Source organism: Indicator indicator, chromosome 17, assembly GCF_027791375.1.
Source record: "Indicator indicator isolate 239-I01 chromosome 17, UM_Iind_1.1, whole genome shotgun sequence".
NCBI lineage: Eukaryota > Metazoa > Chordata > Aves > Piciformes > Indicatoridae > Indicator > Indicator indicator.
In genome coordinates this window covers 7,056,167-7,344,524 of record NC_072026.1, presented here as the reverse complement: position 1 = coordinate 7,344,524, position 288,358 = coordinate 7,056,167, and positions in this window count along the sequence as shown.

The window sequence follows — 288,358 nt, the reverse complement described above, 5'->3', positions numbered from 1 at the left end:
TGGCAGTTTCATTTTGTGGCTGTGGCATGAACAAGAAGTTCAGCACTGCAGTGTAATGACTCAGTGCTAAATGTTCTCTCCTAGGATGATGAAATCTCCGTTTCTGGCCTCTGTTACAGGTACTGCACAACTCATCAGTCCTAAATCCAAACAGGAACAAGGATTCTCTCATACCTGACTTGGGCTATCTGGGTCTTGGAGTTGAATCTAATGCCCATTAGGAGCAGCGAGTGCCTGTACAATGAAGATGATGTCCCTTCAAAGCAATGTAAAGGCAGTAGAGTGGCTTACCTAGATAACAAGGAAATGATGCTACTCTTCTCTGGTATGAGAAGTTAATCAGGGTCTCAGGAAGTTATTGCTTGCAGGAGTCCACAGCTGGAACGTCCTTCTGGAAGCAGTGGCCTTGACTTCTTTCTAAAATGAGGCACAAACTTCATGGAAGGAGGACAATTCTCTTATGTGGTAACCTTAATTTTAGATCATTATCCAAAACCGTGCAATGTGAGTTCAGTTTCTTTGTCTGTTTGAACATACTCAACCTTCCTCAACCTTTAGTTTTGAAATCCCTCAATACCAAAGCAAATCAGGTCATTAACTTCTGTTAACCCTCATCTAACCTCACACATGACAAAAGCTATGTACTGAAATAATGAAATTTTGGCTTTCCTTAGTGAATTGTAATTTCAGGAATGGTCCTGTGCAGTCAAAGCAGTTTTTCCCAAGATGATCTACAATTTTCATGTTGGGAAAACTACTGAGAAGCAGCACTATGAACATTAGAAGTATATTTATTAGGTCCAAAGCCAAGAAACTTATCCCTGAAGGTCTGTTTATTTACTTTCTCCATCACTGCCTCTCTCTTTCCATGGTACGAATAATATTATCAATGCTTTATTTGTTGTGTTGGAGGTTTTGGGTTTGTTTTTCTAAACATCTAGAGAGAAATGGAGATACTAAATTCTTATAGCAGTAGCTAAGGCAAGCACAGTTAAGCAGTTTACTTTCTAGGGATTGCTCACTGAGTTCTTCAAGAAGTTCCTATGAAACTGATGCAGTTGAAGGCCACACTATTGATTCTTAGCTGACAGCAAACAGATGGCCTGTCAGCAGCATTGTTCATACTTTTAGTAGGGCACATCATTAATGAAGCCAAATAGAAGCTTACATTTTCAGCTTCCTGGTATTAAAAAAGTAGTGTAGTATATGGTAAAAGTAGTTTATTAGATCCCATGTGTCATTCAAGGAAACCAGTTATGCTGAAACTGTGACATGGGGGGAGGAAAAAAAAAAAATCAGCCTTCTCCAGCAACGTATGTTAATGGTGCTCTGCATTCTTTCTGACACATTTCATTTTTCCACTGGTGGATAAGCGCTAAAACACTGCTTTGCATCTCCAGTAGTAGTGGTGTATCTTTGTATTTCCTGACATATGCCAATGTTAGGTGTCGAGGGTGACAGAAAAACCTGGGACAGCTAGAAATGTCAATCAGCAGGTCTTCTTAGCATTGTGTTATGTTGTGGTGGGCTTTGGTGGGGTTTCTTTTGGTGGTGGTGGTTTTTTTGTTAGTTTGTGGGGTTTGTTCGTTTGTGGTTTTTTTTTTTGTTTGTTTGTTTGTTTTGAATTTTTTTATTATTTTTTGCTACATCTAGAAAAGCCTGTCTGTTGGGGAACAAGCTAAAACTCTAGTGAGCTGGTGGAGTGTTGCATGTAAAAACCTCAGATTTTAAACCAGCTGGCTACAATTTCACGTGCTTTCAATTCCAGATGAACCAATAACAGTTAAAGGATGAAATTCCACTCACTTCACTCTCACAAATAGTCCCACTGAAACTAAGACAGTTGTGTAATATGTGGCCTCTTGTTTATTGTTTCCTAGAACTAAATTTCCCCAGGGCAGTGACTTGTGTGATCAAGTTCACCAATGCAAAAAGGTTCCTTCCTTCACAATCATTGAGCACTTCCCTATGTGGCAAAACAATAATAAGATAGTCCAAAATCCTGAACAATGACAGATTTTAGAATTAAAAATATAGATGAATTGATGCAATGCTTACTCTTCACAGAGTTTTGTTCTTAGGATATATTTTTCTTTGTAATAAATGCACTTTGAAAATAAATGTCTTTGTTTCCCAGTAGTCATCCTTCTCAGTTTAATAATTGCTTGATAGTTTTTGTGTTGTTTTTTTTTTTTCCAGTAGAATGTTAGAAGAGTTTCTTGTAGGCTGTCACCTTTGATTAGTAAAGTCCCCTATAGGGGAGATGGTGATGTCTGAAGGCTAAAGTGGTTGCACTCAAGGCTTTTATTTGTGAAGTTGTATTTTTCCAATAAATGTTTGTCATTTAAGAAAACTCAAAGTGTATGGAAAAGTATCATTCCTAGAGTGTGTTATTGTACTTAATTTTTTTTTCATGTTCAGCATTTGCTATTCTTCTATTCTTTCTCTCTCAATTACTACTGATGTTGAGGATGCCTGTCAGCTGATAGCTTTTTATAAGCTGCTCTGCAAGCTGAACACAAATAACATGACAGCTTGCAGGCTACTTGTTGTCATGGTATTCTTACTTTGCTCTGGGCAATGCCATATAAAGAATATTACATCTCGACTCCTATTTGCATCAACCAAATATTATAACATTAACACAATAATATCAGAATGGCAGGATGTTTATGACATTACCAGCACCAAGAAAACAGAATGAAATTATGTTCTGTTTCCTCCTACTCATCTTCACCCACTCCCAGGCTCTGTACTACTGCGGTGACAGAGCTGTTGATTTCTGTGAAGGTAAGTTGATTTCAGGTTCTAAGTTCAATTATGAAATTTAATTTAAAAGGTCTTTCTGATTGCATTTGCAGGCATTCATTAAATGAGATGTAACACAGGGATTGTCACCCTGCATGCTACTCTTTGAACCAGCTTCCAAGAATTTGCTCTGAGGATGTCTCAATTTTCGAAGTTCTGTGTAGCATCCATGGTTGAAAAAGCTCCAAGAAATTACATCACTGGCTAAGAGCAGGTGAAAAAATAATTTCTATAAGAACATTACCAAAATTATGGATTCCAGAGATTTCCTGCAGCAGGAAATACTTCTCCATGCAAGTAGTCTTCCTGTGGTTTTTAGGACTGACTTTGGCTTATTTTATCTTTGGAAACGATCTAGGTTAAAGAGTGAAAGGCTTTTGTAAGAAACAAGATGTATTTTAAAGAAAAACTCATTGAAGAAATTGAATTGTAAACTTACGTATAACTACTCTAGCCACAGGTCTCACCATATAGATGCCTCCAAATTTCTAATAGATCATTTTGAATAAAACACTTCAGTGCTGTCATGCTGGTAGTTGGATGCCTGCAGTGTCTGCGTGGACATCTCTAATATGTTCCCATATGACCTTTCTGTAACTTTGGAAACCAGCTCTTGTTACTAACTGCAAAACAGTGCCATCTGTAGCTTGCTTGCTTTGTAGTATGGATGGGAACATGAAGAATAGCAGGCAGAGCCTTGCTGAAAGCTTTGAAGTTAGGCAATACCTGCCTCAGTACAGCAGGTTTCATCTCAAAAACTAGAAAAATGCAACACAGACTACCTATGTGAAGGACCTTCAGATGTGGTCTGGACACTTTGAGTGGCTGGTCCAGTGGTCACTCGAAAACAACGGTAAGAAGGTTGTTTTCTCTTGATGAGATATTTCTATCTCCTACACCACCTACTGCCTCTTTCCTCCTTTTGTTCCACTATTAGCATCCATTTATGACACTGCTAACGCAGCAGAACAACGTCTTGATGCTCCTTCCTGTATTTCCTGCTGTGCTTGAGGGAAAGACTTCGTAAATTTCTGTACAACTGATGCCTTGCTTTCCTTCAAAACTTCTTTAAGAAACAAGGTTGAACATGATGTGTACACAAACTTAATGATGAGTGTACTGGATGTTAACTTACGTATTAGCCATTGCACACAAACAACACCCAATACTAGTTACTACTAATACATTTCATGTTTTTTCCTACAGGTTAACTTTCTAGACAAGTCCTAAATGCCAGGAAACTGAAGACAGAGAAAAATATCCCTTGGTTGTCTGTCTTTATCTAGGTTAGACTACTTCAGCCTTTCCATTTCCTAGCAGCCAGCCTTCAAGCTAAAGAAAGGCACCCTTCTCCCACTGTAGTGTAAAATAAAGAGAGAGGGTTGCCTTTCCTGCATTGACAAAGATTAAGGACAGAAAAGACCACTAGATCCTCCAATCTAATGTGAACAGTATCTATCTATCTATCTATCTATCTATCTATCTATCTATCTATCTATCTATCTATCTATCTATATATGTGGGTTTTAAATCTGATGAAAAATTACCAATATTTTGATGAAAAGAAGTGTTTAACTAAAGAAAAACCAAACAACAAGTTATATTTTATTGGACTTTTATTTCCTTTCAGGGAAAACACAGAAGTAAATACTTGATAGCAGTTTCAAGTCTGAAAAGTCTTTCAAAACAGGAATTTAGGTTAAAGAGGGAGATTAAAAGGGAAGGGGTTTGGGTTGGCAGGAAGAAAAGGAAAATGTATGTGTGTATATATATATATATATATATAAACCTGTTAAACCAGTAAACAAACCAAAATACTACTCAAGACCCCAAATCTCAGCTAGTGTAGAAATTTCCTGTGGAAAAAAAAAAAAAAACCTGCTTGTGATTTTAAAATACTTTTCAGTTGGGAAAACCTGAACTGAACAGCATAATGAGATCAAGAGAAGACATGGTGATGCTGAGAACCAGTGAAGAACTGGTGCAGATATGCTTCAGAAATGCATTCTGCAGAAAGGTGAGGACAGTTCTTCTTACAGATAAGATTAGCATGATTGCCTTAGGAAACTGAGCTTACTAGATGTCACAGCTACATGGCTGCATTTCCATAGAAGAAAAGAAACTAGAAGTATCTGCATGTGAATTATCCTAGGTTCCCCATGTCTATCATAGGAAAAAAAGAATATTTTCATTTTTCAAGTCAGATTTGGTGATGGGCAGCAAGTGGCTACAAGTGAGACTTTAACATTGAGACAGAATGGAGATAAACAACCAACCAGCTTTACAGTTGGCTTTGTGTAAAAGCAAAGGTATTGTTTCTTCCTGGGATTTGAGGTGATATTTTGTCTTTCACTACTCACCTTGAAGTATTCACTGAAAAATAACCCAACTCCTTAAATAAGGCATTTTTTTTTCTTTCTTGTATTCTTCATGTTTTTCCTATGGTTTACAGCTCAACAGGGCACAATAAATTCATCTGGGTCTAGTTATTTTTTTCACATGCTTTCTCACTTTTCCTAGACAGCCTCTCTACCTGCTTGTAGGAAAAAAGAAAGGATTTAACTATGCAATTCTCTTAGATTAAGTTGCCTTAAAATAATTCTATTCTCCAAAATACAGTGATAACTTAGCACTATGTACTATGAAGATGAAAAGCAAGTTTTTCTTCCAAAAATCCATCTCTTTGAAACATAAAAGAAAGTGGAAATTAATAAATAATGTATGTACAACTTGCTTAAGGCCAACTAATGAACAGATCAATAGATAGGCATATTCTGTAGTCTCATAGTATATTCAAAAATGAAAGGCCAGCAGGCAAATTAGACCAAGTTTTATGATTTCCTTCATTTGCATTCGTATTGCATCTTGTTTTTCTCCTAAGAATTGTCACATGTTTTGCCTTCTCCTTCTTTCCCCCACATATCTTCACAGTAAGCAGTAATGCACACACGACCTCGTTCTGCTAGTGTGAAGAGAACCCAAAACCTCTTTAATCAAGTCTTAGGTGAGGTGTCTCTGCATATTGTCCCCTGTATCACGCTCTGCTATGAAAAGAGGATGCTTCTCTTCACTGCTTTGCACAAGAAAAACAGCAGCTGAAAGTAATTTGATCATCTCATAGTCTGCTGCAAAATACTTGGCACACAACTACTTACAAGGAAGCTGAGCAGCATTTTCGAATACACATTTTCAGCTGAAACTATGTGCTCTTTGGACTTGACCTGCAGATATGCTTTTGTATCTAAATCATGTTTTCAAAAAGGAGGTTTTTTTGCAAAAAAAATTTGTGCCAGGCCTATATCAAGATTTATTTTTTTTTTTAATCTCTAAATACCGGTGTGATACTTCTGTCAACTTCGGAATTAACGATAACTGGAAAATAAATCCAACTTTCACAGTTTTATAGAATGGTTTAGGTTAGAAGGGACCTTAAAGATCACCTAGTTCCAACCCCCCTCTGAAGGACAGGGACACCTTTCAGGAGATTGGGTCTCTCAAGGTTTTATCCAGCCTGACCTAGAACACCTCCAGGGAGGGGGCATTCGTGACCTCCTTGGGCAACCTGTTTCAGTGTCTCACCACCATTCCTAATATCCAGTCTAAATCTACCCTTCTCAAGCTTAAAGCCATTCCCTCTTGCCCTTGTGAAATGTCTCTTCTCAGCTTCAGGTACTGGAAGGGTGCTATAAGGTCTCCCTGGAGCATTCTCTTATCCAGGCTGAACAGCCCCAACTCTTGCAGCCTGTCCCCATAGAGGAGGTACTCCAGCCCTCTGATTTTCATTCTTAACCTTCAGGGCACGCTTGAGTTCTGCTGCTGTCACCATCCATGAATTCATGTGGACACCAGTTTTCTGTACAGGGATTCTTTTTCCACATAAAATACTCTTAAGTCTAGAAATGCACCTTAAGAACTAAAATGCATGAGCCATCTTTTTAATGAGTAGTGGTTGGAAAGGCAAGAGAATAAAATTCTATTCAATCCAGTATGTTTTGGCATTTTTAAATATTGTATAATGTAATGCCAAATGCCTTTTTTTTTTCCTTTTTATATTGAATTAGGACATCTATAGTGTTCTAACTCTACAGTCAACAAAAAAGATAAATAGTTAGATTACTGCAGATAAAGAAAATAACTTTATTTTTAGAGAGCCCCCTAAGGACATGTTATTGTGGGTTAACCTTGGTAGGCAGCTAAACCATACACAGCTGCTCACTCACTCCCGCACAGTGGGATAGGGAATTGAATCAGAAATGCAAAAGTGAGAAAACTTGTGGGTTGAAATTAAGACAGTTTAATAGGTAAAGCAAAAGCTGCATGTGCAAGCAAGGGAAAATAAGGAGCTGATTCACTACTTCCTATCAGCAGGCAGGTGTTCAGGCAGCAGCAGGAAAGCAGGGCTCTATCACACATTACTTGGCAAAACAAACATAACTCCAAACATTCCCCTTCTCTCCTTCTTCCCTCAGGTTCATATGCCCTACATGACATCATATGGTATGGAATGTCCCCTTGGAAACTGGGGGTCACCTCTTCCACTCATATGGAACACTGCCCAACTCATTGTGCACTCCCAGCCTGCTAGCAGGTGGAGTGGTGTGAGGAGCAAAAAAGGCATTGTACAAGCACAGCACAGCAACAACTAAAACAAGACTATGTTATCAAGGCTAGTTTAGTCACAACTGTGAAACACAGCACTAGACAAGCTACTATGAAGAAAGTGAACTCTGTGCCAGTCAAAAGCAGTACATCTGATGAGAAAGTTTGTTGAGGTTACATAAATTCTTTCAACAAAATCCTTCACTTAAAACTAAAGTCTATCGCCTTACCTTGGGAACATCTTGTTGGCAGAAGCCCCTTTCTGAGAAGACATACTTGCAGTTTGTTCATTTAGCAAAGATTTATAAAATACTTTAGTACTTAGGGCCGTGGTATCTGTGAGTTTTGAACGTTTCAGCTGGACAGCACTAAGTAAGACTGAGTATTGTATTAAGTGCTGTGTCAAGTAATCTGTCAGGAAGAGGAAAGGGGAAAGAGCATTAAAGAAAACAAGTAATGCATGAAGTCCTTTTGAATAGCCTGCTCTAGTGGTAGAGCAAGGGTGATATGATGCTCTCATGTCACTTCCTCAAGCCTCTTGTGATGCTGCAGCAGGACAGGTGACCTTAAACTGACCTGAAAACATTGATTTCCTGCATCTTTAACCCAGAGGGCAGGAATCACCAGGATGACAGAAAACTACAAGAAATTAAGGACTTGGTCTGAACTGTAAAGGATGAGTCGAGCTGCGTAACACAAGACTGATTTGGCTGTGTTTGAAATTACATCTTTAAGTAGTGCCCATTATTACAGAAGCAGCAAGGGTCCTCTGCTGAAACACAACATTGGGATGGTTGTATTTCACACCTTCTGAATCTAAAACATTTCCATTTATCACAACAAGGAAAAGTCTGAAAAACAAAACTAGGTGAGAACCCCCAAAGCAATACATCACTTAATAAGTTCCTGTTCATCTCAACATATGAAACAGCAAGCATCAGTTGGGCCTCATTACCATACTGGCAACATCCTTTGAACTCCATAGTTCTAAAGATCAATGAGTAGAAGCTTACCTTATAAACAAAGTTAGTTATTTTGACTGGGAAGATTTTTTTTCACCTGTCTTCAGAATTTCCAGAATCTTGCAGCTCTTGCCATTCAAGATCGGATGTTCTAACAGTCAGGAGGAACTTGTGCAATTCAGATTTATTGTGCAAGCACAGGTAATATTTCAGAATACATGTAGTAGGTCCTAGGTTTCTAAGACAGAAGGGCTAAGAACAGACACCAGGACATTCTCATTTTTTACTGCTGGATAAAGAGAAGTTTTGGACCCTTAAATTAGTAGCCTGGTAGCCTTCCTCTAGTGTGGCAGGCAGAGCTGATGGAAGGCAGTATGTGACAGTCAGATAATAATGCAGGTGCAAATAACTCTAATAATATGTTCTCTTTATTTGAGGTGATTTCAATTTTGCTAGATTCAAGTCCCAGATATCAGATTCCTCTGTGCTTTCATTAAACACATTAAAGAAATCATCTGTTTGTGAAAATATGAATCATTTAATATGATGGAGTCATTAAACTTTTACTAAAAAGCTGCCTATACCAAACCAACTCACATTTCATTTAGTTCTTTGAAGCATTTCATCTCTTCTAAAGCCTTCCAATCTTAGTCTTATTTAACTGTTGATGATGATTGATCTTTTATACTTTACACAAAGCTCATTCTTGAGATTTCTCAAACGATCACCAGGGCTACCTCGCTTTAGATCTTCACATATTTTCTAATTTTCTTTTTTGTTCCCTTAAGAACCAAATAGGCCTCCAAATGACACTTTCTTATGATCATCTCAAACTAGGCCCATCAATTTAATTCTTGCATAAGTTGGTTCATTTCCCATTCTGCTGTTTCAAAAATGCATCATCCTATTCACTTAATCAAATTTCCCCTGTATTTGTTTCCCTTATCTCTTCTTGAAATTAAATTCCATTGAATCGTTAGCCTCTTCCCTAACAGCCTTGCAAATTCACAATGCATTACACTACTGACTAATACATACTTGAGCAAATATGAACAGAGGTGTTCTTTGATATATTCATGTTATTGATTGCTTCCACCTAATTCAGTAATATTTGAACACAAACCCCTGTAAACGCCATCTAAAAGAATCCTTCCTTTTCCCTATTTCATTTTCTTATGACTTACACAGCTCAGTACACAGAGGTGGGTTCATACACTGAATTAGGCTGATAGTGATCAGCAAAAGTCTATCAACTTTTATGAAGCAAAACATCAAGTTTCTCATTTATGATCCAGCTGTCAACATGAATTCAGCCTGGATGAGTCTCTGAATGCTCAAGGCACATTTAGTGTCAAAAATCTAAGGTAAGTATGCAAAGAAAACATTTTCACAAGAATGCAAATATAAAAATATTCTGACATTCATTCTGGGTTTTGAGAGTTTATGACAAAAATCATCAACCCAGAGATTAAGGATTAAGCAGCTCAGAGCTGCTATGGAATAAACAGTAGCATTTTGCACAGTGCTGTCCTCAGCAAAAAGTGAGCAGAGTGCTGACATCAAGGAACAGAAAATCTGACCCTTTTGCTCTAACTTTGTCTGGTATATACATAAGCTATAGGCTGTCTAGTTTATGGATGTGTTTGTACCTTCCCATAATTAACAGTGTCACATACTGCTCACCTTCCAAGAGTTATACAGGCACTGGGTTGCACTCCTACCATGCTGCAGAGTTCAGAAAGGTGTAGTGTCAACATGGCCTCTTAAATCATCTGCCTCTCTAATCTATTTTTTCACTTGAAATCATCAGTATTTTGATCTACAGACTCACAGCTGGGTTTTGTTTGCTATTCAAATAGATTCAGTTACACATGATTCAAAATCTAATTATATTGGTCTGCAAATGGCATAAAACGAGGTAGTTTGTCTGGAATTGTAAAGTGAATCTATTAAAACCTTTTTCTGACACCCAAACAGAAATTTCCCTAAGAGGATTTCTTGGGTTTATGTTGCTTTGCTTCCACATTTAATGCTGTTTCACAACAAATGGCTGATACAGCTTCAGTAGAACTCAGTACTGAACATTTGGGAGGAAATGATTAAATGGCTGCTTTCAGTTTGAATAAAACTTTATGTGGAAACATTACTGGTGCACAACTTTCCAGAAACATATTCATAAATATTTTCACTCTTCATTGATATTCTGATGGTCTAGATTACTTAGAAGGATGTCTATGTCGTGATTTGCATAACTACCATAAGAATATCAGTGGTCTTTCAATGCTTTGGTACAAAGACTAATAAAATACTAGGGAAAAAAAATCAATGTGTATTATCTTTCCATATATATAGGGGGCAAATATGAGAAATTTGATTTGGCTAGAAAAATTCAGAACTCTCAAAAAAAAATTAAAATGTTTAACAAACTGAAAATAAAATTATTTTGGGGCAATGCTTTGGTCAGCATGAAAAGAATTGTTTAAAATTCCATGCCCACACATACAAAAAAAAAAAAAAAACCAAAAAAAACACCTCTGAATTTTAAACTGAATTTTAGTGACATTTATGTACATTGTTTATTAAACAAAGAAATCTTTCCAATTATCCAAGAAATCCTGTAGAGTTACATCTGTGCTTATGACTGCAGCATCAAGATGTAAAAAAGAGAATGCAAAAGAATTACAAATGCATTTTAAAATTATTGAGAAGACATAATATTGTCTGACTAGTAGGTGTAAGTAGGCAGTGGAACTGGATTAGTTAAACCACAGCAGAATTCACTCTCAAATGTTTCATGTGCCTTTCTAATATTAACAGATCTGAGAAACTAAATCACTCATGTTCAGGACCAGCTATTTCTTCACTCAGTGTTGACTCTGATGAACTTATGAGGTCTGCTCCACATTCATTAGGAATAGTGATTTTTAAGGTCTAGTCAGCTCAAAATGGTTCCTTCTTCTTGTCTGCAAAGTGGCATGAGACTTCTCAGGACATGCCAGTTCTCAGAACACTGAACACTGCTACTCCACAAATAATTAAAAGAGGTAAAAGTGAAATGGATGAATCATTGCAAAAGCAAACTGGATCCTATGAAGAACTTGTTCAAGTTTGCCATTAACAGAACTCTGCCATCCTAAATCCATCCTGTACTGCAGCCATCTGATTCATTATTGATGATTTAGATGACAGAATAGAAAGCACTTCTAATTTGAAGATGCTAACAAGCTGGGAGGGATGACAAGCACTTGAGAGGCCAGGGATGAAATTTGAAGTGATGTGGTGAAATCAGCAAAATAATAAGCAATTCAATGGCATTAAATACAAAGTGACACACAGCTACGAGACAGACTGAATAATAGAAACAGTTCTACAGAAGATGATCTGAGAATTAATGGTCCAAAAATGGAACACACATCCACAGGGCCATAATGCACTGAGAGGTATGAGCAAGATATCTGAAGTCTCTATAACATTGATGTGGTTTAGCTGGAGTACTGCACGAGTACTGGGCACAACATTATAAGTGGAGCAATTGAAGAAAGCCCAGAGAAGACAAAAAAAAACCCACAGAGACTTTTCCAACACAATCTGTGAAGAATGGTGGAAAGTACTGGCTTGCTTTAGTTGAGAGAAGACCAAGGAGAGAAACGAGTATGGACTTCAGATGACAGCTGATGTCAGCAAAAGGTTGGCAAAGAGAGGAAAGCACTAATGTATCCTTGTGGAAAATAAGTAATGGATTGCAGCTGCCACAAAGGCAATTTAACCTACACATTAAGAACGTGCTGATTGGCAAGAGAGTTAAGTGCTAAAACACAACTGTCGAGAGCAGCCAGAGATCCTACATCACTGGACTATTTTAAAAGCAGGGTAGACAAATGGCTGTCAAACTTTATTTAGAGAAAGCTGATTCTGTCTGGGATTAGTAAAGGAAATCAGTGACCTGCTGAGGTTACATCATTCCTGGTTTTGTGGTTCTGTGTCTTTCTTCAGACTTTTCTAACAACTCTGAAACACAGACTACTTATTATACGTTGCATGTATTGAGCTGATCTCTGAGCTAAATTACAGTTGATTTTAACACTCCCTGATAGAACATTATCACCAGACACCACTGAGTCAATAATAAAGGTAAATCCATGAATATAATGTCTGGCTTTTAATCAGAGATAGGGAAAAGCTTTGGTCAAGAGACAGTTACCTTTATTTTTGTTTAAGAAATGCACACAGGGTCTATGTTGACTGTTGAAATTTAGTTCAGTAGCTGGATATATAACAGATTTGTGGTCCTCTTTTGCCTTTCACTGCATTTAAAAGACTGCTAAAAATAATGAGTTTGCCTCATAAAAGTTAGGTGTTAAAATAATAAGCTAGAGGCCATAAAACCAAATGTCCCTTGGAGATTTTATCCATCTGGACTAGACAGAATATATAGCTACTGCAGTTATTTTGTAAACAATGTTAACAACATTATTCTAAAGTTTTCACATTAAATCTTAAAAAGCATAACACATATCTGTTCAGTTCCAAAGATGCCCAGACTTCAGATTTACATCTAAAACTCACAGATGGGCAGACACTGAAAAGGACCAAACTAAATCAGTGACTCAGGGAAATATTTAAGCAACAGTTAAATCCCTCTTGATTCAGCAAAACATTAACATGTGCTTAACTTTAATAACATGTTTAAAACAAAAGCTCTTTAGCCCCCATGGGCTTTCATATATGCTTAGTAAGACATTGGTTTAAGTTCTTATCACAGAGAAGAAAAAAGCTCCTAAAAGAGACCAACCTGTACATACCCTCAAATGTAGGATTACTTGGGAGCTAGAATGCAAAGCTAGATACAAGTGTCAGAGTCAGGCTTTGCCATGAAGTACTGTTACCCATTAACAGCTGCAAAGTGCTGGCTTTTACTCTCAAGCACAGTCCTTGCCAAATTTGAATGGAAACACATTATGTGACTTTTCAAGGAAAGAAAGCCTGACTGATTCTATCAATGTGAAAATAACAATTTTAGATTATTGGATCCTTTATCCATTGCTCAGCACATAATATTTGCAGTTTACTTTGAAATTACTTTGTCCTGTTTTGGTATGGCTGATCTAGTTCCTCGAGCCTTAGTCCAAAGTGGTATTTAACAGGCATCATATAACATTTACAGGAGAAAATTGAAAATCTGTAGAGAATCTGTGAGTGATGTCTCTTTCTCAATGAATGAGAAGTGTTTGGAATCAGCTGCTATTATGGATAAAGAATAAATAAGTTCATTATGAAGAAAGAGTTATCACTTCATGACTGTTTAATTAAACAGCTTGGTACTCTGCAATAGTTAGCAGAGATCTAGTTGAGGATGCCTCTGCTTACTGCAGAAGGGGGTTGGACTAGGTGACCTTTGGAGGTCCCTTGCAACCCAGACCATTCTATGATTCTATGATCTGTAATGACAAGTGTGTTCCCAAAGCAAGGGAGGCTTCCAGGTTAGATAGGAAGCATGTGAAATATCTCCAGAGCTGCTGGGAAGCATATCAGTGCCTCCAGTATTTGCCCACTACTACATATGCTTGTCTGGAAGTAGGGTTAAGGCTCAGAGCTAAAACAGGAACACTGGTAGCAAATGATATCTAATTAAAACCTTAAAAATCTTTATCTTTTATTCCTTTTGCTTTAGGCAGGACATGCTGACTTTAATGCTTTTGTTTAAAATTTTTTTAACATTTTCTTTCCCCTGGCCACTATGAAGAGAGCAATGATTGTGTTTGGAGCGATTGTTGAAATTCTGAATCAGAAACAAGCATGTGCTTGAATACTCCACTGACTGAGGGTCTGTTGGCACAGGACTAGTGTCAAGGGGCACCTGTCTTTTAAAATAAAATTGGTATGCATGCCATAGGCAGTTAGTGATGTCAATGTAATCTAATGTCCCTCTGCTTCAGTGACAACTAATGAAGAAGTGTAAGAGGAAGCAATTTTTAACATACTTCAATGTATGAAGGAGCAACAAATATTGCTAAAACCTGTATGTGTTTTTTCATGCTTGCCTATATAAAGTTTTAATGTAATGGTGTCTCAGACTTCTAGAATCATAGAACTAACAAGGCTGGAAAAGACCTCAGAGATCATCAAGTCCAACCTATCACCAGCACCTCAGGATTAAATAAACCATGGCTTCAAGTGCCACGTCCAATCCTTTTTTGAACACCTCCAGGGACAGTGACTCCACCACCTCCCTAGGCAGCACATTCCAAGGGCCAATTACTCTTTCTGTGAAGAACTTTCTCCTCGCCTCGAGCCTAAACTTCCCCTGGTGCAGCTTGAGTCTGTGTCCTCTTGTTCTGGTGCTGGTTACCTGGGAGAAGAGATCAACCCCCTCCTGGCTACAACCTCCCTTCAGGTAGTTGTAGAGAGCAATGAGGTCTGCCCTGAGCCTCCTCTTCTCCAGGCTAAACACCCCCAGCTCCCTCAGCCTCTCCTCAGAGGGCTGTGCTCCAGACCTCTCACCAGCCTCAGTGCCCTTCTCTGGACATGTTCAAGTATCTCAATATCCTTCTTAAACTGAGGACCCCAGAACTGGACACAGTTTAATCTGTCATTGAAGGAGGCTACAAATAGGCTGAAGGCAAGCACCTGAATTTAAAATAAAACATAATCCTCTCTTTAGTCAGCTGAATTATAACTGAATTTAAATTTGATTACATTTTCATAGGCCTTTTTCTGGATCTGATTAGGATCAGAAATAACAAAATATCTGAGCAAAACATAACTGAAGATGTCTAAAAGCAAAGGGAAGAGGTGAATCTCTTGTTCCTCAGCATCCTGCCTCACAGTGCAGATTAAAAATCCACAGTTAGGTGCAGGAGATTCAGATAAATATGATTGTCTGACTTTAGTGATTAGTACTTTAAACAATAGAGTCTCAATCAAGTGATTAATCTGAGAATACAGCACATTGTATTTTCAAGGATTTTGAAACTATTTGCTGCTGATTCTATTTGCTGCAAACTCTATCACTATTCTGTTTATGAATAATTCATAAACTGTTCCTAAATTCCTCAAATGCATTTGCTATCAATAAAAGTTTGCCAGATAGTCTGGGTATATAATTTGCCTTCTATTCTTTTCTTTTTGACCACTTCCTATAGGACTAGTCATTTTTCATGATTTCTGACATGTCTGATCAGCTAAATCATACAGAGTTATGCCTTCACCTTGAGAGTGTGACTAAGGCTTGGGGGGAAAAAAAAAAGAAAAAAAAAAAAAGAGGTAAAAGAAATACATGAAATTTGCAAATGAGAAAAAGCCTCTAAGATCATAGAATCTGTCACCCTGAAATAAACTATCTCACACACAGTCCAATATCTAGCATCTGGCAGTTGTCAGTAAGGGATCCTTCAAAAGAAGGCAGAAGAAATGTCTAACAGCAGAGGGAAAATAATCAGACAGCTCACATAGTTCTTTGCCTGAACCCTGCCACTTAAAGATAGGTTAACCTCTTCAGGTACAAGTCAGAGAACCATAGAGTCATTTCAGTTGGAAAAGACATTTAAGGTCATCATGTCCAACCATTGTTCTAACAACCAATTCTGGTGCTAAACCATGTCCCTTAGTGCCAAGGGACATGGTCAAAGCACAGGCTCAAAATGCTTTCTAATGCTGGCATCATTATTAATTCCATCTGTGGATATTCCCAATACTTTTATACAAGTCAATTTGTTTTCAATGTGATTTTTTTGTTTGTTTGTTTGTTCCAAAATAGCAAATGACAAATACAGCCTTTTTGGCACAAATACTTAGCCAACTAGCCATTTTCAAAACTTTTTATATATATATATATATTCAGCAACATAGAAAGGCTGTCAAGATTGCTACATGTGTGTCTGAAAGTAACAATGGCTCTGGGATAATAGAAGAATCCTTCAGAAAGTGAGGAGGCATTTTATCTCTTTTAGTTTAAAGGAAACACAAAAACGCCTCACATTTTTTTCCCTCTTTAAGGAAACACAAAATTGTCTTACCTTTCTTATGCGCAGGTTTATAAAAGTTCATAGAGGTTGTAGTGGATTGTTTCTAGAAGAATTAACACACAGACACAAGTGTTTATGTGTTGCTTATCCTTCAGCAACCTTGTGGAAACGGTGAAGCAGTCTTGGGCTCAGATTCCAAATAATCTGAGTAAAGGTATTTCCATGATGTTGTACTGTGATTCTTATTCCCTCCTAATGTTAGCCATGCAAACATAGAATCATAGAATCAGTCAGGGTTGGAAGGGACCACAAGGATCATCCAGTTCCAACCCCCCTGCCATGGGCAGGGACACCTCACACTGGATCAGGCTGGCCAGAGCCTCATCCAGCCTGGTCTTAAACACCTCCAGAAATGGGGGCATTTAGTCATTTAGTCAAAAAAATCCTTTAGGCTACAGCTTGGGATCTGTCTTAAATACCCTAGACAATCTACTTGCTTAGGCAATCTTTTCCTGTGCTCATGAGCCAGAATCTGTGAATTAAGTACCCTCAGCTTCCTTTGCAGACAACACGAGTTAAGAGCACTCAACTCTACCCAGGAGCAGCTCAGCCCCTCTAGACTAAGCTTTAAGAACCAGAATTATCTTTTAATAATAATCTGGCAACATCTTATTGAAAAGTGGAAATTCGGAGAGATGGGGGTTTCTATATTTCCATTAGCATCACTGAGCAAAGGTTTAGAAAAGTCAGCATTAAGTTCTTTTGAAATTTCCTTCTCAGGAAGCTTGGTTCTGAGCAACACCACTCCATCTTATCAGTAGGTTTTACAATAAGACCCTTATTAGATTGCAATTGATTCACAGCAATCTATTCATTTTTAGTCAAATTAAAACAACCTTTATTGTAGTGCCACAGTTCATGCTGATACAATTAATGTGGTGTGAACATTTCTGTTATGAAAATCCTTTCTCCCCTGCCTTGGTTTATAGCTCGAGCATAGAGAGAGCACATGGCACTGAAATTTGTAATAAAAGGTCTCAGCCCAGGCCACAATGTTATCCTCTGAAATAAGTAGTAGTAGAAAAAATAATTTGACTGTTTTGCCCATGCAGGAATATAATGAGGTGAGAGAAGCTGGAAACTCACCAATGGCACTGACCATTTGGCCCATCAGTTTAACATTCATTAAATGCAGATGATTGAGGGCAAGAAGGAAACGACTGAGAGGAGATCTTATTAATATTTATAATTATCTGAGGAGTGGGTGTCAAGAAGAAGGGGCCAGTCTCTTTTCAATGGTGTCCCATGACAGGACTAGGGGCAGTGAATACAAACTGGAACGCAGGAAATTTGACCTCGATATGAGGAAAAACTTCTTTTACTGTAAGGGTGATGTAGCACTCGATCAGACTGTCCAGAGAGGCTGTGGAGTCTCCTTTAGAGACTTTCAAAACCCATCTGGAGGCATTCCTGTGTGGCTTGCCTTAGCTGATCCTGCTTTGGCAGGGGGGTTGGACTCAATGATCTCTGGAGGCCCCTTCCAATCCCTGAAATTCTATGATTCTTTGATGGGAACTCAAACATCCCTTGGTCCAACCTCTCTGGCCTGCTTTTGTCAGGTTGGACCAGATGATCCTTGAGGTCCCTTCAAATCTGGTATTCCATGATTTTGTGATTCCAAGTAATAAATGTGAGGACCAGGAAAATCTGTCTTGATTGTACCTGACCTGAAGACATGACCTCAGATAGTTCCCATTCCTTCAATGTATCCCTAATTCCAAGGAATGAGCACAGAAAACTGTCACAGGGAAATGCAGGAACTGCTACTGATGTTTCTCACACTGTGCTCTCACAGCACAGCCAGGAACAATCTGCCCCAGAGGGAGCAGCAATGCATAACCAAGAAAAGAAGCTGAGTATGATCTAAAGTTAGGTTAACACAAATAAGCTGGGAAAGAGTTATGAAACTGCAGGTGTCCAGATAAAGGATAGACTAAAGAATATCTTTCATTCTGTGCATCTGGTATTTATGCTGGATTCATGCTTTGGAGTATATTTTTAACTTGATGTTAATGGAATTTGCACAAATCTCAGTGCTTTGCAGAGAGAATGCACTCCTATATCTTTTTTGTGGGCTTAGTGAGGCATGCAGTATGCTACACACTATTGATTTACAAATGCAAGAGATATAGTGAGACCAACATCTAGGTTAAAGTAGCCATTTCTCCATTTGCCCCCTAGTGTTAAAGCAAACTGCCGGTCCTTCCTTGAGAGTTGTACTTGTGGTTCCTTGAGCACTGAAAGTCATCGTAAGTCAATGTTGCTGCTGAAAGCTCTCCATATCCCAACAAAACCATCCTTTCACTTCAGCTAGAAGAAATGTTCATGTGGCTGCTCAAGCAACTGATCCAACTCAAAATAAATAAACCTCAGTTCCTAGACTCAGGGGTAATGGGGGAGGGAGGTTTGCATTACTACATGGATGGCACTTGTGTAAACAAAGGTAGGAGCTGGAATGAATCAATGGGGATAGGATTTTCACCTCTGGCAGCACTGAAGCACTTGGCTAATTTAAAATGCACTCCCATGTTAAAGACAGTTTCCAAAACCTGCTTGCTGTGCAGCTTCAACTTACCTTTTGCCAAGGGAACACAGCAGTGAAAATAAGACAAAGGCACTCTGGACTCCAGCAGCCACCTTCACTTGTATCTTGTATGATGCAGCTACTAGTTGCAACCACTCTTTGCCCTGTGGAAATGACACAAGAAAGCCTGATTTGCTTTACAATGCTTTTGAATGGAAAGCAGATAACAATGTAAGAAACAGAAGAAAATGCAAAATTCAACTTGCTTTATACTAAGGACTTTTGTTTCAACACATACACTTCTCTACATCCCTAAATACCAGTTTTTACCTCTATTCCACCCATGATTTATCTTAGATAGAAGAGTTTGAGGGACAAAGAAGATTAAAAACAAACTCAGGTCAGCTTCTTCAGAATTCAACATCAGGCTGTATGTGTTGGACTGGCAATACTGAGGGGTCACTGAAGAAGCCAGAAGAGACTCTTAACTAGAGCTGCCACCATAAACCAGGTGTGAGGACTTCATGCCCCAAGGTATAACCTTCCTGGGAGCTTTTCTGTACAGATCTTTGCTGCTCTAAGTCTATTCAAACTGATTGATTTTATTGAATACTAAAAGACTTGCTTTTCTTCAGGAAATCATCCTCTGAAATACCAGAAGTGTCAAAATTCCTGATAGAACTGTAATGGGGGGGGAATATTTATTTGAGGGAAATGGAAATAATTTTCTAACACAAAATGGTACTAACATTGTGTTAAGATACCAAGATAGTGTTAGGAATCTCCTGGCCTTCATTTTTACTGAACAATCAGTTCCTGAGAACAAAAGCCACGAGTGCCCTTTAAACAGGGCAAACTAATTTAAGCATTAAACAGCAATTTGAGTAGCAAACTTCAATGGTATGGGTTGTATAAAAAGGAACCATAATTGCAGGAATAGTGTCCATGATCAAAGGGAAAGCAGGCAACATGGTGTATTCCTCAGTCAAAAAATTTTTACAATTTTTTCTTTTTAAAATTCCCAGTGGATTTATCTTTCCTGGTTGAACTGCATTTTCAAAGCTTCCAGACATTACCTATGCCTAAGTTCTCTGTAGGACTTAGCATACACACACTTGGAGACAATATAGGACCCAATCCAGAAACAATTGATGATGATGGAAAGCTTACTGTCCATTCTAATGGGAGCTGGATTGTTCTCTTGCCATTTGTGTGTCAGATTTATTGACATTTATTCCACCCTGTATCCTGATTATTAAAAAAAAAAAAAAAATGGAAATCATTGTAGTCAAGTACAAATTATGGTTCTTTTGTATCATTTTTGGATCAGTTCCACATTTCTTGCAATATAACACCTAGCATGCAGAGTACCCAGACAGGAGCTCCACTGAGATGTAATGAATTAAATTATGGCAAATCTTTCCATAACAACTTCAACCATGTAGATTTATAGAAATGCACTAAACTATAAATGCTGTTCAGTCTTGAAAGGTAAAACAAAGCAACATGAAGAGCCTTCAGTGTTGAATTTATGACTATCCTGTATTTATTTTTTCAGTCATAACATCTCAGCCAAGCTGATGTTATGGGTTTTTCCATCACCTTATTCCTCTTCAGTGTGGAACAATTATCAGTAAAGAGAATCCTTTCTTCAACTTCTATAGAGATTTAGGTAGCTGCCAGAGAAAGAACACTAGTCTGTTTCCATTATTAAGATAAAATATAGTCAAATTGTTTTTTCCAGTACCCACCTCATTCAGTTGAGACAGCTTTTATTCAGTGTTTTATGGACATAATCCTGATTGCTGTCAGTAACTTGAACATTCCCCTTGTGTTTGTAGGACCTGTAGGAATTATCCATAAAAACTGACAGTTAACAGAAGATTTCCAATTACTTGTAGAAATTAGTACTGTGTGTGCAGGGTGGACTTTTGGGAGCAACCCATTTTGTCTGATCTTTGTGTAACCTTGTATGTGAGGATTCTAGAGGACTAGATGTATCCAAGGGCAGGCTTTCACTCATCACTCTCCTCCCATCATTAAGATTCAGATGCAGGCACATATTAGGAGATAAATGACTGATGAGAACACATGTTGCCATATGCTAAATGAGAATATAGTTGTCCCTAATTCCAGCACCAGTTTTACACTCTGACACCAGCATTGCCATTCTGCTACATGGCAGCAGATGTTCAGAGCCTTAGAGGTTGGCTTCCCAGTGAGGGAGAGAGCAATGACATAGAAGCTGACTAAATTCTTAACTGTCACTTAATAAATTTACACATACAGAGAGATTCTGAATTTAGTTGTAGAGCATGCAGGGCAAATGCAGCTCCAAAAGAGACTGAAAATGCCTCTTGACACCTGCATTAATAGTGTTGTATTATTTTTCCTTCAGAAAAGTATAAAACCACCAGCTATACATAATTTATTTATGTTTTGTTTAAAGAATAGTAATGAAATATGAAGTTTGATCTAAATAAAAAGTATCTTGGAATGATACCCACTCCAGTCAATTTCTCAAGTGCAATTTTAAAATATTTTGTGTAAAACCAGTATGCTGACTCCATATATAGATTTTATCAAAGATTTTCTTAGCAATTTTTCTTAATCCAGAGGTTGCTTTGGTTTTGTGTTGTTTTTTTTTTTTTTTCCTGAAAGCCATAACAGTATTTTGTGATTACCATTTTACTCAAAGATAAAACAAACATAAAAATATTGAAATTCCTCCTGAGACAGAAATTTCATATAGCTAATATCCACACACTTCCTATTTGTATAAACAAGGCATTCATCTTCTTCCTCTTATTTTCTTCTGGTAAACAGTTTTAAAAAAAAAAGCTTATGCATCCCAAGTATAACACCAAAAGCATGAAAGCAAAACTGACCTAGAAAAACATTCAACAAATATTTAACAAATAATATATAAAAGTGAAAGTCTTCTGAGCTGAAGATATAAAGCAAGTAGGACCTGGAGTCCAGGAGCAGGTGTGCACCGGCTGTTTATGCATTTTAATTTACTTTGAAGGCTAAAAGAAATGACAGAATAATTCACTTCTCTTGTGCAACTTATGTGCTCAGTATTTCACCCACTCAGGGAGGCACAGCGAGTGGAGCATTATTCACTGCCATAGCAGTGCAGCACTGGGCTGTGACACAATGGGAAGGAATCCCCACAAGGGGAGGCCTCTGAGACATTCTTTTTCAAAACTCTAGCTGGTAAAAGGGAGAAACAAACACAGCATTTCACAATGAATTACTTTGCTAACGTTTCTGAAAGTAATGAAAAGTTTCTGCCAGCCTGTAGACCATCCCAAAGCCAACACAGAGAGGAAAGATCTTTCTTCTAGACTCTGCTGACATACCTAACTTAGAAGCCACAGCACAGTTCAGTTGCAAAAGGCTTTAGCAACCTTCCCTTTAGAGAGATACTTCTGCCTCTTTATTAGCTGTTGCTGTTATTAATAATTTCTCAGACTAAGAACTGGATTGTGGCAATTTTATGTGACTTGTATACGAATCCTCTGCAGTTATACACCAATGGCATTCTTCATACTAGTCTGGTGGCTCCCTTAGTGCTTAGATATTGTGCTTTCATAAAAATACTAAAGCAGAGACCTAAGCTCCTGTTGCTTTACCCACAGCAGGAATTTTACCATAAGAGCTCAGGCTATATTGGGAATACCAGAGCAAGGTCTGTAATATCCTTTTCTGAGATGGCAATCTCTGTGCAACAGAAAATGAAATCTGTTCTATTAATTATACTCTTCTGCAGCTCTGCATCTTGCAGGCCTGTATCCTCAAAGGTGTTTCATTCTCTCTCCAGCTGAGAAAAGTTCAATATTTGGTGTCCAGCTTCCTACTGATAAAAGATCTTCCAGTCATTGCAAAGAGACTTTCTGTGAATAACGGTTATCACAAACTTTATGTTGTTGCTACTGACTGTTACACTGACTCTTCAGTTCTGTGATGGTTCTCTTACCACTCCACACATCTTCATAATGCACTCACTCAAATGATGCTCTGCAAAAATGCAGATGGCATTACACATCCCAGAGCTAAGGGCTTCATTCTGCCTATAGATGTCAGGGTGTTTACAGGGAGTGCAATTCTGAGTTTAAAATCAGGTACTTATCTGCAGGGTCACTCTGGTTATTTCAAAACCATAAGTTTTGAAATAGTAAGTTAAAGTTGCTTCACTCTAACCTAAAGATGCACTCTGACACTTGTTTTCCTCTCTGGAGAGATCTCAAGATACAGCCAGATGGCTACGAGGCCCCTGCTAGGTCTGAATCATTCTGGTGAATTTACAAGAATTGGAGACCAGAGTAGTTCGCATTTCAAAATGTCTGGGGTTAAAATTTAATATGGAAAAATATAAATGAATCAGCTAGTGACAGCATCTTTTTGTATTTTATTACAGTCAGCTAACTCAAAAGTGAGAAAGTTTCAGTATGGACATTTTTGTACACAAAGTGTTTGGTGTAACTAAGGGGCATTACTGCATAGGAAATCTGAACTCAATACCCTTCAGAAGCTGCCATGTGGAAGAGTTTGTGTTTTTTTTTTCTTGCTTCTAGTGAGTGATGAATGCCACTGTTTTACTGAGAATAGGGGAGAAAATGGAAATCAAGTAAACAACTGCATTTCCAGAAATTCTACTTAATAAATTATGCCGATAAGGAAAATGTAGCTTGGTGTTTTTTACACTGCTTGAGTTTCAAATTCACTTGAAATAAGTAAAAGTTCTTCATGCGCATTGCAGAGAACTTTCATCATTGCCTTTCATGGTGCAGCATCTTTTAATGAAATAGGCATTTGGGCTTTTCACTGGTGTGATGCATTTTATCTAGAAGATCTTGCACTGCACAGGAAAAGGAAATTAGTAATTGAGCATCATAGTCCTTTTAGTCACTTATCCTCACAGTGACATTTGAAAAATAAATTTATTTTAAAAGCTTTTAGATTTTATCTTCTTTAAAATTTTCCTCTTCTAACACCTCCCCAGAGACCCAAATCACAAATGCACACACAAAAGACTCTGCCTAAGCTCAGCACACCTTGGATCCTTTTTTTTTGCACAAGAAAATCTGACCAGGAGAGATGCAGTGGTGAATTCATGTCATACCTGTTGCATGTACAGGTAGAAACCTCCTATCTCTCTTCTTTCTGAAAAATTACTATAAATATTCTCCTTTCTAATTTAAATCAGAACTATTTGCTCTTCCCATGACAATGCTACTACATATAGCAGGAACATGCACTACACTCTTAATATCTTTGCAGCCATCACTTTTGAAGACAAGACACTGATCACTTTTTAAAGGCTGAAATGGGCTTAAATGTGTGCTAGACACCCAAACCTCTCATTATTTAACCAACAGATCACTTTTTTTTTTTTTTTGCTTTGTACACATAGAATATTTTTTTTCCTAAATGTATGCAAAATGCCCTATTTCATCTCCATTTATTTGCCTGGTTTCTTCCTATAGGGGTAAGCTGCAGTGCATCACTGATTTCACAAATGAGATTTCATCTTTTGCTCCAGTATTGGCTGAGCTTCTCTGCCTTGTGAGATACTGCCATACATATGCATTTTATGCCAAAAATTACTTCTTTTAGGCCCTTTTGCTGAAAACCACTGGAGATAATGTAATGCTGCTATTCTAGTTTCAGACTTTCCTAGTTGGAACCGAGAAATAGAAGAATATCAATGGCAATACAGAATTCCCCCTTATGACCACAGTAATAAACTCTGCCTCTTCAAAATCTCAAGCATTAGTCTTTCTGTAGTTGTAAAGATTTACAATACTGTGATTTATATCCCAGTATATTTTTCAATATCAAAGGACAAAGCCCTCAGATCAAAAGACTGTGAGTTGCTGGATGATTAATCTCAAATGAAAAGATTTAAAATTTTCAAATTCTATTAAAAAGTTAGCAAGTAAATGACCTGCATATGCAACATTCCAGTGAAATCTGCTGGTGTAGTTCTCACATGAATTTAAGAAAATAGAGATTCAGCTTTCACATTTCATAATGTTTCTTAAGATATTTAAAAAGAAAAAATCTTGTAAAATATCAGATTGCAATTTGAGAATTTAAGAATTTAAGAAAAGAGAGATTCAGCTTTCACATTTCATAATCTTTCTTAAGATATTAAAAAAAATCTTGTAAAATATGAGATTGTAATTTGAGAATTTAAGAATTTAAGAAAATAGAGATTCAGCTTTCACATTTCATAATGTTTCTTAAGATATTTTTAAAAAAATCTTGTAAAACATTAGATTGTAATTTCTTCACTGGATATATTTACTTTAAAGGCCTCTACAACTTTTATTCTTCCTGAAGAAGAACTCTAATTGCAACTTTGGAAGTTCAGTGCCATCCTTTCTGGTACTTCTATCAATATTGAGTCTCACTAACTTTGTGTATACTTAAGAGTTTCAGAGTCCTGACTTAAACTCTGACTTGAAAAAACACTGGAAGTCCTTCTAAAGGAAGGATGTTTATTGTTTCAGTCAAATGCTAAAAAATTAAGCACACTTTTTGGGTATATCTCACATATATAATGTGACTTGGATGATTGTAAGGGAAAATACCACTTAAGTAAAAAAAAAATTACATTGAACTAAGGTTATAATGCAAAACTAAATACTGTAGTGAGTGAAGACTCATGAGACACACATAGTTTCATTATAGTTTACAATGACTTTATTTTATTTAAGACTCAACTTGATTAGCTCAATTCCCCATTCTAATCCTAATTATTTTTTAATTTTTTACTTCTGTAAAACAAAAAATGTGCAGAATACCTTCGTGCATTTGATCACATAAGGATCTTCCCTATAAATGTGTGGAATTGAGTTAATTTCCCAGCTGTTTGGAATTGCAATGTAGTTATAGCAGGGATGATGGTGAAACACAGTCGATAAATACTGCTGGTATCATGACTGCTGCCCATGCAAAGGCTTGAATCCAAATGGACAAGGCAGCAGCACCAATGCCAAGAATTAATGTTTGGCAGAGCTGGAGATTGACTTCCTAGGGGAAGAATAAGTACTACATTGAACGTCACAGCCCTTGCTGCCGTAGCAACGCCCGGTGGGGTGCCTCAGGAAATGTCAGTGGAGTAGATCCTAGCCTGAGATTCTGGGAGTGGGAAGAAGCTCAGGTTTCTTTCTAGGGACAAGAAAGAAATAGGGGAGTAGTGGCTTAGAGGCATATTTTGAGTTCCCTTCCAACATTAGAGAGGCCTTGTACAGGTGATCTGTGTAAGTGACTATGAAGGCAGGGACAACTACTTTCTCTACAGCTTTTGTGGACTGTGTGTCAGGTTGATGATACATTGAGATACCATTACCATTCATTCAGGGAACTGTTTTCAACAGATAGGAAGAATGAAACCACAGAGATATGAGCAGGGATATGAAATACAGAAGTATTTGCATCAAAGACAACTCTATCATGAAGGATCGTTCAGATTTACCCAGATGGACACAGCTAATACCTCTGTACCTGTTCTCTTGGTCATACACAGAGCAGTTGCTTACTTGTTCTAATTAGAGTTGTTTTAGAAAATAATATGATTCTAGTCAAAGCAAAGCAAGAAACACCCAGAATAGATTTTCTGAGGAAAGGCTTCTATCTAAATGTTTCTAGACTGTCCTGACAGACAGCATTCTTACCATGGGAAGTGATCAAACTGCAAAAGAAAACTGAGATACAGAGCAATGGAAGAAGTCCTTTTGTGCAGTGGTGACACCAGCTTGTTCTGATCATCTAAAGGAAGAAACACAGGAGCAGTGTTTTTACTAAGTTGTATAAGAAGAGATCTCCATGATTCCAGTCAAACTAATGCCAGAATCTGTCTCATTTTATTTAAGCCTTTAGGTATGTTTACTATATGCTTGTAAATGACTTTGACTTGATGTGGAAATAAATAACTCGAGTGGGTTTTAATGAGATCTGGATTATTAACTATAATATAGATTGTTCTTTTTCATGAGCTGAGCACAGCAGAGTAAATTGTAGTTGTGATGCTTGGGGATTTTCATTAGCAGTGAAACCCCTTGTGTGCTGAAGTAAGAGTACTCCCTTGAGAGCGTAGAAGCAAGGGAGAGAATATGTAATGAAGTGAGCTCAACAAAATGAAGGTCAGAACCAACATTCATGCAGAAAAGAGGTCACCTTAGGAAGCTGCATTGTTAAATAAGACCTGGAATATATACACCTTGACAAGCAAGAGGAAATAATTGCTACTTAGTCCAGATATAATCAAAAGATAAAAATGTAGGTGGATTTGCAATGGATTTGAAAGCCCAAATACATTTGAAGGAACAGGAATTTAGTGATTTGCAAAACAGAATACAGCTTTATTCTTGGTTGATATGACTACCAAGTACTGGTTTGAAACTGACAACAAGAATTTTTCGTAAAGGCAGATGTGCAAATTGTTTTGTCTCACCAGTCAAAAGGAACTCAGCAGATCCATTGCTACAGAATTTGCAGGAGAGAGAGTTACAGCTTTATGTTGCAACAGAGCAAGAAACAGAAACAGATGTAAAACTTAAGTGAAATTCATCTTGGGAATGAATTTAAAAAATAACCCAGGAGAAAAATCTCCCCAGACACACATCCTCATGTACACAAAACAAACTTGTGTTAGACAAAACTGTTCTTGTGGACAGAAACAAACTAGATGCTGAAGGCAAATTAGCACCACATGGGTTACCCCTGGGGGAGACAAAATCCAGTAAGTAAACTCTGAACAGCATGGGTGCTGAGAGATGTGAACAGAAGAAAGCAGGCAAATTATCAAAGAGAAATGACTGACAGAGGGCCTTGTGTTTACCACCTAGCCCCAGCATGTCTTCAAAGTTCAGCTACAAGTCTAGAAAGATGACAGAAGTTTAACAGTTGCCAGAGCTCCTGTGAAAGAGCAAAGAGTTCACAATGAGCTCTAACTGGTATTTGATGTTTGACAGCACAGTAATTGTGTTTATGGATGGCCAGACCCAAAGAATGGGCGAATGGGTTTAAATACAGATGGCAGCTAGTCACAAGGGGTGTTCCCCAGGGCTCAGTATTAGAGCCAGTTGTGATCAATATCTTTATCAGTGGTCTGGACAAGGGGATTGAATGCACTCTCAGTAAGCTTGCAGATGATATCAAGTTGGGCAGGAGTGCTGATCTGCTTGAGAGTGGGAAGGTGCTCCAGAGAGCTGGAAAGGCTGGATCAATGAGCTGTATGAAGTTCAACATGCCAGGTTCTGCCTGGGTCCTGCACTGGGTCACAACAACCCCATGCAATGCTGAATATGAGCCAACAGTATCTCCAGGTACACAAGAAGGCAAATAGAATTCAGATTTGTATTAGATATAACAGGACAAACAGGACTAGGGAAGTGATTGTCTCCTTGTTCTCATCACTGGTGAGACTTGAACATTGCTTTGGTTCCCTCCCTACAGGAAAATGAGATGCTGGAGCACATTGAAAAAAGGTGCAGCAAAGCTGGTAGAGGATCTAGAGCACAAATGCTATGAGTTGTGGCTGAGGGAACTGAACTTGTCCAGTCTGGAGAAAAGGACACTCAAGGGAGACCTTCACTCTCCTCAACTACATAGGAGGAGGTTGTAGCAAGTGATAGGGTGAGAGAACATGAACTCAAGTTGCACCACAGGAGGTTTAGATTGGACATTAGGAAAAATTTTTTTCACAAAAGGTTGTCAAGCATTAGAACAGGCTGCCTAGGGAAATGGTTGAGTCATCAGCCCTGAAGATATTTAAATGACATGCAACTGTGGTGCTTAGTTATGTAGTTTAATGGTAGCCTTGACAGTCTTAGGTTTATGGTTGCACTCAATGATCTTAAAAGCCTTTTCCAACCTAAATGATTCTTTGACTCTGTGATTCTAATCTGAGATGTCAACAACAGAATGATCTATTTTGGGGGCTTCCCCTATACCAGAACTCATCTAAAAGAATTGTCATTGATGACTATGTGAATTTTGGAGTTTTCTTAAGTAGTAATTCTTATTAAATAACTTTTTCTTTGTGGTTGGATGTCCCAGAGGTGTTTTGATTTCTACACTGTGCAGACTGAGTGGACTGATGAAAACATCTGTGGCCCTTCAATCAGTGTTTAATAGTGCTGTCCTCCCTTTTTGTTCTCAAAGCAATTTACATAATAAAGCATTTGCATCTACTGATCATTATTACAGTCATCAGTCACAGTAAACATTACTGTTACTACTTTACAGTACCACAAGAAACACAATGTTTAAGCTTACAAATTTAATTCTGGTGCCACTGTGGTAATTTTTGTGGGTTTTTTTTGGTTTGGTTTGGATTCGTTGCTTGTTTGTTTGGGTTTTTTTTTCCAAAATGTATGAATACAAAAAGGCAGAAACAAGTGTTGAAAGTAGAGACATGATTTGAGGATTCACTTAAATGGAACAATTTGATTATTGTCAGCTTTGCTTGTGTTCACCCACGTATGCATCCAAAGTAACTTGACTAACACTGATAGTTACTCTGCCTTGAGGGTAGAAAAAAAACCAAATAGAACATGGTTCACTACTCACTCAGCATCTATGACTGATGGGGAGATGTCACACCTAACAATTACAGCATATGACTTCTGGCTTGCAACCAGAATCCTTTGCTAAATAAGACGAATGCTGAGAGGGAAAAAAAAAAAAAGTCCTTCTTCTGTGACAAGCATTACAGAATTCACTGTAATGTTACTAGACAGATGAAAGTGTTTTGCATATTTCAAACTATTTTAAACAAAAAATAGTATCCCCCAGAAAGTATCTCCCAAAAGATAAAAGTACATGATGTTTTCACATAACACTGAATATGTTCTTTATGTACCCTCAGCAGATGAGCTCTGCCCTTACTCACAGCTGACCAGAAGGAAGAGGCTGGTAGCAAGGCTCTGAACCTCAGTTAATGTCTCCTGCTTCCCAGCTGAGCTGATTAGCTGGGGTGGAGTGCCTCATTAACACTGACAATATGGCTTCTGGTTGGTTCACAGGTCACACAGCATCTCAGAGGTGCTGCAAGACTGGTAAAATCACACTACATTGCATTGAAAACCAAGCCAGAGATTTTAAACAGCATTTTAGCACTGATTGTATTTCAGGCTTCATACCTTTAAATTGTTTCAGATCCTACATTTTGAAAGGTCTTCAATAATCCTATGATGATGCTTAATCCCAAGTCTGTTGAAATGCATGAAGTAATAAATTTTTAAACACCAGCCAACTATTTGCCAAGTCTACTCATATCCTAACTAAAAGGCTTTTGGGGATTGTGTTCTACTCAGGGAAGTGGGGGGGGGGGGGGGGGGGGCGGAAATCGTTTGCACTAGAAACATAATGTCTAATAAAAAGCACTATCCATGATGTTTTCTTTCAAGCAAGAAAATCTAAACTGGCCACTAGCAGGGGATAGACATCTGCTCCTAGAATGCAGAGTATTACAGATGTTGGTGAGAAAAGTCTAAACCTCTCTGTATGAGTGTCTCTTTAGATTTAACATGGCCTAAAGATTAATGGAAGGAACATTGCTTTCAGAAGGGCAAAATGAAAAAAAACATTAGTCTTCAAAACAGAGCAGCAAGGTTTGCAGACTCAGTATGGTTTGAGATCTCAGCAAAACCAAATTGGTTCCCAAGAGTCATCCAATCCTCAACACTTATTTCTCAAAAACAGTTGGAATGATTTTTTTTTTTTTTGCAGCATGTCACCTGCAGCTGGCAGTTAATGACCGTGGTGGGTAGTGAAAGCTACCAGCTGCTAATGACCTTCAGTGTTAAATAGAAGCAGAGTAGTTTCTCTCTCTTTCTGGCATAACAAGGAAAATGGCCATTTTTCCACTGCAGGAATTAAGAGTAATTGACACTATCATGCTGATAGAGCCATACACACTCAATGATAATTTACAGGTGCAAAAGCATGGAAGTTTCTCAAGGTACGTTAATATCTAGGCTCTGAAAAACATAATTTTGTTACTAAAAGTAATGTCGTTGGTCCAATATCAAATTCCAACCATTTTCCCTTTTTCATGTTAAAAATCAAGAGCTGAACTCTGTAAACAAGGCTGTTGAAGTAAAGGAAACACATAATTAGATCTTAATTTTAGAGGAAGGAACTGATAATTGTGTGATTGCCCTTCAGCTGTGGAACATTTCACTCCAGTAAAGGTCCCATTGAATTATATAAGGCCACTTGTGGAGCAAGATAATATTCAGTACAAATATTAGTTCAGAGTCTCAGACACTAAATTATTTCATCAGCAGAGTGCAGAATATACACTTGATCTTGAAGTATCAAGAATATATTTTTCTGTTAAATGCTGTCAGGTCAGTGCTCAGAATACTGACAAATTAAAACTGATACATATTTAAAAAGCAAATTCTTTTTATGGGTGGTTATTTTATGCATTAAATCTTGAACTTTCTGCATTTTAAAAATCCAATTCTATTCTCATTTTCTGTTTTCTAGTTATGTCACTGTTTAGGTTTATTTTGTCCTGCACTCCTCTTTTGGCAATGGGAAAATAACTCAGTTTTTCCAACATACATGTAACTGCTTATGTATTTGGATCTTGAGTTCAGGTTACAAAGAACACTATAGCACAGCAAGTTCCAAAGCATCAACTATGTTCTATAGAATAATAAAAGGCCACCAAAATAGTTGAATTAATTTTATGGTTCATTAAAGCAGTATTTTTCACAAAATTTCTATCTACAGACTAAACTAAAATTGATATTTCCAACTTTGAAATCGAAACCCATTTCTAAGTCCATTTGAGCAGATTTTAAAGAACAAATTTGAAAGGGTAATAGACTAAAAGAATGACCTGGAAGACTGAACTGTTTCATGCATCCTGGGACAAGGCCAAAAGGTATGCACAGAAGTATCTGTGTCACACACACATTTTCTGTATGCAGAAATTAAATCCCTGGCTGTATTTACCCCTGCTTCACCTGACCAAAATTGTCTGGTGAATGAATTTGAAGATCTTAAACATTATAATAATTCAGAGTGATTATGAAATATATATATATGTGTGTGTATGTGTGCATATGTATACATACACACACACATGTGTGTGTGTGTGTATGTATGTATGTATGAGAATCTTGCATTTAAACTCAGAGCAATGAACCTATGGAACTTTGCTAAAAATATTAATGCAGCTGTGCCAATTCATGTCATTAAATTTTTGGTCTTAATGTCCCCTCTATGATGATTGGATGTATGCAACTGTTCAAGTACTTATTTCTGTTCTGTTTTCTGTCCCCTTGAGGAAAAGTTCAACAGATAGAAGTCTTACTTGCAGCCAGTTTCAGGAGAAAGACAACAAATTTGCTTTCTCTACCTTTAAAGATGCAAATTACAGTATCACAGTCTCACAGTATATCAGAGGTTGGAAGGGACCTCAAGAGATCATCAGGTCCAACCCCCTGCCAAAGCAGGATCACCTAGGATACTCCACACAGGAACACATCCAGGTGGGTTTGGAAAGTCTCCAGAGGAGGAGACTCCACAACTCCCCTGGGCAGCCTCTTCCAGGGCTCTGTCACCCTCACTGTAAAGAAGTTTCTCCTCATGTTGAGCTGAAATCTTCTGTGTTCTAGTTTGAACCCATTGTTCCTTGTCTTATCACTGTGTCCCACCAAAAAGAGCCTGGCCCCCTCCTCCTGACACCCACCCCTCAGGTATTGATGGACATTGATCAGATCCCCTCTCAGGCTTCTCTTCTCCAGACTAAACAGTTCATTTGTCACCTTCTCTCACCTGCCTGCAAAAAAAGCATCCTTCCACCTGCATTTTTACATTGACTGACTCACCTGAACCAGCCTGCTGATCAGATGAGACACAAGTTAGTTTCTTACTGACTCTCCTCTTGACATATCACCAGCCATCGCATGTCTCAGGGAGCCGTGCCTCCACTATGCACAGTGACATTCCTGGGCGATATGTCATGTTCAGAAAACACCATCTCTTTAATTGCCTGTCACTGCAAAACACTCCTCTTTGGAATAACAACAAACCCCAGCAGCTTTCTTTTCATCAGTGAGCTTAGGCAGATCCACATTGAACCTTTAAGGAAAGGAAACAAAACAGGCCAGTGGCTAAAAAGGAAAGCTGCCAAAAAGCTATAGTCAAAAAAGCAGAAATGGTCACACCTTCCATAATCAGCCAGTCTCCAGCATTGTTATCACACATGGAAGATGATTCAGAAGGACAGTTAAGAAATCTGGACTTTCAGTGAAGGACCATGGTGCTTTTCTGCACAGCGGAGATGGCTGCACCTCTGCAGCTCTCAGTGAGAATGAGATGACTCCAGCAGAGCAATATCTTTCAAGTTAAATTAGAGTATTTTGGAGCAGGGTTAAATCCAACTGGTTTTCTGACTTCTGGGATTCCTCAAGAAGTGTCTAGAGTCAGGCACTCTTGCTGAGGTTTTGCCTGAGTCCTTACCTGTTTGAGCAATCACATCACCACGTCTGTCTCTGTTTTCTGCACTACTGAGTCCATGCGTTGCCCTTTCTTGCAGCTGTGGGCTCTCAGTCAGGCTGCTGGGAAAAGTGAGCATAGTTTGGTCTGCTTTATACACACAGGTGTTTGAACATGGTTTGCCACATTTTCATCCATGGAAACAGAAATGTAGTTAGCCTGACACAGGATTAGCTTTATCCTAAGATGGGTGATACAACAAAAATAAAGCTAAACATTAGAATTAGAGAATTTTTTGGTAAAACTTTCTAACACCATGACCATCACCCATAATTACAGACTACAGTGATTAAGGATATTTTAATGTATCATCACTGTCTCCAGGCTAACTGCTATGTTGTGTCACAGTCTCATCTTTAATTGCATTTTGCATGCAGGTCATGAGAAATAAGACTTCATTTTCTCAAACCTCAGATTACCCATCTTGTCCAGATGTCTCCCATGGAGCAAAAGAGGTGAACACAGCAGAGATCAAAAGGCAGGGAAACAGCTGTGTTCCTTCCTGCAGAGCCATTTTGTAGGATAAACAGGAATAAAAAACACAGAGGGAAAGACACTAGTATTACAGGTTTTTTGCATTAGACAACTTTTGCTCTCACCATCAACATCAACTTTTGCTCTCACCATCATGAACAGCAATGAAAACCATCTCCCATCTACAAGAGAAGCAACTAGTCACTTATATACTGCCATGACTGCATAGTCCTCATGCAGCATTTCACAGGATCACAGGATGATAGGGGTTGGAAGACACCTCCGGAGATCACAGTACTGCAGTCTCACAGTATATCAGAGGTTGGAAGGGACCTCAAGAGATCATCAGGTCCAACCCCCCTGCCAGAGCAGGATCACCTGGGATATTCCACACAGGAATGCATCCAGGTGGGTTTTGAAAGTCTCCAGAGAAGAGGACTCCACAAACCCCCTGGGCAGCCTGTTCCAGTGCTCTGTCACCCTCACTGTAAAGAAGTTTCTCCTCATGTTGAGCTGAAATCTTCTATGTTCTAGTTTGAACCCATTGTTCCTTGTCCTATCACTGTGTACCACTGAAAAGAGCCTGGCCCCCTCCTCCTGACACCCACCCCTCAGATATTTATAGACATTGATCAGATCCCCTCTCAGGCTTCTCTTCCCAAGACTAAACAGCCCCAGGGCTCTCAGTCTCTCTTCACAGGGGAGATGCTCAAGTCCCCTAATCAAGATCATCTAGTCCAACCCTCCTGCCAGAGCATGACCATAGAATCTAGTGCAGGTCTCACAGGAATTCATCCAGATGGGTCTTGAAAGTCTACAGAGAAGCTGGAGAAGCTTTGATACCATCAGCCTTATCTCCAAGGCCTGTTCATTTCGCACGTTGAAAGCATCAAACAGATTGCTGCAATTGGCAAGTGTAGCTAGGGAAACAAAAAACAAAAAAAAAAAAAAAAAAGGACAAAGCATTACATTACAGTGGCATTTAAAGTATCTAAGTACAAAATCTTCTATGAAAGGGCCTGGCAGGGGAAGTGCAAGGGGGTGGGCTGTTTGAAAAATAACAGCTGTGCAGCCAATATGTCAGTCTTGTCTGCAGCCTCTCCGAAACTTTAGCCGAAATATATTCAAAGTTTACTATGAAAAAAAGTCCTTCCCCTTTTTCTTTTCATTTAACATTTTTGGGCAAATCCTATTTTTTTCCTAGCATTTCTCAAGACTCCTTTTAATCCATCATCAGAACACTTCCTAGTAAGGTTTTGTGGACTCAGTTTTTAAGAGTGTTTGAAAACCCAACTAGGCACACCCAAAGCAAATTCAAAGGCACTGACTCAGTTCTAGAAGTTTCTTATAATCTGAAGAAAGCAGAAGTCAGAGGAGCCTGCACTATACACATGTTCCACAGAACTCATGTAGGAAAAAAGCAATCTCTCTTCCTCACCCTGGAGAATGAGATGATTTTTTCTAAGAGGTTCAGTGTCACTCAGTTTGCTATTCCAGTCTGTCTTACTGACTTTGATGATAGGAAGCTAAGTTAAAACAAGAGTTCTGGAAAATCCCAGCTCACTTCTCATTTAAACAGGAAGAATCTCTTGCCTATATATAAAATGAGGTTGATTGAAAACTAAGCAAGCCCTTTTTGTTGTTTTCTTTCTATTTTACAAGATTTAGGGGTTTTGGATGGTAGTGGTATCTGTCACAGCCTGACTCATTAGATATTTAACATAAGTCAAGTTATACCAGTACTCAGCTTTGGTACTTCTAATAAGCTCCCATTACAATGAAACAATTGCAAGACTTGAAAATAAATAATGATTCAGTCAATTAGAACTCATTTTAACAGGGATTCCTGGCAATACAATGATCAAAAGTAATCAGGATTTTCTGTCCTCCAGTAATTATTCTGATGTATTTTCTTGTAGCTGAGCCAAAACATTTCCTAGGTCAAGAAGACTAGATGAGATTTCCTGGGTCATCAGCTCCCTTTCTTTTGGAGTTAACCATTTAACAAAGCCCTGCTCACACATTTCTCAAAAAGCAGTCACAGGAGATGAAGTGGAAAATGTGAATGAAACAACCAGCTATGAAAAAGAATTCGAGGAGTCTTTGTAACCTTCCATATCACTGTGCTTGTCAGTAACAGCTAAAGGAAGGCTGTAATTAGAATATTTTGTCAATTATCCAGGCTTTGCATGGTGGGACATTTTTACTACCAATAACTTCACACTTTGCCCTGTCAGCTGAGGATTTATACATCTTGGGGTTTGTTTGTTTATAATTGTGGGTTTGTTTTCATCAGATGCAGACATGAGTATTTAATTCTGAGGACCTCTAATTTTATTGCTTGGGAAACAGTTGAATACTGATAAGATGTTAACCTCTACCAGATGTTAGCTTCAAGAGCCAGGTACTCAGGAAATATCAGATTATACTTATTACTTTATTCATAAATGGAAAGACTAAACTGTGGTTTACAATGTCTAAGGCAGCCTGTTCTATTTGCTGTTCTCCCTGTTTTCTATGGAATCAAATTAGACCATGAAAAATGCTCCAGACAATACAGGTCTGGTATCTCTTCCCAAAAACTATGCATTAGACTTTCAAGAGGTACAAAGGGCTAGGAAGGAAAATATTAAGACAACATATGAGTTGACTTATATGAGAAACATTTCCATATTAGGTGTTTTTTGAAAGCTTTATTTAAAAAAAAAAAAACAAAACAAAACCATGTTTCTGTACTAAAATGTAGAATAATACCATGACAAACTTGCAATACTTGGATGTTGATATTCTCTTTAATGTAATTTCATTATCTTCTACAGAAGGTAGAACAGAAATCAAGACCTAAAGCTTATACCTGGAGAGCCAGAATCAAGTGCCTTAGATTCTCTTTCTGGTTTTGTCTCTGATTTGCTGTTTTAAGGTAGACAAATAACTTCAGTTTATAGGTCTGCCTGAAACTATATATATATATAAATGCAATTGGAAAAAGTTTTGGAGCCTTGTTTCACATTAATCTCAAACCATTGTACTAGGGAGCTGATAAAATCATTGTACTTGGGGGTGGTGGTAATGGCTCAATAAAGGGATGTAACCCTTTTTATTTCTGTTGCACAGGAAAACAGATATTTCTTTTATATTCAGTTATAAAGAGAAAAGTTTGGTGAACCCATTTCAGCCCTTCTGAGGACTTCTAAGCTGTTCTCTTTGACTGCCTCCTAGCCATTATTCATTGCATGTGATTTATCATCTGAGCCAGCTGATGTCTGCTACTCAAACAGATGTCTGAGACATTCTAAGCAAGGAAAGAGAGAACGGTAAATAACAAATAGTGAACAACAGATAGGAGTGTTAGAGCATTACTGCCTTCATTCAAATCCACATTCAGATATTTATACAGCACTCAGCTATTCTCCAGAAGCAGTGCATCACATAAGCTTTCACTCTTGGCAAGCAAGGCATTTCACAAGCTCTGAATGCAACATGTTTCAAGGGATTCACACCAACATAGTCAACATTATGTATTAATATTTATCTCTCTTCAGGTGTTTGAAGAGTCTTGTATGAGAAGCTATAAACATACACAACAAAGTGAAACACTGTTTTTCCTCAATATCTAAATTTTTTCTTCAGGTAAAAAAAAAAAAAAAACAACCAATTGTATATCTACAAAGTCACTCAACAAGGTGCTTTCTGGGTATTGGAAAGCAATTTTTAACTTACACCTAAGACAAAATATGCATGCTTTATCAATCCCTGCATGATCTGTAAATTGAAGCATTGCAGTAACTCCCTGCCTTTGGGACAGGGAGTAGATAGAATATTATAAGCATACACTACAAAATCCATTCCCAGAATACAGATCCATGAAAGTGTGCCTCTCTATCCATTTTATTCAATTCTAACAGGGATTTTCTTCAAATTTAACAGGGGTCTTATAGATACCTGTAGGAGTTTTAAGCCTAGCCTAAGCCAAGAACCATGCCACTGCTCACACAACTGCTCCCCACTCACCCCCTCCTTCTGGCAAGGTGGGAAGGAAGAATTATAAGCAAAATGCAAAACCCAGTGGGTTGAGATAAGAAGAGTTTAACAGAGCAGTACAGAGAATACACGCACCTCAAGAACAAGACTAAAGAAGTAATATATAAAACAAGTAATATAAAATGCAACACATGCCCCAATGGCCACAAGCCACAAAACCTGCTGTGCCAGAGAAGCCCTGCCCAAGCCAGATCCCATTTTATATGGAGGGGCATGATGCTCATAGTATCAAATACCCCACTGGCTGGTTCAAATGACTATCCTGGGTGTAGACTCACCCAACTTCTTGTGAAGAAAATTAACCTCTCCTAGCCAAATCCAGGACAATACTGTACTAGTCCTCTAAGCCAAAGACAAGAAACATTGCCAGAAAAAATGCCTAGATTCTAATTTTATACTCCTCTCCTTTCCCTGTCCTACTAATGATTATTTCATGAATTTGTTTTGTAACAGGGAAGATAAACCAAACAAACAAGTTAATAATCTACTGTTTTTATCTGAATTACTTCTCCAAAGTTAGGGATACCTAGATGAGAGAACACTAGGCACTCAAGACAAGCCAGTACCAAATCAGAACTTGAAGCTGGTTTTTGTTCATTTGTCCCACCTAATGTGGGAATCTTTTCTGGTTTCAACCTGAGCTCATTCCAAGTCTAAGCATCTTTCCTCCAGTGACATACAAGTCTAAGCACTAACAACATAAGTTAAGCTTTTATTAGGATTTACAAACTCAGCAACTAGTTGGACAAGTTTCCATGAGCTTCCCTCACCTTCTCAAATAACTCTGTAAGTCCAGCTGTACAACATCTACAAATGTGTATCTGATTCTGTTGTGTGTCATTCTAAGTCAAGCTGATAGAAAATGTTTTGACCGAGCAGTTTTGCAGCCACACCGAACCTGCTGGGAGGAGCAAATTCCTGTCTCAACAGATCAGTGAAGTCGAAATGTGTCATTCCTGTGCTGGTTTAGGTTCCTGTAATACAGGTTATAACATACACTTTACAACTTGTTATTTGTTTGTAACATTTCTTTTTGCCACTTACTTATGTGTTTTGAGAGGTTCCTACTTTCCATTTTAAGTGGAAGAAAGAAGAAAGCCATTTCTCTGATCTCTGCAGGGACCAATGAAGTATGCATCAGAAGCCATAAAACATGGCAGAAGTGCAAGGAACCTTTCTCTAGGACCTCTTCTCCACCTCCTGCAACTGGTGGTTATACATTGTCAGGCTTCCAGGTGGAGAAAAAGCACTTTATCACTTGGAGAAAAAGAACTTTCATCACGTAAACGCTTTTGAAAATCTCATCTCTTATGACTGAGGGTTTGAAAGTATCTCAAGAATAAAACTAAATGACCTCAGGGCCTTCAATTAGTCCCCAAATAATTCATAAATTCCCATTGAAATTTATGTACTTTCTTGAACTGACATCTTTATGTAATAATGGGGGAAATGGCTAGTAATCCTAAGATTTTTAGAAGGTGCCTTCTGTGAAGCAGCTTATTTTGCACAGTTACACCATTTCATGAAGATAATTCAATAGCACTGAAGCCAGGCAAATTAAGTCATCTATTTTGTTGTTATAAACTGATCATGCAGTAGATTTTGATAAATCATTCCTATTACTATAGCATGGAATTACTGAATACTGAAAATGTTTCAGTTGCTAAAGAACACTGCCAAATATATCTTCTATATTAATGCTGGTGTGAATTTTATACTGACTTTGACCCCAGAATATTAATTTTTTTATCTTCCTGCAAGCTGCCTATTCAGAATGATTTATTGCTAAAGCTAGACATTTGCATGTAAGTTTATGACAGTATGCATGATATCTTTTCTGCAATTGATCAAAAATATCATAAGAATTTAAGATACAAATTTAACATGGCTAACAATTCACAGCTACTCAAACACAAATTAAGAAATTAAGGGCCATTATAAGAAGAGAAAAAATGCTGAATATTTGTGTCTTTCTATACTGGTGACAACTATGAAACACAGTTTAATATGCTGCAAAAGGATTCCAGTGATAATGAGCTTCCATTCATGAATGCCATTATTTCCATTGGAAAATTAAATTTCCAAAGAGCTCAATTACCTCAAAGTAAAAAAAAAACTACAGCAGAAGAAAGCTGGGGGAGGTGGGAAACCCTGTAATACTGTGGACTGATTGGTCAATAATGCTCTAAAAACAACCTTGAACATCAGGTATGGGTTTTAAGGCATCAAGGCAATTAAGAAGGAAATAAAGAAGATGAATGAAGGTTGAAAGTCATCCCACTGCTACTGAAAATCTTCTGTATTCTTCTGAGGGCATTGTGAAGGTAAATGACACATGAGAAAGATTTTCTAAGACACAGAAGGACAAATATGTGCCTAACTCTCATTAAAAGTTTTTGACTGTTTCAAATAAATCCACTGGAAACAAATATAGAGTCTTAATTTATGGTGAAATCAGAAACAAATTGTTTTCCTCATAGTGCTATGAATTGCAGTGCTAAACCAAGGAGGAGAACAATTTAGGTAACCCTATCACTCAGACAGCAGAAAAAAAAATCAGGTTTTTGCATTGAACAAGTGAGTGATGGTAATGAGAAAGGTATCAAAATGACAGCAGAGAGACATTCATTGAGATAAACCTACCTATAAAGAAGGCATCCACAGCATCATGATGATGACTTTTCCACAAGTTCATGACATACTACTATTTGACATCCTTCATGAAGAAATTCCCTAGAGCAGCACTGAGCACTTAGCATCACTGAGTACTTTGTCTTAATCCAACAAAGCACAGAAAATACACAGAACAATAATATAAAGCATATTCTTAAGGATGAGAAGGTACTGTTTGCTTTGCTGGACAGTGGACAACTGTGCCTGTGCAGATTCTGCTTCAGATGAACTTCAAATATTAATATAATTTCTATCTATCTTTTCTGCCTGACAGAAAAGTGCCTGGAATACATAAAGACATAACCAAAGCATCACAAGCATGCCCAAGAATTCTTCATTCAAGCTCAAAATATTGCTGTGCTCTAGTGTATCTAAGTGGCAACAACAGGATTTAAAATAAGTGATCCTGATCCCTTCCTCCTCCCACAACAAATCCTGGGAAAGATTGCACTCCTGGAAGCGTAAAGAGTTGAAGGCATGTTTAAGAAATTTGAAACCCTTTTGAGCTCTTTAGAATGCAAAATTATGTTGCATTTTCAGACAAATATCTTGTTCACAGGAAGATGTTCTGATTGTAAACAGAAAGACATAAGCCAGTGTGGCCTAGCTTGGTCAGGAAAAAAAAATAAATAAAAAAGAGGGGGAATAAAAGGTTCTAAATTTGAAATGTCTTTGTATTTCACTGCTTCACTTCAGAGATGCAGTAAAAGCTGTTTGCAGCTAACTGATCATTCTAAGGTGATTTAATATACTCAGATGAAAGTAGCCATATAAAAGGTAACAATAGATTGGCATTTCTTATTTCCTGGCATACACACAACTTGTTTTCATCTATGTGGCAGCAAACTGAAGAAATCTCATCACAGTTTATAGGTGGGGGGAAAAGGAATCATTTCCTAAGTGCCATGTATACAGGTAAGATTGTGCTCAGCTAAAAGGATTGCAGCAGTTTCAACAGAGTGTAGAAGTGTTTGAACAGCAGTGCATAACTCTTCATAGAAAAATTCTGCATTTGTATTTACTCTGTGCATCAGGGAAGGCTCAAGTCTCCTTTCCAAGGTGCCCATTTTAGGATGATGGACAAAACCTCCAGGTAGATGCTCTAAACCTGAAGGATTAGTCATTCTGGGCATGAGAGGATAAGGAACAGAAAAAAAATGGGGAGGTGCAGTACCTGTAGCCAGTTCTGAGGGCCCCAGCTTGCTGTCCTCCTCCTCTTGTGTGTGTGCAGGACAGAGGATGGGGTAGTACCACTCTTTGAGGCAGTCACCTTCACAGAGGTAACCATCACACCTCACGGTCTACCTGGACCTCAACCGCTGGCACTTTTGCTGTCAGCTTGAGTCCAGCACAGCTCCTCACAGCTTGTCCTGAGTGGCTGACTGTTAAACTAGTGCTTAAAGCCTGCTTACTGCATCTTCTTGTACTTAACCAACCTTCAACAAGCTTGAAACTCTTCTGCACTGTCCTACTGCCCCTGAAGTCAATGCTAACGTTCCTGATGCCTTAACAGTGCAGCATTAGGTGGTGGAGGATAAGAAAGGACATTCTTACTCCTGTGACACTGGGTGGATGTTTTTTGATTCAGACGAGGTTGGACAAAACTAACATTCTTACAATTTTTGTTCCCCTCTGTAAGAGGAGGACTGAGCTAAAACACAGGAGATTCATCAACAATCCACTAACCCCTCTGCTGTAAACCCTAAAATATCAGACTACATGAATTGATTTTCTTTCATTCTCTGCTCCAGGCATAACTGTTAATGAAGTTGCCAGGTCTGTTGAGAATCTAAAGATTTATTTGTTATACTGAACATAATGTCAAGACAGAGAGTTATTGGTTGCTTTACTCTGACAGTTTTATTCATGAAGCAGAATACTGGAACTTACAGAAGCTTAGCTCACTCAATACATCATTCCTGAAACTTAGTTAAAAGCTTAATACAAACTTAGTTTAAAGGAGAACAATTGCCTTTAACATGCAAATATTGTATAAATAAATTGTCCTCAAACATCTAAATTAATTATTCTGTCATATATTCACTCTAAGGAAAGTTGTGGGCTGACTTCCTTATGTTAGCCCTTAATCAATACAAGCCACAGCAGTCAATATTAGAAACGTCCTTTTAAATGTCCTACTCTGTTCAGTTTCTGTCCCTATACCTTATCCAATTCATATTTGAGTTCAGCTGCACCAAGGCAAATATGGGACTCAAACTTTAATCTGGAATGTCAGATTTGAGATAACTTACCAGTTTGCTACCCCTGACAATAAACAAAACCCTTCTGTTGTTATTTGTACAGTAACAGTACTAGGATTTATTTGGCCAAGGGGGAAAAAAAAAAAACCTGTGCGAGCTGCTGTCTGTCCAGATTTAACAGTAGCTCAATGCTAATGAATCACAGAATCATAGAATCAGTCAGGGTTGGAAGGGACCACAAGGATCAGCCAGTTCCAACCCCCCTGCCATGGGCAGGGACACCTCACACTAGATCAGGCTGGCCAGAGCCTCATCCAGCCTGGCCTTAAACACCTCCAGGGATGGGACCTCAACCACCTCCCTGGACAACCCATTCCAGGCTCTCACCACTCTCATGGGGAAAACTTCTTACTCCCAGCCTGAATCTCCCCACTTCCAGCTTTGTTCCATTCCCCCTAGTCCTATCACTACCTAATATCCTAAAAAGTCCCTCCACAGTTTTCTTGTAGCCCCCTTCAGATATTGAAAGGCCACAAGAAGGTCACCTCAGAGCCTTCTCTTCTCCAGACTGAACAGCCCCAACTCTCTCAGTCTGTCCTCATAGGAGAGGTGCTCCAGCCCCCTGATCATCCTGGTGGCCCTTCTCAGACTGGTTTTCTCATGGCTTCCCAACCCTGACAAGCAGGACTGCACACCCCAGCAACTGCCATTCCTGGCTGTGAGCTACCACAAGGGAAGGATTCATCATCACAGTTTGAGAGAGCAAATTAAAGACGAACTGCTTACTGAGAGCTGTTAGCCACAAACGCACACGCATACCTTCAACCCTGTTATTCATAACCATTCAGTCATCTCACAAGTTACTTCTAATTTATTTCTAGGAAAGTAAAAACGTATGATTATTTTCAATTAATTTTTTTAAAACAAACAAACCCTCACAAAACTTCAAATTTAAACAATAAGAAATCAGCTATAGGCCACAAGAGAGAGTTTAGAAGAACGATGCTCGACTCCAAAATGAGCAGGAGGAAAATTGCTGAGACAGATGAAAGACTTCCTGGAAACTGAAAGCTAATGCAGGCTGATTCCAAAGCAAGAGCAGAACAATTTAAAATTTTGAGGAAACACAGATGAAAGTCCTGAAGTAAATTTAAAATTCTGTTTCTAAGTGGCTGGATTTTTTTTTTTCTTGTAAGAACTTGTATAGAAAGTGAATTTTTCAGTTCTGCAGAGGTTATGAAGAAAAGTCAGAAACTGGAATGAGTCTAGAAAGTAAGAAAAAAGCCTTAAACTGTTAAATCCTGCTTTGGTGACACTGACTCCAAAAACCTAAAAAAAGCAAATTTGTTTTTATTATTTCAGTGCACAACATTTTGGTAGGAATTAAGCAAGAGAAAAAAAAAATGATTTCCTGAATCTTTTAATAAAATGTTTTTAAAATAAATACTTTTAATTTGCCAACCAAAAAAATTAACAACCTGAGTGTCAGAAATATTTGAGATTTATTGGACCTAAACTCCTTGAACTGAAGCAAGTATGCTTACATTTTCCAGCAGAAAAAAGACTTTTCTGGAGTGAGCCCATGGTGCTACAAATCAAATCCAGGCTCTGCAGCTACCTGACCAGAACAGACTTTGTTCTCTTTCTCTCACAGGTAACTGTTGACACTACTAGATACCAAACAAGCTCTGTCTTAAAACTAGTTTAATTTCTTCTTTTCATCTTCAGCCCCCTGCGACAGTCAAGTACTTCTCCTTGAAAGTATTTGTCTGTGAATCCTGAAACACAACAATTAGACCTGAACTAACAAAACACTTGAGTTTAATAATATGCATTTTCCAGAATATAAATGTGTGAAAGTCAACATTTATGAACCCACACAGAGATGATACATGGCAGTGCTGTGAGGCAGGAAGGCTTTTATGAGTTTGGGATTGCTGCATTACTCAAGGAAGGAGAAGTAAATTCCTATAAAATCCTTTACACCCTTCCACATCACTGTGTGTTCTGTACAATTTCTTTTGCAGAAAATAACATTTTACAGTGTTTTTAAAAGCTCTCTTATTTTTTGCCTTGCTCTTGTAGAGCCCAAAACTTTAGCTATAACAAGCCAAATATTGAGGGAAAAGGATATGATAAAGAATAAATTTAGGGCATAGAATGAGAAGACATTGAATAAACCATTGTGCTGCTCTCACTTACTTGTGTGTAAGTGCTACTTATTCAAACATTTGCTTAAAATAAAAGAGGACTTGATCTAACTGTAAGATATTCCTTCCAAACATCTAGCCCTACCTGATCTTGCACTAGAATTGCTTCAGTAAGAATGTGGTGCTCTTCCAGCTCCCTATAAATGCAATTTTCTTAGTGCTCTCTCATTACTCTTCTGTTGTAAGCGTCACTGAAGTTCAGTGATATTCTCCCAGTCCCAAACTATCAGGGCATATTCATGCTGTCACTGTTTTGTGAACAATGTTTAAAGCCCCTATCCAAATTCCTTTGCTTCCTATGCTTCACTTGCAAAAGAGAGTCATTTAAAGACCATAATATTCCACTCCTTTCCTAGGAAAGCACCTCTGTAAAGCAAAAACCAACAAATGAAGAACAATTCAAGTCCAGCCAACCTGAGTGCTTTTGGTTTTCCTTCCTCCGTTCCCTTGTTCAGTTACAAACCTGAATACTGCAACTAACCTTGGCCAGAGACAAAGTATAGCACACAGTTATCACATGGTTCTACACACTGTCCCAGAGATGTCACCTACAAACATGTGAGACACCTCACTTTCTTCACCCAGCAGTGTTTAATGGCTAGATTTGTCACTTGATAGGTGAAGTCAAGACTACAATATAAAGCATTTTTTTTTTCTGCTGGGTGATGACACAAGTTCCTGGAGGGCCACTTTGCACATGTAAGTAAAACAAGAACTTGACTGCAAGAATTCAAAGAACACCTCATATGTATCTCCTGTGCAGGTGACCACTTTCATTAGACAATATAAGATAAGCAGGAGGTCAATAGAACACAGCAGAATTCCACCAACCAGGGAGAAAACATGTGGTTTTGTTCAAGGTCATGGACCCAGCCTGAGCTGCAGTTAAATTAAAGCTACCCTTTTGAGATGCTTAAATTATCTGTGCCATGTGGATTGGGACCATTGACAGCTGATGAGAAAATTACTTCTTTGCTACCTCAGGGGAATTCCCATACCTATTAGGCCTCAGTGGAAAAGAGATAAGTTTGCTTTAAGCTCCTTCTGGGCTGTATGCCAGAGTTTGGCAGAGTGCATAAAAGAAACAAAGCTCCCAGGCCAGCAGTCACTTAGGCTTGGATTTGGTGTTTGACAAGGAATGCCTAAATGAGGCAAAGGAGGGGGGAAAAAATGTGCCTTGCTTTGAATAGATGAATCAGAGAGTACACTGTCTTTCCAAAGAATTAATTTTAAGAGACAAATATCTCCTTATTCCCATACAAGAATTGGTGAGTCAGAGGATGGGATGGGGTATGCAAGTAAAGCTGAGTCAATAGAGAACCCAAGGTCATCGATTTAGCAGCCACAGGTTACAAAATATTCTGTATGATTATTAGAACCTGATGTGTAATTTCTCAAATGTGCATGACAGATTCATCATAAATAATAAACCAATGCATAAATGTAGCTTATATCTTGAGGGATAATGCCACATTCTTTTCACTTACAAGTCATCAGCTGTCGTTTTAATTTCCAGCATTAAGGTCTTCAAAATCCCTCAACACTGGCAGTGTAATTCTATATAAATACTGCTTCACTCCTGGAGCTAGTTGACTTTTCCAAGCATCAGCTGAGTGTAACAGAGTGAAATAGCTTTTCTTAAGTGTCATGCAAGAAGCAGGGAAAGTGTAATTTTCTTCTAACACTGTATGAGAATACAAGAACAGTATAGCTCCTGAGCTGTTCTGGCTCTCTCCACTTTACAGCAGAGCTTTCTTTAAGAACTCCTGCAATAGAAACCTGCACTCTACTAACTGGCACAGACCACATTGCAACTAGAAAATCCTGCAGCTAACATTTTTTTAAACACTGGTGCATGGGAATGCCAACCAAGCATTCATACTGTCTTTGAACATTCTGAGTATAGGGTAGAGCTGCCTAGACAGAACAGAGGATCTGCTGAAGTCTTACTAGAATTTCCTGATTGCCAATAATTTTGTCTTGACAGGAACAGATTGGCTCTAGGAAAAAGGATTCACAATGTATTTCTGAAGTCCCTCACATGATCTTGTCTGTTGCTCCTTTTAACACGTCCTACTGGCTAAGAAGGCTTTCCATGGTGCCTTACCTACTTTGGTTCACAGTTCTTAATTCTGCTTGCACAGAGATCTAGAGTCTCTGAACTCTGCCTTTATCTCCAATAGGGTGCTAAATATTGACTCTTGAAAAGTAAAAAATCCTTTATGAATCTACTTTATGTACTCCTGGCAGAATTTGGATTAAGCCCACCACAGGACTGGGATGGTCATAAAAAGGACACAAATATTATCTTCCTAAGCTATCAGTGAAACTCTTAACAACAGAGCTCAACTTAAATATGGGCTTTTTTTGAATGGTGTCAGTCAGATAGTTCTGCCAAGACATCTCAAGCTACCCAGCTAAAGCTTACTACAGTATTTGAGTACTAATAATAATTGTCATCATCATCAAAATCAACATTTTTATCATCATTATAATCAATATATTTATAGGCTTGTTTTGTTTTTTTTTTCATCTAGGCTGAACTAGATAACATTTTCAGAGTTTGTTGTTAAGCCTGGGTTCACTCAGGCTCTGCAAATACACTGCCTTTTCAGCTAAGGGTTTGTATGAGGTTTTTTTTTTTTTTTTTTTTTGCCTTAAATTTCTCATTGGTTAAAAAAGCCACAAGAAGAAAGAGGTGGAAAAACACCACAGAAGTGGAGCAAGCTCTTGGCTCACAGGGTCTCAGCTATTATCTGACTGTGGATTTTAAAATGACAAACAACAACACACCAGTGAAAATAACATGTCATTTCTCCTCTCACCCACCTCTGGGTAAGTGGAACTGCCACTGGAGAAAAAAAAAAATCAAGGTAATTTGTTTTCACTTGACAGCAGGATCTAAAAGTACATCAGAGTTACTGTCATCAGCAGTATCTTGGATTCCCCCACAGTGATGTTTCTGCTTGATCGAAGGAGGCACTTGCAGAACTATGAATAGAGACAGTGAAGCTCAGAAAGCAAATGAGTGCTTTTCTTACCTTCAGAAAGCACCATCAGGTATTTCATATTTGATTTTAAACTGAAGAAAGGGATAAAGGCTGAAGAAATGAAATTAATTTCCAGACATTGCAGCTGACATTCATCAAAAAATAAGTAACGTTACATTTTTTTCCCCCCATTGGCCAACAATAAACTTGCATGGGCAGCATTGTCTTGTAAAACACTTTTGTTTGTGTAAACCACTTTTGTTTGTGTAAAACACAATGATAATTGTAATTGTATAACCAATAAGCCCCCAGATCAAAAATGTGCTTCATCTTCCTGATTCGAGGGAGTTAATTTCCAACTCTTAGACTTCTCTCCTCAGATGTTATGGTTGCAGGCAGTACAAAAGGAGAAGAGGTACTAAATAGTTCAGTTCTGCTATAGCAGTCCACTGCTGTGTCTATATAATCATCAATCATCCTAATATTCATCTCAAACTTCATAAGTACGAAGCAGGATCAAGATGAAAATGAGTCAAATTTAATTGAAACCCAGATCTCTACAGCTGAACATGAAGCAAATAAAAGTCCTTAATGTTATTGGTTTCTAGTTTCATGCTCTGTCATATTCCAAAAATCTACAATCTCTGTGCTCATAAAGAGTTGTTACAAAGTGCAAATTCCCACAGAGTGCTAGGCACTTTTCCATCCTAGGTGAGCTACTCTGTTTATTGGTATGTCTTTTACCTCCCACTCCCTCTGTGTTGCAGCCTTCCTCTGGCTTCACCGAGGTGCTGCAAGACATAACCACAGGATAGTACAAGTGATACAGCCTCTCATCTGGTCTCTGATCCAACCTCCTATTCAAGCAAGGTGAGCTACAAGGTCAGATCACATTATCCAGATCTTTATCCAACCTGAGCATGAAAATCTCAGAGAATGGAGATTTGCACAACCTATTTCAGCAATTCATTCTCTGTCCTTACTGTGACAGAGTTTCTCATATCCAGTCAGTAACTCATGTAGCCACTAGCATAATTCCCACTGCACCTTATCATCTTTTAAACTTTTTGAATCAGACTCTAGTTCTTCATGACTGGTCATACACCAGACTCCTGTAAGCTCCCTTTAGGGAGCTTTATTAATTCCTTTAGGAATTGATAAAAAGTCCACATTCATTTTTTTTTTCCACTACATAACGTTAATTATCTGAGTTATGAATTAGATGTTCTTACCTACAAGATCTTGTTCATTTTCCCACCCAATTTTTTTTCATGGTTAAAGAGAGAGGCAAATTTTATCAATATTATTCTGATTTGACACTCTACCGTTAGTTTATTAATCTCTGCATAAAGTGTTTAGAAAATTGGGTTTTCTGCCCATGAGAACCCACATACTGTGCAGCATTTCCTTTCAGTGTTCTTCCTAGAATCTACCTAGGTTTCCAAATAGTACTATGTTGTTTGCAGAGTGTAATTTTGAATATTTTTTTAGGGTACACTAAAACCCAAATTGTCTCCACACTATGGCAATGTACATATCTGAACCAACCTGTCAGAAAGTCCAGTGTAAAGTCCCTGTATCCCTGCCTTTCAGGCCAAGCTGCAAGTGCATGAGGGTAGTTTAAATTGTATCAGCTTCCATCTCCTTTGGCATTACTTATATGAGGAGCCACAGAAGAAAAGGTATAAAGAACAATCTTTTCCTCTCATGATGACCTGGAATTTCTCCACTTTTAAAAAATCCTTAGTTGGAACTGGTAAATGTGGAAAAATCCACCCACAAGACCTGCAAGAGTGGCTAGACATGAAAATTCTGACCTGATGTCAGGCATTACTTCAGTTGCTTATTAAATACGTAAGATTGATGAAACACAAGAAAAAATAATCTCTGCAGACAGCCTGCAGAACACATTAAATGTGAATATCCATTTGCTTTGTTCATATTTCTTTTTGTTTGCATTTCCCAAATACTCCAGTGAAAAAGCTTTCCTATCACAAGCCTTTGCAAAGATTTAAGAGGGCATGCTCAAAATGTAAATGAGGAATGCTACACTCAAATATGTGGTTCACATTGCTTTTATATATAAGTCATTTGAAGAGAGGACAGGAAAGTTGCTACATGCCTTCTTTAAATGAATGTTCTTAACTGAGCATTTGTGAATGACTGAGAATTACTGACTTTGAAAGATACAGTGGAGTCTACAAATAATTGAGTAATATATAAACCAGAGAACAGTGGATTGAAGAGAAATACACAAATGGATACAGTTCAAAATGAAAACACAACACTATGTTTTTGAGTGAGACAGCTAATGCCTTGCTTCCTTCATTTTGCATGATGTTTAACAGTTACCAATAGACAAACTTCCTAGGCTGGCCACCCTTGGCCCCACACCACCTTTCTTACAAAGAGGTGTGTCCTGGAGGATGTGCATGTAAGAACCTCAGGTTTCCTTCTCCACTGGGATACTAAAAAGGACAAAGGACTTATATTTGTGGGCAGTGGTCATTTGCTGACTCTCAGCATGATTGCTTCTTGCCAAAAGCTAGAAATAAATCACAGTCAGGCATACCGTGTTTGAAGCCTGCCCATAATCCCCAATTAATTAACCTGAAGTGAAATAGTCCACAGAGTCTTTTGTCAGTCTAACTTGCATGAGAAATTCTCCCAGAGCCTCCAAAACTTGCAAACAAAGCAAAATACCAATATCATTTCTTAAGCACAAGTTCAAGAAAGTAAAACTGTTTCATGACTATAAAAGAAATGATTACTGTTTGCCATAAGAGAATTCCCTACAGAGAGGGTATGCAGAGAGACATCAAGACCCACAAAGCTTTGACAAGCAAAAATCTGACTTCTTTATCCTTAAATCCTGTGCTCAAATACAACAAGGAAGGGGACTGCCATTAAAACCATCTCCAGGAAAAAGCTACAGCAAAGGAAGAGCAAGAGTGGTTTCTGAAAATGTCCACTCTTTCAGAAGGGAGCCACCATGCTCTTGTGCAGCTTCCCAGCACCAGGGAGCAGGTAGTAGAAAGAGTCCAGGGGAAGGGCAAAGTAGGAGAGTGCTCAGAGAGACCAAAAGAGAGTTCTGATTAAACATCCTTGAATTATAAGCTAAATTGGAAATCAACTGCATCTGAAAAATTAAGTTTTTATAGTGAACCTGCAGGAAATGGGGTGTGTGTATACATGCACAAGTAAATAAAGCTTCCTGCTTGATTCATTGCTAGTATATGCAGAATGCTTTCCTCACTATCAATACGTAGTCTCAGACAGTCATGAACTGTGACTCATATCTAATTATTATTTATTTAGTTAGTTATTTATTTTTCCCCTTGAGCACTAGTACTGGATTTTTCATGTTACTCTCTGTGCTCCTAAAGGTCCAAATTTTGAAATATTTTAATCAGGAAACACATCTGCTGTAATTGGTTAGAGCCAACCATTTACAACTAAGAGACTGTTTTGACCCCAGAAGAGTGATTGAGAGAGAAAAATGAATTGCAACTGTAGTATAGCCTGAATTTAAAATCCAAGAAAAGGAGAATGTTTTCTTTTGGGGGAAATCTCATTTCACTAGTGACTTAAAGCTTAATAGGATCTGGAACCTTGGCTTGCCCCACAGAAAGGAATGTGTCCAATGGAGCAGAGTTGTGTTTAGTGAACATGGGGCCCCTCTGAGTAGAAACCTAAGAGCCTGCATTTATTTCCTACAACAAGAGACTGCAGTATTCCCTCATGTTAAAGTGAATTCTGTTTGATACTGTTTATCTGGCTAAGACACATTGGCATGGAACATTTTTCAGTATAAGAAGATTTAGACTCCTATTTGTGACCACTGTCAGAGAGGATTCCTGGATCGTTAGGCTGAGGGCAGGCAAGGAAAGCAGGCAGCCTGTGAGAATTGCCTACCATTAATAATGTGGTATGTTTTCAGGTGTTGTCACTGAATGTCACTTTGACATATTCCCTGAAGAAGCCTCACTATTTAACTGACACAAGCTCAGGTAAGATGCTTAATAATGTGCTCAGGAGTCTTAAGGCTTTTCCACTCAACTTCCTAGTTCTGCATCTGCTTCCGCAGAGAAAAGTCTTTTGATAGACCTCAAAAGTCACATATAAAATGGATTACATCTTTCATATTTTTAACCTAAGTTCTTCCTTGCCTGCTATGGCAGGCTCAACTATCCCCACCCACTACTACTTCTATTTCAGGGAGCTATTTTATGACTAACTCCTCTTAAAGAGTGTGTTGTAATGCAGATCACATGGTAAGCAATTTAGACATAAGGATCACAAGACTTGGCAAGCAGAGAATGGAGCCCTAAACATTTCTGTGCTTAAATTCAGTATAGACTGCAGAGATGAAAGGCAGAAGATGACTATCATTCCCCCTTCTCCTTGTGTCCTCCTTCTTCCTCAATCCACTTGCACCTGTTTCTGTTCTATGAAATCACACATAACAATCTTCATCCATTCTGTGAAGTTTTGCTTTGGATAGAAAGAGAGGTGATAATTCATAATCCTATTCCACCTTGGAAGTCTGCATACCCTGAATATCCATTCACACAAACTCTATGTCCTTCAATGCTGTGAGTCCTATTTCTATTTTTGGATTTGGGTAAGCAGTATTGAAAAGCCAAAATTTCTCCTGTCCCACCTTTTGACACTACTTATAGACACTCAGATGTCCTGTGAGAACAGAGTATGCCAAAATACTGCAAAGACTGTCTGAATTTTGACACCATCTCAAAAAGAAATGGTTCTATACTTCCCATGTTATTTTAATGACTAAAAGAAGTTTGGGTTACCAGGTCCTTCAGAATACAGAAGATTTGTCAGGCAGTTGTCCGACAACTCTAATTTTGTAATCATCAAATGAAGAAGCAGTGGAACAGTCATGAAGTCTGACTGACTTCTTGGACCAAGACACTCATCTGTAGGGAAGTTAAAGATGAAGCCTGCAGTAAGGCCTGAATTTCTTTTTATGAGTTTAAAATTAAATGTCCACTGATATGACCAAGGCATCATTCACTTCAAACACAAACCACTAATACCATAACAGTTTGTACATACCAGATCAAATCCCAACAGAAGTCTTCTGTGGAAATATGGGTACTAATGAAAATTCCCAGAAATGAAGCTCACTCAGCATTTTCTGAGTTCATACCAGGTCTTGAGAACACTCTGAAAGTTAAGTACTTTAATCACAGGCAACACTGCAGTTCTTTAATTAGCCAGTCTTCATGGAATGTGCTGCTCTGCAAAAGGACACATCCTAGAATGGCTCATAATACAAAAGGGAAGTTAACAGATGCAGTTAATAGCACAAATTAACTTGATGGTAATGAGGAAGCCTTTCTGTCAGTGATATCACAAATTAAATTATCTGCCACCTCACTGCTGATGGGCAATAAGAAAGCTACACAACTGCTTACAAATAAAACAGCACAAGATCAGCTTAAAGATGTCTGTCTTGGAATCTCAGCATTCCCTCCCTTAACACTGACATCATTTGTTCATAGGTAAACTGGATCTTGGGCATTATCTTAATTAAGCTTTTAAAATTTAATTTCCTTTTTCAGAGGAGAGCATCTTGGGCACTACACAGAGTGTTTTCATTAACAATGAGGCGGCTTCAGCAGAGTACTTCAAAACAACAACAAAAAGAGCTCTGTCAGCTGATGGCCCTGTGAGGGGGGAGGGGGAGCACTGTGTCTCTCACCAGTCATCCTAAAATACAATAGATTTATCAAAGGAAGTCAGTGACTGAGAGATTAAGCTGCAAACTACATTTTAAGGCCACATGGGTTATTTGAATTCAACTTGGAGTTTGCAGGCAAATGTTAAAGTCTGCAAATACTTGTTTCAAGGATTTTTTTTTTCTTTTTTTTTTTGCATTTTAAGATTTAACTGAAATTAGACCTTGTTGCTTTTTGACTTGTAATAAAAAATAAAGAGGCTAGCAGATTATTTTCCTGGAGTTAGTTAAAACAGAACAGGGTTACCAGCTGTTGCGGGTCATTCAATGAGATACCAAGACCATGCTTGGCAGTTCAGTAATCATATTAACTGTAGATGTAATACCCTTGACTCTTGCTAGCACTGCAGATTCAAAAAGGTCTGAGGCAATGAATGATCCAAACAGGTAAAGTATGATGAATTTTTGAAAAACTTCCATAAAGTGCAATGAATCTTTGGTGCCAACCATAATTGTAAAATACATAAATATTTGTCTCTTTTATTTATTTTTTTCACCCTTGTGATTTTGGACCTTTCACTTAAATCCAGAAGGTATAATCTCTCATGATTCATGACTGGGAGGTAAAGATGAAACAGCAGCTAATGAGAATAAAATTTCACAGCTCACACAATATCACACTGATGTCCTTTGGACAATTGCAGTTAAGTTTGTGTCTGTCAGTGCTGGTGTTTTACTTTATGCATTTAACATATTATATAGTTTCTAATTTAATTTAATTATATAATTTAACATATTATATATTTTACAGTTAACATCCCTCTGTAATCAAGTATGCAAGTGTCAAATAGCTAGTGCAGAAATCTTGTGATCTATATAAGTATATAATATTATATATATAATATAAAAACACTGCTGCTGGCCAGCCAATCCTCTATTAATGTAAGTGATGTTAGAACAGAGATACAAAAAAAACCCCTACAGGTCTGAGCAGTTTCAGTGATGGAATGAATTAAAATATTGCATTTGCTGGGAAAGTTATCTTAATATTTATGAATATCATACATAGAAAATAAGACAAAAAAGAGAAGGACTCATCTATCCAAAGCATGTGGGATTTGCCAAGTATCCCCAGTATCACTTGTAGAAACAAAAGAAGATGAAAGTCATTTTAAATTCAGTAACAAGTAGTTGGTGCCTTTGGGCATGTACAGGAATATTTACAGTATAACACACAAGAAAACACCCGAGAATGAACACAGAACATGGCTAAATCACAACATGGTTTGCTGCAAGTAATTTTCCCTAGATTTATAACTATTAAAGGTGAAAACAATTCTAAACTATTTATTCGTGCTCTTAAACAAAAGAGATTTCCTTATTCTGTAACCCATTTCAACCACATCAAACTCCTTTCCCTGTTGCAACTACAGAATGTTTTCAGACATATTCCTAGATGTGATATAGACAACTGAATCAGAAGTACTAAAGCTATTTGACTTCTATGAAGTTTTGATTAGAAACTTGTCAATGCTGACATCTGATTGTTAGGATGAATAAAACGTATGTTTTTTCACTACCTTGTAGAAAATGGCCTTCACAGACTGCTTTATACTATCTGCAACATCTGACTGGGAAAATTACTAACCCAGTCATTTGAGAAATAGCTTAACAACCCAAGCATCACTTGAAATAAAGAACAGGATGGGAAAAAAAAGGGCTTAAAAGTGAACCTGAGAACACTTCTTCATAAGTACTCTTTGTCACATAATGGATTGAGTGCCTCAAGTAGGAGATGTCAAGGATAGCCATCACTAGTTCATTTTATTCTCAAGAAAAAGTTGGAGGAAAAGTGTTTGATGAGAAAAGTCTGGTGAAAAAAAGGCATGAACAAGTATAAATGGAATATCAAAAGGATACACCAAGAAACAAGGCTGAGATCCAATCAGTTCAGAAGGTTTAAGCCTAAGTTTGTTTCTTTTCTTCAAACACGACAAAACCAAAACTTTTCAGCTATGGTTTGTAGTGAAATTGTCCTGTAACACAAATTCTGCAGATTTAAGATATATATTCTAAAGCTGCCTGGCAATTAAATGTAGCTAGGAAGAAATCTTTCAATACACTATCAGAAAGAAAAAAAGAAAGCTTTCCCACCTGAGTCTCTAGGCCTCTTCCTTTACTGCATTCCAGATTCAATATTAAAGCACATTCTGGTTCAGCTTGTTTGGTTGGTTTTTTTGTTTGCTTCTTTTGTTGTTGTTTTTTCCTGCAGCAGATTTAGCCAAGAAAGGAATGATTTCTGTGACTGAATCAATGAACAAATTGTTGAGCCTTATTTTTACCTTTAATTAGGCTAATAAATCCAGAAGCAGAAATGTGCTGTTGCAGAAGATGAAATTGTGTGAGGATAGTGAAAGTGATGTTTTTCAACAAAACCCAAACCATCATGCATCAAAGCTCAGCCAGATTATATGGAAAATGTTACTGCTGTTGCTTTTGATTCTGCTTTAAGCAAATGACTGAATTGTCTTTGTTGTGATGACTGCTGGTCAAAGAAGGAACCTATAATCTGTAAGAATGAGATCAGAGGCTCAGTGAGCTGGAAGCAATTTGCCCTCCTGGCCATACAGCAAGACCTTAGTTGCCATACCATAGTATTTCAGAATACTGAGAAAAAACAGGTACAGCTTAGGCTGCTTCCCTAGGAGTTCTAACCTGTAATTATAGTTATTACTTTCTAGCATAACTCTCATGGGTTGTGTGGCCCAATCTGGTGTCATACGAGCCATAAGCTTACAGGTGAAGTATCAAGATTACATAGAATCATCGAATGGTTGGGGTTGGAAAGGGCCTTAAAATTTGAGTAGTTCCAAACCCCTGCCATTGACAGGGACACCTCCTACTAGACCAGGTTGCTCAAGGCTTCATCTAATGCAGCTTTGAAGGCTGCCAGGCTTGGAGCCTCCACAATGTCTCTGGGCAACCTCTTCCAGTGCCTCACCACTTCTCATGGGAAGAATTTCTTCCTAATGTTTAATCTAAATTGAGTTTCTTCCAATTTGAAGCCATTACCCCTTGTGTTGTCACTACATGCCTTTGTAAACAGTCCCTCTTCAGCTCTCCCCTAGCCTTCTTCAGATACTGGAAAACTGTAATAATTCTCTCTGGAGCCTTCTCTTCTCCAGGCTGAATAACCCCAACTGTCTCATCATGTCTTCACAGGAAAGGCACTCCAGACCTCTCACTTTTGAAAGAATTCTGACAATATCCAGTCCTGCACTCAGAAGAGAAGAGAAGAGAGAGGGGAGAGGAGAGAGGAGAGAGGAGAGAGGAGAGAGGAGAGAGGAGAGAGGAGAGAGGAGAGAGGAGAGAGGAGAGAGGAGGGGAGGGGAGGGAGAGGGAGGAGAGGGGAGGGGAGAGGAGGGAGAGGGAGGGGAGAGGAGAGGAGAGGAGAGGAGAGGAGAGGAGAGGAGAGGAGAGGAGAGGAGAGGAGAGGAGAGGAGAGGAGAGGAGAGGAGAGGAGAGGAGAGGAGAGGAGAGGAGAGGAGAGGAGAGGAGAGGAGAGGAGAGGAGAGGAGAGGAGAGGAGAGGAGAGGAGAGGAGAGGAGAGGAGAGGAGAGGAGAGGAGAGGAGAGGAGAGGAGAGGAGAGGAGAGGAGAGGAGAGGAGAGGAGAGGAGAGGAGAGGAGAGGAGAGGAGAGGAGAGGAGAGGAGAGGAGAGGAGAGGAGAGGAGAGGAGAAGAGGAGAGGAGAGGAGAGGAGAGGAGAGGAGAGGAGAGGAGAGGAGAGGAGAGGAGAGGAGAGGAGAGGAGAGGAGAGGAGAGGAGAGGAGAGGAGAGGAGAGGAGAGGAGAGGAGAGGAGAGGAGAGGAGAGGAGAGGAGAGGAGAGGAGAGGAGAGGAGAGGAGAGGAGAGGAGAGGAGAGGAGAGGAGAGGAGAGGAGAGGAGAGGAGAGGAGAGGAGAGGAGAGGAGAGGAGAGGAAAGGAAAGGAAAGGAAAGGAAAGGAAAGGAAAGGAAAGGAAAGGAAAAGGAAAGGAAAGGAAAGGAAAGGAAAGGAAAGGAAAGGAAAGGAAAGGAAAGGAAAGGAAAGGAAAGGAAAGGAAAGGAAAGGAAAGGAAAGGAAAGGAAAAGGAAAGGAAAGGAAAGGAAAGGAAAGGAAAGGAAAGGAAAGGAAAGGAAAGGAAAGGAAAGGAAAGGAAAGGAAAGGAAAGGAAAGAGAAAAGAATTAATGCTGGTAAATTCAAACCCACCAGCTATGTTTCTGGCTTAGTGTATGATGTCCTGTCACTGCAACCTTGCTGATAGTAACCAATTAACAATTTCCACACAGCAATGCAGGCAAAAGAAATTATAAATCCATATTCTAGTTCTCAATTTAGAGTATAGATACAGATTTTATGAAGGATGTGGCCTCAATTTGGCAGCTTTTAGTTTTGAGTGTAATCTCATTCTATTTATATAATTTCACATAGCAAGGTAAACACATGCTGATTATCTATCATCATCTGCCTATTTAAAGAAGCAAAGACAGGATACAGGATACAAACATAATTTCTTCCATAGTTGGCTACTTCCTCCTCACTCCATCTATACACATGCAGTTTATAGCCATTATTGTTTATTTCCCATAAAAATCTTCATAAGGCAAAATGTCCACAGGATAGTAGGATGAGCTCCTGTCAGTACTATTTCTTTCCAAACAAATAGTTATAATTTGCCAAGAGCCTGTCACAGCCACACAGTTACACAGGCACTAAGTCTGTAACTTCCTCTTAACATTTCTTAGGCAAACCAGCAAAATATAAACCCCTGCTGCTACACTGAAGAACAGTCAAGTATAGGCCAAGAACAAGGCAATTGTGCTTCCAAGGCTGTGCACAGTCCCCTTGTGCACATTGATTGCTGCAACCTCTGTGCTGATAGAAGAAAGAGACTCTGCACAGCAGCTCTGCAAGAGTCTCTGCAAACCAGCTATAATGCACATATTTTTCTCTAAGAGATTATGATACTTGATTAAAACTGAATTGAACCACAGCAGTGAAAACATATATACAGCTGTTAATGTCCATGCATCTTACTGTGCTTTTAGTCTGCTTCAAAATCTCAGGAAACTGTGCATTCAGGATGTCTGACTATCAAGTCAGATTTTCTAACTTAAGTAGTTCAGGCCAGTCTTTTAAAAGACTTTTTCACTGAGAAAAACAAACAAACAAACAAAAAGTTTTCATTCCAAATAATTTTTGAATCACAGAACCACAATTATAACAAACCATTACAATTTCCATCTATTACTGCAAGGAGTACTTCAATATTTTACAGTGTTGTCAGATTACTTGAGTGCAATGTACACAATAGATAGCAAATTTCATTTTAAATCTTAAATGGTAGGTGACTGCCTCCCCTAAATGACTCTCTATGGCCTTCAGAATGTTTTCAAAATTCAAAACCAGACTAAATTCAGGATTGAATTCTGAATTGAATCATTGACTCTTTTCCAGTTAATGAAACAGAAAACTATACGCCTTGAGTCCACAGTGGCCACCTGAAGATTTCTTATCAAGACAATTAACATAAATTCCACCCAGATGACTGCATTTAGGTGCATGTTGAGATTGCTAACCTTATTATGCCACCCTGTGTTGTTTTCAAGCTTCCCACTAACCTGTTGTTAATAGACAGATGCTAAAATTATTGCTTTTCCTAATAATGCAAATAATTTGTGTTGCTGTGTGATGGTTTTAAGACTGTCTTTTTAATTTTTCTTCACAAAGTTCGAGCAGAGAAAGGGAAAGAGTGTAAATAAATCACTGTTGGGTGTAAGAAAGCAAAATAATGATTATTCTAAACATTTCCATTGGAGAGGTAGAAATGTTTAAGAACCACTACTCAAAACAAGGTTATGGAGTTGGGTAGTCTCAGCTTGCTCAGCTTCTGTCTGCCTGCTGCTTCTTTTCTGGCTAAAGATAACATACTAACCTTGACAAGCTAAGTCTAACAGCCTCTCTGCTTCTTGACTCTCTGTCTTCTGCCAGAAGGGTCTGAGGGGAGTCCTTGGGGAAGGCCCCTTGGGAGGAAGCCAAGGAGGCTTGGTAGTGTTTTTCTGTTGATTGTACATATTTGTAAATGTTGTGAATAGTGTCTATTTGTACAGATTCATTGCATTTCATCATAGATTGCAGTTTTGCTGGTAAATACAGCTTTCATTTGCTGCCAGACTGAGCTAGCCTGGTCATTGTCAGTGTGGGAGGGGGATTTCAGCTCTCACACTGTTACATGCTGTCATTTATTACTCGTTCCTAAGGTGCCCCTTATGGCAACACGAGGAAGATGTTACAAACGTTTTGTACCTTCATGAAGGGAAGTGCCAGTGCTTCTGGTTGTCTGCTTGTTCCAAGTGCATACTTGCAGCCAGCTAAGTCAAGCTGGCTCACTTCAGAGCCTTGTTGTTTAGATAATGTCTCATGATACAGTAGACAACCCTGAATTTTGTCTCATGGCCTCCTCTCGAGGAAATTCATTTTCCTCCACAGTAATTTGCCACTGCTTGCTTAAAAGCAGAACTTCCACATAGTGTGCCCAGAGAGACCTGATAGCTGGTGGCATAACGCTACAGAGTGACAGATGAGGACACCAACCTTGGATGATATGGCTGTGAGAGTCAGCAGAGAATTGCAGAACTGGAATGCTCTAGAAGCCTGCTCTCTCTAAAGGCAGTCAAAACAGCATCCTACAGAATCCCACTATTCAAGGCTGCCTTCCTTTGTTACAAGATGAAGTTTCCAAGACTTCTACCCCAGCTAAGGCACTCTCCCAGGGTAGTGCCTCACCAATCTCTTTCCTCGAAGCACAATCCAATACAGACTCATTAAGACTGGACACTTAATGTGGCCTTGTGACTCACTATAGCCCACTTTAATTAGTTATTTTCTTGTCCTTGATAGTTTTGGTACAAGCAGATCTCTGGATACATTAGTTTGTTAGCTACTTCTTTGTATTACAAATGAGTCTGAACAACACCTTGAGGAGAATCTTGATTAGCATGTTAATGAGGAAATCCCTAACAGACACCTTGGGCAACAGCATACTCCCAAACACCAACAATAAAACGTGTTCAGATTGAGACATCAGGTTGAATTACAAAGATGGACAGACAGGAAATGCTTGTCAAACAAATCAATCCCCTCATCTCTATTCCCAGTCCCTTTTGCCAACTTCTGTAGTGCAAGACCTTAAAAAGCAAATTCCTGCACAAAAATAGGCAAGCTGAGGCTTTCTGTCTTTACCTTCTTTTTTTTTTTTTTTTTTCTGTACACAGATATGGAACTGAAAGCTACAGTAAGCAAGACCAGCCCCCAGCAAGACCAGTCCTTGCTGTCAGAGACCTACCTAATGCAGCCTGCAGCTCATAGAAGGTTATGGGAGTATTTTAAATGACTGTTGCAAGCTTTGAGTAATATCCAAGATGTCAGGTTATGAAGCAGAGCCTGCTCTTCTGCTCTACAAGACAATATCCTTTCTGCATCCAACTCCCTGCTACCTTTCACATATGCTATTGTACCACACTAGTGACATACCTGACAGTGAAAGATATCAGGAACAAATCAGTACAAAGCACTGACCTCCCAGCACTGGTTTAAATGAGCAAAGGTGATCATGACCTCTCACACACAAGCATTCTTCTCACCTCCTGGTTTAAGTACTGTTTAATAATCATTAAAAAAAAATCAAAAACATAAATAGTCTACTTTTGCTACTTCTCACATAGGTGTGGTGGAGCTAAGGTTCATTCAGCATACATCCGCTATGCAAGCAACAGCAAGGAAACACAGTTGCAATAAGAACCAATCTCCATCTGAGTGAAGAATGCTATTTTTTTGTTGTTCATGGGGTACTGAAGAACAGAAAATGGCCATCACTGGTCTCAGCTGACTTATCTTCCTTTTCAATAACACTTTTTAATAGAGATGAATTCTCAAAACATCTCAGTTCTCTCACATAATATCCTGCCTAGAAGTGCTTTAATCTGTTATTAGTCTGAGTATTTTCAATGGGTTACACAATGTACATGGACTTTTGCATATGCCCAGGCAAAAGTCTGAGGGATACTATCCCAGGTATCTGCCCCTAATCCATGGTGAAAGGTTTTTACCCTGGAAACAATACCAATGTTTGTCTGTGGTGTATCACCAAAATATTTAATTAAATAAGGACTGAAAGTTGTATGCATAACATGCTGGAATGCAAACTGTGGCAGCTGTAAAGAGAAACAGCCATTTCTGCTCTGAGGATGGTAGCTTCCAACAGATGGTAAAGGCAAATATTGCCTTATCTGAGCATAGCCACAAGGGCATTAAACACCAACACTTCATAAGCAGAGAATAACTGATCATAAACCACCTGGAGTACTGACAGCTCTTACAAACCAGTGGCCCTTCTATACTTCCATCCCCACCCACAAATGGCATCTTGGATGGGCAGCCTTGACTAAACAGATAATGTTAAGGAGGCTAATGTTAAAACAAGATACTGCCTCAGTATGCCAGAATCTAACTGAGTTTAGCAGGGAAGGGATGAAAACCATAAAACCTCAGATCTTCTCTCATGGTTCAGAGCCATTCTTTTCCCTGCCTGCCTTTTAATCACTTTTCCTTTCACTAACCTCATTGTAGATCAGGTTAGCTTCAACAGAAAATTAACTGTGTCAGCTTTAACTCACCATTGTACCAGACAGACACACATTCAGGCCTAGAAATCTCTTGCAGTAAAATACTGTCACAAAAGGGCATTCTTTGCTGATGTCTAACTCAGCCAATAATTTATTCTAGTGGCAATAAGTTATGTGACACAAAGATATGGGGACACGTACAGATGCAGAAGATTTGCATTCAGACAAGTGAGGTTATTAAAAAGCAAGAAAAGAAATGCTAATTTGCATTCTGAAGTTTTGAGATGGGGACTGGGGGAGCCACCAACTCTGTCACAAATTCAAGTTCCCTGGTGAGTAAAAGCATTGGGTAAGACCCTTCATAAAACCTGGACTCTTCCTGTTTATCTTTCTCGTGGTTGAAGAAGGCTGAAAAGGTCACATTCTGGAGGCTTATTCATGAGTTTGGAGACTTGATACTCTGATGGAAAAATAGAAGATATCTATGAGATACAATAAGGTGATAAAGGGGGAAGAGAGGAAGGGAATTAAGTAAACATATGTCTTACTAGCCAAGACAAAGTGGAAAAGAAAGAATTCAGAGTTGTGAAAAGTGAGTTCTGTAATAGCTGAGAAAGGTAAGAGTGAAATGTGGAAAAGTTGGTACTGACGTGTACAACACAGTTCCCAGCATTACCAGAAAGATATTACCACAAACCATAAGCAGGTCATTCAAAGAAATCAGAGAAGAAACTGCATTTATAAAATTGAAATACTACTGCTCATTACAAGTAGGTGTGGTATCCCTTCCATAAATGCAATAAGCTATTTATCTAGAGAGACATGAAGCTTATGGAAAGCTTGGAAGTCTGGAGGGAAACAAGACAAAACAAACAAATAAAAATGCAATAGTTGCATTTCTGTCTGATTAAGATGAAGAAAACTGAATTATAAATTGATCTACATTAGTTATTTTTCTCTTTGAGAGTAAGATTTAATTCCTGTTTTCAGGGTAAAAAATGCATTATGAATAATATAGTTAAGAATTAGAAAGTACTGCTGGGCAGGTTTCTGTAACAAATACCAAGATATTCTTTATTTTTGAATAATGACAAATATATGTAATATTTAAGATGAAGCTGTTCTGCATATTAAGGTATTCACATTTACTGGTTGCCTGTAGACGTTTGCAAAGTAAGAGGAAAATAAAAGTGGAAATAGAAAACATCAATATTATTGACTTGCTAGCAGAAAGGTATTTACAGACTGCTTATAAGCCCTACCCCATATTAAAAACATAATGCTTTAAGGCAAATAGAGAAGAAAAGTATGTTTGGTAGAAGTAAAAACTGGAAAATAAACGTGGCATTCCTACATATTCATTGAAATGCACCTTCAGGGAAAAGAGATATACATAGAATGTAGGCATTGGACCTGTATCCTGGGATAAATTTGAAATAAAATCACATAATTTGAAATTCTGATTAATTTTAGAATGCATTTGGAGGAATTGAAGTGTGGCAGTAATATAATTTTCAAGATTGAGGATTTGTTCAGTATTTGTTCAATGTATTTAAAAAAAAATTTCCACCCTTAGCAGCTTCCCAGATTTCAAGATTTTCTTTTTTTTTTTTTTCTTTTTTTTTCTTTTTTTCCTCAGGGAAAAGAATAAACCAGCCAGCAACACAGGAACAGACACTTTCTCCTCTACTCCTCTACCATCAAAGCCCAATAAATTTGTATGGTAAAATGAGAAATATGGGTTTTACCCTTAAAGTTTCTTAGAGTTGTCTTGATCTTAGACTTTTTTACAAAACATGGGTAATGAGAAGAGTACTTTTTTCACTTTGTTAATTTCTTGCCTTTTGAAGGGTTGATGGCAAACCATGAGAAAAAGGCACGTGGAATAGTGGGTTTCTTGGAGTCAAGAACCTCAATTTCTCCAAGGCTATTCATTCATTTGTATGTTGCAGTTCTTTATAATACAGTGTTGGTTTTTTTTTCAAGTTGTGCTTCACACACTCGGTGTAAGAGCAGCCTATTAGTGTCAAACTGTAATAGCATCAAATTAGGTGATGTGAGCATTCAAGCCTTGAAGCCAAGTGTTTTCACATTACAACAAAAAAAAAACCCAACGTGTGAACAGAGTTTAATCCAATTGGATCCTGTCCTCTTTGACATCTTTATCAATGATCTGGATGTAGGGATCAAGGACACCTTCAGGAAGTTTGCATATGAAACCAAGTTAGGTGGGTGTACCAATCCACTTGAAGGTAGAGAGGCTCTACAGAGGGACCTGGACAGACCAGATCCATGGGCCAAGGATAGTTGTATGGGGTTCAACAAGGCCACTTGTTGGGTCTTGCATGTGGGCCACAACAACCCCATGCAATGCTACAGGCTTGGGGAAGAGTGGCTGAAAGTTACCCAGTGGAAAAGGATCTGGGGGTGCTGGCCAAGATGAGATACTGGCTGCATATGAGACAGCAGTGTACCCAGGTGGCCAAGAAGACTAACAGTATCCTATCTTGCATCAGAGGTAGAGGAGTCAGCATGACTAAAGAAAGGATTGTTCCCCTCTACTTGGCACTGTTGAAGCTGCACATCAAATTATGTGTTCAGTTTTGAGCTCCTCAGCACAAGAAATACATTGAGGTGCTGGAGTATTTCCAAAGAAGAGCAATGAAGCTGCTGAAGGGTCTAGAGCATGAGTCTGATGAGGAATGGCTGAGAGAACTGAGGTTTAGCTTACACAAAAAGAGGCTGGAGGGAGACTTTATTGCTCTCTACAACTATCTGAACAGAGGCTGTAGCGAGGCAAGAATCAGTCTGTTCTCACACTTAACAAGGAATGGGCCAAGAAGAAATGGCTTTAAGTTGTGCCAAGGAAGGTTTAGATTGGAAAAATTTCTTCACAGAAAGCGTTGTAAAACATTGGAACAGATTGCTCAGGGAAGTGGTGGAATCATCATCCCTGTAGGTATTTAAAAGAAATATTGATGTGGCACTTAAGGACATGGTTTAGTGGTGATCTAACAATGTTAACAGTGGAGCATGATGATCTTAAAAGTCTCTTCCAACAACAACAGTTCCATGATTCTGTGACTACATCCCAGTCAATAAGAAGTAGGCTTTTAACATGTTTATGGATGTAAAACAACATAAGTAAGAATATTGGTTTGGTCTGGATATTGGTTTGATTTTCCAGAAAACACAATGCCTATTGGCTTCAAAAGATACTTGGGTCTAATCCAAAACCAAATGGAAACAAGTACAAAGTCTCCTAATGACTTCAATAGAGTCAGGTAAAAGATAGCATTGCCTCTGGCTTGATTTCCTGTTGAGACTGTAGTGGATTTTCCAGTAGTTTAGGATTCCTGAAGATTTTATCTTGTTTCTGTAATAGATTTACAAACAGAAAATGTCTGGATGAGGGCACTGCCAGCACCCACTCAGAGTTTGGACTGTTATTTTTTTATATTTTAAGAATCTTAAAAACAAGCTCCTTTCACCAACAAGGTTAATAAATACCCACATTCCACAGATTTCATACTTAGAAGCTGTAAGTGAAATTATGGCAAACATTTTATATATCCAGCAGCACAGAGCTGCAGCATGTTTAGACCCAGCATCCTCATTTATTTTCAATTAGTAGAAGTGAAAAATCCTGATTCCATGACATTAGATTATGCATAAAGAGAGCCACAAGATGTGTTTATCAAATTACATTTTAATTTACAGTCAGTAAATTGCAGTTATTTGAACAGATCCCTGAAGAGTGTACAGTATCAAATCACTGTGTTTCAGGCATGGGTGATACTGTGTTCTTGGGATGGAATACCTCACTAAAAATGCTGAGGCTGGATTAAAGCTTTGAAAAGGTACTTGTTTTAACTGAAAGGTGCCCAGTGCATAAACAGCCTGGCTGAAATTCTGTAATAAAATATATTCTTTAGTTATTGCTCTAGCTATTAATGAGCCTATATAGTGAATTATTGGGGTCCCATATAGGGAATACTGGTAAAATCTTTGGCTTTTTTGTTGCAGGTAATATAAGATGTATCCTTTATGTTGGTGCAGACCAAGTACAAAGGCTTACTGAAGTTCTCTTCCTTGCTGGCATATGTTCTTTGTTCTGTTCTCTGTAATTATTATGCCTCTAGTATAATCTGGAATACACTAGAGGCAAGAATAGAAACCATAAAACATTTAATACCAGACCTTCAAGGTGAGTGCATACACATGGATGTACACAAATCCCCTAGCTATTAAAAACCTGTACCTACTTTGTTTTTTTGGACTGAGCACCCTACAGAAGAACTCTTCCTTATATCTTAGCAATGCTACAAGGATCATAAGACAAAACAAATTCCATGAAACAAATAAACACTCAAGTCATTTTCCAAGTAGAAAACCATACTTGCCATGTGGGGAGCTCTTGCCTGTCACTGAAAGGCAGCAAAGTATTCTAGCAATCTTCAGGTAACATTTGTCTCTTAGGGTATTGTAAACTACTAATGCTGGTTAAGAATCCTCCAACTCTGTATAATTCATACCAAGACTGACACAAAACCAGCTGCCCACTGGGAGCCACAAATGGTGGTTTTGAGGCCTTGGTGTTTGCTCTGCCTAGCAGAAAGTGAATGAACATCTATTAATTATAGCACATATTTGGAGAGTGTTCTCCCCACAGAAAACAGTTTTTAACAGACTAGAGTGAAAGATACAGCAGGAAAATGTAATTAACTTACCCTTCTCCTTTTCCTATTTTTCCCACTGGAAAAAACATTCCTCAGGGAAAAAAAAAAAAAAAAAAAAAAAAAGAAAAACTGTGGAGTGCATATATCCCAGCAGGGTCACAGTGAATTCCTTCAGTCCTATCAACAGAGGTACAAAGAGGTAAAATACCTACCAAAAATAGTGGACTTTGAAATATCTTTTTTTATATTCCACTCAGTTTTCCTTCCAGTCTGCTCCTTTCCCATTTGAGATTTGGCATGTATATTTAAACTCAAGCCAGAAAAGGAGAAAAAAATTACACAGTACCTTCCCAGGAGGAACTCGAATGTCATGATTTTCTGACAGAGTAGTTTTTGGGTTGCTTTTTTTTCAGCTTTTTCCACTAACATTTTTCCATTCATTTGAACAACCAACCACCCAAAAGCTACTTTACTCAGAACACTCATCAAACATCACTGAAACCCAAAAATTCAGGTGTTCTTTTCCTCTAAATTGCTCTCACTTTTATATTAATGCATGCTTAATCTCATTCTAAAGCACAGAACTGTGTATTTTTGGTGTTTTCTTACTATATCTAAAGCCATTGGGGTTTTTTTGTTTGTTTGTTTGGTGGGGGCTTTTTTTTTTGTTTGGTTGGGGTTTTTTTGTTGTTGTTTTGTTGTTTTTTTGTTTGTTTGGGGTTTTTTATTTTGTCGTTGTGGCTGGTTTTGGTTTGGTTTGGTTTTAAAATCAGGAAAGCAGATTCTCCCTTTCAGCCAAAGTTCAGATTCCCTATCTCCAGTTGTCACTCAAGCAGTTGCACTCTAAAACTCACGACTCTTGTCATTCAAGCTGTCTAAGGGGCAGAACATCCTCGATGCTGCTCTCTTGACCCTTGTCATGCCAGCAGCAGTGTTTCTCAGCACAACAGATTAACCTGCTACTCATGCTCCTTTCTGCCTCTGGCTGCATCTGACTTCTCGTCTCCACTACGAAATAAATAAGTCTGTAGTGAGCGCAAAACCATGTCAGACAGCTGCTACATCTTACCTTGACCTCCCCTAGAAGGCAAGGTGTTTTGGACCTGGGTTAATTCTTACTTCAATTACAGAAGGCAGAGGGGCCCAGCTTGGATATTCCAATGCATCCCCACTTGGATGTTCGTTGCAAATGAGCGTGGCTTCCAAATCAACAACCTTGGTGCTCCTGGGGAATGAAATGAAGTTATCACAATCACTGTGAAGTGACAGTCATCCAGATTGTGGAGTACACAGTACATTAGGATGCTCTTCTCATGTCATCAGCAATGTTGTAATGAAAAGGTCATTAAAACTATATTCTATCTGCCTTAAGTATCAGGGAAGTGGTGGTAAAAAAAAAAAACAAAAAAGCTAATTAAGCAGCTATCAGAGGCATCTTTCATTGCCTCCCACATTAATACTTCATTAAGAAACAGGGACTGCTCTTAGACTGGAATGAAAACACCTCACATATGTTCAGGAGGGCAAAAATGATAATATGAAACGCAGGGCAACACAAAACACAAGTTTAAAAGATAATGAGCTTTAAGGATAATCTAAAATTTAAATTTTGTTTTCAAAATATAAATGCCAAGAAGGAAAATCCAATTATTTTATTCAATGAAAAAAAAAAACAAAACAAAACAACTATAGCCTTAAATGTAGAGGTTCTTTTCTTCCTCAGACCATCCAAAGGCAGGACACACAGATTAAGACACATGTAACAGTTCTGCTTCCTTACGATTTTCACACATTCAGAAGCTGACAGGATGGCCATACTCATGCCTGATGTCTTATATTTTTTCTTGTAACAAATCTTGGACAAATAGCAGCTAAAGTAGCCATGTTTTCACAAAGGTGACTTGGTTATCATGGTATCACAGTATATCAGAGGTTGGAAGGGACCTCAAGAGATCTTCAGGTCCAACCCTCCTGCCAGAGCAGGATCACTTAGGGTAGTCTGCACAGGAACACATCCAGCTGGGTTTGGAAAATCTCCAGAGAAGGAGGCTCCACAACCCCCCTGGACAGCCTGTTCCAGGGCTCTGTCACCCTCACTGTAAAGAAGTTTCTCCTCCTGTTGAGCTGCAATCTTCTATGTTCAAGTTTGAACCCATTGTTCCTTGTCTTATCACTGTCAACCACCAAAAAGAGCCTGGCCCCCACCACTTGACACCCACCCCTCAGATATTTATAGACATTGATCAGATCCCTCTCAGTCTTCTCTTCTCAAGACTAAACAGCCCCAGGGCTCTCAGTCTCTCTTCACAGGGGAGATGCTCAAGTCCCCTAATCATCCTCGTGGCTCTCTGTTGGATTCTCTCCACCAGGTCTCTGTCTCTCTTGAACTGGGGAGCCCAAAACTGGACACAGTATTTCAGGTGTGGTAGAAGAACTTCCCTAGCCCTGCTGGACACACCTTTCTTGATACATCCCAGGATCCCGTTGGCTCTCTTGGCCACAAGAGCACATTGTTGTTCCATGGAGAACTTGCTGCCCACCAGCACTCCAAGGTCTTTCTCTGTGGAGCTGCTTTCCAGCAGAGCAGCCCCTAACCTGTCCTGGTGCCTGTTATTTCTCCCCAGATGTAGGACCCTGCACTTGTCCTTATTAAACTCCATGAGGTTTGCCTGCACCCAGCTCTCAGCCTGTCCAGGTCATGTTTGGATGGTTGCACAGCCTGAGGGGTGTCAGCCAATCCCCAGTTTTATATCATCAGGAACTTGCTGAGGGTGCATTCAATGCCCTCATCCACGATGTTGATAAAGATATTGAACAAAACTGGACCCAGTACTGATCCCTGGGGGACACTACTTGCCACAAGCCTCCAAGTTGACTCTGTGCCATTGATGACAACCCTCTGAACTCTGTTGTGGAACCAGTTTGCAATCCACCTCACTGACAGCCATCTGTGCCACATCTGAGCTTTTCTGTGAGGATGTTATGGTATTGTGAGAGCTTTCTATAAAAATGAAACTTGAGTAAAGACATCGTTGGGCAGCACCAGCCCAGGAATCCTGCCCCTTCATACTGCTCTCCTTCACATTTGTCAGACTGGAGAGGCTTGTGTGCCATTTGTTAACAGTCCACAAAACATTTATAATTTTTCAAGGCAAGGTAATTGAGTATAGAGACTAACATAGCTGAGTAGATGTCTGGTAGATGAAGAGCTTTAACTTACCAAATTTTGTGCTTTGTTACACAAAGAATAAGAAAAGCACTTTCAGCCCTGAAATATGTGAAGCCCTAAGCCCATTCAGATCAAAACTGGCTTCCATGGCTTTATGGACACATTCAGATCAACCCCAGTCTGCATGAAAACATTTCTTGCAAATTTTTGTTCAAAACTGAAACCACATTTAAAATTCCCCCTTCTGAGTATTTCCTTTTGTTAATTCTTCACCATGAAAAACATTCATGAATCATTAATCTATCAACCATTACCTCTTTACATTCCATTTATCCCTCAATGTCTCAATTGACCACCAAGCTAACCATCATTATAAAACACACTGAGAAAATTTGTCAGTGCAAATGCTCCTGGTTCCTCCCATTCAGGTGAGCTGCACATTTGGCAGGTATGCTTGAGCAGACCATGCACTGGTGAGGCTACCTGCTCCTTAAAGTATTGGAAAGCTCATGTGTAAGAGTGTACTTTCCATTATTTAATACACTAGGCTGTACTTCTGTTGTTTTTCATCCAAATTACAGCTGGGCAAAATGAAATGGATTTGTGTACCGAGAACATTTCTCTTCTTGTTTCATTGTGCTACCTTGGACAATGGAAAAACTGCATATGTGTGTGTGTGTTCACACATGGATAAACAGGATTGAAATCCCTTTCAAACACTAGTAGGGGAGACTTTTTACATTCAGATCACAAACATCAATGGAAGAGAGTCCTACAATTCGGCCTTTCCTGATGATAACAAAATTATCATTACTGCATTCCTTTTGTATGAAGAGAACAGGAAATCTGAAATCACCACTTTCAAGATGGCTTTCCTGTGCCTATAATATTAAGGGAATTTGAGAACATGATTAAAAAACTGTTTTCTGAATTTATAATGTCTGCTTGCTATGGCCTTGCTATGGCAACAAGTTCTTAAAACTTACTGACTGTATGATTCTCATAAACCACTGCAAAGCCAAAAGCAACAAAGATCAAATCACTCTACATGGCTTGAGGAACTGAAACCAGCAGGAACACTGCAAAGGACAGAGTAGGTAGCAGCCTCATCCTTTCAAATCTAGCTCTCTTACAGTCAGGGAGACAGATATCACTTTTGTTCTGCTCTCTCCAAAGCCAAATTACTGCTCTCTAGAGCTGAAGTTGCTAGAAAAGGGAACATTACCCACTAAATGACATAGAGGAAGCTGAATTGTTTGCTGACGCCAGGTGGTGCAGAAGCTTGGTTGAAGAAAGCTCTGAATTTCGACTCTAATATTTCATTAGAACAAAGTTCCAATACAGCAAAAGCTCTGACTTGACAGCTCAGACAGGAAAAGATAAAAGCAGTCCCTCTGCTCATGTCCTTATTGGGCAAACCGTCTCCAGGCCTGCTCTTAGATCAAGCAGCTTTCAGTGCCACCTCTGGAGACAACAGCTTTGTGAGACATCACAGGATCTCTGTGAAAAGTCTCTTTCCACTCTGCCCTCAAGAGCCTGGCAGCATATCTGCTCCTGACTCTTTTCAACAGCATCTTAGTTTGTACTTCTGCTACAGGGTCCATGCTGAGTGAAACAGTCTCACACAAGCTGTGCTTATGCACCAGAATGTATCTTATGTGCGATGCATGTTTGAGGAAGACATTATCTTGAAAAAACAACAGGAACAGGAGTGCTGGATAAGCTCAGGTGAGGCACACAGACAATCTTCCTTCTGCTATCCTCTGCCTTAAAAACCAACCAACCAACCAAATGAACAAACACAAACCCTGCTAGCACTGGAGACAAACAGAATGGATGGTGTCTGCCAGATCTACTTATGTCAACGCTAATGGCCACTCAAGAGTCTGTGCTATGCCTAGGCTCTTTTCTTGCCAGCACAGTAAGTTTAACTGGCACACCATTGCCTGCCAGGGGCCATGCTGCTAATCCACAAGAATGCTGCAAAGACAACAGCGTTAAGTTTCAGCACTGTGAGCAGCAGCTTTTATGTTAGATGATTTGCCACCAATGCTGCCTGAGCAAAGGCTCATTTCTCATAGACCTGCAGCAGTCCTCTTGCAGCAGAGAGCAAGCCATCCCACTGGATATAGCCACATATGATCAAAGCAGTGTGACTTCATATGGACATACACAAGGACTTTTATACCAGACAGATCTTTAACACTGGGCAAGAGCATTACCCAGTCATCTCTCATCACTGTTGTGAAGTTCATCTGTAAAGACAGAGGCCCCTGTGGTAGTGGGAATCATGCCACACAGATGCTACTCTATGATGTTGCAGTCCTTTTGTTGGTCTTTAATGTGCCTTTGTTCCTCCACATGCTGCAGGAGAGAAATGAACAGCTGGTGATTGTCTCCAAGTTTATGTCTAGCTTTTATTTAAAAAATTCAGTGCTTCCAATTGTCTTAACAGACTGCAACACAGAATGAAAAGCCTTACTTACCATACACACTCCTCCTTTGCTTCCATACCTGGCATTCTGATGGCAGGTTTCTGGATTCCCTTTCTCCAACTTTATTCCCCAGTGTCCTTTTCTCCTGCTAGATGCATTTAGAAATCATCCAACTGGACCACTAACAGATGGCTTGCTGTGGCTTCAGGCACCTGTTGAGCCAGGTGTTGCCATATTGAAGCTATTACAGATAATTCAATCTATGCTATGATGCTCTTTAGGATGCTAACAATCATTCTGATTCAAAGTACAGCAGCATGAAGTTTTTAAAAGCCATATGCTATCATTGTTATACAGACAAGGCCAACTATTCATATTGGTGCAAAAAAGGCATACCTCAGAGGAAATTGATAGAATAAGATTATTTGAATTAGTATGACCTATAGTCTGCAAATAGATCTTTTCCACTGCAATTTATTCTTGAGTAATGGAAAATTAATAACTTATCAAAGTGTTTGCTCTTATCTCCTGAAGTTTCATTTGACTACAAGAGGGAGCCCACAGCTAATACACAACTCTTTATAAAATCTGTGTGCAGGTTCTAATAGTGGACAGTTTGGAAGGCACCACAGCACATTGCACAGACATCTGATAGATCACTGTCTCTTCTGAGTGACCCAGGAAATATTAGCTTTATTGAGTGTGCCTTGTTTGGTAAAGGAAACATCCCAGTGAAAAGAAAGATCTGGCTTTTGCCAATGTGTGGACAGTGACTAGCCCTCACATACAATGTCATTGGTAGCCTCTAATAAACAAATTCCAGTATTTAACAGTATACCTGGGAGAAAAGAGGACTAGGGAAGAGTTCTTGCTGCCTTTTCCTCCAGTAATATGCTGTCCAGTACTTTTCCCCGGAAAAATCCTGGAATTTAAAAGCCCCAAGATTCTGCAGTTTTAAGGGGACAAACCAGTTTATCCATGTTAGATTTAGACCTCAGCAAATACAGCTGGTGCTCCACAATCAAACAAGACTGAGAAAAAAAATAAATAGGAGGTTCTTTATAATTTTCTTTGCCATTCAGGCACAGACAAGTTTACCATCCAAACTGAAGTATCTGCCACCCAAACTGAAGCATCTGCCACATAGTTTGACAGTTGCATGAGATTTACATGAGAAGATATTTCAGGAACCCATTGTATACTACATAGTTTTCAGTTCCCTGAACATCACATCCAGGTTTTAGATTCCCAGCATCATTTGGGAAAGGATTTGGAAGACAAGGGAGATGCCCAGGGCCAGCAGCATCCACAGCAGGTGGTTTTATCTAGCAGCCAGTGCTTCTGACTGTACCATATTTGCACTACAGCTTTTGATGGCTCTGTGTCAAGGCATTAAACTGCTTCATTACTAGGCAAAGGGGAGACACTGATCTAGCTGAGAAAACAAGGTATTTCTGAGAGTACTTAGTAGCCCCTGACCTTGACGTTACTAAGTAGGGAACATTTTGGCTTTTATGTCATGTTGTGGAAGGCCAGGAGTGAAAAAGGAGTGAAAAAGAACAATAATCCTCTAAATACATGGTGGAAATAAAACTTTATGAAGTGACTCAAAGAAAATATCCTGATTCCAGGGGGTCAATCAGATTCACATTTAATTGTCTTGCTTTTGCTGTGGGATATTTGTTCATCAGTTCTGCCCCACTTCCAGAACATGCAGAACATGATGGAGCAACTTTTCCTAAGCAAGGACCCCTTCAGCCGTCTCTGACTTGGCAGCCATTGACTGTTCAAGTTGCTGTTATTACCAGAAAGTGGGACTGACAGGAGCAGGGTCCACATCACCTCTCCACCACTTTTACTGCATGGTGACACAAACTGAAAACCTGTTGTCTCCCCCACACCTCTATCCCTACCTCTCGGTCCGTTGCTGCTTGCTTCCAATTGAACCTTCTGTTTAACAGAAGGTTTAGCCCTGCACGTTTCCCTCTTCCCATGCTATTCAGGAAGGGAATACACTGAATCTACACCATCCAACAACCTCCCTCACCCATGTCCTATTCATCCTCTTTATGGGATTCCAGATTAGCCCCTTTAGGCCAGCCTTTAGCCCATTTAACAACATTGAAATCACATCAAGCAAGCAGAGCCGGCATCGAAAATTGAGCTCTTCAAAAATATTAATTTGGTTAGAGAAAGGCAATCTCATAGAAAAAATATTCCCAATTCTTAATTTTTGCTGTAGCTGTGTTATGTTAGCTCATTGAAATTTAATTGCTGAAGGGTAATAAGAACCTAGAAACAGACCTAGCATCTGTCTTTTTTTAATGTCTCAATTATCACCACAGTAATTTAATGGCACCGTGTTAGAGAATCACCATTGACATGCTAATGAATGGCACCATGTTCACTTACATTAACTCTATTTTCAAGGGGTTAGAGGTTGAAGACAGACATTTTATGCCTCAGATATCACTAAGGCAAGCTGTATCACATCTATCTCCTTTTGCTTTTGCAACTGAAACGATGTATATTAAAAATGTTCACTGAACAGTGAACCGCAAATGAGTTAAACTGTGGTCAGTTACAATTACTGTACTTGCTTCTTTAGATCAAGAAAGCCAACACAAATATTTTCAACCCATTTATTACTTAATTTGTCTGTCAGCATTTACTGTTGAAAGGCTCTTCAGTTTGTTTTGTGGGGCTTTGCACAAATAGCTATGCCCCTTCCCTTTTAAACTTTATTAAAAATGCTTTACACTATTCTCATTTTGCTGAACCAATTTTTGCCTATCAATATTTTTCTTTCATTTACTCTGCAGAAACTCTGTTGCCAGCTAAAAAGTCCCAAATCTATTCCATCTAAATGATCACTGCAATTTCCATAATAAGAGTTGCAATGATATACACTGAGATATTTATCTACAAGCTTTTCAACACATTGTATGTGAATGTCTATCGACAAGTAATAAGGGATTGGCTTCCCAAACACAATGGAACAGCCTTCTGAGATCAGCTAAGTGCTAGTGTTAGCATCAGAATTGATTTTGCATGGAAAGCTGCATCCTGAAAATAATATGAAAGGATTTCTCACTTCAGCAAAATGAGAACAGGACTGGAAAATAATTCCATAGTATTCAATATTAACATATATTTTAAAAACATTTTATAAATCATTTTATTCTATCGTCATGCATGTTTGCAGCAGCTTCACTTTGCAGCTTAGTTCTGCCATAAACAATTATAGAGGCAATGATGAAAACTATTTAGGTATAAGAACTGACTATGGTGCTTCAGAATGTCTCTCAGCTCTCCTGGATTTTCAGTCCCACTCAGAAGAGTATGCTTGAAGCTGCACGATAAAAAATTAAATTTTCTAAGTGTCTTGCTGGCAACACAATTATTACAGAGAGAGTGTTTCGTTACAACACATCTGACGAGTAAAGTCTCTGCTGGTTAACCCACATTAAGAGGAGGACGTAACAGCATTTGAGAGTCCCCAGAACTTCAACCAGTGGTCATTGCACCCCCTGCTGTCCACATCTCCCATAGCAGCACCTAAAAACCTACAAAATGTATCATCCCTGCGGCTTCCTCTGATCTCCTTGCTCTGAGATTTAATAAAGAAAAAAAAAAAAAAAAACACGAAACACAATAGCCTCTCAATCCATACACAGTTTTCAGATTTCCTCCCATGTGATATTTATTTTCTTCGTGTTGGGACTGCTACCTCCACCTCTGGGAGAGAAAGAGAGAATCCAAACCTGGGCTTTCTGCAGGGGCAAGTCTAAGGGGGGACAGGCAGCCAAATGATGCTCTGAATTTCTCTGTCACTCATTATTTCTCACAGGAAAATAAGACAATATGTGTCTCTGATTTTCTCCTGCCTGAGGTATTTCTCTGTCCAAGTGCCAGACTGTTCCTTTGTGACTGGGCTGCAGTCTTAGGAGAGCTGCCACTAATTAGCTTTGTAACCACAGTAAAGCAAGCAATGAAGGAGGAGGGGAAAAGTGGCCATTCCATTAACTCTTTTTAATCTACAACCTCAGAATGTTATTAAATGTCTCACAGTTACAATTATCAATTATCATGGAGATTAACTTCCATTCAGGCAGCTTGTGACATCTGTTTCAGTGGAAATCCTTCAGGTGCTTCATTTATCTTCTCATTTGCAGAAGAGCCTATCCTCTATCTGAGCATTGTCACTCTGATGCAACTGAGACAAGAAGAACTTCACAAGGGACTTGTGGCAGACACTTCTTCTCCATTCTTGTACTGCTTTTTGTTATCCAAAGGACATAATTTGCAGAGTAAGTTACAACTGAAAAATTTAAGGAAGGCTGCCTAGATGAGCTTAAGGCACAATCTAGTAAATATTTTTTCCATTGTACCCTTCTGATTGCTTGAAGGTGAACTTGCAATACAATCACTGACTATAACCATAGTTTATATTTGTTCTTGTTACTGTTTATTAACCCACTGCAGCTGTATGGAGCTTGATATCAATCATTAGATGGATTGCAGCCATTCTCACAGAATTTAAATCTGAAGGGCAATACATGATCCTTAAAAGAAAGCTAATCATTTCAGGAAAAATCTTTCTATCTGTAAGGTATCTGTAACTGGAGAGTTTAAGAGGTAAGACAGAATAGCAATGATTTAAACCATGATCCATGTAATGTTTATCTAAAAAAAAAAATATGGATTATACTGATGATTGCAACTTCTTTAAGAGTTTTCCCCATCATGATTTGCAGGATTAGATGTAAATTGGTATTAACAACAATTTATTACATTACCCTTTACAGTGAACTGGTTAAAGTTCCTCATACTGATAAATTGATGTCAATGGCTGGTTCTAACTAGGTAAGGAGACTTACACCTCTAGCTGAACTGGAATTTTGTACAGGTCAAGAGGAAATGAAAAATCAACAAGAACACTTCTAATTTCAGTCAGGAATCTCATGAGGTGGAAGAAGTAAATCACTGTTGGGTAGCTGAACAGTTTCTAGCTAAATGGAGTTCAAGGCCTCCTCTTGTTCCAGGCACATGTGATATACACATGGCTAATTATAATATTTATAAGCAAAATTTTGCCAAAATGTAGGGAACCATTTTTTTCCAGTGAGATTTTTTTTTAGCTATTTGTATTTTTTACAAAGCAACATAACAAATGGGAAATGTAACCAGAATTATACCAGAAATTAATTCTCATTTAATAGAAGGCAGTTGATAGAAGATACAGGGTTACTATTGAGCACAGAGCATTTTGGCTAAGCACTAGAGCAGAGTGTTTCTCAGAGCTGAAGTCCACAGAAGACACCGTTTTAAAAAGGGGAAGGAAAGAGGAAATTAAGAAGGAATTCAGAAGGAAGGAAGGCAGCCCTGGCTCTTGGAATGTTAAATGTACAACTCCTCTCACTAGAGCAGATCTATGCGTATTTACTTTTATAATATCTGAGAGTAATCTAGTGTAAAAGCTGACTTTTCCTCATTGTGCAAATGTTTTAATTAAAAACAGCAATGTAACATCAACATATTTAAACACCAAACTAAACCAAAAGCATTAAATCAGAGCAACCCTCACCACCTGCAGATCATCAGAGGGCTGTAACCCACACTTCCAGTAAACCACAGTGCTTGCAGCAGTCTTGTGAGCTTTACACTAGCCAGTACCTGCTGGGCTGTCTGAAGTACAAGCAGTCTCATTCTTCACAGGGAGTACTTCAGGAGACTACTCTGACTGAAGTCAAATGCAGGAAACTGGAGGTTCAGAGGTGAGTGGTTGCTGGACCAGACAACACAGGACAGCTTTGAAAGTCCACAGACATCCAAAACCAGACAACAACATTTTAGTCTTTGAAACACAAAAGGCTTCCAAAACCCCCCAAGGGTCTATAGCCCAAGGACTTCTATTGATTTCACTGATAGCTTTCTATAAAGGATTAAGACTTTTACAAACAGTAAAAGTTTTCATGCCTTGTTGAAATGAATTTTAATACTTAAAAGGGAATTTAGATCAGGTAAAAAAGTAGAATGCAAAGAAGCATAATGAAGACCACTACACAAAGGAGAAAAAAAAGGTGCATGATAAACACTCTCATGTTTTGATGAGAAGTTTCAGGAACCTGAAAAGGTTGGATTAAAATCCAGTTCATTTAGTCCAATAATTTAGGCAGTGTCAAATGTAATGATAAGTACAGTTATGCAATTTTCTGCACTTTGGGGTAGTGCTGAACACATTCAAATATTAGTAGGTTGAAACTTTAAACACTTCAATTTAAATGTATTTATTATAATGTCATAGAAAGAAATTTGAGTAGTCCACACCGTGCCTTTTTGGGCAGAGATTTGAACTTTCATGAAGAAAGCTCTCAGACTGCTGTGAAGAAGACTATAATCAATTTCTACTGTTTGTCCAGTGGGCTTTGGAAGACAGAGTAAAGCCTGAAGAATGCCAATATCTGTATCTGAGAAATTTGATTGTATTTGACAGTGACGCTAATCACAGAGAAGAAAAAAGAAGAGGAAACCAACTCAGTATACTTCATTGGCTGATTTTTCTTTTCCCATCTGTTTCAACTGCTCTGTTAAATTTAAAGAAATCCTCCCTAAGCTTTTCAAAGTGGCGAGCTTTGAAGAAAGAAAGAGGGGAAGTAGTGATGCACAAGGAAGGATTTTCCTAACTATGCTAATGGGGCATGTGTAAAAGCATTCCAGCATGGAGAAGTTGTTGTGCAGCAAGAGTCATATAGAAAAGCACACACTGTTCTAATCAGATGGTGTTTCTCTTGTAGTCCATCTGGTAGAACACTATATTTAGGTCCTTTAGGGTAATTCCACCACATGGTCTTTTCTTTTGGACAGTTTATTCATTTTCTCTTAATTTGTTTATTCCATGAGCCTCACGGTAGCCTGTACTGGTAGATTTGTCAATGCCATTGTGTCCTTGATTGAATAAAGGCCTTTCTATGTTACAGCCATACTATGAAGCCAATCAGTCTACAGCACCTTGGAAGTCATCAGTTCTTCTATGTAAGACTGAAATTATAGGCATTTTGCTTCTATATTTGACAATTTCACGTTCCACATGAAAACCCTGTAGCAGTCAGATTCCTGGCAGCATAATCTCAATAATTAATTCTTCTTGTGAAAAGGGGAATTTTCTTTGAGAAAAAAATCTCCATAGTAATTTGTTACAGATAAAGTCCCTTTTCCCAGCCCTTCACTTAATAATGATCTGCTTTCATGACCTGCATATATTCTGTAGAATAAGGATGACTTAAGAAAAGCATGCAACTATTCTAAAAAAACATGAATTAAGAAAAAAAACTAAATCATGGCTAAAGCATTCAGTGATCCAAAGCTCAGAAACAAGCAAATGTGGCTCAGACCTCCTAGAATTCATATTGCTTGAAAATATCAGAGGAATCAGTGCAGTTAAACAGAGCTGAACTTTCCCCAGTGATGATCCCTAGATCACCTGGGTTTACAGGGCAGTGCTTCGTGGTAGCAGGTTTAGTTCACACCAATCACTTGGTGTGAGCAATATAAAGAATATCAGTTCTATTTCATTGCACCTACCTTTTCACCCACATACAGTAATATGGTGAGGGGATGTATGATCCTTATTTGTCATTAGCAGGCCTCACTCATGCTGTCAGATTGTGTCAAAAGTGGGTGCAGAATATTAGGAAAGCATGCAGGCTCAGTCCACATAAATGAGATACCACGTCTCTGTCAAGGGTGGGTGCAAATTCAGGTTGTTGGTGTTTTATTTGTTTCTTGAAAACTGTTCTAAAATACTAATACTTCTATGGCTGACTCCAGTGAACAGAAGTGTTGAACATAAAGTGACTATACTCAGCTCACCCTGCAGCAAAAACTAGCAAATTCCATTCTCAGTATTCAAAATATACTTGTGTGGCTTGTGCAAATTGCTCTGCAAGGCCAGTACCCCAGAGAACTGCATTTTAGGTGGGAAAGGCTTATATTAAGTTTTGTGAAGAGAAGTTTGTACTGCACAAACATTTTCAGTGTCCTTAAAATGCTAACATTGCTTTCTCCTTAAAAAAATAAACACGACTTTAAGACTTTTTATGAGACAGTGCAAGTTCCACTCATTTCTGCTGTAATTTATAATTACAAAGTTTGTCATTTTCAAGTTACAGCAAAAATGGGAAAAGGGTGAGATTTCTTATCTTCATAATGGATTATTTCAGTAGAAGACAGGATACTGACAGAAGCACATCTTAGAGATGCTACCTGTTAGCATATGGATAGTGAGACAGAAAAGAGGTTATTTTTAAAGTTATCCCTGACTCCAGTCCACCCTGAAAATAGCAAAAGATATTATGATTTAATCTTGGACCAGCTATGATTTTTACAGAAACCCAGACACGTTTTTGGGTCCATGAATTGTTGTGAGGCCTGAAACAGAAAGAAAACCATCGAAACTGCTGTCCCGTTTATGTGCCAAAAGATGACCAGCCATTTGCAACCACACTACGTGCTAATTTGTGTCTTTATTTGCACCCCTTTTATAACCCTAAGACCATCATAAACAACTCTCTCATTATTGTAATGTAATGGTTTAACACCTGCATATAGATCTGGCATCTCAGACATCTGATGGATAAAACACAGGCTGCTTGATGTACAGGTTTTTCAGGATTCTGAAGAATTCTTTTCTTCTTCATTATCTTTTTTGCACCCCCTCCCCCTTTTTTTTTTTCTTCCTCTTTTGGAAGAGGGGAGACAGAGGAAATAAGCATTTCCAATGTAGCATGTTTAGAAAAGCCTTCTGAATGTAAACCAAGCATTGCTGATCCAGTACTGCCTTCCTCAGGCTGCCAAGAGACAAACAATGCAAATGAATGGATGCAGACAATCACACCTTAGCTCTGCCAGTGCTCAATCTGGTGGATCATGACCCAGCTTCAGTCTGAAAACTGCAGCCACATCAGTGTGGCTCTCTGCCCACTGAATTTAGCATGGCTCATTAATTCAGATACAGAACTCTACTGTGCAGTTGGTGGGCTACCAAATCAATGTTAACAAGCAGCATAAATACATGGCTGTCACACCTGGAACATAACAATGTAACTGAGAGTAGCAGTGCTAGGTCACAGCACAGTTTAGCTCAACACTTTGCTTCCAACAGTGGCAAGAGAAAGAGGAGAACAGGATGAGCATACATAGCATTTCCTTCTTAAACTCTCACATCTGCCAGGACAGGAACTCTTCTTTAATGCCTACTTATCCACCCACTAGTGACATTTCAAATGACTGATTCTAATTGCTCAGGTGGAATGCATCAGTAGATACAAACTGGTGTCACCATGGAACACTGAATATTCTTAAGTAGTTGTAAATGCATGAAGGAACTAAATGTACCAAAGGCAAACATCACATTTTTTTTTTTCTGACAAAGAGATGAAGCTTGAAAGAATTACAGCTAAATCATACTTATTGGTCACGTACTGGCTTCAGACCTTTGCATGCAAGGCTTCATCTGTGAGGAGGAAAAAACCTTCATAGCATGTTTTGGCATGCTGAGCATCATTAAGACACTATGTACTTCTTCTCAAGGGCAGTATGCACATGAGAAATTCAAGGCATCTAATCACTCAGCTCTGAGACTTTCTCTCTAGGCTTCACTTCTGTTTAAAGTAGATCATTCCCCCTTATAGACAGAAAAATAAATAATATAAGAAAAAAAACTTTAAGCTGTGACCTATACATAATAATAATTAAACAAATGACTAAATAAATAAAAATTAATGTTGATACTAAGCTGAAGTTTAAAAAAAAAAAAAAGAAAAAAAATATTTTTGCATGCTAACCATCAGAACAAAAAGCTCAGACCCTGGAATTGAAGGGAAAGTAATCTGTAACTCAAGTCTTTGCCATATTCCAAATATACAACCTACCTACCTCTTACGTAGTTCAGTGCTTTTCTAGGCTCTTTAAAGTTGGCATGTGCAAACTAAGACATATTAAGGACATGATCTCTTGCCTAAGTTCACCATATATATATATTCAAGACAGATCTTTGAACTGAATCCAAGTGTTTATGCCATCATCCAGTTCAGTGCTCTTCCCACAAACTTACATTGTCTACTGCCCATTACATTTTAAACAGAAAATATTGCATCACTTCCTGCAAATTCTTCAATGTTCTCTCCACTAAAAAGCACATTTCACAAAGGCTACACAGCTCAGAGCAGCTGCCTTTGGCTTCCACATTCCTGCAACTGGCATGCAGTAGTTCAACCCCAGAAGAAACTCTTATGACATTGCTTAAATAGAGATTGCTCTGTGAATAACAGCAAGGTCAGTCCCTTGTATCTCTCTAATTTGTGATAATTCCTGCACATTAATTGGTTGAATGGTAGTAAAGAATCAGTAGGCCTATTGTGGTATAGACAGTAAAAGCAATTCAGATAAGATTACATCTGTGTCTTCTTAAAATCAGCTAAAATTTCTTGCAAGACTTTAATTTTACTTGGTAGTGAATAGCAGGGTGATAATTTGTATTCACAGAGGCCTTCATCCTCTGAAATACTTCAGTTCCCACTTCAGCTGCTGAGCCTTTTACAGGATGTAGAACCTGATCATCTGAACAACCTCACTTCAGCTTCAGTCCAAAGGCAGCTTGCTCAAGTCACTGTTGTCATCACCGTGGTGCAGTTCATGACAGATAACTAGAGCAAAGTCACTGCATGTCATTGAAGGCTACTGAGTATCCAAAAGCTAAAATAAACCATCTTAGATACCAGAGGCTGAGGGAACACAACAGACCAGTTACCTAAACTCAGATCAACAGAGTGAAAACTCTGCTATTTTGTACTCGTTCTATTCTGGTTAAATTTAAGTTCAATCTGCTTTGTTCACATTGGAACAGATACAACAGATACAAGGGTCACATCCAGATGTACAGCACTTACCATAAGCATCTAATACTTCTGGGTGTCTCTTTCCATAGCATGGAGCTGACATGCATCTTTTCCTGTCTTCAGGCAAACCCACCAAGTGTCCTGCATTGAAAGGCAAGAGCAGTAAAGAAAGAGGTGGTTTCACTCATCTTTGATTGGCAAGGGTCTGGCAGAGGTAGAGCTGAAGTCCCAGCGCATTCATTCCCCCATTCTTGCAACTATTCCCCTGTACCTTTGTGCCCCTGCTTGTGCTCAAGAAAACAAATTCAGGGAAAACCTTGTCCCACTACATGGTTGCACAGCAACAGAAGTTCTCTATGAGAGGTAACCACTGTTATTTCCTACCTGCTCCACAATAATGGCTTTCAGATAGCCTCAATAAACAATGTTCTTCATTCTTGCTCATGCTGAAGCTCACACTGCACAAACATTAAGTGTGGTGATGGTAACTGACATAAACATTCCAGTCAAATTAAAACAGCAAATCTTTCAGGGCCTCTGGGTTGAGCAATTCATAAGCATATATCCAGTGCTTTTGGGGTAAATCTCTTTTAGCTACCTATTTTGTAAGGGTAGAATCAAATTTGTGGAGACATTCCAAGTGTACATTGTGAAAACAAAGCATAAGCTCACCCTTTCCCAAGTGTTCACAATTCTTTCTCCCTTTTGAATCTTGACTACATGTCTGCATCTCTCTTGGTTGCTTTGTTGATTTGGTTGTCTTTTTCAAACTTCAAAACTGAAAATAAACTGCATGTGCTTATATTGTTGACATTTAGACTTCATCAGTGAAAGCTTCATGTGATAGCAATTTTACCAGTGCTATAGAGAATATCTATATCTGTCTGCAGGCATAGCAGAAATAGCCTGAAGTAACAAAGACAACCAGCAGTCACAGTATCATAGGACAATTACTCCACAGTGAATACTTCATTCAATACACCTTTTGCAGTTTATGTTTTGTGCTTCTATTTGTGCCCAGGAAATTTTTTTCCTCCAAATATCTGGCATTCATCCTTTTGTACAACATGTGAGTATCAATTCCCTTGGCTGGCTGGCAGCATTTCTTCCAACATGCTTTTGTGAAGGTTTGGACCCAAAATGGGGTCACATGCAGTCCCCTTTTACAAGCAACCTCTTTTCAGTCAGCTATACCTGCTATGCTCTATTTGTTTGAAATAATTCTTGGCTAAAGATTTATTCCAAATTGTATATCCTTCTGATCCTGTGTGTAATGCATCTTCTATGCACTTGTCTGTCTTTTCTGCTTTTGATCATAAAAGCTCAAAGTTAAAGAATAAATAGAAAGAAAAGGATTCTGCACATTTCTTTTCAATATCAGGAAAAAAGCTTTGACTCTTCATACACAAAATCAAATGGAGAACCTGGGCATAAAGATGATTCTGTGTAGTTGCATTAATCCTAGTGAAAATTCATAGAAGATAGTTCCTACACCAGGAACAAATAAAGGAAAGTTTTAACACTCTTTCTTCACCTCTTTTGCACCCACTCTGTAACTGTGAAAGCTCTGAGAATATTCAAAGTAGGGCATAAACTTCACTTTTGCCTGAGATTTTGGTAAAGAGAGACCAGCCTCTGCAGATGGGTACTTGAGGAACCTTCTGCACACCAGAGAGAGGAATAGTTCCCCCCTCTCTTGCACCTGCTTCTGTCTTTTTTGGTACCTTCTGAAGCTACATGGGATCTCTCAGTCACAGAGCCACTTATGAAATTTCAGAGCTATTGCATTTTCTAGAAGAAAAGACATGAAGATAACCACTCTGGCTCAGATTTCAACGTGGATCTTTCAAAAACAACTTAAAAATACTAATAAACACAAACACTCCATGAAATTAATTATAAAAGAGAAATTTATCTTTGTCAAATAATCCACACTTTCTTGCTTCCAGGAATCCTGCAAACCAAGCTCGGTTTATTGGCGGAATTTGTGGTGATGATGCACATTTCAGCAATGTGAAATTCCTGTCATGTGGGATATATGAGCTCATCTCTAGAAAAGCAAAGGCCTTCTATCTCTACATATTCAACACCTTGTCATGTGGCCTTCGTTCTGTAATAGCATCAGTGACACTGTCTTGTTCCTAAAACAACAATGAAAAAGGTATTTTTCTCTTATGTAAGGTCACAAACTTCTCATTTTCATTTCCAAAGTCACCCCAAATCATGTGAGAGAAAGAAAGCGCGCACGCATGTGTGCAAACACACACAACATACTGAAGGCTGAAGTGATATCTTCCTTTTTTTCCTAGAAAGAGATCAATATTCTAAAAAATTACTTTTCATGTATTTCTGTAGAGCAATAAATCACAAATAGAAATAATTGGCTTATTCATTGTGAAACACAGTTATGTATAAATCTGGGAAGCATGTATTCTCCACCCAAAACAGTTTTGTCTATAGTCTCCTGAGAGGCATCTGTCTGAATATTACCTTACGTATTCTCCTCCTCAACGTGACACTATAGATTTCACCAGAGGACAACTGGAGGACATCACAGTAGAATTTATTCTATTGTTCCATCTGCTAAAACAAATGGAAACACTGAATTACAGTATGCAGTACTATAAAGGAATATTTTACTAGTGTAGACTTGTCTGATATAATTTTGTGAATGTCAAATCTTTATCAACAAGGACACCCAAGACATAAAAGAACTAAACAGCTGGCTCACATGCTGAGCAGCAAAACACAACAATGCTCTATCTGCTCCTCAAATGAAATACCTTTCCTGTTTGGTTCTTTCATTCTGCCAGTTCCCATTTTCACATTGTCACAAACATATGAGTTTACTTGTACATGTATGGCTTATTAGACTAGCTCACAGGACTTGGGATCCCAACTGTCCTTTCAGCAATATGTGAGTGACAGAGCACAAAGGACACACAGGCTCAACTTCCACTGAAGTTAGCAAGAATCTCTTACCTTTGAAAATTCTGGGGTAAAGAATTTCTGACCTTTCTAGAAGTTCCTCCATTAACAATGATGATCTCTTTCTGGAATTCTTCACTTAAGGCCAATGTTTCATTAGGTTTTGCAGTATTGACTACCATGCTGAGTGGACAGGCCAGTTTTATTTGTTCAGTTTAACAGCTTTATTCTCTTTCCTCCCCCACATGTGGGATCCATGTGACACAGCAACATTTTTCAGTTGTTTTGCATTTGCTTTCATGAATTTCCATCAGTCCTTTGTTGCTTTCAGCCTCGGCATAAAAAGCCCAAGGTACCTCTATGTCAGAATCTTGGCAAAGCAAATAGAAGCACAAGATTCAAGACTTGGAGACACAGAAGAAACAATACAGAGGATCTTCTTTTCTCAGCTCCTGCTGAAGCTCCACTGACCACATGTGAATCCTCACTCCACAGAAAATAAACATTCACATCAATTACTGTAATTATTGTCTCTCTTCCTCTCTTCTGTTGTAGGAGTCTCAAATGGATCATACTGACTTAGCACAGAGTTGCAACACAATGAATCTCTCTGTATAGGCTTATTAAGAATATTGAAAATCATCTTCTGATTAATTTTTGTGGTATCTGATGCAAAGATTTAAAGGGGATATTAAGTAAGATTTCAAAATTCCTATGTTTTAATGAATCCCAAATTGAGATACAGTAGCCTTTTCCCAGGCCTGAATTATACCTTGAGCTCTGCAGAATTTCAACTATTAAGATATCCTGTTCAATTAGTCAGAAATATGTAAGTGGAGCCTAACAGACTGAAAACTTGATGAAGGGGAAATAGATGTGGTACAGTATCTCAAATTATCAGTCACTTAGGGTGATTTCACTGGCTGACAGGAAACAGAACGTTGAGAATTGTGTTCCAGAGGTATTTTCAACAAAGTGATGAAGTAGTTGTAAACATAAAATACCATATGGACATGTCAAAAAGCTTTATATTTAATGGAGGATGTCTAGCCACAAGGAAAGTCTGCCTGCACAGTGTACTTCAGGCAGATAACTCAAACACTGTCCATGTTTCATTAACCCAACAGGCATGGGACAGCCTGAAGTTGAGGACCCACATGTGAAGATCTGAGCAGGTATCAGGGGAATTATGATTTTGGCAAAGAAACATTTTTATTATTGGCTTCTCTAAAGAAGCTTCTTGCTATGCTTTACTCTTCAGAAACACCTAAGGCCCCCTGAGTCTTTTGGTCAAATACAGTTCATGATCACAATATTCTGAAGTTCTGCCACATAGCTAAACAATTGCTAATGCCATGGTTTCAGTGCACATAGATTACAAGTTTCTAAGAGGTTCATGCATCTTTTCTAATGAAGTCAGCAAGGCAGTCTGGTGATAAATCTCTAGTCCTTGCTAAGCTTTTGTTGAGACAACAGTTAGTAAAGATCCATCCTCTGAGATTAAGATTCTCACTGCATGCATTTCCCCATGTCACATAAAACAAACTATGCATCCAAGATGGATGGCTGGATGCCTGCCACCTATGAGTGGAAAAGGTCAGCTAACTCTTATGGCTTACAGAAGGGAGAGATACAGAGCAAGAGCAGAGCTTTGCTTCATAATTTCTAAAACACATATTGTGAAATCAACTGAAGGGAGCTGGGGCTAGAATCAACAGGGGGTTAGCATGCATGATTTTAGCTCCTTCTAAACATTAGAATTTGTACTATGCATGTAGAAATCTGATATCTTTGCTAAGAAAACTCCCACTTTACCCACTGCTGTAGACTAGATCTAGTAATGGATTCAAGTCATCTTAGCTAGTAGCAGCCTTATTTCTGTTGTAGGCTTTTAGAGGAAGGTGCAGTAAGTTCTGAGGTATCTTTTATGTAGAGGGTTAAATTCCTTAACCAACATGCAAGTCCCAAAGTTGGAAGCTGCTGGAATCAAGCAAATAAAAAAAAAGGTCTTGACAGAAGTGATTCCACAGGAGGTAAGAGACAAGAGAAGAAAGCCTTCAAGTGAGTGCTACAAGAAAACCTACTTTATCCTTGGAAGCTCCGAGTATCCGTCTCTATGGAATCAGTTTTCTTTGAAAACATCATTTAATCCTTACTAAATGTAGTTCTATTCTGAGAAGCCAAGGTTTTAAGTCCTCCTGACAGACAATGAAGGAAAAATAAATTCAAATCTCCCATTTCCTGGACAAATCCTCTAGCCAGTACACCAGTATGTGGAATGAGGCTAGCAGTCCTTCCTTAGGGTACAAATTAAAGAATGAGCAGTAGGAGCTCGAGTTTATTATGATTCTTTACTAGATGTGCTCTGAGAACCTCCACTAGCAAACCTCCATGAGGATTTAAGTAGGACAGTGGCTGAACTTCTGGCCAATCACCACCAATAAACATGAAGGAGTTCTCAGCATGACCATAGACTTATTAGGAACTTAATGGAAGGTGCTTCAGGCATCTGCAGTCAGTTATGCCATAGTGCACAGGATCATGTTTTTGGAATGAAATACACTGAGTCTGCCAAAGTCTCTTTGTGGATTTGGCTCAGCTTCTGGGTCCCTCTTTCATGAAATAGGATACATGTTGCCATACTATTGCCTTGGACAGAGTACTGAAGTAGAACTTACAATTTAGCTGACTAACATTTCTATTCACAAAACTGTGAATCTCCATGTGATAAGGTGTGACAAAAGGGACTTTTTAAAAGTATCTAATTAATACTGTTGGGTTAAATACAATAATTAAAATAATTAGCATATTATTTAGCACGACTGATTATAAGCTTGTTGTCCACAATCATTATCAGTGTTTCAGTTGCTCATCAGACATAGTCAGGGAGGTTAAATTGACAACATCTTTGCTGGTTTGTTTCACTTAATAGTAATTAACCTCATAACATCAAGTAGCTGTTTCCTTTTGTGTGGCTAATGTACATCTAAAGTGTCCACATGTGCTATTTCCCCAAAGTGCTATGCTCCTTCAGCATGGCCACAGGTCAGCTTTTTAATATCCACCTTTACCTTTCACTTAGCATTTCTGATTGCTGCTACAAGAGAGCAAAGGCAGTAAGCAGCTCAGCTGGAGCAAATTAAAAAGGTGACATTGCATAGCCTGCTTGTGGATATTTGCAAAAGTACTAAAAATAATAGGGCTCTGAAATTTGTCCAGGGAAAATCTGGCCCAGCAAAAACTCTGAAAAACCTTGACCTTGGACACTCTTTAGGAATTGCTATTAAATTATTTCAGGTCTATCTTATATTCTATGCTGTTAAAAAGAAAAAGGGATAGTCTTTGATTAGATGAAATACCTTATTTCTCAAAAGAAAAAGAATGCCTAATCTGAAATCCACATCAAGGCTAAAGGAAGCCTTCTTAATTATTTCACTAGTCATTGGATTAAGTTCACTTACTTTCAAGAGGATTTTAAAATTGGAATGGATTATTTCTCTTTGCCCAGGGGTTAGGTTACATGAGGATGAAACACAGCTTGATAACTGATTACTAGAGCAGTCTAGGAGTGAAATATGAAGTGTTAGCTGGATTAGTTGATGAGTTCTTTATTGCTTCTTTTTTATGAGAAGAAAAAAAAAAGATTTCTTTGTAAAATTACATCCAGTTAGATTTTTCAAATTATAACGGTGACAAAACTTTTCAGTGATCTAGGAAGCTTTAATCTTCTCCTGATTAGTCAGGGAATATTTATGTTAAATAAAATCATTTAGCAATAAAAGAAACCAGCCATACGTTCCTCTCAGACTCTCTATTGCCTGCCGTATCAGCTTTGCTCCTGTGGCACTACCAATCTTGGGAGTCAGGGGAGGAAAACAAGGGTCTGCTGATTTTTCTAAAAGCTCAAAGCCTTTTCTGTTCCAAAGTTTGAGTAGAAGACTCATGGAGCAAGTCTTAAACTTTTGAACTGCAATTTCGCGTTCTGCTCACAGGTTTCATGGAACAGATCTCTTTCACCACCCCAAACTTATCCTCTTCTCAGGATCTTACACTTTAATGGGCACCTCTCTGAGGTCTTTTCTAGACCAGTCCATCCTGGTGCACAATGACAAATGAGAGGAAGAAAACCACCAGAGAAGAGGATCTCCATCACTCTGCATTCCTGTCTAAGAATCGATGTGGATGAGTAACTACAAGGAGGCACACCATAAGAAATGAGCTCCTAAAACTAACATTCAAAAGTGTCATGCCTCACCTATGGCCCACACACTGTCTTCAAAGTGATGTCTGTGGTCTTCCCAAGCACAAACAGTAACTCTGTCAAGAAAAAACACAGATACACATACTTTAGACTTCACTCCCATTGGCACTGAGGGCAAAGATTGCATAAATCTAGTTGGCACTGACCTGTAACTTATGAGATACCCACTAGTAAAAACAAGCAAGTGAACAAGTGGCAGGCCACATGAATAAAGTACACAGAATTTTAGGCTTGAAATGTATAAGCTCTCAGAAGCCATCTAAAATTAAGAAATAGACAGCCTAGGGAAGAAAAACAAACAAACAAACAAAACAAAAAAAAACCACAAAAGCAAGAACCCCCCCCCCCCAAAAAAAAAAAAAAATAAGGAAAAACCGAGTGGGTTTTGACTGAAGATCTACAAAGAGCCTGAATATCATCAGTTGCACAACTTTCCACTCCATTCTACACAAAGTTGTCAATGGATTAACTTCCAGGGGCAGTGAGCATGGTAAACATTCATCAAAGACTACACAGTGCTATGGATTTTAAGGAACACATAAATCTAAGGCCACAGGGGACTACTATGGTTAGTATTTGACTTCCTACTTAACAGACCATTTAATTTCACCTAGCCACCCCTGCACCGAAGAAAATTCTCTGCAGTATAAAGTGGAAGCTAAGGACCTTGAGAATTAAGGCTAAAGCTCTCATATTGAGATATTTTTACCAAGAAATGTGAAGTTTCCATATTTTTCAGCATGGTTTCATTTATCCTGCAGGAACAGATAAACTTTAAATTTGAAAGGAAAATCTGCAAACCAAGCCCTAAAGCAACAATTAAGAACAACCTTATGTTCTATTGCATGGTAAAGGACAGAGATATCAGAGTTTAATTCCACAGCAAAATACAATGCATGGTTAGAGCAAATAAATGTTCTCAGAAGCAATTTTAGATAAACCTTGGTCTTTTAAGCTTAGTTAATGAACTTATTTTGTGTTATTTGTAAGTTCTAAAAAAACCAACCAACCAAACAAACAAAAATCCAAAAACCTGCCTCAAAGGTTTCTTTCCTTTCTGGTTCTTGTTTCTCTTCCTCAAAAACGATTTTAGGTATTTTTAAGGCAAAAAATAGGAGGCCTTGCTAGACATGTCACCCTGTTATGACCTCACAGGAATATGTCGTTCAATATGACACTAACTAAATCTGAGTAAATGGAAATCAGGTTGCCATAACAAAATGCATTTCTGGGGAGGAGTGTGTCCATATATACACGTACCCCATAAAAAACCAATATATATATAAGTATGGGACAAAGACAATTCTAGACATAAAATATTCTCTGAGAAGGGATAAATTTAAGTATGACCTTTCATTTTCATTTGACCTTTCCAAAGGCACAATTACACTGTCTCTCATGGCATAGGAATTGGTTTTCCCCAAAGGACTGTTTGTCAGAGAATAAACTGTGCTTGGACCTTAAAGTGTATATTTTCTGTCTTTCACATATCAATTGGTATTTTAAAAGATGCTCTCTATTCCAAAGGCACTCCTGATAATATTGGAAAATAAAAAACTAGCTCAGGCAGATTCCTTGGATTTTGTCAATACACTATTCCAGCAAAGCTTGTCAGTTAAAAGATTAACTTTTGATAAGAGATAGATACAAGTGAGAAGCAGAATTAGATACAGCTAACAAGTTGTCTCAGCAAAGAAAAGGCTCAAAAACAACTCATTTAAATCAGTGCACAAGCAGATGACACTTTTGGGCTTTAACAACAGATTTATAAATGCTCTTTACTCTGTTGTAGCAGGTGGAGGACAATTTACAGTATCCTACCAAGCTCACTGGTGCACAAAAATTCTCTTCTTTCCCTCCAACACACAGTAGCATAACATAGAGGCATACAAAGCCATATTCCAGTTAAATGTCTCTAATATCTTAAAGATCAAATGTTTGGTTTTAATTGAAGTCTTAGGGTCACCAATATGGTTATGGAAACACATCTTCCTACCTTCAGTGTGAGTAACTCCCCAAAACTTCCTTGTGTTTAGAGCTGGGGACTTTCTGTTTAAGTACAGGCAAAGGAGCTTGTAGATTGTAAGGCTGAGACAGAATTCCTTAATTCTGAATGTTCTATCTCATTCATTGTAACTCAATTTTTAAATCAATCACAGTAGAGGGAACCACAGCATTTTCATAAGTAGTTCAATGCTAGAACATGCAGAATCCAAACCAGGATTCACTGTTAGTTCAAAGAAGACTTAGCACCCTAGACACAGTAATAACCTCCTCATTGTAATTACAAAGGAATTTAAGCTAACCAAAAAGTAATTACCTGCATCGTGCAGCAGAGGTAAAGTGGTATCTAGATTTAACATTAATGCTTGCTGAATTATACTTCTACTGTGGGGAAAAATAACTCCCTTAAACTCAAATAATGGCCTTCCAAGTGTGATTATACATATACACATCTATATGTTCTCAAGAAAATCATATAAGACAAATATTATTTCATCAAAAGGCAGAGTTACTTGGAATATTTACTGTGATGAAAAGCAAGAACATACAGATAAACAGAAGAGTGAAGGAGAAATTCTAAGCCTCTGTCGTGGCCTTTACTTAAGCCCAAGACTAGCAAGAGAACTTCAGAAGTAAGCCAACACAACACTTGAGTACATCCTTAGCCCTGAGCTTATGAGTTGTCTCAGTGTCATCATGCTTAAGGGTTTTGGCAGAGCCAGGCATTATACAAGTTGTCCTTTGCAGCTAAGTGATATTAAGATGTTGCTTTGACAAACCCTTCATTCATTGCTGTCAGAGCAATAGGAAATGCACCTTTGGCATCCAATCCTCTCTTTTGGAGAGGGCTTCTTAAGCCCACTGATTTTGGGGGAACACAAGACCCAGAGCTTTGTGCCATGCCAGAACTCCAGATCAGCATGGAGAGCTGCCTGTAGGGAGCTACTCAGAGCTTCTTGCAATCTTCTCAGATTCAGTATCATTCATCCAGTAAGAAAAATTCAGAGTATGCAAGGAAAGACAATACAGATGGATTTGTGGAGATGTGTAGTGAACATTCAGTTGTTAAATAAAATTTCTTTTTTTTTCTTACAGCAGTGCTGGCTTTGGTGCTCTCATTAACAGAAGGAAAAGACAAGATGCTAGAGTACAAATGACCTGCTGATGGCTGTCCAGCAGACTTGAGGAAAAACCTGTGTAAAAGTACAGTAAACTATATTGAATCTCTGACAAGTGCACTAAAGACAGGAGATTAGAAACCAAGGAGAAAATCTCCAAAACCTCTACTTACGGAACCACATTATTTTGAGGTAGATTAGTTTCAAACCCACATAGTAACTGAGATGAAAGACAAGCTCTACAAATTGCCTTACTTTCCAAATGAATGATGGGTGTAATTTACTGTTTAAATGCACATGGGAAGGGATTACTTTATTTGGTACATCGGCCTGACACTTTCAGGAGCCCTGAGGTACCAGGGACAGCTCTGATTTTGCAGTTACCAAATGGCAATAGGGACAGCTGCACCAGAGTCAGTTCTCAAGTGCAAACATTTGTGCTGATTAAACTAATTGACGTTAACTTCTTCTAGCTCAATATCCAAAGTCTTGCCTAGCTTCAGCCAGACAACCACCACTCAAGTAGCTTCTTAGAATTCCAGGAAAGTTGACACTAAAATCGAGCAAAAGAAATTAATTGGGTGGAAGGTAGGTTGACAGCATGATTTGATCCCTAGAGGTGTACAAATAAATTTGAAAGAACGTTATAAAAAAACACTGACTTGAAGGCAACATGTTTAAGGAGCCCCTTGTTCCAATAAAGTCAAGCCTTAAAACTCTGTTCCTCCATCTGGCACAGTAATTTACAGAGTGATTTGAAAATTAGCGTGCAGATTTTAGAGTGCTTAGGAAAGTCAACATTCTCACATAAGGGTTTTTCAACTGATCACAGCAGAACTCGATCCTGACTATAACTGAACATCCCTGATCAAAAGAAAACAGAAACCACCATCTTCAGAATCAGAATGTTAAAAGGTTATCAACAATGCACACCATGCCTTTCTAGTCTGAATGAGAACAGCAGTTTTGGCTAGGTACTCTGTGTCCTCTTACATAAAACAATCTGACATCAACTACTTGTCCAGACAAGGAAGTGCTCCTCAGACCACATCTTCACAGATGTCATATCACTGTTCTCACCCTGCACACTCACCAAAACAGGAGATGAAATAATTATCAGACCAAAAAAAAAAAAAATTACTGTAGAAGTATGACAAAAGAGTGGTCAAATGCAACACTGAATCTCACCATTTTAGTGCAGTAGGGAACCCAGAAGAAATAAGAGATAATCAGTAACAACTCTATGTTGATATTGGATTATGAATGAACTGAGGTTATTTGTTGTAACAAGTGTCCTAAATTCAGTCAGTACAAGTGTGCAAAATTATACCACTTCTTAGAGAAAAACAGCCACATTTCACATCTGCTGGGAGAGAGCAGTATCTAAAAGGAGGACTACATATGCAGTTGGTTCAGGTTAGTAGAGTCCTGACAGTTAGTGCAGCAGCACTGGCTTATACTAGCTGAGGATCAGTCAAGCATATCATCTAAAACATCACATTGAATCTTTGCAGAGAGCCACTAGCATTTCAGTAAGACTGAAGATGTTTTCCACCACTCCACGTAGAGATCCTGAGAGTGTCAGCACCAAAGACCTTGAGAATACAAGGCAACAGAATGATGCCAAAGGCCTTCATCATCTTAACACAAATGATCAATTACTAAAGAAATGTAACCCTGAAAAGCTGGCCAGAAATTCTTCCAGGGAGTGATAAAAAGGAAAAGGAAACAATATCCAGCATATGTAAAATGACTCATATGGTAAAAACACAAAAGTGATAACAAGAAGGTATAAATGTGAGTCACAAACATCATAAGAACAGAAGTGAAGCATTCCAGCACCGTCCTCTAGGTTAAGGACACCAGAGCTAAACAAAGCTGCTGCTTCTCTGCAGAAGGTCTTGCCACAACTTAAGTGAAGAAAGACCTGCCTTTTGATTTTGAAGTCACCACATTTTCCTACCTCAACTTTCCATATGTAAATGCATTGTATTTAGTAAGCAATTGAGTAAGGTAAACTAGAAGTTTAGAGGGTGGAGTGTGTACAGATGTGTGTGTTTTCTGCTCCAGCCTTATCATATACTAACATGATTAAGACCAACACACCAAAACAGAGTAAACCTTATAAATATGAAATCTTTGCCCTTGTAAGTGCATTCAAAAAGTAACAGTAATAAGCGTAAGAGTGCTGTGATATGCCACCTCTCTGCTATTCTTAGATTTTGTTTGGTAGGCTCATGTGTGGCATAAAGTATTTTTTCAGCACACATAAAGAAAGTGAATAACGTTAGATAAAATCTGGGCATATTTAGAGCAATTGACAACAAACTCATCATCCTGTAGGACTCACCTGAACTCAATGACCTGTGAAGTTTTGTATGTTCTCACAATCTTTTATAAAGTTAGAATTCTGGTTTAAAGTTCCCTATTCCAATCCTCCCCAGATTTTGCTTTCCACTCTTAATTAGCATGCTGGTGTTCAACGTGTGAGCAAGAACGTTTTAACCAGTGGGCTGAGGTGAGAACAGACTGCCAGTAACAGAAGAACCCTGGATCACAGTGAAGCAAATGTAGTTTGGCAGCATTTTGACTCTCAGTTTCTTTTAGCTAAATTACCTTCCAAGGTAGCTGTGCTTCTAAACGCCTTTGTGAACCCAGGCCTCTCACTGTGGGCTGCAGTTGTAACCACCAAGATCCCTCAGCTGGTCACCAAGAGTGGGAACAGGTGTAGACTGCCCAGATCAGTGAGCAGTAAGTGAAGCAACCTGCAAAACACTCTTCTGCTCTTCCTCCTGCATCCCAAAGACAAACTGACAGAAAAACATTCTTTCATTTTCCTTCCAAGCTGTGCATTGCAGCCATTCAGTACAACAGAAAACCTTCTATCCCTTCAAACTTCAAAACACACTACTTTTTTGTTAGCTATTATCATTTGGCTTATATTTCAGTAAAGTTGGTTGTCTTATAGAGGCTAGTGGGACACAGGGAGTCTGTTGATCACAATACCAGCAAAAAGAGTAATTGACCAGTGGAATGTGCTGCCCAGGGAGGTGGTGGAGTCACTGTCCCTGAAGGTGTTAAAAAAAAGACTGAATGTGGCACTTGGAGCCATGGCTTAGTTGTCATGAGGTGTTAGGCATTAGGTAACAGGTTGGACTTGATAATCTCTGAGGTCTTTCCCAACCTGGTTGATTCTGTAAGCATATTGATGACAGAAATACATGAATGAATAGCCTTAAAATTTTTTTGATGCTTGTTCTAGACATTAGCAAGTTGTGCAAGTTAGATGTTCACTGCAGCAAGATGGCATTGGATTTTTTTTTCTTTTGTTTTTAAATATTCCTGTCTGCACCAGACACTTCTCTTAGGAGAAACACACAGGAAACAAAACAAAACAAAACAAAACAAAAAAAACCTGCATACTTTGATATGAAGAACCAGCAGGGAATGTTCAGCTGTTCTTTACTGCTCACTTGGTTTCACTTGATACTCTCTTCCCTCCAAAGACAGAGAGATTCATAGAGGATTTGATACATCTTTCTGCACTGCTGAACTCTGGATAGGGAAGAAACCTTTAAAACTATCAGCTAATGTCCACAGGCAGCTGGGGAGCCATCCTTCCCTGCACAGAACCTTTGAATACAGATCTTGTGTGGGAAAGATGTTGTGGCACAACCCTCAAGGCTGCCAGTATGCATAACCCTCCTGTGACGTGTAATCAAAGCGCCAGTGTCCCTCAGCAAATATTATGCATTACCTTAGTGTTTCAGGCTCTGAAATTCAGCTTTAACTCTGACATCTAATCTCCCCTGTGCTGCTTTGATACAACACTTGAGTCACACAGAGGCAGGCAAAATGACCTTGTGAAGAGAATCTACTATGCAAACTTTCTAGTCAGAAAAAGTCCACTGCCTTTTGCCTTCCAACACAAATGATTTCCCAGTACAATTGAATCTGCCCTCAAAGCTCTTGCCCAGGAGGCAGACTGATCTGCACAAGCTTAGTGGGACTTAAATATGTGGAAGTAGGAAGGGAATTGCCTTTAGGTACTGGTGGTTCCTTTGCCACCATAAAGCAGCAAAGAGGTTTGCCCTCTGATCTGGAATACTTTGTTCTGCAGCTCGTTCCACCTTCATTCTGATTGCCATAAAATGTTTATCTCCACTGTGGTACTGAATCAAAAAATAACTGCAGTAGGTGGTAGGGACTATATTGTCATTCTGAAAAATAATTTTCATTCTGAAAAATAAAAGTTAAATATATTCATCCTGTCAAGCTTCTTATGATGTGAAAAGCAGGGAAGCAGGTAATATTCAAAGCATTAGACACCACAAATAGTGCATTTTTAGAGGATTAATTCAACTCTTCTAGCATGTTGTCCATGGAACTGAAGGCCAAGTACATGAAATCATCTCTTCAGTGAAATAATCCTCCTGAAGTACCTTAATGACAGAGATTTACTATTCTGAAACAGAAATTATTAAGGAAAAAGAAAACAAGGGAAAAAAAATAAAAATCCCAGAGTCTTAACTTCTTCAGGGATTAATTCTTTAAATGTAATATCATTCAAAGGCAATTGCAAAAGTAAAAGATTTCAGCTATTCTGAATATATTCAGTTTCTGTGTTTCAGATCTTATTCATATCACTAAGGCAGCACTGTGGATTTGTTTGAGCTGATTACATTAAACCAATATTGTTTTAAAATCCAAAAGACTGAAAAAGCCTATGTGTGAATAAGTTTGAGGCTGCTACAATGGAATGACTGCTGAAAGTGACAGCTATGTCTGGAAGCTCTGCTACAGTCTGCCTTTCACACCCTGGAGAAATACTGCATAAAGCATTGCATATTTGATGCAGGTTAAGGAGATGAGGGATCATTTTGTGTACATGAATCTTGTTCTTCCAAAATTCCTTCTGCATCTCCAAGTTACTTTGGTGAAAAATTCTGCCTAACTGAACTTCTGTGACACCGCAGCTGCACCTGTGATTGCACTGTCCTTCAGGGCAGCTCCCAGTCATGCTGTCCTGCCATTCCAAGACATGGCAGAGGGGAAGTTCAGCTTCTACACACACCCAAATCTACTCTGCAAATATCAGTAAAACCAAAGAAGACATTTGCACTGTCTGATAGAAAAATTGCTGTCAGAGCCCCCTCATTTTCCCTTAGATTTCCCTACCGCCACCAAGATAAAAGGCACTTGAAAAACTGTGAAGGATTCAACATTCATCTGATACATCCTTCGCAGTTCTTATAAGGCTTTTTTTTTCTTTCTTTTTTTTTTTTTTCTGTTCTCAGAACACAAATAAATAAAAGGGGTACTAAAGTTAGAGAGATCTATTCACTTAGCTTTCTGATTTCCCGAGAACAGCAATTGACAAAAAAAGTGGCTGCATCACTCTCTTTGAAACAGGACAGTGAAAGGCCTAATTCAAATTCACTGAGTTTCTCTAAGGCTTAGAAAAGGTCCAAAGAATATGAAGAACAGAAAGCAAATGGAGATTCTGGATATTTGTGCAATTCGTTTCTGCAAATCCTCATTGTCTGTCTTTCATTAAATTCTTTCAAACACAAGCATATCGGAAGATAAAATATCTATTTTAAATTATATGGAGTAAGCTATAAACAAGGTGACTCAGATTGAATGGCTTTCCATTAACAAACAGCTGGCACCATTTGAGAATCAAGTTCAAAAAATGTGGTATAGAGTCAATGAAGTAACCAATTTGGCAATTGCAATAATTTGATATATTTACTTTGCCAAACAGCAATCCAGTTTCCAGAAATAGTATTCCTTGAATCTCTATATTCCAGGAATATTACACAGGCAACGCCTTACATCACACGTGGACATCACTTCAGACATGAGATTCTGCCATCATTACAAACCAAACTACTCCTGACTCAAACAGGCACGACCTTTTAAAAGGGTACCTGGCTGTTGCCTCACTATTAAGTACTGTATCTATAATCTGCCCACTATTCCACAATCTAAAAATATGGCCTAAGGCACTTGTTTCCTTTTCTAGTCTCATAATTGCAGTCAGTTTCTACAGCAGATTCTGACATTTTTTGTTTGCTGGCTGAACTCATTCTGTCATGAAAGGTCAGAAAGCAAACTGCTTCAGAATGTCAATAGATGGTTAAAATTTTCCACCTCTGACTGAATTTCTCCATCACCATTTGATTTGGAGGTCATTAAGGCAGGCAACTTGAACCCATGAAGAGAAAATTTCCTCTTAACTTATATTCTTCAGTGGAAATTTGAGTCCAGGTCACAGACTACTAGGAGCTATTCAGAATAAAGTGAAAGCTCCTGCTCTGCTTTAATCCCTCTTAACAGTTCCATGATGTGTATTTAATGACAGTGATACTTAATGTATTTGTGCTCCAGCAGCCTGGCTTGGTTAACAAATGAGGATGTTGCATTACAGATGTATTTAATCTGACTTTCCCCTAGTTTTCCACAGTGATACAAAAGAACTCTATCACATGTCAAAACAAATTATATCTAATGCTGTATAACATTTCTCATCTGTGTTTTCCAAAGACACTTTGCAAACAGAGTTCAGGATCATTGTTTCTATTACTAAAGAGGAAACTTGTCAAAAAGCTGAACAGTTTGCTAGTGCTGAAGCCATGAACGTAACTCAGGTCCAATGCTGGGGTCAAACAGACCCAGGTGCTCAATGGCAAACTAATATGGACCAAACAAGTGATGAATAAATAATTGTAATATGGTATAAAATTGGTGATTTTTTTTCAGGAAATCACAAGGAAATGTTTGCGATTCTCAGAGCTATATCCAGGCAAAATGCTGCATTAAAAAGTAGTTTCTGAAAATCACTCTTTTCCTTAATTGATGGAACAAAAATTAATGCTAAATGTAGACAATAATTGAAAGTTGATATTTATGAAACTTGACCCTACATTCCTCCAAAATTCTTTATTGACCAAGATTTCTTAATCTTTTTGGTTTTTAAGAAAAAACATTTTTCATTAGGCTTCCTTGTTCTTTTAAAAAGAGGAGCACAGCAAGAATGTTTTTTTTTTTTTTCCTCACAGTTTTAGACTGGTGATTGTGTCGTCTTTAACATTCCTTTGAAGTCCAATAAACTTTAATGGAGTTGAATTTTGAGAGCTCATTTTGAATCCACTCTATTTATCACAATAGCTGTAAAAAAATTTATCCCATGTAGCAGATCAGCTATAAATCTTACACAGTTTAAAATTTAGTTTGAAAAAAAGGAACCTGAGGAAAAACATGAGGAAAAAATTCCACTAAGAATATCGTGAGAGAATGGGGGAGCTGAATATATGTTATTTTTAAGCTTGTGAGCCTATTTTCTCTAAAAATAGTGAACTCTTTACATTGTTTCTCTTATTTTTTTTCAGTATGAATGAATAACAAAATGAAACATTTATTTTCATGTTTTTAATCTCTTAGTGCATGTTTGTTTTCAAACACTAGCTTCAAAACACCTGAATAAGACCCAGTTTTGCAGAAACAAACAAGCACCGAAAGGTCATGACAAAACAGAGGGAATTTCAGCTCCAGAGGACTTCTTGTTTGCAAAGTGAGGAGCAACTGAAAATGGAGTTTACAGAGAAGCTGCTTTTCCAGCACAACTCTCTGTTTGATAGATAAATGATAGATCTCTCAATGTAAACACCAGCAGCTTAATTGAAAACAAACAGCAAACTAGCTAGTCCCTGGAAAACAAACCGGAGATTGAATAACGAAGCAATCTCTGAACGGTGCTTCACTTTGCCATGCAGTGTCTGTTGCTTTTATGCAGCAGTATGCAATTTAAATATTTTTTGTTCATTTCCTCTTTCTTTTCTTTGCAAGAACAGATAGACAGAAGCGACTATTAGTCTCCTCCTCTATTAGTATGCCATATGCAGTCTGCGCTCCAGCTGTCGTGTTAAAAATGCATAAGGCTAAATTAAAAACTGATGCAAAGACTTTTGGTGGTAATCAGATAAATCTCTAGCTAAAATATGGTTTGAAATGATAATATTTTCCACAGATTTCACATCAGTAATATAGCTGAAGGATACAAGAATACTATATTTTTTTATAATTATGCTTTATAGACATTCTGTGTCATACTATAAATGAAGTGTAGTTCTCAAGAGCACTTAAAAGAGCAATTATTGAGTCACAGCTTCAGCTGGTACAACCAGTAGTGAATCCAGCAAGTTTCACCAGCTTGAGTGTCATGGTCAAATGAGAACAGATTTTCTTTTTGTAAGGAAACCAAACCTTTGAAAAATAGTTATCAGGCTACTCAATAAACTCAGAGAACTGAACTATGATGTTCAGCAAAAATCTGGCCAATTACAAAGTGGAAATCGTGGAGTAAAACCCTCAGTAGGTTTTGCCAGACCACAGTTTCAGGATGGATTTTTGCTTTGTTCACAAGAAGGGAAGAACAGAAGGAAACGGGAGCTGGCAAATTTAGAGTGTATATAGGACTTAATATGGCCATGAACTCCAGAAAGTTCTCAGTCCAAAAGTGAGCAGGGTTTCTGGAAGCTAGCTGACCTCAGATTAATTTGCAGCTAAACTGGGACATATCTTCGAGCAAATACAATTGACTGGCTTAATCACAACCCTGTCTGCCCTTCTGTCCACAGCACATGGGTAGTGAAAGAGCTAATGTTGGACTCCTTTCTCCTTATCTCCCCAATGTCTCATTGCAGCCATGCACGTTTGCCTCACTTTCTGCACGTGGCCTTGCCTGAAATATCCTAACACTGCTTCTCTGCGTCACCAAGATATTCAGAGGGAATCCCCCAGCAGCAGTCCTAGTGACAGGTGAGATTGTTCTTTTCAGGTAACATAGCACTAGAAGTTGCCTTCTTCTTCCACAGTCAGTAACACAGGTTTTCAAAGAAAGCACTGTGGTGCACTGATGCAATAGCAGCAAGGATCAGACCCATTAGTGTGCACAGCAATGTGTCCAGCACTTTGAGCTTTCTGCAGCTGGGGTTTGCTGACTGGATACACCTTGGAGTTTAGTAATCTGAAGACACCAAATGCCATTTTTTACTATTACTGAATCCCTGAAGCACAATAACAAGCCTGGGACAACAGATTTCATAAAACAGTACTCTGTGAGGGATTTACAAAGTCCTTCCTTTGCCTGTAAGGAGACAGTAACCTAATACACCATCTCTGCTTTCTTTGGCTTTGTTTTTACACATGGAAAAGAAACTCTTTAAAACCACAATTAGCTGAACAGGTCTAATTTTTAAAGTAAAAATACTATTCTGACCCATCTGTATATTTACACAGAGGTTAAGAATTGACAAGTCAGAAAATAATGGACATCCAAGTAATAATTTTAATTAAAAAAAAAACTTGGATTACTGCGTAATACAAACTAAAAATTATTTCCTCCAACTGCAGGAAATAAGTTTCTAAAGACATGATTATTCAGTATATTAAAAGGAAAAATATGTTTTGTGGATCAGCCAGCTATCAGAAATGGATTAGAATCAAGAAAGTCCTGTTCTGTGCATTATTAGGTAATTTTAAAAAGACATAAGAAATTAATTTCATATTAATAGGGTATCCACATTATGTATTTTGCAACAACAATTATTAAAAATATCTATCTTATCCACAAGCTGCACTTTCAGACTCAAGAAAAAAGTTCACATAATTTTGAGGACCATACATATATAACACAAATAGAAACTCAACTATAGGTGTTCTAAACATGTGAGCATAATAATAAAGCGGTGTTGGAACCTGAATCACTTCTGAAACATAAATAATCTGATAACTCAAAATTTCTCCTGATTACTGAAGCTGTTCAGACCAGAGAACTCTGTTTCAATAAGTTTCCCCCATGAAGGCAAAATTGTTGGATTTCCCCTGATAATTAAAATATGTGGCATTTCAACAACACAGGCTCTTTTCCTTTGTCACAGCATATCTAACATTGAGCACAGCACTAGTTTGACAGAAGGAACTGAGCAATGGAGCTGGCAGCTGCTGCCTGCTTGGCTATTCAAGGCATCAGCATCATAGACTCGTAGAATGAACATGAATGGAAAAGACCTCAGAGATCATCAAGTCCAACCTATCACCCAGCACCTCAGGACTAACTAAACCATGGCCCCAGGTGCCATGTCCAATCCTTTTTTGAACACCTCCAGGGATGGTGACTCCACCACCTCCCTGGGCAGTACTCTTTCTGTGAAGAACTTTCTCTAACCTCGAGCCTAATCATCATAAAAAGAGAAGGAGTTCCTAGAACCTCAGATTTTCTTTCCTTACAGAATGCAAGGAAGAATTACCTCAACCCAAAATATCGGCAGGAAGAAGCAGCTTCACAAGGAATCAATAAAAAGAGCAGTCACAAATTGCTTCTACCAATACAACAGCTCTGTTTTCTAAACTCTCCTGAATTCATTGAAGTTTGCTCTATGTGGGTACACTTCTCATTTTGGTTCCCTTTCTACTTCCCAGAACTCTTCTTTCTAATTCAAACATGAGACTTTTTTTCCCTGTCTCCTATCATTCTCTCAGATGCTCTGTAACTTGCTTCATTCACCTAAGGCACATAATCATAGAAGTAAGAGCAGCAACTGTTTTATTAGTTTTACTTGAAAAGACTATCACGATATATAATGATGCTGATTTATCTTTTTTAATTAAAATAAGAAGCTTGGGGAACAGTGCTTAGCCATAGTATTGTAGTACTGAAAAATGCAAGTAATTTAATTTTCCCTACTGTTTGTTCTACTGCTGCTAGACAAGTATTCTTTCCAGCCACCAGCTCTCATATCTAAATTCTAATTCCAGTGGTATAATTAGAAGCCACAGAAATGCAGTTGAATTACTTCAGCTGTAGGAAGATAAGTAATGTGATTACATTGCATGTATGCATGATTATTAAGCAAATAGTTGCATAGTGTAAGACCAAGAACCAGAAAATTACCTAAAGTATCTCATTACATAGCATGATTTCTCCAGATGCCTGATTCAAAGTCCATAAAACGTTGTCCGTTTTCTAGGTCTTAGAATAGGATTCACATCCAGATTGTTATTAAATAAACAGGCCTGGCTGTGTTCCATCTTCATTGGCTTTTCAGATTTAAATGCAAACATAAATATACTCCTGCCACTTCTATTTTCAAAAGTTGAACTTTGTGGAATGAAGACTCACTGTGCAAATTTTTCATTTTCTTTTGGTTTTTTTTTGTATAATATCAGAGTATTGCAAACAACTTAGTAGCTCTAGTGCTTTTCTAAAATGTAGAAAACACACAGAGTGAGCATTTTGCAGGACCTTTTTGGGGGGGAGGAATAAAAATGAAAAAGTTCAAAGAAGGAGTATCCTATGGAGGTCATGAACTATCTATCAGGGAACTGCACAAGGAATAACATGGTAATTAGTGAAGGGGAAAGGATATATTTTAAATGAACATAATCAGACATGGGACTATTTTTTTATTATTATTTTGATGTTCTACTTTATGGGATTATTCATAATGACAAATGTATATGACATGTTTATATATATAGAGAGAGAGAGAGAGAGAGAAAATGTTGAGTACTTAAGTTTCTCAAAGCCAAGAAAAAGATGTGAAACTGAACATTTATGCACACATCAATAATCCAAATATCCACGAAATACTACTGAGCATAGCTAATGTGAAAAATTGTATGTTTTATATATGCTGGTAGGAAAATAATCACACTTATTGTACTCAATGTATCTTGTTAATTCATCATCTGGGCAAAGATTTCCTTAGTTAACTCATGAATTTGGCTGTTCTGACAAAAGATCACTCAAACAAAATGCAGAAGGAAAACCAAGCAACTAGAACACATAAATAAACATAGTGGTGGGTAATTTTCATCACTTTGCAGCTTGCTTGAGTTACAGCTTCAGTGCTCAGCATGCAACACTGAAATATGGGATTTAACAATTCACTGAGATCTGAGGGCAATTTGCAGTACCTAGAATTACCTACATTATAAAACACACCACCTTACTTATTTCTGAACATAATCTTTTCTTAAGGTTTGTTATCAACATGATAGATATTTCTGCTTTCCTGTAAGCAGATAATGCTCAGCTGACAAAAGGGTGAGGCATTACTGAGAGTTTCCTCATAAACAGCTATAATTCTATTAAATGAGTCTTATGGGTGTTGTGGACAGACAATAATTCTAATAATTTTCTTATTACCAGCTGCTCCTTGCCTTCACACCAACTGGATCACTACCATTCATTTTCAGCATTAGCAATTGACAAAGAACTGACAACTGGCAGAAATCAACATGATAATAAAAGCAAAATAATATGTTAGCTAAAATCAGAACACTGCTGTTCTTTTTCTACTTTAAATAACAAGACAAACGCCATTCTGAGAACACTTGAGCATCCAGAACACTAATATGTATAGACAGGTAGTAGCAGGGTGCTGACATTTTCATTTATAATCTTATTTCATGGGCTGACATTAGGATTTAGTTACAATTATTCACAATCTTATTTGAAAACAGACCTATTTTCAAGAAAGAGTGAGATAATCTACAAGACAGAAGTGGAAAATATGGGATGTGGGTTTTGAAGTGACCTTGAACAAACCTTGGGATGTTGGATATAGCAATTGCTTTGCCCTCTTAAATGCTAAGCCTAAAGTTGATTTAAGCTGAAAAATGCAGAGTCAGCAAGTATACAGACAGAGGAAAAAAAGAAAAGCTCCTTTTGGAGACTTGCTGGCAATATATGAAGGTAATACTAAATATAAAGTCAGTACATGAGGAATTGCTTCATGCTGGCAGGAATTTTAGGTAGGACATGTTGGAAACACACCAAGATGAAAATCATAATCTGGAAACCACCCCCAGTCTGCTAAAGAGGACACTAAAATCAGTCCTCCCCATTGCTATTAGGAGTGTAAGATACTCTGTGATCTTTTCCCTACCCACAGTGGTCTTTGCATCTCTTGAATGTCACCCTATTTGAAACAGTCAAGGTGACATCTCACAGGCAGCATTGCTAAGGTTAGATCAAAGCTAGACTGAACTAGACAGGAGACTTCCCTGGCACTGGGCAGGCAGGGTTTGAGTACACAGCCACTGGTAGGAATCATCAGCAAAGTGCACAAGAGCTGACACAGCACCCAAGGGGCTTTGTTCTCATCCAGCTGGGGTGATTGAAATATCCCCAGGGAGCACTGGAGACCCAGAGTGCCAGGAAGAGGGTGGGCAAACATGGGAAGCAAACAGAGCATGGCAAGGCAGGAAGTCACAGGCACCAGGACAGGTTAGAGGCTGCCCTGCTGGAAAGCAGCTCCACAGAGAAAGACCTTGGAGTGCTGGTGGACAGTAAGTTCTCCATGGAACAACAATGTGCTATTGTGGCCAAGAGAGCCAATGGGATCCTGGGATGCATCATGAAAGGTGTGTCCAGCAGGGCTAGGGAAGTTCTTCTACCTCTCTACTCTGCCCTGGTGAGACCACACCTGGAATACTGTGTCCAGTTTTGGGTTCCCCAGTTCAAGAGAGACAGAGACCTGCTGGAGAGAATCCAACAGAGAGCCACGAGGATGATTAGGGGACTTGAGCATCTCCCCTATGAAGAGAGACTGAGAGCCCTGGGGCTGTTTAGTCTTGAGAAGACTGAGAGGGGATCTGATCAATGTCTATCAATATCTGAGGGGTGGGTGTCAGGAGGAGGGGGCCAGGCTCTTTTGGGTGGTTGACAGTGATAAGACAAGGAACAATGGGTTCAAACTAGAGCATAGAAAATTTCACCTCAACATGTGGAGAAACTTCTTTACAGTGAGGGTGACAGAGCCCTGGAACAAGCTCCCCAGGGGGGTTGTGGAGTCTCCTTCTCTAGAGACATTCAAAACCCACCTGGATGTATTCCTGTGCAGACTATCCCAGGTGATCCTTTGGTGATGCTTTGGTGATGCTTTGGCAGGGGGGTTGGACCTGATGATCTCTTGAGGTCCTTTCCAACCTCTGATATACTGTGATACTGTGAAGGGTGCAGTGCAGCAATTTGTATAGTTAGGATGAGCAGGCAGGGCAAAATCTACCTCCCAGACCACATGTAAGCCAGCAAGTTCAGCAGGAGTGAGAAAGTTTAACCATGGTGTGCACTTGGTGAAAAGGCACATCCTCCTCTGCACTTGTTACAAGGGATATAGAGGTTCAGACTGAGCTTCCCCAGAACATGCAGCTGTCCAGGTCTGTGGCTGCAGGGAGTGCCACAGCCTCTCTCTGTAGGCAGTTGGAACTAGGAAAAATGGCTGTGTGAGATGTAAGCCATGCAGCTCTTCTAATTATTACTCTGTGCAATTTTTGATGAGTCTGAGGCAAGTTAAGAGTGGAGAGAAGTTGGTGAATTAAAAGAAACGTGGTTTGTCATAGCATCTGCTGACCTATGGTCACTGTAGCATGTAGACTAGCAAGATGAAACAGGTCAGGATAGAGAGCAACCTAATGGTAATGGACAACAAACTGAGGAAAAAAAAATGGTATTTTAGGTTTCACAAAGTGTGACATTTTGAACACTACACATGTCCTAACTGTCTCTCTGCACTAATTGTCTCACTCCTGGGAAGCTAAAATGAAACATTGGTGGTCTCTAATGGCAATGCACTGGAGGTTGAGGAAAACGTTGGTGGAATGTCTTGAGGACTTCTAAACTAATTGGATTAGTGCTTATATAATTAATAGGATTACTCTAACTCTACACAGTAATAGGATTTTTCCTTATCAATTCCAAGCTTGAATGTTATGAAACTGCATGTGTCTATATACCTCCCCCAAGAACTGCATGATCACGACAGTACCAGGCTCATCATCATGAGGTTTCTCTGAAAGCTGCCTTCTGTTGCACTTTGCAACGCCCTCTGAATTAAAATATACACCCAAACACATAAATTTCTTCCAGTGTCTTATGGTACACCTTTGCCTAATCTAAACTGAACTCTTCCACTATACTCTTGTCCTGGGTTTGGCTAGAATAGGGTTAATTTTCTTCACAAGTATTTGGGAGGGACCACAGCAGTTGAACCAGCCCATGGGGTACCATACAACTACCTGCTCCCCAGATAAGGGGAGGGCTGGTTACCTGGGGTTTCTGGCAGTGGTTTTTGGCACAGGGGACAGGTGTCAGCAGTGTTGGGTTTTACATCACTCTCTTTACAGATTACTTCATATATACCATTGTTATTCCTGTTCTTTTCTTCATTCTTTCTATTATTTCATTAACATCTCCTTATCTCCCAGCCATAGGGTTTTGCATTTTGTCCCCAATTTCTCCTTCCCATCCTAACTGGGGGAGATGTTGGAGGGGAAGTTGTGTGAGTAGATGTGTGGGGCTCAGCTGCAGCTGGGTTTAAAACTACAACAATACTTTACTGAAGCACAGCCTTCACTGAACACATAATGCCAAGTTCTCCACAAGGTTACACTGAAGATTACTTTTGTTTTGTCCTTCAACCAGTTTCCAATCCATTAAGCTACTCTACCTTTTGTAACTCTTTAACTTGGATATTAACCTTTGGGGCTGGCCACAATCTCTGAAGCACATTTGTTTTCAATATAGTCTCCCAGGTTGTCAAAAACATTTTTTCTTAGAGAACTATGGGGGGGACCACACCTAATAAGACTTAGTATAGCAACTTTGCTGCTATTTTTAGCTATGAAGCTCTCATATGAAATCTCTGAGAAAATAAAAAAACATTTGTGGACACAGTACATTATTTAAACAACGGGAATAAATCCACATCAGTGCATGACTTTTTTTATAGATCTCTTTAGATGACAATTTTTATGGCCCCAGCAGAACAACACACATATCCTTGATGTGGTGCAATAACTGCCCCTATTTTCTCAGCAGAACCATCATTGATGTCTTTTCAATGGATATCTGCTTTACAAACCTAGGTCTTCTGCCAATGCATCCGAGGAGAAAGCATCAATATTAGGCTACTCTTTTTCCTTCAGATAGGAGTCTGTGCTCCTCATCCACTACCCATCCCGCCCAGAATTTTCTAGAGATTCCTCCAGAGCCTTCCTATGGACCAGACCAGTCATAGAATCATGGAATCACTTAGACTATAAAAGACCTTTAAGATCATGCAGTCCAATCATTTTGGCTAGTTTATCTTACATTACAGTCCTGCACTTTTCATTGACTGCAAACTTGGCATCCACGGTTTCAGTAATTGTAAGTCCTTCTATTGGCATTCAAATACAATTCCATGAGTGAGTTTGAGGCAAAAAGTGAATGTGTTAACATCTACAAGAAAGTAATTTTCACTTTCATGAAAACAGTAGTGCAGATGTTGAAATGCAAGAAAATGAATTGTTTTACTGTAACCACTGAGAATTTGTGAGTCTGCTTAGTTGTGTGGGTTTTTTTCCTGCATAGAACTGATTTTTTTTTTTAAAGAATTTGACTTAAAATTCAAATTAGAATCAGACTACTGGTGACACATATTGCTAGATATTTAGTCAAATTGATTATGAATATTAGCTAAAAGTCTGAAATACCAGAAACGTCAAACTAGTTCTATGGATCTCAAACTGATGACATAAAATATTTCAGACTCATTTAAAACATCTTCCTTTATACCATTTGTTTAAAAAGCTTAGCTGGACTCCTGGGAAAAAAACAGAAAAAAGTTAATAAGTCCATAACTTATCATTTCAGATCTACCTCAAGCAGCCTAACAGCTGAAGTTCCAGGGAAGTCAGCCATCTCATCTTATTCCTGTGGAATATGTCTTGCTAATTGTGAGAAGAGCAATGAATGCAGTGAGGGGACTCCCTTTTTTCTTCCTTTTTACTTCTTTCAGTTATAGAATCAATTCTTCTAATCTTTCAAGAACATTTGTGAGATACTTCTAGAGGTAAATCACACACAGCAAGTCCCCTGTGCTTCTGTGTCACAGAGGCACCCATGAGAGGCAGCAGTGGCTACCTGAATTGTGGATTTCTTACAACCAAAACTACCCAGCACTCCTAAGAACCAAAGTATGTTATAACTTGCATGTCAGGCAGGAGGAATAGAATGCTGCACAATGAATTCCTGAGTTCTGGGTATTTTTTTTTTCTTTTGGAAAGATGACTCAGAATGTGCACATGCAAACTCACAAAGGGGAAAATCTCCCACCTGAGGGTAGCCAGAAACGGGGGTCACTCACCCAAAAGGGGGTGAAGGTTAAATTCAAGGGTGTGTGTGTATATCTATATATCTATATATATGTATGTATATATATGTATACGATATGTATACATATGCAGAAGAAGTTTTCACTCACCAAAGACGAGCTGAAGGCTCATTCAGTGCCAGGGAGTTTCCTTGGGCAGTGGCCCAGTCCAAGGGGAGAGTCTCTGACATGAGATCCACTGCTTTGAGGAGAACTGATTCAGTGGGACCCCCACTTACAGCCCAGTCAAGTCTGACCTGTGATTAATTCTACCTAGCTGCACTTGACAAAGGCAAGGTAAGGGCTTCAAACGAAACAGTTGAGTTTCAAGAGCCGTGAAGCCCAAATCCTTATTGAGTCTTTGGCTTTGGTAAGCCCTGGGTGAGTATCTCTGCCACATGCTGCTAAAAATATGTTTTCTTCTTTTCCCTGCTCATTCCACTTTTTACATTGCTCTTTTGTGACTGAAGTATTTGAATCACATAGCTCCGAGCATGATCATGAAGTTAACTCATGCAGCTTTTTTCTATCTTAATTAATTGTTATTGAAGTGATTCTAAATTTTCTTGCCTTTTCTCCCCCTCCTTTTCTGCTCTTTTGTAGATTTTTTTCCCAAATATTTAAATCTGAACTCTACAAACTCTTTCAGAAACAAACCTTTTTCAATTCACAAGATTGTGCAGCCACTCTTTCTGGTAAAAGGGAAGAGAGGAAATTATTTCTTAAAGGCTACTTGACATCAGTAATAAAACCACAATAGCAATCAAAGTTAGCTTCCTGGGAGAGATGAGTAGCACAGGATAATATTTGCTATGCTTTGGTTGTGGCCTTAAAAGCAAAAGGGGGATGCAGTCATACAAATGGCATAAACAGCAGCTAGAATTTGTTTGATATTTTCTTATTTGGCATAATTAGGCTCCAAAGTTCATAATTTATGCTGTAGTTAAGATCCACAGTGCACTGGTATGAACATTTGATGTGAAATTAACGAATAAATAGGCAGAATCCCAACCTTGAGCTCTCAGCACAGCACACTCCCTGGAGTTTTACTTTATTAAGCACCAATGAAGCGTAAATCTCAAATTGGTATTTTTTCTGTGCTTTTCATGTTCCTCCTGCTTCTCCATAATATAGTTTAAGAACTGAGTAAAGAGCATGTGGAGAGGTTTACATGCTGCTGCTCAGGTTAGCAAAGGTTGAGCAGGTTCCCAGCTTCAGTTCATCTTTAGGGAGTAATTTTACAACCTGTTCCTTGTAACTGATGCTACCAGATAGCTGTTGCTTTGTTTTATCCAGCTGCTCACAGGGTTGGGTAGATGGAAATTTATTGAAAGTAGATGATTAGTTGACTAGCAAATATTGCCCAGTGAAATCCATGAAGGACCTGGTTTGGAAAGTAACCTGTACTGTTCACTGGCCCAGCAAACCTTCTTTGGAGGCTGCTGCTGTTTTCCAGCTAGGCTACATTTATCACTGGGTAGAAAAAACAAAACAAAACAAAACAAAAACAAAACATATTCTCTCAAGGGAAAACAGTTTGCAAGTGTGATGCACTAGAAGTTAAAGTGCCTGCAGGAAGAGGTTTACATTATTTCTATCTCTACAATCAACTTATTACCTCAAATCTTCTCAGAATTTTACAGCCAGTGTAAGAGTAATATTTTTTTTTCTAGGCAACACTGTACAAAAAAAGAGCATTATTCAAAGAATCTATTCAAAGACAGGCATAAAGAATATACTCTCTTTCACAAGAGAAAGCAGAAATCTTGTAGCTTCCATGTGTTTGCCCCTTATATTTTCCATTTTCTTAATGTGCATTTCAATCCATCTCTTTAGAACTATTGTAGCCACAGATAAAACCTACCCTGTGCTTAAAAAATAAAAAGGCAAAACAAGAAAAGCAAAATGTATTACTACTCTTCAAATTTTTTCCTTTTGATGTATATTTGATCATATCTCTGTAAATAACAGCACTGGGAAAATCATTTAGTCTTCTTCTCATGTGTTTATGCTTAAAATATCTGAGTTGGAAATTGAGTTTTCCAGTTTATTTTTAGGTAGCTCCAAAGCAAATTATTGTTGTTTCTTGCATTCTGACTACTGAGAAATTGAATTGACTTGAGCAGAAACACACTAAAAAAATAACAGGATAAGAATATAGGAAAAGAGGAAAGAATGTTGTGATAATTAGCACAGATATATACCAAGTCTGTTATCAATCTTTGATGTTACTCACAAGACTGAATAACAAACTCATTACAGAACCACAGAATTATTGAGGCTAGAATAGACCTCTGAGATCATCAAGTCCAGCCTATGACCTAACACCACCACACTGACTACACCATGTCACTAAGTGTCACATCCAACCTTTCCTTAAACACCTCCAGGGATGGTGACTCCACCACTTCCCTGGGCAGTCCATTCCAGTGTTTAATTAACTTTTCTGTGAGGATGTGCTTCCTAACATCCAGCCTAAACCTCACATGGCACAGCTTCAGGCCATGCCCTCTTGTCTTGCCACAAGTTGCCTGGGAGAAGAACCTGACCCCCACTTTACTACATCTTCCCTTCAGGTAGTTGTAGAGTGTGATTAGTAAAAACATAACCTTGTTTCTATTGGTAACAAATATTTTGCATTTGTTTGCAGCAAAACCATGAAAAAGTAATGTGGATTTTAGAATCATAGAATCAGTCAGGGTTGGAAGGGACCACAGGGATCATCTAGTTCCAACCCCCCTGCCATGGGCAGGGACACCTCACACTAGACATCTGTCTTATGGTTTAGGTATTTAAATACCTAAATACTGTTAAATACCTAAATATTGTTTAATACTGGGAAGGCACTAAGCACAGATGGATTACAGTTGTAAAACACATATTTGACCTTGTATTAAAGGGGAAGTTCTAAAATTTGAACCTCAAGTGCTAATTACATGTTACACATTACGTATTGCAACAGATAGGAAACCAAACATCAACATCTGGAAAAAAATCTAATGGCATATAGGTTTGCATAGTGGTACTGCTTCACAAAAGTAACAACGTTTAGCAATAGTGGTGAAAAAAAGACCAAAAAACCAAACCAAAACAAACGAACAAACAAAACCCCACAAAACACAAAACCTTTCTCTCAACTCATTTCATCTTGTTCTCTATCCTGGCAGAACTCACTGATCTCATTAGTTCTGAAAATGCAAGCTCCCGTGTCCTTTTTTGTCAAGGTTTCTGTTGTAGCACTGAACCACTCGAAAGCACAAACCATTTGAGAGTTTCACCAAGTAGCAGATTTAATTCACGAGATAAAGCAATATATGAAATTCAATAAAGAAGGTACTTATTTCAAACTAGCTGTTTCAAACAGTTCCTTGGCCACTCCCTAGGGCAACTTCAGCATGCAGTTTAAACACCTCCCCTACAGACTTTCATACAGATTTTAACATACATCATCTAAGTACCACAGCTCATTGGTATGGCCACAATTTCTATTTCAAATAATCATGATAAATCCTACTGCTTAAATTAACTAGTTGGACTAATTTGTACTATTCTCCAGGTATAAGAGATTCATAGATCCATAATGTTATCTAATAATGTTGAAAAGTTGGTGTGAAAATATTACTGCTGAATTGCTAGCAAAGAGATGACTCTTAACTGACAACTTTTTTCAAGGAAAGCACACTGATAGTGAGCTCTTTACCCTGAACTGAAGATTTTATCATGTCCTAGGAACACCACCAAGTGATTCTATATCCTACAACTGAGAGAAGAATGAAAATCGCTATTAACTTTTAAAAAAATATTCTTGTATTTGAGGGAATTCACATTTGAAAATATAAATTGATCCACTTTTTGCTTTCTCTGTTATAGGGCAGAGCTAGATTCTAGATTTGTGCAGTAAGCTAGATTCTAGATTTGTGCAGTAAGATTAACTGGGAACTATTTTCAAGTATTTTCATCTTGCAAATGGACATGACAATGACATAGAAGCAGCATGGTAGAAACAAATAAATGCAATACAAATATAAAATACATAAAGATATATATTATAACACTTCCATTTCTCATCTATGAAGGAATTCCAGACATGGAATTTTACCTGGCGATAAAAAAGCAATGGATTTTTATGTTTTTTTTAAATTAGATTTCCACAAACGTACAAAGATAGCCTACAACATGCAGGCTTAGATTCTACACAGCACTATATTCTTAGCAGGGTGCCATCACTTAAAATCAAATACATGATATGGGGACTTAAGACTTTTAAAAGCATTTCTAAAAGAACACAAAAGAAAAGACTCCACATCTTCTGTTCTGTACAAATGAAAGACTTCACAGTACAGCACATCAGGGTTAAAAGCAACACAAGGACACTGCTGGGGCTATAAACAATAATAAGATGTGCAGTATAACCATCACGTTGACAAACTGTTTGCATTCAGCAGAAAGGGAAGCTGACAGAAAAATCCTTTAATAGTCCTAGCTGCTTTTCTTAGTCAGCTCTCATCTGGTTTTGATCATGTTCAAACATCTATTCCTGGCACAAGGGACTGTCATATGAAAGAAGTTTGCCAGAATAAAAAACTAATTAGTCTTTAGTTTTTAATCGTCAATTTGCCCCTCTGATCTGCAGGATCACATATTACTCTTAACTTCAGAATAGTTCTGAACACATGTTCTCAAATTACCTTTTTCTTTCTATAAAATTTAGGAGCATTTTAATTCACTTCTCAGAACACCACTTTGGGGTTCTTTTTGTGCTTTTGTTTGTTTGCTTGGTTGGTTTTTTTGTCAATGCTACTTACCTTCCTAGCTGATCATTCATACTTCTGTAATGAACATTTGTCAGGTATGATCCATTTTTGTTAGTTGCTATTATGTTAATCTTTTCTTCAGTAATTGAAATATCTTCCAAAATTACAATTGCTGTGTTTTAATACCACTTGCAGAAAATATTGATTTAAATTTTGTTTCTTGCTGCAGATACTTTCTGTGACAACCTGCAGATGCAAAGAGAAAGAGAAGCTCTTCGATGAGAAAATTAATTGCACATAGAGATTGTGTTCTACCTCTCCAAAAATCTCTGTGCAAGCTCTTTCAGGAATCATGGCTTTTGTTCACTATTCGGCTTTTGTTCACTATTCCGGAAGAACACAGTGACCTCACTTGTACGAAAATGCAAGCTTCTGTGGAATTCATAAGCCAAGTTTTGAAGCACTGAAGGCCAGTTATCAGCTAGGTCAGGTAGATTCAGTGCCATGCAATCCATTTGTAATGAATTACATCACAAAATTACAGAACAGAGGACACAGCTCCAACTGCTCTGTGCCTGGTATTGCTTTGGGTCCTTACATGGAAGTTTTTCCTCTTCAAGGGTGCAATTCACTATAGGCCTCTCAGATTTCAAATTCAGTGGATATCACCAAGTTTGGGAAAAAAAAAAAAAAAAAGACAACATTCTTTCTCCATATCTCAAGACTCAATGGTAATCATAAAAATTTTCTGTCCCAGAACTCTCATTATGAAGGCCAGCCTGAAAGTGATGTGGTGGAATATTAATTTAGCATAAAGTACTCAGGCTGGGTCCATATTCAGTGTTAAAATACTTTGGAATCACCCCAGGAATGCACTATCAGAGAATAAGTGAAAGAATATTACTGTGATGTAGTAGTGGTTCTGGAAATGGAAACCACAACACACTCAGAGCTTCAGCAATCTGTAACTGCTGAAAGACCATGAGAATCACTTCCAGATAGACTACAGTGCAACAGTATAGGTTCCAGAAGAGGAATGAGGTAGCTGCTTTGTTGTTGTTACATCTCCGTCTACTATGAATAAGTTCAATATCCCATCAGAGGATAAGAAAACTACAGGTTTCAATTTCTATAACCTGGAGCTAATATCTGTGACAGTTGCATCATTACTTGCAGTGGTTGTAAGACTTTGAGCAGCACACTGGCCACTAGGAAATGTTGCTTTTTGAGCTCTAGGACATATAAACCTAAAAGTGCTACTCTTTGTCATTTTTACTTACAGACCCCCAAGTGTCTTGCTTTTCTTAAACTCTTTTAACATGGATGTTCTGCAAGCTATATATGAACATCTGAGTTTACAAATGCAGAACTTGAGGATTTGTGGTGTGTTTGCCTCATCACAAGATAATGCTGCCAAGTGAGTCAGTAGACTCAATACCATCTATTGAAGGAGAACAACCAATCCAAGCAGTTGTTTGTTTTTTTTTTTCACCAAATGAAAATCAGTATTTATCAACAAAAACAGAAGGTGTGCTTAGTCCAGCCAAATTTATCCTCATGCACACCTACACCAGATAAGCTCCCTTCCTTTATCCTGACAATCATCTCTATTACATGCAATGAATTCTGTAATAGTCCAGAAAGATCTGGCTCCAGACTCATTTCCCACAACTGTTGGGCATCCACTACCTTTAAGAGTGTGTCTATTACAAAATCCTAAATCATAATGCCAATTTACATGGACGCCCTGGTGCTGGCTTTAAACCAGCTATCTTTGCTGCAGACAGGAGTGTTACTATGGCAGCATCAGAGTCAATGCAGGCCACAAAGCCTGCCTAAGTTCAGGGATCTAGTGTCCACAGCCCTTCTTGTTGCCATGGCAGCACTGCCATAAGTGCTAGCTAATTTAGCAAGTTATAATCTGTCTCTATGCATTTTTTAAATTGCTCTCTAAGTTGACTCTGAGACTGTGAGGACAAATTCTAGGAAGTAGTTTTGTCTACTCTTCATCAGTGTTAGGAAGCAAGATCAAAGTGGCATGCTCTCTCAAAAACTAAACGAAGAGATTTCATACAACCAGCACACTTACCTGTTTAGCACATTTCTTAATAGAAGTGCAACATGACCATATGCCACCTAATACATGGAATTCCACATCAAGTTCAGCATGTTATCAAAACACCAAGACTGATGTCAAGCAGATAAAATCTGTAGTTTTTAAGACTGTAGACTATTGGAAACAGTGGGGGAAATAAGAATAATGCCAGTATTCTTCTCTAATAGAAGATGATCATAAAATCATAGAGTCAAGAAGGTTGGAAGAGACCTCAAGGATCATCAAGTCCAACCTGTCACCCTACACCTCATGACTATCTAAACCATGGCACCAAGTGCCACGTCCAATCCCCTCTTGAACACCTCCAGGGATGGTGACTCCACCAGCTCTCTGGGCAGCCCATTCCAATGGCCAACCACTCTCTCTGTGAAGAACTTTCTCCTCACCTCCAACCTTTCCCCAGTTTTTACTTCCCACATGTTCACGGCACTCCTGTCACTATTAGTAGAACAAGTGACTCTAGAATGTGCTGAGTGACTTTGTTTTTTTCCATGAGACAAGAAAAAAGGTTTTCTTTGATACCTTCTAGTGAAGTTCAGGATGCAACACACTGTGCTTATAAAGCCCTGTATCTCTGTAGGGAGTTAATCAATGGCTCTGCTGCTAAAAAACCTTCATGAATTATGAGAGTCTCAGCCTTTCTGATTGATGAGATGTGAGTTTGAGATTAAATTACTTTCCTTAATTACCCAAAAAAATTACTCGACTAAAAATAGTTTACAACCAAAACTTTTATCTTTTTGTCTGCTTTTTCCTTCCTCTCCCTAAAGGTTCGCAGTTCGAACTCTGAGGAAAATCGTTCCTAATCTAAATGTTTACAAAACATTATTTGCTTAAAAGAAGGTGCAGTTGCTTCTAAACATTTCCTTTTTATGAATATCAAGATGACAATGTTTAAAATGCATGAGTTTTTTGCATTACCTATGATGTAGAGAACACAAACACCTCATAATTTTTTTCTTCTTGATAAAGTTCAGTCAAAATTCTGCATGACAAATCACTGCAGAACTGCCACTTCCATTTATAATTCAAAGTGCAGTGTAGGGAAAAAGTCAAGTTAATCCTTTTAAAGGACAGTTGGTCAGTATTTGCTGTCCATGTCATAAATGCATTTGTTTCCATTTATTATGCTCCTCCCTCGCTTAGGTATCATGACTACAACTTTGCTATACACATCCTGCTTAAGAAGCAGGAATCAGAGTCTCCCATGAAAAGGAAAACCTCATATTTAACCCAGAATGCCTCTTTGCCCTTGAAATAATTATGTTTTCATTTTTTTTACAGTTTTTCTCATGCCTCTCTCATTTACTGGACCATATACTACAGAAGAATTTCATTTGTGTTGCTTTTGTGGGGCAACAAAACAGCTTCAGCTTTCTTCCCCTCAAACTGAAGATCAAAATCAAGAAAATGTATGCACTGCTGTCCACATCTATAACGTATAAACTTGGAACACTAAAACAAAGGCAGCATTATAAACCACAGTAATTTATCCTACCCACTAAACAATCTGAGATTTCTTTCCTTTACCAACAGTGCTAGGCAGAAAATTTACTTAGATAGAACATTCTTTAATGTATGCACAGAGGGCAAAGCAAACCTACACTTTTCCTTACCTCAAAATCGTCATGGAAAAATAGGCCAGTATTTAAAAATAAGGGATATTAAGGTGAGCATATTTCAAGCTTGAGGTAGAAAAATTTAGAGGATACTTCAAGACTCACTGTTTCTGCTCCTGATTCACTGCTGAACTGTTGGTGGAGGATGTTTCATATTGTACAGTGTGGTTTCCTGGTAAGCATAACTTTCTGTTCTGCTCAGCAGTGGTGAAGTCAAATCTGGCATTCAGTTAGTCCTTAAGGCCTCTGAGAATCTTTCTCACTTATCTTTCCAGTACACAGCTTGTTCTTCTGCTGGGAATAGAGTATAACAGAAATATAGGCATTCCTCATCCTCTCCTCTGAAGTCAATCTATTGCAATCCTAGTGGTGGCCAAGAAATTTCATTACAATGAGATCTCTACAGCTACCTTTCTACGTTTTTCTTTCCCAAATGCCATACCCAGAAGCTGCATATAAAACAACAAAGTATAAAAATATAAATAACATCTGATATAAATAAATGCTAACAAGAGAGTGTCAACATTTATCATATTCTCACCTTGCATAAGGATCACAATTGCACTGTTTTCCAGTGAACATCACCTATCCAAACCATGTGGAAAATAAGATGGAGCTTATGAAATGAACCTGAATATTTTCCTGAGGGTGGCATGTGAGAGGCCCTAGTTTGGTGTGACTTTTCTAGTTTGCACTTGTTATCTAGCTATATATTGCCTGTACAAAGGATGGGGTTTTCCTCTTTAGAAATGATAAGGATAGAGGAGAAAGTCTATAAATCAATGAGGTGCAAGACTTATCTCATTCCAGTCATGTATGGATTAAATAGGACTGCTAGAACAAAGATTGTCTCATTTCCAAGGTCTTTTCTTACAGTAAATCTAAGCAAACATGAATTAGATTTCCCCAAAGCACAGCTGCAAACAGAGATATGCTTTTTCACACTCTCTTTCCTTTCTTCATTCAAAGGATACCTGGATTTTATTATTTAGCAGAGTATTCAAGATAACCCAATAAAAAGCAAATGTCATTATTTTTCTAGTTTTATCCACTCTTGTAAAGTCTGTTATGCATATTGTGTTGTAGGTATTCCTATGTATTCCCAATGTGGTTTTTTTTAAGAGCTCCAGTATGTTACTACCATGACACAAGGGACAGTATCTCTGTTACAGGTTGCTGGCTCAAGCAGAAGTAATCTGGTAAAGAAAAATCATGTAAGGCAGCCTCAGCTGGCCTGCTTAGCTTCTTGCTACTAGACTGAATTAACCCTCGCTAAAAATTATTCTGTCAGATTCAAAGACTACTCTAAATATTAGATTCAGGTAACAGTAAGACAAAAAACTGTAAATAGAGCAAACTCTTTGATAAAATATACAGCAGAACCTAACTATCTAGCCTTATTCCTCATTTTTAAATTAGTAGGATCTATTGATATTAGAAATGTAAAAATTAGTAGGATCTACTTATATGATAAATGAAATATGCCTGGTTATAAGTGTCTTTTCCTAATTACATCATTGTAGTTCTTCCTGTCGGGAGGCACTGTTTTCTTGTTTGGGGACCCAGAAAGGGGGGAAAAAAGGAAAAAAAAAAAAGAAAAAAAACAAAGAAAAGGAAAAAAAAAAAGCTACCTTCTGGGGAAAATGGGGGGGGGGGAAGTGTATCTAAAAGTATCTTTTTTTCTCTACTCATATCTGTTGTTAAGCATTGTGTAAATACTTATACCAACACTGTCACAAAAAAGAAGCAGACAGATGTGAGAAATTATACTTTGGGAACAATAATATCTGTTTCTGTCCCAGAAGGAACTGCTAACATTGATGGATGTTGATGTTTACTCACATTAACTAACAGAAATAAAGAGGGAAAAAAAAAAGTGGATCTAAGATTTGAAGGGGGGAATCAATATAATGAGACAATCAGAACTGCAAAGCACATTGTGCCCAATGCAATGCTGCAGAGTACAAACCTGGACTGTAAATTCAGATGAGCAGGGATCAACTCTGTGCTTATAAAGAGTTTAGCAAAGTGATCTCTGTATATGAAGAAACTCCTAGGGGCTCTCATAACACAAACAATCATCTGTAGGTGATGGAAAGCAGCAGCCACAGACAGCATGCCCTTCTACATGTACTAGCAGAAACTGGACAGATGATGCTAGGCAAATAGTGGATTTGTGCCCAGCAGGGAAGTTTGTCTGTTCCCTGTACAGACTCATTACTCTACTGCTGGCATGACCAGCTCAGGAGCCACAGAGTGGCTCACAGTGTCACAGTCCATTCCCATGCTCATTACTGCTCTGTCACTGAGATTGGCATCAGTTTGTTCCTCTCTTCCAGCCAGTGGGAGTTTCCAAGCAGATTACTAAATCTTGAAGATGAAGTATTAAGAATTATATGTTCTTCACCCTTTGGCAGCTAAATGCATTTAAAGAAAAATTATATCACAAACTAAACATATGCAAGTAGAAGTTCTTCCAGGAAAGTCCTCTAACTTCAAGACCACAGGAAAAACCCTCACATGTTACCCTAGCAGCAAGCTCAACATTGATCTTCAAAGAATAGAAGAGAAAAAACCCAAAATGTTTCCAGTTCTCATCTATGTTTAAAAGTACATTCAAAGTATATATATGAAACACACCAATAAAGAGTATCTGAATGCTGTAAGAAAGTTACCTGATGGTTCCTTCTCCATTCCTCTCAGATCCAGTAAAGCAGCTTCTTGAATAAACAGGCAGACAATATTGCCCTTTTTTTATCAGTGAAAGACAGTATTCAAAAAGATTCTTGGACAAAGTTTGTTTCCAGTTAAAACAATTTAAATCTAGAGCAACCTAAATATATCTGCAGCACTCTTCAAATTTACACAGATGTCACTGAGAAGAATTTAGTTACCTTTTCCACATGCATTGACTTAATAATTTCCCTCTGTAAAGCACAATACAGATGACTACAAGTATTTCAGGGACACTGGTATATTATTCTGTATGACAATTTGATCTGACTTGAAATAAAGTAATGTGCTCTAGCATGTTGCTGCAAAATTGATCACCACTTTCTTGTGAATAGCCATGCATTTATATAGAAAGATGAATGTTCCTTTCTAGAAACAGATCATTTCCAGATTAATGTGTAAATTACTGTTCCTGGGAAATTAATACAGCTAGGTCTGCTTCTGCAGCAATTTAAACATTCACAAATTAGAGTGAGATGCTCTCACCTTTTTCTCTGCCTATTACTGTGAGTAAAAAAAAAAAAAAAAAAAAAAAAAAAAAAAAGGGAGAAATGTAAAGAAAAAATGTCACTTCTGTGGGAAAAGTAACTTACAAAGTTACTGTGTGATGTTGTAAACATCAATTTTACAACTGTGTTTAAAAAAAAATCATGAAATCAAATCATCTTATGATGAGATGCTCTATTTTTAAGAAACACTATCAAGCAGCTTACTTTAATTTATTTCTTTGACTCTCTAGAATATGAATTCCTTCAGTTTTCTTCCAAGAAGCATATGGACTAGGACCTTTAAAGCAAAAGCTGACATTTTCACATAATCACAGAGTGGGAACGTGACAAAAACAAGATACAGCAAAAATTTCAGCAGTAGGATAAAGTGATGTTTGAGAGCTGAATGGGACCTCAAGTTAGTTACTTGACATTTCATCAGTCATGGCCAGTATTCATATAGAATTTACCTCCACTTCCTCTCCCTTACTCCTTTGAAACATGGGTTGACAGGAAAAGGGTTTACAAAGTTAGTCCAAAACTTTTCTAGCACTAGCAACATGAGTAAGAGTGCAGGTCTTACCTAGATCTGCTTAGAGGTATTAAGCAGTGTTATTTTAAACAGTGTACTATAAGTAAACTTTTCTATTTAGACAGCAAAATCTGGTTTTCATCAGTTAATAAAAAGACCAATCCCTTCTTTAAATCTCTTTTTTCTCCTACTACTTAGGTTTGTTATGAAGTACCACGGAAATTCAGCATTAGTATGGTGTGGTATTTGCAAAGTGCATTTAAAGATTTAATGTGGGAAAAAAATGACAATTAAAGGGAATCTGTGAACTTTGCTGTATTTCTATCTCTATTATGTGAATTTTATTAAATACAAGAGAAAAAAAACCACAAACAAACAAAAACCCCAGAAAAACAAACAAAACCCCACACCCTGGATCATTAAGCAATTAACTTATTCTTTCTATCCCTTCCTTCCTCTTCTTTCTAACCCTAGGTGAGAAAACTACTAATGGTTTATTTATTTACAGAAGGAAGGGAAAAGAAAGAAAAGGTACTTTTAAAGGCTAAGGGAAACTAACAGTTGGGAACCAGCAAGGAAATGCTATATGCTTATGTCAGTGTGGCTTTTCAAATGCTCATGAACTAGGAAAAAAAAAAAAAAAGTGGGATTCCCTTCAAAAATTATCTTTCTTCTCTTCTCAAACTAAAAGCTGATGAACCTCTTAAGTATTGTTCAGAGAAATAAACTGGCATGAAAGCTTTTAGTGAGCTGTCCTGCAACAAGATTTCTCAGGAAAAAAAATTAGTAATCCCTTGGGAAAGGAAGACTCTTTCTTTGAACAGAGATATTCAAATAGTGCCTGAAAATGCATGCACTTTCATTTGGAAAACACTAAACTTAGATCAGAGCAACCCATTCCTGTAAAGGTAAAGCCTTCTCAGACTGACTTGCACAGTAATTTTAGGAGAGGGCTATTAATGGAAAAAAAAAAAAAAAAAAAAGGAACACTGTGTTTCAGTTCCTAATTTTAATGAAATTCTTCATCTGACTAATGCACATATTTCAGTTAAGTCCTGTTGCTTCTTAAATTTTGCCTGTAACTCCAAATCTTAGTTCTTAGGCACTCATCTTCAAAGAAAGATCTATACAACCACAGTCACTGCATCTGACTGCCTCTGCTTACCATCTTCTCACATCCACCCCAAACTCCACAATGACTTTCAAGTCTTCCCACAAATTTAGATACAATTGAGAGATCTCAGAAATGTTAGACTACAGGATGTTCCCTACTTGCACCTTCAGAAAATCCCTAAAACAATTCAGCAAAACAATGAGGCAGAGCTCATTAGTGCCTCCTTAAGGAAAATTGGACACCAGAGAATGAAAACAAGACGGACGGAGACACAGAGATAGGAAGGCTTCAAGTTCAGGAAGAGCACCAGTAAGAAGCTACACTGTACAAGAAACGGGGGGAAAGGTCAAGATAAACATTTTCTCTGTCACTTGCAAATAATTACTTTTTTTTTACTTGTTTGGTTTTTTTTTTTTTTTTTTTTTTGTGGGGGTGGGGAGGAAGGAGAGGAGTCTTATGCATGGTATTGTTTGTTTTCAATTTCCCTTTCTAGATATCTTTCTGTATTCCCAAAAGAACCATGAAACTACTCCACAGTTTTAGGAGACACCCTGTGTGTCAAAGACAGAAATAAAGCCTTTTGTGGTAAATATGTTACTGATACAGCACAGAACTGACAAGTTCTTATGCAAAAATCTTTAAATAAAAGCTTTCACACGTTATGGTGTGCTATGGGAAAATACAAAGGAGGGGATGTTTTAATTTCTTCTTCCCTCTCCCAGTATAAAGCAATGTCAACACTGCAGCCAAAGCTCTTCAAAAGAGGCAGAAATTTCCCCACCTTGTAAGTTAAAACACAGCACAGCATTTCCTGAAGCCTTCACTATAAGCAACTCTAACTCCAGACATCTTTATTTAGGTCATCTATCCAGGCTACCCTGTGCAATGAGAGATGTGCTGAACCTTTGACATTTCCACAGATGTACATCAACGCCTTAGAGATTTATGTGAACATTTCCATTCCACTAGAGTAAACACATCATTCTTATTGATTTTTAACTTAAATATTGAAACCATTAACTTCATAACGTCTAGTTTAATGGTTAGCTAGGTGATCTTATGAACCAAGCTTAGAGTGCCAGCAATGAACCTAGTCCTCTGAAATTAATTAAATTTTCAGGAAATAACATTAAACTTACTAGGAATTCCAGCTTCAGTAAACTTCTTGATGTGCAGATCTCAGACGAAGCAGAAAATCGAAACACAGAAGAAACCATTCTCTCAGTTTCGGAAGTGAAGCAGGATCTCTAATTCTTCTCAAAGCAGTTAAAGAAAAACTCCACACAGGACTGGGTAGAAATACTGAATATTATCGGAACTTTAAATGGAAGTGATATTCATAAACTACATGCTACAGTGCAAAGCATGTAAAATGCAAAGAAATCCATGGGCCACGGCTATCCAAGAACCTCCTTAGGCCAAAACTCTCCCCAACCTCCACCAAACCAGGCAAAAAATCCAGGCTCAAATGGCATTCACCCCACCCTGCCCCCCATGTCTATCTGCAGCCCCCCCCCCCCCCCCCCCTTCCATTACCCAACCCATGTGACACAACTAGAATTCAGCTCACCAGCTCCAGGCCCCTGGCAGCACTGCTCACTCCCCAGCAATCCCAAAGATCAGGGAGCAGCATTGGGAAGGAGAGAGAGGAAGGGAAAAAAGGGGCAGAAACTAGCCACACAGCCAATTTTATATTGGTGATGCAGGCATTGTGGGAATGAAATAACAAAAGATTACAATTTCCTGTCCATCTCCAGATCTTCTGGACATCCTGGAGGTCCTCAACTTTGTGGTTCTTAAAAGCACCCATGTCAAACCATGACAACTACTCATCAGAAGGCTGGTTTCTTGTGAGTAATCCCCCTTGAGTACATTTGATATGAATGAAAAAAAAATTATAAAAATTCTTTAAAAAAAAAAATCACAAAAGGAGCAAACTATAGAAAACATAAATGCCTGAAATATGAAAGTTCACAGAGGCAAAATCAATACATTTCATATAACAAAATAGGATGTGTTTCACTGTTCTTTCAAATGAATTATAATTGCACCTTTTTTTTATTTTTTCCTTTTTTACTGGTTGTGAGTTTTTTAAGGAATGGAGTGATGTGACAGAAAGATGATTGATATGATCCAAACTTCAGTACATGAAAGAAAAACTAATCAGTGAGAGAAAAGACTAATACAGGTAAAAACTTTCCCATCTAGTACTGTTCCCAGTGGAATGCATGCTAAATAGCAGCAACAAAGAGTCCTTCCTAATGAACACTGAGTGAGAAGAATGGTTGATGTTTTTAAAGTAGCTTGGATCTCAATTAAGGCTTTCAGGCCAACCTCCTGTGAAGATATCCTGTGATGTCTGAGGCACAAGGTCATGGCGAGATGCTCCATCATTTCTTTCCAAAAGAGCTACATCCAGTTTGATTCCACTTAATTTTTGGCACCTATTACAAAGTCTAAAATAGAGCACAGTTCTCCTTCAGCCCTCATTTAGTCAGAAGAAACAATTGTCTCTGAACAGAATTTTTTTTTTTTCTGATTCAGTCAATTTCTGGAGTGTCTTTTCTGTTTATTTTCTAGAGTGGGTCAGTGCTTTTGCCTGGCATTATGGGGACTTTGTATAACCTTGGTCTCACATAGATGGAAATGACTGAAAAGCATTTGTAACATATTTAATAAATTTTAGGAACCTGCTTGGATGCATTCCTGTGGGGCCTGCACTAGGTGATCCTGCTCTTGGCATGGGGGTTTGGACTCCATAATCTCTGCAGGTCCCTTCCAACCCCTAACATTCTGTGATTCCTTGATTAGAAATTCTCTCCCTGTTTAAATCAAATTGTCAAAGGTGAAATCTCAGAGTTATTGCAGATATGACAGGAATAGAAACTGAATTTCTGAAGGAAAATGTAATGACCTTTCTCTCTGGTTAAGCCATATAGTTCCATTTCACTGCATTACTTATTTACTTTAAAGGGCTAAGGGAAAAGACTTAAATATTGCTTTAAAAATATTTAGCTATGCTCTCAGCTGCATAACTATCAGCTTTCAGCACACAGAAGAGAGTGATAATGGCTAACAGGTATGATTCATGAGCCACAGTGCCCTCACACTCATGAGAGGGTTCATTTACAAGAGAGATCTCAGTAGCAGTCAGAAACCATCAAGCCTGCACATGATGATCAGCAAGGACATGATTCAGCTTTAGCTCCCACTGAAAGCACTGTGAGTGTTTCCTTTTGCTTTAGCAAGTTTTGAAGCAGGGAATACTCTGTTGGGATAATGTTAACTCTGAAAATACTCAACTGGCTGTGACTGCTGCATCACTGTAGAGCCTGGCAAATATGTTTCCTGATATGGTTAGGGCAATCTTGTGAACTAACTCAAACTCTTCTGACCTGACTGTATCTTGACTCTAAGGAAAGTCAGAGGTTTAAATACTTACCATGTCCAGCATCTTAATGACCAATACTTCATACACATAACAGTCTGTCAAATGAGTATTTTCATCTATATATGGACTCTGGCTTGGAGAGTAAGTGGTGATAAGGTTGCCAATGCTTTTATAGCATTTTGCTCAGAGACAAAAAAACCTCAGCAAGGACAAGTACATCACATACAGCCTCTTTACCAATGGAACAGAGATCTTTCATAATCTAAGCTACCATTAATCTTACCAGCATTTTAAAGGACCCATACCATCTACAATGGAGATGGAGAGATTGGGACCATCTTGTCCAATTACAGCTCCACTTAGATGAGGTAGATGTGCAATCTAGGCAGTTCTCTGTTTACAGGAGACTCTAGGATGCAAGAAGGTCACTCCAGGAATTGACAGGTTCTCCTCAGCTTGTAGATTTGCATGTTTAGCTCTTCCATATTTCACAGAAGAGGAAATTCCTTACCAAGAACCCATGAATGAGAGAATAATAATTCTTTAATTACTTCAGAAACAGAAGAGTGAAGTTTTTTGCCTTTCTGCATCTTCAACATCTAATCAGAAAGCTTAGCACACAGAAATAACATCCCCTGAAAGGTGAAATAGAGTACAAAGCAGTAAAACAGCAGAACAGAACTAGAGAGCTAACTGCAGCTCTTAGAGAAACTTGTAACAGCATCTGTGCTATCTATATAATAATTCTAAGAAAATCTCTATTATCTAGAATGAAATGTCAGCCAAGAACCCAAACTAAAAAAGTAAATGTCAAGTATGAAAAATGAAGGAGAAGCTTACGTATGCAAATCGTCAGAAGCAGGAACTTATATCAGATGAATATAAGACATTTGTAGAGCTGGATGCAATGAAATGATGAAACCTTCATTCAATTTTATCATCTAATGGGTCAGAGTTCTTGGTTTTGCACACTTATTTTTTTGCAGGACATCATACTCAAATACACATTAAGCCCCAGAATACAGACATCCAACGGTATCTAGCTCATCTCACTGCTGAAATGCTCTCCTATTACTAGTGCCAGTAGATAGGAACATTCAAACAAAAGAGGAAAAGATGTATTCAGTGGAAAAGAGAAAAATAGTTTGGTTACCGATTTTAATTTTTATTATACAAAAACATGATTATAACAGGTCATAGTAAGGACAAACATGAGACTTTTCTTATTAAATTGCATTTAACCAAAGAAAACAGTTGGAAAAGTAATAAGAAAAGATTAATGTGGAAAGAGCATTTACTAGTCCAGTATTTTATTTGCAACAGAAGTAATGCCATCAGCTTCAGAAGGAATTAAAAATGGAAAGCATTACTATAGAAAAGAAATATGAATAAGAAAAGCTAATTTTTAGCCTCAGAGTTTGGCTTATGACTTGGAGTCTGAGGGCTTCGACTTCCTACCCTTTCTGAAATTGTTTAATCCCTTATAAAATAACTGTGAATGTATGCTAGACAAAGAAATTTGTAATCTATTCTGCACACTTACTCAAAATTACTTTGATCACAAAATCACAGAAATGCAAGGCTGAGGGAAACCTCCTGAGATTCAGCTACCTTTAGTCCTTTTACTGAAGAGAAATGGAGTAGAACTAAACTATTTCCAAACAGTGTTTAATTTCCACAAAGTCCTCCAACGATTCTCCACTCAAATGGATAGAAAATCTTTCCTGATAAGTTGGACTCCAATCAGCAGAAAGGTACTTCTAGACCTAATATCCTACAGAACTGACCCATATAAAATTAGCAGTACTTAGTTTCCTTGAAGCAAAGTATTCTTTTATTTTGCCATGAAATTAACTTAAGAACTTTGTTCCACTGTAAAATTCTTTCTTTATGTTCAAGAAGATACAAAAAAAAAAAAAAAGAAAGAAATCTATTTCAATTTTCTGGAAATTTTATAGTAATGTTACCAATTTTCTGACTGTGCTGTATCAAATATTTATTCAGATGATTAGCATAGGCATACAAGAGTGACAGGTTAGCAGTTATTATTGCTTTGGGACGAAGTTCTCTTTTTAGTCTAGGAAACCAAAAATGCGGTTAATGAACGAGTTAGAGAACGGTAATCTCAATTTGGATCAAACAGTTTCAGGCATGAGTCATTCTCTGGTGTAAGAAACTTTGCTGTTAAGATACACAAAGGCAATCTCTTTGCCTTAATTCCAGAAAGCAACTCATACACATTTCTTCATGTACTCAAAACTCTCTGTGAATATGTGATAGCAATGAAGGCTGATGCTGTAGTTATAGAACAAATGTGATAAGTTTGACAGGGCAGCATTTCATCTGAATAAAGTAAACAGGGATAATATAATTTAGTCTACTCATAATTTAGACAAATGTGTGATGAGTTAGAAATAATTGCACTTCAGTTACTGTGATGATTTGCTAATCAAAATGTTAACTAGATTCTTTTCAAATTTAGAATATGGCTATCTCTAATGTAAGTGAAGAGCACTGCATTATGAAAAATGATACACCTCTTATACTGGAAAAGTCTAAGAAACCCCTCCCTCTTAATTGTTGCATGTGTAGTTTCTGGTTTTACATAGGCTTAACTGAACACTACTTCTCTGCCTGCTTTGCCTCTCAATGAAGAGTGGTTTTCTTGCTTGGAGGTAGTCATGTACTATGCTTTCTTAAAGAAACTCCAAACTTCTGAAAGATCCCCAGCACAATTTCACAAACTTTTTCCCCTCTGACACTCCTGTTAGTTCCTTTATTCCATTTTATATAAACATGTGCAACTTCACCTCCTTTCATACAGTGATAAAGCCATGCACATGGATGCTAACATAAGTTTTCCAGTCATAAGACATTTTTTAATTTGACTCTGAAGATCCTCATAATACTTGCCAAGAAAAAGCAGAATAGCAAGGATCATGTATTTACAAAATTCAGTGGTGTGTCAAGTCCTAAAATCCAATCAGGTGTTGCACAGATCAAATGCCTGTGATTCTCTATGCATCTAATCACTACCCTTAGATGTATTTCATGATTTTCTCCTTCCAATATTAAGCTGAAAGATCTCTTTGAAAAATCCTTCAAAAGGACCAGCAGAACTTTTTCCAAATTCTTTAATTTATTTTTTTTTTATTCCCAGTCTTCCAGAAACATTTTTAAAGTCAGTGAATATTTGTTGTTGAAGAAATAGTTTATCTGTTGAGCAGTGCTGGTGATGGACACCATGACTTACACCTTTTCATTACATTGTCTATTCTATATAAAATCAGCCTATACCTTTCTTGTCTTAATGTCAGCAACAGCTTACATTGCATCTCCAGAATAAAGCTCTTCCCTGTACTTGACTCTACAGCTGCATGCATTTAATAGTCCCTCATGGGTACAGCCTTTAAAACTCCTGTCTGCTCTAAGATGTATTTGGCATAGCAAGCAGATTGCACCCTGCTGTGCTGTGTAAAATATATCCCAGTGAATACTTTGCAGTGGAATCTCTGCAGTATGGTAACTAGCAGAGGACTGTAAGCAAAAAGGATAAAATAATTTTCATTCCATATCTCAGAGCAGTTGATTTTTTTTTTCCTTTTAGACTAGAGACTTTCTTTTTAATAATTTAGTATGGAAATAGAATGAAAACTTGAAATTAAGAGACAAGCAAAACAGAATTGCTAATGAAAACCAGATAAGCATTAGTGTGGCAGATTAACAAATCTGGTTTAGAACTTGAAAGTATCCTCATGCTAGTGCTGGTTCTTAGAGTGCCTCATGAGATACACACAGAAACTTGAAAGATTGCTCAGCATATACAGAACTCACATTTTCAATGAGGGGTTTAGACTGAGGCTCCTGTACAGAGTTATGTTTTAATTACCTTGCAATTTAGAACTATATTGCTGTTTAAGTTGTCTAATATTTCAGCAGGATACAGGCTCACAAGACTTCCATGAACTATTTGAAGAATCCTTCCAGCAGGATTTCAAGGTTAAAAAAAATCTCACTAGATGTCATTTATTTTCTAATAATGGCTAGAGACATTAATATAATTATTCCCTATTACTGCACAGTGTAAGAATCAGTCTCTTTGCCAAAGACCTCTTTAACAAGAGAAAACAAACTGCTGGGACAGAAACAGAGACTGACAAAGGAGAGAACTTTACAAAACATGGCTTTGGCCACCTGTGTCTCTACCTACTGCTCTATCCTCTGGGCACGTATTAGTCACACTCATGGTACCCCACCTTTTTTGTCTCTTTTCTTTTTTCCTCAAACAATTCAGACATTATAAGAATATAATTTCCCTCCTTTACTGAGAGACTGGTCAAACACTGGGACAGATTTCCTAGAGAGGTGATCATTGTTTCAAGCCTGTTAGTTTTTAAGAGACATTTGGACAGTTCCCTTAATAATATCACAGAATCACAAAATCAATAAGGTTAGAAAAGACCTCAAGGATCATCAAAGTCCAACCTGTCACCCAGCACCTCATGACCACTAAACCATGTCACCAAGTGCCACGTCCAATCCCTTCTTGAACACCTCCAGGGATGGTGACTCCACCACCTCCCTGGGCAGCACATTCCAAAGGCTAACAACTCTCTCCGTGAAGAACTTTCTCCTCACCTCCAGCCTATATGTTTTATCTTGGCCAGCCCTGAATTGGTCAGGGAGTTGGACTAGATGATCCTTGTAGGTCCTGGCCTAAAGAAAAAGTCTTGTTTCTAGGAAACAAAAGTCCTGATTTAATTTACATCTCGTGTTATACAATGTACAAACTCTTGATTCCCTTTCTTTCCCTGGTCAGAGTTCTTTGCTCTACAGATTTATTAATATTTATTTATTCCTTAATACATATCTGGTACATTTAACATTTGCTTTTTTGTACAGCCAGCGTGAGTACCATTCCCAACACATACCCAGGAAGCTCTTCAGAAAACTCACCTTAATAACATAGGGAAACCTACAGAAGGAAACCTGTCTGGAATAGCTATTAAAATCAGACACAGCAGCAAGGACAGATGCAAACAGAAAAAGTGAAAGAAAGAAACTGAGTTAGAAAATAATTTCTGAGAAATTAAAAAAGAATACCATTAAAAGAGGATTAATTTGAAAGTATTTTGTAAAATATTATTTAATGTGACTTTATCACATTGACGTATGTATTCTTATACCTTCTGATGTTGAATAAAGTAACACTTTCAGATAGCAATTCTTTTAGAGCACTAAATATATTTTACAAAGCCAAATGTAATTAAAAGGCAGTGTGTAAATTCAACAAGACATTCCTGTGAGTTTCTGGAGTACTGATATCACATAATGACACCAATGTTGCTCTTGTAGTTCATTTTGCAACCGTCTTTAATAAAAGTACCCATTCCCTAATTGAAAAACACCTTCAGGTCTAAAGAATATTTGTGCATGCTTTCAGGTGGCTGCAATGCTCTTATCTGTTATTTCCACACATGGAGGATGGTATGGAGCAAATTGTAGATATCAGCAATTGTGGGAATTCAAAGGCAGAGCGCAGATCTTATGCAAAACACTACACAATGAGATGTGCCAATTCATAATCCATCCTTAGGGAAACCCTCCTCTACTGCACCCAAATGTCTTTGCCAAAGAAGATGCATGGCAGATGAAAGCATTGCTTAATGTGCAGCTTACAGCAAAGTCACATGTAACAGAGTTACATGTTCCAGCCACCTGCTGATTTTGCCTACCAATATCACCAGAGGAAAGGAAATGAGAGTCTGACATCAGTTATGGAGTAAGCAGCAAGTGAGGATATGGGGGTTTGCAGTTGCACCTTACCACAGGTTCACCAACCATGTGTAGCGTTTGTTGAGCTGCCATACATTCTGATCATTACTTAAGTATTGCTATAAGCACCCATGGTATATGGGAATCTATGCAAACTGACCTGAAATGATGCTTACCTCTTAACATGCAGCTGAATCAGCTTCTCTTCAAACTTGCCCTGAGGCTCGTGTACATGCTGAAGGTAAAATCAGAGGACAGAAAGAGGAAAAGAGAATAGAAAAGAAAAGATTTAAAAACTTTAACCTCTTTTTATTTATTTTTTTTTCTAAATTCACAAATGCTTTCTTATCTCAATTCCTTTCTCCTGACTGTCTACTCTTGGCACCTGTGGTACTCATAGCCACACATACCCTTTTATAGTCTTCCCATTCTTAACTCCTCATCAAATCATTTGTTCCACAGCTGTGTCTAGATCTCTACCTTTATGTAGGGTAGAGAGAGAGTTCCTGACTCATTAAGGTCATCACTGCATGGAAAGATGATCATTACCCTGGTCTCTTCTCCCAGGCAACCAGTGACAGAACGAGAGGACACAGTCTCAAGCTGCACCAGAGGAGGTTTAGGCTGGATGTTAGGACGAAATTCTTCACAGAAAGAGAGATTAGCCATTGGGATGGGCTGCCTGGGGAGGTGATGGAGTCACCGTCCCTGGAAGTGTTTAAAATAAGACTGGATGAGACACTTAGTGCCATGGTTTAGTTAATTAGATGGTGTTGGGTGATAGCTTGGACTAGATGATCTTGAAGGTCTTTTCTAACCTGGTTAATTCTGTGATAAACTGAGTAGGACAGAGTGGCTGTCCCCAGTCAGACACTAGCCCACTAACAGAAGCAGAAACAAAAGCCAAATCTTTGGAGGCTTCATCTGGCTGCAATCTATTTTTTTTTCATTGTTTCAATTTTTTCTCTACCATATAAATCTACAATTAAAGAACACTTCAATATTTCAAGCAATTAAACATGAACCTTATATCTAATAGCAGCCAATAGACAGGCAGAGGTGATGCTCAAACGTAATTTTAACGTCTGGAGTACAATAAGCAATTCAGAGTCAATCTGCCATAATAAGTAACTTTATTGCTGCCTAAAGGCTTTTGGGATCTTAATATGGAGCAGATGTTGAGGACTTCCCTGGTAATTATGGGAAGAACTAATTCTGTGTTCCCCCACAGATATGCTTTATGTGATCTGCTTTATTGCATTTGTGGTTACTTGACCTACTTATCCATACTCCTCACAAATTTTCCACATTCACAACCTTTTCAAGTAGACATTATACAGACAGCATTTAATCTACATCTTACCCACATTGATAAATAAGATTATTCAAGTGCCTAAAGTTAAGTACAATGGAAGAAGGGAAGAAGCAGTTGCTTCTTTTCTAGAAAACAACAACAAAACAGTAAAAGTGCCTAGAGAAATTTTAAGTTTGCTCACACTGAACTTCCCAACTACAGTACAGAGACTTACCACATAGGAGAGAACAGAACAAGGAAGCCAAACTCACAGCTGAGAAGTGTGAAAGTGTCTCAGCTGAGAAGGAGAGTTTATCAAACAGATGAGGCTATCTTAAGGAGACAAGAACATCAGTAAACAACAAAAGCAGCAGTAGCAAATGGCAATGAGCCAGTATCAGTCAAATTAACCTAGAACATTAATAATCCAGCCAGCAAGGTCCATTTCAGAGCTAATTGGTGGGCACAATCCTCAGTTCTAAGCAAAAAATGAGTTACTATCACATCTCTTTTAATACCAAACCAGCATAGAGTAGATAGCTTATGAAATTCAAACCAACTGCACCAGGTGGATTCTGTGATGAAGAAGAAGAAAACAGGGTTATGGACAAGATTCTGGGATTGTAATCTGCTTGGAAACACAACTAGATGTACTTCAGATATGTGCAAGAAAAAGCATCAAAAACAGAAAAGTCTGGTGTTAACTGGTGGTGTTGTACCTAAATTTCTGGAAATGAGCAGCTTGGTTTTATTTTTGTCAGAGAACCTTACTTGGAATGAAAGTTATTAATATTCTAGAGGAAAACAATGCACAAGGAACAGAGCTTTGTAACTCCTAGAGCTCCTGAGCTTTGTAACAATATCACTAACATTTATTAAATCCTCTTTTTCTGCTGATTTTAACGTGTGTGGATCTTAGGTTATAAAATCAGATAAAGTACCACATCCTTCTTAGAGAACTGACACTAATAAGGTGCAAGATGTCAGCAGGTAAAGACATGTCTTGGTACCTTAATGGCAGCAATCAATGAGCTGCCTGACAAGAGCCTGACACAGAATTCCCTTTACCCTCATCTGCCATAACTGACAACAAACATATAGAAGTGAGAAGAAAATATGAATTGAGGATTCTATTAGAAGAAAATATGAATTGAGGAGTCTATTTCCATTTAAGGCACATATACATTCACTGATCTTTAAACTATTTTGGGAGAAACACAGTTAACTTTTTGAAAGCATTTAGTTATTTTAAGTTATTTACAGACCAAAGCCCTGAGGAGATTGATAATATTATTTATTAGTGAAGTAAACAAATGTGTCCAGACATATGAAAGCCTAACAAATCTCATTTGATTTAAATACACTCTAGTTGATCCTTCTAGTACTATGCAACACAAGCCATAAAATAAAATGCAGCTCACTATTCTTCCAACAAATTTTTATGTTCAGACAATAAACAGTGAAAAGTTAATAATATATTAATATTTTATAAGCTTTCAATAGTAAATATAAATATAATTATAAATTAATTGATTCTATCATATTTGAAAGGGAAATATATATATATATATATATATATATATTCTAGATTAAGGAAAAGAACCCTAACTTTAAAATATCCATTTTATTCAAGGTATACTAAAACTAATTCCTTTACTATCTGTAAAGTCTCATTAATCTGTTATTACTGTGAATTATTACTTTATATAAAACCAGGTAAAATTTCATGCCAGGTATCTGCTTACTGTCCAACAGCACTTTCAGTGCTTGCAGTGAAGCATCACAGCTAGCCCACCCCTGATAGGTATCAGTAGCCAACGAATGGTAGTGCAATGCAACAGCAAGATGATGTTCATTGCAGACTTAGTATCTGTGATGTAATTCTTGAAAAAGAAATAGTAAAAATGACATCTCACATATACTGAGGACCAGTGCCACCTCTAATCTTCTGCTCTGAAACTGAGGCACACATCAACTTAACTCTGAAACACTCCTCATAGGTTTTGTTCACACTGGAAGATCTCTGTTGCACAAGCACCATTTCAGAGTTCATATGAAAACCACATCTTGTTTCTGGAAACTCTCAATCAAGGATTTCCTCCAGTGTTCCATATAAGAACTAATTTCTAAAACATTGTTCATCAGTGACCTGGCTGAAACTCTGTTCCATAAGATATGCTCATACCTTGAAATTGGTTAAAAGTAGTTGGTTCGGGTGGGGGTTTTTGTTTTGTTTTTTAATTGCCACTGACATGACATATGCATGGAATATTTTAGCAAGGACTATGTTATGGAGTCAGTTAATTACCTACCTGCTGCACATGAAGGACTCAGTTAAATTAATTAACAGACTTAAAAAAAGTCAAACCAAAACACAACAAAACCAAACCCTTAAAATCTACAAACCCAGTAGAAGGGTGTTTGGGGGTTTATGCTGAGCACTTTAAATAGCTGAATCATTGGGGTTTGCCTCATCTGACCATAAAGAAAATGCTGGAAAAAAATATAGTGCCATGCTGAATTTAAATCCTATGAAGGGGGAACTCAGACTCAATTTATTATATGATGCTTTTACTTTATTGTGCAGGTAGACTCAATAAATTAGAATTCTCATTAAACTGAATGGAACTTGTGGCATCATCTAGATTCAGGCTTTCAGCCAAATTCTACCCTTCTGTAAAAATTCCCATGGAGATCTTGCTTCAGGGGATGCACATATGGTTCAAACAGGGCACAGACATGCTTGACACACTATTTCTGCATATTCTTTGTCTGGTATATGTATCTAGATGTAGTTTCAAGGAGTTTCATGAAGTATTCACTTTTTGACCTAAGAAATTATTTTTCTGCTATTACATGAGCAAAAAGAGGATTGTAAATGGAGAACTTGGATAACACCAGCAAAAACCACTGTGTGAGTTTGCAGCTCTTTCTGGGGCCTCACAGAGATGCTCTTCATTCTGTGCCCCAAAAATGAAAACAGTAGTGCACTTCCTACCCATGTAACAATTTGGCTCAGTGCAAGAACCTGAATTTGCATGGGCAGCTCAGTGACTTCACCACTTCAATTATCTCTTTTGTCAACAGCATGAATCACAGAGATCTAAGAAAGAATCTTTGTGGGACAAAACCTTTTCTCATTAGACCCAAGATGCTCAAATATCTGAGGTACTCACATCTGTGACAGGATAGGGGAGTCAAGAGGTTGTATGAAAGAAAAGAACAGGGACATCCATATCCCTCTTTCTTGCAGCTTTCTGAATTCAAGGTTTTACTTCTGCAGACTTTGTGATTAGTAGCAATCTCCTTTCCTGGGACTGACCTGTACTAGGTCAGTCTATCTGTAACTAGTCAGGTTACCTGCAGGCATGCAGACTGACAGCACAAAGAATAAACAGGACTTCACTACGTTGTCATCAGCCAACCTAAGGATAGCAAGAAGTACCTTAAAGAGTTGCTTCTTGTACTACTATTTAAAAGGATAATACATAGGTGATATTATAGCTTCAAATCACTGTCCAAAAGTATCTCATTGCATCAACAAGGAATTGTGACCATTTTTGTAGCTCAGTTTGTCATAATGCTGGATAAGCAAGTTGCCTAGGTAAATCACTTAAAGAAAATACCTCTAGCAACCAATTGTGCTTTTAAAATATTCCAGATCATTACTCACTTGATTTGCCCCCAATTACAGCTGCTGTTACCTTCTTCCATGTCTTGTATATTTAATCCTTCACATCTGCCTCCATTTTCACATCTTGTCCTTCTAGTAACTGCATGAGAGAACTGTGGAACCAGTGGTTGATCCTAGTAGCATTGATATAATTTTCAGATTTACTCCTACAACATAAAAACCAAATCAGACCAAAACAAACCCCAAAGAGGCATTTTGGTGAATGTCCAACATCTTTCCCCTTGATGTTGTTTACTTGTGCCTCTCTATGCAGGGAAAGAGAGAACATCTTAAAGCATTCATAGAATCATAGAATCAGTCAGGGTTGGAAGGGACCTCAAGGAGCAGCCAGTTCCAACCCCCCTGCCATGGCCAGGGACACCTCACACTAGATCAGGCTGGCCAGAGCTTCATCCAGCCTGGCCTTAAACACCTCCAGGGATGGGGCCTCAACCACCTCCCTAGACAACCCATTCCAGGCTCTCACCACTCTCATGGGGAAGAACTTCTTCATCACGTCCAGCCTGAATCTCCCCACTTCCAGCTTTATTCCATTCCCCCCAATCCTGTCACTACCTGATATCCTAAAAAGTCCCTCCCCATCTCTTTGGTTCTCAATAGACAGCCTTGCTGTTCTCTGCCACTAAAAATAGAGAAAGCTTTCATGTAAGTCACCAAACTTTAGGAAGCCATAGATCTACCTGCAGCCAAAGTAAATTTATCTCTCTGAAAGGGTGTATCCTCAAGTCCTTTCACTGCTCTGACAGGAAAGCCAAGTTTTTTGAAAGCTTGTTACTTCCCTCTATCTTTTGGCTCAGTTTTCTGATTACTAAATTGATTTTGTAACAGAACCAAGGTGCTACATATTTCTTTTGCTTCTGAATGTATTTCTTTCTTTTTGGACAGTCAATCTACCTAGGAGTGTGCTGTGATCACTGCAACAGCTATAAGGGTTTGCAGTTTTCAGTTATTAACCTTGTGACCACAGCAGCTTCAGAGGAGCTATGCTGGGAAAAAATGTGGTCTAAAAAAAAAAAAAAAATCATATAAACTGCTATAAGATCCAGGTCAAACACTGTTACTGTGGAGCTATATGTTCATTTCACTGCCTAGTCATATTAACAAAGACAAGATTTTTAAACAAAAAAAGGGAAGCAAAAAACAAACCAACCAACCCTAAAACAAGCAAAAAACCCCCAAACCCAAACAAATCCAACCAACCAACAAAAACCTGTTGGTTTTGTTTGCTTGCTTGTTTGTTTTGCTGGTTTTGGAGTGAGGGTTTTTTCTTTTTTAACAAAAAAACTTACATGTTTTCAGTTAGTGAATTGTCTTTTCAAAATCTAGACTCCCTTTTCACATCAGCATAGGTCTTTCCAAAGATTTATCTGCAATCTGAGTCCATATCCTAAACCAACATATTAAGGTGCTTACATGTAAGCTATCCTTTTATTTTCTACATAGTAGAGACTATACTGCAGTTAATAATGTAACTTTTATTCAATGCATAGTAGCATGCATGTTTTACTGTAATCTTGAAATTAATGGATAGTTATATGGATATGATAAGTACTGTTCTGTGATGTGGTCTTTTTGTTCTTTTTTTTTTTTTGTTGCTGTTCTTTTATTTTGGTTGGCTTGGGGTTTTTGGTGGTTTTCTTTTTGTTTGTCTGTTTGTTTGTTTTTGTTTTTTTTTTTTTAATTTAGTTCTTTTCGTTTGTTTTTAATTAAGCTTCCATTGTGGTTTGATGTATTGGAAATTCCCAAGTTTTCTAAAACAGTATTTCATGAATTACTATGCACTAGTTATCACCTCTATTTTAATGGCAAAAAAAAAAATTGGTCTTTATTATTGGTAATGTAAGTAGTGCAGAAAATATCATTGATTTTTAAATGCTTCTTCTTCCTTTTCATGTTGTCAGCAAGGCACATTTCAGTTCATTTTTTTAAAAAATAAAATTATTTCTACAAATGTTTTTGTATTGCTTTAAATGTCAATTCCATTACATGCTGATGTTGACTGCCATATGCATAAATGCATTGCAATAATAAAAAGTCAGCTGTCAGTGCTTCCACATTTTAATTTCAACTTTTTAAATGAATAGCTCAATAAACATGTAAATGCCTGCTGTATTATTTACATTTACAGTAAACATACCAATCATGTTTGAAGCCTAGGCTTATACTCAAAGTTTATTCATCTGTATAGAACTCTTCATACAGGCTGATTACTGTTATGGCTGTTCACATTTACAGTAGAGCATCACTTCCTCAAGCAGCTTTAAATGCAACCACCTGCACCAATACTCAAGTGGTCCATGGTGTTTTGCATTCTGGATCGAGAAAAAGAAAAATCAATAGTGAACTTCAGTCCTTGTGACAAGAAATTATGTAGCCACAGCTGAAAATAGTTCAATAACAATGTCACTACGTTACAGTGAGCTACTTCCTCTGCAAAAATAGCAGGGACTCACAGGGAATTGCATTCATAACATCAAAATGGTCATGAGAGAGAAAGATTTGTAAGGAGGTAAAGCATTGGCTAGCTGCAATCAACAGATCAAGAAGATCAAAAGATAAAGCATGTCTAATTGTGCTGGCAGGAGAAAACAAAAACAAAAACCAAGAAACAAGAAAAAAAAAAGAGGAAAAAGTAGTTTTTTTCGTCTGCTTTGAGACAAAAAAAAAAAAGAGAGAGAGCCGTTAGTTTTGTCCGTGAAAGGAAAAATCTCACATTTAGTACTTTAAAAGAACATCTAGGTAGGTGAATTTGGTAGTCATATGGACAGTCATATTTCACTGATGCTGACAGGCTTTTTCCTCAAATAACACAGAATGCAAGACACAACACAAACAGTTGTTTGAGAGCCCAGCATTTTATTCTGAATCACAAAAATGCTAGTTATGCTTTCTTAGCTGTGGCTGCTACTGAAATAGCATTTCCCCAAAATATCACAATCCGATCCATAAAGTTCAGCTAAATCCTACGTTGTGTCATCTGATAAGTCTGGAAAACAGAAGGTTGTTTACCTTACTCATGAGAATCACCACACTGCCAAGAAGAGAAGACTCTCAGCCATGCAGCACATACTGTTACATAAGAAATTTTAAAATCAGTTGCCAAATTGGCTCCAAGTTGTGGTGGTATTTTTTGTGTGCGTTCCACTACCTGTATTTATTAACAGTAACACTTTTCCACTGTAAGTCACATCAGCTTCTATTAGGGTTTCTGCAAGAACACAGACTATACACTTTGTTACATTGACATTTAGTGTCAGTTTTATTCACAGTTTTATGCACGTCATTTCGAATGCTTGGTGTATTTTATTACTTGATTTTTATTTGTGCCAACACAATATGTTTATGGAACGGCACGCTTGCCCAAACTACTCCTATTCTAAAAATGGGAATTTCTTCTCCTTGATTTATGGGAGTCTGATGTGACTGATGGAGGCTTTAGTGACAGGTAATATTTCACATGATGTGGTGCATCTCTTATAAACACAGCACACGTCGCCTACACATTACGTACTGTCAAAAGTGCCAAATAAAATTTGCTAGGCTTGTCGGTGCAGAATGAAATAAAATTCCTCAGTGATGGCAGTTCAAATATTCTATTTAGTTAGTAAGCAGTAGTTATTTGGGAGCTATTTAGTCACATTTGCTTGTGGTATCAAGCAGAAATCTAGAAATGTTGCAGTTATTCATTAGCTTCACAGTAACACAAAGAGCAAACTAGAAGGCTTAATCAGCATAAGTCTTACAGGAGGTAAATAGCTAAGTGTCTTGCAGTATTTAAGCTGCAGTGTTCCCATTTTCACCAATCAGTAACTATTCTCCATGCCCAGCAGTAGTTAAGAGTTGGCAGCAACTAGTACTGTGTTTATAAATGCTTCACATTTCTTCATTATGCAGTTAATGTACTGAGTGAGAGCTGGAAGTCTGGAGAACATGAGCCTAAATACTTGGTGTACTGCTCTCAGAAAAGGTTATCCAACATTGTATCAACATGCTATACTTGGACAAGAAAGGGGTTTTGCCATGAGGAAACTGGTTTTGGACCAGCAACTTGATGAGTACTGATGGTTTCTTAAGATTTTAAAATTATGTTTATTTAAGTAAAGCTGTACTTAAAATGGATAAAGTGTCATACTTGAAAGATGTAGAAAAAGAGATAAAGTTATGATAGCATTCATTGGTGAAACCAAAGTATTCAGAGTAGTGGAAATAAGGACTGACTTAAAACAAAACCAAAAATCTGCAAAGGATCCTCAAAGCAGTGAGCTATCAGGTGACAAAATAGCAGGTTAACCTGACTGGTGATGAATATTAAAGGTAATGCACTGAAGGACAAGAGAGTATTAACTGCACATAAGCAGTGATAAACTCAAGAAAGAGGAAACAGATTAAAAAAAAAAAAATACCCAGGAGTGCTTTAAAATCCAATGTACCCATCAGGGAAGAAACAGAACACCAAACAAAATCCTTATAAAGGTTCTCTACAGACTTCAGTATGCCTGCAAGCAAAGCTATGGAAAGAGAGAAAATACTAGGAGTTTCTAGCATGAAAAAGAAATTACTGCAGAGGTATATGACAGATGTCTTCATACGTGACAATGTGAAATACCTAAATGAAAATCTAAGATGGCAAGTTCAAAATAAAGAAATGGTGGAACTTAATGACACAGTAGTTAAATGTTGGAACTAATTTCCTCCAGAGTGGTGCAGATAGCAACAGCTTATCTAGGTTCAAAAAGTGGTTACACAAAATCACAGAGGAAGGACATTTTTATGTAAATGACATCTATAACACATTCAAAAACATATTAAAGACATTAAGAAAGAGATATATTCAGACTCTGCACCTCTTTTCAAAATGATCATCTGTCAACCAAGTTGATTCTTTGAAGAAAACATTCAGTAGTATTTATTTAGAGAGATAAGAAGATACACACCAACTTAATCTTTCGTGCTTTGAAAATTTTAACTGCAGCAGAAATGTAATGAAGCGTAGATGAAACTCTGTAATTTCCTAAAATGAGTAAACAATAGTTACAGATGAATATCAGGAATTTAAGAGAAAGCTGGAAAACAGATCATTTCGTTGGTTCCTACTCATTTAAGCCATTAAGCTCCTTAGCAATAGCTATGAGTTGTGCTCATCAGTTCATGAAGGTTATCAGAACGTTCTCACAGAAGAACACTTTACAATAGTCAATGAAAAGCAAACACCACCTTCTTAAAGCCTTATCCTCTTAAATGCACCAGAATTTAAGGCATGGAAAGTTGGTACCTAAGATTCTTGGGTTGGTATTTTCTCTTTTTTTAAGAATACAACACATGTTCTGTGCAACGGATAACACAAATGTCTGATGCATCTAAGTGCTAAACTGCCATATGTGCCAGTTACAATTCCTTTTACCTTAGCAATTTACAAGTGGGGGGGGTTGGAAAAATTTCTCCTTTACAACTGTAGTAAGGCAATGGCTTACCCATGTGTATTTTGTGAACATAACTGTCTTGTCAGTATTTACCAACTGTAATATGCACTCTCCTGAGTCAGGTACTACTGGAATGTCGCAGTAGAATATTACGAGAAACTTACCTGAACATATTAACTTTCCCTGTTACAGTCTGGATTACTTGTAATGTAAGAACATGTTATTAACTCTGAAGACTACTTTTAGTTCCTCAACAAACAATTTTTTTTCCCCTTTCTGATAGACTTTGTGGGTTAGATGCAGCATGCTTTTGGAGGTGTTAAAAAAGGGAGATGGGCAGCATGACCACTATTCTGCTGTGTAAAGAGGGGCACAGACCTAATGAATAAACAAACAAATAAATGGAATTGATAGTAGAAAAAATGGGTTCTCACAGATTAACCTTTTACTTACTTCAAGATTTTATTAAGATTAATCACCATTTTATGTTTGAAAGCCTGCTACGAGAAAAACAAATCTTTTTGTTGTTTGTTAAAAAGAAGCACTTCATCTATTGATAATTTGCATTGAAATAAGATAACACTTAGATATCTTTTTTTATAGAAAGTAGCATCCCTGAGCTAAAGCAGAAACAAATGTGCTTCATATTAGATGTGTTCCCTTCTATTCTTTCCCCGGACTGAATAAAGGCAGCAGATTTGCATATGAAACGAGAGGTTTTTTACTTTATCCACCAAAAAAAAGTGGTCTGTAAGTCCTAGCAGCCTCATTTTTTTTTTTTTTTTAAGCTGGCTCATTCACTGCCCAATAAATCAAATCTCTGGACCAAGCGACAGCATAAAATGCTTCATTTCTTGCTTGCCATGTGTCCAAATAGTTACTTCGTTAGCTGTCGGGATACAACATGTCTCTGTGCTCCAGCTGTTATGCTTTTTACCCATGTCTAAATTTTTTATTTTTAGGGTGGTCTGCTTTTTTGGTGGTGGCTCCAAGTTGACCTCACCTTGATATGTAGACATATCCATTTAATCTATCTCTCCTGAACTGTCACTTTTGTGGTCAGAAACCCCTTTCTTCACAATGACTTGTACCTTGGCTTGAAGAAGCTACCACATTGTTGTAGTCATTTAATTTGTGTAGCTCGTCTAGTGAAGTGTATAACTTTTCTCCTCTACCGGTTTTCTCTTTGTAGTTACATATCCATCGGATCTATAGAACAATTCATAGTTTCTAGATTTTCTGGAAAGTAGTTGATATTCCCTAATCTTCTCAAGAGACACTGAGAAGGATGTCTCTCAGAGGCAGGACACGGAATCTTTGGTGTGATCCAGCATGGTACTCTCCCATGGTACTGTAACAGCTTTACATTTTATATAATCTTCCTTCATGGTCTGTGCTAATAATATTTAGTCTTTACATTGACAAGCAAACAAACACCTCTACTCCACCCTCACATAATTATTGAAATTACTTTGCAAGGACAATATCTCAACCAGCAACACACAAGAGAAAGAAATGGGGGGGGGGGGGGGGGGGGAATAGAGTTTAGAGTTCTTTAAAACCACATTGTCGTTAAAATATTTCAGAGTATCCCTCTTCTACTATTAACAATATGTTCACTCTTTCTTTCTCTTTTGTATTTAAATCTCCTTTAAAGTCCTCCTTTAGATGTTTCAGTGCTCTGTGGATAAGGTTTCTGTACTTGCTGTAGGCAGTGAAATTCCACCAGGTAATCTATGCAAGGTACTTGAACTTGTTTTTCTTATCTGAGGGGATGATCAGGATGCTGAAGTCAGTGAGTGACACTGTTTTCCAGCATAAAATATGAAAGTGGGCAAAGATTAATCACTGCCACTACATGAGTGCTGATGAACATTCATTAGTAAAATCAGCAGACACTTCAGAAACATTATGAAGTCTAAACAGAGCACAGCAGACTATCCAAAGGATATGAAGAGGCTGTAAGACTGTCACTCAATTATCCTGCATGCAGTATTTCACATTTAGCAGTAAAAGAATACACTCTAAATCATCAACTCATTATTGGAGTTCAATATTCCCATTTTGCCAGTGTATATAAATATATGTGGGGGTATTGGAGACAGAGAATCAAAGAGAACTCTCACATTGGTTTTCCTAATGGGTAAGGCAAGGCATTAAAATTATCCAATGGTGCAGATGCTCTTTTCAATAATAATACAGTTACATATTCTGGTGTTCTGCAACAGGTCCAAATACAAACACTTATTGAAATTAAAGTAATATATCACATTGATCTAAATGACAGTGATATATCAAACTAAAAATAAATCTTTACTTCTTCCTGGAAAAAGCAACAAAGTAAAGCAGAAAATAGTCCTAAAGATAAAGCATTGATCAGTATAATTTTAGGGCAGCTAATATACCTGACTGTCTAGTATAGATCTCCATACTGATTCCAGAGGCAATTTTTTGTTGGATTGCATGAATACAAACTGTCATAATAGGCAGAGGCCTTCTCAGTGCAAAGAATGTTAGCATTCTAATACTTTTTAAACTGTAAAAATGTTTGCATTTAAGCTTATTTCCAACAAAGCCACACATATTGCAACCCATTCCATGAAGTTCAACTTCAAATATGCAAACCAGTGACAAACCAGGATTTGTTAAGAGGAGGAAACCTATCACCCATCTAGAGTGACAGGAGGATCTACACCCTTAGTTGTTTTGTTAAACTCACTAAAGATATGATAACAATTGCTTTAAGAGCCATGTTAATGATATAATCCTAGGGCAGGACAGTAGCTGACTCTTCAAACAGGTCAGACAGGTTATGGATCAGCCTATCCATCTTGTAGGAGCCAGGATATATTTGTTCTTCATATTCTTGACACTTCAGAAACCTGCCTTTGAGCAGTGCTCTCACCCTTGTCTTCAGACAGCAGACAGAGAATGACATGAAAAGTTTTGATCTGAAACACAACTCCATCTATGCCCAGTGCATTTCTTTGTGGTGAATTTTATTCTTCTTAACGAACAGAAGTGGGTGACAAGTCTTTTGTGCATATAAAATATGTATAGACAGTATCTTGACCAGCTTGGATATCTGTGCAGCCATACTACTGTTAGGCTACAGAATGGATAGTCAATCAATCAGTATGCCAGGAATAAGGTAGGTTAATGTTGTATGGATGTAGTTATGACACAGATAGATAGCCATAATCACGAGCTGACAATAGACTTTCATCAAATTCTGTAGTGTAAAGAATGCCCGCTGAAATTCCCCCATTTTTAATTAAAAGGAAAGCTGTTGTTCAATGCAGATTTTGGGAAGGTTATTTTATATGTAGAGGAGATATTTAATGAAATATTAACTAATTCTACCTAATTGAAACAATGCTACCAACACACAAGCATGCCTTGCTAGCTAAACCTAACACATTTGCATTTATGAAGAGTTAAGAAAATAAACCCCTTTTTTATCAAATCTCATTAAGAGTTAAACTACTTACATTGGGAAACTAAGTAGATGATTTATACATATCCATGTAGCTCCTAGTGTTTTTCCATCACTGTGCCAATGAGACAATAAAATAAATGGCACAAAGGTCTAAAGAATCTCCTTCACATGTATCTGTTACTACTTTGGTATTTTTAAGTGTTCATAGATGTATATTGTTGAGAACTCTTCCAATGGCAAAAATAGTATGCAGATACCTGAGCATTTGTGCTCATAAATCATAGAATCATTTGTGTTGGAAAAGACACTTAAGATCACTGAGTCCAACTGTAAACCTAAACTCACCAAGTCCACCGCTAAAATGTCGCTGAGTGTCACATATTCAATCTTTCAAAGACCTCTAAGAATGATGACAAGACCACTCCCCTGAGCAGACTGAGTGCTTCCAGTGAAGAAGTTTTTTCCTACTATTCAATCTATACCTGCCTTGGTGCAACTTGTGTCCATTTCCTCTCACCCTGTGGGGCTTGTTACTTGGGCGAAAAGACTGACAACCACCTTGCTATAGCCTCCTTTCAAGTATGAAATTATTTTCATCTAAGTCTTCTCTAAAATATCTTCTATGAGATGTTTACGGTGCAGCACACACAAAAGATCTTGGCTTTTTTTTAACATCTTGAGTTTCATAAATTAGAGATTTAATCACACCACAGAACCACAGAACAGTAGGGGTTGGAGACCTAATTTGAATCCAGGTGTATGGTATCATTGCAAATATTCAACATCTAATCTCTTCCAGGGTTTCTCTTCCAAATAAAGCCTCACCACCTAATAACCAGTTCCAGTCATACATACTTCCTATCCAGAGCCCATTTAATACTTCTCAATTGCCTATTAAAATTTTCATACAGATTACATAGGATTTACCAAACATTTGAAGACGGACCTTGTTCCTACAGTCTCTGAATTACTTCTGTAAGGAGTAAGGTGCTCTTATTGAGCACCATAGCTCTCAATGAGAAGTTTTGCTTCATTCATAGCAAATTTAAGTCACTCAATCCCTCTCCCCTTTTTATTTTATTTTTATTATTGCAAATAGCAGATTAGCCAGAAGGAAAACATATGTGCATGATTTAAAGCAATTATGCTGCCAATGCACATAATATAAAATAATCTGTTATATCTAGGCTCTCCTTCCAGTCTTAAGCATAATGTATTAGTTTCAGAACTGCCTATAACATTGGTAGATTATTACAAAATTAATTTTAAGAGTGCAGTATGTTTAAGATAAGGGAAAAAAAAAAAGCCTTAATTTGTTATACTATTATCCTTTGTCTATGAAACTCTGTACTGCAAGCTAGTAAAAATGAAACTGTTTAATAAACCATCTATTTCACCATTCTATTTCTCAAATAAAAAGAACCATCTAGTTGATTTTTTTTTTGGTGGGCCACCACTCAAATGCTAATAATAAAGAAGAAGAAGAAGGAAAAGAAAGAAATATCTTAGAACCCTGTATTTTTATTGTGATTGGGGGTTTCCTAGCATCTCATTGAGCACTGTATCTTGTCTTGTAGGGTGCCTGATACTTTATTCACTGTCTTATCAGAAGCAACTATTCCCACTTTTAAATATTTATGCATGTGTTTCTTCGTACAAACTTAGATTTGTCGATGACAGCAGAGAGAGACTACTGACATATGGTTAGAGAACAGACACCTATTTTTTTAACTCAAGGTTTTATCTAGTCAAGAAGTTTTAGTAATTGCTCTGTAAATAATTTATAACAAACAGCAGACTACTCTACCACATCTTCCTGAGGATATATCCTGTACAGTGACATTCACATACCCTATAAGCTCCAAAAGGATGCTGTGCCACAACCCTCGTGCTGTGAGTAATACAAAGGATTTATTGTCTCTCTATGAATTCCCAGATGAATAGCAGGCCAGTGACATGTGAAGAGATCATCACCTTGTGTCTTTCAGTTCCCTTAGAGCAGAAACTGTCAGAAAGACTATTCCTCTTTCACAATCTTATTTGTGACACTGTGGAACTGTTGAGCAGAATAGGTTTCCATTGGCTTGCTGATCCAACAAAAGACTATCACAATTCTATTCCATGTAATGGTTGTGGGGTTCAAAGAACTCCACAGAGAAATCCGGGGGTTTATGCACTATTTAAATCCCTGAGCTGTGGTTAACAGAGAAGAGAAAAGGTCCTATCCTCCCTTGTATTGTGGCAGAGATGATCAGATACACCTTCAGATTGTCCTATCCAGAGATAATGTTGAAGATATTAATAGCTATGTTTTACAACCCATATTTCAAAAGCACCCCCTCAAAAGCAAATCTTCAAGCATGACCTTTAATTTTTCTTATACCAGCAGCAAAAGACCTTTCCAGAAATATTTTGCCCAGTGGCACTCATTTAGTATTAGCCTTTGCTCATTCAAGCTTCTTGAACACGTCTGGAGGGTCCTTAAACAAATTTTTTGACACTATTGATGGAACCTTTCCGACAGCTCATTAGGCAAATGGCAGAGAATTCATGAGCTTTTCCAAACATGCCTAGAGACTTGTGTTCATCAGAGTTCAGTGCTAGGCTAACAGATTGCTGCAGCTCTAATTAAACTGTGAAGTAATTCTAAGCACACAACCTTTGGTAAATCAAATGCACCAACTGATTAAAAAAATTCTTTCAATTGTAATAATAGTTTACCCAGAGAATATCAGGTTTGCACTTAATGAAAACAAGGAACAATTTTATATCACAGAGCATCTAAAAGCCAAGTGAAAAAAAAAGAACATTTAAACAAGTGACAGTATATGAAAGAGACTCCTTGTTGTGATAAAGAGAGTATTTAAACATATTTTTAGCACAAACTACCATAATTTCTCAATGGAATTTCTAATGAAGCACATATTATACATTTCTGATAAAATTATTATTGTTGTTAAAAGAGCTTCAATAAAGCCCCAAAGTGTGGTAATAATTGCAGTGCTTCATAGGGAAGTGATTTCCAAATCTCCAATCGCTGTCAAAGGCCAACAATGCTCCCTTTTAATAGCAAAAAGGTCTCTTGATGTGCTTTTGGTATAATCTCTAGCTGCACATTTCATAGCTAATAAAACCAAAAGGTGCAATTTCACTACAGATTAAGGTAGGCTGGGGGTGGTTGCTATGTAAACATTTGTTGAAACAGAGAGGTTGAAAGAAGCAAAATGAAAACCAACAAAGAGTTTTCAGGAAAAAATTATACCTTGTAGAGTAAGACAGCGTTGTTGTTACTGTTGAGAGCAATAACAAAGCCATACTCACACCTTGAACACCATGCTCAGTTGCATTCCTCAAATTACAAACTGTGAGACTAAGATGGCAACGGTGTATAAAAAGTGCAGAACTCTGCATGGATACTTCTCTGTAACTTAAACATCAAGAGCACTTACATTTTATAAAAAAAAAATAACCTGCATAAAATACATAGGAAGTAGGCATAACAGAGAATAAAATCATGAGCAATAAAGATACTGGAAGATTCTCCAGAGGCTCTGTAGAAATACACAGAAATTTACCAGTCTCACAGCCTGTCTGTAAAACAGCATAACCATAAACTCTGTCTCATACACCAGCTTGGCCAATGAGGACATACATGACCATGACAGATTGTGCAAGTCCTATTAAGAAAGCAAATACACTATTGCAGACTCCTACTTCTGTTAGAAAAAGTGGAAAAAAACATGGCACATGTTTTTGAACACCCAAAACTTTACTTGTGTGAGAATACAGATAAAGTTTATGATTTTTCTTCACTGTTTCTGTTTCTTTTCTCCTCCTACAGTAACAGAGGAAACTAACAAGACTGGTGCCATGAAGCAAGCAGCAGAATTTAGACACTTTCTGCACCAGTGCCTCTTTGTCTCTTGAGGACTCAATGAATTAGGGCCTCATCAACTCACACATATGAAGATATAGAGTGTGACTGATGATGCATCACCTAAAGGCTGGCAGTGGCATTTGTAAGCAGCTGATGTGGAGAATAGTTTTGCCTTATCACAGCAGTAATGAAATCGACAGGATTAGACTTCTGTGTGTCTCCTGTGCAAAGCTTCACAGCCAAACTTCTCTCTCATATGTATGTGTCAATGAACACAATGTAAAGCACATTTTACCTTCCAAAAGCTCCTTCCAGAGCAACTTCCAGACAGGGAACTGCTCTTATAAAGCTAATGCATGGCACAAATGCCAGCTACTCAGCACTACATGCCTCAACTAGTGAATCCATATTCTTAGTCATAAATCCAGTGAACAAGCTGACAAAGAAATTATGTTTGCTTTAAAGGAACACTCTCTCAAAATTGATGGCTTGAAACACATTGATCCTCAGACTTTTAAGCACATGTTTAACTTTCACTGTTAGCACACTAGCCTCAATGGGACATAACTGAGCTGGTAGCCTGGAAAACTGCCTTGCTGCTGTACATCTCTGAGTTGAATAGAGGGAGTGAGTCCTGGGAAGTGGTTAAGTGTAGCGATGTTCAGCAGCATGAACACAAACTGCATTTCTTACAGTGCTCTAGAGCTGTTAACTCCCTGGTTAACCAGCTTGCAAAAATAAGATGAGGGAGAAATGTCTGTTTTCCAGGCAAAATTCGTACATTAGAATTTCTGCATGGACAAAAATGAGTTAAGAGATATCATGACTCAGTCTCATCACCTAAATGAGAGGCTAGTGGTCTGAAAGGGCCTTTCCCAGACAGACCATACCTGCTGTTCATGTTATATTTTAAAACAAAAAAACCCAAACCCATCTCTTAAAAAGTAAATTAAAAATAAAACTATTTTAAATTTCTGTTAGATAGTTTTAACATTCTCTCCTCTCTCTGTGTTCCCTCCTTTTTAAGATCTCCAATGAAAATGAAACCCCATGTAGAACTGGACTTTTGGAAATACACTCCACTGGGTGTTTAACCATCCTCCCCTTGCAAGCCTTCAAATTGTGTGACCTGTCAGCATATTCTTTCAGTGTTGAACTGAGTGATGTTCCTCAGGTCAGCAGTGCCAGAAAAAAAAAAGGTGAGCATGACAATAAGTTGAAAATATTTCAGTATGTAAGTGGCTTTTTCTCTCTCACCATTTTCCTTGATTTTTTTTTTTTAAATCTGCTATACAATCAAGAGTCAAAGTCTCCTGGCCCTGTAACTAAGCATTTCTGCATTTCTTTTTCTGAAGAGTGGTTTTCAGGGTCTCATGTTTTGTGTTTCAATTAGTCTTGTGAAAAACTGAAACTTGTTTTTGAGATGTTGAACTTGATTTCATTCCCATGTTGTCCTTCACTTCTTTGGGGTTTTCATATGTTTACAAAGCATGGAGAGGAGCAAAGAGGATAAAATTGCATTCAGGTGGATGATGATGGAGGGTGGCTGGGAAACTGCATGACAATGAACCCTTTGTATCTTCCCTGCATACCTGTCCCTTCTGCTCTCTCTTGGCCAATAGCTTTCTTTTCTGACTTATATTACTTTTGATTTTCCCTTTGTCAAGTCACAGGGATGGGAGGACAGTAAGGACTAAGATTGAGATTCATTTGTTTCACCTACCATCAGAGAAAATTCTCTGCTAATATGAAGAGCCTTTCTTGGGAGCTTTGGTGTGTATGATGAGGGAAACAATTTCAGTACATGCCACTGAGAGAAAGTTATGGGAGGAACTAGATGGATTTGGAGGAAAGGTTGGTTAAAATATGGAGGGTCCTTGCACAACTACACTTCAGGAATGCTGCCAGGGGCCCATATGTGGGCTTGGATATCATCATGCATTTCATATATTTGGCACTGGAGACCTTCCTGAAACTACTTCATACCAGATCTGGAAGCAGCACAGTTCACTGAGGATCTCTGCTTCTGTGCCTTATGAGCATAAAGCCCTGTGTAAGAGGAAAATTAAATTGGAAAGCTAAAGAAAGTTATAGTTTGAAATTATGGTTATAAAATTATGAGAAGATAGTTGCCTAGCCTTTGTTTGTTGGAAGGAGTCTGAAATTTCTCTTTTAAAAACCTTGCAAAAGATCCTGTTTAGACTCTTGGTGCCCTACCTTCACGACTCACAGGAGGACACAGAAAATGTTTGAAACATGGTAAAAGACTAAATAATTCCTTGCTGGTACAGAATATCAATTAATTCCTGCTCTACAGAGCAGTCTCTAAGCATGTCTAACCTTAGTTTAGGGTGACAGTTAAGGCAGGGAATCCAGTAAACTATGTGTAATAAAGTGCCTGACCCTCAGAGCTGCAAATGCTCTCATTCCTTTTCTTCCCTTCTTTTATTTTTAAAAAGTTCACAGGAACATTTATTCCAGCCTCTAAATGTAATCATTAAGTTTCATAAAGAACAAGATTCCCACAAGGCCTCATAAAAGTTATTCTCAGTGTTACAGCTCTACTTCAAAGGGAGGAAAAAAAAAAAAAGCCATTTCACCATAACCTTGCTGTCATAGAGTACTTGCAGTCATGATGTTCACTGGGAATAATCCATAATAAAAAGGAACCCTTTGGGACTATCTGTCCCATTGCTATGTATAAAACAAAGAAGAAAATAAAGTGGTGGATGCTTAGCTGTATATTAAGCTACTGACACCTGCAGTGCCAAAAATAAAGGAAGGAATAAAAAGACAGGCTAACTAGATAGCAATAGCTGAAGCACGGCACTTTGTGGGTTTTATTTTGCTTTATATCACATCTTTTAATTCCAATTTTTATTTATTTTATTTTTAGCTCAAGCTATCCCTATTTCCAAAGCACTCTGAGCAACTTTCCACTAATACAGGCCCTTTGAACTCCAAGAGGACTAGAATTTGACAAGTGCAAATGCTGAGCAGGGTACTTTAAATGTTGAAGTGATGGGTTCAGACTAAACCCTATAGCTCTAATTCTTTCAAACTTCATGTTTGTTGTATGCCTGAAGAGAAAAATCATGCAATTTTCCTTAGATTTTGTGCTTTCTTAAAGTCAGTGCATATTTAAAGATCTAGGTAGTTATGTTATGAATATTAAAAAAAGCCAAATCCATAGGGAATACAAAGCAAAAGCCAGTAAAGCAGTATTAATTTATTTCACATCAGCTAGCAACTTCATACTAGGCTCACCTCGCTCTGACAGTGCATTTCACTCTTAAAATCAGGTAATTTTATTTATTTACATAATTGGAAGCCTCTATCCTGTTAAAAGATATCTGTCCTGCCACCCTTGTGGCCTGACTTCTGACACTTTCTCTGTGAGCACATCTGTAGTGAAAAGCTACTGCCAGATTTGGCTCAACCACATACTGTTGATTGTGATATTTCACAATCAGATATTTCCAGTGTCAAATGTGGTTTGGGTGTACAGTTAAAAGCCTCTGTGCTCCAGGAACTTCTCAGGGAGCAGCTGATCCATAAAATATCAGTCTGATGTCAGCATAAGTACCATGGAACCTGACTTCAGTCTTTTCTTCCTCATATAGCCTGAGTTTTTGGGGCAGCCCTGAAGTATGGAATTTACAAGTATGTAAAGGAGGGCTATGAGAAAGACAGGGACAATCATTTCAGCAGAACAAGGGGTAAGGGTTTTAAAGAGGGAAAATTTAGACTAGACATAGGATTTTTTTTTTTACATTTTAACCCAGGTCAGCTTGAAGTTGACACATGATAGTAGTTATAACAAATCAAAAAGCAAATTCACTGGTATTCCCTACATTTATTTTTAGAGCTCTTCCTGATGTAGGACTGAGTTAATACCTATTTCAAACAGGAGCAAGAATCTTAGCTTCCTTGGAATGGTTTGAAAAATGTTTTGAGCCCTTCAAGAAAAACAAATGCAAAGGAGATTTACTGCTCCTTAAATCAAAGAGAGGATGATGGAATTTTGATTTCCCTCTAGGGAAGTGGAATCTAGCTCAGATGCTTAATGAACAAAGATGCAACAACTCAAAGCTGCTTGCTATTGATTCACTGGTCCAAGGGCTAAAAGGAACACTTCAGAGCCATAAAAAGAAATCATACCAACAGAAGAGAGCATGACCTAAGTTAATGAAGAAAGAAACAGAAAAACACATATTGGGGAAAAAAAAATGTGTGTTGTGTTTTAAGGAACTTTTTAAAATATCTAAAGCCTCTTTATAAAATAAAAAAGGCATTTTCTCTTCACAGAAGGAAGAATACAACAAAAGAGATGTCACCTTGAAACAAAATCTGCAGGTCCTCCTTAAGATAATGAAAAAAGGGATAAAGTTGAGACTGAAGTGAATGAAAATGCTCTATTGCTTCAGCCCTGTGAAGGAATTAGTGACTTCTCAAACAGCTCTGATGATAACCACTAAAGTACTTCCAATCATCAGTTAAAAAAAAAACATATTTGTAATAGGTGATGCTTATATGCAGATTTGTTAGATATTTTTCTAAAATAATAATGCAGATAAGTGGTTTTTTTCTTGAAATTTCTAGAGAGATGAGAAATGATAAGCAGACTCTAAGCTGACTGTGTTTAACATGAAAGAACATGGCCAGCAACCCAAAACAGACTTTTCCCAGAGGTGCCTTCCAACCCCTACCACTCTGTAAGTCTGTGATACCCTTAAAGTATTGATGTATTATCAAACAGAAAGCATATAAAACTATAAGCACTTTTTAAAAAGACTTCTGAATTTCATTTCAGTTAAAAAACAAACAAAACCACAATCAAAAGCAAGAGAAAAATCACCAATAAAACCAAAACAATTCTGAAAAACCTACAAACTTTGACAAGAGAATAATAAAAAGCCAAAAGCATCTCTTAATATTTTTTTTCCTTAGAAACAGTGAGAAATGCTCTTTATGTAAAAATTTCTTTCCATCTAAGTTAAAGGATTTAGGTAGAAAATATCTATATACAGAATATTTGAATCTATAATTAATTTAACTAGACTCACAGCAATCCCTTACATCTCAGATGATGACATGTCAAATAAGACATTTTCTGTTATTATGTCATCACTTATTCTCTAGAATGTTTTGGTTTAATTAACCAGCCTTAAGTGCAGCAATTACTTTTAAAATGTTTCCTGTGTAGCAAAATTTGGTTTACTGTCTCTTAGTATTTTCTTCCCTTGCATTTATTTTCTGTTTTCACACTCAGAACCTTTGCCTTCATTCTCACAGCTTTTGCCAGTCTTTGGTCACAACTGAGAAGCAGCATAATCATTTCCTCAGTTACATCTCTGACACTGAGAAAGCTCTCATGTCACAGCATATTGAGTTTCCTTACACATAATTGTACCATACAAATCTTTCCATTATGCCACACAAGAGATCTCAGTTGAATCACACGCAGTTGATAATGATGCCATGCAGAGGGTTTCCCCCCTATTTCATAGCACAACATTTTGTTTTGCAGCACACTGCAACTACTCAAGGCAATATCAAGGTTTCTGCCTCACATGCAAGTAATGTCTTGATTCCTCTTTTCATCAAAGTGTGAGAGAAAATAGTCTATGCAACCTATCACTATGAGATGCTAACAACTGACTCGCAAGAGATCGTGCGGGAAATAAAGCATTTAACTTTGCTTGAAAATGTCAAATATCAGATGAACCTCAGGAAATGACTTGCATTATAACACAAGGATTTCTCAGAGTCCTGCTAGACCATTGACATCACTAAGGGTCTCTCCTCTCCTTTTGCTCTGTTCATTCCATTCACATAACTGCGTGATGAGAATTGACTCACGAAACTACTTTTGCAAAATTGGACGCCTGAAAGAACACCTCCACATCAGAAGAGATTAAGTGCTACTCTGACTGTGGAGGGTTATGCTGGTAGAATAGAAAAATATAGCCAGCAGGGATTTTGAACTGTCATATGCAACAGGAGAGTTCCAGCTCTTGAGTTTGCAGAACAAGGTCATTGCGGCACAGCACTGAGCAGGATAATTTAAAACGTGCAAAAATTTGAGTCAAACTCACCTGGGCTGTAGATCTGCTCAAGGATGATCTTCCCCATCACACATATTCCCTTGCGACTTCTCTGGATTCAGGGACACAGAACAATTTAGACAATATATTTCATCTGAGAGCAGATGGCTGGAGAAAGCAAAGGAGAAAAGAAAGCTAAGGTGACTAAAGCAGAAATACGTGACCCAACAACAAGCTACAATTCTATCTTGAGAATCAATGAAGAAGGGAGGTAAAAACTATCAGAGCCTCAGTCTTCCACAGAGGCCAAAAACTCATTATCAAGGTCCACATATTTTGAAAGCTAGGATCCAGTTATCTAGGCTCCTAGCAAATAAAGGTACTTGAGAAAGATCAAGAGCTTTGTGTGGGTACACACAACTTACACACATGCACCAGTCACCTTTTGGGATATAGTCCACAACATAAAATTCATTCAATGAAAGCCATGGTCGACCTGTTAGAAAGATGGCAACAAGAATCACTTCCATCTAGGAGTCAGTTCAACTGTCTGCTCTAGGACAACTCTTCTATCTTCTTGCAAAGGGCACTGTCGTTGAGCACGATTGGTTTTGTACCTTCTATGCTTCTCTCTCTCAACAGAAGCTTACTAGGAGAAACCTGGATAAAACTAGATATAAAATTGTGCTTATCATTCCACTTCTCAGCTTAAAGCTGATTTTTACCTGTAGGCTTTCAGCCTTTAAAATTTCCTGATAAAATGGAACTCCTAACAAAATAATTGATCTTTTAAAATTTTAAGGGAGCTTAACAAGAATAACTGTTCACCACCACTAACTCCCCACCACCAGCCTCACCAAACCAATCTGATTAAAGTAGATGCACTACAATTACTCAGAGAGTAGCACATGACAATAGCATCAGTAGTATCTGAGTCTCACTGCTGTTTTGAAGCCCTGAAATGCCTGCAGTGAAATGTACAAGACACAAAGCTGGAATAAACTTTCACTATGCCACTGTAAGCTCATTGAATCTCCACGGACATTTCAGTATATGGTGCTGTGTCAGTGTGAGCTGAAATTCCCCCACACACAGTTCAAATAACTCATAATTATTCTTTGACAGTGACAGGAATCACATTCAAGTATTTTTATGAATTTCTAGAAGTCATAAGGCATAAGGACTGCATTTTTATGGGACCTGCATGAACTTATAAGATAAAATTGCAAATTAAAATCACTTAATTTATGCAGATACTGAAGTGCAAATATATTCCCTAATCTAAAAACATGTAAAAAAATACAAATTTGAGAAACAAAATGTCAGTAATGAATAAAGATAAGGACTTGCCATTGGTCTAGAGAATGTTAGAATGCAATATTGGTTTGATGTCCCTCAGGTGAAAATATACCTGGGGAAACAGGAATATGAAATGAGTGCTGAGGAAGAAAGCCACTAGATTTTACAAGACTAGTCAAGTAACTGTGTTTGTGTTATCAGGTAGAGCAACTGAGTTGGAGAATATAGATATATTTATTTAGAAAGATTAAAAGGAAGTTCAGGAAGATATAGAATAAGGGTATTTCAGTGTTGTTTTGCATTAGTGGCAGCACAGCAGCTCTGTCATAATAGGAGCACTTTGCACCTAGCATTGTATGCCTACACACCACCTGCTTCTGAATCCTATGCTGGAGCAATAAACACCAAATTTACCTATCCCCCAAATCCCACCTCTCCATGTAGACATTGTTGTCCTTTTCTAAAATACCAAACACATCTGTGAACTTCATTTATTAATTACCTAACAATGTGCCAATCACCAAAAGTGACTTACAAATATTGAATTATTTTTAAAACTGTGTTGAAAAGAGAAGTAATCCTCACTGTATTCTCTTTTGTGCTACATCACAGCACCCTCCTCATCCTTCCAATTTCTCTTGTCTTTTTTCACATAAATGTATGCATTGCTAAAGAAATAAAAATTCACCACTGAAGCTTGACTGAAGTTGGAGTTATAACAGAGTTTTTGCAGTGTTGTTTTTATGCCATTGGGTGGTTTTTTTTTTTTGTTGTTTTTTATTTTTTTGTTTGTTTTTTTGGGTTTTTTTTGGGTGCCGTTTTGTGCCATCCTGGCCACTGACCCAGGAATTCTCTGCTCCCATTTTTAATGCTTATCTTCCTTCCAGGGTGCAGAATAAGCCAAGCTCTCTGTCTTCTGTGACCAAAGTGCAATAAAAAGCAACAATGAATTTGAAATATTTATTAGAAGCATAGAAAATGAGAAGAGAAAAGCGACCAAGGGAAAAGCAGCAGCAAAAGACCATTGGACAAGGTTACTTTAACAGCCAATTAATGTTCAAAAATAACCCCAGCAACAAGCACAAACATGACAGTCATGAAAAAGAATAAGCCTGCAGTGTTAATAAATACTTGATATCAACTGCAGCAGCCAGAAAGTATTTTTTTCCTCAGAATGTCCTATATTGAACAATGTGTTTTCCCCCTCACTTCGGAATGGACACCAAGCATCGTAGGCAAAAAGGTTCAAAGCTCAAAGGACCTATCAGTTTTGTATTCCCAGCTGGCACACTAGGAGTAAGGCCTGCATGGGGTTGCTTGTGTCTTTCAGTAGGGGAACTAACTAAATAAAGTAGTATATGGCAGTTGTCAAGGTAATGGATATGAAGATTTATCTACAGCCTGGACTTTACAACTTGCTTTGACAATGTTCTTCTGTATCCCTTTGCACCCCTTCAACATCTTGTCTGTTTAGAAGGGAAGTTCTTTCAATATATGTTTTACAAACACACAAGAATAAAAAATACCTAGCCCAACAAAGCCCAGAGGACCAGAGGTACAAAGAGATATAAAAACAACAGAAACATCAACCCTTCTGTGAGGCCATTTCTCTACCACTACTTGCTGAGCTGCTCTGAAGTGACTCAGGCAGATTGCAGTTCACACATACCATACTCCAAACAGAGTAGGAAGGAGTCAGTGCTTCTTTTGCCCAACTTTTACACAGCCAACTTTAGAGCTGAGTTTCTTTTAATTGTCTGCCTTCTCCTATATCAGCTGATTAATTATATGCCTTTTTCCCCCCTTCAGCATCATGTGTTTGAACGCTACACTGAACTGTCACTTTATCTAATGAGCCATAAATACTGTCCTTCATAATATATTAGCTTCTGCCTTTGGGCTTCTGTTAACCTAACACAAACTTGTCCTATTATTCTTCCTGTGAAGTCCTTGACAGTTTAGAGTTAACTATCCCCTCTTTTCAATAGCTGACATCCCTAACAGTCATATTCATAACAAAAGTATTTTACTTTTTTTTTTTTCCTGGATTTTCAACTACCAGTTGAAACTTTTGCTATAGAGAAAGAGAAAATAGTTAAACTGAAATATGAGATCATTTGCAGATATCTGTGCTTCATTTCAAAAGAAAATAGTTCAAACATTAAAAAGAAAACAGGACTTTTGAGAACTACCAAGTGATTTAGGATCTCCTTATTAACTTTTAGGAAGACTTCCACTAAGATTTCCCAAGTTTGTTTCACCAAAAGATATAGCAAGCCTTTCAAAAACTAACTTATAGACTCATCTGTCTTTGAAAGAGATATTAGAAAAATTTTGGCCTTGTTTTTTGTTGTTTTTTTTTTTTTTCAGTGAATATACAGCAAGGTGAAAACCCCATTACATTTAGATATGCCACACCATAACCTGGATTTGCACTCCCACACATCTCTGAGTTGATTCTCAGAAGAACACAGGTAGCAAAAGTTATGCCAGAGCTTTCCTGTGTACAGCCCCTTTCGCACCTAGAAAAAGGAGGAAAACCACTGCATAGACAGTGAAAGAATGTCCTTAGGGATATGTCATTTAAGAGAATTGCACCCTCTAAGCAGCAATTATGGTTTTACCTTTTAAGTAAAATATCCGTATTTAAGTGGCAAATCTTTTAGCTTACTGTACTACTATTCCAACAGGAATGCAGATTTATGTCATACTCCTCTGCAAGCACAGCTCTGGATATTTGCAGTTCTTAATGTTTTAGAGGTCTCTAACTCAGTACTTAAACACAGAAAAGTGACTGCAAGACTTTTCAGTAAAGTTGTAAAACAGAGCGCAGGAAGGATCTGACAAGGACTGCAGTATCTCTTCAGTTGTTCAGTGCTTTGATGGTTAGGGCCCCCCACAGAATGCAAGACTGCTGACAAATAAAAAGGAAATACTGACACAACCACTTCTACCACGATGATATTTCACAGGAGCTAAAACTTTTCTGTTTCAATGGCATATATGGATTGATAAAGGGACAGTATTCACAAGGATACAAATTTTATTAGAGACCTTCAAGTTGTTAGTAGAGAGAGAGATGTAATTAAAGACATCTGTCATCCTTTGTTGTGCTCAGCATCCATGGTGCTGTGGTGGCTGGCAGCAATGTCCTCGTGCTGCTCTCCTCCAAACTTTCTGCTTGTTCCTCCATTTCTGCTGGGCTCTTGCTGCTCTCCTATGATACCTTGACTGATTCTTCCACCTCAACAGGCTTCTTTTCAACAGGATCCACTGCATCCAAAGGGCTACAGCCACACTTCTCTGAAGCTTCAGATCCTTCCAAAATCTCTGGATGCACTGCACGGCAAAGAGCAAGATGAGCTCGACAATGAGGATCAGAAGTAGGTCGAGCAACATGGTGCCAGCTTGACCACAAAATTTCAAGTCACAGGCACAAGGATGGAGATCCCCAGTGGCTTCCTGAATCTCCTGGACAAGATCCCAAACACTGCTTAGGTAGCAGTGGCTGGGACTGCAGTCTGAGAGGACAGCACACTCTGGTGTCCACCACCTACTACATATGTTGTCATAGGGCACTGTGTTCCCCTTCACAGCACAGGCAGGGAGCCCTCTGTGACATCACAAGTGGGGAGAGCTTCCTTTGTAACATGATGGTCTGCAGGAAGTGGAACCCTGTGGGTGCTTCAGAGAGGATGAGGATGATCTCCACAACTGGCTGTTTAAGCAACATCAGCATTGAAGAGAACTTTGGAAATTGAAGAGGATGCTTGTGATGCTCAACGCAGACCCCTGCTGCTCCAGGCAGGGTCAACCCGGTTCATAAAGTGCAAGAGCAAAGTCTTGTCCCTGGAGGTAGTTTTGCTCTGGCCATCAGGGAGCAGGCAGCTGTCCCCCCGCCCACTGCCCACTGAGCCAGAACAGCTACTCTGAAGCTGGTACTGTCATGGGAAGTTGTCCAGTGGAGACCTGACCAGTGGAGAGCTGTCCAGTTGAGAGCTGTCCATGGAAATTTGGCTGTCCAGAGCCAGCTGTGCAATGTTTTCCCATTTCAAGTGCAATAATTTCAAATTTCAGGGGCAATAAGCCTCCCTACCCCACAGAAAGGGCATCTGATTCTGACCATGGCTGATTCTGACCATGTGGGATTCACCAGGTTTCAGAGAAACACTTCTACAACTAAAGACAAAGAGGGAACTGATATTTACACTGTGTCTGAGTTTGTTGCTTTAGCAGAGAGATAATTTTCTGCCTAAGGAGACAATATGGATTGATGGGCAAAAGTGGAAGACACTACATAGGATAAAACAACCTAGGTTGGGTGACAGTCAGTTTCAAGTTCCTTATTTACAGAATCACAGAATGTTAGGGGTTGGAAGGGACCTCAAAAGATCATACAGTCCAACCCCCTGCCAGAGCAGGGTCACCTAGAGCAGATCACACAGGAGTGCATCCAGGCAGGTTTTGAATATTTCCAGAGAGGGAGACTCCACAACCCCCCCAGGCAGCTTATTCCAGTGCTCCATCACCCTCACAGTGAAAAAATATTTCCTCATGTTTACATGAAACTTCCTATGCCTCAACTTCCACCCATTACCCCTTCACCTGTCATTGGGCGTCACCAAGAAGAGCCTGACTCCATCCTCTTGGCACTCACCCTTGACACATTTATGAACATGAATGAGGTCACCCCTTAGTCTCCTCTTCTCCAAGCTAAAGCTCCCTCAGTCTCTCCTTGTAAGGAAGATGTCCCACTGCCTTAATTGTTTTTGTGGCTCTGCACTGGACTCTTTCAAGGAGTTCCTTGTCCTTCTTTAACCGAGGAGCCCAGAACTGGACACAATATTCCAGATGATGCCTCACCAGGGCAGAATAGAGAGGGAGGAGAACCCAACCTCTCTTGACCTACTAGCTACACCCCTTCTAATACACCCCAGAATGGCATTGACCTTCTTGGCCCCAAGAGCACATTGCAGGCTCATACAATGATACATATGACATACTCTATCTCAATCAGAGAACTTTTCACCTGTAAACACACTTTTAGATCACTTTTAAATCAGTTCTCAGAGTAGCAGGGTTTACATTTATAGATGAATTCTCCACCACAGATTACATATCTGTCTTGGAAACTTCATATAACATCACAAACCCAAAGATATTCTCACCAAATTACGTTGCCTTGGCAAGCCACTGTGCAAGCAAACGTGCTCGAAACAGACAATGATTACATAGATTGTCAAAAGATGCCTTGAACTCTGCTGAGTCAGTATTGGCTGCACACAAATTGTCCTTGAGGATTTTGATTGTTCCATAAAGTATCTCTGGGATTGTTAGGAACACTGCACACTCTCCTTGCTACCATTAAACGAAATGATGCGTTGCATACCGAATGAGAAACGCTGAGAAATTGGCTTGGATTGAAAGAGGAGGCTGTTGTACAAGTCTGGAAAACTGAGCAATTTTGAAAATCCATAGTAACAAATGGTTTGTCTAAATTGAGCAACACAGACTGCATCTGAACTAAAGACCCACACAGAGATAAAAATCCCTCCTGCATGTAGAAAACAAGGAAAAAGCCATCACTCGAGATAACACGTCACGAAGTTCTCACCACTGTTTGCTCTACAAAAATAAAAGCTCTGCCAAAATTTTTAAAACCACTCTGTATATTTTTTTATTTTAGGAAAACAAAAGTTAAAAAAAAAAAAAAGTGCCATAAAAATACAGTTAGAGAACATTTTATTAAGGTTCAAAGAAAAATCTCTTTTACAATTGACAGAGAAATTTCCAGATATTTAAAAGTGAATGACTGGGGGTTTGATTTAAAAAGAAATAAAAATTATCATGCTTAGAATGGAACTTCTCCGCTATTCATGAAAAAGCTTTGGGGATGGAGAGTATATCAACTCTTTACTTACACCCTTGTTTAAAATACATTGTCAGCTACAATTAGATCACAGATGAATTTCATCAACTGAAATTTCCCCAGTAATGCAATTTCTTTGTTCCTAAGTGTAACTGTGAGGTTTGAAAACCATCCAAGCCCCTTGAAAACCTCATCTTGAGAGCTTAAATGTGATATGCATTAATAATATGCACAAAACAGGATGTACATGGAAAATGGCATGTTTATAATAACTGCATGTAAGCTTTTAAAGGAATATTACAGTCATCAGTTTAAACATATTTGTGCTTTAGAACAAAACAGATGATGATTAGATGGCAAAAAAAAAATAAATTAAAAAAAAAAGCAGTGCTGAAAAAACATTTGGAAAATTAAATGCACCCAGCTTGATAGGACTTTATGCAATTCACCCTAGGGTACACAGGAAACTAGTCAATGTAATCTGTGAGTCATTGATGCTTACTTTCAAGAATATGTTGAAGATATATAAAAAAAAGAAGTTTATAAAAGACTGGTGAAGGTCAAACTCTGTGGATATTTCCAAAATGAGGAAAAAGGCTTGGAAAATTATATATCAGCCCCTCTAACTCTAATGTTCAGAAAGGTACTAGAACAAATCACTTAAGAGTCAGTTTAAAAGCACCTACAAATAATAAAAGTGATAAAAAGCAGCCAACATGGATCTGTCAAGAACAAATCACATCCAAATGATCTGGTTTCCTGCTGTGACAGGATAATGGCCCTAGCAGATAAGGGGGAAGCATTAGAGACAATATGTCTTGACTTTAGTAAAGCACCTGATGAGAGTGTCCCGAGGGACAGAATGAGTAAACTAGGAAATTGGGTTTTGAGGAAGACAACAGAAGGCAGGCACAAAACTTCATACAAATGCAGTAATCAACAGTTTTTTACTACCAGAAATGAAGTTTAAGCAGCATTCTAGAGAAGCCTGTCCTGGACACAGCTCTACTGGTGTTTTCAGTCAGGACTTAAACGATAGGCTAAACACTTAAAACGCTCACTCATACAAACAGGGATTACATAGAACTGAATAATCACATAGAAGCCCAAATAGATCTTTTGAGGAGGGGGAAAAAAAAAAAAAAGAAGTTAACAGTTCTAGTGATTTCACAAACCACTATGCTTAGGAAGACAAAACAGCAGAGTAGAATAATTTTCCATAACCTCTGATAATGCCAGACTGGTTTGAGTAGAAGGATCACCAATTCCTGCTCTGTGCCCTAAGGCAAATATCTGCATAAAACTTTGCACTTTTTCTTACAGGTTCACGTTATGTTAACCAGTTATATCCCCTGTTTGTGAAATATTTCTGTTGTCCTGAAATAGTAGCCAAAGGAAATGAAGTTGGAGGAGTGTTTGCCTTGTTTTAGAACCTTACATAAAACCTTTCCTTCACTTTGTGAAGTCTTTCAGCAATATCCTAGACTGAGAAGTATTTTTCTGAAGTGTATCTTTTTACAAAATTTTTAACCTGTGGCTGTGCCACACTGAAGCATTAAGCTGAAATTTTTCCAGTGCAGCAAAAGTAGAAAATAGAACCAATCAATAAATTACATAGGTTGTTAATTATACAATCAAGCTGCACTGGCATTGCCTAAAGCTCCTGCAAATCAAAGCAGAATTGGTCTATCCAATAATTTTTGCATGAGGGGTTCACAAATTTAAATATAGAAAACATTTGTCCTTCATATATGTAATAAAAAATGCATTTATCAAGGCTGTCTTGCCCTATTAAGCTACTAAAATACACTGTATCATGAAAGGCATTATAGGCTTATTTCTCAAAAACCCAAAAGTCTTCCAAGTTCTCCACCTGCTTTTTTCCTGGCTCATTATAGAGCTTGAGTGAGTCACTTCAGCTTTCATTCTATTTAAAAAACAAACTATAATTCTTCCTCCATTTACCTCCTTGTGCTGAATAATTATTTAATTTGTGCAATTATTTCAAGCTGTAGAAATGTGCTAAATATTGTTATTAGCATAACCCAAGCTGGGTAAGATACAGAAAATATATTGGTTGCATGTATTCTATCAGATTTTTTTTCCTTGGATTAAAAAAAAAAAAAAAAGCCTAGCTGGCTTAAAGTGAGATGGAGCAGTGAAAGGAAAAGCTGAATTAAGTTCAAAAAAAAAAACAAAAAAAACAAAACAAAAAAAAAAACCAAAAACAAAAACCAGAAAGGGACTAAATAGTGATATCAACATGGAACTGGCAGCTTGTCAAGACACAAGGGTGAAGTAGTCATGACCCAGTCAACAAGACAACCATACCTCCAAGCCAAAGACAGCTCAGCTGGAAACAGATCAAAGTCTTTAACAAATGTTCAGAGTGATCTCAGTCATTCACTTAAACAGAGAATCCCTAAAACCACAATCCTAAACTATTTGTAGCATGTTAGAAAGCTGATAAACATTTGGAGACTGAAGAACTGTAGAGAATCCTCTGCTGTAGAGGGGATCATGTGGGCACAGAATGCAAAAGAACAAAACAAATCCAAATGCACCACAACATAAGAGTAAAACAAACATATAGCTGCAGCTAGCCTTGTTCTTTATAATGCTTGGCAGGTCATCTACCTTGGCCATCCCTTTACTTTTCACTGTTGAAGATAGAAAGAGAAGGAGAGAGATAAAGGTAAATTAAACATTGAATATTTCTGAAAGTAAAAAAATGCTAAGGATTTGGATGCAATATTAAAAACTCATTAAAAGGAAGTCATTAGAGGGTGAATGGTGACATGCCCACCACATATGCTGTTTCCCACATTTGTTATCACAGATTAAATTTTTTTTCCGTAGTGACAATTAAAAAACTCTGTGTCCTTCGTGTTCAAGGAGATAGGTAACAAGTTTTTTTTTATTTACAAAGGCATACTAATGTGTTCTGCTACAAAGCCTCATGGCCCCAGGTACAGCAAGGAAGTATCCTGCTAACCAAGTTAAAAAGATCAGTGACTGCTCATCCAGCCACTGTTTGAAGAGTGGTCAATCCTCAAGGCAGGATAGGGATTTGGAGATTACATTCCATTACATGAGACCGGGGATTTTTTAACCATTAGTGACAATTTCCTGTTTAGCCTTGCCAGATATGTTTGGGTTTGGTTGTGTTGGTTTTTTTGTTTATTTCTTTTTTTCAATGAATAAAATGCTAGCCCTTGTCTTTTTTACCACCTGAAGCCAATTTTAAGGTACTTGTCAATAACAAACAGACCTTCTAGATTATTCACTGCTTGAATCATCAGTTTGACAACTTGCACAGGGAGAATCAGTACTGGTAAGGTTGAAAAATCCTCTTCTCCAAGGGCACACCTGACTGACAGCAGCAGCAGAGATTTAGAAAAAAAAAATAATCAGCTACAAAGGGCCTGTGGGTGACCCAAGAATAGATCAACCATCAGTTACCTTATTCAGATACATGCACACTGTATATTCACCCAGGGCTAAGGCTTCAAAAGACTTCAGCAGCCCAAGATAATGAACATTCAAATGTAGATGTGAAATTTGAACATACTTAGAAAGTCTTGTGTCTAGAGGTTCTGCATTTCTGCTTTTCCTTCCTCTAGTAACTAGCTTTGTCCTTTCCACAAGTTCATTCTGTTAGGAGGTGTTGAGCAGAACTATAATCTGAGCAATCTTTAGCAGTTTAAGCTTGCAAGTAGAAACAGGTTTATCCTTTACTCATTGTTGTTCAAATAAAGGAACACCCTTCCTGAAGAAGTTCTGTTTAAGAAATTATCTCCTTTTAGTCCTCACAGCATAGGCTATGCACTCACTTCCTTCACTCACTTCATTTTTTTAGAGCATGATTCTCCTGAGTTTAATTCTCTTCAGAGCCCACCATTTCGTTTCTAACAAGTTCCTTGGCTAACCAACCAACCAGACTTGGAAAAGTAAAGACTCCATGAACAAAATCCTAATGCTTTTCTACATAAAGAAAAGCTAGCTTTCATTTCCTTGACCATAGGTCTGTCTGGGAAGGCAATGTTGGTGGTCTTGGAGTTAACAGGATGGGTTAATACGCTCCTCCTGGCATGCAGGGTCATTGGCTGAGTCACTGCAGCAAGCAAAGGACTAGATTCATGCCAGTTTCCACCCATCAAACCTGTTTCCTTGCCTGACACAGTTCCCATCTCCTCACACTAAAAATCCCTCTACAATCAAAAGTGAAGAAAAACAACCAAGTCCAAGATTGTATCTTCCAAGGCATCACAATAGCAGAAGTCAGATAATCTCAAACTAGCTCACACACTTCAAGATCTTCTTCAAGCAAAACAATCAAGACATGTCTAAAATAAAAGTGGCATAGGAAACAAAGCTCTTTACAGCCATTACTCCCTCATCTTAGTTATTTTAATTAATATTTTATGGGTTGCAAATATAAGGGGGTTATGTTTTGCCAGTTTTGTGTAATCAAGTTTCTTTCACTATTACCTGATTAATCTCTGCTTTCTCTTTTAGATGATTGCATTTGTTCAAAGTCAGAGTTCATTTGTAAGAATTGTGAGAATAATCTACTGAAAGAGCTTGTCATTGTTGGTAATTAGCTGCAATGACTTGTAAAGAGAAAAAGCAGCAGCATCAAGTGGGGGGAAAGAAAAGGTGGGGTCTGAGTTTGTTTTTTCTCTCCACAGTATTTGTGTCTTAAAATTTATAATCCATTAACTATGTTTTAAATCACAAGTGGTCTTCTGTCAATTTGATACTTGAAACACTGCATATTCTTATCACTCATGACATATAAATTCCTGAAATTAAGAAACTATCACCTGGCTACATTCAATTTTTTTAAGCTTCCTGATTGGAGCCCTGCTCACTAAATTTATTCTTCATATGTCTCTGTGCACACAGAGACATGTATATACATATTATTTGTATCTATACTCTAAAATAGTGTTCTTCCCCTTTGCTATTAAACTAAATCCAAACATGACTGTGGAGTAAGGGAGGAAAACAAGAAAGGAAAAATAAAAGGGAAATTAAAAATAATGCATCATTTGTTCCACTGTCATTATCTTAGTCTTTTTTTTCCCTCTAATTTTCCAGCTATTTCATGAGACTCTATCACTCAGTTTGCAAGATTCTCTGTGATATGAGCAGAGTCACTTCAGAAACAGCAATACCAAGCATGTCATCAGGATAGAGGGAAGAGTAATGGATTTCACAGTGGAAAGGGTAGAGATTATTCTTACTGCATCCTCCAAGTCCTTTGGGAAACTTTGTGTAACCTAAAGCAAAGGGCTGTCACACACAAAGTACCTGCTCGTTTGCAGTTTAAACACACACTGCATCAACAAGATGCACTTCTCACAATAAAAAAAAAAATGAAGAGTTTTTAGGAAAATGAAATAATGGCAAATAAGTAAGAGAAATTCTTCATCCATTTGATAGACATACACAGAACTAAAAAGATGGAGGGAATGAGGGATCAGTACTAAGAGATCAGAAGAAAACTAACTGCAAAAAAAAATGGTCAAAGAGACTTGTTTGAAGTTCTCAGATTTCCTATTGCTACATTTTTAAAACTGAAAGGAAGCCTCTTTTCATTCTCCTCCCTCTCTTCCAGATCAAAATGAAGGTCCTTTGAGTAAAAAGCAAAACAGAATCCAGGGACACAGAAGTGTAACAAATTGATAAAAAGGCTAGAGCCAGAATGGAACTGTGACAAGCATCAGAGGATAAAGGAAGAGTCAGGGACAAGTATCAGGGGGAAAATGAAAAAAAGTAAAGAAGATCAAATAAGATGGATAAAGTTTAATGTTAAAACTGGGCCTTTGGTGTCTACTTCCAGAACTGTGTTTTGCTTAAAAATATCAATGAACATAGTCCATATTCTAGTATCATTAATATTCTCTGTAAGAGCATAAGGAAAGCCCTCCAGCATTCCTGCATCCAGGGAGAAAACAGTTGCATTCAGTTGATTTTAACATGCATTTGGGGAGTTCTGGTATCTCAGTGTACATCCATATGCTGTCTTTTGGTACTATAATTGTCATCTGCATAATTGGCTTACATTTAAGTTAAATGCTCAACATATTTTAATGCCAACTGTTTGTGTAAACAGTTCCTGACTGAAAGTCAGTTCAAATAAACAGAACAGTTTCTATCAGGCCTTACTTTTCTTGGCATTTTTAATTTAATTATCAAGGTAAAAGTCATAAAACAGATATAAAGCAGTGTTATTGCATCTTTGCAAATGAATTATTGGGAAAGGGAGATACTTAGTATTTCTTATCTGTATACAATGAGAGTTATGAGAAAAGGAGAAGGGGGTTCAGGAAAACAGAAAAGCAAAAGGAACACTTAATGAAATAGATGTGATATGTGCTAACTTCCACCATGTGTAAAATCAGCAGTTTGGATATTCAGCTGTCATCTCTATCATTGGGAATGAAGGGTGGGAAGAGTGAGGAATCAAAGATCCTTCTATTGTTCACCTAGCTTGATGTGGAGGGAAATTCTGTACCCTTACATATCCCTTTCTTCTCAAATGCCTCACTGACAGCAGACAACTTACCCATTTTTCCTCAGATCCAACCTGCATTATTAACTAAGTGTTCATTCAAGATTCACATCCTTTGTGGTTGTCTCCTTTCACACAGGACTCATAGTTCTCCATAAAGCAATGCATTAAGTTCAGATACTTCTGAAAGGAAAACTCCTTTTAAAAGTTTGAAACCCACTGAGTTGTTTACTGGAATCAGAATGACCACTCTCCAAGCACTTCAGTGATACAAAAGTGTGTGTGATACAGCCTAGATTAGTGGTGTGAATCATCAAACACATACCTGTGATTAGTCAGTTAACAACCTAATTGTTATTTTTCATGCAACAGAGTCAGTGTGACTGCAAGTTTACCATTGTGCTGCAAATTACAAAAGAGAAGCTGCTAAAATAAGCAAATGATAAAATTGTTCATGATAACTGCCTTTGAATCACGTCCATAATTCCATCAGTCAGCTAAATCCAAACGGCAATAAATGATGAGTTGACATTACTACTGACACACAGCTGCAGTGTGATGGGCATCTGATTTGACTCCCAAGTTCCCCCCACTAATTAACACATACTCAATTACTTTGCAAGTCAGGATATAGTAATATGGAATTAAAAAACAAAACAAAACAACTTAGTATTATACAAGTATGACTTTTTGGGTTTATATGAGTGGACTGTACACACCTCTCACACTGGCATTCCCATCTTTTAGAGGTACATTTATTTTTCTTTATCACAGGAGAATATAGAGAACACAGTGGCCATAAATCAGTGCAATCCTATCTTAAGGGAAGCACTTTCATATTTGATGGACAGCTGACAATGCAGCTGCTGCATCATCTCATCACTTACTGGTTGTTTTAGATATCCCCAAAGCCCCATCAATTTGTGTGGCTCCAGCTTAGCAAGCACTATAGAAAAGAAGAAATGAATGCATCAAAAAATAAAACAGGGATATGCTGTGTTCTCTTTCTCCCTGGCCAGCTGAAACAAAGAAGGCATTTTGGATGGGGGTAGCAGATTCCATTTTTAATTTATATTGCATACCACAAACACATAAAGGAACAGAAGTGAAGAAGTCTCAGAGCAGAACTTAAATGCAGTATTGATGGGGCAGCTATGTGCAGCACACTTCCTACCCTAGAGGAATTCTGCAAAATTAGCTTGCACACAGGAAATCTACATCTATGGCTTAGTGCTCCTTCCCAGACTAATTTTTTTTTTAAAGCATGAGGTGTTTGGGGGATTATAGTTATATTTATACTACTCATAGTTATGTAAGGACTATATAACCATAGAAATATCTTTATCTTTTCTTTAGAGAATTTAATAATAAAGAGCAAGAAAGACTCGCATGTTTTCAAACCTCTGGCTAATTTTATATCACAAAAGATAAAAGAAAAAAAAAAGAGAAAACACAACAGGTAGAAGACTAAAGTTCTGTCAAGAAATTGAGACAAATTCATCATCATTTGTTCTCAATTTCTAGAGAATATTCTTTATCATGAGGGTGGTGGAACACTGCAACAGGTTGCCCAGGGAGGTAGTTGAGGCCTCATCCCTGGAGATATTCAAGGTGAGGCTCAACAAGGCTCTGGGCATCCTGATCTAGTGGAGGATATCCCTGCTCACTGCAGGGGTGTTGGACTAGATCACCTTTGGAGGTCCCTTCCAACCCAAACCATTCTATGACACATTTATGTGTTTCTTTCATCAAGTCAGGATGATGAAGCTCTTCCAGCATCTGGGACAAACTTGGATTAGTACAACTTGAATGAAATACTGTCCAAAAAGCAGAGATATTATCTGGACATAGCAAAAGAGGGATTCCAGGGGAAGAGAAAAGTAATAAATAAATAAACAAACATACAAATATTATATATATGTATAAAAAATGAACTTATTTCAAGAAATAATGTTATCATACTAAAAATCAACGTAATTTGAAAAAGCATAAGAATGTGCATTCAGGCAAGCTCCCAAGACCTTCTTCCCTCAAAGAAAACCTCCACAATCAAAACCTTTTTCTCTTTCCTAGGTGTAGTCATTTTTTCTTTGTCTGACAGACTAGAGCAGTCCATGATTGAAGTCTAGCATCTTCTTAATTGACTTGGCAATGCAGAAGTACAGAAGTCAGGACTGCTTTGGTATCTAAATCATGCTGTTGAGGCAGAATCCCTATCTCTACTTTGAAACATCTGGTCCAATTACAGCAGGACAGTGTCCTAACTCATCTGAAAGGCAGGAGAAGGATATTGTTACGTGCCCAAAGGCAAAAAATCTGTTGCATGCAGTATCTAGGATGTTCTCACCTATTACAGAAATTTTGGAAGTTTGTTAAACCAGGAAGGAAATCAAAAGTAGCTTCTAGTTCAGCACAGGTAAAATTTTTTTGCACACATTAACTTCTGCCAGTGCTAACAACAGGACCACAGGCACATTTTCTTGGCTATTTGTATAGTCTCAGTTGTGCCCAATGAAGGAACAAGGGGCAACAAGTGGAAGTTGAACATAGATCTCATGGACATAGAAAGTTAATGTAAATATTAGGAAAATTTTTTTCTCTGTGAAAGTGATGGAACACTGGAACAGGCTGCCTGGGGGGGGGGTTGTGGAGTCTCCCTCTCTGGAGATATTCATTACCCACCTGGATGAACTCCTGTGTGATCTGCTCTAGGGGATCCTACTCTGGCAGGGGGGTTGGACTGCATGATCTTTTGAGGTCCCTTCCAACCCCTAACATTCTGTGATTCTGAAAATAAGGAACTTGAAACTGACTGTCACCCAACCTAGGTTGTTTTATCCCATGTAGTGTCTTCCACTTTTGCCCAGCAATCCATATTGTCTCCTTAGGCAGAAAATTATCTCTCTGCTAAAGCAACAAACTCAGACACAGTGTAAATGTCAGTTCCCTCTTTGTCTTTAGTTGTAGAAGTGTTTCTCTGAAACCTGGTGAATCCCACATGGTCAGAATCAGATGCCCTTTCTGTGGGGTAGGGAGGCCTATTGCCCCGGAAATTTGAAATTATTGCACTTGAAGTGGGAAAACATTGCACAGCTGGCTCTGGACAGCCAAATTTCCGTGGACAACTCTCCACTGGTCAGGTCTCCACTGGACAACTTCCCATGACAGTACCAGCTTCAGAGTAGCTGTTCTGGCTCAGTGGGCAGTGGGAGGCAGTGGGGAGGGGGGCCCCCCTAACATTCTGTGACAACTGTGTGCAAATATAGCTTCTACATACACACAAATGCACGAAACTTCTGCACATGCAAAATGGATGTCAGGTTAAAACCTTTGAAAAGAGGACACAATGTAAGAGGCTGAACTCCTTCCATTCCCATAGAAAACCATTCATCCCAATAGTGTAAAACATGAATCTTCAGTTATGGCTCAGCATAAACTCATTTAGCATGCTTTATAGGTTTCAAACAGCAGCTTTCCAATAATACACATCTTAGTTACAATGGTAACAATGTGGTGATCTGTTTAAGAGATAGAAAGTAAAGCAATTTATTGCTTTAATTAGTACCCTTTCTTTTGCTCTGAGATACTTCTGCTGAATAATATGACATTTTAATTGAGATCACTGATTTTATTTAATATTTTTTTTCTTATGAGAAAGGCTATTGCATGGCTCTGGAAATTACATGCAGAGAGAGAAGGGAAGAAACAGTAGGAAAATTACAAAGGCAAAGAATATTCTTTCTTTTTTTTTTTTTTTTTGCTCCACTGCACAGTTTTGAAATTCCCAACCTTTTCTCTGGTTCACCTCTGTATTTTGCTGCATCACAAATAAAGGTGGAGAAGAACCAAGAAGCCATAATCCCAGACTATTACAGTGATTGGATTTGATCACTGATCAAAATGGAGTCTACATGCATAATATCATATTGATTTGTCTATAGCCAGTCCCAGAAAAACACTGTTTCTTTGCAATATTCACCAAATTTTGTTCCATTGACTTGTTTTTCTATAGTTTTTGAGGAGCTCATGCTGATCTTGACCCTTTGTGTCTAACAAGACTTTTAAAAGCCTCTGGCTTATTTTTCTTCAAAAGATCATCCAAAGTGCGTTGAAGGGAAGCCAACAGCTGTGGGGGAAAAAATGAATTGTATTTATAAATTCAAAATCAAATTCATATCTGAAGGGGCAGGAAGTCTCTTTCAGGTTTTATAAGAGCAGTATATCTACCAAATGAGAGATGGCAAGAGCAGATCCCTTTACAAATTATTTCCCTCACTTCTTTGACACAATCCTTCCATTCATCTCAGGCTCCAAGATAATACAGTTGCATCTTTGTGCAGATACAACATTCTGGAAAAGCAGAGCACCATTTTTCTTTACAGACACTAAAACATTTTATAAACAGAGCAGGATAATTCAGTTGCTGTTTGACAAGTGCAAAGTGCACTGGTACTTCAAAGGGAAGAACAAAACCACCACCATTACCAGATGAATCAGAACCAGCTCACTAAATGCTTCAGAGACACTTGGGGTATTTTTCCCCCTCTCATTCATTGTAAAACCAGAAAAGAGAGATGAGAAACACTCAAAGGATATAAACTTCATATATGCATTATTATTTTTGTGAGGTTTTCACTAAGATCCCTAAGAGCATTCAGAAAGGACAACTAAACAACCTCCTCAATTACTTCATTTCAGTTAACAACAGTCTTAATTTCTTTCTCTTTGATGTTTACATACAGTCATGGTTACTTGTCATTTTACACTTGCATCCTGCTTAACTGAAGTCAATGAGAGGTTTGTTAGTAACTTTGATCCAAACATATATTATTCCTGTTCATGATCAGAGACCCACAACTCCAACAAGATGTAAATATTCAGTGCTTGTTCTTGTCCAAATTTAACTTCTTTGATTTTTTTTTCTTCCAGCAGTAATTATTGACAGCAAGCTCCCCTGTATATCACCCAAGGCAAGCTCACTGCCCTTTACCTATTGTCTTTGTGAGTGAAAAGCATCAAGTCAGAGTTTGCATTTAAAGGTGGGGAAAGAAACTTTTTTCAGCATTTGAGATTTCAGGTGGCATGCAGAAGCACTAACTAAGGTGTTTCATTCCAGTCACTGTGCAGGGAAAAAACAAACAAACAAACAAACAAACACAAAAAACCCCCAAAGCTTAATGCCTTCATATAATGCCTTCATATAACCCTGCAGATTGTCCCACAGCTTCCCCTTCTACCAAACACTGGAAAGTCACTGGAAGGAATCTGAAGGATTTTCTGTCCCTTCCATCTTACTCACAGTGAAAGCTTTTGAGCATTTGTCTCTTCCTTTTAAAACATCAGGTGCAAGACACAGCACTCCACAATGCTTCACAGATATTTTTTGGAGGTACACCAATGAATTATTGTCATAACATCGATTAGTTTGCTGTTAGATTATTGTTCTCTTTAAAAGATGTTTCCAAAGAACCCAACCTAGGGCTCCTTTAATCTTAATTATGCATGAAACTAAGAGTCTGACAAAGTCAGACCACTTGACTGCTTGAAGTTACAAAACAATTTAAGTGCTTTTCTGGACTAGTGCATACATTAAGAGATAGCAAATTACTCACCCATTGAGAAGCCAGTATGGTTTAAGGAACCTCCCATAGCTCCTTTTTACATCAAGCATTGCTGATATGAATCACTGTATTGGCTTTGTGTGGAGAGGTTTTGGTAGGAGGAGAGAGGCTGCAAAGGGTGAGAAGTTCTTGAAAGCTTCCCTAGCTCCAAGTCAGAGCCACCTCTTGCAAAGGCCAAGCCAATTAATGACCATGGTAGTGACTCTCTGACAACATATTTAAGAGGGGCAAGCTGAAGCCCCTCCCAGTCCTGTGGTAAATTCTGCTACTGTTAGAACTGCAATTGCAGGAATTGCACAAAAGCATTAATGAGATATAAAGCAGCACTTGCATGTTACAGCAACTAGGTAGAGCCACACTGACTTTTTTTTTTTGTGTTAAAAAAAAAAAAAGAAAAATGTGAAACATTTTCATTAAAGAAAATGTAATTTGTACAAGAAGAATAAACTCCAGTTTTCACTAAGGCAGGTAAAAACCATCTCCACTACAAGGCCTGAATCAGCAGTAACCTATGGCAGAATTCAGCAGATCCAGGAACATCCAAACCCCAAAACCAAGCAGCAGAGTTTTACATTTGTTGAGTACAACAACATCTTATGATTTTGCCCCCTCAATGGAATCTCTCATTCTTCAGGACCAGCCCTGTTATAGAACTATGAGAGCAAACTGCCACATGCCCCTTCACTGATACACATTCCTGAAGCTGTAATTCCTGAGACTGTGGAGAGGTTCTGATAAAATCATTCACACAAAGTTTATCAGAGTTGCATATTTGATTTCATGATGCACCACAAGAACCATTTAGCTGACCATAAACCTTGAGGGGAAGTCTCTAAAAGTCACAACAAGAAAATATAAGATTCAAAGTGTACATCCTGGAGGTGACACTCTCTGGATTTAAGTGGTGAAGCAATTTAAACTTTTGATTAATTCTAATGAATTTTAATATACCACTAGATCAAATAAGAAACAGACTGTATCCTGTAGCAAAAAGCTTTAGTTCGGTTTTCTGAAGGGATCTGGAAATAGATCATAACCTGGTTTCACAACATGTAGGACAAAGTAGGATCTCAAGCCTAATTCAGCTCCCACTAGGACCACTGGCATTTTGTGTACTTCTAAACAAGCCTTCTGAGCTTCATAACTCCACCTGTAAAACAGAGATATTTTTCTTTTCTCATCCTTTTAACCATCTTTTCTACTTAGTTTGTAATCCTCTTAACTCTGAATTTTCTCTTATCTTCAATATGGTACAGCTTAGAACCTATCTGTAACGCACTCTCCCTATCAACTTCCCACTCACATTCTCCATAACAATTTCCCATCCCTACCTGTTGCTACAAGAGATTTTCTTCACAATTCTACTCTTGAAACCCTGGAAGATTTGTGAAATTAACATGAAGGCACCCAGTGGGTTGGATCTTTTGTTTTTAAACAGACCTATAAGCAGTCATTCAGAATCTTCTCTTTCCTCCTCTCCTGCCTGCTAATAGACATGAAGGCTTTGTGCTTTCCTTTAAATACTTCATACCAATCCGCTTCAAATATTCAGCCACGTAAAATCACCCATTCTGTCCCATTCATAAGACAGCTGAGCTTGATATCATTGTCCAGCAAAGGTATTACAGCTTACTGTTAGAGGCAGCTGGATGAACAGCACTATACTGCTCAGAAGTTAGGTCTCATAAGCCTCATTGTACCACAAGAAGCACTGACCCATAAAGGAGCTAAAAGGTTAGATACAGGGTCAGAAAGAAAGGCAGCAAGAGAACTAAGATTTTGAAATCCCATCTTTCTTCACTAGGCCTCATAATATGCTTATACAAGTATTTTTATTATTAAGGCACCTCCCTGCTGAGGAGGTTGCAGTTGTCCCAGAGAAGGGCAAAGCTGACAGAGTCTAGGGAGCAAGTCCTGTGAGGAGCTGCTGAGGAGAGACTTCATTTGTCCCTGCAAATACCTGAAAGGAGGTTACAGCAAGATGGGTATTGGTCTGTTCTACTAAGTAGCAAGTGACAGGATGAGAGGAAATGGCCTCAAGTTGCACCACGAGAGGTTTAGGTTGGACATCAGGAAAAATATCTGCACTGAAAGGGTTATCAAGCACTGAAACAGGCTGCCCATGGAAGTGGTTGAATTGTTATCCCTGGAGGTATTTAAAAGGTGTGTAGACATTGTGATTAGGGACATGGTTTAGCAGTGGGCTTGGTAGTGTTCGGTTAATGGTTGGACTCAAGATCTCGAAGGTCTCTTCCAGCCTAAGTTACTTTGATTCTCAGAAGCTGAGTACTAAAACTGAAAGGCAACCCAGCAGTCATAGCAGCCAGATGATCAGGATGGCATTGCTCCTACAACTGAGATTGTCTTTACAGCTCTCAAAGTGATGGCCATGGGAACACAATGTGCTGAACTTCAACAACAGTAGTGGGAAACCAGAGAGCCATTGGCTTGGGTAAAAGGAGAGAGGGTTCAGCAAGCAACAGAAATATCAATTTTGAAGAAGTCAGACACTGTGGATTAAGACAGCACCTATCCATTTGTTTACCACTAAGCATACCAGCAGATTCCTATTAATTCCATATTACTCCCTCTGTGGGAAGGGACTTAATTTCCAGATTTGTGCCAAGCTATACTGCATAAACAGAAGCACTTTACGTGCCTACAATTAAGACCATGTTTGAGTGCTTTGCTGGAGTAGGTCCAGTGCCTTCTTCAGAAGCTAGCACTTAATATGAAATGAAGCACTTGGCATGCAGACACTTTTTTGGGGGATGTTTAAGAGTACTACACATGTTCTGCCACCACCCTGTGAGGAGAAACCCCACTGTAGGCAATAGGAGCTTTGTATCAAAAATAATGATCGAAAGTCATATTGAGCCAAATCCTAAACTAAACCAAGACATCCTATTGTTTGTGAGACAAGCACAGTATGTGCAGAACTGTGCAACTGTGAGCCACTGCTTCATCCATTGCAGATTTTATTAAGTTCTTCTTGAGAGGAAACCATTAGGTAAAAGCTGTATTCAAGTCTGCAGGAGCAGGGAGTACAGATGGCCAATGCATCACAGAAAAGCTAAGCACCCTTCTGGCTACATACAAAGATCTCAAATGAGAATACATGAACATGATGGCTTGGACCAGTTGGCTTAAGCCAGAAACAAACTGCCAGCAATGATCAAATTTTGAGAGCAATCTCCTGTTAAAGTGGAACCTTGCACAGTATTTTTTCTATACTTGAAGTAGTTTGGTATCAGGGCATCACAAGTGCTACACAGTTTATTTAAAGATATCTTTTTTTTTTTTTTTTTTCCCTAACTGAATCTTGAGTGAGTCATCAATCACTGAGCTATTTTGTGCTGGTTTTTCCTCTATCAAGAGCTAACATTAAACTTTGTCTAACCACTTATGGCAGCGTTTTTCAAACATTTTCCAAATGCAACCCATCTTGCCTCATCTGTCTTCCTGCCATCCTTCCATTCCCTCCAGCCCTCCTCTTCCCCATGCATCAGCACCTTCATTTCTCCTCAGCAAGAGAGTAAAGCCAGGCTGCAATTACTGTCTGCAAGTATTCACCCTCTCCCACATCTTAATGGAACCAAACTGCTGATCTTTCCATAACCCTAAAATAGGTTTCAATCCTCAGTTGAAAAAAAATCCTTATTTACTCAACAGTGCAGTCTCCAAACACCCCAGTGCTATCCCATACCACTTACCTTGGTGTTAACAAGTTAAAAAAAAATATTTAAATGTTTAGCTTTACTACTGCTTCAGCTTTTATGTATGCAGGACAAAAAATAACCACTATATATAGGATATGGAGATAGTGCAAAAAGGAAGCATTTGAGCAGGAAGAGCCTATTCTATGAAGCGCAGGCCCACCACTAAGGCTCAAATACTGTTAGACTACTGAAAAAAAAATATGACAAATCCTATGTCTACACTGCTTCTAAATCAGCCTGGTAACCTCAATTCCTGAAACACAAAAAGCTTGATCTTGCTGATAGTACCATGAAGAAAATGTATCCTTACTAGCAAAACATGAATAGTTCCACATACTGGTTAGAATATTTACTGTTTAAGATTCTTCAGTGTGTTCTGGCAACATTACAGCCTGTTTCACTTCAGATTTCAAATATATATTTTGAATATGGTCTGTGTATATGTGGGAGTGGGTGAAACAGAGTGCAAAAGCAGGTAAAGGTTCCTTCACTGGAGCAGAGTTAGCAAATTGCTTTGTGCTCACAGAAGGACCAGTCACTGAAAAAAGGTGAGGAGTCAGAGACATCAAGCACAACAAACAGGTACAGTATCTTTTAACTCATTCACTCTCCTTGCCTTAGAGAGTCAGGCAACAGGAGGGAAGAAAAGTGTTCCCTATCTTTAGCACAAAGTCAACCAACTTCAAAATGACTATAGTTTTTTTCCGTTCAAAATTGGCCTGCCAAAAAGGTCAGTTATACATAAGAACAAAGACTAAAACATCTGCTTATCTTCCAGGATTTCTTACTTTAATGTACAAAATAATTGCCACCCTTTCATTTCAGCAGAGCAAGCAACCAGCCTCACATGGAAGACAGACTACATTCTGCAGTGGTGGGTTACACAAGGATTAGTACTAATATATCACTCACTGAAACAGAGGAAAACTACAGCCTGCATCTTTAGAGAAGGTTAACTTCCATAGGAGCACCAACAACAGTGCAGCTTTCTCCAAGTCTGCAAGTACATCTGAAACTAATCACTTCTGAAAAAGATGTCTCTGCGACATGCACTGCCAGCATTGCAGTCAGCAGGCCAATGAGTGGTCCAGGGCTGGTTTGCAGCTCCATTACACAAGGAGAATGGAAACAGCTGCTCAGATAGTGGAGCCAGGACAAAACCAGAAGCTTTTCCTAACACCTGTCATCTGACGTTTGAAACCCAGGACATGGTTCTGTTCATACAAAATGAAGCTATGGCTTTGTCTCCTGAACTGCTGCCTGCAATGAGCAGCTGGGAGCAGGTGCTGTTGCTCCTGTAACATCACAGGCTGCAAGGTAGAACTCCTAAATAGGCTCCAGATCTCACAACTACAGAGGTGGGATCATCCTACCTACATTATCCATAAGGACTGAAATCTGCTGAACAAAATTCGCAGGTGAAAAGAGGAAGCAGAAAAAAACTTCTTCTGCACAGGAAAGGAAAGAAAAAAAAAAAAAGCTAACAAACCAATGGAGGGGAAGTTCCTTCCAAGCACCAGATCTGGCAACTGATTTAGATCTTTACCAATATAATTTATTTGTGTCTGCACTCACTTCTGAAAATTCTTAGGAATGCTCTACAGAACTGACTTTGCTGAGTCTCTTCTCTTCCCAGGAAGGCTTTGTTTCATCAAAGTTGCAGACAGGCTTACTACTAAATAAGATTGCCAGACAGACTGTCCTAAGAAGCCATTATATGCCTATTTAATATGTTCAAGACAAACATTTATTTTTTTGCCTCCTCTTTGAATGAGTAGCCATGTTTTTTTTCTTAAGCATGTGTCTCTATAAATCTCATTTTAATGTTTTCACCATCTCAGGTTCCATTTCCTACATCACTGCAAGACTGCATCTCATCACACATCTAATTTGTCATTTTGGTTTGAGTCATTAATCTTTACCTTCCTCAAAAGATAAGCCATGTTTAATAGCTCTATTATATAATCTGCATCAAGGTGCAAGCTCGGGGAGAACATTGTAGCTACAACAAATTTAATAACACATCCAAATTTCATTTTTAAGAGGTCAAAAGTTCTCTCTGTAGCAGCAAGAGCTAGGAATACGTAATAAATAATTTGTGCTTGAGTCTTGGGAGAAATAAAAGAACACAATCTGTTCCCTCATGTCCCTCCCCCCCAGGCCAGGAAATATTATCTGTGAACAATAAAAATAAGGATGCACTTCTAAAAAGACATTAGAATAGACATTTACTGACCCAAAATCATCCTTCTGAAGAGGTAAAACACTTGCAGAAGATTAGATTGTCAAATGAATAAATGAGTCTTAAGTTATCTTGCATACCTTGGGGCAGAATTTAACCTGTGTTAAGCAGCACATCTTCAAGTATTTCTCCAAGTATGCCAATGCTTAATTGCCCCTTAATTACCAGTAGCACAGCTTAAGCACTACCAAGCAGCTGTGAGACACTGAGACATATCACCAAGACTCAAGTTACTTTCATAAACTGACATATTTATCAGCTTTGTCTTAAAGCTTCATAAATATTTTCTTCTGTACTCCAACAACACTCTCTTTTATTCAATATTTCAGCTGCCTACAGCACACAAACTACCTCACCAACCACACTATAGGTTTCTCCAGACCATTAAAATTAAGGAGATAACACAGAGCTTTTTCTTCTCCTCTTGACTAAACTCATAAAACTGTGAAGCTGAGAGACCTTAATTTTTAGGCACTTGTAGAGCTTTTGTGATGTCTTATAAGGTAGAGAAAATAGACAGACATGGATAGATATACCTAAAAAGGAAAAAGAAAGCTTTTATCTGGAATAGAGTTTGCCAGTTTCCAGTCTTAAGCATGCACTGTATGGGGCTAGAGCACTAGCTGCTGGAGAGCAGTTATTTATGCTGCATGTAGGCTTGGTCTCAGTTTCACTAAAAGTGAGGAAAAGTACCAGTGCTGGTCATGGAGCATACATAGAAGAAAGCATGAGCAGAGTCACAATGTAAACTTGCACAGAAAACTCTGACACTCTAAATTGTTTGACCTCCAGCCAGTAAATGCATCCTGGTATATTTTGTAGACAGCAGAGCATCTGGCAGCTCAGGAGCTGTAAGACCAGAATTACCTAATTAACCAGGGATTTTAGTGATAAAAATCACTGATATGTTCAGTCAGAGGTATAGATAAGCACCAGTGTCAATGTATTACAGTCAGATATGGAAATCTCTTATTGATCTAGGCCTAGTTGATTTTCATACACCCAGGCTCTGCTTAGTACTTACCATGTACAGTACATCTCTCATGAGTTGTAACTGACAGAGCTATAACTTGAACTTTACACTGTTCTCCAAACATGCATACTCCCTTTCTGGAACGTGTTAAATGACTACTTAATTCAAAATACCATTTACTTAGACATTCTTCTGAGTGAAAACAGATTCTCACGACCTCTGCTGTCCACAGGAAACAAATTGTGAAGAGAAATATCACAGAACCATGACAGAAGCAGAGAGTTTTCTAGCTCTGTAGGTTTTTTTCCTATAATTTCTGATATACTTCAGTGGTGAGTAGCAAAAGCCTGTTTATTGGAAACACTTCTATTTTGTGTCTGTATTCACCTGAGTCTTCATGATGGATTTTAACACTCTACTTGATGCCAGGTTAACTTCCCTTACTCTAAATGATCAATTATTCCTTTCAGTGAAACATGCTTACCTATAAATGCTTCAGACAAGGATGGAAAAGACACAAAGAATTGGTGATTAAATAATGAAACTTCATGATGTAGGACATTATCAGGCTAAGCTAAAAATATTCCTTAACTGTCCATTCCAGCAACAACTGTAAGCACTCTTACTTTATTTCAGCAATGCAAAACCTTGGGTTTAGCAAGTGGCACTGAGGCAAGTACATTCATATGCAGCTATAAGATGCAGGAGTGAACACATGTTCTGGAATTACTTATGCTTTCAGAAAAATCAAGCCATGCTGATCCAGGGTTTAACCTGTGTCTCTACAGCATCAGCACTGACTTGTCTCCTTAACAGGTGATTTCAAGAATACCTAATGGCTGGAAAATAAGCCTCTTAATTTCAGACCTCTTTATGTCAAAGAATTTTAAAAACAATGTGGCATGAAAGCAGGCACCAAAAACATTCTGTATTGCTTCCAGAGTACTTTCTGTGAAAGTATTTTCTTACACCAGAAAGAATAAATTTTATCAACATATTTAGAAAGTACTTCTTCCAGGTCTTCAGACTTTCAACTTAAAAAATAGAATGTTTAAAGTATGTCCTCACAGCACCAAAGTAAATGGTTTTTATTCTTCTGTGCTAATGTATTTCCTCTTGCTAAGATCAGTACACCACACAACACACATAGAAAGATGCAAAATCTTATGCTCAGCATTTCACTGCCAAATAATAAACCAGATTTTAGAGTGAAAAACATCAGAGCAAGGGGCTACTAACAAAAGTTGCATGTTTCTGTAATACTCAAACCATTTTCATTGGGTATTTAAGACTAAAGCAAAATATAAACTGGGTGGTGACTGCACTGCTACAGAGACACAAATTTCAAGTATGCATGCCTATGTTTATAATGTGATGTTGAAAGTATCACCATATTGCACTGCACTCTATCTGTGCACTGCACTAGTGATGGAATGAGACAGAGAAAAATTATTAAATTCTTGTAAAATTGCCAGAATTTGACTCAAATAGTTTCTGGTTACTTTTAGAAACTAAAGAATGCCCTTTATTAATACAGAATACAACTGATTTTTCAAATGATCTATAAGCTGTTATTTGCTTGTAGGACAGATTGCAAAGCACAGTATTTATGAACTCTGTGGGATGCTAGAAGCATTTAACATATCTGAAAAAGCCATCATGAAACTCAGTAAATGCATAAGAGAACACCTATGACATTTGCATGGAATAGCATAAGGAGCTAAGATAGGAAAGCAGGTGTAGTAATCCCAACAAATTTTAAATCAGTTGCTACAGTTGACTGGATTCTCTGAGTTGTAGGTGAACATTTTATTTTCAAACACCAACACAGACAAAGAACTAAATACTACTGCTCAGAGTGAAATCTGAGACAAACACAGATGTGAGACTAAAGTGGAAGAAAAGATGCCTTTATCTCCTAAAGACAGAGTGGTGTACAAAATGTAGCTTTTAACTGGATGAGTGTCAATAGCTACCTACTGCAAAGACATTGCAACACTATTATGCAGCTCTGGAAATAAGAACACACTCTCATTTTCATGAAATTAGTCTTAAAGAACCTGATTCCAGAAACCTCAGAAAGCATGCAGTGATATAGGGTGGCACCAAACATTTCTTTGGTGACTCTCAAACTTGGAGGTGATTAGCTTGGGAACAAAATGAGTTTGCTAAGCTAAGCTTCCCACTCAAGGAATCTTAAAACATCCCAAGCATGCAGGTTTGTTTTTTTTTTTTTATTTTACATTGTGTCTTATATTACTTCTAAATTATTTTTGCTAGCACACCATGATATTTGCTCCTGCACTGACTTTCACAGATTTTTCCCCCCTGTCCACTGTGGTTCGTGTTCTGCACTTCTGCTACACTTCCCTTCAAAAAGTCAGTCTGTGCACAGAGGCAGAAGATTCATTTTATTACCTAGCCAAAAAAGACAATTATCAGAAGATAATACAGTCATGCAGTCAGGCCAGATGCATCATTTCCATCTCTCCATGGGACTGAGTGTGTCTTAAGAATTTTACATTTCATTGATTTGTTTAACTGAAGCTTAAAAATTAATCATCAGGCACAGATTGTTTTTTTCCTCTTTTTTTTTTTTTTTTTTTTAAAGCAAAAGAATGCTCCAGTAAGTTCAGCAGAGCTGTTACAGGATACAGCCATGATTTCCAAGGAATTGACTTATTACAAGAACCACTGCTTTGCCTCCAAGGATGCCTTTTATTGTTTTGCCTGGGTCCTTGTGCAGGAGGTGTTCAGCCTGTCCATGCTAAGGGTTCATAAGATGTCCAGATTCTCCTTTGATATTTACTGAAAAAAAAATGTTAGAATCTTTTCTTTTTTCTCCTAATAGAAAAGTTAAAAATTAAACCCCACATTGTGCTTAAGAGGCACTGGACAAGTCGAATTGGGATTCTCTCCTAAAAACAGCTCTGATGATGTAACCAGACTATTTAAAGTGCAAGATCCTGTTCTCATTCTGATCCTGCCATCAGTCTTATCTGTTTGAGTCTATCAGCTGTCAAACAAACAGCTATCCTCATTTTCATCTCCATTACAGTTCTGAGTTGACAGGTACCTCTTATGATCTGATCTACATCTTCTTGTACATAACCCCTGCTACTCTTTTGTGTCCCACTTTGAATACGTAACCTAAACTTGCTCTGCCATCTGTGATGGCCAGGGATGCAGGCTAAATCTGACTGCTTGTCTGAGGAGGCCTTTATTCATGCAGCTGTGTACTAGCACTTAGAGTTCTCCAGACTGTTAAATCTCTGAGACCTGGGGACAGAAGGGGTGGTTTAACAAGGCAATAGGGCTTACTTTCAATTTTGCCATTTCAATCAGCTGTCTGATGACTTCTGCTGACAATCTTATGGGTACTCAGAGGAAGTCATCTTACCTCCTCATTGGTGCTGAGTCATTTGAATTTTGCTTCAGTGAACTGTGGCTCATCATCTAAAGAGCATTAGCTACCTTCTATACTGCAAGACACAGTTTTAGTTCTCTAATCATAGCACTTATCTCAGTGACAATTCATCTTCCAGAACTGGGAGAAGTAAAATTAGGAAACATAGATTCCATTTTTTTTTTAAAAAAAAAAAAAAAAAAGGAAAAATGTTGGACTGAGACTTAGGACAGAATTTTATGGAACCAGACAATCTCTTTCTGCTATCAGTCCATAATTTTCACACTACTCATACTGCTTTATCCACACCCTTAGGGATTCACAGCTAGACATAAGATAAAATCCCTGACTCTCCTTAGTCCTGACCAGCTGTGAAACACATTTCTCCATGATGTGAGCTCTTAAATCTACAAGCATTATCCAGTTCACACTATATCCTCTTCTGAAGCCACAGATCATTCATCTCTTGATGCCAAGACAGAAAACATCTTGACATTCGCAATGGACAGCTTTCAAGTTTGAATTATTTTACTGCTTGTAGCACTTGGTTGTTTATTGCAGCAATTGATTAAAACAACAACTCATTTCAATACACAAATGTAGTGTAACCAGATGATTGAGTTCTACCTTTTATACATACTCTGGAAGGCAGACCTGATTCAGTTTATTCATCATTAAAATTGATCACCTCAGGCAATACTTTGTCCTCCCACTACCAAGCTGCAGTGTCACCAACAAGTCATTTAGCTGGTTACTGGAATTTTGGAGTGGCTTGACATGCTTTATGGTAACTTGTGATCAGAGAACCTCTACATTAACACTGCATCTCTGCACCCTTGTAGGATAACACATCATTTCTCTATTTGCTCTGCAGAAGTACAACATTTTAATATTAGAGCACTGCTAATGGCTTCCACCCCATTCAGTACCTGTTTTTAGGAATTTGCCCATTTTTTCTCATTCATCAAATGTCCATAGGTGCATGACAGACACACAGACATTTGAAAACCTTGGAAAGTTGCCTGGGCCTTTGATGGTGTTTCATTTCTTGGAGCATGGCCATATGCCCTATATTGTTAATAAAGGTCTCCATTCTTCTCAGGTTTTCCTTGACTGCTTTCAGCAAAGTCTGTCACTACTGGGAAGAGATGTCTCAGCTTGGATGCAGCAATCCTGATCTGGTGATACCCATGTGTTCTCACATAATATGAGAATATAATTAACTAGAAGCAGCATCCTCCTAGCAAAATAACAGTAGACTGAAGACAACCAAATTTAAACAGCTAAATAAAAGATGTCAAAAGTTTGCATCAAAAGTTCATTTAAAAAAAAGAAAGGGAAAGGTTATGTTCTACAAGATGCTGCTCTACCACTTTGAGCAGGGGGGTCAGAAGTGTCACAGGAGCTGGAATTAGGTTGATAATTGGAACTGATCTTCTGGCTGTCCTTACAACCTTAACCAAATGTAAATTCCTTCGCTTCTCTCCTATCAGGGTTCTGAGTATAAAATCAATGCTTTTCTATGCAAGCGTCTCCAGAATGAGAATTCTGCTGGCTGTAATGCCACTCCTGCTCTTCAGCTGCCAACTCTCCCCCTTTCTGCACTTACTGGCACTGAAAAAAAGTTACATGATAGACAGGGCTCTGCTTGGTAAATGAGCACAACAACTTACATGAACAGCTTGGTTTTTAGTCAGTGTCCCCAGGTGAGGAAGGTCAACTCTAAATATCAGCAAAAACATTTCCCTAAGTGCAGAATTAAAAAGGTATCTTGGGCAAGCCAGATCTACTCATCCTATTTCTCCTGTAAACATGAACAGTGAGTTTCACTTCACCTAGTTTGGGACATCTATAGTGCAAGTATCTACTTCTGACCTAAAAACCTAGACTTCACAGGCAACACAGGGAAGGAGGCAATACATGGCCTAAGCCAATCACCCTTTTTGAATGGGAACCATCAACTGAGATGTCTTGCATGAGAGAAATCTCTGCTTCTCTGCTGATTATGAATCCAAGTGCCAGCATCTAGCTTTTTAGTGCACATTTCAGCTGTCTTCTGTTACACAAATGCAAAACCACAGACAGCCTTGCATTTAGTTTCACAAAGCTCACTGATAGCATTTATTAGTTATATAAAATTTGGTGTGCAGAGCTGACTTGACAAATTAATCTCAAATATTGTTTTGGATTGCTTGGCTTGAGAGAATTTTCCCTCATAGATTGTTAGGTATGGACTCCACAAATCTTATTTTTAACTTAGTGCCACCAAATCAGCACTTCCAAATGGTCAAGTCCAGTCTAAAAGTATGCATGAGTTATGTCTTTATAAAGCTACTAGGCCTACATCTGCATTTAAGAGGTACTCAGAGCGGCCAGGCAAGGGCAAAAACGCAGCAGACTTGTGGCAAAAAAGTACCAAGAAATGCACAGTCTCTTAAAAATCCAAACCAAAATATAGGTTCTTGCAAATCCTTATACAGTTTTTTTCATGCAAAGATACTTAGTGACAGCTGAGTTTCCAAATATCAAAGGCTGTTTTGTGCTTTTTTCTTTTTTTTTCCTGGCTAATGAATTAATAAGAAAGGAAACCAGTCAAATTTTTGCCTTCTTTTTAGCTTTTGCCATTTCTTCTTTGAGACAGAAAGTTGTTGTAAAGGAAAATAAATAAAAGCATATATACCAAGGCATAAGGCATAGCATATCCACTTCCTCTACAAGAAATATGCAATGTACATCTTTGATTGTGATTAAGTTAATTTGCATATAAAGGCAATCCCAGCATATTGCACATGTCTGTGTATTTTAATAAAACACAAGTGATCAAAGATGTATTTAAAATTAAATATATTTAACAGGAATGGAATAAGGGAGGATAAAAAGTAGTTCCCTTTTAATGACATGACAGACTGTTTTGTCATTGCTTATCAGCCTACTTTGTGCAATGCCATGGTTGATTATCTTTTTTGATGCAGCAGAAGCTAAATCAAAACTGCTTTTCTTCAACTTTTAATAAGCAACTGGAAGTACCACAGTCCTTGCTGCAACTGCAGGTCACTGAAAGGTCCTGAGCATCAGTACTTGTCACAACTCTGAAGTGTTTGGAGTGGTGGTGAAGTGTTATAGAATGTGTTCTGCTTCAAATAAGAATGTTCCACGCAGTAAATGCCACACAAGTAAAACATACACAAGTAAAAGGCTTCCAAATTCTCCTTAGGATATTGGTATTGATATTCCTGTTTAGAATAATAGATGCAAAGCAGTGACACTCCTAGTACACACACATTTTGTTCTATGGTGCCTGCTAATGCAGAAGGCTGGGTACCTATTGAAACACCTCATTAACTCCTGCTTATTCTGGAGGGTTCAGATTAAACTCCATATTCCACAAGCTGATTCTAAGAATGAGATAGTGCAAGTCAGACTTGATTTCTGCTCAGTCATTATGTCATACAGGATATGGACATCAAGTCAGACTGCAAGAGAGGGACTTAGTGGTCCACATGAAGAAATATGTAAGGTTTTTTATTGTCCAGTTTGTATATATCCTTATGACAAGTTTTCACAGACTATGAAAACTTTAAGTCTTCCTATCTCTACAGACTCAAGATGTGCAAATGATAAACTTTTATTTTCATAGTTGCTTCCTATGAGGAAGTAATCTACTTGTTTGAGAGGTTAGATTTATTCCTCTTAATTACTTTTTTCTGCCTTTTTTTTTTTAGTCTTATTATTCCCTTTAAAAATGCAATCAGACTCTTTCCTCTGCAACTCAACTTTTTCCTTGTTTCCTTTGTGTGACAAAATTATTAAAACAAAACCAAAGCAAAGCAAGCAACAACAAAACAAACAAACAAACAAACAAACAAAAAATCAACCTTTCCCATTGTGAGCCATAAATGTTGTATACACAGGGCATGTCCTCAAGCCTCTATCTGAGCTCATCACTTCTAACTCTGGTGATGACTGTTCTCATTCAACAATTCTTACAGATGCACTTTCATCTGTAAATAACTTCAGAAGTATTTCCTGAGATTTGTGTAACAGCTCACTTCTGTTGCTTAATCTGTATATACCACATTTCCAGGCCAGTCACTGTCTTTAAACAAATACTGTACAAATTCCTTGTTTTGTTCTCTCAGCTTGGTGGTTTCACTAGCTGTTGCTCATCAGCTTTGAAACTCTTACCTCGATCACTCTCTATTATTAAGCTGAGCTACTAAGTCAATATTTCCTGGGCCATTAGTGGACTTTTTTTTAATCATAGAATCAACCAAGTCAGAAGAGACCTCCAAGATCATGCAGTCCAACCTATCACCCAGTCCTATCCAATCAACCAGACCATGGCACTAAGTGCCTCATCCAGGTTTCTCTTGAACATCTCCAGGGTCAGCGATTCCACCACCTCCCTGGGCAGCACATTCCAAAGGGCAATCACTCTCTCTGTGAAGAACTTCCTCCTAACATCCAGCCTAGACCTCCCCTGGCACAAGCTTGAGACTGTGTCCCCTCATTCTGGTGCTGGTTGCCTGGGAGAAGAGACCAACCCCCTCCTGGCTACAACCTCCCTTCAGGTAGTTGTAGACAGCAATGAGGTCACCCCTGAGCCTCCTCTTCTCCAGGCTGAACACCCCCAGCTCCCTCAGCCTCTCCTCACAGGGTTTGTGCTCCAGACCCCTCCACAGCTTTGCTGCCCTTCTCTGGGCACCTTCCAGTATCTCAACATCTCTCTTGAATTGAGGAGCCCAGAACTGGACACAGGACTCAAGGTGTGGCCTGACCAGTGCTGAGTACAGGGGAAGAATAACCTCCCTTGTCCTGCTGGCTACACTATTCCTGATGCAGGCCAGGATGCCATTGGCTCTCTTGGCCTCCTGGGCACACTGCTGGCTCCTGTTCAGCTACTATCAACCAGCACCCCCAGGTCCCTCTCTGCCTGGTTGCTCTCCAGCCACTCTGTCCCCAGCCTGTAGTGCTGCTTGGGGTTGTTGTGGCCAAAGTGTAGAACCCTGCACAAAGCCTTGTTAAATCTCATCATCATTTTTAAATCTCATTATCATTTTTTATTTGCAAATAATTTCAACTATGAGCTAGCCATTTTTCTCAGAATAATCAAGATGTTCCAGAACAAATTCCATTTTCACCATCATTTGAGCAGTTCTAATTACCAAGTCCTGGAAAAGTATGTGTGATGATGTTACAGTCTGAAGTTCTACTGCCCAAAGTACCAGAATACAAGAAAAAAAGTGACACAAAATCAATTTCATCATTGTGAGCTGTTCTTTACAAACAAATAAAAGCACAGACTCCATCCAGTCAGAGCTACCATTGACTTTCTTGCCCCAGAAAAAGATTATTTTCTTTCAAATTCCTCCCAGGATTTTCCCTTAGCCACTGCCTGATGTGGAAGCCTATCTGCAGGAAATGCCTTTGAAGTTCTGCTCCTCAGGCAAGACTTCTGCCATGGGAGGGATATGTGCTTTAACTCACATCATTCTTCCTCCGCAGAACTCTTCCTCTCCCCCTGGACCCCTCCCAGGGAGTTTGTGCCGTTCTTCAGTCAGCACATTCACTGGGCCATGAATTTCCCTTTGGACTGAGGTAGTTTTCTTGCTAAAAATCTCTGAGGTTTCAGAATGCTCTTATTATGTGCTGGATAGAGTCCAAAACCTTTGATGTTTTTTCTGCTAATTAAAAGATAGACAGCCTACCCCAGAATAACTATCTTCTGATAAAAAAAAAAAAAAATCAATTGATCAAAAGAAGTTTCTGTCTGGTAATGGACTGACTACTTCACAGATAGATTTCTTAGATAAGAGACCTAAAATCAGAGAAGAGAGAAGCTTTATTATCATCATTATTGAAGAAAAGGAAGAAAGAATATTTATTTTGAGATTCTCTTCATGACAGCACCAGCAGGCACTCGGTACCCCTGTCCACCTCCTGAAGGAAAAACTTCTAACCACAAGTTAGTTAACAAGCCAAATGCACCTATAGGCTCTATATCACTAAAGCTGTGTTTTAACTGAACATTAAACAGCAGATTCATAAAAGATATGCCAGGTGCAAACCCAGATAAATGAAATTCATCAAGAGAGGAATTCATTCTCCTCTGTCCACCAATGAGGCACTGGCCCAGCTCAGACTCAGGGAGGCTCCCTAAACTACATAGGTTCTTCTGTCTGCAAAGTTTTCCTTTTCTGTCACCCCACAAAAGCATCTCCACATGCCTGCCAACAGCTCACCTGCTTGGGCTTCTTCCCTTTCACCCACCACCAAAAATCAGCCCACCTTCTGTGACCCATTTCATTTCCCTAAGGATGTTCTGGGAATCTCATTTATGACAGAGATTGCGAAACATGTACTTAGACACAGTGAAGCCCACAGCAAAGTTCCCAACTTTGTTAAAAAATTCAGAGGGGTGAACAGCTACTTGTAGACTGAAACCTGAGCTAGTTTGGGAAGTTCTGCTCCGTATTATACTCCATAGTACATAATATATGCACTGTGGTAGATCTGAGAAAAGCAAATGAAGCCTGGCTGGTGTTCCAATCTACTACCCACTGCCAGGAAATGGTGCAAATCATGCTTGAGAGCTGTTAGATTAGTGGATTAATAAAGCAAACTGTAGCAATGTCTTATTGCAGCTGTAAAGTATGCTGTAAATAAAACAGGATGAACATATCTGGGGCAGCTCCCAACAACTCCAGAGGTAGCTAGAGAAACCTGTTTAATGATTAATTGGCTCTTTAATGAACAATGGTATATCAAAAAAGTATTTTCTATTTATATGCCTAACTGTGCATCTTACAAAACAACCACAGTGGATGTGTCAAGCCAAAGGGAGACACAAGGAGAATGAGTTTTGTAATCAGCTGAAATTTCAAGATGAGAAAAGGTTTCAGAGACAAAATTTCCAAGTGTGATTTCTCTACAAATGACGGTCACTTGCCCATAGATACTCAGAAAGGCTAAGGGAGTGGAGAAGGGAAGACCTGGTATCCAGTGCCCTCTGTCACTAAATCTTCTCCAAAAGAACCCAGTGGAAGATGAGTAAAGCAAAAAGACTTAATGATGTTTGAATCAGACTCATGTGTCATTGAAAGTTGATCATGGGGTGTGTGGTTTTGCCTGATGTCTGGGAAAAGGGGCAGTAAACATTTCAGATTCAGCTCCTACTCCAGGAGCATTCCAGTGAAAATGTGGAATCTGGGAGCTGTTCTAATCCCTACTGAGAGCAGAACTTGGTAAATGTCAGCTTGTTTAAATGCGTGAAGGGGAAAGAAGTAAAAGCACTACTGAGAACACTTTCAAGGACACTTCATTTTGCGAGACAGAGAAGGACACTGGCAGACCATTTGCAACTTTTTTTTTTTTTAATAAAATATAAAATGTTCCTTCTGATTTTTCTGAGGCCAAGTATCAGCATTGTAGATATATCTACAATTACAGAAAATGGCCAAATCTGTCTTTCCTGATTCAGGATGACACATTTTAGCAAGATCAAGGGAGATTATTTAGTTTCATCATAAGTGGATCTCAAAATATTGTCTCAGTTTGGCAAGGAGCACAGGTCTCTGGCTCCCAGGCTATAGCATGCAACTTGAATACAAACTTCCCTTAGGAATATAAGTGAAGCTAGCAGGTCTGTCTGCTCCACCAACTCTGGCAGAAAATCTGTTCAGAGGTTCCAATCCTCCTTTCCTGCACATAAACACAAAAGCCAACTAGAGCAAACTGCAGGGCCTTTTGTGTGATGAGAGAGAAAAAGATAAATGGAGAGAATAGATTTGCTATATGCTTTATTTAAAACTGCTTGGGAAAGAATGGACTTGAAAACAAACCTTATATATGACCAAGAAACAACTATATTTGTCATGTCTACCACAGATAATTTTGTTTCCTTTATCCTCACTAGGTGTCAGTTTATTTTACTTCAGGTATGTATTTCCTCTTTGTTACAAATAATAAAATGTCATCAGACAAATAAAACAAATTTAGGAGGCTGTACATCAATATATCAGAGGCAATTTAAGTCACCTGGAGGAACTGACACTAAAATTCTTCATAAAGAAGTCAATGACAATGATCATAGAAGACTGACCCTAAACAGTTAATGTCTCTAAATTAAATTAATACAGTTGAGGGATAGCTTCTATGTAAAAAGAAGAATCATTTTAAAGGTTGAATACTCAAATTGTTCTGTCCAAAAAAAAAAAAAATCTATTTTGAAATATCAAAAATATTTCCAGCAGCATAAAAGAGCATTTTACACTTATTAGTTGTTGGTTTTTTCCTTTTTTTTTTTTCTGTATTCTCTCTACTTCTGCTTTTATGATTGAGTCACAGTTGTCACTTCGCTATTCTTGATGAAAAAAAATCTATTAAGACGGGTTTTCACGTGCAATATAATAAGCATCTATTTAGGTTGACTCACAGGATGTCAAAGCACATTTCATGTGTTCAAATAGTAAGCCCCAGCATATGTTTTCAAAAGGAGTATGGCAAGGAAAAGTGAAAAATATAATTAAATTCTAACTCTGAATCTGAGGATGAGTTTGAATAAGTAGCTCTGCACTATCTTTAACTATACATTATTTTCTATTGTACTTTAATATGTAATATATTCTAGCTGAATAGAATAATTTGAGTTAGAAGCAAGACTGAACTCCTAATGCAATCTTTGTGGCACAGCCATCTCAAACTGATACCATGTCATTATGTCAGCTTTAGAGAAAAACTCTCTTCCCAAACCATGGTAGGGGTGGAGGAGCTTCAATTAAATGGGTTTCTTTTAAAACTTTTCCCTTTATTGATTTCTACTGATTGGCTGCACAGCAACTGCCTCTGAACTAATTACAAAAGTATAAATATTTAGAGGATATGCTACTAGGAGCATGCTACTGTACCCCCTCAGTACCTTCCAACTCCTGAATTGTTTGTTATTCCAGCCCTGAGGGGAAGAGTCCTGCAACTGATCTGCATCACTAGCTTGGTCTGCTACTCAGGATTGTACAGAGGCCTTCCAGCATGTTGCAAAATTCACATGCACAAATAAGAATAGCTTTGTTTTATGCAAAGCTACCAAATGAGAAACTTGCTCCTTTCATTTCACTAAAATGGTAGCTACTGAGTCAAGTGTAATACAAATTATTAAAGTTTTACTTGATTTGTTCTGTCAGTCTTCCAGTTTGCATAGCAGAATCTGTTCACAGAGCTTTGGCTCATTACCTTTCAGAACAAATATTGGCCTTGTATCCGCAAGACAAAACTGCCACTGTTCAGCTCCATCTACTGTTTTAAGCTTGGCATAAAAGGAATTTTTCTGATTCTCAAAACCTCAGCCAGTGTGGAATTTTCTACTTTCATACCCCTAGAAGAGTTTAGGGATTCTTTTCTCCTTCCCAGCTTTTAAAAGGACTTAATACTTTAACTTTTGTCTGCAGCAACAAGAACACTGACATGTGCAAGTAAGATCAGGACACGACAGGGAACGATTTAACTTAACTCCAAGTCAGCTCTTTTGCAGGAAATTCATGGAAGAATTTTCATCCTTTTGAGAGCTTAAGTCACACCAGAAAAAGTGCAATGTAGCTTTTGTCTGAAAAATATACAGGTGCTCAGTTTACACACATACTGTACACAGAGTTTGAACCCATACCACAAAGTCAGTGGGAGCTATGCACGAATGGATGCAGACTCAGACTTACATTCTAATTGTTGTAGTAGTAAGATGGGCTTTTGTATATGAAACATAGCTAAAAGAACACATCCCCCAGGGCTCTGAATTCCTAAAACACTTAACACTTACTAAATATTGATAGAATTGAAGTGCATCCTCAGATATTTGAACCTTGCAGTATATATATGTATCTGTATCAGCACAACGAGGGTCCCATGAATGAATAACCTGAAGGGCACATTTTGATCCACATACAAAGTAAAAACATATCACATGTAAGGGCTTATGAAGTTATCACTCAGTTTTTACTTCATCATGCAAAAGTGGAGCTAGTATCAGAAGAGAAGTTAATTACATGTAACAGAAAAGTTATTTCAGCACTATTGTGTCAAGAGAATTCTTTCTCATTTTGTGTTTGACTGAACTGTGATGAAAGAATAAAAACCTTCAATAACCCACAGTAACCTGCACTCAAACACAGCATAACTCCCATTGAAGTGTTAATCCTTTGACATGCAATCTGCATTCATACTAAATATTCTATGTAGCCAAGAATTCTCCATTTTTAAATGCTTGTAGAAGGGGTATATATGAACGTCTTCAAATTCCATTGTAAGAGCAACACATTCTCTACTTAAAATGCAATCATCCTGTACTTTGTATTCAAATGTTCAAATTCTTTGTGCTTGGGAACAAGTCTTCCTTGTTCCATGCAAGCAGCAGCACAGGCTTCTTCAAGGTCAGTGCCTTAATGAACTTTCACAGCCAGCCCAAAAATCTCTTTTAATGATAAATAAAATTAACAAACTTTAAGGATAAGACTACACTGTAGATAATGGAACTGTTTTCTGGCTACAAATGCCTGATGGAACTACTTTTGTTTCCACATGGGAAGGAAAAAATCAGGAAAACACTGTGCACATGCCTTTACTTTCACACAAAGGTATCTCAGGTGTTTGAGCCAGAAGGGGTCTGTGGATGATAAAAACATGAAAGCTATGAGGTCATTTGCAGAGTTCAGCTGTCCCACAGTGTAGTCAGAGCCTACACACAGCAACTGTTCACCCTGAGGTCAATACATTCAAGCAAATTTGTACCTGCACAACAGAAGTGGATAAATTCTACAGAGATATTCCCTGACTGATAAGTGGGGAATTGTTTCCTTCAATTATCAGGACTCTAAAAGCAGAACAGAGATCACTCAACTTGCTATATATTCTGTTGAGAGAGAGAACTGTTACTTAGAGTTCGTTTTCTTCCATTTTAAATCATTTACCTCACTAATACTCAGTTTAAAAAAAAATTAAAGAGTGGCCAGTGGCAAGAAATAAAAGAGCTTGCTAAACAAGAAAGTGACTACTTTGGCAAGATTTTCAGGTAACAGCAGCACATGGCATTGCTTGATAAAGCAAATTAACTAATAATATTTGTTCCACCAAAATTATTATTTTTTTTTTAATATTAAGGCTTTCATAATCCTAATACAATACTCATTAGTGCAAGTTGCTCCGCCCAAGGGCTAAACCCAGTTTATTCTCAGTTCCTATGATCAGTGCCATAGAGTGTTTGATGCTCACTGACTGAACTCATTCTGTCAGCAGAAGAGTTGATATTTCACACTAGAATGCTAACTGTACTTCAAGGACAAGTCATCTGATCAAAGGGTGCCACAAATCTTCACAGAGGATGACAGATGGGAAATGGTAAAGTGTTATTTATGTGAATGACCATTATGAATTCAAGATCCTCTTCTAAGCTGTTTCACCATTACTCATTCACCTTTTAAATAACCCCTAATTCTTGGCATTACAATTATCATTCAACTGCATAAGATTATAGCTGAATAGTCTGCTTATGTGACAACAGCATAAGCTACTGTATGCACACAAATATAGACACACACACACATGCATATGTTTGGAAGCTTTATATTTAGATGCTACAAATACTCAGTGATCCAAGAGAGAAAAATGACCTCACAGTTAAAAAAAAAAAACCAAAACCATGAGGCAGTCAAATATCAAACTCAATCTTCTTTCCCTGCTTAAACAATTCTTATTTGGTGTGAAGGAATATAATCAGAGATAACCAACACTCTCTTTTTAATGGACTTTGCAATCTGGTGCATACTTTAAAAGACCACTGGCTGACTGGAATAATGCAGGTTTATGATCTCCAAGAGAAGATGCTTAGGGAGGTGAATGTTGTTGAATGAAAAACAAGAAATGAGATAGAACTGTCAAAGAGGACAATAAATCCTTCAGTAGGGGCTGTTCTGTGGATCCGAAGCTCATGTCCTTGGGACAGAACATTACACTGTGCATCCTCCAGCTAAACAAACAGTTTACTATAACTGCTTGAGCAGTGAATCCAACCTTGAGACACTGAGCACAAAATCCTGGGATGATTAATATTCCAGATATCCTCAGAAATTCAAAGAAGTGATCTCTTAGTGTGATCTCTTCATACATATGGAAGCTCAGTAAGTATTCTCAATGTAACCACATTCCTTTGAATGAAGGAGACAAAGATGCAGCACAACAATACTCTTCAGCCTAGATACCCTATTTCTAAAGGGAGATTATTCAGTGGCTGCAGAGTGGGAGACTGTCAAGGATCCATGAACCATATGGAAGAGAAACTCTAGAATTTCCTTCACAGAATCCTTACTGCCTCAGAGGTAGCATGTTTGCTTAAGAAGGCATCAGCATTTCCCTGCCAGCTCTCCATCATCTTAACCCATCACTTGGAATTCAGGAAAAGGTGAAGGAAAGCCTTCTGTATATTTTAAAAAATAAAATTAAATCAAATAAGGGGGGGGATTTATGTTTGGCTTAACACTATTCCTAGAAAATTTCCATGTCGCTAAGATTAAATTTACAACTTTGTTTCCAATCACCATCTTTACAAACTCATTGGCATTTTACCTTTAATATCTAGTACCATCTAAGTATATTAAACATCTAGAACATACTACTCAAAGAACATATATGAACCAATGTAAATATTAACAGTTGGCAGCACTTAACAGGATGTATATCTGTCCCTTGAAAACTAATAAAAGATGCCTAAAGACATTTAACATCTTGGAAATCTCAACTCCTGACTAAAGACTTTGTATACATCAAAACCACAAAGCATCAGTGAAAGTCTCACCCGGGGTTTCCTGACTGCAGTGAGCACAACCACTTGTAAGATATCTCCCATACCACACTTTTCTCAGCCTCTCTCACCAAATTGCACCAAGTATCGTCTGGATGGTTTCTAGGTCAGAAAGTTTCCTGCACAGGAGCCACCACAAGGTAAAGCAGTAACAAATATCACATTCTGGCAAACAGTAAGTCTAGATACACTTTTGTGAACAGTTACAAGTCTGAACTCTCATGTGTAGCTTGGAAAGATGATGTAACACTGCAGGGTACCTGAATGGGAGCAGTCAATCCCCATAAATCTATTTATCCCTTGCACATTTAGCCACAGATTACTTACTCTCTTATCACTTCAAAAGAACTCAGGGTGATTTGTAAGTATTTATAATGTCTTTCTAATTGAATCAGCTATACATATTAAAACGTGTGTGAATCACTAATATCCTTTCATTAAGGAGAAAATGACGGTAGGTTAAACATAGCTGAGAAAGAACCCCACCAGAATTGCAGCAAATTAGTTTGAGGAAACAAATGTGACAAAAGTCAGATGTTACACTGTAAAAACAGATTTTTCTGTTAAATATTTTTCTTATACCTTGCTTCTTTACAATGGGAAATGTGTGTTTAAAAAAAAATCACTCAGCATTGTCTGAGGCAAGCATTATGAACATCTGGAAAGTGAGACATTCCAAATGACTTTCATACAAATGAAGCAAAAAGTAATAATGGCTTAGAGCTCATGAAGGGGTTTTTGTGGGGGTGTGTAACATCACCACAGCAGAACATCCATGCTTTAAAAACAGATCAATAGTTATAAAAGTGTAGAGGGTATAAGAACTTCTGCCAAGAGTGTAATTTACTAAAATAATCAATATAGCAATGAGAAAAACATTTTCTACTTATTTTCTACCTCTTTAGGTAGGCCTATCCAATTAACTAAAATAAAAGAATTGTGTTGTTAATTATAGTGGAGCACACAACAAGCTTTACATAACATAACACACCTGCCAGTGTAAACTAGTAACTAAATTATTTGTCTTACAAATAACGTGCACAAATTCAGAGAAATTCTGAAGGTTACTCTTTTGAGTTCTGGCCAAAATCATCTTAATATCATTGGAAAGATTAGTCTCATTCTTAATGACAGGATGAGACTAGCAGAGACTAAAAGAAAATACCTTGATCTATATGGCTTTAGAGAGAAACCACATCATTTACTTGATAGCATTCCAATCATACAGCAGCTGACCAGAGGCCCCTTGATTTATATACCTTGACTTTCCCCTCTTCAGAATATGACTGAGATCAGGAAGAAGGTAAAGCAAAAAAAGGAAGCAACTCCAGGTGGAATTTCTAAGTGATCTCAGTGGATCTCTGCCACCATTCTGAAAACTAACATCCATGAGAAATCAGCAGGAACTTTGTTTGCACTGACTCTCCAAAATTAAGGACTTAAACGAATCCAAGCTGGTGACAAGTGCCTTTCCAGAAACAACTCTGAGATCATTTTGATGTAAGTGAATGTAAGAACAATAATCAAACCTTCAGCTTTCAGACCATTTAGATTCTTTCCAATGTGGAAGAAACATCATAACTCTTCTTCACCTAAAAGCCCTGGAAGTGATTAAGGACTTGTGTGTTTTAGAATAGCTGTGAGGATGCTTGAGATAATGGCATCACATTGACTGATGTATTAAGTAAGTTTCGAGTTTATAAGGGGACCTGAGTTAAGACAAAAAGAGACACAAACTGTCTGATAAACCATTGCAATAAAACACATCTACTTGGCAGAACTGAGCTTTGATTGCATCATTTTTCCTTTTAATTTTTCATTTTTTTTTCATCTCAGAAGAGGAAAATATCAGAAATTATCAATATTGATGTCACAAAGGAGAAAAGCACATCAAATGTAAAAAAAAAAAAAATTAACAGATCCAAATAAAAAAGGAATAATATCTTCAGACTTTGAGCAGCAAGAATTAAGAATCAAAGCCAAGGAAAAGGAGAACAAGGGGAATTTCTCAGATTTTGAGGCTATGGAGCATCATTAGTGGAAAAAGGCATCTCTGTGGAAGATCTGCAGCTTAGTTTCAAAGTCTGTCAGTTGTTAACTACCATATCAGATCCCTCTGCCAGGTTTGCCCAGTTATAAACAACTACTGATTAATTTCCATTTCTGAACACATTATAAGCCATTCAGGTTGAGAAGGGTACCTTTTAAGTTCATCCTGCAAATAAGGAACCATATTTTTTTTGTCCCATTATCACATCTTCCTTTTCATCTTTGTTGTTCCTCGTGTTTCTGTAGTTATTTTCATCCCTCTCCCATTATAGCTGTTTAATGCTAATGAGATAACACTAGTTCCAACCCCAGGTAAGTCAGTGTGCTTTCTTTTATGTGAATATCAAATACCTGGACTTGCACTTCTATGGTAATGTACAGCTCAGGTAGCTATGAAAAGACACTTAATTCTTTGATAGTAAAGGTGACTTATGTTTTTAGCTACTTGTCACCCCAGAAAAGCACTATGAGAAAGGAGAAAGAAGGGTACAGAATCCAAGGGAAAATTCTTTTCCTCCAGAATGACTGCACTGGGTAGAAAGGAAAGGATTTAAATGCTGAATGGAATGGAATGACTCTCAGGGTATGATGACCTGAACTCAAAGGCAGACCAATGAATGCCTTTTTATGAGGCATAAATCAAAGTCAGTTGAGGTCAACGGAAAAAGTCTCACTGCATTCACTGGCTTTCAGAGAAAGCTGCATTGTGGTTGCTTGCAGCATTATGACTGTATTTTTTGCATGGTAGGTTCCTGGCAGATGTATTATGAAGAACACCTGTCAGAATCTGTCAACTAAATGGTCATGTCCACACATTGCAAACAGCCAGTTCACTCAGAAACCAATGGTCAAACTCACAACTTCTTTGGAGAGGTGGGATTCAGGAGAAGAGTTTGTTTTGGCCCCTGAATTAGTCTTGTAACTTCTGAGGGTGAAAGGCCCTTGTGATAAAAGCTCAAAGAGGATTTAAATTCATGAAAGAATCCTGATCTTTTCTTGATTCTCAGTATTTCAGTCAGAGCTGTGCAAAATACTTATCTTCACTCTGAACCACACTGAAAAGTAAAATTGTTTCCAACTTGACCTGACTTAGTGCATTAGTAGTGGACTGCTTGATACACTTTTAATGTCTGCAGACTATTCACTCGCACTGGAGAGGAACAGCCTTGGTCGACTAACTTATCTTCAAATGATTGGAACCTGTCATGCATTCAGAGTTCAAATTAAGGTCATCTGAGTTCACATGCTACATTGGTCTCCACTTGGTTAACTCTACTTCTGGAGACAGAAAACTGAATTTAATTATCTCAGTCCCTAAGTATTTCACATACTGGTATACCAAATGATGCTTAAAAGAGTATATCATTTTTCATTTGTATATTGCTATCTACCAAGTCAAAGCACTAACCTCAGGCCAAATGTTTGTGCTGTAGGGCTGAGTACAATAAACAAGGGAGAGTGTTCTCACCTCTAGGATGCAGAGATATTAAGAAAGTTACTGAATTCATTTTTTTAACTATTTTGTGGTTTGTTTTTTTTTTCTGCTAGTGAGAGTCATGAAGAGGCCACTTTTTTAACAGCATTCAAAGGAGTGAAAATTATTATTCATGCAGCCAGCAGAGACAGACAAAAATACAAACTGGGGTTCACTAAAAGCTCACTTCAATGGTACGACATTAAGAGTAGAAACCCTGAGGAAGCAATCAGCACCAAGCACTCTCTGCAGGGCACAGCTGTATTCCACTGGCCCAAAGAATCACCTTTTCCTCAGCTGGCTGACACTAACAAAGAAGTTCAAGTGCTTCTGAAAGAAGACTGTAAAATTTGATAGTGAAATAAGCAAGAAAATATCATATAAGACTAAGGACACTAAATGATAATCAAATCAGTTTAACTTTCCATTATTTATTTGCTTAATTCTGAAACACAGTCTGAGCACAAATAGATCACCATCATCTCTGCCTAACAAAGCCAAGCAAAGTCTCACTCAGCTTTCTGTCAACAGAAGCTTCATGAACTAACTTCCAGGTGTTTCCTAATTAATAAATTGAAATTTGGTTAAGGAAAAACAAACAAACAAATCTACCTAGTGATAGAACCTTATGCAAGCATTTAACTGGGAAATTTTCAACCTCCAAATTACAGAACACCATGCAAATGAGACAAATGGCTAATACTCATGTGAAATAGCTCCTTGAAATGCCATCCCAGGGATGAGAAAACACAGCAATCATACTTGTAACAGACATGGAGAAAAAAAAGCATCAACTTGATCATGACTTCTGAGATAAATGAAAGCTACCTCCATAGTAACGTGTTCAAGGAACCTGTTTGTCAGAACAACAGACATTTTTGAGTGTACAAGCTGTCAGACCTCTTAGTAAACCAGAAGAGCACATAAAGAGGAGATCAGACAGGCCAAATCACCGGAACAAAAATCCATGGAGATTTTTGTCATCATTGCTGCTCTCATCTTTCAGTTAGACTCTGCTCAAAGCTGCCTTGTGAGGGAATCTCTCTTTCACTTCTCCTTTTCAGTCTATCATAATCCTATGGGGATTTGCCTTGCCATTTAAGAAACTGAATTAAGCAGTGTATCTTTTCCATGCCTCCCCCAATTTTTCACAGTTATGCTGACTGCTCATTTATTAGATCATTTGACTCATGTAGAGCTTTTCACTGATTCTATTCATCTCAACATTGAAAAAAAAAAAAAAAAGACTCTCACCTGTATTTGGGTGGCAGAGCAGAAGGGGAACGAAACATGGTTGGTTTTATTGTGCATACACAGATTTGACTGGTGCTATCAAAACAATGGCCTTGTAGTTTTTCAGCACTCAGGAGCACAGAATGTAATTATAACAAGTGGCAAAAGAAATGCAGAGAATTGACAATACGTCTGAAGCTGAAGGTATGATGATATTAAACTGGATTCTTCAGACTATTTCTAACAAGGTATCTTTGCCACTAGGTAAAATAAATACTCAAATTCCACATATATATATACCCAAAGATAACATATGTGATAGGTCAAGTCAGTGGCTTTTTAGGCCAAATATTTAAAATTACCTAAAGAAGGAAAAAAAAAAAAAATCTACAAAACATGCACATGGGATACAACTCTTAGTCATAAAAAAAAAAAAACATGAATAAGTGGTAACTGAATTGCTTTGTGCTTTTAAAATCAATCCAGGCACACAGTTTGCAGTTGATAACTCATTAAATTTGTCTCAGCATGTTATTTGCTACCCTAAATCATGAGTTTAAGAAATCGTGACAGAAATAACTGTCTTCTCAAATCAATCTTCTTGTAGGTGACACAAGAGAATACAGATTGTCAAAAAGAGGAAAAAGCTTCTGAATAGCTGAGCTAGAGTTCTCTTTCGTAATTAGAGATGTAATTCTCTAAATAAGGAATGATATGCTAAAGCCTACAGGGAAAAATGAACCAAATTTGCCAAAGAGGATGTAGAATGTGGCTGTGGAATCCATCCTTTTTGTTTTGATAGCAAATGATGCAGCATTTATACTGTGATCATATTTAATTTTTTTTTTGCCTGTTGAATTTAAACACACAGATGAAAAATAAAAGCATTTTTAATGTGTCTTATAAATAAGGAACTTTCAGTGTAAGTTAAAAACATCCTCAAGATCCAAATCATTTCAAATACAAACAAGAAAATGCCCAAGAACAGGTCTCAGCAGATGGAGGATACAAGAACTGCAAATGTATAGCCAGGTCATTGTAGGTAGATCAAAATCTCATAGGAACCTAAGACTTTCACCTATATCTCTGGATAAGATGGGTAAACCTTTCTTTCTCACACTGCATTCAAAGTCTGTGCTGGAATACAGATGAAGTGAAAATTAATTCTATAGAACCTTCAGCGTTATATGGGGAATAATAAACTGAGTGGAATCCAGTTGTCATCATGCTGAATGCAATAGTTATTGGTACTACTATTTGCTTTGCAGCAGCACCAAGAGACCAGAGAACAGCATAAAATACTCTTCAGACACCAGAAAAAGACCCCTAGGAGTTTCTGAGTTTAAATGCTGTGACTGGCAACTACTCTGATGCAAACTAACAGAGAGATTACTGCAGTCCATGAGTGCAGCATGAGTCACCTATGACAGGCTAAAGCAGTAGCAGTACAGTAAAGGTGCAGAGAAGGTTCAGAACACTGAACACAGATTATGATATGATCTGGGAAACTTGATTACCAGAGAGAGAAGATTTTTTTGTCCAATCACCTTTATATTTTTTTCTGAGTATAAATGACAGAAAGACTTTAACCAGTAGACTCACATCAGCTTTCACAACAAAACAGGATGATTAAATCAAATATCAAAACAGACTAGAAAGCAGAAGAAATCTCACAGGGGTTAATACTGCCCTCCCTCAGTTTTCTTCCTTAATTAAAACAACCATGAAAGAAATCATTGCAGTTGCAGATTAGATTTTCATTGGTAAATAAGAAGAAACATTTACCCACTTAATTCAGAAGTTAGAAATGTGACTGCAATGCATAACTCTTACTAAAAACTGAACTTGTTGTGCAGCCAAATTTAAGATAATCAGTCCCCCAGGATCAAATAATATCTCTAATTTTATCCCAGAATAAGATACTGGTATGCCACCTTTCCTTTTGAGAGGAAAAAGACCAACTTATTTACTTAGTAAAAAGGTGAACCAGGATCTTAAATTTGTAGTGTTTATTTGGGACTTTCTCCTTGAGCAGAAGACAAAATAAATAGAACTTAGTTATGACGCTCAGTTTACTATGTGTGGTGAAACCAGATGTCACATTTAAAGAAGGAAATTCATCATTAAGGTTATTTCTCCCTGATTCCAGGATATATTACTCTTGGGTTGCCACAATACTCTGCTTTGCTGGGGGTTGACTTGTGGTGTTTGGAGGTTATCTGATTTCTCTTTTTTTAGGGTGTTTGGGGGTTTTGTTGGATTCTTTAATTTCTTTTGGGTTGTTGAGTTTTGGGGAAGGGGGGAGCTTTTTGGTTTTTTTAGGGGGATGATTGGTTTTGAAGGGTTGAGTGGGAGGATTTTTTAGGGGGAAGGGGTGATTGTGGGTTTTGTCTTTTTGCCTGTTTTTTTTCTTTTTCCAAGGAAATGAAATGTATAGCAGCTGCAATACTACTAAATTATATTGATCTTAATTTATCAACAGGTCTGTTTTCTGCACATTTAGGTTATAACAGAAACAGGACTAACTGGGTTTAAATGCAGGACACTACTAACAAGTTAATTCCTGATTATACTTCAGTTGCTGTTGAGATGGAACTTCTTCAACTTTCATCTTGTCTCTTCATATTATGTTTAAGACACAACTCAGTTTCTAAGGGTCATACTCATTTTTCAGAGTAAGTGGTTTACAATCTTTTCTCCCACTATTAGGGACTGAGAAGTATAATGGGAAACACAGCTTTGGCCTTTATTATCCATGCTTATTTGTCTTACATTAACATACAAGGTAAATACCACGATTTAAAAAGTCACTATACTGCAGAGTACACAGCAGCAGCACAGAAAGAAATCCATCCTCAAAGAGGAATTTGCAGTCTAATTTCAGTTGGGATCCTCTTAAGCTTTGCAGTGCCACTACCACCTCACAGGCATGAAGAACAACCAACAAGGCTCACATTAACCAGTTAAGTACCTCCTGAAGAAACTGCTGCATTTGCTAGATCTACCTGGGACACGGTGGGATTGCTACAATTACATTTAAAAGTAACAGAGCTTTCAGTTTCATACTTGAAGAAGTTGCTTAAGTCAGGTCATTTCCTCTTTCATTTGGTGGACGTGAGACTAAAATATTTTCACACATCACAACAGCTTAAATCCATTAGATTGATTTCAAGATATATTTAAATCACTGAGTATCTACTATCTAACTCTAAACCCTCATTTAGCTTTCCAGAAAACATTATCCCTAGCAAATGTGAGATGCATTTTTTTTGCCTACTTTGCTCTGTGAAAATGTAAGCCTACCATCAGCTCATATAAAGAGGCAAAGATCAGAAAGGCTTTTGTTTTAGCTGTTTGGTTTCAAATCTTCAGGGAAAAAACTAACATTTGTTTCCCAATGTTTTCCAAGACAGCTTGGGTTCTTACAATACAGATTCATTGTGTCCAAAAAATTGTTTCAGAAAGAAACTGAAGGTCAGATTCCCTCACTGGATTACATCCTACTTTTCCCTCATTTTCAGATGGAACTTAATTGTGTTCCAGTTTGTGCCTTTTGGCCCATGTCCTATTTCTGGACACCACTGAAAGGAGTCTGGCCTCATCCTCTTGACACCCACCCTTTAGATATTTATAAGCACTGACAATGCCTCTTCCCAGACTTGCCTTCTCCAGATCAAACAGCCCCAAGTCTCTCAGCTTTTCCTCCTCAGAGAAATGATCCACTCCTAAAATTATCTTAGTAGTTCTCTGCTTGACTCTCTCCAGTAGTTCCTTGTCTCTGTTGAACTGGGAGCCCAGAACTGGACAAAAATGCTCCACATGTGGCCTCATCAGGGCAGAGCAGAGGAGGTGGAGAAACTCCTTTGTCTTGCTGGTCACACTCTTCTTAATGTACCCTGGAATACCATTGGCCTCCTTGACCACAATGGTCAATTGCTGGCTCATGGTGAACTTGTTGCACACCAGGACTCCTATACTTCTTGGCAGAGCTACTTTCCAGCAGGTCAGTCACATACCTGTACTGGTCCATGGGGTTATTCCACCCACCTGCAGGACCCTGTATTTGCCATTGTTGAACTTCATGACATTCCCTTCCACCCAACTCTCCCCAGCTGGTGTGGGTTTTACTGAATGGTAACACAACTTTCTGATGTGTCAGTCACTGTTCCTACTTTTACAAGGGTAGAGATTTGCTGAAGGTACACTCTATCCCTTCTTCCAAGTCATTGGTAAACACTTTGGAACAAGACTGGACCCAGTACTGCCTCCAAGGAAACAACACAACTAGCTATAAGTCTCCAACTAGACTTTGTGCCACTCATCACAATCCACTGTGTTCTGTCATTCATCCAGTTCTCAGTCCACCTCACTGTCCCTTCATCTAACCCACACTTGCCTACAACGATATTATGGGAGGCAGTATCAGAAGCCTTACTGAAGTTGAGGTAGACAGCACCCACCACTCCCCTCTCATCTAATGAGCCATTCACATCATCACAGAAGGATATCAGATTGGGTCTGACGTGGTGGTTGTGTCCTGCTTCAACACAATAACATGTGTGGTCACATATCTAAATCATTCTGTTCTTGGGACAGAATAAAAATTAGCTTTCTAGAGTCTGAGTTATGTCTGAATTACTAGTTGTACATTTCCTTTAAGTTTGTCATCCCTTCAGAAGCTCTTTCCTGTTGTATTCTTCACGCAGAATTTGAAAACTAGCTTGAAAAGATTATGCAAGAGCTGCTATTAAGTTCACAATATGAAAATAAAGTAAATTGTTTGCTTGATTGATGGCCACAGTACTCTCCCAAGATGTAACTAATGGAAGCTAAAGAGCAGTGGGGGGAGGTCATTAAGGCTTGTATTGATTTCCTCTGAATCCTGGATAATACATCAGCAATCTTCACTACTTCCACTTGAAAATTTTAATTTAAATAACCAGAACGAAGCAGTCAATCATTTGCTTCCCTTAGAGCTGAGGCCATTTTTACATTGATACTTTAGACGGATTTTTTTTTTTTTTTTTTTGCACAATGGATGTTAAAAGGTTTATATTACAATATGTTTAATTTACTAAAAAACACTGAGTTTCTCTTAAAATTGAAATTTTTTTTATGCTTTGGTTTTGGTGCTTCATAGATATTGCAAGAACAAAAGGTATTTGTTTGATATCCTTCCATAACTGAAAGAAAACTATCTGGAATCGTGGACAGGGTTAGCCTACAATAAATGCAGCAAGGAAGTGCTAGTTTGGGTTTCATTTTCCCCCCTTTGATGCTCAAAAATCACGTGTCCCAGCACTTGTAATATTCAGGCATAATAGAGCAATGACAACATCATTTTTAGAGCAGAATGAATCCTCTGGATTAAAATTAGAAACCATAAAATCTCCCAATAACAAAATTTTACCTTGAAATTATGCCTTACAACTATGTAATTCTTCTGATTACTAGATTCAAGTTAAAAGACATAAATCTTCATTATCTTCTCTGTGTGACTGGTTGTTTTCTAGTCAAGCATGCTGACTGCAGCATAAAGCCACATCTCTTTATTAAAATGTCAAATGTTATTCTTTCCTAAATTTCCCTGAACACTAGACCAGGTTTCAGAAGGAATTCCTGTTGTGGAATAATACAGAGAGGTGAAGAGGGCTATGCTACTGCATTGCAGTATTTTCCTTTTCAAAACCTGATGATTATTCAATGGCCATAGAATAGCATCCTGTAATGACCTGGTTTGCTGAGACAACCCTGGGCAGCAGGGGAGGTCCTATTTAGATTCAAAAATTGTCTTGGAGTCAATTAAAGTGAACTGACACCAAATGGCTGATGAGTTGGGCTTGTTAGAGACAGTGAAAACTCTCAGTAATGGACCAGAGCAGAAGGAAAATAGGAAGAAAAGTGAAAGGAAAAAAAAAGGAGAGAAAAAGAGAGATGTAAGTAGTAAAAGAAAGGTTCCCACAAGACCTCATAGACATAGTCCAAGCTTTTGGTGATGGATGTACATTCCAGAGAGGTCTTCTGTGGTAGATGCAAGACATGGACCCCAGAAGCTGTGGTCCTTTTATACCATTTCAGCAGCAGCAGGAGGCAGGGTCTCTCCAAATCACTGAGAGGTGTACCTCAGGCCCCTGCAGTCCAACAACTGCCACATGGCACTGCTGCATTTGGTTTTAAAGAGGGATGTCTCTCCTGATCTGTTCTGACAAAAATTTACAGATGAAGACCAATAAAATGCATATTTGAGGGTGTTACATTCTTTACAGCATTTAGAAGTCTTCTGTTGGGAGAACCCTACTCCCAGAAACCAAAACCTGATAGAGCAGGAAGCTGCTCAACCAGTGAGAATTGGATTTCCCTCTCCTTTAAATGCCAATATCCTCAGTGTTCACTAGCCAATTAAAAGGCTTTACCCATCCTGATCTAGTGTGAGGTGTCCTAGCCCATGGCAGGGGGGTTTGGAACTAGATGATCCTCGTGGTCCCTTCCAACTCTGACTGAATCTATGATTCTATTCTATGAAAAGGCAGGGGGAATGGAAGGGGGAGAAAGAAGGGAGAAACTAAAACCAACACAGGTTTTAAAAGTTTCCCTTATTTTCAGAAGTAATTATGGAAGAAAACTGATGCATTAGAATTCATATTTTGCTTAACCAAAGTGATAACAGACCATCTAGCTTGTCAATCTGGTGTACACTTAAATTTTCCCACTGACTACACCAAGCTAATTTATACTAACTGAGAATGCAGCTCAAATCATCTCATCATTACATCCTGTGCCATGCAATGCAAAGATAAATACACTCATTTTTATCTCTGAGCAGGATAAATCTGGAATAAGCCTTCTGAAATTAATTGGGGTTACTGCAGCCTTACTCTGATGTCACTCAGATCGGTGTGTGGTCTAGAATAAATACAGAATATTTGCAGAAGAACAAATGGGTTTTACTGCAGGAAGGAATTCAGATGTTCGTGAGCAGCATGAGAGTTTGTCACCTGTGACAGAGACGAAGCAATCTCCACCTAAAAATGGAGGCCATCCTTTGGCCATCTGCATATGTTTCATTGTCCCTGCAGAGGGGTGACTGTTGGCTGAGGGTGGATCTCCACCATTCTATCATGTTCCAACATGACAAGACTGACTTTGAATCTGCATTTTAGCCCTCCTAGAAAGCCAACACTGGAAGTTCCAAACCTTAAACTTATGAAAATAATAAAAAAGAAAAAAAAGTTTAGTTATGCCAGTCTCACACATTAGTCCACAGTGGGTGGCATTCCACACTCCTATAGCATTACTACCAATGAAAAATTTTAAATACATAAAATTAAAACCAGTTTTGCCAAATCCACCTATACTAGATAATACATAATTGAAGCTACAGCAGGAGAGAAATTAGTTGAAATATTCCCTGAAAGGCAGAAAAGAAAATGAAAAAAAGTAATTTACCGTGTTCCAATATCTTGGAACCTTTCCTTAATATGGTTTTACAGAGGTTCTAATGGGGTTGGCTTTGGTCAGAAGCATGTTTCACCTGGAGCTGAGAGAGTTTCTAGAAGCTTCTTACAAGAGCCACTCCTGCATTTTTCCCCCCACTACCAAAATCCATCCACACAACACAATGATATACTGGAGGAGGACAGAAATGACATGCAGCTGGGACCAGTACAGGTTCCATTGATGCTGATGGAATTGTTCCCTTTTGTGAGGCTGACAATTTTAATAGAAAAAAAAAAGAAATCCCAAAGTGAATCTAACTTTATCATTCAATATAACTGACGCTGCAGGAAATGCAAAGCTTGCTTTCTATCACAGTTAGAAAATTAACTGTGTTTGATATAAGATATCCATCATGTGCAAGCAGTATAACAGTTTTGGATAATCACAAATGCTTTTGTCACCAAGCTAAAAATAAATATTGAAAACACAAGGTAATTGTCCATACTATGAAAAAAAAAATATGTTCTTTCCGTCTTAAGACATGCTAGCATCCATCTAATTACCAAGATGTTCCTGAGAAAGTCTCCCCTCTAAGATAGGAAAGTAAAAGACTGCTATTTCCTCCAAAGACTAGGTCATTATCAGAAGGATACTGTTTGATAGTTTATGTCTATGCAAGCCATGCTTGCTAGGAGATAAACAAGTCATTGCTGTCTGAAGCAGTCTTAACACACAATCATTCTATTAGCTATAGCATTCTTCTGAGACAACAGCCCTATCTATACACAGAGGCACTTTTGCTTCCCTACTACATACTTGCTTATACGTCCATGAGAGAGATTTCATCCTATCAATACCACAGCATCCTGTGGATTCAGTGTTGACCCATGTGAACCCATAGATACCCCTGACATGCAACAGCCATCCTCTAATTGAATTGACACAAGGAATTCCCTTTGTGTCTCAACACAGTAACACCAGGAACAAAGAGCATGGAGAACATTTTTTGTATTTCTAGATTATCAGTTATTGTGCCTCCATTTCCAGTCTAACTGTAATAACTTCTGGCATTCACTCTCACACACTGAGACAACAGTAAAAGACATTTCTTCAGTTAGTTATTGCCAGACTAATGTAATGGTAAATATTGCTCCATGCAATGAAAAACTACTAGAAACAACACACACACGTCTTAAAAGACTCAACAGCAACAACCTAGAGATAGCACCACTGAATGTTGCAGAAAACTGACAGATCCTTGGACAGAGGATTCATTGACTGAATGAATGCTTGATGTATAAATGAAGACTTCAACATAACACCTGATAAAAACAGCATAAGACTTTATAGTGAACTATGATTAGAATTACAGGTTACCCTGGTTACAACTACTGATGAATTTCAAACGAAGCTAGAATTAGCTTGAATCATTCATTGCATGCATTAGCTAGCGTAGGAAAGGAAAATCTTGACAATGAGTTATCACTGGGGAAGGTAATTTTGATCTGAACTGCTATTTCACTAAATGTAAACATTTTTAATTAGTTTTTTCAGTGACTTCATGTTGTCCTGTTATTGATGGTAGCCCAATTGTTACTTGCAAAGAAGCAGAGGTTCCGTTAAATAAGTTATAGAAGACTTTGTAATTAATTTTGGTGTGAACCACTCTTCCTGACAAACCCTCTGGGAAATTAACTCAGACAGATACTAACACAATTATTTATATTAAACTCTCTCTAATCTTCTGCAGTTTACTTTGATAAAATAGATGGACTTAGAAGATTTCACAAAGCTGGATTTCAGCTAACCATTTCAAAATTCAATTAAATACTATGAAACCTGCTGAAAGAGCTTATTAATTATTAACACTTAAGCAATTGTGAGAGAATTTAGCCACTGTCAACTTACAAGAGATCAGACAGGCAGGAATGGTGGCTTCCCCAGCACACTGAGTACAAAAGGGGACATGCAAGAAGATGGAAAGCAGCTTTGTTCTTTTCTTTTTAGAACAGGCAGCATGGTGTCATTATAAGAGAAAGTCAGCAAAATGAAGCATATTTGAGAAAATGTCCTACAGCATAACAATAAATTAATAAAAGATCAGGGAAATGTATTACCAACTGTCCCATACTCAGGACAATACTTACCAGTGTAACTAGACCAGTCTTGACTTTCTATACATATTAATGCTTTTCAGAAAGTGATTTTTTTTTTCTTTTTTCACCCAGTTGAAAGAAGACATCTAAAATTTCCTACTGCATTCTCAGGTCGTCACATACCTGTGGAAGCTATTACTACATCCATATTATTGTTTCTTTTGATGGATTGAACATAGCTGTCAAAATTGTCTCTGGCCAAGGACAACATGCTGTTCAGTAGCTGCAGTGGAATAAGACTATTGTAGCCAGTTAACCCTATCCTACAATGCTCATTGTTTTCTCTTTCTAATAAATCTCTGGCATGAGGAGATGAAAAAAGGACTGACAAGTCAAATTTGAAAGTCTAGAATGCAGTGGATTTTGAATATCTGCAGGAGGCAACATCATACTCATGCAAACTAATTAAACCTGCCATCCTAAAAACCAAGAAGTTTGATATTCTCTAAATAAAGCACTAGGCAAGCTTAAATACTGAGAATGCTTTCAATTATCTTTCAAAAAAATATCAAGAGCATTGTTTGGATACAAGAAAAGCAGCATTTCAAGTTGTTGAAAACTAACAGTTACAGCTTACAAATGAAATCTAGATGAAGGTGTAAAGCTTGCCTTTCAATATCACAAGCACTTTGTTAGAAAGGGTATACAAATGAATCACTTCTCTAATTTCTGGTGCCAGTGGCAATGAATACACAATAATGTGACAAAAAACATTTCAGACAGACTGTTATTCTATGTGATGGAATACAAATATAGCAGACATGGTAGAAACCCAAACCTGTGAAAATATTAAGTCAGCTCTTTGGAATTCCATTTGGAAAGTCAGGACTGAAGGAGACAAGGCTTGAGACTACACAGCTCAGGAAAGGAGTAGGAGCTATGACCACAGCTTAAATGTAGCTCCTGAAGCAGAAGAAGAGCAAGAGTGTGGGTGATGGTTCCAGGTGAGGCTGTTTCAGGCAACCAAGGCTCATTGGTGAGGTCAGTGCCCTGGAAAAACGCTCTCCTGCAGAGTTCAATTTCCTGCACTAGCAAGAAGTGTCAAGTCCATCCTGGCAGGCACGAAAGAGATGGAAAGAGGAAGGGTTTTGCCTCAGAAAACATGCCTGTTCCATGGTCACACACACACACACTTTGGTCCTATGGCAACTCCATCAGGGACTCCTCAAGTCTCCTTCTACACTATGAGAAACAATCACTGCTGCTGAAGCCAGCTGGAACTAGGAGCCTCCAGCACATTCTTAATGAGGCTTACTATCAAGCAGGGGTTTAAAAGTGATGCTGTTGACCCTGACTGCATATTCTCTGCACATGTTTTGCAGTTTAAGCCAACTTTATTGATTCTTTAACAGAGTAACCTTCTTTTCAGTTAATGAGTTAAGATGGACAGTCTGCCTAGACAAATAGCTTATACATACAAAATTATATGTTGACAACAAATGATATTTCTTTTCCCCATCCATCACATTCTTTGCCTGGTATCAGGCTGAAATAACCTACCCTATCACTTCTGTGGAGCTGAAAGTGATTTGTATCAGCTAACCTGCATGTAGTCTACATTTTAGCACCTAAAACAATTCAAATGTGGTGCTGTACTACAGGTTTTTCACCTAGACACAGAACTTCTTTAAAAGAAAATAAAACCTGCCAAAAATAAAGGTTTTAACCAATACCATTTGGCTTGATAAATTTAGGCACACAAAGAAATTTGATAATGTTTTGCACTGCAGCTAAGTGAACTAGGAGATTAATTTCCACTACATCTTTAATCAGCATTTCATTTTGTTCTTGGGTGAAAAAGACAAAAAAAAAAATAGAAGAAATGTAACTGGAACACATAATTTTGGTAGAATAGGATAAGCATTTTCATTGGAAATGTATCTGCAGTAAAATGTAATTTTTTTTAAAGTTGTTAGTTCTGACTGCAATACAATCTTGATACTTTATGATTCATGTTTTCTATTTCCTGAGCAAGCATGTTGAAACTTACTACAGGAAAGAAAAAACAAATCACAGAGCACTGCAAAATATTTTTCTTTTTATTTTTCAAAGTAAAGAGAATGAAACCCCTCTGTAACTTAGTCCTATGCCTTCATACACTTTCCTAAAAACTATCATCAATGTGGTTTTTAAAGATCTGCTTGTGATTTTAAACACATAGTTCACTTGATTTATTCCAGAGAATTTACAAAATGTTGAACAACTTACAAAGATAAATTTCTACAAAGAAGCTTCCAAAGCTTCTGAATTTATAAGTACAAAATCACAGACACCTATTGAGGCCCCATCCTTGGAGATATACAGGGTCAGGCTCAACAAGGCTCTGAGCAACCTGCTCTGGTGCAGGATGTCCCTGCACACTGCAGTGGCAGTTAGACTAGATGACCTTTGGTGATCCCTTCCAACCCAAACCATTTTATGATTCCATGAGTCTGTGGTTTCATGAGGAAATTCACACTCTTCAATATTTGAGGAAAAAAAAAAAAAAAACAGCAGCAAAAACAAACAAAGGTACTTTCTAGATTTCTGAGAGCATTCCCAGACTTAAAAAAATCCAAAATCAGGACTCTGATTTCACAGTGCTTTTGTAAAAACATTCAAACTTGCTTGCTTCACAAGACAGAATCCCTTGACCTTACTATATCCTAGAGGTTAACTAAGATGCACTCTCTGAAAAACTATTGAGTGTAGGGAAAACCTGCCTAGGTTACACAAATCTTCCCATCTGTTGTACCAAGCTTGGAGGTCTTCAGTTCTCTATATGCACCAGAGACACCAACAGCTGACTGCCGCAGAGTCCAGGGTGGTGGCAGACATATCTGCTTTGGGACCACTGACTGGCACTGCAGTCACAGTGCTGGTACAGGGCACATCCCAGACCATAGGAATACACTAAAAATAGGTGCCTGGAAAATTCCAGTACCTTCAAGTACAATTGGCAAATGCTACAATTGTACTCATCCAAGCACCTAACTGGCATCCAGATCTAATTTTTGTGTTAAGCTTACTCAGGGAATTACTATTACTACTCTGTGATTACACCATGCAGATTTTATAATTTCATTCCTTTTTTAATATTTTGTCTTAATTATTTTTTTCCAGTTGCAATTCATTTTGCTATCCTTCCTCCAACTGCAAAAAGAATTCACCAACCTTCATTAAAGCTCTGGCCTTTAAAAGCAACTTGATGGCATCAAAACAATATTATTTTCTGAAAAGAGAGAAAACTTCTCCTATCTAAAAGAAATTAAAAAGGAGATAAAACTGAAATGTTAAAATGTGTCCACAGTGAGCCATTTAAAGTCAAGAGCAAGGGAGACCTTTACTGAATGGCTAATTAGATAATCACTTAGCAGTCAGCACAGAGTGTTTATATGTGAGGACTTTCTCTTGTGTTGTCCTGGTTTCAGAAAAAAGGAACATTTGGAGGATACAGACTGAGGAAAGAAAGCAAGTCAAGAAATGAAATTGTTGCAGTTTAAAGTGTTACTGCTATAATTTGCCATCCCTCCAGGATGCCCTGGTGTCAAGCAAAACATGTTAACATTTTCTAGAATTGTAGAATCACAGGATGGCTTAGGTTGGAAGGCTTAAAAACATTCCCTCTTGCCCTACCTTGTCCTTTTTCTGAAGAATTTTGATTCTCCTATGAGATGAGCTAAATACAGGCCTATATAGTAGCAACATGTATACACTCCACTGATAATCAACAATTTGTTAATTGCTGGGATGATCTGTTCATTCTATTTATCCTGAAACCACCAGCATCCTACTGTACATACTGGTTGGTTTGCACATGTTTCTAATCACATCATCTCTAGGTTGTCCTCCTCAGCTTCCCTTCTGCTTGTTGAATAATTTGAAAGATTGCAGTTTGCTCCCAACAGACAAGAGTCACTTCTTCTTTTAGTAATAGCCATTTGTCTTTTTTCTCAGGGCAGACATGATGTGGCAGCTGCACCAAAAAAATACACTTATGAAGCTAATCCACCAAGCCAGAGGTAATGAAAATACTTGTTATATCACTGCAGGGGAAATGCTGAAGCTTGTGAGTTTGTAGGGGCATTATCTGAACAGTTTCTGTGACCATTAAATTCACTTCTCAAATAGAAAAGAAATTCAATGGGGTAAAATAGCCTATTGACTAACATTTTCATTGCATAGCACCACACAGCTCAGGCAAAGACAGGTCCCTTGCTGCTATTTTCTGATGGGTGTTTATTATCCCCAGGTATGCTGCAGTGTGGGAGTACTGCAGATGATTAATGATTTTATTTGCTGCAAAAGAGCAATTGAAGAAATGTCCATTTCATTTATTATCAGAGAAACACCACTAAAGTGTAACTATCCAAGTACTTGTAGAGGACACTTTGTAATCAGTAATGAATGGAGGCAGACACCTTAAACCCCATATAATCTGGAGTGCAGAAGTAATACCTTTTATGAACTGACAAACCTTCCCCTCCTGGTGATTGAGTTGCAGAACAGCCTCATCCTTCAGATGAAGAGGTTTGGAAAACATCTTGTCATGAAAGAAGTCTGTTATCAGTGCTGAAAACAGACCACCCAGTCTGGGGATGAGTGTGCCACATGCACTACAAATTGTGCTCCTTCTAACCCTGCAATCACTCCAATTTTGGAGTCATGCTGGGTTTAAATTGCTCTTCTGGGATGACATGGTTCATGTCTATGTAATTCAGTATATTTATTACTGAAGCCCACATTTTCTGCAGGTCTCATTGAAGCCTGGCTTTGCCTTTCAAACCCACCAATGTTTGTGTACCTGCAAAGTGGACTGTGGCTGTCTAGGAGCTTCCACACTGTAAGCAACTTAATGCTTGTGAATGATCAGAATCTCTTTTCCAGTGAAGGAGAGAAAGAATAACTATAAACCTCAGAGCTCAGACATTATAGCCCTCATCTAGCACATTAAAAGTACAGATTCAACCTATTCCTTTAGAGCAGTAATTAAAACCTAAGCCTCCCATATGACAGGTTCTAAGTATTTTACGAGCCTTGTGCCTGGCTGTTCTCAGGTAGATGGTTTTCTCCTTTCATTGTGGATATTGGTCTCTCTGTATATGCCGTTCTTTAGCTCTTATTTTGACCAGAATTTTCATTCTTCATTTCTCCAAAGTTTGGGAGCAGGAAAGATTCACTTTAGAAGAATCAGTGTGTTTTAAACAGAATGTCTTTTACAGAGCATGCCAAGCAATTCTCATTGTGAGCATTTATTACCCTGAGGGCTTCCATCCTATTGAATTTCAAAAGTCTTTTGCAAGCTGTTGAGGTGTTGAAAACTTTCTAGTAAAGGTTACAAGAACCCTCTATAATAAGAAATGGCAGCTAACTTAAGTATAAGGGTTGCTGCTAGTTCCCTCAGCAAAAATTAGCTAGCATAGCACTGTAATAATGATGGCATTAGAGAATATAAATGTCTCCAATTCCCAGATGGGCTGTTGTCCTGTAACCCCCAGATCTTTCTGGGATAATTTCCTCTTTCAGTGGCATTCATGTGACCTAGCAGCTACCCATGCAGCCCCAAGAAAGTCAGAGATGACATCCAGAGAAAGAGCATCTCTAGAGAATACATAGCCTCTCTGCTGCAGCTGCTGTCTCACTGCATGTCATATACTAACATCAGTAAAACTTCCATAACTCCTAAAGCATAACCTGATTAATTATCAATACCATGCATAATGGTTTAGTGACAGCTTTTAGATCATCATGACAATAATAAGAAAAAGGGTATTTTATAGCCACATGTCAATAACCTTACAGCACCCACAATACTATTTCTAAGTGTGAGCCATCATTCCTGTTTAAATTCACTTTCAGTGACTTAGATTTGAGTCAGGATATTTATATTCAACCAGGAGGCAAAAGTCCTAACTCTCACACCAGTTTTAAGATATTCCTCTGACTCCTGTGGAGCAGTTTCTATCATGTGAATGATATCAGAATTAGACAACAATTTCCTTAACAGTCATTCCTGCTTCTCTCAATTATCATTGCCACTAGTGCTGTCAGTCTCTTGCTGACACATTGCCCAAGTTTCCTCTACAGCTTTTCAGCTACAGAAGATAGTGCAAAACCCTGTTGCTTTGACATCACTTTCCCTCCCCCCACTTTGCCTTTCTTTAGAGGAATCATTCTTTCTTGTTCCTGAAATTATTTTTTCTGTATTAAAAAAATGAACATAGAAAAATTAACCTCCCAACCCTCCCTCCTCATTGAGAGCCACACACTCTCTTATGTAAGCTTATGTAAACCAAACCAGAGCTTCACATTTGCTCTTTCCCTTTATACATCTTTTAATAGATTCCTCATAATACTCCTTAATTTCTTCTTTTTTTCTCTTACAAATGAGATGAAACAAAGTTACTACCAAACAGAGGCAACAGTATCTTTCTCTGGTAGCTTTGTCACTGATTCCTCAAACAATGGCTCTTAAATTGCCCACTGGATCTCTCTCTTTTTTTTTAAATCCCTGGGTATCTACTTGTTCCCTTGACCTTCCAGACAATTTGGTCTATGACAACATGCAGCAGCAAATGGGATTTAACCTGGATTTTTCAACTCTGGATCCTCGAGTGTTTCAGCAAAAGCAAAAACAAATTATCTTGAGGGGAAAAAAAATTGCACAATATTCTGAGAGTAGTTTTTCTACAGGTTACTGAAACTTTGTAATACAATAATTTTGCTCTGCCTTTTTACTTGGTGGGAAAAACTATTTGTACACTTTTGCTTGCATCTCAAAATCAAACTGAAACAAAAACCACCAAACAAACAAACAAAAAATCATGCATCTGTCTAGTACCTGCCACACATACATGACCATACTGGCAGGAAAGTTGCATTAAATCCATTTGCTGGTTTTGGTTTGTTGTTTGTTTGGTTGGTTTTATCTAGGTGATCCTGTTGCCTGCCAGCAAACAGTGTAAACAAAGCCATGTGCAGGAACAGATCTCAAACTGAATTTGAGTCAGTAATCTTGGGAGGAAAACGCTAACTTCTATTTCAGTGTAAAGAAAATACTCCTAGCACAGATGTCTGATTCTTACTTCGTTCATATCAAAACCAAGATTTCTCTGCAAACAAATCTGAGGGTGAGACATTCACAGAAAAACAGGTGGCTGTAGACAGCCAGCAGTGACTAAATATCTAACTTTAAAGCAGCTTAAGCACAATGTCATGAATCCTCCAGTTTCTGACTCTGTAGTTTGCTTTTTATCACACACTTTAAAATGTGACAGGGAAAGGCAGACTTAGAAGTGTGATGTGCCTCTAGATGAGCAATACATAATCAATTGATCAAATGTGTAAGAAAAGCTTCCAGTAGTTTTCCAGTCTTGTCCAACTCTGTCATACATTTGGCTTCTCAACCCACATCCTCACAAGTTGGTCTTAAAACCAAACATGCTTTTTTCCCCCAACAGTCTTAGGAGGAACTAATTGCTCATTTCAAAGCATAATGAGGCAAAGAAGTATCAGGAATCTGTAAGCACTTCAGAGTGAAAGGAGATGTCAAAAGAACAGAATAATGAAACAAGGTGATGAAAAAAAAGCATAAAGAACAAACAAAAGAGAATAGGGAAGGGAGAACAAATGCAAGCTTTCAATAACTGCATAAAAACTGGGGGGGACCAGTAAAGACTGGGAAGAAATTAGTCTAGTTAAAACTAACCTGGAGATTTTGGGTCACTTTCTAATCTGCTTATTACTTGCACAGCACATATGTGGAGCTGCATTTTAGTCCAGACCAGCACTTAGTGGCAACAGATTCAAGAGACAAGCCTACACTGCTATGGGAGACACATAAATATGCACAAGACAAATTTCAGTAAGAGGCCTGGCTGTATTTCTATTCAAAGATGTAATACCTGGCAGTGAAAGAGTTCTGCTGGCCATACAGCTTTCATTGAAACTCTGATGAAAAAATCTCTGCACTTGTGAAGTATTCAACCTGAGAAAAAGAAAGAAGTGATATGTAAGGTGCAGGCAGATTCTGACTTGCTGTACTGGAAACCAAAAATCAGTAAACACAGGTGATTAGGTAGCTCACAATGTGTACAACATTTTTATTATAGTTAAAATCTGAACATTATTATTATAACAGTATAATGACTCTGTCACCAAGTAGAGACAAGTTCCCAAACAACCAGTTTAAACATGGGGCTGAGACTGATAAGAGCAACATGTACTTAACACATTATCCTGGCACAAACAATTTCCTCTACCCCATCAGACTGCTATCAATACAAATACACATTAAAATTTATTCATTCTCCTCCTGTAGTCTTAATTCAGTCCAAGCATGAGCTGAATATGAAAATGTGCAGATCAGTTTTCACCTTGTGCTGCAAGAGGGAATTGTGTTGCTCCCTGAAAAAGATTTTGCTTTGGAAGGCCCCATCACTGCAGAAAAGCTATGAAATCCAGGGTGAATGCACAGGTGAGGGGATAAAAGAAATGCTTTGGAGACAACAAAGGGTGAACAAAAGGGGATAATGTATTACTCTGCATGTAGCATCTTAGGATGTTGTATAACATTTTAAATGGATGAAGAAAGTCTCAAAAATTGAAAACTATATTTCCATGTAGTCTTTTCCTGCTGCTGAAGGTACATCACTACAGGTACAATGGAATATACCCAGGACCAAACTGGTTTATATTCTTTTGTGAGGAATCACCTACAGTCACTTTTAGAGAGGTATGCACCACTAAACATACAGGGAATGTTACTGCTAACCTTAACAAGCAGAGTGTTAAAGCTTTAGTGCATAATAAAGCAGCCCACTGACTTCATGGTGCTTCCCATTGAAAGCATATTAGATCTGTGATCTGCACATATTCCCAAGTGCTTTAACATGCTCTAGGTTTTATCATCAAATGGTTTAAACATTTCTTACAATGGCCAGGAATATAAAACTCCAAGAGACAGCTATAACTCCTTCTTTCCTCCATTCTCACTTAACTGTAATGAGTTTCATTAAATAGGAGTGGGGGAAAAAAAAAGAAAAAAAAAAAAAGAGAGTCTGTCAGCCTTTAGGCAGAGGGAATTTTAAGGCTCCAACACCAGCCAGAGGTGAGAAGTTCTGTTGTGCTAGTGAAGAGAAGATGGACAGCAAGGAATGAACAGGGAAAAGTTGGATGACATCTTTAAAGGCATCTTTGATAAGTGGGTGACACTGAGCAAGGGAACTGGACCTCTACTTTTCCTCATACCCTCCTACAAAATTTAGCAAATTTTTATCATACATCACTGAAATTACATTCTGCTGCCACCTCTTAACATTATTTGATAAGGATTCCCACATTGGTTCTCAAACAATGGGGAGGAAAAAGGTATTAATGGGAAAACAGATGTAAAGAGGAAATCCCTAGTCACTGTGGTCAGGCTGGGACTACCTTTTGTCAGTTATCTGGTTAATCAAATTTATCTTGTTACTCCTGAAAAACAGAAGTAAACTGCTTCCAATTGCTAAAAGATAGCCTATAATACAGTAAAACTTTCCTGGAAAGTTCTACAGTAGTAACTTAAAAACAAACAAACAATTTTCCAGAGTAGTCTCTAATTATATAGCAACTTTGGAGATAAATTGAGATGATAAACTTGCTCCTTTTTAAATAGACATGTGAACCATGACTCCCTGGAAAGGGAGATAGTAAATGCTGCAGGTGAAGGTATCAACAGAATTTTACCATGCTTAAGGAGTTTATTTTCTGCACATATGTCCCACTAGCCTTGAGAGTAGATCAATTATACAGTCTTTTGACCAAAACAAATCAGTGACTTCTCTTTTCACACTCTTTCCAAATGTGCTACATTTTTAACAGCTTTTGTGAACAAAAGCTTTTTTGTCTGCTGGCTTCTTTTTCATTCCAAAAAGCCAATTGTTTTCAAGTAATTACTGTGCTCTCAAAGGGAAATTTTGCCTTTTTTTTTTTTTTTTTAAGAGCAAATATTTTAGAACAGGTGCAGGCAGAAGGGGATTTTTTTTTCCCCCCTCCTTTCTTTTCTCTACTAGTTCATTAAGAGCACATAATATCTGCTTTGCTGTATGTCTATACAGCACAGCATTCCAGAGAGATGCTCAGACTAAAGTCAAATAAGTTTGGCTAGATACTGGAAATAATGGCTCCTTGCTAACATTGTGCTGTGTCTCAGTTCATTAACTCTGGTGAGATGGCTGGTACATCAGCATAGGTGGAGACGTGCTAAAATGTCTCTACAACCTCAAGCAGGTTTATCATTTGCAAATCGAGCTAGAGTCTCCCCTCTGCACTGGACTTGTTTATGCACATCTGTTTTAATGCAGAAGAGAAGCAAATACTAGTAATTGCTTGCTCCTTATTTTCATTACTGTGGTCATAATAATTAAAGCTGGGAAAAAAAAAAGAGAGAATATTTTCCAGAGAATCCATCCCCTTGTGAAAGTCTGTTCCTAAAACACACACATACAGAAAAGTAGAGGCAGAGAGGAAAATAAGAAAATGATACGTGTAAAACATGAACATTCTGTCTTTATATCTTAGGGAAAAAAATGGTGGGGTGACTCTCATCATAATCCCATCATACTGAAAAGTATAAGGCCAACATTTTTATTGCAACTCTACAAAACATACTCTTCTCTTGAAGGATGTCTTTTTGGGAGCAGGGGGTGATGGGGTGGGGGGCGGTATCATGAGGAATATGCAAGAATTTTTATGTTCTTTTAGGATAAAAACATTCGGTTTGGACACAGCATTGTTAGAAAAGTTAAATTCCGAACCTTCAAACACCTACTCTCAAATGTAATTAAGTCAATTACAAAAATCTAAAACTATCATAATTTTTGAAAGACAGAAGGTGAGAGCAGAATAATAAATTTACAATAGCTGTACCCTTAAGAATCTGAGTTCAGTTTATTGTAAAATCTAGAAAATCCAGAGGAAGTTAAAGAGGCTGAAGGTTTGATCTTCACAAAACAAAAAAAAAAAAACTCTGAAAATTCTCAGGACCCTCTCAATTAAGGCTACTTGTTAAGGACTTAATAGATCTTAAAGATTGAAAACATTCAGTAAACTTCATTTTACTTCTCATTGCTTGACATCTGCAATAAAATGTATCCTCTTAATACATCACAGATGTGGTTGGGTTTCATTTATTGTCAGCTTACTAAGAGCTAAGGCAAAATTCAGCTTTTGAGCTATTTTCATCTTTTATTCACAAGTGGCTGAAATCCACTTTATATCCCTTCCCATTAGAAGCTTTTTTGAAGAGCCTTTTCAACTAAGCTTTTCAACTAAGTATTATCATGCCTGAAGTTTAGCATGCTACTGCTGCAGTCCATACATACCAAACCTTCAGCAGTTAACATATATGAACATGGACTGCTTTTGACTTTTGAACTGGACACTTACATGTAAACATTCTTTGGTACCTGAAATCTGGTTTAGATGATGAAAATTGTACACAAAATATATCCTACTTGTTTCATTGCCAGAATGTGTGTTAGGCAGAAGCTTCTCTGCAAGGATTTACCTCTGCACATCTAATCATGATGGAAATTGCTGAATATGTTTGGCAGGTAAAACACCTGTGAGGCACGGTGCTTCTCAGGTGCTTGTAGCAATGTTCTATCTAATCTTGCACAAGCACTGAAGGCAGGCCAGCAACATCTGCTCATACAGGTTGTAACATCAACATCCAGATGATAGGCGAAGTTTTTATGAAGGAGACCCTGCAGCTGGTAGATGCCATGATATATGCTGGTAACTGATATTAAAGCATGTGTATCTCCTTCTCTCAGGCCCTCAAAGGGACAAGGAGCTCTAGAACCAGACACACCATGTGTACAATTCACACTTCAGAAACACTAGGATGCAGGCTAAGTAAAATCCAAGCATCTGTGAAAGCACAGGAAAAAACCTTCCTCTGTCCCTGTACACCTTTATTCGTTTAGTACTTTATCCCAAAGTGTTTGATGGAACCCATTAAAATTCAGTGGCAGGTTACAGCGTGTTGAGATGTGCATTTGTGTGCTAATTAACCACAGAAAGTTCTGCAGTCTGAAATATCAAAGACACATTGGACTAACCTCTGAAGGGAAAATTTCTGATTCTACTTGGTATTTGCTAAAGCAATATGAAAAGGCTAACAGTACTAAAGTATTTCTGAGTGACAGATAAGATCAGTGTGGTTGTAACTTTGAGGAGATCTAAACTCAACCCATGTCTTCAAGAGCAATTGGTATACCATAACATTTAAATGCATTATCTAAATGAAGAAAAAAAGACTTTCAAAATTGTCCACCTTAATTTCTCTTTTCAGCACAGAATCAAGGCAGAGCTTCCATACATGTGTGCCATCTACCAGCTAGCCCATCACATGTGGATGTATTCCCAGTATTACAACAGCCAAAGATAATCTCTTCTCTTTTTGAGTGACAAAATGTAAGGCTCTTATCTCAAGAGGCAGCTGGCCTGTCTCCTATTTTCATAGCTCATATAGCTCACCTGTTCTGGAGTGAGTTTATTCAGACTGTTTTCTTTGTCCTTTTATCCTTTTCCTTCCACTCTTTATTAATATTTTAAAATAGTAAAATATTATGTTCACCACTTTAATTAGAGAGCCCATCCTACCTCTTGCAATTTCTGTTTCACTTGGAATCAGGTGTTACCATCCACTGGGCAGCAGCAACAGCACAAGCAGTCCCCAGTAAGTACTTGTTAGGCAGACATTGAACTGTTTTCTTTATGCTGCCGTGAAAAACTCACAGGATAAGCAATGTGCAATGACAACAGGAACTGGCTTTTGTGTTTAAATTCCCAATTACAGCTGTGTGGAGAGGCCCTTACAAAGCAGCAGTCCTTTGTGGTGCAAACCCATGTTTATGCAAATCCTGCCATGCTCAGTACTCAGCTCAGAGGGCTCTGAGCCAGCAACATGAGGACAGCAGTTGGAAAATGCTGTGGGAGGCTCACTGGTACTTTCCTGCTGGCTGTTGCTCTGGATTGCTTAGACTCAGTCTAAGTTCTCTCCAGAAAAACAGCTCAGTGCTCCTGTGATACTTAGTGTGGTAGGTTCAGAATATCTAACGGTCATCTTCCCAAAGGCCAAAATCAGGCACTTGAACGTGAGGAGATGAAAACCTCAAAATATTCTTTTGAAGTTATAGGTCTCAATGGAGGGAGGCTGTTTGTAAAGAGAAGATGCCTCCCAGGCTCATTCGTGTGTTACAGAGGTCAGACAGGCATGGAAATGCTAAGGGTGCAGGAATCAGAAAGAATCAGGAATCAGGAAAAAAAAAGGAAAAAAAAAACACAAAACATTCCTTCGCTTTGAAGTCACTCATGGCACATCATTTCTTAGTAAGATTTGAAGTTCATGTCTAATATTACACATATGTTTAGAATATTCTGCTAGTTCAAAGCTCAACAAGCATATATTGTGCCACAAAATAAACATTATATCAAATAAAAGAAAGCAACAAAAAATAAACATAGCATTACCACCTTAATAATCCAATTCAGTTTCATTTATACATGTATACATATACAAAACTAAGTCTGTCCATGACTTGGGTTTTCCCTCCTGTTCATACCAGTTCATCTGTTGGTGTAAATCATCAGTAACACTCCTTACATCTGGCTCATAATTTCCTCTTGTCTGAGCATTACACCTTTTTGTCTATCCCCTTTTCATCTACCCTAAGCAGCACAACACTGAGTAAGCTTTTATGTTCATTTCTTAGGTATCCTTCACCACTTGCATGAGAACAGCATCTCTAGTCTCATCTCAGCTAGACTTCTGATTTCTGAGCAAAATCTCTTCTATTTTTCTTTTTACAACTCATCAACTGTTAAATTAGTTTCAATTTTCAATTTACAGACTCCTCAAGTTCTTCATTTCTTCTGAATTTCTTCCTGTTTTGAAACTTTGTCACAAATACTTTTGTCTTGATATCTGTGGCAAATACATCCCTGCTGTATTCTGGTACTCAGACTACTGTATAAAAGATTCAGCATCATCTCTGTGTGTGGATTATTCTGAAGCTACCCCCTTCACACATGCTGACTGTTCTCTGAATAGACACAAGCAGGAATACTAAGTGCATCTGTTCTCAGTAAGAGGTAAGTTAACAGAACCCTAGCAGTCATGACCATTCAGCTCCACTAGAGCTGAAGCATTAAGAGGTTCATCTCTATTTTGGCTGTCAGTATATTCCTTCTTTCATAACAGCAACTGCCTTACTCCTTTTATGAAGTGTATGCTGTGTTTTTCTCACTCTTTTCATTACCTTTTGAATGCTCTCCTCTGCCCTTTATCTGTCTGATTACTGCAGTGCCTATGACAAGGGGCTGATGACATCTGAAACTGCATAGCAAAGCCTGACACAAAGGTGTATTTGGAGGTAATTCACCACAGCAGGTGACTATCATAATGTGCCTGATTGAAAACCTGCATGGTGTCCAGGGCATGGCAGAGGTGGACTGTTCAGTGCAAGTCATATTGCATCTGTTAAGTACTGCTAAATGAAGGGATACAACCAAAGGAAAGACAGCTACAGGACTCAGTGCTGCTGTGTTCATTCTCACCTCCAACACTCCCTCTGAAAAGGCATATTATAAACCTGTCATCTCTGAGATGTTAAATACAGTGCTCTGTGTGCTTACCATTCACACTGGCTCCATGACAGCCAACTGACACACAGATGAGCAGCTCCTGACACTGTTCAGCACCTAAGGACAAGGACACACACCCCACTCAGTTGTCAGCCTTTCCAAAACAAGATCAGCAAGACATAAAGCTTTCTGCAGTGAGAACAGGCTGTGTTCAGGTGTTTTGTCCAGCTATCAGTAAATGATTTATAGATGCAGTAAAGTTCACATATTTTTGCAGCCTTTCAAGGGCTGGGAATAAGATAGATAAAATGACACTCAGAACAATTCATGACCACCTTCTACAAAAAAAGCAGAATGATGCCAAACAGAAAGGTGTCACAGGCAGCAGCAGCAGCAGAGTGATAACAGATTGCTGGAGTTAAATCCAGAGAAAAAAAGTAATATACTGGGGGAAAAGGATATTCCTGGTGTATTCTCAGTGAAATGTTAGATTGAATATAACCTCCAAACAGAGATAGGCAGATGAAGGGAAGAGGAATATCTGCTGAAGAGAGGACTATAAGAGTAGGAGAAAACACTCTGGCATCTCTGTTTTGAATGATATGATTGATGAAAGAAAGAGCAGTTACACACGTGAGAGAGACAGGTAAACAGTTCTTAATTCCTTTGCTAATTTTCTATTATTTTGGGGATTTTTTTGACAAGAGACCATGTTATGTTGCTACACTCCAGTTATTTTCAAAGTTTATATATATATAGATGACGTAGAGAGCTTCCTAACTGTGAATAGGATACTGTGCATGTGCTACCGCTCTTAAAGACTTTTAATACTCTGCTGCTTGCAAAAGGCTGTGTTTCTTCCAGGCACATGGCAGAATGGTAACTGTGCTTCTCTTAACTAGCTACTCCTATGGAATGAGCTAATTGAAAATTTGGCTGTGAAAAGTGTCTCATTCATTCCTGATGCATGCTGACCCTTGAACAGGAAGTATAGTTGAGGACCCCTGTTAAGTCTTGTTCCTCAGACAAACCAGATTATTTCTGGTGTATGACACTGGCCATACGCCAACAGCTGGTTTGTGCTCAGTTTTTCCTTAGTGATTTCATCAGTGTTCTTAAGGACTGTAATGCTGCCACTTGAGTGGGTTAAAGTAGATGTTTAGATTTTCTGGCACCACCTCATGGTTCTTCACTAATCCCTTTTTCCCAGAATCTTTTGCTATATTCATATTTCTAGGCATTATTTTCCTTTGTGGCCTAACATTACAATAAAACACAGTATTAATGTCAAACTCCATAGCTGTACAGCAACAGGAGTAGGCTCAGACTCACAGGGTAATGCTCAACCCTGAGTATTCCAGATAATGAAGTGCTGAGGGCTTTCCAGCCCTCTATAAGTGTCTATACATTCTGTATCATAGCATCCAAGTATCTTTATAGACACAGCTGTAAAGCAAAGTTTTGAGGCGAAACCTCCATCCTGCACCTTGTGTGCCAGTCAGATGCCACTCAAACAGTCAACTGAGCACACACAGAACATGGAAACCCAGTTCTATTTTAAACTCCTTCAGAGGAAACCACACCTGCTCCCATCCATGCTACAGTTCTAAGCTATTCAATGAATAAGTAGTGAAAAGTTCATCTTCTCAGCGTGGCACTACACTTTCCAAAGTATAAAACCTGGTGATGATGAAATGTTGCACTAAATACAAATTCTGTTTGATACCAAAAAACGCCTTGTCCCCTTGAGAAAAAATGTAATACCATGACCATAAATCTGCAGCTGGAGCTGAAGGGAAAATCAGCAGCTTCAGATCAGAGAACTGCACAGAAGTGGAGGTGGGATGGATCATCTTATAATTTAAAGGCAATGGCTGCAAAGTGCTTAACTCAGATGGGGTGAATTATTTACAGTAAGTGCAGAGAATAACCTAGTGATATGTGAGGCTCTGCAGTTACATAAAAGAGAAAGATTACCCTTTGATTCAAATATCTGTGCACTCTTATAGCCCTCATTACAGATGTTGATCAACCAAGCCTCCTGCATTGCTGACAGATGAAAAGAGATGAGAGCGATATTCTCTCTCCTGCTGAGCAACTTATCTGTGGGAGCTGCAGAGTTATTTGAATGATGGGACATAGAGCCATACAAAAGCCATAAGCTGTAGTGATCAGTGTACCTTGGCAACCTTGCTTTGGAGAAGGAAGGCAGTGAGTTCTGTCACACCAAACCACAAGGACTGCACAGAATTTTCCATTCTGAAATAACCAACTCCTCACTCACATAACTGCCAACATACAGATGTACTTTTTCACTTACTCCATTATGCTTATCCTGCTCACAAATCATTAGTCAAATGCTTAAACAGAACACTCTCCTATCATAAGTGTAGCTAAAAGGTCATGTGCAGCAATCTTTGTAACAGGATCTCCATCAACTCAATCTTCACACTGTTGAGAAACTTTGGAACACTCTCAGGAGTTCCTACTTGATGCAGATACTATTCATGCAAAAAAGAAGCAGTTAGTGAATTCTTGGTATGAAGATGGAGAGCTACTGATTTCTTCTTTAAAGGAACTGCAGCTGCAGAGAAAATTGTCATTGATAAAATGATCTATGACCACTTATGCAGCAGAAATAACGAATAGAGCTGAGACTGCACAAAAATGCAATGCTCATCTCACACGAAACATTTTTCAATGAGACTATATGCAAATCAGGTTTTGTGCTGTTGAAGATTCTGATTAAAGTTTTAATTTAGGGTTTTAATTGAACTCTTTATTGCATTTTTCACAATAATTCTGCCTCATTTTTATGAATAATTAACTGCTGTAAAATCAGTTGGCAAAATAAATTAATAAATCCTATAGTGATTTTTATTTTTATTTTTTTTTTTTAATTCTGGTAACATTTCTGCAGCACACACATTCTGAGCACCCTATGCCTGGTTGTTCCATGCAGATGATCTTAACAAACCTACACAGAAGGACAGAATTTAAACAAGGTACATGTGAAAATGGTGCAAATAATGCATTATTATTTTTTAAGCATGCAGATACATGCATAAAATAATTCAAAGAATGATACATTCAGTCATAAATAAGGCTGCTGTCCTGCAGAACAGCTGGCTTAGGTACTAAAGTATGCATGTTATACACAATGGATTATCATTTTAACCTTCACTATTCTGGCCATAAGAACAGATGAAATAAGAACACATTAACATCAATACTGTTGAATTTAGCACTGCAATTTCAGTGGCTTGCAAATTAATATCTGCCAGCTGAGTTCAATGAGGCAGTACCTTTATAGTGCTAAACATCAGGGTGATGCAGTACTAAAAGCTCCAGTAAGGTAAAGGAAAACAAAGCACATTGGACATGAACATTCATAAATGAAATCTAAGAGAGAAGCTCAGTGATGTTACTCATCCACTAAACGAAACCACTTGATTTTAAGCATTTAAAGTTAAACCAAAACATTATCTGGATGGATAAAAATAAGTCTAAAAGCAATCACAACACTTACATGTCAGACTAAAAGGGAAAAAAAATCCTTCACTTTGTACATGATAAAGTTTAATATGGTAGTATCTCATATTCAAAGAACATGTCATTTAGAGGATTAATAAAATATTAGTAGATGATAATAGGTCATGTAAAGTTTGACTGCTAAGGATTTTTAAGGATTATAAATAGACAATCAGAGGATGCTAAAGATGGTCCATGCTTGTCAGCAATCCATTAGCCCTTACAGTCTATAACAATCTATCTGTCATTTATTACCCAAAGCAAGATTATGTCCCTGTGGACTAGATAAAGAAAGAGGGAATGTAAAATAGAGACAGCTGGAACCAAAGTGCTTGCTCCAGCGTAATGACCACATTATTGTAAAACCTCTAACTATGCAGAGATGCACAGGCTTGCAGGAACATCTGGAATGATCTTCTGACAGAAATGAAGTTCACCTGACACTTCAACTACTATCAGTAGCTACAAGAGACCTATTCAAAATCCTATAATGACTGCACTAAAGAGACATCAATCTGACTGCAGGTATGCCATGTTAATAACAAATGAGAGCTTCGCTTTTAGAGTCCCTTGGCTGAACGGAGATTGCAAAGTCAGTGCTGCTCTGTACTAGGCTTTGGAAAGAAAAATGGCAGCACTGCAGCACAGAATCAAGCCTCAGAGTTTTGTGGGTTTTTTTTTCCTTTAAGAATAAAATGGTTCCAAGCTAACTGCCTACCTAGAAATACCGAATTCATTTACAGGACTATAATTCTAGAAACATCCACTGGCTTCAGTGAATTCCACTTTTATGCTGGCATAATTTCTGTGAAGTTCTGAACTTTGAAAGTCTAACTTGAAAGAATTTCATGTTTCTTTATATATATATTACTCCCTCTTGTACACAGCCTTTTCACAGTTTTGAGTGGAAAAAAAAAAATCTGTTAATTATATTGTCTGGAGTTCCTACTGCTGTATATCCTTTCTGCTGTTTGTTCATGACATCCTTCAGCTGTTTGTTCACGACTTCCTTACACTAACAAAATTAAAATACAGTCCATCAACTGCAAAATGAAATTCCTAGAAAAACTGAAAAGGACAGCACTTTGGATCAGTGAGTGAAAGATATACCAGAATTTGAGAGAGAACCGATGGGTTTAATGCTGTAACTCCTGTAAGTCATAAAATATCTTTGGTTTCAGGGTTTTCTATGAGTTACACACTATACAGATTTGCTCTTTAGTTTACCAACTCTGTAAAAATAAATGACTATTTGGAGGCAGTCATTTGTTCCACAATGGAAAATTTGGTTGTTTTGGGCCATGGAGGGAGCCTTGGAGCTAATTGTTCAAAGACATCATTTAACTCTCTTGTCAGAATCAAATCCTGTTTGGGCTCTTTTTCCCTTCAAGTACGAAAGCTGCTCCTACATGCTGCTGGTTTTGTTGTAACCACTTGCTACTAAGAAGCCAAAGAAGATTTCCAGCAAATACAACTGCCACAAACATCCTCTTGCAGCTCTACCAGTGCTGTACACAGGGGCAGGCACAAAGCAAACTGCAGAAGTAAAAGCAGAGTTAAAAAAAAAAAAAAATATATCCCAAAGAAGAAGTTTTTCTTTTCCATTAAATGTTTTAAGCCTCATGGGTAACTTTGTGGAATCACTGCAGTAAGTTGTGAATGATGTATGAAATGAGAAATCCCTGCCCAGCCAGCTGAAAAAAGACTTTACAGACAGTGCTTTGCAATCGTTTAGACGGTCTGACGTTTGAGGCACTATTTAGCCAAGTCAGAACCACAAAAGCCTTGCCACCACTGAGAGAGCAGGTTTTTTACACATGGGAAAGGAGTCTTTTTCAGTATTAAGTGTGGAAGCAGTCTATGGGGAGAACACATAAGTTCCACATTCAGTCTGCACTTGGACAAAACAAAATTGATAAGCAAGTAATATATGTTTAATCTAGGACCAGCAAAATAGTTACATAATTTCAGTTACACTACTTCAAATTAATAATCATTGAGGAGTTTAAGTTTCCTTTCAGGTTTATAATCTGATTGTGCTTATTTTTTTTTTTATGTAAACAAATGTGGAGTTTGAGATATAACAAGTGGAGACAGTACTTTAGGAATAAGGATTCAGTCTTTGCAAGGGAGAGTATGCATTTTCCTTATTTGCCTAGTCTTTTATTCACATAAATGCTGTTAGGTAAGCACACAACTGACCTTTTCACTTAAGATTCTTAATTTAAGACATATTTTAAGCATGTTTCATAGTTTTATTCTCACTAAACTCTTTCAGGAGTTCTAAGGATCAGAGACTTGTCACATAAACCTTAGCACTTTCAAGTACATACGCCCTTCAAATTTTTAACTTTGATTGAAAATGTAAGAAAAGTGATTTTATTGAAAAAAATATATTTCAACAAAAACACTAACAAAAGATATGGAAAAGAATTAACCTTACTGTGCAACATCTCAAGTTTCTCTGTTTTTGTCCAAATTCATTCTAAAGAGAAACTGCTTACCAGTAAGTAAACATTTTTGACTTAGGAGACTTTTGTTCCTCAAACCAAAGATGCAGTCCTCAGCCCTCTCTGTGAAATACAAAGGGCAGACTGAAAGCCCTTTCCTATTTAATTAAAAAACAGCTTGCCACTGGTTCAAATATGGCAAGATTTTTTTTAATGTAAATAACTACTCCAAACCCTAGTCCTGAAACCTGTAAGTTAACCTACTGATATTTAACAATATCAGAAAGGCTTGAGCTGACTTTGGTTTAAGGCTGATATTAAAAGGAATTTGTGCATAAATAGCTAAGGACTAATAATTACACCCCAATAATTATCTTGCATCTTTTGTATTGAAGAGTTAGAAAAGAACAGATGTTCCATTGTTTGGATTCTTTTATACCTAACAGAGATTAAGCAGAAAAAGTAATTCTAAAACTATAAAAAGCCCCAGTACTATATTCACAGAAACAGTGTAATTATCCCAGCTCCTCAAACAGTAAAGCAAACTCCTGCAGATGCATTCTGGCACTGGTCAAGATCACCATAACACCTAGAAGTGCTCAGTCCTAGAAGTAGCTCCCTTGACTACTTCTCATGCAGAGTGATGTCTTACATTAATTTGGTATCTTTGCTATCAACTTCACTGTGGTCACAATTTCAGTTGGCATCCATAGTCAAAATTAATAACTCTGAAGGCTCGTGGTTTATTCTCTAATATATTTAGCAAATTCCAGAAGTAAAACTGCACAAAATTAGTTGGCCTTTAATTTATCCTCTCTGTGGCAGACAAAATAATTTCCATCCAAAAATCCTATGCCTTCAAAAGAGTTTTTAATTGTTAGTAAACGTAGTCTTTTTTTTTTTTTTCTAAATAGAGCATAGAGAATTTTCTTCAATTTGTTTGCTTGTCAGAAACTGGGAAATCTGAAATTAGCAATTTTCCCATGAGACATGAACTCTGTGTAGGATTCCATTAAAAAAAACATCTCTCTCATTTCCACTGGAAGATATTAAAAAAAAAATATCCAGACTATTCAGATCAGTTACTTATTGCAAATCTTTTTTAGCAAGTCATAAGCAAGATGAACCAAAAGGGCATCTTGTGTTATAGTACATATAAACTTCCTAAAAAAACAAAAAAATCTGTTCTTTTCAGCTGTCACTTCCGTTGTGGAATTATTTCCTCTTCTTCTCCCCTAATCTTCTACACCCTGAAGTGCAATGGTCTTTCAAATAACTGTAGTCACATGTTAAAAAAAAAAAACACAACAAAATAAAACAAACAAAACAACAATAACAAAAAAAACAACAAAAACTGAGAGCTGCAAGAACTCAGTGGAGTTGCATAACTACAGCTTCAGGAGCTTTAATTTTCACAATGTCACACTCCTCAGAAATGCTCAGAAATAATAATTAAGAAAATGTTTAACAAGTATTAATTTTGGCTGGTCTGGTACTTGGTGAAATGGAGCTATATGACAGAGTAGAATCATAGAATCAGTCAGGGTTGGAAGGGACCACAAGGATCAGCCAGTTCCAACCCCCCTGCCATGGGCAGGGACACCTCACACTAGATCAGGCTGGCCAGAGCCTCATCCAGCCTGGCCTTAAACACCTCCAGGGATGGGGCCCCAACCACCGCCCTGGACAACCCATTCCAGGCTCTCACCACTCTCATGGGGAAGAACTTCTTCCTCACATCCAGCCTGAATCTCCCCACTTCCAGCATAATACACCAAGGTGAACAAACTATCCAGTAAAGACTTTGTAGGAAAGTCCACTGCTGTCGATGTGGTTTAAACATGAGTGTCACTTATTCAAAACGTCATCTGCACAATCAGCTTGCCTCCACATCTGGATTAGCAGCTGATTCATTCATTGTAATTTCTCTAAACGCCAAAAGCAGTGCACGATCTTTGTTGTCCAAATACATTTTGTCATAGCAAATTTCAGGAAGCAGTTAATATTTTATTTTCTATTTGATGGGGCTTTACTTGCATGTTAATGTACCTGAATTTAACCCCTATTATTTTTTGTAGTATCAATTAGCTAATCAAAGGCACCATATTTCAGAGGTATATTTGGAAAGGTATTTGTGTCGGTGTGAGCTGAAATTCCCCCCCCCCCCCACTGACAATAACCAGGCTAGCTCAGTCTGGAAGCAAATGAAGGCTGTATTTACAAGCAGAGACTAAAATCTACAAGGAAATGCAATGAATATGTACAAATATACAAAATTCACAACATTCACAAATATATACAATCAACAGAAAAAGCACAACCGATCTCCCTTTGCTTCCCCCCAAAGGGGACCCTCCCAAAGGGGCCTCTCTCTCTCCCAGGAGCTTCCCCCCAGACCCCCCTGGACAGAGAAGCAGAGTTACTTAAACAGAACGTTGTTAACTTAGCTGCCAAGGTCAGTACGTGTTATCTTCAGCCAGAAGAGAAGAAGAAACAGCAGCCAGACAGCCCAGCAACTGCCCCCACTGCCGAACGCAGAATGTGCAGAGTGCCTACTTTGTTTTGGGTAATAGTTCTTAAACATTTCTATCTATCCAATGGAAGTGTTTAGAACAATCGTTATTTTGCTTTCTTACACCCAATAGTGACTTATTTACATTCTTTCACTTTCTCTGTTCTGAACTTTGCAAGGAAAAATTAAAAAGACAGTTTCAAACCATCACAGTCCACCCCTTCTAAACAATTCCATTGGCTGCTGCTATCATTTATCTAATTTAAAATAATATCCACAACAATAGGTGAATAAAGACCATAGTCCATTCCAGCTATCTCAGATGTAGATGATTCAAAAGAGTCAAATCACAGGAAAAACAGCAAACAGCTTGTTTCCTCACAGATGGAGCGAAGGAAGGAACAGGGACTCTCAGGTGACTCAGGGCTCTCAGGGTTCATGCACCGTACATCTCATGAACTCTCCTCTTGGGCGCGATGCTGTGTCTGCGCAACACTCTGAATTTAACCTCTCTCAGCCAAAGTTAGATTTCTTTGTGGAATACACTGAATTTCACTATTTTCTTGCATCACCCAATAGGTGTGACCAGGACCTTCAGCAGAAACCACCCCTCGGACAGGTTTGGCCTCTCCTGAAGGAGAAAATACCCAAACAGTTTTGCCTAACAGATTCTTTTCTCTGATAACAGGAACTCTATCACCTTCTTCCTTTCGCAACAAATCTGACTGGGCAGGTCCAGCTCGATTCACTGAACCTCTACCATTCACTAACCAGGTTGCTTGTGCTAAATGTTTCTCCCAGTTTTTCAAAGATCCACCCCCCATGGCTTTGAGAGTGGTTTTCAGCAAACCGTTGTAGCGTTCAATCTTCCCTGCAGCTGGTGCATCGTAGGGAATGTGGAATATCCACTCGATGCCGTGCTCTTTGGCCCAGTTTTTTACAAGATTGTTCTTGAAATGAGTTCCATTGTCCGACTCAATCCTCTCTGGAGTTCCGTGTCTCCACAGGATTTGTCTCTCCAGACCAAGAATGGTGTTACGTGCAGTTGCATGAGGAACTGGATAAGTTTCCAGCCATCCAGTGCTCGCCTCTACCATAGTCAGCACATACTGCTTACCAGATCGAGAACGAGGTAGAGTGATGTAGTCAATCTGCCAGGCTTCACCATACTTGTACTTGGACCATCGGTCACCGTACCACAAGGGCTTGATCCGCTTTGCCTGCTTAATAGCAGGACAAATGTCACAGTCATGGATGACTTGTGTGATAGCATCCATGGAAATGCCAATGGATCTGTCACGAGCCCATCGGTAGGTTGCATCTCTGCCTTGATGTCCTGACGAGTCATGGGCCCACCGAGCTAAGAACAGCTCACCTCGGTGTTTCCAGTCAAGATCAGGATCAGGATCAGAGTTTGTGTCCACCTGGGAAACTCTTGCAGCTAGATCTGCCTGATGGTTTTGTTGTTGTTCCTCAGTAGTTTTGCTCTTAGGAATGTGAGCATCGATGTGTCTCACTTTCACTGGGATTCTGTCGATGCGAGCAGCAATGTCTTGCCACAGTATTTCATTCGGGGTTCCTTTCAAGCTGCTTCCAAACTCGAGCCCCTTGCAGTTAAAGGAATTCCTCTGGACCTCTGCATAAAACTTCTTCTGAGCAAAATTATGAGGGTTATACGAGTCATATAATGGAAGTACTATTACTGAGATACCAAAAAATAAGGGAATCTTAGAATATTTTGGGAACATTTAGGAGCAGGCTGAGCATCAAGTTCTGGGTGGTGAGCCATTACATTCCACAATGCTCACTTTAGGTATTCTTTTACTACTATTATTGTTATTATTGTTTCTTCTTTCCTTTTAAACTGTCCTTTTCTCATCCCATGAGGTTTAATCTTTTTTTCTTTCAGTTCTCCTCCACATCCCACTGTTGGGGGAAGGGAGAGCAAGCTGTATGGTGCTTAGTTACAGGCTGGGCTTAAAGCATGAAACACTTAAGTGTATTTTGCATTTATACCACCTCTTTGTTACAAACTCAGAATTACTAAACAATACTTTAAATCTGTACTGTGCTGGTAATGTGGATCCAGACTGAATTTTCTTTCTGCTGCACAGAGCATTTCCAGCCATTCAGCAAGAGAACACACTATGCAGCCGTGAACTGATTTGGCCCAGAGCTGCTGTGCTGGGAGAATGTGAATGCTTCCTGTCAGCAAGAATCAGAATTACTTTAGGATGGAAAAATAAATTAGAGCCCTTTCTCTGAGACCCCAGCTAGGCAAGATGGAAGGGGGCAACCTCTGTTCAGTGTTCCAACTTTCTACAATGTTGACAATTGTTAGAAAATGAGAACAAAAACCACATTTTTACCTTTCTAGCCCACTCAAAGTGAAGAATCTCGGGTACAGACCTGAAAAAAGAAATTAAATCTGCTGGCACTTGTTTCTGAGGCCAGAGTTCTGGAATACAGATTCTGATTAGCAATAGGGGTTCAGAGTTTGAGTATCACTCCTGGTTCATTTCTCAGTAACACAAGCTTATGGGCTACTCAGGATTCAAGTGAACAAAAACAAGGACAAAACTCCAAGCTAGCATTTAATTTTCAAAAATTCAAGTATCTGTAACAATTTTTCTTCCTGATTGTTAAAGCTTAGGTGCTTAAATTATATATATATATATATGCACACACATATATATACATATATATTCAAATAAATTAGGAAGAAGTGTCTGCAACAGAGATAAGAGATCTTCCCACTCAAAAATCAGGTAAATTTCAACAACTGACAACAGCAACCGAAGCGCAGTGCTGTAAGATGTCTGTACAGAATTTAACTTCTTGTTAGAGACTGCTCACAAGGTAGTTGAAGCTCTTCCAACTCACCAGCAGTGGCAGAACCTTCAAGTACAACACAGGACAACAATGTTGTCCAATTCTGGCCATCAGTTCACACCAATAGCTGCCTTTACAAAGAACTGGTCCAGATGCAAGCAGCAGAGTACATGGCAACCATATAGCCACCATATAGGTGAGGAAGGACATGGGTAACAATCTTCCCTGTGAGTGCAGTGACATGTAAATATGATTCAAGACAAAATACTTTTGTTGCCTTCTGTAAAACAGCTCTGTTCTCCTCTGATCATTATCTGAAACTGATTCTGGTGTTTCCAAGAACACAACCAGTACATATAGTTTTACTTTAGAACTACCACATCATACACATCCTGAAATAAAGAAGGATTTACTGCTTAACTTGAAAGCAATTACTAGAACTGGAAAATATCTTAGTCAAAATACTTTTTTTTTTTCCCAGCAATTTGAGATAATCTGCTATTGTTCAGAGAGTGTGAAACCAGCACAAATCATCTCTGCTGAAAGGAACTGGTATAGTTAGAGATGCTCAATTGTGTGTAACTCAAGAAATAGGCATCAGAAAAAGTGAGACAGATATGTAGGTTTCTCAAGAAAAGCAAGCAACCAATGCTTTATTCTATATTTCTAATTCTTCAATCCTTTCCAGTAAATTGCTACCTAAATACTCTTATTTATCTTACTTAGAAACAAGTCATACCTCTTACCGCATAAATCATCTTGGTGAAACTGGGAAAGAATTCTGGTTCATATCAGCACTGTCAGCCATCTGTGCAATCTAGTTCTAAAGCAGAAACTTTTCAAAGCACAGTACAAGAGACATCCGTGAAACAACTCTGGGGAGAATATACACCTAATATCTGTATATCAAAGAATTATTATTCTTACTGAGCTCTAGGCACAGTATGTTCCTTTCCTGGAATGCATTATGAAAACAATTTAAGTATTACATCAATATGCAAATATAAAATCCTATATCTAAATAATATAAAAAAACTTTAGGATTCAAGGAAACAATGAATCTTGAAATTTTTTTAAAGGAAAGACAGTGATGTTTGAAATTTACCAGAATCTAGAAGAAAGGAACTTGCTCAGTCAGCTAATTTTCTGTTAAAAGAATTTATTTGCTATTGGTGACACATGGAGATCTCCTTTATGACCTGTAATGGTTTCTGCACAGTTATTGCATGATCCCAAACTAGCTGTGAGACAAGATGGAAAGCACTTAACAACAGATGGAGACCTTTAGGAGACAAATACCCAGGCAAAACCACAGTGCATGCTAACATATGATTTGCATCATATAATCTGTACCTTTAGATAGATAGATAGATAATTTTTTAATGTTATATTGACTTTGTTCTTTGAACAGACAGGAAGGATGAAGGCAGAAAGCACCAGAAACATAGGAGTAAAACACATGCTGTGTTTTGCTGTGCCATTGAGAAAAAAAGGAGAAAAAAGTTGTCCTTGTGAATGATTGTCATCAAGGTCCATTGTCCCTTATACAAGAGTAATATCTAACGCAACACGAGTATGAATCTCTTCAAACAGGAAGAATTCAATACAATGCAACAAGTCAAGGTCTTGTTCCAGTCCTTCTCCATGTAACCCCCAGCCCTGTTCTCCAGCTTCCTTTGCAAGAATTGCAGAGGGGAGAACCCCTGTGACTTTCAGAAGGTTATATTTTTTTTTTTTTTTTTTTTACTCTATTGCTGCCATAACTTTTGGAGCCTATGTTGCTCTTGTAGCATCACAGGCAGAGAATTATTGGTTTGGTTCTGGAAGTTTTGCTGGGAATACTCTACTTCTTTAATCAGACTAACTCTTTTTGTCCTTAGAAAATTAATTGAAGTAAAAATGCCATGCTTCAATGTGTCATGTATCAATTTTGAAGACTTAATTATAAGAGGGAATTAAGCTTTGATTAAGCTTTCCTTCTGAGAACAGTAGCTGTCATTTTCCTTTGTCTTAAAATAAGAGATGCTTTCTTGGCTCAGCCTACAAAATTGCCACCATATTATTTATTTCTGACAACAGAGCCTAGGAGTCAGCTTTATCTGAAAACAAAAGCTGCAGGTACATGGTCATTTTCTGCATCCACAGAGAGTCATGACATTACCTTCTTCCTCCAAAAACTAGGAGAAAAGATCAGTGCCAGCTGGCAATAACAAAACATTTAGAACCACATAGTTTGCATCAGTTTATTGAAGGAAGACAATGTTTGAAAAGGAAACAACTTATTGCCTCAAGTGCTGCAAATTTCTATGTTTTTTATTCAGCTGTAAGGTTTGAGGAGAGTGTTGCAGATATTCTTGTACTTCAACTGATACAGAAAAAATAAAACCATGGAGTTAATTAAAAATAAATCAGGAAATTTCATTATCAGAATTCTGAAAAACAAAGCACTACTACTTGTACTAACCCTTGTTAGAATGGGAGAGAGGGACAGACTGTAAGGAGTAATTCCAGCTGATATAACTCTTAATTTATACATGGACAAGACCCCTTGGAAACTCCAAATGGCTTGAAGTACAGAAGAAACTTATGAACTCTACGGGTAGCCTGCTGCATCCACTTGTTGTATTCCCATGAGAGCAAAGCATATGTAGAGCAGCACACAATATGTTCTCAATCACTCAGATCTTTTCAGTGCTCAGCACTCAGAACCCAGTCACCAGGACTAATGTGTATGTCAGTGTGAGCTGAAATTCCCCCCCACACACCGACAATAACCAGGCTATCTCAGTCTGGAAGCAAATGAAGGCTGTATTTACAAGCAGAGTCTAAAATCTATGATGAAATGCAATGAATATGTACAAATATACAAAATTCACAACATTTACAAATATATACAATCAACAGAAAAGCACAACCGATCTCCCTTTGCTTCCCCCCAAGGGGACCCTCCCAAAGGGGCCTCTCTCTCTCAGGAGCTTCCCCCAGACCCCCTTGGACAGAGAAGCAGAGTTAATTAGAGCAGAAAGTTGTTAACTTAGCTGCCAAGGTCAGTGTGTGTTATCTTCAGCCAGAAGAGAAGAAGAAACAGCAGCCAGACAGCCCAGCAACTGCCCCCACTGCCGAACGCAGAATGTGCCGAATGCCTACTTTGTTTTGGGTAATAGTTCTTAAACATTTCTATCTATCCAATGGAAGTGTTTAGAACAATCACTATTTTGCTTTCTTACACCCAATAGTGACTTATTTACATTCTTTCACTTTCTCTGTTTTGAACTTTGTAAGGAAAAATTAAAAAGACAGTTTCAAACCATCACAATATGCAATAGGAATAGAGGCTTAGTTTGAATGGAGACTGAAAACTACTTAACAGGGAAGGAAGAAATACCCACAGAATAGGACCACTTTCACATACAAGTGCAATTGGAAAGAATGAGCTCACACCTTCTAACTGATGCCTGTATTAATAATTTGAATTTCTCTTGCGTTGCTTTTTCTTGTAGTAACCACAGGGAAACTAACTCTGCAATTGCACAGAGATTGTGGAAACATAGGAGGAAGAAGTAATAAGCAAAACCAAACCACTAATAAGTGTCAAGAACTGTTATTTAGCATATTACCTGTATGTAGCCTATCTAAATACTATTTACCTCAGTATAGCCTATTTTGATTATAATCTTCTGAGGATATGGACAAACTCTCATACTGAATCTGTACAGGAACTACTACAAGGCATTCACTGTCTCATTGAAGTGCATAGGTGAATACTTAAGTTCACACCATGTTCTAAGTCACTAAAATGACAGCATGCTTCGTCTAAAGCCAGTAATGCAACCTATAAATCAATTTCACTTCATAAAACAATTCTTTAGTACTTCAGAGAAAGGTGACAGACAGCTCTTATTACTGCCTTTACACTCCACAGGCATTTGCTTGTGGCCAAAGTAGAGAACTGCTAGATGAAAGTCAGCATTGTGTCTTAACTCATCCAGCAGCTCTAAGTGATTCAGTAATACTTCCAGCCAAACATTCAATATTCGAGTCAAGTAAAGCAAATTTCTTACAGCACAGAAAAAACATGACAGAAATGGCTTTGATATATCTGTATTTAACAACCCCAGGTAAAAAGTTGCACATAAAGTACAACAAATCATTTCCAATTCTCTGCATACACTCCCCAGAGCAGCCTACAATAACACAGGGATGCAGGATGTGCCAGATCAGAGCAGATGATTGCTCTATCAAGTCCAACATCCAGCCTGCATTTCAGTGATGGGAGAAAGTATGCCTTGATGTAGTTTACATTATAATTTTTCAAGGTTATTGAGTACTTCTGGATCCTTCTGCATGAGAAGTGCTACGTAAACACTGATAAATATTTTTACTATATATATATATATATATATATGCAGTTGTAATTTAGTATGAAAGGGAGATAGGCCATTGAGTGGATTTAAAAGTCCTGGAGCTCAGGAGTGAATATTTTTAAATAATTTTTTTTTGCAAATAAAGCAAGTGGGAGAGCCATGAAATCATTAAATCATTCTAAAAATTTATTTATTCAGAAATATATTATTCCTCAGTGCAGGCTTCAAAGCGAAGTGATTTGAATACAGAGAGTAAAGCTGATTTTCTTTTTAAAGATAAATAAATAAGCAGGAAATTTAAAGTAACCTCAGCAACATCAGAGCTTACTTGGTCTTCTTAGGCAATTTTCACCTTACCTTGATTTGTGCACGTTTCCAAGCCACATTTGGGTTTCTCAACACACTGCCACACACATAACACATACACAGTTCAAATTCTCCACACCAAAATCAGCTCTGAGCCCAAGGACATAGCCTACATGGTAGAAAGAGCTGTGAAATACACACCAAGTTATACCTCATTTCTGCTTTTGGCCTGATGATTGTAAATCTATACTAAATACATTAAAGGAAACATGTTTCAAAATGTCAGGTGGAACCAGATGGAGCAATACCTTGGGCAGGCTTTAGAAGTATTTATTCAAAAGAACATGAAAGTAAGCATAGTGGTTCAGCTGCTTAATCCAGTTATTCTAGCATGCTGTCAACAGAAGCCATCACTACATGCCCCAGAAGAAGTTGAAAGAAGCCCTCCTGTGTCAAAAATACGATTAGAATTTTAATATCCCTAATAAACAGGGATATGGAAAAAAATACCTCAACTTTTATGTCTTTACTTTGAATTTTGTGGCTTACAGATAGCCAGGGGCTGGCAAACTCCTGAAGTCCAACACAAGTAATGGTACTGTGATCTCTGCTCTTTCACTTACATTTTCAGGAGTCCTGGGCAAGTTTCTTGTCCATTCTGTGACTCTTTTTCGCCATCCATTCAAACAAATCACGAAGGATTTTAAGAATCTGTTGAAAAGACCTTTCTAATCATCCCATAGCTTGTTTTCTATAAATATTTCACCATTCTAACAAACATTTGCTGACCCTGATTGCTGCTATTTCAAACCCTAGTTTTCTTTGTCTGTCTCTAAAGAAGTGCACCACCATGATTTTGAGAGCCCCTTTCACTTATTTTCTCACTTCCTTGGCTTTTTCTAGGCACTACATTATTCATTTCAGGATTTATCAATTTTTTTTAATCTTTTTTATACTGTTCCTTCCTGACATTGTCCTTCTTCCTTCCCTCCAGTCACCTGGGACTTGCATTTATCAGGTTCTCATACACACATTTCAATCTTAATCAAGCAGGTTTTATATGCATGATGCCCTAAATACATCCAAATTCGCCCTACAAGCCGAGTTTTATCACAAACTTTATGTGAAACCTTATTGCAGCACTGAGACTAATGCTGTTCTTATTTTAACCACGAACAGTTCAGATAGTTTATTATCCTGGGGAATTATTGCCTCTCCCATCACTACCTTCCCCTCACAGCCTACTTTGGGCAAACGTATTCCAACCTGAATGCAATGAGTCACCATTTTGCAGGTGCTCATCATATATTCCACTGGCTCCAGTATTAATTTTTCTTGCTGTTGATAAGACCTCTACAAATAAGCTAAAGAGCTATGCAGAATGAAGCCAAACAAGCAAATAAAGACATGACTTTTAGATACCACAAAAGAAAATAAATGAAACCATCTGGAGGTTCTAACAACTTGAAAACACAACAATTCTACCCTGTTCAAGGGATGGAACTTAAAATTACTTTGTCCAGCAATATAACTAACTCCAGGGTTTTTTTCATGCCAAGTCAGGCACATTACACCTATAACCCTCTGCAAAAGACAGTTCATTGCTAATTACAATGTAATGTGTTAGCAGTCACAAACACAACAGTAATAGGTTCAGAGTTCATTGGCACAAGCTGGAATTCACATGACATACTTTCTAATTAAGTCATCTCTGTGACCCAACATGAATTAAATCTGGTAAGCCATGCACACAGGCAGCACCTATTTATGCAATGTTAAAAAAAAAAAAAAGAAAAGAAAAAAAAACACAAAACCAAGCCAACTTCACGTTAAAAAATGCAAATAAATCTGTCCTTTGGCTGTAAGGAGGCAGTCTGAAAAGTGAGGGCTGCCTAGCCTTTGTGGGAACTTTTGATCACTGATTTGTCAATGTGACTTGAAGAAGCAGAGGTGGTTGCAGAGATCTTAGCCTACTCTGAAGTTTCAGAGCCTTATGGCTCTCTACAACTGCGTGAAGGAAGGTTGGAGTGAGGAGGGAGCTAAGCCTCTGTTCCTTGATGACTAGCAACAGGATTAGAGGAAACAGTTTCAAGCTGCACCAGGGGAAGTTTAGGCTGGATATTAGGAACTATTTCTTCACTGAAAGGGTTCTCAAACGTTGGAATGGGCTGCCCAGGGCAGTGGTGGAGTCACCATCCCCAGAGATCTTCAAGCAGTGTGTGGACATGGCGCTTACAGCTCTGCAGCCTCCAACACAGGAAGGATATGGAACTGCTGGAGTGGGTCTAGAGGAGGGCCATGAAGACAATCAGAGGGCTGGAGAACTTCCACTATGAAGACAGGCTGAGAGAGATGGGGTTGTTCAGTGTGAGAAAGAGAAGGCTCTGGGGAGATGTTATAGTGGCCTCTCGATACCTAAAGGGGGGCCTGCAGGAAAGAGAGAGAGGGAGGGAGATGTTATCAGGACATGCAGACAGGACTAGGGGTAATGGTTTTAAACTGAAATTGGATAGATTAAATTAGATAAGAGGAAGAAATTCTTTACTGTGAGAGTGGTGAGACAGTGGAACAGGTTACCCAGAACGGTTGTGGATGTCCCCTTCCTGGAGGTGTTTAAGGCCAGGTTGGATGTGGCTTTCAGCAATCGGGTCTAGCGGAAGGTGTCCCTGCCCATGGCAGGGGGGTTGGAACTAGATGATCTCTAGGGTCCCCTCCAACCATTCTTAGATCCTTGTGTTCTTCCTCTTTGCCTTCTACCTTAGGAATCTCCTTTCACTTACTATAAACCCTTTCATACTGAAGTTTAACATTTAAACACTTGAGATACAGCAACTTTACTCAGTCTTTACATAAATATGATAATTTATCACATGAAAAACGTGAAATTGGATGCCAGAAAGACTCAGCTACGTTCAGCCAAAGAACCACAGCTCTTGTTGTTTTGTAATAAAGGAAAAGTAATGACATTGCAACAGGAAAGTTGAACGTTCAATATTTTGCAACAACAGATTAATCATCTGGTACATGCTGGGGAATGAGAGGTGGGGTTGATTTTTCAGTACCTAAACACTGAATTACTTCTGATATATTCTCTTTTCATGAAAAAAACCCTCCTATCTAGACCTCAGGAAAGGATATTGGTCTTGAGATGAATGCTTTTCATTTTGTTGTATCCCTGGTAAACTCTGCCAAGACAATAGAAAGGTGTTCTAAATTTTCCTACATAACAATACATCTAGTTTATTTTGGTCTTGTTCCTTAGTTCTAGAAAAGGAGTTTTCTAATACTATTAAGTGAAAGAACAAATGAATTCCATGCCTTACCTAAAAGGTTAAAAACTCTTATTACTTTTACATGTTTTTAGCCCATGAAACGGGTTCAATATGCTGTTCAGTATCTTCATCAATGATATCAATACCAAGACTGAGTGCACCCCCAGGAGGTTTGCAGATGATACCTATGGATGCCATCCAGAGGGACCTTGACAACCTGGAGAGGTGGACTGAGGAGAATCTATGAGGTTCAAGAAGGCAAAGTGCAAGGCCTTGCACCTAGGCTGGGGCAACCCTCAATAAGAGTCCAGGCTGGGGGATGATGAAAGCATAGCCCTGCTGAAAAGGGCTTGGGGGTGCTGGTGGATGAGAAGCTGGACATGAGCCAGCAATGGGCACTTGAAGCCCAGAAGGCCAATCACATCCTAGGCTGCATCAAAAGAATTGTGACCAGCAGATGAAAAGAGGCAATTCTTCTACTTTGCTCTGATGAGACCTTACCTGAAGTACTGTGTCCAACTATAGACCTGCTGGAGTGGGTCCACAGGAGAGCCACAAAGATGGCAAGAGGTCTGGAACACCTCTCTTATGAGGATAGGTTGAAAGAATTGGGGCTGTTTAGCCTGGAAAAGAGAAGGTTCTGGGGAGACCTTATAACTGCATTTCAATATCTGAAGGGGACCTACAGGAAAGCTGGGGTGGGATTGTTTAGAAGGGCTTGTAGCAATAGGATGAGGGGTAATGGTTTGAAGCTGGAGCAGAGTAGATTTAGGTTGGACAACAGGAGTTAAGTTCTTTATAATGAGAGTGGTAAAACACTGGAAGAGGTTGCCCATGGGTGTGGTTGAGTCTCTGTCCTTTGAGACATCCAAGCCCTGGGCAGCCTGATCTAACTGGAGATGTCCCTTGAGGGTTGGATAAGATGACCTTTGAGGGTCCCTTACGACCCAATGCAATCTGTGAAACAGGAAACAGTCCCAGCCACTTCATTGGTCAAATGTGAAGAGAAATTCATCCCTTTTTATTTCAAAAATTAGCCTTTTCTCCTGCAGTGGGTGAAGGTAATAGGGCCATAAGTATTCAAGAAACCAGCCTGAGATTTGCAAACTAGTTTAGGAATTTAGAATAAGCACACACAGAAAAGTTGTATTGTTTATCAGAGGCAGCTATGGACATCTCAGCTACTTCTTACCTCTCAGCATGGCACCATCTGCAAGCCAAAGTTAAGAATCTTTACCAAAGCTTTTCTTCATTTGGTTTTCCCTGTGAGGTGGCATTATAATTAGTTTTATCTGCAGTACCCTTCAGTAATTTTTCATTTTAATTAAAAATGGTACTCACTAAACACCCCTTTGCAGGGTTTTCATGAAGACTGGGCATGCCAGGGCAGTGGCATTTCAGCAGAAGTTTCTGTAGACATACTGTCACTCTGTTACATTTTTCAGAACCAGCTAAGTATTTAGCTTGATGTGATGCACACTGACAGTTACCCTTCACACACGTTTCCATGTTTGGCTGTTTTAATTTGTATTATCCTCCTCCCATGGGGAATCTATGAAGTCAGTGATCTCTTTAAACACTATGCCTCCATATGGCTGAAGAGAGCCTAAACATTTTGGGTGCTGTCATAAATATATACAAAAAATACACATGTATTTGTGATTAACAGATTAAAGCACCTGTTTTACAGGGGTCTGGACGCACATTTTTTTGTGTTTTTGTGGAATAAATCAGTTTGAGTCTTTGGCCCTTAGGGACCTTTTTATCAGCACCATTTAACATTTTCTCAGCTTTTTTTATACTCTGGTGTTCAGCCATGCATGACACACTCCCAATGGTAAGTTAGCATAACAGCACAACATGCTATGCCTGCTCATTTGGATTGTAAATACCTGTACTGTTTGCTATCAACAGCTTTGTGGTTCTGTACCAGGCTGCATATATACACACTTAATATAGAACTAGATATTGCATTTATGAATAAATATATTGAAATAAACATTAGGTTAAACCAATACATGTATAACATGGAATATTGTGATTTCAGGAATGAGTGAATCTTGAAATGGAAAGGTTCAGGATTTTTGTGCTTAAGTTGCCCACTTCAACACATTAACTTTCATCCACAGTGGCAGAAGCTGGCAGATGTGATTTCACTTGTGCTAACTCAATAAATGCATGTCAAACCCAGTTAATAAATCAGCCATCACTAAGTGTCAAGCAGTTCAGCTGCTCACAGAGGAAAGGTGAAGAACCAGGTTTATGCTGCTCTGCCAGCCAGATGCACATATTCTATCATCCTCAGAACATGAGCTCAAAAAGGGCATCTTTCCACTGTAGATCTCACCCAGGAAGAGAGAGTCAAGCTCATTCCTTATTTCTCACGTTTCAACTGGAATGATTCAGCCCATGTCTTAAGGGAGTCAGCTTGCTCAAAAAAAAAAAAAAAAAAAAAAAAAACAACCTGGTGGTCACAGAGTGCTCTGACAGCCATCTCCTCAGGCAGCACGAAGGAATGCACCCTTACATGAAGGCCTCCAGCAGCAATTAAATTACTCTTGACAAGTTACAATTATTTTATCCAAAAATGCCTTCTTAAAAGATGTAATAGCATTAATATTTATACCAATGACTAATAAACGTATTAGCCACCTCTCTGATGCCTAGCATCCATCTCCCTAGGTGGATTAGGAACAGTGTTTTTACAGAGGAGTCCAACTGATTCACCATTTCAAAGGCACAGTTTCTCTACATGACTATGTTGACTGCTGGAAATAGCAACTGGCATGGAATTCATGATGTCTTTTGCTGCATTATGGATTATGCCTGCTCATTACTTACATTTGTTGCTCCTTGGCGACAGTCAAGTATAATGGATTTTTCCAGAGTTAAATATAAATACTATGTGATCCAGGCCTGCCAATGTAAGGTTCAAGTCCTTTTCTCCTGGTTTACTGGGAATGGAATTAGACCAAAATACTTCTTATCAACACCTTACTAATAGCTAAGTCATGGTGTGGAGGAAGTATCTGTTGATTTCTACATCTGTAGAGGATACAAGCTGTCCAGCCTAGGCTGCTGTATAGTTTGATAATGGTGGGAAGCTGACCAAAAATAGGTTAACAGTTTATAGATGAATCTGCTGGAAGTAAAACACACTGCAGAGCTCACACTGCCTTTTTATTTTTTAAAGGTAATACTAATCACATCTGACAACAGCCTATCAGTGCATTATCTGAACATGCTTGGGAACGTAGAAGATTATGATGAAATAAGCCACAGTTTGGATTCATCTAATAGATACATCTTAAGTGAAAAATGGAAAAACCTGGGCATGATGAGCAAGGGGAAAAACATCCCATAACCAGAAAGAAAAACAACCAACCAAATAAACAAACAAAACAAAAAAACCCACAACCAACCAAACAAAAACAATACCAGGGAATCGAAAAACAATATTGGAGAATTGAATAAGAAATATGAGTTAAAGAGGAACATTCAAACCTGAAAGGATTGAAAGATAAAAAGGATTGAAAGTGAAAAGGAAAGGATTCAGTGCCTCTTACACACAAACAGAAACTGCAGACTATGAAACACTGGAATATTGGGTTGGAAATTCTGCATGTTCCTCTGAAAAATGAATAAATATTCTGGCAAGAAACCACATCATACATTGATCAGTGACCTGTACTAGCTTTATTTGTCAGCATTTCAGTAGAAATACTGACACATTTGCACATGGCTCTGTCATGTGTCTGGATTTCACTATCTAACAATATTATAGTGGCCAGATTTGGGGAACATTAGGTACCTACAGTTACTAAGACTGTCAAGGCTGAGGCACAGAAAACAAAGGCATCCTCTGGATGATAAAAATCAGGGCACAAACACATTAAATCAGTTCTGCTATACAAATAGACTTCTAAACTGAGATGAATGGGCAGTTTATAGCTCCCACGTCACTGGGTTTTTTTTTGGCTAGTCATCAGCAAAGTAAAATGTCACCTCATTGGCTGTGTGCCTCATTCAGGTTTCATGATAACTTTGTAATAAGAACTAACTCTGCATTTTAGTTCTCCGACTAGGAATTTGTACAGTAGTAAAACTCATATTTGGACAACAGCATGGAGTAATAGTAAAATAAGTGAAAGACAATTGTGCAAAAACCAAAACAGAAGCACCATGATAGGCCTCAAATTTGTATTTCTTAGCAGAATTGCACATTTCCATTAGCAGCTCTTCCATCACCAGAGACCATGCTGCTACCTACTGGAACTTTGCAGCAGCATGATCAGACATCTAATGCTGGACTTGTTCCTTAATTGCCCTTCCTACTCTACAAATATTTCTTTTTTTTTTTTCCTGTTGCCGGAAGTCTCACAGATGGACAATTAAAGAGACATTATAAAGTCTGCCATACTCTAAAAACAAACCACAGAAGCCTAGATTTCACCTACAATCACAGATCTATAAGCCTCACCACTGAGGGGCAAGCACACCAGCTAAGGAATGCAATGGGTAGAGCTTGGAATTACACTCCTGTGATGTGTAGAAAAAAAATCACCTACATGGCCATGGGTAGAGAACTATACCACAATATATCAGCTTGAAGACATTTTACAGTAAATCATATCCCTCTGTTCTCTTTCTTCTCAGGGCTAAATTTGGATAAGGTGGAGGAATGCAAATGCAGCAGAGATGCTCTGCTGGGTGGGCTCAGCAAGGAGCAGTAGTGGTTTGAGAAGATAAGGTTCAAACAGCTTTCAGATGGTTCAAAATCCTAGTTCAGCTACCTCATCTTATTTTAGAAAACAGCAAAAAACAAAACAAAACAAATTTGTATTTTAGAAAATAAAACAAACCCCTCTAAACATATCTGACTACCCCTGGAAATTATGCAAAGATCTAAGTTGATGTGGAAAACCCATGTTAGTTTATTAGGTTGAAAAAAGGTATCAGCTGGTACCCACATAGACTTACAGGCTCTGACTACAACTGAAGAGCTATCCACAGCTCAAGTACACCAGAATCATGCTGACTTAGAGATGACTAAATAAGATGCCACCATTTATTGAAGCACAGTGCAGCCCTTACAAGAGAACAGGCAGTTCTCTGAAGGCTGAATTAGCCCAGGACCTGCACCATCACTGAACAGTCCTGAGGGCAGCTCATTCAGAGCCAAGCAAAGTACAACTGCACAGTGCTGCACTGCACAGTGTTACTTGTGCTCCAAGTAGCCTGGGAGTTGCATGGATGGCAGGCTGAGATACTGCTGAAAAATAATGAAAACTGAAGCAATCAAAAGACAAATATTTTCAAAGAGTTGCAAAGATTTGGAGGTAATACTGGTTGCTTGTTTTTCTGAAATAGATTTTTACTGTCCATCACCTGTTACCTCACTTCCTTTCCTACAACAGCCACTGGGAGTTTTACTACTTCCTTAAGAAGTAATGGTAGGTCTTCACATCTCACAGAAATTCCTTGTGGTTGCCAAATGGGATTCACCCTGCCATAGAGCAAGTCTCTGAGGTTCTTTTTGAAGTTTAAAATGCCTAGTGTTTATTTTGAAATGCATTCATCCCAAAGGGAAATATTCAAATTGCTGTCAGGATAGTGATGGTTCTTTGTGATGCTACAAAACCCTATACTTTGCCTAGCAGTTATAACACTCCATATCTGTATGTTCTGTTTTTATCATCTCTCCATAAGATGGCATTTATCTCCTTCTGCATGAATGTAGAATGACTACACAGTAAACAGTAATTAATTGGTTTTAAAACTTTCTTCTTCTGCACTTCTTCAAGTAAACGTTAAGTGTCCTTCTCCTATTCAAGTCAAAGTAGCCTCAAAAGCTAATAGCAAAAAGAAACAAATCACTGAAGGAAATGCATAACATGCCCAAGAAGGAAAGAAAGCTGGCACTGCCATGTGTTCCTCAGCCAGCAATAATGCAGGCTTTACAAAATGCTTTCAGGTAGCAATAAGGCTCATTCCCTTTTCTTATATAGCCTGATGGAGATTACTGTAGCTATAATGTAGGAATATATTAAGTATAGCAAGAGAAGATATCAGCTTCTGCATATGAGTATTTTAATTGGGATATTGAAAACCTGAGTAGTGAAATTTAAAGAGTATGTACTGACATTTTAGGCATATGCATAATGAATATTTAAACAATCCTGTGAATTACCTGCCTAGAATTAGCACTATTGCCTTTATTATGACCAGTGATACTCTTATTAGCATGAGTTTAGATAATGTAATGTTTAAGACTTTTATGCAATGAAAAGCTGCTGCATTAGGTGTGAGTGGCAATACAGAGATGTAAAATGATAGATATCTAAGAAATCGTCTCATTAAAGTTATCACATCATGTGAGATAGAATCCACACACTTCCTCTGTGCTCCTAAATGCACCAAAGAGACTAAATATATTACATTAAAGACAAATAGATAGAAAGGTAGATAGGTAGGTAGATGCAGAGAAAAAGCATACACACTAAAATATTTTTATTATATGTATAACATTCAATGACATATTGACCATAGCCAGAATAAATATCTGTAACTGGTCAATAAATATCTGTAATTAGTCATGCACAGACTATGCCCTTTCTGTGTAACACCCTAGCAAATGAGGTCCTGAAACAGCAGTGTGAATAGTATAATAAGCTTAAAGGCATGCAGGGGAGCTGGCTTCATATCCTAGACAGATAAAACACACTTTGAAAGAGTTTCAAGTTTAACATTTCAAAGTAGTGGCCTGGGTAGTTACCTGGGTCCAGGAACACAAATCCAGTCAAGTTTCAAAGAACTGTCCTTAACCTGTCCTTTGCTTTGAAGGTTTCTGCTTCTAACACATGATATAATGGGCAGATATCTGGGGGGACAGAGGGAGTTTTCCCAGCCACATAATTTACTCCAACAAAATCCTTTTGCCTATTACCTGTGAGACTTGCTTATTGTCCATTAAATGCACACTGGTACTGTTAACAGGAAGGCACAGCCTTTACCCACCCTGTGGAGCTGTCCAAAAGCAGGAGGTCTGACTGCACTGGAAGTTATGGGCCTAGCAGCAAAACAAGCAGTAAAGAAAAAAAAAAAAAAGATCACACATGTGACAAATACCCAGTTGTTGAGAGTTGTTAAACCCAAATGCCACAGTACTGCTGGATAGCCTCCTTTTTGCACCAGTGAACAGTGCTGCAACAAGCTGCTGCAACAGAACATTGAGGCCCTATTCCTGGAGCTATTCAAGGTGAAGTTGGACAAGGCTCTGAGCAACCTGATCTAGAGAAGGATGCAGCTGTGCTTGGAGTAGACGACCTTTGGAGGTACCTTCCAAATCAAACCACTGTATGATTATAAGATACTAAAATATAATATAACAAAAAAAAAAAAGACATGTGAGCACATCTCTTACCACTTGCAATCAACTGGCACATGTAATGTTCCTAGTGAAGACCACAGAGTTGAAATGAAACCTCTTTAACGGATACTAATATCACCATCATCTGAGTGGGAACAAACGGGATTCGTTGTGCTTTGAGTGTACACATAACAGTAAAACACTGAAGCATGAAATAGAAGTCACTGACTGTGGGCTATCTTGTTAAGCAGTGTCTCACATGCCCCCTGGAAACAGATCATTTGAAAAAATGAATGGAGCTTTGGCAACCATTGAAGCAAAGAAGCTCTGAGGCTACAATCCCTATCCCAAATGAAAATTCTACTCACTTCGACTACATGGTAATGCCAGAGTGGAGGTTATCATATAAAATGAATTCCTTATCCTAATGCTTTATCAATACTCCACTAAAAATCAAGACATTTATGTTTTAAAGTCTTTGTTGGGCATTGCTAAGCATAAAGGCAACAATTATAAGGGAAAACTGACAAGAGAAGAATATTCCTATTCATAGTTATTCCATTTCAGTGTTACCAGTCGCTGAGAAGCAGCCTGATAAGGGAACCTAACACATCTTGATATTTCTGACTGATGAGGCAGTTTAACAGTAGCTGAAAGTGAGGAAAATATGGAAATGGACAATGTAACAAAACATTATTTTGAAAAGTATAAGAAAAAAAACCCTATTGGTTGACTTAAAAACATGGCCAAAAGCCTTCTTTTCCATAGGTAGCAAAAAACTAGAGGGCAAAATCGCCAATGAAAAGATATTTGGGCATTTCAAACATGCATTCACCAGAGAAAGTGTGCTTCCTACCTTGCAAATGGCTCTGAACTCTAAAGAATCGACATTCATGCTAATAGGAATTAACTTTTGTCCAGAGAGCGATTCTATTGCTAGCCACAGATAGAAATAGTTTTTCATCATAATGTTGATGAGAACTATAGAGGACAGATAGAAAAACTTCTGAAAGAAATAAGGATGGATTTTGATTTTAGCCTGAAAATGGAATTGCATTTTCAAGGGCATCCAGTGACATTTGACTCCATGAGAAATTTTGAACACGTTTAATACATCAGGACTTGTTTCAAAAAAACTTGTTTCTAGATTCCCAAGGATCTGGTCAGATTCCACACAACTATCAAATGCAGTCACGTTTTTAGTCTTTGTACTTATTGCATTCTGAACACTGAGGTGACTGAATTTTCTTTTATGTATTTGTGTGATTGAGGGGTTTTTCTTGAATGGTTGGGGTATTTGATGACATTCTTTTATGTTTGAGGCTTGGTATTCTCCATTTGGTAGATGCTTTGAAAAATGGTTTGTTTGGAAAACAGCCATATAAGGTAAAGGACTAGTAAGGGTAACTTGTGAGATTGCTAAGGCTATCCTGTGACTTAGCTGATAATCATAAATCATTATCAGAATACATCATAAAAGAAAGTAGGTGAAATGAAAAGATATTTAATGATCCCAAGCAGTGTGAATTCTTTAAAATATGTAGTGTATCTCTATGAAAAATGAATACAGCACCAGAAATTAATATCAACTAAGAACAGACAATGGGCTACATTCATCAACTAATCCAGCCTCCAAGATTAATCTAGCTACCTCTTATCTCCTCTGACTTTAATTAAATCCCTCTGCCTAGTTTCATGACTTGGTAAATCTTTTTTAAATGAATTCCACACTCCTGTTGAAAGATGATATTCTCCTTCTATGTTTTACTTCTACCTGGCTACTGTGGCTGAAAGTCTGGTACCTAGCATACCTCCTTGTTTGCTTCCACATTTAAATAGGCTGTTAAAAATGTTCTTCTGGCTAAGAAATGAGTTTAAATATATTTCTAAATCCACTAATAGACGATTGTAGTCACAGTAGTTACTCTGAAAAGACCATGTCCTGTAAGCTGTTTAATTATCCTATAAGGATTCGAGTGATTTAAAATGGTCCCAACCCACAACAATCCTGTAAATCATTCCACAATGCTTTATCACATTTAAGTACTCTCCCATTTCCTTTCAAACTTGTAAACCATTTCCCTCCATTATTCTTCTACTTTACAAGACTGTAATTTGTTTTAAAGAAGCTAGCTGAACTTCAAATTGGAAGCAACATAAATCTAATGTGTTTATATTAGTGGATGAAGCATAGAAAACTCCCAGTGTAGTGGAATCCTCTGGCCATATTAAATGTCAGTTCTACTACACTTTGCTTTATTCCTCCTCACCTGTGTTTCCTCTTGTACAACACAAGAGGGAAGTTCCTATAAGCTGGGTTCCCTGTGGCACTTTTTTCCTGATATGCAGTAAAGCCACTGACTGCATGTGAGGATCATAAAGCTCAGCCAGAAACAGCTGGATCTCTCTCTCTAACACCTGAATAAACAGTGGAGGGAATCAGCATTTTTGTAGGCATTACCAGCACAGCGTGATGGACTACAACACAATTCCATAGCCATATCCAAGCGGCGCTGGAGCACCTTTGCCATGTGAGCCTGTAGACATTTGAAGGTGAGCAATCCACAGTACTGTAATTCACTTTCTAGCAGTTCCTTATGAGCATTGAGCAGAAGGCAGAAGCGTGTAATATGTTGGTAAGAAATTGCCCTGCTCGCGGAACAGAATCACCTCTCACTGTGACTGCCTTGTTACAGCTCACCGCTATCCTCAGCTTGCCTCGATCTGTCAGGAGGAGGCACATGCTGTGAGCTTTCCAAGTCTATTGATTCTGACATGCCTGCCATTTCCTTAGCAAAATACTTGTCTGTTTTCTGCATAGAACCCTGGCAAGAGAACATTTACCATCTGGCTCTTAGACAAGGGTCAAGGAGCAATGCCAAGACATATTGTTCTGCTCAAACATGTCAGCAACCCCTTTATCTTCAGATAGGATTTGGTAAGTTGCCTTGACTAGCAGAACAGCATCTCTGCTGTTTCACTCTTTGCTTTGGAAACAGAGAAACTGAAAACCCAAAGTCCTATATTGCACCCTCTGAAAGCAGTCAAAATAAATAAACATCTTGCCAGTTGCACCTTCCACAGAAAAAACCCAACCAACCAAAAAACCCCAAACAAAAAACCCAAGCAAAAAAAAAAAAGCCAAAAAAAAAAAACCCCAATCAAAACCGAAAGCCTAAAACCCCTAGCACACACACAAAAAAACCCCAAACAAAAACCCAAACACAAAACCTGAGAGAAAAAAGAATAACTCAGATCCCTTCCAGCCTTGCATGTTTCCAGACATCTGAAACATTAATGGCCTCAATGAAAGAGGTTACAGACTTCAGTGGGCAAGGTTGCAAGATTGACCAGCAGTGGATGTGCAGCTCTTTAAAGGGTTCTGTAAGGTTCAAGAAAACACACTGCTCTCCAACTCTGAATAGGACAGTGCCCTTGGTGTTTAAATGAGTTCATACATTTCCTGGTGAGGAGTTAATGACCAAGAACAACTGTTTGTTGAGGGTAGAGCCTAATAGGAACCAGCTGTGGGGTTTATCTGAAGCTGCAGGACAGCCCTGCACCCTGCTCTAAGCGTTCTGCCACTCACATTGATTTCTGCGTATAAATGAAGTACAGTGAGAGACTTCCCAAATGTTCCTGTATTGTCTCACCTGCAACGCTGTCCTAGGCAAGCATAAGATCTCCACAGACAGCAAATGGTGCTTATCACAAGTGCTCACTTGTTTTACAAAGTATCTGGCACAGCCTTGGTGGTGTGTGTCTGCACTCTATGGTAATCACTCAGAAATGACATCTTTTCAATGGAATCAGAAACTGCTTGACAAAAGGGGGGGGGGGGGGGGGGTGGGGAGAAGGGGGAGGGCAGGAGGGAGGCGATTTTCCAAATTCCTTTTCATGAAGAGAAAAATCACACAACAATCTGACCACATCTGCTCCATCTGCTGATGATCACAGCTGAATGCACATCTGCACAGGCAGCTATTTTATGTCAGGAAAGAACAGATCAGTAAAAGAAGAGGTCTACAATAATGTATGAGGCTTGATATGGTAGCAATTAAGACAATTAAAAGGCCAGAGAAAGTGAGACTATTGCTTGCAAATGTGCATGTGAATTCATATGTTTGTGATAACTAAAATGATGATAATTACTTATTGAGGTACAATAAATGTTAGAGTTTATTAATTTACATCTAAGCTTGATACCTCTGGCAAAGAAGTGTGAATATCTTCTGAAAGGCAATCCCTGCTGAATAGCACTGCAAGATGTGAAATGAGGATGCTCTTTAATATTATTTCTTCGACATAATAGGAGCTTTGCCCCCTGCTATGAAGAACAAAGGATATGATACACTTCACTCAAAAAAAAATTCACCACATGCTGAACTAAAATCAGTAAAATCATGTACTCATAAAAAGTTGTGTGATAAGGATCACCATAGGGAAAACGTCTTAAAAGACTGAGAAATGTCACTTGCCCACCTAACAAAGAAAACAGTCTCTTGCAGAATTATATGAACAGAAGAATAAAGGAATGGAGTTTAAATTATTTAACCTGTAACTCATTTAATTTTCTACTCTTTTTATCAAATTTTAAAATTCCAAGGGGAGATTTGTTCTGTTTTGACTGCACAGTTAGCTAGAGGACAGTCAAGTTACTGAGGCATCTCAGGAAACAGCACATTTCTATATGTAGCTTGTTAAATCTAAAGACAGCAGTTCAGCAAATCCAAGTCAAAAATATCAGAGACAGAAATACCCAAAGCTACAGATAAGACAAAAACATTTGGTATTGCAGACTTTGGTACTATTTAGCTTTGTCAGGAAGGGGAAGTATAAACACATTTTTGTTTTCCAAATTGTCCCTGGTATATCAAAGAGGGGGGTGGGGGAAGATGAAAGCCTTTGGACTTAACCAGCATCATCAAAAAGAAAAAGAAACTTTAAATCATGACTTGGATCCAGAATGGTGTGCTAGCTCTGAATCTGGAAAATGCCCTCTGGAAACTATTTGAAAAGGAGCATACTCCTGAACTGAAATTCTCTCTGTTTTTTTATGGAGACAAATGGAACTAACCTGATACATCTTCTAAGCTACAAAATGGTTAGAAGAGAGCAATCAGTTTATTTTGGGTAAATGTTTGTGACACACTGCTTATACCAGGAGCACTCAAAGTGCTCGCTCAAAGTGAACTCATAGACAGTAGGCTTGAGCCAGAACATGACTGCCTTTTTTTTTTCTGCACACATCCTTTGTGACCAACCAGCTGTTGCAGGATGCGTTGTACACATTTGTTTCAAAAGGTGAACAAACTCAGTCTTGACCTGGCAATGCTTCAACACAACAGGAAACTCTTAAAGAGGAGAAACTGTTCAAACCTCATGCTGAGTATACATCAGACTCATCTATCTCCTGAGAAAAGGAACCAACTGATGGCAGAGGACTTAGTTAAGGCAAGGGGAGGAAAAAAAGAAAGAAAGAAAAAAAATCAAACAAAAACTACAGATATTCCATCTGGCTTCCCAGCTGCTTCTGTAAAGAGAAATCTCTCCCTGTTGAAAATCACAAAATTGTTGTTGTAGTGCAGACTTTACAGAATAAGGCACAAAAATGCATGACTGACAAGCCCTTTCAACAATGGCACAAGTCAAGTTTTGTCTTGCACTCATTACATTATTTGCATGTGAGAGCCTTTCAAAAATTACACGGATGAGACATTAAATTAGACTGAAGAAATTGGGGAATGAGCTATAAACAAAATAACAACTTAAAATAAAGGAATAAAGGAAGAACAGGCCTAAGAGATATTTCTCTTAAAAGAGAAAAAAAAATTGTTTCCTTGAATTTAAATTCTGTGGAGGAATTTTAGCTGCCTGCTGGCTTGAGGTAGGGAAATATGAGGGAACATAGTAGGTTTGAGTGCTTAAAACTAAACCTTTTTAAGTAGAATTTTTTGACACAAATCAGGAAACAGTTGTTTGTTGAAACATTCCACAACAATGCTGGATTACTTGACAAAATAAACAGAAATTACATGGATATAAAGGAAAAGACATTATGCCAAAGGCTTCCACTCTGCAAAATCTGTTGAAGATCCCTTGACTATAAGATGAGAGGTGTTCCCTTCCCCTCTGCAGCCCAAGTTCTTTGGTTAGCATGTCCCAGTTAAAAAACTTAGACCATGTTGGAGAACAGGAGTATAAGAAGTCCAAATATGTTACATTTAGATTCAGCATTATTATTTTTCTTATTAAAGATATTTCCTATTCTGGCTTTACTCAGCAGTTGATGAAAAGCTGGTTCTTTCACCCATGCTACTCCTCACACAGAGAAGAGGCAAAGGAGCGTATGCCCCCTGTGAGGGCAGAGCTCTGCAAATGAGGCTTCCTCCAAATCCTCATGGCACCACTTCTGACTCATAAGCCCCTTCTTGCATGCAACATCTTTCTAAAAGCAAAATCATGCAGTGCTCCTCTGCAGAGCAGCCAGCTACCTGTCCAGCCATCAGCCCAGCCACATCATTGCACTTGACCTTTATGTCCCAAGCGCCACTCAATATCCAGATGTGAACATCTTTTTTGCTTACTAGTGTTAGAGAGTGCACTCATACTGTCACTTTCTCTCATAAGTACAGCATGTCTTGCATGAGAAACTGACTACCCACACTTTTCCCCTTCCTCAGCTTCCACCACATCCCTTCATTTTCAGACTCCATTACTGCTAAGCTGCCTTTTGAAATGTGGCATGGCAGCCTCATTATCCCCTTTTTGAGACAGGATTCTTTGTACTGACTGGCAAATCCTGAGATTAGTTAATCTGTAAATTCCACAGTACATTCCTTATTTCTAAAAGCTTATTTTATCTAAGTGAAAGCTGCTTTGACTGTTTTTGTTTTCTCTTTTCTTGTATCTCAAACCTTCGGGAGCTGACTGCTAGCACCACAGCTCTGGGAGGGCAGTTAGTGGGGACAAAGCTCAATTAATTTGAAGGTGCACAAGAAAAGTGTCAATAAACCTTCAGACATCCATAAAACCAGACAAAACAATATGCATATAAACTGGACACAGTATTCCGAGTATTTGTACTTCTCAAATTCTTTGCTGCATTAATAGTCTAGAGGCTGATGACTTTGCCCAAAGGACTTAAGTGAATGAAGTATTCCTTAGCTCTCCTTCTGAACTATGTAAGAAACAGAAAATAGTTCCTCCTAATTCTACTCAGCCAACTCCTTGAATTTCAAACGTAATTTGGGATCATTTTGGCTAAAGAAGCAACACAACAGAAAGTCAGCTCTGAAGATGGAACTTTGCTAAGATAGATGGCATTCTTACTTTTCTCATTTCAGTAACTTTCACATGTTATTTTTTTTTATCTGAATATTTCTTCCAAAAGCAGAAAAACATTGCTGGAATATTACAATTTGCCACTAAAATGTTTTCCTATTAAGAAGTGGAAAAATGGAAAAACACAAGTAAAGAATTGAAAAATAGAGACAGAGATACAGAAAGAGAAGCCAGAGGAAAACAGAGAGCACAGCATACAAATAAAATGGATATATTTGCTTCTTATGTAGAAATGAGTAATACTGATGCAATTTTCCATTTATCTCCACCAGGATCACTACCCAACAACAGCCACCACTACCAACAACTAGCAACAACCACCACCACCTCCATCAACAAGAAGAACGAGCAACACTGACACCACTACCTGCCACCATGACCAGTAATCCAGTAATGATAATAATTCACTTAGAATTTAATAGAAATTAAGTTTGATAGATTCTCAAGGAAAATTTCCTATAACTTTCTGCAAAGGGAAGAATCTCTCCTTCCTATGGATCTTTTGAACTATTTTGTTAGACTCTGAGAGCAGGACTGTAATTTTCTATTACTTTTTATGAGAGGTTGAAAAGAAAAACAATAAGAAATTAATTGCTCCAGGTTAAGTGATATGATTATTTCTCGAGACCTGTTGTAGTATGATTCCAACTCATGATAAAGTATCATTTGTATAGCACATTTCACCTAGAAAGCACTTTATAAATATTCAGTGTTGCTTCATCTTTTCTGATGTGGGAGAAAGGTCAGTGCTTTCCTGAGAAACAATTTGAGGTCTAGCACCACCTCAGAATTCAGGATCACTTCTGGCTGTCCTAAAATTCCTCATTCAACTCTACTCAGGCTTAAAATCTGGCAGTAAATCTAAACTTTTCCAAAATTAAGAACCTTTAGACACAGCCCATTTAAGAGAGGCACTGAACCAATGTAACTATTTGAGCCAGGATATGGTTTCCAGGCAGCTGTCAACACTAAGATGCAAAAAAGCTCCATGGCTTGCTCAAAGCCAATGACAGCAGCACTGGAAGATCTGCATTGTTAGAATGAAGCAGTGGAAATGGGAAAAACTTTGCCCCCACAGAGTTCCCATCTCAGTGAAAAGCAAAACTGACTTCAAAGGAAGCTGAAGCAGCCACAAACAGTGTATGAGGAACATTTTGCTTATGAAGACAGCTAATATTTTATAACTGTGTCTCTTGTGCCTGAAGCTTATTTCTCTCTGCAGTGTGTATTTCCCAATATTTGTATCCATTTATATTCACAAGGATTAAGAACAGTGGAGCTGTCTCAACCAGTTAGGAAAATCTTCCATGCAAATGCTGTAATCCTGAACATTACTGAAGTTGCATTGCAGAACATGACCCACAAAATCTGCAGATAGCAGTTCTCTGAATAAGCTTCATCACAACTGACCTGGACTAAACCAGCACCACTGGACTTAACTTCTAGGTAAACAGAACAAAAATTGATGATCCAAATCAGGATCTGGCTTAATGCCACCAGCTTCTGTGCAGCTACCCCAAGGATAAATTGTTCCATTTTGTCTAAATTAATTCTCTCTTATGTCTTGAGGTTACATATTTTGATGCATGCCTTAGTGAAGCTCCACAGGTAACCCTTCAAAAAGGCCCTCAAAAGCATATTGTACTAAGCAAAGTTTGAGTTCAAAATTCCTTCTAGTTTTAAAATCATCTCAAGCCATAAGCAAAACATCTAAATAAGCAGATTTAGAGTCCATTTCTACACTCAATTCTGGATAGACCAACACCTATTTTGCTAATATTTTGTTTCTCAGTTATTTGCAAATCCTGAAAAGCAATTGCAAGAAAAATGGTCAGGCTAAATAAAAGACATGGTTTGAAAACAGCTGTGACATGAAATGAATGTTAAGGAAATGTGATTAGAAATTATGGGATAAAAATATCAAACTCTTATTTTTGTCATTATTGTACAATGTCATGGGGTTTATATTTGTGTGTATATTTGTATCTGTAGTCCTAAACCCTGCATGGAAGATACTGCTGAAGCCTGGCTGATCTTGCCTTTAGATATCAGTAGGAGCTTTGTTATAGACTTCTTTGGGAATCAGTCTTTCTATATTATTCATAACAATTGACACTCTAAAGCCCAGAAAAAGTGAGAGAGATTTGACATGATGTGCAGATATTATTTTTCTACTTCAGAAGGTGATTCAAGGTTTGGAAAGGAAAAATCTGTCTTTCTTCAAAACCTGTTTGAAGTCTTTTTACAGTTCAGCTATAAATCTGACCGAGATTTCACTCTGCTCCTTGCCAACAGGTTGGTGTCCCCAAACTTGTTGAACTGTCATAATGGTCAACTGTGCTCATACTGTCAGCATAGTGTTGTAAGAGAAGGGAACATCTGTGATTACACTGTGCATTTGTCAGATGGTGAGTGTGTAAAAGCCCATTACTTAGATGTTAAAAAAATCCAAACAAGTACTATAATACACAGGAAAGCAGGCTCCAGTGTGACTTCTGCTCATAAAACTACCTGAGCCTGAACTGAATGAGCCTATGCCACTGCTGGGTGACACCACAGAGTTGTCAGGAATAGGCCATTGGTCAGTGGTTACCTTTTAAAGCTCACAATCTATTGACAGAAGAAAATCAGGAGGATCAGTTACTCTTTGCAGCTTGGTAAATACCAAGTTCTTACTGGTAGGAAAGGAATAGAAGCACAAGATAGAATTCAGGTTCCAGGATGTTTTATAAGTGTAATTTTCTCTGATAAGGGACCTTCACCATTGAACATTGTGGTGGTTTTAAGACTGTCTTTTTAATTTTTCTTTACAAAGTTCAAGCAGAGAAAGTGAAAGAATGTAAATAGATCACTCGGGTGTAAGAAAGCAAAATAATGATTATTCTAAACACGTCCATTGGAGAGAGAGAAATGTTTAAGAATCTCTACTCCAAACAAGGTTGGGGAATTGGGCAGTTCTCAGCTTGCTCAGCTTCTGTCTATCTGCTGTTTCTTCTTTTCTGGCTGAAGACAACACACTGACCTTGACAAGCTAAGTCAAACAGCCTCTCTGCTTCTTGACTCTCTGCCTTCTGCCAGAAGGGTCTGAGGGGGAATTCCTTCTGGCTGGGGGGGGCCCTTGGAGAAGGCCCCTTGGGGGAAGCAAAGGGGGCTTGGTTGTGCTTTTCTGTTGATTGTACATACCTGTAATTGTATATATTTGTACATATCCATTGCATTTCATCATAAATTATAGTTTTGCTGGTAAATACAGCTTTCATTTGCTTCCAGACTGAGCTAGCCTGGTCACTGTCAGTGTGGAACAGGGATTTCAGCTCCCACACACTCCAGAGAAATACCAGAGAAGTGTCTTCATGAAGACCTTTTCACCTTCCCAGGTTCAATGATAGCAGTCCCTGCAGTGCATTAATTCAGAGCATCCCTAAACCACTTTAAGCTTAGGAACAGAGCTTTTATGAAATCCCTTTTAACAGGAGAGAAGACATTTCACAGAACAGGAGAGAAATTGGCAATGTTTCAGAAGTTTAAGAAAGTTGTTAAAAGATCAAAATATCTCTGTTCTGCACTGACATTAGGCATTTCCTTTATAACTACCACTATGTCCATATAATGCAGTATAATCCTGTACTTTCAGTACATAAACCTCTCATGGTTTCTCACCACAGATAACGAGCACAAGTTGGAAACATGCAAGAGAAAAATACATGTGAGAATATTTTCCTGATGGTCTTATCCTGGTGTAAACTTTCCTCTACAGGTGGTGGAAGCTGTGTTTCAGTTAAGACATCAGGAGGAGTTCTTGGCAAAAACAGGCTGAGCTACAAAAATTTTGTTAAAACTTAAAAAAAAAAAAAAGTTTACAAATCTGCCTTTGGCACCTACCTCCAATATAATGTAAAACATCTACATGCACCCAACAACCCCTGCCCTGCAGGAGAGTTGGAACTAGATTATCTTCAAGGTCCTTTCCAAACCAAACCATTCTATGATTCTATGAAAATAAAGCACTGGAGTGCACAGGACTGCAGTGGAGTTCCTGGCATGGCAAGGCACAGGCATGAAGAATTAGGGAATCAAACAGCAGGACACTGTTAGCTTTCCTCTCTCCATAGCAAGTGAATGCAGCCTAAACAAAGCACTGCCAAGGACTAAATATTCTAGAGTAGCACCTAGTGACAAGACTAAGACAACATTTAATTCAGAAACCCTTTTCCAGGAAGAGGTAAAGGCCAAATTAAGTGTCCATGTTCATAAAGGACACTAATATCAGGGGCCTTTGTTGCATTATGAACTAAGTCACCTCCACACTTACTCTAAGCATAGCCTTCTATTATCATCAGCCTCTGTTAAGAATTTGAAGCAGAAAATGATGACAAATCATTTTCTAATTTTTAGTTTAACTCTAAGATTTTTCTGACATCCATATTGGCTATGAAATAAGCAACAATAAATGCATATTGGCACCCACAAAAAGGATAGACAGTTCTCTAATCACTATAATTAATATTGCTAGGCTGGGTACTTTAAGGTCCCTGTGTTTCTCAGAGTTGTTGTGTGCTAGCTAAAAATCTGTTCAGTCAGGCTGATTTTGGCTTTCATCCACATATATTAGCTTTGCCCAGAAGGATTCCAGAAACTTAATTAAGCTGGCAGGTTGCATTCTCTCGCAGTCCATCTTGAACACAGTCACATTTTTAAAACTTGAATTAGAGAAGAAATTCATCTGGGTTGCCTACTTGGAATACTTCAGGAAAAAAAATGGAAACAAATTAATGATCTTCTCTTAAAACATAATTATTTAATTTTCCATGAAATTGTAGGGTTATTTATACTGAAACGTGTTTTTAAAGTACTCATTTTTTTCCTTGAAGGGAAGGTGCAGACCCTGCTGTAAATAGCTGGTGAACATCTCACAGACTGCACACTCTGCTGCTGGTTCCCTCATTCAGAAGCACCATTCATTCCCTGACATTTTGTGATAAACTCAGAGCTTGACTGTCTAGCTACTGGCTCAGCCCTCATCACTGTTTAAATCAACCATGAAAACCTTTTTATTTACTGCTAAGCACAGAGAAAGATGGACCTGAACCAAGACTTCAGGTTCAGAAGCTTTTCACACTGACAGCTCAGAACTGAGTTTTACTCCTCTGGAAGAGAAGAACAATTTTATACACTGGAATATATTTTTAATTCTGCCTCCAAAATTGTGCCTGTGCTCTCATTCAGTGATAATTCAGCCTTCCAGTACCTGAAGGGGGCTTACAAGAAGGCTGCAGAGGGACTCTTTACAAAGGCCTGTAGTGACAGGATGAGGGGCAATGGTTTGAAATTAAAGAGTAGATTTAGACTGAATGTTAGAAATAAATTCTCTATCATGGGGGTGGTGAAACACTGGAAGAGGTTGTCCAGGGAGATAGTTGAGGCCCCATCCCTGGAGATATTTAAGGTCAGGGCTCTGAGCGACCTGATGTGGTAGAGGATGTCCTTGCTGACTGCAGGGGCTTGAATTAGATGACCTTTCAAAGTCCCTTCCAACCCAAACCATTCTATGATTCCTTAGGAAGGCCTGCCAGCCAAAAAAAAAAAAAAACAAAAACACAACAACCCAAAAACAAAACAAAAAAACCACCCACACCCAAAACCTCTGACTTAATACAAGACAGAAATAATTTCCTTATTTTCCCAGGTGATTAAAAAAAAAGGAGAATTTTGAACTGGTGAACTTCCAGCTTAGATTCTTCATAAAAGAGAGTGGAGAAAGTGCCAAAAATACCCAAAGCACACCTGCTACATTAATAATGTGTTCACTGAGTTCCATGTGAATTTGCCTCAGTCAGAGTTAATTTCCCAGGGCCTTCAAATATTTGGTTTATTATCTGAATCCTTCTATGTGCTGTATGTTCTGTAGGAAGATTTGCATGCATTACTGGGGTAGACAGAAGCTCCAAATGAGAAACTGAGTATTATTTGACCTACAAGCTAATAGCTGTATAATATATTTATTGAAAACATTTTAAATAAGCTAATTCAGTGAGCAGCTGATAGCAATTATATGACTCCCCCATGCTGAACACAAGCCATCAAACAGAGAATAGATCAAAACAAGAAGGCTCTTTGTTTTTCTTACTGAGAGAGTCCCAAGCCACCTATGTTCTAATGACACACTCCCTATTCTGCCTACAGATGATTTCACTGAAAGAAAGTTATTCCCTACCCAAAGATCAAATTAAGTCTATTCAGGAAACAAAGTTAGGGACTGAATTTCAATAATTTAATTACATTATATAATTACTTTACAGGACCCGTGAAGTATTGGTTAAACAATAGCAATTCCTACCTGATTCCCACCCTGACACATATTACACCTTTGAAATGTAGAAGACTTTAAATTCTTTCTGTTACTGAGCTAATGAAAATATTAAATTACACTAGCAAGAGCCAACTGAGTGGCATTGAGTGCACCCTCAGCAGGTTTGCTGATGACACCAAGCTGTGTGGTGCAGCAGACAGCTGGAGGGAAGGGATCCATCCAGAGGGACCTGGACAGGCTGGAGAGGTGAGCACAAGCCAACCTCAGGAGGTTCAACAAGACCAAGTGCAGGGTCCTGCATCTGGGTCGAGGCAATCCCAAGCACAAATCCAGGCTGGGCAGTGACTGGCTGGAGAGCAGCCCTGAGGAGAGGGACTTGGGGGTGCTGGGGGATGAGAAGCTCAACAGGAGCTGTCAATGTGCACTTGCAGCCCAGAGAGCCAAGCAGAGCCTGGGCTGCATCAAGAGAAGTGTGGCCAGCAGGGCCAGGGAGGTGATTCTCCCCCTCTGCTCCACTCTGCTGAGACCACACCTGGAGTACTGCATCCAGTTCTGGAGCCCCTATTACAAGAGGGATCTGGACATGCTGGAAGGTGTCCAGAGAAGGGCCACCAGGATGATCAGAGGGCTGGAGCACCTCTCCTATGAGGAGAGACTGAAAGAGTTGGGGCTGTTCAGTCTGGAGAAGAGAAGGCTCTGAGGTGACCTTCTTGTGGCCTTTCAATATCTGAAGGGAGCTACAAGAAAGCTGGGGAGGGACTTTTTAGGATGTCAGGGAGTGATAGGACTAGGGGGAATGGAACAAAGCTAGAAGTGGGGAGATTCAGGCTGGAAGTGAGGAAGAAGTTCTTCCCCATGAAAGTGGTGAGAGCCTGGAATGGGTTGCCCAGGGAGGTGGTTGAGGTTCCATCCCTGGAAGTGTTCAAGGCCAGGCTGGATGAGGCTCTGGCCAGCCTGATCTAGTGTGAGGTGTCCCTGCCCATGGCGGGGGGTTGGAACTGGCTGATCCTTGTGGTCCCTCTTTCAACCCTGACTGATTCTATGATAACTGCACAGCTGAAAACCATTTCAAACAGATGATTTAGGATGATGCAGTCTTAAGGTGGGAAAACATTATTAAATAAATGTCTAGGGCATGAAGGCAACACCCAATGGTTAAACTCAGTGGGTCACAAATGACTCTACGATTTCATCGGTTTTAATGTGCTCATCTATGAAAATGTGGATGAATGTTTGCAGACAACTGTTTTGCAACAGGAAGTCACCTCATGTTGTCATTTAGTTGCCATTTATACTTAGGAACTACATCTCCTACCTGTCATTTAGATAATGTGTCCGTCCTTGCAAAGTGTGTTTCTTCACCGAGTTTATCCTGGTTCCTTCACATCTCTGCAAATGCCTTCTTAATTGCGCAGACTCAGAATTTAACTGAAAAAAAAAAAAAAAAAAAAAAATCACAAAACACATGAAGTTTCCATTACTAGTGATATGAAAGATTGCTTTCTGTCTATACTGGTTGTACTTGTTTAATTCCTCATGCCACTAGCTCTTCAGCATGTCTGGAAAGACACATTTGTCTAAATGGCCATGGCATTGTTCGCTCTGCAGACAGATTTGTATTGCAGTCTAAAGATGTGCTGTGTTCCCTGTTGAAGGATTAGTTTGAGAAATGTACTTCTATCTTATGGACTGCTCAACTCTGAGATATTTTGAATGAAATAATTCCCTAGGAATTCAGTTACAAGCAGAGCACCAGCTTCTCTTTATATAAAGCTTTCATTGGGATCTTAGGAAATGGTAAACCACAACCATTTCCAAACAAATTAACCTGGCATTGCTTACATGTGAGACTAGGAGGTTACAGGCAATGTTTTATAGATATGAAGCTGAGGGATATTTTACTTTCTGGTTTGTATAAGGACCAGCAGTGAACTTCTTACAAAGTAAATGGCACTTGCTATCAGTCAGAGAATTAATTTACTGATGTCAACATCACTTGAGACAGAACCTCTGTGATCCACCTTCCTAGAACACGCTGCACAGAAGGTAAGGAGAAGCACTGTTGCTGTAATGCCTGTAGACTGACATCAAGCTTACAGTTAATTAAAGCAGATGACTCACTGCAGGTTTTTCAACCAGGGTGACTTGGTTGTTTATCTAAGCTCCCCCCTATCAGCTAACACACATAAGAAATGTTTCAAAACAGAAGTATAAGCAAACTTTCTAGGGACTGTTTCTGAAATTGAGTGATTGCTGCAACCACTGGACCATAACGGTAATAAATGGAATAATTTTCCTGTACAAATTGCTAAAATGTGCTTTTACAGGGTTTATCTGAGACCTCACATTTCCACAGCACTGACTTGGCCTAAAATTTCTTCAGTCTCTCTCAATTCATTCACTACTCTCCCAAATGCTTCCCAGTAAGGACACCAAACAAATTTCTCCAGGCCTCCATTTCTCTTGTGAGTGAGATAGAATTACTTTCATCGTGACTTCAAAAGTTGCTACAGACCAGCAGGAAGGTGCTTATGTGGCCAGTACTCTGCCCTTGTCTCAGAGAGGATTCAAGCAAATCATTTGAGGGCACTGTGTCCTCTGTCCCACAGAAGGTTGTATAAGTATCTCTCACCATCAGTTGATTCCTACAAATATCATTTAGATACCCAGCAGGTATGTAACCACGAGCTGATTAAACATTCCAGGATTTATTTTAGCTGCTATGTCTCAGGGTCAAAAATCCATGCTCTGAGTAATGAAATCTTTGGCTGTAGCTTTTATGCTAGCCAGCTGTGATTAACAAGCCTTCAGCCTCCCAGTCCCAGCCACATACTGGCTACCTCTATTGACTGAGGGTTCTTAGTTTAGGAACTTCCTCCTGCACAACACCAGCTGATAATCTGTCTGCCAAAGTTTTAGTCATGCTTCGTTTCCTCTGGACAGTTTCCAGACTGCAAGCTTCTGCTGTGACAAAAAAATCCTTAATTTGAACATTGGATGACTAAACACTAACTGCTACAAAACACTAATGAGTACAGAGAAGTTTGTAACTTCACTTTGGATAACAAACTCTTCAACCTAGGTAACTTTACAAACCACTTCTATCACCATATTGTTCTGGAGAGGAACACACTGTGCTGGAGGCCTCTTGAAAACAAGTCAAGGCCACCTTCTATGCAGCTGAAAACTTTTAAACGTACACATCAACAGCATGTGACACTCATAAGCTGTAATAGTGCTGGCTTCTAAACTACAGTCAGTGAAGAACCTGAGCAATTCATGATAATTACTTTTGCTCCCTTTTGCTCTTTGAAAAGAGAAACTTGAACAAGGTACTTAACTTACACACTTGTATGAAATGGTCTGAACACAGAGCTGTGAGCTGATCTGATAGCCAGTGACTATTAAAACCCCAAATCCCTCAGCCCCACCTCTGCTAGAACTCCTAAACCAGCCAATTTCCAGAAAACAACCTCAGACATTATCTGAAGGGCATGCTTACTGGTTTTTTTTTTAACTATCTATTTAACTTCTTTTCTTGCAAGCCTGTAACTTTGCAAAATACACACAACTAAGCAACATGAAAGCACCCTTTTTAGGGGTCTGCTACTTCAAACTTATTATCCATTCTGAAATAAAACTGAACATAAGAAGTTCTAGTTTAAATATATATTTTAAAAGTCATTTGAACTAAAAGAAAACCTATCAAATTCAAATACCAGAGCCTTGCTGTGCATTCAACCATTGAAGACAACCTCATCTAACAGCTATTTGTGTGTGTATGTTCCCCAGATTGATTTGTGTTCATCTCTGTTGGTCTATCTTATCTGAACCTACTTGTGGTCATAATACCTCTCCAAGCATAGCAGAATTACTTCTAGCAGAGTAGCCTCCTATCATTCTGAGTTGCTAGACAGCAATACCAACAGTACAAACTCTAGATGATTTCAAGAATCTGCATCTCCACCAGTCAGCAGAATCATAGAATCAGTCAGGGTTGGAACGGACCACCAGGATTATCTAGTTCCAACTCCCCTGCCATGGGCAGGGACACCTCACTAGATCAGGCTGGCCAGAGCCTCAGTAAAAAAAGACTCATTTTTAAGTGTCTGACCCAAAGGAATTTTCAAAGGTCTCCAAAGCTGACCAGCAAAACTCAGTTTTCCAAATCTTAATGCAATGCCCTAACCACAAGATTACATCTTTTGAATTCACCCTGCACAGTCAGGGATTTGGTATTCAGAAGGGAGAATTTGCTAGCTGTACTTTGCCACTGCTTAACAGAAATGTGGCTTCACCAGGTTAAATCAGTGACTTAGAACGAGAGACAGCATCTCAGTGAAATCCTAAAGGGATCTGAGGGACTTGAATCAGGAGAGTAAACCCTATGCCCATCCTATTACACATACAGCCTGACAAGGAGAAAGTGAGACAGCAATACAGAAGGAAGTCCAATTCCTCCCTAAACACTTAGTGGTTTTCTTCTGTAGAAACACTTGCTCTAGGTCTCTAAGATTCATAAGAGGGTGTTCACAAGAATGGTGCTGTGCATACACATTAGGGCAGATGATCCTCAACAGAACGTAAGTAGTTCTAAGACAGCATACAAAGTTCATATTCAACTGTTTAGAAATTAACTTCAATCCTCCAGGCTAACCACAAGCTTACAAAAGATGTTGTAGAGGTTAGCACACATTTAACATTGAAACATGTTATGGGGTTTATATATTGCCACACTGGGCTTGTAATTACACATGAATGACCAAAACTGGTCTAAAGGGGCAAAATTCAAAGCAGAACAAGTCTGAAATACCCTTCATTCAAAGAAAGATGTTTAAGAAGCCTGAATTTGTATGTATACATATTAATATATTTTGTATCATAAACATATTTATGGCATATGCATGCATTAAAAAAAATCTTTTATATCCTCTATTTATGTTTTAATTTAAAAATAAAACAAAACCCACAAACAAAGAAACAAAAAAATGAAATCCAAACAGACAACAGTGAGGGAGTATTGCATATTGAGTTAGATTCTTCCAACACCTGACCCCAGGGCAGAGGGGTTATTTAAAAGTGAAATCTGAACTATAATAGCTTTCAAAGAAATATTTTCCTTATGCTAATAATGTTGTGTAGCAAATGATACAAGTACATTAGCTAGAGTTATCTTTTGTCACCACTGCCATTTGCAGTGGATTTAGATCCAGCAGCTGTGAGGATATACTGGGTATTAGAATGACTGCCAGCCTCTATAAATTACTTTAGGATGAGGATGGAAGCCTTTAATTAACAAGTGAGCTGTGTGAAACTACTGCTTAGACTTCAGGGAGAAAAGGAGAAAGTTATCAGGGTCTAAACACATAATAAACACAAACATATGTACTATGTAACATACATCTATGTGTGCATTTCTACAGATACCCAAATTCTGCCTTGAACTGTCCCACATTCCAGGAGACACTTCCCTTTGCATGCTTTGTCCCTGATGCTTGGGACTAAATTTTTGACAACAAGTTTCTGGGATGATTGCTTCCAAATTCAAAAGATTCAATTAGATCATTATACAAATTAAGCATCATCTGATAACTACTCCTACTCCATTTTATTATAAAGTACAATCAAAAGCAGGCATAGTGTGATATTAAATACAAATTACTGTTAGAATAATATGAATGCTAAGAAATAGTCTCCATATAACTAAAGATTTCAGCTGGATAATACTGAAGGAGCCATTATGATGCTTGGCACAAATACACAGTTACAGATATTTAGCAGAATGTGCACCGTATTGTCTGGCAATTGGGGTCCAACATCTCCAGCTGTATTGTAAAAAGGGTTCCTTTTAGTTAGTAGTGGAAAAAAAATAACTGAGTAAGAACACTGTAGCAAAGTTTAATTGAAAGCTTATTAACGCTTCAGTGCAGCATGGTTCGATTCATTCAATTTACAGCAGATAAAATTTAAGACATTATAATTTTTAAATTAATAACATAATCTCCAATCTCCACAGCAAGACGACTCTTTATCTGCTACTTTTCATTTTATAAAGTTGTAGCCTCCATGGGTATGGGGCCACTGTGGAGGATTTATCAATCAGGACTCATCTCTCTCCAGAGATACTTATCCACTTTGTCTCAAGAAGGTTTTATTATTTTTTTAACTGCATACAGATAAACTTGGCTCACAGTAAAACCATCATAATCACTGCACACTTTTTAAGAGTTCTCTAAACTTGACAAGAAAAGGGTGAGATTTCTTTTCTTCTTTGACCTAATTAAGAACCATTATTCCCCAGGGTGGAAGGTTAGCAGCAGCATGTGTAGGAATGGTCACTTTGCTGTACCCGCTGACACAAAACCATTCAGCTTGCCTGTCTCTGGTAGCCAGCTTCCTGCAGTGTATCACATCTGGATTAAAAAGATTTGACCTTTAGGAGATGTATAGTGGTTGAAAAAGTATTTGTTTAACTTTGGTGGCTTTTTTAATATATAAGATAAGCAATAAAACTGTGTAGAGATGGACTTTCACTACTGAATAAACGTTTTCAGAGTTCAGATGAGCTCCACAGCTCTGATCACTCGTGCTCCTTGGCCACCTCTGAGTTGGGCCAGCATGTGTGGGTGCAGCATAAGAGCCTATTGAGGTGCCTTTTTACTGTCTTGGGTGAACACAAAGACTTGACAGAGGTCTTGCTGCACAGGCTATGATTATCATTCAAATGCAGAGTAGCAGAAAGAAACCTCAGAAGAAGGGTCTCAAGAACTAGTCATGTGGCTTTGTCAGCATGATCCTAACAGATAGACCCATCATAATGAAACCCAGTCACAAGCAACAGAGTGAAGGTGACAACAAGCCAACCCAAGTGGATTTGTATGTGCTAACAGCATTGTATGCATTTTGAATGCATGTTAAGAATCACTGTGCAGTAGCAAATTGATCAGAGAGCTAAAGCACCTCCCCTGTGGGGACAGGATGAGAGAGTTCAGCCTGGAGAAGAGAAGGTTCCAGGGAGACCTTAGAGTGGCCTTCCAGTACCTGAAGGGGGCTTACAAGAAAGCTGTGGTGGGACTTTTTACAAGGGCTTGTTGTGACAAGGCAAGAGGGAATGGATTTAAGCTTGAAGAAGGCAGATTTAGACTAAATATTAGGAAGAAATTCTCTGCAGTCAGCGTGGTGGGACACTGGAACAGGTTGCCCAGGGAGGTCATAAATGCCCCCTCCCTGGAGGTGTTCAAAGCCAGGCCAGATGAGGCCTCAAGCAACCTGGTCTAGTGGAAGGTATCCCTGCCCATGGCAGGGGAGTTGGAGCTAGATGATCTTCAAGGTCACTTCCAACCTACAACATTCTTTGAATTTGTATATACAGGCTAGCACTGCATTTGAGGGAGTGAGGGTGAAAAAGGAAGCAGAGGTACAACTGAATCAAGTGTTTGGAGCTTTGATTGAGAGCAAGAGTAAATCTAAGGATAACATTTTTTAAAGTCAGTGCACATTTGACTTTGTTTCTAAGGCACGTAGAGAAGTCCTCTGCAGAAGCTGAGGACTGTCACTGCCAGGTTTTAGACAAAAGAATGGAACACACACACACATTATTCCCTAATCCTCTACAGTGCAAGATCAGCCACTCAAACCACCTTACCTGGCAGTTTTAATTAGGACAGTCATACACTGCAGTGTGAGCAGGACTCATTCAATCCATTGCCTTGCAGAAAGACAGGAACCACTAACTGACACAAGGGTGGAGCATTGAAATACTTCTCTAGCCATTTGCAGCAAGCAATAGGAATGTCTGCCTTCAAAATGCCTCCTGAAGATTAGATCTAGCCTCATAAGTAAAATAATCATGTGTTTAAAACTTCACATGAAGCTTGGCCCATGTTGAAAAGCCCTTTAAACATAACTACTCCAACTATCAAACAGACCTGAAACTAAAGAACCCTGAAAAAAAAGATGCTTCATTCGCTTTCTGTTCTACTGTAAATCTATCATGTCAGGGCCTAAAAGGGGTCCTATTAGAGTACCATTCACTTGGTAGCTCATCATGGGAGCTTCAATCCACTGAGGTCTAGTGTGTCAATGCTTATGGAGAGAAGGTTTTTATTTCACAGCCCATTGAGTCAATGGATGGAGCTGTTTCAGTCTGCTGGGTTAATGTGGGTGCTGCTGATACCTGGTGAATGCATTTCCAGTATTAAAGGGCCTTCCTAAATATTTCCATGAAAAAGCACATGCTCCAGGCTCAGAATACTAGCTTTCAAAAGGAAAACAAGTCAATAATTAAGATTTGTTTTTCATAAAGAAGGAAAAGCAATTAATTCTTATCTTACCTAGCTTTGCCAGTTAGGTTAAAAAGGAAAAAATATTCCTCTTTTTCTTAAGTTATGATAGCCCAGAGAGCACGTTTTAAAGGTCAGTCTTGCATATTTCTACTCATATAAGGGATAATTACATACACAAAAAGCTCTGCTTTTATGAGTGACATTATTTGTCTTAGTATAGCTTTGAAAGGTCAGGTTTTTGCTAGTTGAGACTGAAAAAAATTCAACTTCCATAGAGGCAAGCAGATTTCACAAAAGCAGGGATAAAAGAAAGCCTCAGCCATCCTCTGTGCAACAGCAGTTACACCATTAAAATGAGGGATTGGGAATGAAACTGATACACAGACTTCTAGTGGCATGAACAGTGTTGCTTTCATCTTAGTCTTCCTTCAGAGTCCTTGTAACTCAGTGCTCATCCCATTTAATTCATGGAGCATGTGAAAGCCTAGAAGGGCTGGCAGTCTCACAAGAGACACTTCCTTGGTGCTTGTTATCTGCTGTTTTGCTGACTCTTACTTCAGGAAACTTTGGAATAATATGATCAAGATACTGACAGAAGTTCCACTGACTTTCCTCATTAAAAAAAAAAAAAAAAAAGAGGATTGAAAGCCAAACAGTCCTAGAGCAGCTCTCTAGGACTGTGTTGATAAAAGGAATATTCCATCATGAACAAAGGCTTATCATTTGCATGAGGACAAAGTAACTCATTAACAGAGCTGTGTAGGTATTTGTGTAACACACTTCTGGTTATTGCTACTGCAGGCATAGCAAATTGGAAATATATTTCAACTTTGTCCACTGATGTAGTTATTTCTTTGTCACATTACTGAAAGGATGACTCAGTCACCTGGGAATAAAATGGAAAATATTCTCTTCACACATTCAAGTGGCACTTTCTTTCATGTCTTTCATAGGCTTGCCTTAGATTCTTAGACATAGGGAAGTATTGATAATAAAATAAGCCTTTCTGTAAAGCACATCAGAGCTCCTGTAATATTTGCAACTTTGGCTCATTTAAGATTTTTGGTCCAAAATATAGACCTCATTTTACCTTTGCTCATTTAATATTTTTGGTCCAAATATACACCTAATGTTTAATTAAAAAGAAGAGCAGTATCTTTTGATAGACAATCAAGGTTAATATTCTAGAAGAGTCAAAGCTTGCTTTGCAAGACAGCAAAAAGAAATGCAGATAAGGAAGACAAATAGGGGTCATGAAGTGAGTCCCCTTTCATTTTACAATCCCATTAAAATTAAAAAAAAGAGAGCTGACCTGTTTCCTGATGAGGAAGTGCTCTTCCCCAAGCTTAGGATATTTTTCTTAGCTGTTGGTTTTTTCTTTATTTTCTCCTGGTCTCAAAAATGTTCAGAAAACAGTGTGGTCATATTTTATCTTTCATTTTCAAGTTGCATCAAGCAGATATTCTACTCTGTATAAATTTATCCTCTCTTGTGATTAGAATTCTAGTCATACTAGGCACCAAGAACTTGGAACAAAACCTTAACTGTATCTCAAACATGGAGATTCAGCCTTTTATCCTCTCCGACCTCTAATAAAATAAGACCTCCAAAATTGTTGAGGCAGCAGACTATTGAATCAAACACCCATAAACATTATTGGAGAAAAAGATTACCTGGATAAAGGGATGGAAGTGGTGGTTGTAATGAATCTACATTTACAGAAAAGAAGTTTAGCAATATATTTTGTGCTTCCAGTGAGAACAAGTACAGTAGATAGACTGGGTATATTAACTGACCTATTACAGCCCTTAATTCAGAAGGGTTTTTACTTGCTGCATTGTTTTTTTACTGTTGTGAATGAGAAGGGGATCAGTAGTCAAGTACAAGTATAGGGTTTTTAAGTAATTCATAATCTAAATCAAGAAAACAACTGTCTAAGCCTAAGTTATCCCATGTCAAAAACAAACAAAATGTCTCAATTTTTTGAAGGAAAGCCAACCTTCAGGGTAAAAATAGTCAGAATAAAATGCAACTGTGTTCCAAATTTGTAAATAACTTTTCTTTCACTTAAACTATAAGAATGCAGCTATTAGTTGTGCCCTGAGTAGCCAGAAGTATGCCTGACTAAAAACAGCAAAATTGGCAGTTAAATAATACCAAAAATATCTATTAAACAATCCTAAATAAGAAAATGTGAGCTTTTTTGGAAGGCAATATTGGCTGGCAGCACAGCTTCACACAGCCAGTCACACAACTGCCCCATCCCACCTCCCAGTGAGCTGAGATGGAGAATTTAAGGGAACAGCACAAAGAGATAAGAGCAATCAGGAAGAACAATAGTTCTAACAAAATAAGCATATAAAGTGAGTGATACAAACCACAGCACTGCCCACACAGTCCAGCCCAGTCACCTGCTCAAACCACCCAGATTCACCTGGCCAGCCCCTTCCCTTATACAGAGGGCAAGAGCTTCAGCTGCCTGTCTTGGCTGTGGCCCCTCCCAGCTCCTTGTCAAGCAAAAAAACCCAAACAAAACACCAAAACCCAAAAAAAATCCCACCAAAACTTAACCCTATTCTAGGCAAACCGAGGACATCAAGTAATCTGCTTTTACAGCATAAGAGACATTAGGAGTATCCAGCAACTACAAAACAATAAACGAGAGCAACAACATTTTCCCAATCCTTAAGAAGCATATACCATAAAGCAGTTTGTTTTTTGAACAATTAAATAAAAGAATTCCAGCTTATATACATTTTAAGGTAACACAAACCTCACAGTTTATTTGAGAGTGAAATTAATATATGAAGCACTAAAATAAACTTTTTTTTGGGGGGGAGGGTGGTGGAAGAACCAGATTACACACATTTGATATTAAATGAAGATTTATATTAATGATATATGTGCATATTGTAAAGAAAGTTAAATTAAAAGTTGTATTCAAAGAGAAAGCCAAAACAGGAATAGTAATTCCAGCCTGGAGCAGTAAGGTATCTGTAGCTATCTTCTGAAGATCTTTGCAAGCATGATAGACAAACAAGTGCCTGATGCAAAGACAAATAACTGCCCTGAAGCACAGCAAAAACCTAAGCAGCATTTTGAAGTCTTCTTGAGATTCATTTTCATAGGAATGTGTGGTTGAGGTTCCTCTTTGACAGCTCAGCAGCAGAATAGTAAATGGATCAGAGAAAGCTGGGGAGAGACACCTGAACTCACCAATAGAACTGGGCAACTCTATCAGAATCAGAGGTAGCATTAAGACTGTGAAACTGCCTGTGCAGCTGGGAGAGCCCTGCCTCAGAGAGCTAATGAGGCATTGCAGTAAGTACCAGTTTCAGTACCACTAGAAAAAGAAATCATTCAGCTTCTTCTGCCTGCATAATCTTCCCTGACCACTTTCTTCTTGAGCAGAGAGGATAGAGCTGGGGCTTTCACTGTTGCTATTGCTGAGCTTTGTTATTGATTCAAGCATTTGTAATTGTAGATATATTTTGAAAGCCAACCTCCTTTTGCAGTACAATTTAAGCCTGCAAAACCTCTGCTCATGTGTTAAGGTGAACTCCTGGGGCTGAGCTTACAGCAGCCTGTCAGAGGAGTGAGTGCTCTAAATGATGCTATTCATCTTCTGGCCATGCATTTTGCAGATGAAAAGAAGGATAAATGAGTTTAGCCTAATCTAGTACCTGCCTAGCTAGACCTTAACATTACTCTCATCTCCATGGTAACCCTGAAGGAGAAACACTCAACTAACCTTTAAAATATTAGGGGAAAGTGTTTATTCTTTTTCTTTGGGCTGTTTTTTATTTGCCTGCTTGTTCAAAAAAGCTAAATAATGCAGAAGACCCAAACCCAGAAACTCTTCATTTAGTCTCCAGCCTTTGCAAGATGAGTCTGGTGTACTCCTCCTTTTGTTTTTCTAAGCTACCACAGCTTCACAGCACAAATTCCCTTGACAGATTTGCAAAATCAACAATAATTCAAAACATAGACTGATGTAAAACTCATGCAAGCAGCTCTACAGTCAAGTTTCAGTGACCTTGACATCATCTTGAGGAACAATACACAACTTCTTTACTTCATTCAGTCTAGCACTCAGATTAAAAACTGTGCTGAGAACCTTCATTAACCCATTATGTTCATACAGCCACACATAAAACCAAGGGGAATGCTGGCTGCCATAAAACAAACCCTGTAAGAAGGTATTTGCCTTTAAAAAAAAATCAGCTTTCTACATGCAAGCATCAACTACTTTGCCACAAAGTTTACATGAAAACTCACAGGAATCTCTGAGCCAAGGGGGTTTCAGAGACAGACTTTCCTCTTACTGGTGTCAAAAGAAGTCATCCTGAAGCAGCTCTCTTTTCCACAGAACTCGTCAGAGTCATGTACTTACATTGGGACAACTGGCAATAAATTCCCAGCACATAGTACTTAGAATCATAGAATCAGTCAGGGTTGGAAGGGACCACAAGGATCATCCAGTTCCAAGCCCCCTGCCATGGGCAGGGGTACCTCACACTAGATCAGGCTGGCCAGAGCCTCATCCAGCCTGGCCTTAAACACCTCCAGGGATGGAACCTCAACCACCTCCCTGGACAACCCATTCCAGGCTCTCACCACTCTCATGGGGAAGAACTTCTTCCTCATTTCCAGCCTGAATCTCTCCACTTCCAGCTTTATTCCATTCCCCCCAGTCCTATCACTCCCTGAGATCCTCAAAGGTCCCTCCCCAGCTTTCTTGTAGCTCCCTTCAGATCCTGGAAGGCCACAAGAAGGTCACATCGGAGCCTTCCCTTCTCCAGACTGTACAGCCCTAACTCTCTCAGTCTCTCCTCATAGGAGAGGTGCTCCAGCCCTCTGATCATCCTGGTGGCCCTTCTCTGGACACCTTCCAGCATGTCCAGATCCCTCTTGTAATAGGGGCTCCAGAACTGGACACAGTACTCCAGGTGGGGTCTCAGCAGAGCTGACTACAGGCTGTAGAATGAATCATTGACAGGATTAAATCCATGTCTGGCTCTCGTGGTGGTATCCCACATTTGTACTATCCCTGTGCAATGCAATCCCTCTGATGGTGTGTTTTACTCAGCAAGGGCCCTGAGGGGTTTGTTATGTTTTCCACACAAATCCCCACTCTGGCCTGGGCAAACTGCACTGCTGTCCAGATGGTTCTAGCCCTTTGACTGGGTCAGACTGTGGAATAAATAGGAGTGCACAGCTCCTCACTGCTTGCTCCAGGTAGATGTCTGTTCATCATCTGACAAGGTCTTCACCCCAGCATAGTCAGCATTTGTGAAAAGTGCTTTGCAATATCATCTGAGTCTGCAACCATATTTCTCTTCTCTGTTGCATCTGGTGCTCATAGCAGCAAAACAAACAACAGATATATGGCATCTAGAGTCAGATGTGTTCCAAACAGACTCACTCTGCGAAATTTGGAATATATTTTTCATAGCTATTATTAGAATTTCTTCATTTTTCTTATGAAACAATCAGAAGATAATAGAAGTGACTGTGTATTTTAAATAAATAAAGAAATGCTTCTCTTTTTAGGGGAAAAAATAAATATAACTCAGGAAAAAAAGCAATAGATGCTGTAGAATCATTCATCTGTTCTGCTCTGGTTTGTATCTGAATAATTAGGTTCACTTCTTTTTCATTTATTTGCAAATGCAGGCTTTTTTTCCTAACACAGATTCATTTAGGATGAGAGGGCTTTACTAGCCTTTTCGTACACTTAAGGTGAGGGCAATACATGATGGCACTGTCTTAAAATTATTATTTTCCCTTATAAGTTTCCTTTTATGTTAAATTTTCAATTTTCTAATTTCAGGTTGGTCTACTAATCCTGCAAGAATACACTTGTAGCATGTGCTTAAAGGAAGTGCTAATAATAACTACCTATTAAGCTTAGACACTCTGCAGTTTGAAAAGGAAAAATCTCACTTAATCAGCTCTAATAATATGAAACACAGAAGAGACACAAAGCCAGAGAAAGTAAAGGGCAGAAGTCTGAGCTTATTAATGTAGTACCACTCATAAATGAAGCTGTTGCCACACTAGGTCACTCAAACTCACAAGAAATGAAGATTTACCCCAGACAAACACATGTCACATTTTGAGAATCAAACCAGTCAAATTTTAGCCACAAACAGTTGAGATAATCCACAATATTTGATAGATGTTTCACTAACTCTGCCTATAGAGCGTAACACGTTCCAAATGCACTTACATAATTGTACTCTACCAAGTCAACAGCTTAACAAAACCACAAATCACAGAATGGCTTAGGCTGGAAGGGACCTTAGGTATCATCTACTCCAACCTCCCTGCCCACATCTCAATTAGGCTTGGATCCTCAAGGCCTTATCCAACCTGGCCTTGAACACCCCCCAGGAGAAATAGCCTCCCTGGGCAGCCTATTCCAGAGTTCCACCACCCTCATACTGAAGAATGTCTTCCTAAAATCCAGTCCAAACTTATTCGCTCTCAGCTTAAAACCATTCCTTCTTGTCCTATTGCTAGACACCCTTATGAAAAGTCTCTCTCCAGCTTTCCTGTAGGATCCCTTCAGGTATTGGAAGGCAGTTCTAAGGGTTCCTGGAGTCTTCTTTAGGCTGAAAAAACCTCAGCCTATCCTCTTAGCAGAAGTGTTCCAACCTTTGGATCATTTTTGTGTTCACCCTCTGGGCCCAACCCAACACCTCTGTGTCCCTCTTATGATGGGGACACCAGAACTGGACATGGTATTTGAGAAGGGGTCTCACAAATGTCGCCTCTCTCATTCCAGCCTGCTGTTTGATGGCAGTATTAGCAAATGAAGTTTAGCTAGTGATTCAATTAGTCATCTTCTAATCACTCATATAAATCTTGTATAATCAAACATTATTTCAAATCACTGCTATTCATAGTCATGCCCAAGCAAGAAAAAAGTGAGACTGTAGTCAATAAGTCTATCAAATGTATCCCCATATTGCACAAGATTCTAAAGAATTCTTCATGTTCATATCCTTCTTCTCCTGTCACATGAAAGCTGATACATTTCTTATTTCCTTTTTCTCTTCTTAATTTCCCTTTCTTTGTACAAAAGTGATCTCCAAAAGACAGAAATTGAGCAACAAACCTTCAGGTGTTTTGTAGTTAAACTCTAGATATTTGTCTTTTTACGGTAAGCAATGCAAATTTTGGCTTGTAGGAATAACCTTATTAGGTATGCAAGCTTTTCTTTAGAAACACTATCATAAAACCCACAGCTAAGTCATTAATCTTTTCAAAAAGCTTGTTGAGATCCCCATAGGCAGTTAAATGGATCATAACAGCCTCACATATGAAATGTAGAGCTGCAGCCAAGAGCCTGACAGAAGTGCAAATTTGGGAATGGACAAATAAGACCATCAAAGCTTCAGCTGAAGAGATTTTCTCTCTGCAGGACAAGGGGTTGATAAGGCCCATCATGGAGGATGAAACTAAAAGTACCAGAGATAAAAATGTCAAATTCATGCCAGCAATCCATGGGCTGTTAAAAGCCCACCTGCTCGAAGACATCAGCTATTAAATGATTATAGAGAGACAAGCATCATAGGATGAATGATGGAATATTTGCCCAGAGGTGAGTATCCCTGTTTGTCTTGGTGGATAATTACACTGCACTCACAGGAGTGAGCTAAACACTTGTCATATTAAACCAACCAAATTATTATATCCTCTTGCAAGAATAGAGGAAAAGCCAAAAAAAAAAAAAAAAAGAAAGAAAGAACAATTTCTTGGATAAACCTCACAAGTCAGCAGCTGTAATGCCTATGGAAAGTTATACTTGGACCAAACAACTTCCAAACAAAGGAGGTGCCAGAAAGAACAGGTCCAAATGCAACTATTCACCTCTGGACTAGCTCCAGGCCACTTTCCAGATTAAGTGCATTTGTTCCATGTTCTTTTTCCAGTACCAGGATAGTGTATTTCACCCAGACCCAAATTTGCTGTACTTTAAAGCTCAGGTGACCAGGCAGGACAATGAGCTGAATCAGAGTTTAGATACTGGGAACTTCACAGAAGCTGTGCAATGAGACTGAAAAAAAGTTTTGCCAAATTCTGGGGAAATGACAGATTTTTATCCATGGGGAAATGCTGGGGAAAAAACCCATGGATTTAGATTAAATGTGTGAAAAACACGGGGTGGGGTGTTTTGTTTATTTGGGTTTTGTGTGTGTGTGGCTTTCTTTGTTTCTTTGGTTTGGGAGTTTTTGGTATGTTTTTTGGTTTTGTTTGTTTGTTTTGGTGTAATAGAAAATAGGGACCAAAAAAGAGTTGTTGTCCAGGTGAGAGAGAGAGGAGTTAGGAGAAAAGAAAACAAAACGAAGTTGTGAAGCTAACCTTACAGATACAGTAAAAGTAGGAAGTGAAATTTCATAACCTCCAGGAAGAACCTTTGAAAACATCCACACTATTTCTTTTCATAAATCATTCCACAGTGGTGCCTTCTCAGCATCAGCCAGGTAAATAGAAAGGACTTTTCAAATTCAATGTTAATGTAAAAGTACTGCAGTTCTTCCTGTTTGCCCAGCACTAATGAAATGCTTAATGGTGTGCAGAAAAATAAGCAGCACATTATCTGGCATTTTAAAAGTCATACAGCAATGAGAGACAGAAGAATATGAATCTATGTTTGCATTCAGGGAGGAGAAATCTGCAGCCTTTGTGATAAGTTACCCTTTCTTACACAGGAGATTTCTGCAACCTCAGTGGCCAACATTTTTTTTTTTTCTTTTTCAACAGGGTGCAAAACAATTTGCAATTGTTGAGCCAGCCACAGTGAGGATTATTTCCACTTACAGTTAGCTTAACATGCAAATGAAGCATCATTCTAGCATCTAATCATGCCTTGTCTTGTTATGAAAGGTCTGAGGAACTCATCTGCTTTAAGGATATGCCACGTTTTAGAGAGACATTTCATGATATGCATGAAAGCATAAGCAAGCTTCTAAGTGCACAGGATTAATAAGCAGAAACTAAGATGTAGTCTAAGTTCTGCTGCAGATCAGCCAAGAAATCTAGAGTCCCAGGCTCTTCATTCCTAAACCATGTTCAACTCCTGCTGCCTTGCTGGATCATCCCTGAAAATTTCATACCACACAGGATTAATATCTCCACCTCAAAGTGCTACTTCCATTCCCATCACCATGTCTGGCCAGGGAAAAGGATGAGTAGAGTCTAGACTGGGCCATCTAACCTCAAGCACTTCACCAAGGTTTGAAACTGGAGCTTAGTATCCCAAAACACTCTTTGTAAGTCCTTCAAACGGACAATGCAGCTCAAAGATACAGGAGATGAAGCCTGGGGTGTTCCCACTGCTGAATTAATCAGCAAATAAGGAGCTCTTACTCTTCTGAAATGGGCTGGGAAACTATTTGGCTTAGGAGAGGTTTTTTCAAGTTTTTCCACTACCAAAGCAGTCAGATGTATTTTCTTAGTGACCACAGGGCTACAGAAAAAAAACAGAGTTCTTACAAATCCTGCTTTGGAAGATTGCTTCTCAGCTGTTTCAGTGTGTAACAGATTGTCTTGTATTCTGTTCCTCAAACTGTCTTCCCTTTGATTTTGCAAATTTGCATCAGAAACATTGAAATCATGAAACCAAAGTTATAAACGCTTTACAGCTGACCAAACTTTTACTGCAAATACCGTGTTCCTCTTCTGTTCTTTCTTTGTGGTCTTAGAGATTTCATATAAGTTTACATTTGCATTTAGGTAACTGGTTTTTAACAGTCTGATTTTTTTATTTTTAATGCAGCAGACAGTTTCCAGCAAAGAGTACATTTTACACACAAGAAAATGCTTATTTCTTCAAACCAAATTGTTTGGCTGTGACTGACTGCCTCTGCTCTAATTAATATTTAATTATTTATTCAAATCAGGGTTGCTTCTGTGGGAGTGTGCCAGCCCAGAATAATCAAGGAGCTGAGGAACAGAATCATTTGCAGAAGCCCAAAGTTCAAATCCCCATCCTGATTTAATTTTTGGCTTTGGGAGGCAGGACAGTGACTGCCTCTCCTGTGATGAGAAGGATCTCATGCAATCTGATTTGAATTGCTGCTGAGCACCTCAGTGTCAAGATCTAGCTTTTAATTCCAATCCACTAGGAGTTGAATATTTAAGTTCTCTGCATTCTTTTTTATTCCCAACCCACCATTATACAGCTTATATGCAGCATCTCAGGGTAATGCAGTAATTTCTTTTCATTTGAAAAATGATATGTCATTAAAAGGGTGTCAACATCATATAGGTGTTTTGGTTTTTGTTTTTCCCCCCCCAGTATTTTAAGTCTCTAATGGAAAGTGAAAGCCAGACCTAAACCTCCACCTCTTACATCCTACACTGCTGACCTAGCAATGAATATAGGCTGAAAGAGTTGGGGATGTTCATCCTAAGAAAAGAAAGCTCCGGGGAGACTTTAGAACTACATTTCAGTATTTGAAAGGGACCTATAGGAAAGATGGGGAGGGACTGTTTAGAAGGGTTTATGGTGATAGAACAAGGGACAATGTTTTGAGATGAGTAGATCAGGTTTAAGTAGGATATCAGGAAGAGTGGTGAAATACTGGAGCAGGTTGCCCAGGCATGTGGTTGAGGCCCTGTCCCTAGAGACATTCAAGATCAGATCTGATGGGACCTGGGCAGCCTGATCTAGTTTGAGATGTATCCCTGGTGCCTGCAGGGACGTTAGACAAGTTAAGAGTCCCTTCCAATCCAGTGTAATCTGTGAATCTGTCAGTAAAATTTTGAAGTACAACATGCTTTGAAAAACTACTATCAAAGATTTACTCTTACAAAAAAAAAAAAAGTATTTACAGACAAGTAGTGGAATTTATCCATACAAGTTTTTCAGAAGGTGTTCTCAGAAATTATTTCCTTCCATTTTATCAATGATAAATGAAACAAA